Source organism: Myodes glareolus, chromosome 2 (assembly GCF_982192425.1).
Source record: "Myodes glareolus chromosome 2, mMyoGla1.1, whole genome shotgun sequence".
Taxonomy (NCBI): domain Eukaryota; kingdom Metazoa; phylum Chordata; class Mammalia; order Rodentia; family Cricetidae; genus Myodes; species Myodes glareolus.
Window position 1 is genome coordinate 130054277 of NC_142027.1, and position 271477 is coordinate 130325753.

Here is a 271477-nt window from a genome sequence, read left to right on the forward strand (position 1 = left end):
GGGAACAGAACCCATGGATCTGGAGGGCTGGCTGTATGTTTTCCCTGTGAACTGTGCACACCAGTGTGCCTGTCTACAGGGTCATAAGCCATGTGACCTGCAGTCTCTTCCTTTCCATAAGGCCTCTCCAGCTACTGTCTGACCAGAGACTGATGTCCCTGCCAGGAGAGTCCTGCTGTCAGCAGCCAGACACAGGCATATTGATCTCTTCCCCTGAACAGTTCTAGAAAGAAACTTGGGAAGTTTGTTGCCAGCTCTCAAGAAACCTCTGATGACTTTACAGTGTGTTTTACAGCTGAGGGGGTGCTCGCATAGTACACTCTCCCTTCTGCCAACTGATGCTCAAGACCTTCTAAGTCCTGGCCCTAACCTCTGAGAAGACAGCCCGTAGTGTGTCAGAACTTGGGACTCAGGAGCTTGGAGGCATCCCATCTTCCCTCTTGTGGCTCCGCTAACTGCCTGAGTTTGAGGACTCTTCCAGAAAGCTATTTCAAGGGATGTCACTGACCTCTCTCAGTCCTTGTGTGACATGGAACTGTGCAGCTCATAACCTGTCCCGTGCACCTCATTAGGGCTGCTTTGAGCCCAGGAATGCTTTGCACTCAGAACACAGCCGTTGTAGAACCAGTGCCGTGGGCTGCCGTGGGCCTCCTGATTAAACTTACCCCGGAGTAAAGTCGTGACCAAAGGTGACCTGAGCACCATTGCATGGGAAGTCTCGGATGTAGAGTCTTTAAAAGTGCCCCCAGGAGTTTTTCTATAAATCAGGAACATATTCTGTCTTGAGCATGGACGTATCAAGTGGTTAGTTTTATGTGTGTATGGTACATGTGTATGGAGGAGAACAGAGGAGGACATGGGGTATCCTGTCATTGCCCACCTCACAACTCCCCTGCCCCTCCTTGCAGGGGTAGGGTGCAGGCATGTGCGTGGTCACACTCAGCTCTTTATGTGGGCGCTAGGGATCTGGACTCAGGCCCACATGCTCATGCAGTAAGCCTGCTCTGGTAATCCACACTGTATTCCCAGCTCTGAGCTGAGGCAGGAAGGCCCCAAGCTCAGGGCTGCCTGCACTGCTGCCAGCCGTGGTTCCTACTGAGTCCATACCTGAAAATGAGAAAGGACTGAGGATTTTGCTCAGGTAAGATGCTTCCTAGCATAAGGTTCTAGTCTCAACCACTAGTAACACACACACACCTCTCTTGGCCTATTATTTTGGGGGTGTGGGCCACATGTTGTGAGGACATACTATAGCCTGGCCAGCAGCTTGTGAACCTTGTTGGGAGTGGATCTGCCAGTCCCCATCAGGCTCCAGATGGCCCCTGCCAACACCTACAGGTGAAGCTGAGCTGTATGCAGTCATAGGCTCTTCCCAGGAGTACACTAGAGTCACATTTCCCACACAGATAGTTTCCACACACAGTGCCCCAGATACCCAACTGCCTCCTGCCCCAGCCTCACCAATCCATTTTGTGCCACCTCTTTAGAGGATGCAAAAAGTCCTCGGCTCTGCTTGTTCTTTGTGCAGTGAAGGGTTGGGATCTCAGATAAGAGGCATTCTCTGATCCTAGGATACCTCACTGGGGTGTGGATAGGCAGTGGCAGGGGGCTAAGGTCCCTCTCCATTCCTGATTACAGCCCACTTGATCCTGGTGCCTGAAACAGGGAGCTGCTTGCCATTGGCAGGTGTCTGTGTGTGTGTGTGTATGTGTAAACTTCCACTCTTGCCAAAAAGAATCTTGGGAGTTACTTCCCTTAGATCTGTAGAACCCTTGTGCATCGCTTCCCAGGGCTAACTCAAGAATCTGAGTCCTGAAACACTGCAGGCACTCCTTGCCTCGTCATTTCTCTCCTTCTACCAAGCCAGTTGAGGCTGTTGAACTTACACCAAGCCGTCTGGCGGGCCTCTGTGACATCTGTCTGCTAACATGGAGGGTCCACTGAGACCTGTCTGAGCCCAGAGAGGTGTGCACTGCTGCAGCCTCTACAGTGACCCTCCAGCCTCCTGATCCAGTGTTCTAGGCCTCTCAGGACAGTTTGTGTATAGCCCCAAGCCCACGCCTTCCAAATTACCCTCTAAACATGGTGTGTACCCCTAGCAGAGGCTATAGCAGACTCCCATTGTACTGGATGGGCACCAGGCCCTCCACAGCAGCATCGGGGACAGTGTCTGCCAGAGGGATCTGTCTGCAGCTTCATAGTTGACACCCAGATTGTCACTATGGGCCTGGACAAAAGACTTCACATGACAGAGACCACAGGAGGAAAGAGGGCATTGAGCCTTCCTGGAGTCACTCCCTGCCCACTATGAACTGTGGGGCCCATGTTCCCAGGAGAGATCGTTCCCGCTGGGGAAATGGACTCCTTGGGAAACACTGGGGCACATCCAAATCGCAGCACTTCCAAGTGACAGGCGTGCAGGTGAAGTCCAGGTGCTGTGTTGGAGTTGCCCACTCTGGTGATCACTGCTGTATTTAGCCCCTGGGTGGCCCCTTCCAGGTGGCTCAGTCACTCTCCTCACCCCATCAGTTGCCAGCCTGCCTAACAGTCTCCACCTCTGAGGCATGCTCCTGGCCCGTATGCATCCCATCCCTGACTCTGTTACATGCAGTAACAGTCCTGTGTAGCCTCGTGGTGTCCAGGCAGGCCCTGAGTGCCATCCTTGGTGCTTCTGAAACAAGCTGAGGGAGAAGCCAGTGGCTGCTGGGTGCCAGGAAGTAGTGAGGGGACCTGCTTGAGAGCTGTGAAGGGGCCTGGATGGATTCCTGCCCTCCAGAGCTGCAAAGGGGAATTCAGGACATTTAAGCCAGTAAGTTTACAGTCATTCGGTATAGCCACTGCAGGGATCCGCTACATCCTTATGTCTGCAAACTGAACTCTGAGTGTTTAACTCTGAGTGTGTAACTCTGGGCTAGGTGGCTTGTGGGGGAGGCAGGCCTGGTGAGGTTGCTGAGGTGCCAGCTCCTCCCAGGAGCCTCTGAGCATGAGAGCAGGCCTGTCCTTGGCTGGAAGGTCACCACTCCCAAGTAGGTAGGAAGCAGGGAGAGTGGTGGTAGTGGTGGAGGCTTCTAGAAAGCTGTGGCTGTCCCTGGGGAAGGCTTGCAGCCTGTGGCCCAGAGAGGGTGGACAGTAAGTGGATGGGACCTGGCAGTAGACATGGCAGGTGCCCACCACCTCGAGATGGAAATAGCAGTGCAGGGGAAGTGAGCACTGGGTTCTCAGTCTGCATCCACCTTCCGCCCGGTACACACACCTGCTCCCAGCCCTCAGCTGCTGGCTTATGAGAGGAGGCACCAGCCTCCAGGCCTCTCTGTGAGGGAAAACTGCCTTGTGTTCTTTCTGGGTGTCTTTGAACCCCAGCAGGAGCCCAGAGCCTGCTTCAGAATTGCTGAGTGGCAGTCCCTCTCTGCCCTACCTTCCTACAGCCTGGCCCAGCGTGCCACAGTAATGGCTCAGGGCTCTGTGGAGGCTGCGGGCGGCCTCCTACCCCAGCTGCCAAACTAATGCCAGGTTCAGCATCTGGGCTCCCATTACAGCACCCATTACCAAAGACAGTGAGTGGCTATTGTGTTGTGTGTCCCTCTGCCCCACACCCCCCCCCCCCCCGCTCAGTTTGCTCAGTCTTTGTCCTTTTATTAAAGTCCAGAGGATGCTGGTCCTCCCACAGCCTCAGGAAAAGGCATTCTACAGGGGTCCAGGACATTGGCTGTTTTGGGTCTTAGTACCAAGGAGGGATCCGGGTGCATGTCCACACCTTAAGAGATCTATAATGCATGGGCCCCAGCAGGACATCCAAATCTACACACTGGAGTCCCTGTGGTGTAGCTGTCCTCACAACCTAAGCTGCCTCTGGGTGACTACAGCATACATCATGGGAAACTATGCAAGTCTTTGCTGAAGAGAAAATGGCAAAAGAGAATGGCCCTCTGCATAGCTGCCGGAGCTGGACCCGGGACCTCACTCAGGCTAGCTTCTACCACTGAGCTCCATCCCTTATTATTTTTAATGTGTTTGCACTCTGGTGGTTCAGTGGTAAAGCACCTGCCTAGAATCCTTCAGGGAAGGGCACAATAGCAAAACACCTACCTAGAACCCCCCCCCCCCCAGTGAGAGGCTGGGCTACCCTTCCCTAGGATCCCCCAGTAAGGGGAATAGTGGCAGAGCATCTGCCTAGATCCGCCCCCACCCCCATGAGGGGCTGGGATCATGCTAGAGCTCCTGTCTAGAAACCCCCAGTGAGGGGCTAGGGGCATGGCTCAGTAGCCATGCCTGCGTAGGGGCCAGGAGATGGCTGAGTGGGAGAGGGGCTGCCTGGGATCTTATCAACGGGGTGAAACGCAGCAGTAGTATTTGCCTGTGTGCAGCAGTCCTGGGGTCCTGGGTTCCACCCCCAGCAGAGCAGTGAGCCACCCAACCCCGCCCCCGGAACACTCTGCCGTGGCAAGTGGGTCAGGAGGAAGACAGAACGGAGGTGATCAGAAGTCACCTGGGAAGGTGGCAGGAAGTGATCAGTCCAGTATGTGCACCTCCTAGGGCCACCTAGCACTGCAGTCTGCTCGAGTAATGTCCATGGCCATCTGTCAGCAGCTCGGAAGTATGCGGCCTCATTCTGTCCAGTTCCTCATGTTTGCAGCTGGTTAGCAGCCATTGCCCGGGAGGGAAGTGCTGGAGAAGGCTGCTGGCAGTGTTGCCTGCAGTGCAGTGGGGGGCCTTAGAAAAGCATTGGTCCCTAGCCTGTCTGCTCTAACGTGCATGTGTGCACCGCACAGACCCTCCCATCTGACATCGTACTGCCTGATTGAAAAGTCAGGTTAAGCTTACGAAACAAGCATGAGACCTATCCCGTGGACAAGACTAAGTAGACTGGGACTTCTTGGTGGCATAGGAAAGAAAGCACAACTCAAACTTGGCTCAAGAGTCAGTGCAGTTGCTTTGCTCCTGGAACCTAACAATCAACAGACAGGTTTGGCTCCAGGCAAGGTGGCATCCGGATGCAGATGGACCCCACATGGGGGCCAGCTAGTCTCCTGTGGTTCATGTGTTTTCTTAGCTGTCTCCTTCTCTTTCTCAGTGGTCCCAGAGAAAGAACTTGGGTCCTGTGCCCAAAACCTGAACCAACAGGATAGGACTTCAGGAGGCTGGTTGGTCAGGTCTGGGTCAGAGGTCTAGCCTTTGAGATCTGCAAGACCCGAAACTCATGAGCTGAGTGTGGGGTGCTACAGTTTAGTGCAGGACTCAGTGGTAGGGTGTTTGTATGTTCAAGATCCTGGATCCATCCCAAGCACAGAAAACAAACAAGCAAACAAAATCCGGTGACCGGGATTCTCTAGTCAAGAATTGCAAACTGGCTGCTGTAGAAACGGTCAGGTGGCCTGCCCAGCATCACTCAGAACAGGGCTTAGACATACCCTTCTGCCGACTGTCTCTATGGCTTACTGCCTTACTATGCAGATCAGTGACCCTCAAGTCCAGCAATTCAAACCCACAACAGAAATGAGTTCTAAACTACAGATGGGTCTGCATTCCACCCCAGACAGAGAGGGCAGCTGCTGGGGGTGGGGGTGGGGGGGAGGGCACTGTAGACCTGCCTGTGCTGCACACAGTCAAGCGCCCAATTGTCATCAAAGACCCACACACAATCCTGGAGAGGTGATGGCCAGGAAAGGGGTTTAGGGTCTGAGGACCTGACTGTGACTTGGAGCTGATTCAACAACCGCTGAGGTCTTGGCTGGAGAGGCATGAAGAACTGTAGGGCGGAAAGTGGGGATTCCTTCTGGAGCAGGCCCTGGCTTGCTCCCCTCTCTCACCTCCAGCAGTCCTGGCGACACAGAAATGACCTCAGCAGCTGCTTGGCTGGCGGTGCATGTGGAGGAGGTGAGAAACACCCTGGCCCTGGGAGGGCCACACTCGTCCTTTCCTGGTGCAGCAGCTCTTTGTGGCTGTCAGCTGACACTGGCATGTGCTAACATCCTACAGTCAGGCTGTCCCCGGGGCACCTGGCTGCCACCACTGTGCCAGGGGAAATGGCCCGTCCACCTTTATCCCTGCCTCTTGGACATCCGTGGCTTTGCTATGCAGAGGGAATCCCATGCCTGCCCAACACCAGATCTATCTTCAGGGAGACCAAGTGAGATGGGAGGGGGACTTGGTTTGCTAGAAGTGGCAGGGGAGTGAGCCTGAGTCCAGCAAAATGTAAGAATTACAAATTCTTCCCATGCAAATATTGTCTGTTTTACCATTAGAGCTGACTTAACGCTGCAGACTGGCTGGCTCCTGTTCGCACCCTCACTCACCTGCCATATGTAGTGTGGATGGAACCCAGGGTCTCATGCATGCTAGGCTGTGCTCTGCCCCGAGCCATACCATAGGACTCTGTTAAGACAGCCATTTGGCCTCGCCCACTGCTGACCGTGGCCTCAGCTGTCGGTGCCAACTCAGAAACCAGGAGGCACGCACCCACACCAGCCCGTCACTTCCGGCTGCCCAGGCCCTGCCTGCTCTCATGAGCTACATGAGCACATCTCTTGTCAGCAAGTTCTTTATTTACTTCCTGTTCCACAGCCATGTCATTGGCATGTAGTGGGGGAGATGGGGACACATGGGAACCATGCACTTTGAAGGTCTCTGCCGAGAACCCCGAGTGCAGAAGCTCTGGAGCCCAAAGGTTCCCTTCCCAACCCTGAGCACAGAAATAGTCTAGGTGTGTTTCTCTCCTCTGTGGACGGACTTCATCGGATTACTTTCTAGAGGAGTGGGGTTTGCATTCGGACCTAACGCAGGACCTGGACCAGTGTTACATAAAGCAAGCTGTCATTCTGTCTTGATCTGGACAAGACCCATGGGCCACTACTTCCGAAGAGTATTCTGAGAATGGCTGACTACATTCTTACATCAGCTGACCTGTGGCTATCTGGGCCTCTGGCTAGCCTTCACTTTGGGAAGAGAACTGTGTGTTTTCTCTGGAGACCAAAGACCAATGTTATATCTCAGAGTCTGTAGCTCTCTTCGGTGTCCTCACACCCATGGGCTTGATTCAGTGTTTTGATCGACATGGGGCTGATTCTTTGCTGTCCCCTAGTCTAGAGACTCCAAAGCATGATGGGACACCCAGTCACATGGTTGGTGGCAAAGGTTAAGCCGAGCATGTTTCCTGACAATCTCGGTGGACTCAAAACCACAGCAGCAGCACGTGTGAGGCGCAGCTTGGCAGTAGGCTTCGGTAGGCAGTGAGCTAAGGGGATCCCTGTCCTTTGCTGATCTGGGAGCCCTCACTGACCGTCGATTCTGTAGCCAGCTGTGACTAAAACAAAGGCCCTGGTCACAACCACCAGGACTCTGATAGACTTTGGGTGACAGCAATAATGGATGCTGGATTCCCTGGACCCTGACCTACACACCACCCTGATGGTGATCGGTAAGACCCTAATGAAGCCAACCAGGTGTGCAGGCTGCAGGTTGTCTCTTGCTCTGGGACGGTATAGGTCCGAACCCCAGCATGAGAGGCCGAGCTGTTGGGCCCCATGGCTGTGGTCTCTGGTGAGCCAGCTACAAAGTTTAAGATGATTACATTCAGACAAATGGCCATTTGGTTACTCTATTCCAGAACACAGAGAAGACATCAGGTAGCAAAGTCACAGACTTGAGGGGTACAGAGTCTCTGGTCACAGCCAAAGGGACACACTAATAGGCCAGAAGTCCCAGTAGATAACTGGAAGGGGAAAGAAACCTAAGAAGTTCCCAGTAACCAAAGGAAAGAGGGTTCCCGTGGGGACAGGAGGCCATTCGCGCTTCCAGTGTGGATCACGGCAGGGCCTAGGCTGTCCCACAGTCCACCGGGGCCCCACTCAGCCTGGCTCCAGCCCAGGCAGCGTCCTCATCGTCCTGGAGCAAAGATGAAATCCAGGGCCTGCCGTTCGGCAGCTGCCACGTTGGGGTGCCAGAGATCCACCATGAAGACCGCCCGTGGGCCATCCTCAGCCGAACCTGGGGAGGAGGAGCGTAAGGGGGTCAGGGTGGGGAGGAGGAGCGTAGGGGGTCAGGCTGGGGAGGAGGAGCATAGGGGGTCAGGCTGGGGAGGAGGAGCGTAGGGGGTCAGGGTGGCCCTGCACACTCATGTAGACTGAGCTGTAGGCCTATGGGCATGGGAAAACCTCCCCGTCCCAGATGGAGAATGTTCATGAGGTCTCTCCCATGTCTTGAGGAAGGCAAATGAAAGAAAAACAGGGAGGGAACCTGGGCAGGGCAGTGGGACTGTCACTGTGAACACAGTCTGCATACTGTTGTCCCAACCCACAGAATGTCTGACACTGGGAATGAACCTGAATGCGACGATAGCCTTCAAGTCATGACAGCTGGTTGAAGTTGGCTTGGCACCTGTCATACCAGCTACCCATGTGGGGCAACTGCATGGGAAGGTGAAATAGGGGGCCGTGGGAGTTCCTGGTCAGTTTTGGCTGGTACCCCAAAACTTCTCTTTTAAAAACAACCATAAAGCAAGCAGGTGGGCAAGCTCTGGGAGAGGCAGCGCCCACCTTCATGGAATGCAGTGTGCAGGAAAGAGTCGTCGAAGAGCAGACAGCGACCTTCCGCCCAGCACTGGGGCTCACCCCCCACCACCAGCTCACAGCCATTGGGAGTCTTCAGACCTTGGGGGAAAACAGAGGGTTGAGTGAAGGTGGCCAGGGCTCAAGGCTGCTGGAAGGTGGAACTTGGCTGCTCCAGTGGGCACTTAAAAGCTTAGGTCTTCCACATGCTCCCCTGGAGGCCACACTGTGGGCTGTCTGTGACCCTTAACTCAGAGACCGAGGCCACCGAGATGATGGCGGTAGGGATCTTTAGGATAAGGTATCTATACTTTAGGATAAAGGGATCTACACTTATAAAACGGACCTTTGTACTGCATGAGGTCACAGCAAGAGGACGCCACGGCCACTGTGCTGGCGAGTCTATGCCCACATGGCAACACGAACTAGAGTCATCCGAAAGGAGGGAGCCTCAGTTGAGAACATGCCTCCATAGATCTGACTGCAAGACATTTTCCTAATTAGTGATGATGGGGAAGGGTCTGGTCCACTGTGGGTGGGGCCATCTCTGAGCTGGTGGGCCTGGGTTCTATAAGAAAGCAGGCTGAGCAAGCCATGAGGAGCAAGCCAGTAAGAAGCACCCTCCCTGGCCTCTGCATCAGCTCCTGCCTCCAGGTTCCTGCCCTGTGTGAGCTCCTGCCCTGACTTCCTCCCCCGTTTGCTTTTGGTCATGGTGTTCATCACAGCAAACAGGAACCCTGACTAAGGCACTCACCTGGCAGCCAGAGCACTTTGGCCCTACAGAGCTCCATCTTGGACCTCCAGCCTCTGAACCGTGAGGAGTCTGCCTCTGGGCTGTTTTGTTTGTTCAGACAGGGTCTCACCACATTGCCCAGGCTAGCCTTGAACTCTCAATTCCCCTACCACCACCCAGCTGTTTCTGTTCTTTTTTAATCTGAAACTTTGTATTAATATTGTGTGGGGTGTGCCTGACACCGCATGTGTGTGAGCATTAGAGGATCACTTAGGGGAGGCGGTTCTGTCCTCCCACTGTGGGTTCCTGGAGTCAAACTCAGGTCATCGGGCTTGTAAGGCAAGCGCCTTCGCTCACTGAGCCACATCGCCAGCCCTGTTCTGTTATCTGAAAGCCACCCAGCATGTGGAATTGTCCTCACAGCCCAGTAGGCAGGCCAGTCTTTCGAAGGACGGGACTGGCGAGGCCATGCTGGCTACTATCAGCCAAACTCCTCCTTTGTTGGTTTCATCTGGTCTGGGCCCTAGACCGATTGCTTACATCAGTCTAGGTTCTCATGACCTCAAGAACTCATGATGTCTAGTCCCGGGATCCATGGGAATCCAGGGCTGCTGAATCCAAGCCAGTTTCATCCATGCACAGCCAGCCTACAGCAGGACCTATTCAACAGACAATTTCCTGTCATTTGCACGGAGATCAAGGACCCATTTTTCCCTATAAGTTACTAGCTGGCCTGAGAAGGGAATGTTCACAACGACACAGTATACACACTCTGCACACATGCACGCACACACAAGTAGATGGTACGCATGTATCCGACATTAACACAGCGATCCAAACCTCCATGTCCTTCTCCCAGCCTGCCTACTCCGCACCCCTGGATCCTGACCACATTAGTCTCCTAGGCCTTCCCTACTCTGCATTCCAAAGCCTTTGAACAGCACGGTAGCTGAGGATGCTCTTCAGAGGCTCAGCACTTTCCCAGCATGCATGAGACTCCGGTTCAGCCCAGTATCCTGGAAATCAAAAGCTCCCACAAAGCAAAACCTTTCAAAAGAAAAGCTTCACTCCCATTCCCAACAGCCCTGAACCCCAGCCTGGCCTAGCCTGGCCTAAGTCAGCCATCTGCCCCCCCCCCCCAGTATACCCTACCTCAGCCTTCCAGCTGTTTGCAGCCCAGCTCCCTTTATGGACTCTTGCCATAGGTTTATTAAGCAAAGCCATCGTGTGGATCAAAGCCTACCTGGTAATAATGCTGGCCTCTGCCTGCCGAGAACTTCAAATGCAGGAACTACTTACTTCTCTTCAAATAGCCCTGAAGGCAGAGTTGAGCACGCCCCACCCCCTGTTTTAAAGAGGAAGCTTGGCTTCCAGGGCCTGACAGTGAGAGATGCCTTACTGAGCACTGAGTAGTCATGAGAGCCACTGCCACGCTCAGGAGACTGCCAGGCACTATGCCAAATGGCCACTTAGTGAGTTGTGTCCCCAAAGTTCTCCTTAGCACTGGAGCTGTGTGTCCACTCTGCAGAGAGGCGATGAAGTCTATGGAGACTTGGACCCTGTCCAGCCCGCAGCTGCCCGTGGATCCAGACTCCGGCTTCAGGCTGCCACCCTGTCCCACCTGCCTGTCAAATCCCCAACTGCAGCAGCCCTTTGACGATGGTACTTCTGCTTCTCAGCACAGACATCGTCAGTGCAAAGCACACCGTATCCAGAATCCCCACCCAGGGAGCAGAGGGAGCAGAACTGCTGGGGCGAGAGGGGGTGGGGGCCTAGCATCTGGCACAAGCTCCTGCAGAGCGCACTAGCGAACCCCACCACAGCCTGCTCGGGACACTCATCCTCCGCTTTCCCCATCTCCTGCATCCAGCCAGCACCGCCTCTTACAGCTGCCACCTAGCTCAGCACTCTCTACTCTAGAATGTTCACCGGTGAGGCCATGGCCTTTGCCACTAGCTTCCTGTCACCATTCACCAGGAAGAGGGTACCCCATAGTTGTGAAGCTTGCCTCCATGCACCTTACTCTGCACCTAGCCCTGAAGGCCACTCTGAGACACACCTCCTCTGATCAGATCCCCAAGGGAGAGCTGCTGCCTCACTCTGAGGAAGCTCAGAGGAGGGAAGCAACACACATGTAGCACAGCTAACTCATGGTTGGGCTGGATAAAAAGGCAGCTTAGCTTGACACTCAATTTGCATGTCACACACACAACGCACACGATTCCTAGACTTTGAATAAAATGACCAGAATACTGGACACCATTGATCTGTGGTGGCTCAGAATGTTTAAGCATCTTTCCCAGCCTCTCGGGCACCACTGAGGCCCTCTGTCACTGTCAGAACCCCCGTGGGTTCTGTGTCAGCCACCACAGAGCATAGCAGTCACCAGCCATGCCTGGATACACAAACTTAAGTGAAAACTTTAGCTCAGCTGTTCCAAGGACCACGGTCCAAGCCCTCAGCAGCCACACGTGGCCAGCAGCTCACACAAAGGACAGGAAAGATGGAGGACACTTACCAGCCTCTCCTCCAAAGTTCTTTCAGACAGTGCCTTTCCTGCCAGATACTAGATTTAAGCTGGCGTGTGGCCTGGTGGCAGAGAGCATGTGTGAGTGCCTGGCTTCCATCTCCAGCACCACAGGAGAATGAGTCAAAGTTTGAGAGAATAACAAGAAATGAGGTTCATATTCTGCCATCACAGTTGTTTATAGACCACCACCAAGAAACCAGGCTCTGAGGCTGGGATGTGGCCAGGTTTTGTAAAGCACAGTCACGAGGACCTGAGTCGCTACTTCCGCAAGCGAACTGGCTAGGCACTGTGGCACACACTTAGAGTTACAGGGTTGGGGAGTCAGAGAAAGGGAGGCAGACCCCCCTGGGGCTTGCAGCCACTGAATCTAACATAGCCAGTGAGCCCCAGGTCCCAGAGAAATTCTGTAAAAACAAGGTAGACTGATCCTGAGACACAAGGCTCAATGCTGATCCCTGGCCTCAGCGCACACACGCATACAAGTGCACACATAGAGTACTGATCCCTGGCCTTAGCACACACATGCATACAAGTGCCCATGAAGAGTGCTGATCCCTGGCCTCAGTGCACACACGCATACAAGTGCACACATAGAGTGCTGATCCCTGGCCTCAGCGCACACACGCATATAAGTGCACACACAGAGTGCAGGTTAGCACATCAAGCCTCCTGAGTGCTTACACTGTAGGTGTGTTCCACTGCACCCAGCTGAATGCGTCTATATTTGATCAAAGCACTCAAGAGGCAAAGGCACCTTGCTACTTGAGGCTTTCATGAATGTGTATGCTGGGGTTCTGCCCCATCCACGTACCTAGGTGGCACCGAATGCGGATGTTGGTGGGACCATAGTGCTCCGTGATCACAGTCCCAGGACTCAGCACCGAGATGCAGGCATTCCCGAAAACATTGTTTCCAATACAGGTTCGGAGGCTGCCGAGCAAGCGGTACGTCCGTGGGCACTTCCTGCAGTTCCTGGGGACACAAACGCCCTGGTTGACAAAGTCAAAGGTGAACCACTCCCCGCTGGGGGTACTGTTCACTTTCCACCCTTGTGGGAGGCTACAATTAGAGAAGGCCTTGTAGAGTGTCTCAAACTCGCAGAGAATGGCCTGGAAGTTCCGCTCCAACAGCTCCACATCGTGCTTCTGGGCGTCCCGGGAGAAGTAGGGCGTAGTGGGGAGATCAGGCAGGAAGAAGACCTCAGGCTTCTGGATGGAGGGCTGGCTGCTGAGGTAGCGGCCCTGATCCCGGATGCCCTTGTGGATGCGGCCCATACCGGACCATGAGTACCGCTTGGCATATTCCTGCAGGTTGTGGTAAAGCTTCTGGTTGAGACCATCATGGTGCATGCAGCGCATGCACTCGGGTGACTGGCAGTACATGGACCCATTCTGCAGCCCATTGGCATCCACTCCCTGCAGGAGGGAGTTGACGGAGACATGGGGTCGAGGCTGTTCTCGGCCCACGTGGTAACAGTACCACACAAACATGACCAGCAGGCAGACCACAGTGACAACGGCTGTGCTGTCACAGTCCCGTACAGACTGGATGCCGGTGGCAATACAGTCCCTCAGGCCATCCAGAGACCAGCTCCAGGCCACCAGCCCCTCCAGCCACATCTTGAGGAACTCAGTACTTGGATCGAAGCTGGCTCAGATGATCAGTCCTCTGGGGGTTGCCAGGGTACCCACAACATGCAGGTTAGCAGAAGGTGGAAGGAGTAGCTGGAGCAGGGTGGGGCATGGCTGCCACTGTCCCTCAGTTCCTGCCAAGGGCGCCATTGATGAATGGTGAGGCCTGCTGACGGGCCCACCAGTAAAAGTCACTGAAGTTGGGCAGAGGGCGCTGCCTTATATCCCATTAGCAAATGCAGTCAGTCAGCCACTGTGAAAGGATTTTCATGGTGTCCAAACCTGGGATGGAAACCAGAAAACAGCAACATTAAAGTTATGAATAGAAAAGTCCTAAATACAAGAGTCTCAGGAGGATGGAAATGCATCACGGAACGGCAGAAGGCCGTCACATGGCACACTCTCCCTTCTCTTTGCAAGCATGCTGTAAATCAGACTAATATCACGTTCGGAAAAGGAAGCGGGTGCCCTGGAGTGGCCTCCGTGGCAGATACACCTCTTTCTGCCACTCAGTTGGCCTTACAGAAAAAGCCCAAGACCCGCACTCAGTTTCCCCCCTCTAAAGACAGCAGTGATGCTGCTTTGCCAGCCATTATGCTTGGGGGAGGTGGAACCCAAGTCACCGTAAAACACAATGCAAGCCCTACTGTGCCTCCCAGGTCTCCAGAACCCAGAGTGTCCCCCAGTTCCTCTGAAACACTCTGTTCACCCCTCCTTTTCCGCGGTGGTGCAGTCAGGTCTGCGTCCTCCTGGAAGCCCTCCATCACTGGGAGGAACACAGTTGGGAGCATCTCAGTGTTCCTCCTCCTTCCCTAAGGGAGAGTAGGGTACAATGGCAGCCAGACTGTCTCCTGCTGCCTGGACCAGTTAGGCCTGGGAAGTCTTCAACATAGCAGAGAAGTTACACACCCAAACTAGACATGGGCTAGACTAGGAGTGGACACCAGCTGTTTGCAGGGCATGTCCCCTCTCTAAGCCCTCTCTAAGGGCTAATGCTACAGTGAACCCTCAGTGTGAGAGTGACGGGCAAACCAAATGTGGAGTGTCCCAAGACTCCCACCCTGAGCAGAATGCTAAGGCCGAACCCCGACTTGGGGTGATGTCCGCTCCTGGTCTCATGGAAAACCTTTGATGCTCATTCCTCACCTACTGGCACCATCCCGGTGTCGGCTGAATAAAGAATCACTTGACTATAATGTTTAGGAAGTCAAAAAAACCACACATACTGAATATTCATGGGGACTCATGCTTCTAGGAAAAGTACAGGAATGAGGGAGAGAGAAGCCAGTTTCTTCTCAAGATGCAAAGCCCGGGTGTTAAGCTCCTTCGCTGGCCCCTCCTCCACGGGTGATACCATCGCTCCACTGTTTCCACTTTAGGAAAAGGGAAAAGCTCCAGAAAGGTGTCTTTTTTGCACTTGCTCTACAAGTCAGTCCAGGATTCCCAAAATGAAACACGTTTCCCCCTAAACTGCAACCAAAACGGTCTTCAGCAGCAGGTTTCCTGGGTGCCCAGAGTCTCGGCTGGTTGTAAAACTGTCTTCAGCAGCAGGTTTCCTGGGTGCCCAGAGTCTCGGCTGGTTGTAAAACTGTTTTCAGCAGCAGGTTTCCTGGGTGCCCAGAGTCTCGGCTGGTGGTAAAACTGTCTTCAGCAGCAGGTTTCCTGGGTGCCCAGAGTCTCAGCTGGTGGTAAAACTGTCTTCAGTAGCAGGTTTCCTGGGTGCCCGGAGACTCAGCTGGTGGTAGTACCTGACCCATGAAACTGAGTTCCCACTAACCTGCTCATGCCAAATGCACACATACGCATGCGCGCACCCCCCCCACACCCACACCCACACCCACACACACAATGGGTGGGTGGCTAGGGGAGCTCTCCTAGATGGGCCAGGAGCCCTTCCCCTCCTCACAACAGCCTTATTCTGGACAGAGCAGACAAGAGCCCTCCCCAAGACAGAACAGTAAAAGATTCAGCAAGGAGAGATCCTAACCTCTTCAAGAGATCCAATCCAGCGCTAAGAGAGTGAGCTGGGGGCTGCCAGTCACTTAGAGCCCCAAGGGGCTGGCTGTCCCTCCACCCACGGAGGGACATTCAAGCCCAGAGCTAACCTGTGACAAGAAAACAACTCTGGTTTTGGTGGAGTGAGCGGCAGCAAGAGGATGGAGGGATGCACACTGGTTCTTCTGGTTCCCATCAGTGATGGGCATCATGTAGGTTCTGCACCTCAGAGCTCAAAGACCAGCGGGCTCCGGGGAATAAAGGCCAAATTCAATCAAGTCCAATCAAAGATAACTTCGAACACGAAGAATGCCCGGGGAGACAGTCTGCGTTTTGACCCAGTTAACCCGGATCAGGTGACCAGCTCAGGAGGCTTTCTGATGCTAAAGAGCCGGGGTCACCCTGAGGTGAAGCCAGGAGACTCCGGAAGCCCCCCGCAAGGCACAGCACAGCGGCTGTGTGCTGTTTGCTATCCTCTCTAACAGAGAGCCTGAGAGCAGTTCGGAGACCAGCCCTCCCCTCTAGGGAGCTTCCCTCCTCAGAGTCTCCCGCCAGTGTCACAGGCCCTGGAGCCAGGTCAGAAAGATGTGTTAACGCAGGTGGTAGTAATGCCAGTGGTCAGGGGATGAGATGCTGAGGTGAGGGTTACCTGGAAAAGTGGGAAGGAGGGTCAGGGCGAGTGACAATTCATGGGACAGGGAGGTGGGTCAAAGTGGGTGATGCTGAGGAGGAATGGGGGACCAGGAGAAAAGGCGATAGAGGAGAGGAAGAGAGGAGGAGGAGGGGGAAGAGAGGAGGCGGGGGTGATGCTGCGCGGCGCGATCCAGCCGGAGCGGCACTCAGCATGCAGCCGGTGCTAGGCGACCGCGGGCCCTGGGCCGGCCTGGGATGCAGGCGCGGGCGCCCAGAGCATCGCCTTCCGCAGCCCCGCAGCCCCGGAGACGCCGCTTACCTGCGCGGGCGGCTGCGGGGACCCGGGCGACGCCACTGCCCCAGGGACGCGGCCGCCCCCTGCCGCGCCCGCAGCAGCCGCCCGGCCCGAGCCGCGAGCCCCGCCGAGCCGGTGCCGCCCGCGCTGCGCTCCGCGGCCCCGAGGACCACAACTCCCACAATGCCGCGCGCGCCTGTCGGCGGGGAGGGGGCTGCGGGGCGGGACCCCCGGCGCGTGTACCTGCCGCGCGTGTCCGCGGAGGGGGGGTGCTCCGCGAGTCCCGTCCCACCGCGCGCCAGGTGCGCGCCTCAGGCGTGGGGTCTTCGTGTTTCAACCGCACTGGGTCCTGCTGGGTCCTCCCTCCCGCATCTCTTCCCCTCGGTGTCCTTCCCCTTGCTCCCTCTTGCCTGTGATGAATCCCACACACACTTCTGAGGCCCCGCGGACACGTGGGATGAAATTGCAAATGGAACAGCCTGGAAGATCCGCGACTCCGTGCTCCGCCTGGGCGCTGCCGACGGGAGCAGACCTGGCGCCTGCCCACAGGGAGGCCCAGTCTAGCCAGCAGCAGTCGGTTCTGCCCAGCTCATAGGATGGAAAGGGACTACTGAGCTGGGCCTGGGGACACTGCGCTGCCAGCGCCCAGGGAAGCGTGGGCTCCGAGGAACAGTGCATGGGAGTTCTGGGAGCGTGGGGTGGGATGCCAGCCCACAGCCCATCTGTGTATGTCCTCGAACTTACTGCTTTCAATCCCAGCATGCATCTCTGTCATGGCCTAGAATTTTTGTCCAGGATCCATCTCTCGGGCCTGTCCCAGAACCCCTTGGCCCTTCACCCAAACTTACACTTCTACTGTTTGTGGCTGAGAACCCAACTCCCTCACCCAGAACCTCTGCTTCCTGGCTCAGAACCCACTCCTCCATTTCCTGGAGTCCCCACCTCTGTCACTCAAGCCCCCGTCACAATTCCAGAAGTAGAGGAACATTTTTTTCCACCTTTTTATTTTAATACAATAACCCAAACTGCATTCATTAATTTACTAGGTTCTTTCACATAGCTGCTACCAAAACATCTGGCAGAAACTGCTTGAGGAGGAAAGGCTTGTCTGGGTTTTTAGTCCGTCATGGCAGAAAGGGCATGGAGGAATGGTGGACATGGAAGTGTGAGATCGAAGCTCAGGAAACTGGGGCAGAACAGTCTATCGTCTGTCTAAGCACCCTTCCACCGCCTGCTTCCTGCAGCCAGACCCACCTCCTGTCAGCTCCAGGGTCTCCCCAAATGGTGCCATAGACTGAGGAACAAACGGTCAAACCACGAGTATGATTTCAATTGGATTGTTCACAATTGAGAGTTTGTAAAAACGCACTTAGGGTGGGTGCTGATACAAGCGTGGGCTACAGAGGGGTGCACACCAAGCCTCCTGCTCCAGCTAGTAACTGGACTGAGTGGACAGAGAAAGAACAGGGCTGTGCCCTGCTTCACGTTTAGAAAGCTGCCCAAATTTAGCTATGTCCAAGGCACTTATGCATAAAGAACGCTATTTTTCATATGGATGTCCGTATGTGCTCCGTTCCTGGACTACACCATCTGCAGTGCATTAGGAATTAATATTGTCTATGAATCTTGTAATTATCTGTGACCAGTATGATTATAGGGCTCCGTGTTTGTTAAGAGTGTTTACTTGTTCGGTGACCAGATTCCAGACATGGTTCTGCTAACCTTTCTGGCCATTTTATTTTTTTTAATTTGCTGAGAGTCTCAGAAAATGAAAACGACTCCAATCTCGGTCAAGCTCCAATGCCCTTAGTAGGTGAGTTCTGCCAGAAAAGGGTACCCAGGACTTGTCGAGGGGACTCTGGGGCTGAGAACTGTGGCCACACTACCACTGTGCTGGTGGAAGGGCTGAGAGCAGGACTAAATGGGTCTAAATTGCCTGCCTTCAGCATCACTGTCACGGTGTTCTCCTCCCTCCTGTCTTGTTGAGGGAAGTCATTGCAGCCCACTCTAGACTGCACAGCCCATCATTACACCACCGTTGGAGCTTGTGGGCCACCCAGCTCTCTGCTTCTGCAGAGGGAGTGTGTGTGTGTGTGTGTGTGTGTGTGTGTGTGTGTGTGTGTGTGTGTGTTTGTGCTGGGGGTGGGGGTTGGGAGGACACAGCTCAATCAAGGTCACAGTAAGCCAATAGTGGGCAATAAGGGATAGGTGTGGCTACTTTGGAATGGGATTCAAAGTGTCTGTTAAAATGACAAATGTTCACCAACAACTTTAGCCGGGCAGCAGTGGTCCATTTGAGGGGCAGAGGCAGGTGAGTTCGAAGCCAGCCTGGTCAACAAAGTGAGTTCCAGGACAGCTAGGGCTATGTCACAGAAAACCCTGTTTTAAAAAAAAACAAACAAGAACCAACAGCTTACTTGCCTGAATCCTAAAATTGAAAAGGCCAAGGCAGGAGGATGGGAGTTCTACACCAGCCTGGGCTCTATTGCTAGGCCCTGTCTTAAAACACTGTACAAAAGAAAACAAACAGCCATTAACTGACTTCACTGAACAACACTTGCGCTTTCACGATGTAATATAATAACATTTTTGAGAAGGAAAAAATGGATTCATAGGTGATCTCAAAGGTTAAGTTTCTAGGTAAATTATACAGCAAAGAAAATACAATTACATTATGGTATCATTTTACTCTCTGGGGGATTTGCACAAGAATGACCCTCCCACGCTCATCTGCTTGAATGCTGGCTGGTTCCTGTAGGAAGGAACCTGAACTGTTGCTGGAACTGTTTAGGAAGGATTGGGAGGTGTGGCCTTGTTGGAGGAGGTGTGTCACTGGGAGTGGGCTTTAAGGTCTCAAAAACCCAGGCCCAGTTAGCGCGCTTTCTCTCTCTCTCTCTCTCTCTCTCTCTCTCTCTCTCTCTCTCTCTCTCTCTCTCTCTCTCTCCTACTTACAGAAAAGGGTGTAAGTGCCCAGCTATTATTCCAGTGTGATGTCTGCCTCCCTGCTCCCAGCCATGACTCACCCTCTGGAACTATAAGTTACCTTGGTTGTGATGTCTTTACAGAAACAAGGAATCTAAGACATCTGCTTAATGTGCAAGTGCAGGTCTGTATGTATATCCCTGTGGCAGCAGAAGAGGAACAGATGTGTGCTCTCTTACATAAGATGCTCTGTGTTCATACATGCAAAAGATACCCCTTGGAGGAGGCATTCTGAAATCATAGGATTTTTAGGTTCATGGAAAGCTAAGGGGGAAAAGGACTTGGAATGGAGGGCAGGAGGAATGCCTGCGTGTTCCATAGTGTCTACCTCCTTATTAGACACACATTTTCTATGTAGCCCAGGATACCACTCAGGCTATTAGGCATGGTGGCACACACCCTTACCCACCGAGTCCTACTGACACGTGGTGACACACACCCTTACCCACCGTGTCCTACTGACACGTGGTGACACACACCCTTACCCACTGTGTCCTACTGACACGTGGTGACACACACTCTTACCCACCGAGTCACCTCACTGTCCTACTGACAGAATTATTTTTATTGATGTTATTGAGCTATATATTTTTCTATGCTCTCCTCCCTTCCTCTACCCTCCCTGTCTATCCTCTCCCATGGTCCCCATGCTCCCAATTTACTCAGGAGTTCTTGCCTACTGACGGAATTTTAAAACTTGTCTGTAAGTATATAGAGAACAATTTTGACAAAATTTATAACCTAAATACTCAGAGCAAAGTAGGAGGAGAAGGGAATAGCAGAGGGCATGAGACTGCCTGACAGTGTAGTAAGTGCTTTGTGTGTATGTGCAGTTGTGTGTGTATGGAGTGTGTGTGTAAGTGTGTGAGTATGTGTGTGAGTGTGTGTGTGTGAGTGAAGAGAGATCCCAGCATAAGGCACTTTTCTAATAGTGGTTGGAAGTTAGAAAACCTTAACACCCTTTGTTCTGGATAAATTTTCAGAGTAGGGTGTGTGTGTGTGTGTGTGTGTGTGTGTGTGTGTGTGTGTGTGTGTAATGTAATGCTCAGGATCAGGAATGTCCCTTCCTTTGCATTTTTTAATGAGAAAAAATGAATGCAGTGAGCATTCGTGGAGAGAAAAATGGGGCACAAATCAGGGACAAAATCCATTATTCTAGAAAGATCTTCAAAGCAGCATGTCTGTAATCCCAGAATTTAGGAGGATGAGGCAGGAGGATTGCCACAGGTTTGAGGCTAACCTGTAATACATAGTTGAGTTAGAACAAGTTCTGTGTTGGTGTGTACTGTAGTATAAAGTGTAAAAATATGTACTAATATTTATTAATAGCAAAAACACTGTGTGAGACTGAGCAACACAAATGCAGGTTAGCAGCTACTGCTAAGGAATAAGAGGGGTAGAAGTAATACATATGGCACGCAATGGCTGAGGAGATGGCTCAGGAGCAATTGTGCTTGCTCTACAAGCTTGACCTGAGCCCAGATCCCCAGGAACCACATAAGCAACTAGGCATGACTGTATGTGAGTGAGCCTGTAACCTCAGTGTTTTAGGGGGCAGAGACAAGAGGAGTACTGGGGTCTCTGGCTGGCAGCCAAGCTTTGGTGAGAGATCCTGTCTCAAGGGAATTAGACAGAAGGTGATAGAGCAAGGCACTTCTCTGGCCTTTGTGATTGTGTGAGTGTGTGTGTGTGTGTGTGTGTGTGTGTGTGTGTGTGTGGTGTGAGATGGGTGTTAGTATTCAGGAATCTGTACTGGCCTGACCTTGGGGTGTACGTCCTCAGTTGTAGCCACTAAGAGCACTTCTTGTACACATCCACTATGTTCCCTTTATAAAGGACCTTGCCCACCTCCCATCTCTCTCTCTCTCTCTCTCTCTCTCTCTCTCTCTCTCTCTCTCTTTCTCCTGTCACTCCTGTCCCCAGAGGCCAGTCTCCCCTCTCCCCTCCTTTCCCCATTCACTTTCCCCCAATAAAAACCTCTCCACCTGAGCTCTGTCGCAGGGCATCTTTCTCTCGCGAGCAGTTTTTTTCCAAATTACAACAATGGGTAATGTCACCATCAAGTTGACAGGATTTGGAGCCTCCTAGGAGACACATCTGGGCCAGTCTGTGAGGGTGTTCTGGATATATTTAACTGAGGTAGGAAGAACCACCTTGAGTGTGGGAAGCACCATTCTCTGGACTGCGATCCAGGCTGAATAAAGGGAAAGTTGAGCTGAGCACCATCGCTCCTGATCGCAGGTGGTACCTGACCAGCCTCGGACTCCTGGTAGACTGCAGTCACTGAACTAGATATTTGGTCGTAAGAATGAGGGAAGTAACTAACACAGGAGATAAAAATAAGTTGAGACCACTTCCCTCAAGAGCCCCAAATGAATGGGCACCTGCCCTTTGGGAACCACCGAAAGAAGTCAGAACCCAGCATTCTAGATGATATCGCACTCTCCAAATGGGTCTCGCCCTGGATGGTAGCGTTTGTCTGGTTGGCATGGACACCAGGGGCATTCGGTCCAGAAAACAGAGCCACAGGCAGGTGTTCCAAAATGAACATGTTCCAAGAATGGTCAAGATCACTCCCGCTAATCCAATAATGCACTGCTGACATCCGTTTAGCATTTGAACTTCCTGCTTATGGTGCAAATTGTGGGGCCAGACACGCGGGCGGTGAGGACCTGCTTCCAGATGCTAGAGTAAGTGAATTACTCAGAACCTCTCTGCAAAGCTTGTCACTGGGTCAGCCTGTTTCACATCCTCATGACTCTTACTGGGTCACTGTGCTACGGTCTGATTGTGGAAAGCCCAGACTTGGCTCCCTGGAGTCGGCCTTGAGGTTTGCAACCCAGACCTCTTACCATCTGCTGTTTTCTCTTTCACTGAGTCGGGATGAGGTGAGGAGTCCAGCCACACACTCCCAACCACACCTTTTCTGGTATGGTGTGTGCCATGTTGGTATTCTGCCAAGGTGATGGCAAAGTGAACCGATGTGATCTGGTGGGTCTGCGTCCCTCAGATGCATTGGGCTAGCTTTGGACAAGTGGCATGCGCTGATGGCTAAGTCCCTGAGGTGACGGTGTTAAAGGGGAACGGGAATTTTGGTGGGTGAAGTAGAAGGTGACTGGGTCACTGTGCTTGATGGCCTCAGAAAGGTTTGATGGAGGTCTCCAGGGACTTCTTAGTTCCTGTGAGAGCTGAGTGTTATAAAAGAAACATCCCTGCCCCCCAAATCTTTCTGGCTTTCAGTGTTGTCCTGTAATGTTGTACTGATCTCTTGTTCATGCTCCTGCAGTGATACACACTTTGATGAAGTCCAGGATTCCTCAGCAGAGGTCAGACACGAAGGGCTGCCTGATCATGGACTGTCAGCCTCCCAAACAGACCAAGCACTGTCTATTATTTACCCAGCATCCTACTTTGGTCATTTGCAACAGCAACATCAAACTGCTTGGCATGCAATTGGGTGGGTGCCCCAATGTCTCCCATAGAGGAGAAAAAATGAGAGGGGGTTAGGTTCCAGTCTGAAAGAGTCAGCCCAGAGCCAAACCTGAAATAAGATTCAGCTCTTGTATACAACAGATCTTGTCTTGATGACATACTCATTCCCGTGAGACCTTCTTATGGAAACAGACTGCTCCAAGCACAGGCTTCCATTTCTGAATCCTGTTGGGGTGATGTTGGCGCCATTGAACTTGGACTGGGGAGTTTGCTCGTTGGCAGAGTGTTGGCTGTGCTAGTGTGACTTTGATCCTAGAACCCATCTCCCAGGGATAGTGGCCTGCAGCTTTAATCCCAGCCCTGGGGACACAGAGACAGACACCCTGATGTGTGACTGACAGTCAGTCTAACCTAATCAGCAAGCTCCAGGCCAATGAGAGACACTGTCTCAAAAAATAAAACAAACAAACAAACAAACAAAAAAACCAAGAAAGAAGGGGCTGGAGAGATGGCTCAGTGGTTAAGAGCATTGCCTGCTCTTCCAAAGGTCTTGAGTTCAATTCCCAGCAACCATATGGTGGCTCACAACCATCTGTAATGAGATCTGGTGCCCTCTCTGACCTGCAGGCACACATGTAGGCAGATATTGTATGCATAATAAATGAATAAATATTAAAAGAAACAAGAAAGACAGCTCCTAAAAAAAAGACAGTCAAGGTTGATTCATGGCTTCCGGAACACCTCTCCTCAACAGGCACTACACATATGTAAATTATTGAACAGCTGGTGCCTGGTTGCACCATGCTGGTTGTACAGACCAGGCACAGTAACGCCAATGCAGACTGATCTGTACTGGCCCTAGAAGGAGCAATAAGAAAGCAATGCCAGCATTTAGTCTTTTTATTTATTCGTTTTTGAGCCAAGGTCTCCCTGTGGAAGTTGAACTGGCCTGAAGCTCATGGACATCTCCCTGCACAGCCTCAGGCTGTGCTAAAGTGTGAGTGCCGCACAGCTAGCTTAGGAGTCTTGTCTTTCCGAACAATCTGAGTCCAGAGCTGAGCAGACAGGGCGAGCACCGCAGGCTTCCCAATGGGGACAGACTCTCCCTCCCTCAGCCTCTTCAATACCCCAGCAGAAGAGAGAGGTCTCAATTTCCAGATACTTCTAAACTCTGAAAAGCTTCCGGGGGAGGCCTCCAGAGTTCCATCCCTCACTCAACACACAACTGAGCTCAGCACATGGGATGCAGGACATCAGTGGGGTAAAGCAAGCACTGTGGGGACGCAGCACCAGGGGGCTTGTATGCAGTCTCCAGGGAAATTTTCAAGCATTCAACATTTACAAATTACAAGACACCTCTTGTCCTAGCCTCTCTGTTTCTGTGATCCAATAGCTGACAGAGCGACTTCCTGGAGAAAGGGTTGTCCTGGCTCATGGTTCTAGGGTGTGGTCCATACGGGAGGGGCCATGGCAGCAGGACTGTGAAACAGATGCTCACATCACATCCACACTCAAGAAAGAGCAAGGAAGGCTTGTGCTCAGTGCACTTTCTCCTTTATATTCAGTCCAGGATGCCAGACAAGGGAATGGCGCTGCCCACAGTGGGCAGGTTTACCTGTCTCAACCTAATGAAGCCCCATCTCCCAAGTGATTCAAGGTCTATCAAATTGATGCAAATTTAACAAACAGATAAAAAACTAGCAAGATGGCTTAGCAGGAAAAGGGAGTTGCTGCACACATCTGAAGACCTGGGTCTGGAACTCACACGGTTAAGGGGAGAAACGACCGCACAAAATTATCCTCTGACCTCCACATTCAGGCACCCCCACAATGTGTCACCCCCACAATAAACATTTTAAAAGTCTTTTAAGAAGAAAATTTTCCAGGCTCTCTTGAAAAGAGGCAACATTCAGCCACGGTGGGACATGTTTGTGAGATTACATGCTGGTCAATGGATCAGGCTTGCTGTTGCCCACAACACCAGCGAAGACTGTCACTTCTCACTGTCTTTACTCTGTACATGTATGTGAGTGCTGACAGTGAGGTGTGTTGGGGAATATTATTTTCAGGTGTGTGACTTTTGCTTCCACTGCATTTGTTTAACTGTCAAGCTGTGTAACTGTGCCTGTCTAAAACACCTGATGGTCTAATAAAGAACTGAATGGCCAATAGCAAGGCAGGAGTAAGGATGGGGGGCTGTCAGGCAGAGAGTATAAATAGGAGGAGTATAAATAGGAGGAGAACCAAGAGAAGAAGGAGCAAGAGAACAAGGAGAGGAGGATATCAGGGGCCAGCCACCCAGCTCCACACAGCAAGCCATAAAGAAAGAAGTAAAGGAAGGTATACAGAAATAGAGAAAGATGAAAGCCCAGAGGCAAAAGGTAGACAGGATAATTTAAGTTAAGAAAAGCTGGAAACCTCATGGATCCTTCTCAAAAACTGATCACATACTAGGTAACAAAGACAAAAAAAATATTGGAATAACCATGTATCTTATCAGATAACCATGGCTTAAAATAATTCAACAGTAACACTAATTCCAGAAAAAACACAAACATATGGAAATTAAACAATGCTCACCTAAATTGTCAATGGGTTAAGGAAGAAATAAAGAAATTAAAGACTTCCTAAAATTCAAAGAAAATGACCTCACAACACACCCAAATTTATGAGACACAATGAAAGCAGTGTTAAGAGGAAAGTTCATAGCACTAAATGCCTACATAAAGAAGCTGAAAAAATTCCACACTAGTGAGTTAACAAAACATTTGAAAACTCTAGAACAAAAAGAAGCAAACTGACCCAGGAGGACTAGACGGCAAGAAATAATCAAACTGAGAGCTGAAATCAACAAAATAGAAACAAAGAAAACAATACGAAGACCCAATGAGACAAAGAGTTGGTTCTTCGAGAACTAAACAAAATAGACAAACCTTTATACAAACTAATCAAAAGGCAGAGAGAGAATATCCAAATTAACAAAATCAGAAATGAAAAGGGGACATAACAACAGACACAGAGGAAATCCAGACAATTATTAGGCCATATTTTGAAAACCTGTACTCCACAAAATTGGAAAACTTAAAGGAAATGGACAATATTCTGGGTAAATATCACTTACCAAAATTAAATCAAGATCAGATAAGCAAATTAAATAGATCTATATCTGCTAAATAGAAACAGTCATCAAAAGTCTCCCAATCCCCAAAAGCCCAGGACCAGATGTAGCTCAGAATTCTACAAGATTTTCAATGAACTAATACCAATACTCCTCAAATTGTTCCACACAATAGAAACAGAAGAAACATTGACAAACTTTTTTTATGAGGTTACAATTACCTCAATACCCAAACCACATAAAGACATTACTAAGAAGGAGAATTACAGACCAATCTCACTCATGAACATTGATGCAAAAATACTCAACAAAACATTGGCAAACAGAACCCAAGAACACATCAGAACCATCATCCACCATGACCAAGTCGGCTTCATCCCCCAGATGCAGGAATGGTTCAACCTATGAAAATCTGTCAGCGTAATCCACCTTATAAACAGGCTGAAAAATAAAAACCACATGATCATCTCATTAGATGCCGAAAAAGCTTTTGACAAAATACAACATCGCTTCATGATAAAGGTCTTGGAGAGAACAGGGATACAAGGAACATACCTAAACATAATAAAGGCAATATACAGCAAGCCAACAGCCAACATCAAACTAATTGGAGAGAAACTCAAAGTGATCCCACAGAAATCAGAAACAAGACAAGGTTGTCCACTCTCTCCATATCTATTCAATATAGTTCTTGAGGTCCTAGCTAGAGCAATAAGACAACAAAAGGAGATCAAGGGGATACAAATCAGAAAAGAAAGTCAAACTCTCACTATTGACTGATGATATGATAGTTTACATAAGTTACCCCAAAAATTCTACCAAGAAACTTCTACAACTCATAAACACTTTCAGTAATGTAGCATGATACAAGATTAACTAAAAAAAAATCAGTAGCCCTCCTTTGTAGAGATGATAAAAGGGCTCAGAAAGAAATCAGAGAAACATCACCCTTCACAATAGCCACAAATAGCATAAAATATCTCAGAGTAACTCTAACCAAACAAGTGGAAGACCTGTATGACAAGAACTTTAAATCTTTGAAGAAAGAAACTGAAGAAGACACCAGAAAATGGAAAGATCTCCCATGCTCTTGGGTAGGTAGACTTAACATAGTAAAATGACAGTCTTACCAAAAGCAACCTACAGATTCAATGCAATGCCCAGCAAAATTCTTCACAGACCTCAAAAGAACAATACTCAACTTCATATGGAAAACCAAAAAACCCAGGATAGCTAAAACAATCTTGTACAACAAAAGAACTTCTGGAGGCATCACAATCCCTGACTTCAAACTCTACTACAAAGTTACAGTACTGAAAACAGCCTGGTATTGGCATAAAAACAGACAGGAGGACCAATGGAACTGAATTGAAGACCCAGATATCAATTCACACACCTACAGACACCTGATTTTTGACAAAGAAGCAAAAATAAATGAAAAAAGGAAAGCATCTTCAACAAATGGTGCTGGCATAACTGGATATCAATATGAAAAGAATGAAAATAGAACCATATCTATTGCCATTCACAAAACTCAAGCCCAAATGAATCAAAGACCTCAACATAAAAACAACCACACTGACCCTCACAGAGGAGAAAGTGGGAAGTAGCCTTCAATACATGGTGACAGAAGACCACTTCCTAAATATAACCCTAATAGCACAGACACTGAGAGAAACAGTTAATAAATGGGACCTTCAGAAACTGAGAAGCTTCTGTAAAGCAAAGGATATGGTCAACAAGACAAAACAACAGCCTACAGAATGGGAAAAGATCTTCACCAACTGCACATCAGACAGAGGTCTGATCTCCAAAATATACAAAGAACTCAAGAAACTGGTCACCAAAAGAACAAATAATCCAGTAAAAATGGGGTACAGACCTGAGCAGAGAACTCTCAACAAAGGATTCTAAAATGTTTGAAAGGTAGTTAAATAAATGCTCACCACCATTAGTCATCAGAAAAAAGCAAATCAAAATACTCTGAGATTCCATCTTACACCTGTGAGAATGGCCAAGATTAAAAACACTGATGACAACTTATGCTGGAGAGGATGTGGGGTAAAGGGAACACTTCTGCATTGCTGGTGGGAATGCAAATTGGTCCAGCCCCTTTGGATATCAGTATGGCGATTTCTCAGAAAATTAGGACCAAGCAATATCTCTTTTAGGTATATACCCATGCTCAATCATACTACATGGATGTGTACTCAACTATGTGCATAGCAGAATTGTTTTTCATAACCTAGAAACAACTTAAATGCCACTCAACCGAAGAATGGATAAGGAAAATGGAGCACTACACAATAGAAAAACAATGACATCTTGAAATTTGTTGGCAAATGGATGGAACTAGAAAACATCATATTGAGTGAGGCAACCCAGACCTAGAAAGATGAATATCATCATATGTACTCACTCATAAGTGACTTTTAGACATAAAGCAAAAAAAAAAAGCCTACAATTCACAATCCCAGAGAATCTAGACAACAAAGAGGACTTTGAGAAAGACATACATGGGAAGTAGAAAAAGACAAGATCTCCTGAGTAAATTGGCATGGGGACCATGGGAGGGGGCAGGAGGGGAGAGAAGGGGAAGGGAGAGAAACAGAAAAATATATAGCTCAATAAAACAATAAAAACTGATAATAATAAAAAAGAAAAGTTGGCAAGAAACAAGCCAGGGTAAGGCCTGGCATTTGTAACTAAGAATAAGTCTCCATGTGATTTATCTGGAAGCTGGGAAGTGGACTCCCAAAAAGCCAAAGAGTAAAATATCCTACAACAGAGGTGATGTCCTTTGTTTCCCTATATCCATCAAAAGTGGAGCAGCAAAAGCCAGATCAAGATGGTGGCCTGGTGCGTTCTATGTCACCTTCTATGTCCCATAGACCCTGGGGTTTGAAGATCCCAGACCCATATGGCACACACACACACACACATGCACACACACACACATACACACACCTATTAAAAGTGTCCTGCTGCAGGAGTTTCCAGGAATGAGGACTAGGCTTGGCAATGTCTGAGAATTCCCCATCGGGAACCTGGCCACAAGCAGAAATGGAAAGGGGTAGGAATGTGAAGGCTGCAATGTACACATGCCTGTTTAGGGGATGGCGCAGAGCTCATGTGACTGGGATGGGGTGAAGAAGAGTGTGGGGGAACATGAACTCGACAACAGCTCAGGGTTGTGTTTGGGGGCTGTATGTGTATGCAGTGTATATGTATGTATGTAGTCTATGTATGTGTATGTGTGTGTTATGTATGTATGTGTGTGTGGTTTGTGTATGTGTGTGTGTGGTATGTGCGTGATGTGTGTGTGTGTGTGGTATTGTGTGGTGTGTGTGTGTGGTATGTGTTTGTGGTATATGTGTGTTGTGGTATGTGTGTGGTGTGTGTGTGGTATGTGTGTGTGGTGTGTGTGTGTGATATGTGTGTGTGGTGTGTGTGATATGTGTGTGTAAGGTGTGTGTGTGTAAGGCGTGTATGTGTGGTATGTGTATGTATGGTATGTGTGTGTGTGGTGTATGTTGTGTGTATATGTATATGTATGTGTGTATGGTGTGTTGTTGCGTGTAATATGTGTGTGTATGGTGTGTGTGTATGGTATGTGTATGTATGGTGTGTGTGTGGTATGTGTGTATGTATGGTGTGTGTGCGTGTGGTATGTGTGTGTATGGTGTGTGTGTGTGTGTGGTATGTGTGGTCTATGTGTGTGTGGTGTATGTGTATGGTGTGTGTGGTATGTGTGTGTGTATGGCGTGTGTGTGGTCTATGTGTGTGTATAGTGTGGCTGGAGGCTGATGTTGGGTGTCTTCCTTTACTACTCTCTCCACTTTAGTTTATTTTCCTTTATTTTTGAGAATTTCATACATGTATACTTGAAATATGATCGTATCTAACCCTATTTCTCCCTCCAACTTCCCCCAAAACACCCTTATCCTAATTTTGAGTATTTTAATTTTTTTATTTATAATCCACTAAGTCCAGTTAGTGCTGCCCATGGGTGTGGGGCGTCTACTGGATTGTGGGAAATCCACTAGTGGCCACAGCTTCAAAGACTGGCTCTCCCCACTGCCCCCATTCCACCCCCAATGTCAATAGCTCAGAAAGGGGTGGGGCCTGGAGGTCACTCCCACATTAAGCTGGAATGCTGGCTGACTTGGCCAGTGCGGACAAGCACAGCAGCTGGGAGTCTGCCCAGAAGGCAGTGCTTCACAGTCCGTTCTCCTCACCCCAGCCCTGCATCCTTTCCGTCACCTTTTCCATGTTGTTTCCCAAGCCCTGGTGATGGTGGCCGTGGGTTGACGTGGATGTCCCACTGGGCTGAGCACCAGTGTTTGGTGGCCGTGGGTTGACGTGGATGTCCCACTGGGAAAGAGCACCAGTGTTTGGTGGCCGTGGGTTGACGTGGATGTCCCACTGGGGCTGAGCATCAGCGTTTGGTGGCCGTGGGTTGACGTGGATGTCCCACTGGGGCTGAGCACCAGCATTTGGTGGCCGTGGGTTGACGTGGATGTCCCACTGGGGCTGAGCACCTTTTCTTTCAGCTCTTGAGCCATTCTGCGTCTCAGCATCAGCTGCTGCTCACTGCACAAAGACACTTCTCCAATCAAGGCTGAAGACAGCCCAGGTCATGGCTGTAGACCCAAATATTTACAGGCTGTCTTAGTTTGGTTTCTGTTATTGTGATGAGCATCACGGCCATAGTGTGAAGAGAAGAGGACTCAATTCAATTTCAGTTTACAGGACTCAATCCATCATCAAGGGAAGTGAGAGCAGGAACCCAAGGCAGGAGGATGGAGCAGAAACAAAGGAGGAATGCTGCTTACTGGCTTGCTCAGTTTGCTTTCTTATCCACTCCAGGACCACCTGCCCAGGGGCAGCATCCTTCCAGTCCCCAACTGGGTGTCAAAAAGGAGAGCACTCGCTGTTGGAGCACTCACAGTGAGCTTCCTGGGACATCACAATGAGGAGTACTGTGAAGAGCACCGAGACACAAGAGGAAGGTGCCAGCTCGCTATCTGGGTCACAGATCAAGAACATAGGATGCTTTCTTGGAACACTAGAGGCTGGCTTTGGTGTCTTGTGGGTCTACTCAACTACTGCCTTTGACTTCTGGCCAGCAAGATGTCTGGGTTTCAGAAAACCTGGGGCCCAGAGCAAGGGCATACTTCAGCATCATTTCAGAAGCAAAACTGTCAAGTGCTGACTTAGCACAGCCTGGATGGAGCAAGAGACACCTTCCATCGGATGCCGTCCCTAGAGATGTGTCCCTAATCTGTTGTTACTGGAATCTGCAGCGCCTGTAAAAAGTTGCCTGGAGCATGACTCAGCGCATGCACGTCCAAACCAAGACTCCTGCAGTGTAGGGCCAGGCCTGGAGCACCTCCCTCCTGTTGCAGCTGGCATTCAAGAGGCAGGTGTTGCTCTGAGGGAGGAGCCTGGGCCCTATAGCCACCTTGCCTGGCCGACTGGCTTGGCACTGGCAGGTATGCAGAATGTCCTGGTATCTAGAGATAAAGAAGCAATGAAGTGTAAATAGAAGAGATAGTAAGTCCCCTGGTCACCAGCCACCCCTAGAGAGTGAGTGCCTTTAGGCCATTCAGGGAGTCACCGGGGTCCACGTTCTAAGCTGAGCCCCTGGAAATGGATGCAGGATAGTCTTCTTGCATTTCTCATTGATTAATTTGCTTTCACACTCCTGGGAGTTTGTTGAGGCCTAGTGAATGAGTGGTTGCCTGAGGGCCATCTCCTTCCCTTTGGTGCATCATCTTCACTTTCTTGGGTAGGGATTTATCAGCTGTCAGTCACTGTCTCACTGATTGGTGGTGGAGTCTGGGTGCTCAGGTCATGACTTGACTGTTACAGACTCACTGGCTGTTGAGTTTGAAGAATCATGGAATCCAGACTCTGTCCCCTGAGTGCACAGCGGGTGAAGGGACTTTGCTTCCCGTCTCCTTGAGCTGGGTTGTTCAGCGCTTTCCCCTTTGTGAATACTTCACGCGGCAGGAGAACATGAGGAGCTCTAGAGCAGAGAGTGCGATTGAATCCCATCTCCACCACCGCTGCCTGTGGGGCCCTGGACATGGCGCTGGGCCTCAGTGTTCCATCTGTGCGAATGAATCCCATCTCCACCACCGCTACCTGTGGGGCCCTGGACATGGCGCTGGGCCTCAGTGTTCCATCTGTGCGAATGAATCCCATCTCCACCACCGCTACCTGTGGGGCCCTGGACATGGCGCTGGGCCTCAGTGTTCCATCTGTGCGAATGAATCCCATCTCCACCACCGCTGCCTGTGGGGCCCTGGACATGACGCTGGGCCTCAGTTTCCATCTGTGTCCTGTTTCAGTGGGATGACCTCAGATCTCTAACACATATCCTGGCTTAGGGAGAACAAGCACTTAGTTCGTGTGTCCTCAGCCTCCTTAACGACAGGGCTCTCCTATTAGTGTTTCCCGGAAGCCATTCTCCTCCATTCAGGATTGTGCTTGACCACTATTTTGCAGACGGGAAGAACTTCACCGTTGCCCACAGATCTCAGTCCACCCCATCCCTCCGGGTGCAGCCATCACCATGCCAGGCCGCCTGCCAGGCATCACAGACAGCGCCGTGTTTCTCACTAGTCAGCTGAATCTCTGAGCTCCAGATCCTCTCTGACTGACAAGATGGCTCAGTGGGTGAAGGCGATTGCTGTACACTGATGACAAAATCCCAGATCCCACAGTGGAAGAAGAGAACCAACTCCTGAAAGTAATTCTCTGCCCTCCACCCGTGCTGTGGTGTGCTCACACTCACACACATACACCCCAACCTAACACACCTTCCATACTACTAATGATTAGTAATAATAGTAAAAATACAGAATGTAAAAAAAAAAGCAGAGAAGTGGTTTAGGGAGGCATCTGGCCTGCACAGCATGAGCACACAGATGCATGCAGACACACATACACACACCCCACATATGCACACACACATCACACGTGTACACACATACACACATACCAGCCATGAAAGGTGTTGGAGTTGAGTGGCATGTTTGTTTGGAAAGTTGTAACAGTACAGTGATGGACTGAAAGGGCACAGGGGCGATTATGGAATGGGGAGCATTAGAAGGGACTCGCAGGATCAGGAAAGGACTGTGAGAAACCATGGAATTGCTGAGAAGCACAGAAAGTGCAAACAGGAGCTGGGCAGGGAGTATGGTAGACAGCTGTTGGCAGGAAGTCCGAAATCAGTATCAGTGGATGAGTGAATCCAGAAGGTTGGAGAGGGATGGGTCAATGGACGAACTAGTGGTGGCCTTAGAGGACTTAGAATCATTGGGCCCCTCCTTAATGGCACTTGTCAGAGGGGACCTTCTCAACCTTGGATACACACCACTGTTCCATGATGCTTTGGGACCCCACTGTGCCCCTTGTCACTATGGCAATGACATCAGAGACAGACAACCTGAAAGAGGGGAGTTTACTTTGGCTAATGGGTTCAGGAGTTTCTGTCCAAGATGGTTGGCTCCACTGTGTGGGAAGTAGAGGAGTGTGTCTGAGGGACATGTGGAACTTGTGTGCTCCCCTCTTGGGAGCCAGGAAGGAGGGAGGGAATAGGAGAGGGGGAAAGAGAAAGAATGTGGGAAGGACCAAAGGAGAAAGAGGAGAGAGGAGAGGCAGAAGGGGCCGGGGCAATAGTCACTCTTCAAAGGCACAGCCCCGGCCACCCATACCCTCCAACTTTGTCCCACTTCCTGATTTCCAATAATGCTATCAAATAACCAACCCATCACCGAGGAAGGATGAACCCACAAATCCAATCACCTCTGAGGCCAAGCACACGAGCCTTTGAAGGACACTTGACGTCCAAACCCTAAAGCCCACCTTACCTGGGCTCCCACATGGCTCACTGTCACTGAGATAAAATACTCTGATCAAAAGCAACTCAGTGGGGAGAGCGTTTGTTTGGCATATACTTCCAGGTCACAGGCTGTCATATACTTTCAGGTCACAGGCTGTCACTGAAGTCAAGGTAGAAACGCAAGCAGAAATGTGAAGCACAAACCTTGGTGGATGCTCATACATAGCTAGTTTTCTTAAACAGCCCAGGGCCACCTGCCTAGGTAATGGTGCTGCCCACAGTGGGCTGGCTCCTCCTGCATTGATTAACAACCAATACACTGCCCCATAGACATGCACACAGGCCGTTTTGATGTGCACAGTCCCTCAACGGAGACTTTATTCGCAGGTGTCACTAGGCTGTGTTTAGTTGACAGTCAAAGCTAATTAGGACAGCTTGTTTGAGCCACTGACTCCAAGGGGAGGGTTTTTGAACCTTTTGTCCTCCCCTCCCCATCTGCAGAGCCTGGGACAGGACCTGGTGCCAAAGCTCAGACTTGGGAGATCTGTTTGAATCAGTAATAGCATACAGGGCAGCTATAGCAGGGGCAGGTGTGGGTGACAAGTTCTGGGGAGATCTGCAGAGGTTCTCAATTTTAGAGGGTCCCAGATTCACCAGGGGCTGCACTGGAATGAGAGGCCGTGGCTCTGATGCTGACTGTTGTCTTAGTTTGGCTTTTTATTGCTGTGATAAACACCATAACTAAAAACAACTTGCAGAAGAAAGGGTTCATTTGGGTTATGCATCCCAGGTCATAGTCCCCCATGGAGAGAACTATGGTGGTGGTGCACGCCTTTAATCTCAGTCCTTAGGAGGCAGAGGCAGGAGGATCTCTGTGAGTTGGAGGCCAGTCTGGTCTACACAGAGAGGTCAGTCAAGTCCACATAATGATTAACTATCTCAAACAAACAAACAAGCAAAAAACCCAGAAAGAATCTGGAGACAAGAACTGAAGCAGAGACCACAGAGGAACAGCAATCATTGGCTAGCTCCCGGTGGTTTGTTCCCGGTGGCTTGCCCAGCCTGCTTTCTTAACCACCCCCCACTACTTGCTCAGGAATGGCCTCACCCATAACTGGCTTGCTCTAGCCCAGTCCAGACAACTCTAGCTTGTGTTAAGTTGACAAAACCCAGCCAGGATATGTGGGCCCAGAGCCTCCAGGACAGGACTGGGGTCTATAAGCCATGGCTCAGGTGGTCAGTGCAAAGGTCTTGGGGGTCACATTGAGAACTGTGCGGCTTGCCGTGGGCTTTCCAGTACCCCTATTTGGTGTGGACGTCTCCCAGCTTACCTCTGAATTGCTTGGAAACATCCAGGCTTTGAGGCCAGAGCAGAGTCACATGTGGAGTCTTTTCAAAGCTATGAAGGGGAGCAGTTACTGACTCCACAGCCATTCCTTTCTACTCTGCCCAGGTCTCCAGGACATGAGCAAATATCCAACTTGCTCGCACACTAAGATACTGCCATCTTTAGCTCACTGACGTCCATTAGCCAATGTATCTGCGCTGTGTCAGATGCTCCCACGCATGCGAGTCTGCTCAGTTGTGCCAGCTGCGCAGTTAGCAAACTTAACCCAGTGACCAACAACAGCCACGGCTGGGCCCTAAGCAAGTGCTTGGAATGTGAACAAGGCGACCAGGGCAGTCCCGATAGCAGCTTGTCAGAGACATGGCTCCCATCCTCCGCTTCCCAGAAGACGTGGCGTAGGAAGGAGGAATTTTCCTATTATTTCGTAACTGTCTCCTTTTGATTCTCTACTCTTGCCCCCCCCCCACCATCAGCTGTCCCCAAACGCACTTGTTCAGTTGGCCTCAGGAAGTGTGTGCCCACAGTCAATGTTTCCATGGGCACGGAGGGGTGGGTTTGGCAGGGAGAGTGACAGGAGGGCCACGTTCTTGCCTCTGATGACTTCCTGAAGTGTAAAACCCATGCCGACAGGACAGATGGCCCCGACTCTCCAGTTCTGTGGAGAGGCTTTAGGCTCCAGGTTTGTTTCTGATGACAAAGCTCTGGTGGAAGAGTGGACATGGGACCCAAGCGTGCCTGGATGGAACTGCTTGCAGGACTGGGACCGTGCTGAGGGTGGAGACGTAGGTGGTGACAGAAATATAATGGTGGCAGTGATGGTGTTATTGATGGTGGTGGTGTTAGTGATGGTGTTAGTGGTAGTGATGGTGTTATTAATGGTAGTGGTGGTAGTGATGGTGGTGTTAGTGATGGTGGTGGTGTTAGTGATGGTGTCAGTGGTAGTGATGGTGTTATTGATGGTGGTGGTGGCAGTGATGGTGTTATTGATGGTGGTGGTGGCAGTGATAGTATTAGTGGTAAGATGGTGTTATTGATGGTAGTGATGGTGTTGTTGATGGTGGTGGTGTTAGTGATGGTGTTAGTGATGGTGGTGGTGGTAATGATGGTGTTAATGATGGTGGTGGTAGTAGTGATGTGAGCATGCCCATGCAAATGTGTTACAGCAGCTAATTCTACCTCTTATTAAAATGCTTTTTAACAACTTTCCAGTATTTCTTCCCATGCCCAAACCAAATAGTGCCCCTGTTTTTCCTTCCTCTCTTGCTGGATCACATTCTTCCAGAATCTTTGCTTGGAATATGAGATGCCAAGTTCAGCCATGTTCCCTCATTTGCTCTGCCCAGATTTAGCTCCATTGTCTCCCTAGTGATCTCTCTCTCACACACTCCTTGTGGCCATAGTGACTGTATTCATGAGGAATTCCAGCTGGCACCTCCCACCCATTCCACACGTTGGGCAGCTGGAGCTTCCTAGGCCACTGGATTTCAACAGCCAACTTACCATGTAAGTCCTTGTGCTACAAACAGTTTGGATTTTTGTCCCTGAATCCTGTGTCAATGACAAGGCTGCCAGACCACAGTCCCGTTGTGGGAGAGACTTTAACCTACCCTTGAACAGGCTAAATACACCAAGGAAGACAAGGTCATGGAAGAGTGTTAATGAGGAGGTTACGGCAAGAGGTAATCACATCCACACAGGACAGTGATCACGGTCCTGGAAAAAAAAAACAACTTGAGAAATGCTCAGAACATAAGGTGAACAAGATGCAGAGGTCAGAGGAGGCTGTGGCTTGTCCTTTGAGCTCACGCTGAAGTCTGGTCCTCATTGTTGGGCATTGAGTGATAAAAAGGAATCGTACTATGGCATTCAGGGATGTGGCCTCTAGGAGGTGATTATGGTGGGGCAAGGTCACTAGGGTGAGCCTGTGTGATTGATTTCTGGTGGCGCTAGAGGAAGAGGGTGAGAGATCAGACATGCACGGAACCGCTGTTTCTTGCTACACAATGTTCTGTGCCATCTTGGGACCCTGCCAGCATGAAGGCCATTAGCAGGTCAGGCTCTCAGACTCTGTGCCTTCTGGCTTGTGTCCCAGATAAAAGCAAAATGCTTGAAAAAGGGCTTCACTCTGTAGCCCAGGCTAGGCTGGATCTTACTCGGTTTCCCAGGCTGTCCTCAAGCTCACACCAAGCATCCCACCTCACCCTCCCGATTCCGCACTTGATACCCAACCTTTATAAAGTAGTTCCCTGTAGCTTTTCATAACAGCAACGAGAAGTGGATGAACACAGTGACTGGAAGGGCCATCTTGGGCAGCTGCGGGAGGAATGGGATGGTAGTGCTGGAAACACGTGTCATTGACCATTTGCATCTTGGGAAAAGTGAAAGGGCAAAGGCCACAGGTATTTTTAAAGTGTGTGTGCATGCACATGTGTAGGTGCACTTGTGAGTATGTGGAGGTCAGGAAACAACTTTGGGGTCTTTCCTCAGACACCTGCCACCTGTCTCTCACAGATGACTGGCCAGTCATTCCCAGCCATCCTCCTGTCTCTCACTCCAGCCAGGATTGCAAGTGGATGTCACCACGCCTGGTTACATGGGTGCTGGGGGTTGAAGTCAGGTCCTCACGCACATACACACATACACATGGCAAGCACTTTACCCACAAAGCCGTCCTCGGCCAAGACCAGGAAAATCCACCAGCTGTCAAACTTGGACTTCATAACAGGAAAGCAATTGGAGCCTTCACTTTGTTTTAAGCCAGGGTCTCATGGAGTCTGAGCTAGCCTCATCTGCTCCACCCACCTCTGCCTCTCAAGTGCTGGGGTTACGGGCGTGTTTGTCATGCTTAGCTTTGGTCTATAGATTTGCTCTAAGTATTTTTTCAATGGACTTTTTTAAAAAAACAGAGTCTTGAGTTGTCTTTAAAATCCCTTCTTGTGATGCGCCGGCCTGGCCGCTGTTAGAAATCTTTCCCTTTCTCTTTGTGTTCCTGTCTCACAGTCGATTCTGAGAACAGGGATATAATGACCTCTGAGCTGGCAGCTCTTTGGCAGCCTGGAGAGGAGGAGGGATAGCAGCACAGGCCTCTGGGGCGGTGTGGTGCTCACAGGCACATTGTTACCTGTGTTGCCTTGTCAGAACACGAACCCTGTAATCAGCAAGTCAGACCCTAACGCCAGGGGCGCGTGCATCCCAGATCCACCTTCTCTACACCTCCTGGGAGATCATTTTGAAAAGGAGGCAGCCCCGTCAGGTTGCTGGGATGGAGAGAGTGTGGTGGGGTCAGAAGGATGCTAGGGAAACAAAGGGTCTCAAGTCTTTTTTAAGGCTCCACCCCCACTCCCACTTCCCTACCTCCCCTCCACCCCCACCCCATCTCCAGTGCATATCTGAGCTACTGTTTCCCCTTCAAATCAGAAATGTGCTGCAGGGGTAGTTTGGGGCATCTTGATTTGCAATTCCCAGCAGCTCTTCCTGTGCTTTTGGTTTCCGTGGAAACCAGCAGCTTTGAAGAGGCGGTGGCAGGTTCAGCACATAGGAACTGCCACGGGGGAATGCACGTCAGTCTGTTGGTGAGAGTGAAAGGCGAAAGGCTGTGTTCTGGGGCTCTGACACTGACCTTCTCAAGGAAGAGAAGCGGGATGAAGACAAAGCCCCAATCCCGGGGCTTGGGGCCTGGGAGCCATCACGCACCATAGGTCACTGTTCCAAATGTCTTCCGCTTTGGAGCCACCGGTAGACCAGGTGTGGTGACTGACACCTGTGCTATTCCCGCGATCATGGAGTGTGGCGCTGGCTAGCTCGGGTGTTTGCTTCACTGGCTGGCATTTCCTAGCCTGGAAGATTTTTTTCCTGGTGGGACACATTCTTAGCAGCTCTAGGCATTGTTTTGTAGCAAATTCCAGGCTGGACTAGTTGCTTCAGGAGTTTGTGGTTTTTACATATTGGCATGTGTGTGAGAGTGCACATGCTCTTCTCAGCTCTGGAATGCTGCTGGAGATTCCTGTTCAGTTCACACACATGGGATTTGCCTATAAAAGTGTGCAGGGACCATACCCAGACAACACCTGCATCTGCACTGACTGACCTCCGTCTCCATCCAATTCCCACCCTAAAACCCACAGTGGCTGCTGGGCAGATCATGCCATGGCACTCCTCCCTTATACAAAATCTACATTTGCTCTGTTTGCCTTGTTTCCTCATTCTTCTTGGGTGTGGGATAATGACAGGGCAAGCCAGTGGCTTGAGGTGGCTTTGGTGGCTATTGGTTACTCAAAAGCATTGCACCCCAAATTAAGCCCACCGAGAGCTAAGACTCCATCACACTGAACCCCCATCAGCTGCAGCTCTCAGTACAAATGTATCAAGAAGATGAGGTGAGATGCAACTCTGTTTTTTTCCAGTTATAGGGGATCTCTGGTGCTTCCATGAACAAAAGGCATGGTGGGGGAGGGCAGAAATCAGACAGCTCACAACAATGTTTTTCAGACACAGCGAAAAGGTATGAACTGGGCATTGAGAAAGGGCACTTCCTGCGTTTTGAATTGGTTCTGCATGATTATATTATAGCCATCACGAGACTCTTCCACACTCTGTAGTTCATGTTGACTTAGAGTTTGCAATTCTCCTGCCTCAGCTTTCTAGATGCTGGTATTACAGGCCTGTGCCACTTAAACTGGCCAGAATGCGACATTTAAAACATATTTCACACAGTAAAGCAAAACGGAAAGCCACTGGGACTCACGTACAGGACTGTGCTTGGACATGAGACAGACGACACTTTCATTTTCTTTGTGATTAAAATCTCTGTTGTGGTAGGAATACAGCAGGACTTTGTCCTCTTAAGAGTCACCCACATGTACTAGGCAGGGTCACAGGTCTACAGCGCTGAGTGGATCTCAGGAAGGGCACAGGGCCTGCTGCTAGACAAAGTGTAGTGTGGGGTAGCAAGTCAGCTGGCTCAGAGACCAAAGATGCCTGCTGCCCAGCCTCACAGTCAGAGTGATCTCTGCAACCCATCAAGCATGAGGCAAGAACAGACTGTTGTAAACTGCCCTTTGACCTTCACACAAACCAACACACACACATACAACTAACAGCACAGCCAGCTCAAGTTGAAGTTCATATTTAGAATATTTTTAAAAATTCATTTTAAACTTTAACTATGAAAATTGTGAATCAAAACAAACACACGCTGAAATTAACCAGATCTAAAGATTATTCGACTCCACGAACCCCTCTATAGTTAGAGATGGCATTCAGAATGGAGCTGTCGGACATCCCACCGCCTTTAATACTCTCACTGTAGAATATATCCTCATACACTTACCCACTACCAAAAGTGAAGAATCCACAACAGAGTTAGAGCTGGACCATTAGCTCTGCATCTGCTTTCCTGACTCATGTCATTGCCTGTATTCAGCCTTTCTCTGCATGCTCTACTGCAGCCTGCATGCTCTACTGCAGCCTGTATGCTCTACTGCAGTCTATATGCTCTACTGAGGCCTGCATGCTCTATTGCGGCCTGCATGTTCTATTGTGGCCTGCATGCTCTATTGCAGCCTGCATGCTCTACTGCAGCCTGTATGCTCTACTGCAGCCTGCATGCTCTATTGCAGTCTGTATGCTCTACTGCAGTCTGCATGCTGCACTGCAGTCTGCATGCTGCACTGCACCCGCATATACATTCGTTTACAAGCGTACTGATATTCCTGTCTAGATCCCACATATGAGAGAGAACAGGTGGTTTGTTTATTTCTGACATTGTGTGACCTCACTCAATAATATACATGATAAGCCAATCCATTTTCTTGCAAATTTTATTTCATTTTTCTTTAGGGCTGGATACTATTTCCTTCTATGCATTTACACCAAATTTTCATTATTCATTTATTTGTTGACAACTCAGTTGGTTCAAATTCTATTCCAGTTATAGAGCAGCAATAAACAAGGGTGCAAATATCTCTATGAGGGTGTGGGGTGCTCTGGTTGCACCCCAGGAGTGAAATAGCCAGGCCATATCATAGTTCTATTTTTACTTTTTTTGATTAACCTCTAAAATTGATTTCCACAATACCTTTCTTAATTCACCCCCACCAACAGTGAATAAGGATTCCTCTCTCTCCACATTCTGCCTGGTGTGTTCTGGGTTTATTGGTGACAGTTACACTGACTAGGTGGAGAGTTTTCCAGTAGGGACATTGTTTTTAGTACCAGTATGTTTCAAGTTCTATCTTTCCCCACTGGCTCAGCGTAAGCCATGGCACACATCTGAGCCAACGGTGAAATCTCTGTCTACACAGTGGCCAGGGACTCCAGAGCCATGGCCAGACACCACAGAGTCATGGTCATGTGCTCTCAAACTGTGGCCAAATATCCTAGAACCATGGCCAGGTATCCCTGAATCGTGAGCAGGTGCTTCAGAACCATGGTTTGGCACCCCAGAGTTAAAGATACATGGAAGATTTGCATGGTTTTTGATTAATTTTTAAAAATCGTTGTTTATCTTGTCTTTTCATTGTTTTTTTTTCTGGTAAGAGGAGAGATTATGACAAGTCTTAGGAAAATGTGACCCAGAGGATTTGCAAGGAAGTTTCCCAGTGTGGCAGGCCTGGTGCTTTGCTTCCCAGTCTGCCCCCCTTAGGAAATCTCAGAGTTGGGTTTTCCCATGGATTGAACACAGGCACATGACTCTAGACTGAGCCAACCCCCAACTCCCTTTATGCCCCCCCTTGTTTTAGAGAGAGGTCTAGCAGCAAGGTTAAACATCTTTGTGGACTAAAAGTTGATTCTCTGACTAAAACATTGTAGGAGCCAGGAGTTCATGGCAACCATGCAAGTCTATGTCTCCTATCTCAGCTGCATTTGTGTCTGTCTTTCCGTGGCTGTCTTTATCTCTGTCGCTCTGTCTCACCTCGTCTCTCTGTCGCTCTATGTCTACCTCTCTATATATAATATATATTGAATATATATATATATATATATATATATTCAATCTATAACCTGGGCCTGCTTCTTGAGCAAGGGAGAGATAACAATGACCTTGGTTTCTTTTTTTCTGCCAAGAGTGAAAGGCAGCCTGCCACTTCTCCAGACAGAATTCTGCTTCAATCGGATAGAATCCATTTCATCAGATGTCATTATCCACAGAAAACAGCCAGCACCCCGCAGGGAAAGTGTAGAAATGGATGGCGTATAAGTCAGGGTTCTCTAGAGGAACAGAACTGATAGCGTGGGCACACACACACACACACACACACACACACACACACACACACACACGGTAGGGGGTGGGGTGGGGATTTATTAGAATGGCTTGCAGGCTGTGGCTCAGCTAGTCCAACAATGCCTGTCTGTCTACCAATGGACAGTCTAAGACTCTAATAGCTGTGCAGTCCATGAGGATGGATGTCTCAGCCGACTTTAGTGTATGTTAGAATCCTGAAGGAGTGGGCTCTAATGCCGTTAGCAGCAGGACAGATGAACTTGGTGAGAGTGAGGTGAGCAGGAAAGGGCAGACGCTCCCTTCTTCCGTCCTTGGATGTGGGCTGCCACCAGAAGGTGTGGCCCCGATTAAGGGTGGCTCTCCCAATCTCAGATTGTCTCTGTTTAGGGTGAATCTTCCCACTACAAATGACCCAGTCAAGACAATCCCTCAGAGCTGTGCCCAGGTACTTGGGTTTTAGTTAATTCTAGAAGTAGTCCCATTGTGACCTATCTTCAAGTGTGGAGGGTGGGATGAGGGAGATGGGTGTGAAAGCCCTTTCTGGGATCCAGGCTCCTGCTGGCATTGCCTGGAGCATCACGGGGTGGTCTTAGGCTTTGGTTCTAGCAGACCCAAGCTAGGCTCCTAGCTCGTCACCCCCTTCTGTAGAGGAGTCTCAATGTCACAGAAACAGAGGTAGTGCACTCTAACGTACCATGCAACATCCCTCCACTGGCTCGGTTCCTGGAGTCCCCTAGTCACAGTGTCCCAGGGTGGAGTTTGTATGAAGTCACCTGGGGTAAACAAACAGGCTCCACACCTCTGATATACCAGAGTGAGAGCTGGCTCCCCCAGCAGGGGCAGGACCCAGGGAGCTCCAGAGTGTCAGACAGGGCAGACTCATCTAAGTGACTTAAGACCATGCTGGGTACAGATCCCATTTCTCTGCCCACGGGTCCCTCTGTGACACCCTGGGCCTCTGTCTAGGCCCAATCTAGGCTCCTGACTGCTGGGTCAGGAAACTAAGTTGTGTCCATTTCCAGGGGAGCAGGGGCATCTTGGATACTGAACTATGGCTGTGACCACAGGGGTTTCCTGAGGAGCCTCTTCCTTAACCTAAGAGCAGTCAAACAGGTGGGATGGGAGGAAGCAGGTCCACCCTGCCAGACCTGAGACAGCACCTGGACCAGCCTGGCTGGTTCTGCGTGCTCAGCCCCTTGCCACCCAACACACGTTACCTTGTTCCATAACCATTAACTGCACTTACTGAGCACACCCAGTCCAGATCTCACCGTGACACTCTCTGGTGACACAGAAGTGTGAACACGGAGCCACAAGAAGCCTTGTGAGTGGGCTGCTGGTCCCTGGCTTGGCTGGATGGCTTTTGTGAGTAGTGAGGGTGTTCAGGAGCCAGAATGTGAGATGTAGTAGTGGCAGCCACCATCCTTTCGACCCATAGCGCCCCTTTCCTAGAGCCTGCCCCTCACCTGCAGCACCGCTCACCTGCAGCAGTCACGTGACCACCCTGGCCGACTCCTAGGTCTGGTCCTATCCGCAGTGTCTCATGGACACCTGTGCACTCGTTCAGAGTCTCTCTGTATTCTCCCGTAGTCTCTCTTCCCTCTCCCCCATCTCTGGCAGGGTCTTGCTGTTGAGCCCATGCTACCCTCCTGTTTCCCACAATCCTCCTGTTTCCACCCCCCACATCCAGGGGTTCATTTTCTTTCCTCTTCCCAGTCACACATAGCCCAGGTTGGACTCAGCAATAACACATTCATATCAACTACAACCATTACCCCCTGTGCCCTGTGGCCTTAGGAACATGCAGGGAGACCTGGGAGAAGAGGGACCCATTGCAGGCCATTGGGTACCTGCCAGCGCGGCAGGGCACTGAGTCTGGGCTCTGCCTTAACCTGGCCATGTCCCTCCCTGTCGGGCTGTCCTCTCCACTGGTTCTTCTGCAATCTCCTCTGCACGCTGGTGAGAGCCTGCAGCCGCCAGCACAGGCTGGTATTGTTAAGCTGCACCTGCTATAATTTAGAAAAAGCGGCACAAGAGAGAAAGATGCCATTTGACAGAGTTCAGGTGGAGGGTTTGTTTTCTTGGGGAGAAGTGAATGGGAAGAGGGAGAAGGGAAAAGGGGAGATCGGCCTTTGGGGACAGAAGAGAGAAGAAAAGAAAAGAGGAGAGACAGACAGATGGAGACAGAAATAGGGAGGGCTGGGAGGTGGGCAGGCCCATTTTACAAGGGAACACAGTGAGTGTGCACAGGAGTACAAGGGAACACAGTGAGTGTGCACAGGAGTACAAGGGAACACAGTGAGTGTGCACAGGAGTACAAGGGAACACAGTGAGTGTGCACAGGAGTACAAGGGAACACAGTGAGTGTGCACAGGAGGAGCTCTAGTGCTGCAGCTGAGGACGGATCCCGTCAGGACCCCACGGCTAGGCCTGTACAGACGCCTGAATGCTAACATTCCTCCCTTTTTATCACACAGAGGTGAGGAGTTAGAAAGGGGTAGCGGGTGAGGCAGAGATGAGGACGCCGTGTTCTCAAGACCTGGGGGCGTCATTCATCTTTGGGGGACCTGGGAAAGCTGGGGTGCTGGCCACATCCTGGAGTATCTGGCTGTTTCACTTCACTGTCCAGGCTCTGTGGAACCATCAGGTACTGCTTAGACCTTGCAAAATGCTGTTTGAGGTGGATCCAAGTCGACTCCCTAGGGCTTAAAGTACCTGATCCTTTCCTGGACATGTCTGATGGTCTTGTGCCTCCAGCTCTGTGGCAACAGCTGGTAGTCCTGCAACAACAGCTGATTGGGAATGGCCAGTGGGTCTCCAAAAACATCCCAGTGGGGCAAGGGGGTATAAACAATGATCCAGTTCCCAGGAATGAGGCAGAGAAGATCCAAGGGTCTGTAGTTCCTGGTATCCCAGGAATTCAGAGAGGGTCAGTGTCGAGACAGCACAGGCTGTCCAGTGTTTGTCATGCAGAGGGCAGGGGCCAAGGGCTCTGAGCCCGAGATAGACAGTCACCTGGTACCACCTGGTGAGAAAAGCCAGAAGACAGGAGGGGACTGTGCTCAAGAAAGGAAGCCTCACATCCAGGGGAACGGGCAGAGGCGGTGGTCCCGCCAGAGACCCGATCGCCAGTATTGAATGGAAGGAGAAGCCCCCAGTGAACGAGAAAGCAGATTTGTTGCAGGTGGAAAAGGGCAGATCTGTTGAAGGTGGAGCAGGAGGTGGGGTGCCAGCAAGAAGTGATTACCTCTCGGTGAGCTCTGCCACTGAACAAACATGCCACGTGCAACAGAGATCAGGATCGCTGGCAGAATGTTGCAGAAGTCCTGTGAAATATCAAGATATAGAGTGCCAGGAAGCAGATTTTTGGTAGGCTTGTTCCCATGAGTGAGACAGAATGAGATCCAATGGCTTTTTATCAAACGAGGGTCTTGAGAAAGGCACTAGTTGCCTGGTGATCCGTCAATCAAAGGCAGGGGCTGAAGGACCTGAGGATTCAAGAAGTGAGACTGGCATAGGCCTCCCAGTGCGTCATCATGCAAAGGGTGGGGGTGAAGGGCTCTGAACCCAAAGAGCCATGATTACCCGGTTCCAGGGCTTGTTGAAAACAAAAGGCTAGAAATCACACTCGAGAGACTAGAGAATCCTCACTCGTGTGAACTAGCCAAGGTGGGGAATGGGTGGGGTTCACCAATCATGTCATGTTGAATGAAGGAACCCAGCGATCCAGAGAAGTGAGGGTGTCGTAAGTAGACCAGGTTCTAGGAATATGGTGTGCCTTAAACTGACTGCTTGCAGGCAGGAGGAAGTGCCAGAAGGGCCTTTCCCAGTCAGGGAACCAATGTTGTAATGTGTGATGTGAGAAAGACACCTTGCGACAGCATTCAGGTGGAGGGTTTTTTTTTTTTTTAAATTGGGGGTTTCCGAAAACAATGGTAAAAGAGGGGAGAGGAGAGAGGAGACCTGTTTCTGGGGGAAGGAAAAAAGAGGAGGAAGGAGAGGGGGAGAAGGGAAGAAGGAGAATTGGGGAGAGGGAGAGACCGAGAGCGAGGGAGGGACGAGAGGTGGGCAGGGCCCTTTTAAAAGGGAAAGGAGGGAATGTGCACAGCTGAGGAGGACACATACCCCAAGGTCGGTCGGGCCAGTACAGATGCTTGAACATGAACAATACCCATGGCTTGGCCTGGCACCATGTGCATGCCAGCTCCAGACACTCCATGGAGTGAGACTTCCTGACACGCCTGCTTGGACATTGTGCTGGCTCGACACATGAACTAGAGTTATCTGAAAGGAAGGAAACTTAATTAAGAAAATGCCTTCTTAAGATCCAGCTGTAGGACATTTTCTTAATTAGTGATTTATGGGGGGGGGCATCCCACTGTGGGTGGGGCCATCCCTGGCTGGTGGTCCTGAGTTCTATATAAGAAAGTGGGCTGAGCAAGCCAGTAAGCAGCACCCCTCCATGGCCTCTGCATCAGCTCCTGCCTTCAGGTCCCTGCCCTGCTTGAGTTCTTGCCCTGACTTCCTTTGATGATGGACAGTGATGGAAGGGTAAGCTGAATAAACCTCTTCTCCCCAATTGCTTTTTGGTCATGGTGTTTTCACTGCAGCAGTAGTAACCGCGCCTAACACACACATGTGTGTAGGGCAGGTCTGTGACTCCTGGTTTAAATATCTGGATAGTGAGGCTGCCCATGCACTCCTTCCTCCTGGGACAAAAAAAATCTCTTTATAGACATGTGAGTGACTCATCTGTCACTCCAGCACTTAGGATGCTGAGGCAGGAGAATTGCTGTAAGTTTTAGGCAAGTCTGGGATAATCAGGAGATACTTAGCACTGGGAAGGCAGAAAGAGAAGGATTCATGGGGCTTGGTGAGCTCCAGACCAAGGAGAGACCCTGTCTCAAATGAATGTATGGTGTTCGGAGGATGACAACTGGGTTTGCCCTCTGGCCTCTGTGTGCACAAGTGCACACACAAACATGCACACATACACATGTGTATCAAAGAAATATGAGAAACTTTGGATGAAAGTTAATAGGGGAAAAAAAATCTGAAAATCTGGTGAACTCTTGTGAACAGTGCTCCCTTCCTCCCCGTGTTCAGGCTCTGGTGGACTCTTGTGAACAGTGCTCCCTTCCTCCCCGTGCTCAGGCTCTGGTGGACTCTTGTGAACAGTGCTCCCGTCCTCCCCGTGTCCAGGCTTCCTTAGGGCCCCCTCGTCCTCTCGCTGCGGAAAGCTCCTGCAATGCTGGCTCATGCTGAGCCCTCACATCTTTGCTCGGGTGGAGGAGCGCAGCCTCTACCCCGCCCACTGTGTTCTCACTTCTGCTGCTGCCCTGCAGTAGCTTCCACACAGGGACTGCTGTGCTCCAAGGCATCTGACTGGGTTAGAGTATAGAGAAAGGGGATTGGACCTGGAGCCGCCATGTCTGCCTCCACTTCAGAAAACTCCTAGACGGCTGTCTGCCCCACCCATTCAGCTCTACAGAGCCTTGCTGTGTAGAGTGTAGGGGAGCAAGCCCAGGACTGAGGCAGATTGGGAAACTGCAGCAGAGCTGATGTGAATGAAACCAACCACAACTCACAGTCTGAGGGCTGCGTTCCCTGTGACTCATGGCTGAGACCCTGTCTCAACAAGGGAACAACAAACACACACAGATTTTGCTGATAGAGAAGCAAACACATCTCTTTATTCATGTTTACTGAGGAAGTCTACTAGTTCAGATACATGAACTGAAAACTTTGTAATCTTTGGAAACTTTGGTTTGTTTTCTTGAGATACAGTCTTACTATGTAGCTCAGGACAGACTTGAGTTAATAATCCTGCCTCTGTCTCCCCCTGCTGGAATCCAGGAACATGTCTCCCCCTCCTCCATTTTTCCACCTTAGAAACGATCTGGAATCTTTTTTTGAAAAACACAGTTGAAAATTATCTAGTATTCAAATACATTATTACAGGAAAGGAAAACGTGAATCTTCATGGATGGCTTTGACTCTTTTGGTCTATTGAATAAAAAAATATTAAATACACTTATTTTGGTGTGCTTGTTCGCTCTGTGTGTGGGACACACACCATGCAGGTCAGAGGAGAGCTAGAGTTAGCTTTTGTCAACCGTGTGGGTCCCAGGATCACACTCGAGTCATCAGGCTTGGTGGCACACACCTTTACCACTGAACCACATCACTGGCCCTGGCCCATTAACTCTGCTTTCTCCTTTGTACCCAGAGGCAGGGAATATGGGAACAGGGTAGCCTGTTGCAGAGCCATGGGGGTGATGCTGTCCTATCTTGGGGACCTCTAGGACTGAAGGAAGCAGATCATGCCTGAGTCTTGGGGTCTACTGGGATGGATTTTCTTGGGACCAGCGCCCTTCCCCTCCTCTCTCCTTCTGCCCCTCCCTCCTTTCCTCTCTCTACTTCCCTCAGCTATGAAAAGACTGCATAAAAAGGGCCACTTCAAGACAGAAAAAGAATCCCCATCGAACAGGAGATGAACAAGCCAGCATACTGATGTTGAACCTGCAGTCTCCACAGCTCTGAGAGGCAGGTCTCTTTTGTTCAGCCTGCCTGAGACTGAAGTCCTGGCTGTGTTGGTAGCAATCCCCTCAGATGGGTCTTGCTCTAAACATCCCTTAAACATGGCCTCAGAAGTTGGAAACATGGCCCTTGGTGTCACCCTGGAGTCTTGGGAACAAAATCCACACCCACCACTCTTTTATATCTGTTTTATTAGCAGCAATATATACAAAGTGGAAAATGACTTCATTTTTCTAGCTTAGAAAGTTTGCTTTTTTATTATTCTGTTTGGTGATAAATGAAAAAGCAAGCATCCAAGAAGACGCCTACCTCTGCGGGTGCTGAGTGCCGCATAGGACCAGACCTGGAGTGCCATCTCGCTGGGCCTCACCAAAGACGCAGAAAGGTCATGCCCAAAGGAGAGGTCGTTTGGCCTACGGTCTCTGAAGCTATCCATGGTTCGTTGGAGTCCCCGTGGAGTACCTCATTCTGGCTGTAAACCTTCTCCTTCTCCAGGGCTGTGTGTGGGTTTCCAGAGTTGTCTCCTGAGGTTTGTGAATTCTCCAAAGAGCTGGTTTCAAAGGCTCGGGGTAGGATCACTTGGAAAGATGGCCCCCAGATAGAGTTCAGAATACTTATGCTGGCAAAGTGAGTCTACCACAAAGGAAGCTGGGCAGGGGCGGGGGGGGGGGGGGATGAGCTCCAGGCAGAAGAGGGAGGGGCTGTGCACATGAAAGCACAGGTCGCGCTGACAGGTGCAGCCTGTGTCATCAGCATGAAGGATGCACACATTCGGGAAGCCTGCGCCTTGTAAACGTGTTTCCCCACTGACATCAGAACAGGTTACTGCTTGTGGGAGGGCTCACGAGTGTATCCAGTTCAAAAATATTTAATCCCCATGGTTTCAAATTTCCTTCTTGTAAAAACAGACAGGGATGGGCCGTGATGAGATACCTTGTGTATATTCGGCACTGGTAGCATTGGTTTTTTGTTTTTGTTTTTGCTTCAAACCTTTACATGTTACAAATACATAGTCAGGTATTTTAAAAAAATAGACACCAGCATGTCCTTTCATGAGCGCACATGATTCACCTCTAGGCTAGAACACATTTTAAATCATGATTACAGAGACTGTACCACCAAGACAGAACTAAGACATTGGTATTCTGAAAAAAAAAAAAGGAGAAATCAACATTTTTTTTTTAATCCACCCCAGTAGCCAAGAAATGTCCCAGGCATGACCTGGTCAGCTTTGGGGAGCAGGTTAGAAGGGCCTCACACATGGTCAGACCTTATAGAAGTCAAGTTCTTTGTTTTCACAGGGCCATAGGGTAGACAAAAATGAACCGGCAAGGACAGAGTTCATAGGTGACCCAGGACTGGGGATGGAAGCATCTCAAATAGGTTCTGCCTCTGGGAGAAACGTCGCATTATTCATAGGTGGGGTCTTTCCCAAAGAATCCCTGCTCCCTAGAGCCTGTATGATTTCTCCTCTGGTTCCACTGTGGCCAGAAAACCCCAGCCACAGTGGTCAGGCATACACATGCAGGGGGCTTTCCTGAAGGAAGATGAGTCCCCTCCTGGTCACCATGTGATTCGCACTTGACCACTGCCCCTCATACCTCCTGTTCCCCCAGCACCTAACCGCTACACCTTTCTTCATGACTGTATTTAGAAAACCAACTTCTGGAGAGCCATGGCCTCTGGCTGCCCTGAATTGGGGTTCTGAGGACCCTGAAAGCTAGGGAGGGCCTGTCATTGGAAACACTCTTCACTGAGGTTCAAGCTGGGTCTTGGGCCTTGTTCTCCTGTGGTTTCCACCCCGCTCTGTACATGCGGCATCTGTTGGGTCCCTGATGCCGTTCCCCGACTCAAAGCCTCAGAGGCTAGGGAAGACCCTCTAACTCAGCACCTTCCCTGCCAGGGGGCACGTGAGAACAGGGAAGCTGGAGGTAACATCTTAGGTATTTAAGTCCCACCTAGGGCAAAGGTCCAGACATTCTAGAACCCCAGGTGAGAGTCAGAGCTGATCCCTGGCCTTCAGGTCAGGGTCCTCCACAGCAGATCCTGTGACTCTGTAGTCCAAGCTGTCAGTGGATTCATGACCCTAGCCTCAGGGAGACCCTGCCAGCAGAGGAGGTTTCCAGTACACAGCTCACCTGGCACCCATCCCTCTTTGGGGTCCCCTTCCCCAAGATCCCTGTGCCTCCTCCCTGACAGTCCTCCTTGGGGCTTATCCCTTTTAAAGAAAGAGGCCGTTTTCTCACCTGACCAGTGTTGCCTGAGCCCAGAGAAGGCTGAGCAAATCTTTGCTGCCTTTGGAGGCCGTGGGAGGGAGAAGGTGGGCCCAACCTTTCAAACACTTTTAAAATCGGAGAAGAGGACTTGGGTTTTGTTTTGGAGGAGAAATAACTGGGCTTAAGTACTCAGTCTTAAATTCCTCCAAGGCAGCCCTGCAAGAGACATTCCCACAACCCTGGGGCTCCGGTTTGTACCATGTATGCCATGGCCTGCTGCTGAAAATCATACAGGGTGGTGCAGCCCAAGTGAGGCACTGCTGATCTAACTGGACCTGCTCGCCGGCTGTGCTGTTACCTGCGGATGTTTGCCTTGGGAATGGAGGCTGTCATGTGACCTTGGCTGCAGCCCCAATGTACCAAATTCACCGATTTCAATTCCTTCAATTTTAAATATAGTAAATAGTGCGAAGAAACAGTGAATCTTTGAATCAAAAGTGTAGAGGGAAAGATGGCTGCTCTAATGGGCTGCAGCCCAGTGCCACGAGGTCTCTGATGGATGTCCGAGGAGGTCCCGACGGTCCGTGTCTGCGTCCATCTCTCAAGTCCCCCTTTCCAGGGCAACTCTTGTTAGATGGAAACTTCATACTCTCTCGTTTCCTGCAGGACAGAGTGGCACAGATGGGTCAAATCCACGGTGGCAGAGTAGCATCCCAAGTTGTCCAGGGAACCCCTCCTGTGTCCCTGGCCTTGGCCTGGTGGCCCTGTACCGTAGGTCTGTTCTGTTCTGTCCATTCATTATCACAAGTGTGTGCATGTGTGTGTATGTGTGTGCGTGGATGCGTGCATGTATGTGTGTGCGCATGTATGTGTGTGTGCATGTATGTGTGTGTGCACGTGTATGTGTGTGTGTGTGTGTGTGTGTGTACTGTGGCATTTTCTGGGGTCTGGCCTCTCACCAACACTGTGACCACAGCAGTGAAAAGGACAAGCACAGAGCCCACAAGAGCTGGTCCTCTAGGAGTCCTGCCCCACTGATACTAACACCTCCCACTTCACCAGGCAGACTAAGGAATGGGGAACACCTCTCTCTCCCCAAATCAACATGAACCCATCCTTTGAATGTTGTCTACACCAGTGTGGCTGGTTGCCTTTCTCCACTGCTCCCTGAGCCAGTCCTAGGGGTGAGGGTCAGGAGCCAATGAGACCACAGGTTCCACCTTGGAAGTGACACTCTCACTTCCTGTGAGGCTAACACAGCTATGGCGGTTACATCAACCCTTTCTGGCAGATGGGAAATATTGGCAGAATGTAAGATGGCTCCCATGGCCCCAACTGCGATTCCTGGTGATACTAGTAGGTTCACCAGCTCATAGCATGAGCTGATGAGCCCATTGCCTAGTGTGGATGTAGTCACCCACCATAGCACGTGGGAGCCAGAAGCTAGGCTGTGGTGCCTGCGGTGTCCAAGCCTGTCACATGCAGGAGTACCTGCCCAGTGCCCAAGAGGACAGGGAACTCCTGCCGTTGCCTGCCTGAACACTGCTCCTTGGGTTTAGGTTTACACAAGTCACATGAGGCTGCAGCAATCCCTACATCTCTAGTTTGACTCCTGAGTGAGTGATCTGGGCCATCCAGGTTCACAAGAGAGTGCTCTGTGAGGTTTTCCGGATAGGGAGGTCAGCAAACACTTTTTAAATTGTTTTTATTGAGTTATACATCCCCACCCCACAGGGAACACGTTCTTGGGTCATATGCCTGTCTCTGAGGCATGGCTATAGCAACAGCTGTCCTACAGGAGTCTGCACTGCAAGGTGCAGAATGGTCCATTCTGCTTAGAGATGCAGAAACTGTCTCCGATGCCCCAGCTTGGCTCTAATCACTGGTGAACAGAGCTGGCTTCTCCGAGCAACCTGCTGAGTATGGGATTTGGTAGGGATGAGGCAGGACTCCTCAGTGGTCCCTCTGCGGGCAGTGCTGTGTTCAAGGGGAGCCCTCAAGGAGGGCAGTAAGTAATACCACTTACCCCGGTCTCGTAGATGGGGTTGTCAAACTCAGTTTCCACGGTGATCTGGCTGTAGGGGTGGGAGTACATGAGGGGCAGGCGGAGGCTGGAGTACTGTCGGCACCTGCAGGGGAGACAGCAGAGTTTGAGCATCATCCCTGCCCGGCTGCGCCCAAGGCTCTGCATGAGTCTCTGCGAAGGGCAAGGGGTACGTGGACACGGCGCTGAGTAGGTGGGAGTCCCACTGAGGGCAAGCACCCCGACTCCTCACCCCACAAGGCCAGAGCCAGCCAGTCTTGCCACCTTTCTCCCTAGAAGAAGGAGCCCAAATTGCTTTGACTTGTGAAGAAATTTCTGTGTCTCTTTACTCTCCCCTGCCTCCCTGGACCATGCCTCACCACGCACTGACTTGTGAAGAAATTTCTGTGTCTCTTTACTCTCCCCTGCCTCCCTGGACCACGCCTCACCACGCACGGCAGAGTGCGGGGATGGAATCTATAGGGCTCTCACTCCTTCTCTGCCTGCTCACCTCCCAGTGCACTCTCATTGCGGCCGCTCCTACCCACTCTACCCAATCCCACAACCTCTGCCCCAGAGCCTTGACTCTCCCTTCCAGGCCTTCTTCTGTTTGTCAACGATCTGGTAGTTGCTTTCCTTCTGTGCTTTGGGGATCAGCTGCTTTCCCTCACTGGAGTCTGTTTTGTTCACTGCAATGTTCCCAGAGCCCAGAGGCTGCTGGCACACAACGGTAGCTCTGTGATCGTGCGCACAGTGCCTATGACTGTTCTAGACACGGTTTCTGTCCATCGAGGGCAAGTGCTGTGACCTTTAGCACCCAGGACCATTGCCCATGACTGTGCCTTTGCTAAGTGACAGAGTTAACAGAGAAACCGAGAGGCCCCAAGATGCTTTCTGACTGACCGTAGCATCCCACGCCACATGCGGTCATCACATCCAAGAGCCTGGCAGAGATCCTGAGACCCTAGAGATGCAGTTTCACAGCCGCACTACCCCACCTACCTCGTGACGTAGATGTAGGCTCCGCCCAGCAGCAAGGAGATGAGAAGGACTGGAATGAAGATGGCCAGCGCCATGTTCCCGCCTTCCAGCGAGGACTCTGCTGCCGCTTCTGCTACTGAGCACACAAGCCGCTGAGACTCTTTCCCACCAGCCCCACACCCACGGGGAACCTGACTCTCGAGTGGGTGCCCCACCCCCTGACATCCCACAGCCTCAGACACTGGAAGGTAATGGAGGGACAGAGGCAGAGAGCAGAGGCCAGGCTGCTGACCTTTGCTTGGGAGGCCATGGTGGCCAGAGGGTGGCTGATAACCAGCTTGAACCCTGGCCATTCCAGGTCCATTGGAGGGCTGAGGAGAGGGCAGAAGTCTGGTTAAACTTCAGCTCAGGGGGTGACTTGGATAAAGTTCAGGAACAAGCTTGCCTTGCTCTCTGGTCACCTGTGGTCACCTGTGGTCTGGTGGTCAGCTGCACCAGGCTGGGGGACCCTTTTAAAGCTTGCGAGTGGGATGCCACCCAGGGGTGGCTCGGGGCAGTGGGGACAGGGCGATTGCCCAGCCTCACATTGCCCCCAATGCATGTGGCAACTGCAGGGACCATGATAGATGTGTTGGGGGCTGGGAACACTTTCCCAGCACAGTTCGGTGGTGAATCCCCTTCTCTCACACTGTTCCTAGAAGCTCAACCCCCTGTGATTCTCAGGCAGAGAGATCCCATGGGGGCACCCCGCTTCCCAGGAACAGCTGACCCATTATCCTCCCAACACTTTGTCCCCGCTCAAAGTGAACATCAGCTAATGACCCGTACCTCCCACAGCCTGATACCCAGCGTGTTGTCAGCACGATGCTAATGGTGCTAGAGACAGCAGGAACAGCCGTCAAACTGCTGAGGCTTTTCCCAAAGGAGACAAACAGGTCATTGTCACCCGTGTCCACAGTCCTGAGCTGCACTGCACTGCAGTGACATGGCGCAGGCATGGCTGCTGCATGTGTGTGTGGGTTCATCTTCACTGCGGCCCTGACTGCATCAGAAGGCACACCCAGGAGGCACACGCCTGGTGTAAGCTATCTGGAGAGGTCTAAGTGAGGTGTGGGGACTCCATCCCATGGGCTGCTGTCCCTCACCGAATCCCACGGAGAAAGTGAGCCGAGCATTGGTGCTCCTCCCTCTCCTGACTGTGGGTGCCATGCAGGTAGCTGCCTCATTCTCCCGCCTCCGTGTCTCCCCTCCCATGGCAGACTGAAACCGGACTGGTAAGCCAAGCACTTCCTCCCTCAAACGGCCTTTGTTGGGCATCACGTCATAGCAGGGAGACAAGTGACTAAGACAAGGAAGAAAGGAAAGAACCTAAAAAACGAGAGAGCCTGGCTCGCTGTTGTCACCTGCCCCACAAAGCAAAGCACCAGCAAAGGGAGTCAGGGCTGTGCCAGGGAGCGGAGTCGGGGCTCTGGATGCCCCAGGCAGCCCTTCCACTCCGCAACTGCAGGATGCTCTGCCCGGGCTGTGAGGTGAGGCTGTTTTCATCCCCACAGCACCTGTGGCCAGAAGCCGGCTGGCAGGGCCAGGATTTTTCAGACTTCTCTGGCTGTATTGCTGCTCTCAAATCCCTGTGTGTGTATGTGCCAAATGACTGCAGTTGCTCACAGAAGCCCAAAGAGGGCGTTGGAGCCCCCAGAGCTGGAGTGACAGGTGGCTGTGAGCCACCTGACATGGGTGCTGGAAACAGGACTTAGATCCTTTGTGAGAGCAGCACGCTCTGAACTGCCTAGTTCCAGCAGCTACTCCTGGAGGCCCCAGAAAGCTAACAACAGCCACCTGGTGCACTGGAACTTTCAAGATAAAGTGAAACTCACCTTCCAGCGCGTGTTCGAAACTGCCTTGGTTAACTGAAACAGAAACCAGGAAGCGGCATCAACACCACGGGAGTCTGCCGTTTGCATAAGAAGAAACTGACAGCAGTGGGTGGTGGGGGGTAGGGGAGGGGTACACGGGAAACCCCAGGGTGCACAGGGTGAGGGTGCTACTGCTGGTGTCAGGCAGGATGGTTCCCCCCACAGCACCCCCAAAGACGGTGAGAGGAGAGACGGGCAAGTACCCCGGCACCGCGGATGGTGATGGCACATGCTGTGTTCTGTTTGTGCCATGAGCTCTTGCACACTCCCGCCCACCCCTGGCCAGCCTACTTCAGCACATGTGAGTGCTGCCTATCACCAGCATCTTACAGATGAGCCGGTGGTGCGGAGCTGCGGGCCTCCTCTACTGCACAGCCTCTGAGCGTGAGCGTGGATTTTAACCCAGTGGCGCCAGCTGCTTTCACACCATTTTTTTTTTTTTTTGACACAGCCTCTTGTGCTGGCCATGAACGTTCAGTTGCTGGAAAGATGGCTATGTGATCCCCACCTCTGACTATTGGCCTCTTCATGGGGTCTTTTTATGTTGTTTCTAAGAGGTGTGACTCAAGACTCTGACACCGGCTCTGGCTGTGAAACCCGTAACTCAAGCCTGTGCACTGCGTCTGTCACCTATATTTATTGGTAGGGTTCTGCATTCTATATAAAATTATTTTCATAAACTCGTATTTCTTATAAAGCCCTGAGATTCAAGGTACCAGGGGTGATATCTTGTGCTTTGTCACCAAAGTCACTATGCCGGCCAAGCACTGAACTGCCTGGACCAGGGCACTCCCAGGCCACTCTGGCTACTCTGGTAGGTTCCAGGACTCCTGATTACATCTGGACGAACTGAGGTCACCACTGAGCGGTGACACTAACCCTGGCTAAGAAGCTAGCTATCTGCAGCACTCCAAATGTGCTCCAAGTAGAGAATTATTTCCTAGATTTACAGGTTGATGTTGTTTGAGGGGGTGCGGCTTTGGGTGGTGACTGGGCTTCAGTGACTCTCTGTCCCACCATGAGATGGCTCTGCCATGCCAGCAGGCAGCACGGATCCCCACAGGTGCTGCGCTGGACTCTCCGCCTCCACAAGCCTGAACCAAACAGACTTCCACTCTGTAAACTCTGTTCTCAGATATTTTGTTCTGGTAACAAAAAAGGAACTGAGAGTAGGTGTGGTACACACCTGCAATCCCAGAACTTGGGAGGAGGAAGCCGGAGGCTCAGGAGTTCAAGGCCAGCCTTGGCTACAAAGGAAGTTTGAGGCTAGCCTGGGCTACGTGAGACTCTGTCTCAAGAAACAAATGTATGAACCAAAGGAAGAAAACATACTGGACAGGCACCCACTGGATTTGGATTCCACGAGGCCACAAAGCCCACCCTCAGAGCAAGCTCAGCTTCTCCCGGAGCCAGTCGGCCCTGACCCTGGCTCCTCAGGTCTCTTTACCTTTACAGATGGGCAGGGGCCCACTCCAATGGGACGGCTGTCCCAGGATGCAGCGGATGGTCACTTCGCCCATGAGCTCGAAGCCCTCGTAGCACATGAAGGTGAGGGACTCTCCGGGTAGGTATAGCCTCTTGTACAGGATCTGGTAGCCATTCTCAGGCAGGCCTGGATTGTCACATGCCAGGGACTCCTCAGCTGAAATGAAGCCAGACACAGGTTCTGTGAGTCTATCTCAGACTCAGTACCAGTCTCTGGGTAGCCCATCCGCAGCATCCCCTCTCAGCACCCTACCCTGCACCCAGATGGTTTCCACCCCTCTTGCTCTCTCCCATCTCGGGGTACATACTACATGTGAACACCACAGAATGATTAGGGTGGTGGGATTGGGTTAGAAATCTCAGTTCTTTCATTGACTAGCTGTGTGACCTCCAGAAAGTATTACACCCTCTCTGAGCTTCTGTTTTCTCCTTAGCAAATGGGAACACGACTGTAGGACTCCAAAGAACAATGGATGTAAGATGTGAGAAGCATCCTCGCCGTGTGGAGGGCACTCAGGAAGTGACAGAAGTTGGTGGTGATCGATTAAAAAGCCTGTCCACTCCTCCAGAGCCCATCTGGCACGTCCAGATCTGGTCTCCAGCCTTCAACATTTCTCCTCCAGGAATCTTTCCCTAATGCTACCTGCCACCAAGTTTCTAGTGTTCTTCTTCCACCCAGCAGTGTAAATTGTCCTGCAGGGACTGGTCTGTGGAATCAAAGGCCAAGAGCCATAAGTGGCCGCAACCATTGGTTTATTAGGTTCATACTGCCCCCTGGTGGCTAATTTTGGGTACTGCCAACGCCAGCCAAGTCCTGGGAGACCTAGAGTGGAATTTGCTGGGTGAACCATTTTTCCTTGGGAGACAGCCAGCAAATATTGCTCAGCGCCACAAATCCTGAAAACTTTTACAAGAGTTTAAATTGTGGCAAAATCCTCACACAGGTTACCGACTTGGTTAGCTGCGAACAGCTGATCTCCAGGATGCAGGGCGCCTTGCTGGAGCCTCCAGCATTAAGGCCTCACACCAGCTTCCGGAAGCCAGCTTCCTGTTTCCAGTCTTCGTGAACCTGAGGAAGGCAGGGATTCCCACAGGTGTGATACTCTGGGAGGAACGGCTTATATCTCTTAGCAAAGGTCCTTGAGGCTTCTCTTCATGTCATGAGTGATTCTGTCCTCACTTCCCATTGGTGGACACGTGGCTTACCTCCACCGGTAGGCCAATGTGAACAGTGATGACGTCACCGTGACTGTGTGAATCCGCTGAGGTCCGCTTCTGGTTCTTTGGAGGTAGATACCCAGAAAGATAACCGCTGGGTCCCAGGGTGGCCCACTTTTATTTCTGAGGACCTGACATCAGCGACCCCATGTTACGTCCTCACTGATGCTGCACACAGGTTCCAGTGTTTCCACAGAGCCCTACCAGTGGGGCCTCACTCTGGCTTGAGAAGAGCGGTGGCTTCAGGTGTTGCCTCCTGCACCAGCAGCTCACAGTTCAGAAAATGAGAGGCAGCGACCTTCATCAGCAGGTGAGCAAGCCTCAGGCGAGAGGGCACCCGAGACAAGCCAAGTGTAACCCCATCTTCTCAAACCACAGTACTCAGTCCAGGACTCGGGGGAACTGGCCTGTCTAGGCCCACAGGACCTGGGAGCATTTGACAGCTGCTCTTAACTGTCCCTCAGGGCCACTTCAACCCCCTCCCCAGTGACTGTGCCTACCTCACACTAAACATGAGCACCTTGCCGTGTGAAGGGCCCTTTCCTCTCTCTTCATACATGTTGTCTCTCCCTCTCTCTCTCCTCTCTTTCCTCTCTCTCTCTCTCTCTCTCCCTCTGTGTGTTCTCTCTCTTTGTCACCGGTGAGCTCCACAGACAGAAGTGGAGATGGCTTTGTGGTCTCCACCTCCTGGGACTGTCCCCCAAGTATGGCCAGGACCCCAAGACTTGCTTTCAGCTGTGAACCTGGGAAGGATTGGGACACCACGTCTGTAATAACACTGCCTGAGATGGGGACTTCTTTCTGTCTAGAAAATGCAGCCTTGCTGTGGTGGGTGAGATACCTGGCTGTGTGTGCGCTGCCACCAGGGTCCACATGGTGTGGACTGAGGGTCTACAAGGACCCCAGACTTGTGACCCACAGCGAGGGCCTGAAATGGTGCTGCCTCTTGTTTTGTAAGATGCATCATTTAAAGACCCCCTGCTGACTCTGTCCTTGGGAATTTCAGTGCCCTTCGAGCTTCTGGAACGTCTCCAGCACCGTGTGTAAGTAGTGGGTGCCGGTGGTAGTGCGTGTGCTTTCGCCAGTGCTCCCCGTTCCCGGAACTCAGCATTATACAGTGCCCGGCACCGGCTTTGGTGCACAAGACAGGTTTTCAGTCAACTGCATCCCGCATGGTTACCATGGGCCAGCACAAAAGAATGAGGCACGCTGTCGTGTGAATGACACAGCAAAGTGTCACCGGCGTGCTCGTGTGACTGAGCCCTTGTGGCCTGGCTGGAGCACTGGTGGGGAAGGTACCTTTAAGAGGTGAAGCCTCGCTGGAGGATGTGTGTCCTGGGGGCGGGCCTTGAAGTTTCCCAGCCTGGCACCGTTTCCTGTTCCCTCTCTGCTTCCTGAGTGCATCTGTGGCCTGCCTAACTGCTCCCACCCACTCCTCCTCTCCCTCCCCAACCCCCACCTCCTCCCCCTCCCCCGCCCCACCACGCTGGATTGCAGCCCCTCCACTGTAAGCCAGAATCAACCTCTTCCTTTTGAAATTGATCCTTGATGGTATTTTGTCCTCACAGTGTTCACCGAGGTAAATAAAACAAATTCAAGCTTGGCCCCACAAGGCTGAGGCTGGAGGCTGGCGACCCTCCTCCAAGAGAGGAAGGGTGTCACCTGTGCAGAGTCCCCTTCAAATCAGCTCCTGAGAGTGGCTCAGAGGACCACGCTTGGCCAATGCTGTCGTGCCATGAAATGAAGGTCATCCATAGACTTCAAGTCTGCCCTTGGCTCTGGGCGTTGTTTGAGCCTGGCCGTCAAGCCCACAATCAAGCCACAGCGCCTCCTGGGAAGTCCCCAAGACTCCTTGCTTTACAGCTTTCATGGATGAGGCACAGCGAGGGATTGTTAACTCCTGAAGAGTGAGCCTGGGCTTGTGGGAGGCAGGATTTTTAAATTTAATTCAGTTTTTAGTTTATTTTCTGAGTCTTAGATACTCTAAACAAATACTTGACCAGTGAGTTACATTCCTAGCCTTTGGTTTTTAACGCTAGGGTCTCACTCTGTAGCCCAGGTTAGCCATGAACTCAGGAACTTCCTGCTTTAGCTCCGCCCCAGGGAGGAGAGGATGAGAGTGTGCTGCACTGTCCCAGCTAAACGTCGGTTCTGATCTTTCTGGTTTGCTTAGTCAGCTGAAGCAAGAGACTAGCTTCATGGAGAAAGTTCACCAGGCCCTGTTGGCCTAAGGTCCTGCAGCCACTACTAACTGCACGTGCCACTCGGTAGACAGCTGCCGGGCACCCTATCTGTGTCAGACATGTTCTGGGAGCCAGCTGGAGTGGAGGTAGTGAAATGGTTTCTGTTCTGTTCTCCCGGAGCTCAGCAGTGCCGAACTCTGAGGAGAATCTGGCCTCCATCTTCCCAGAACAGAGGGGCACCTTTCAAGGGGCTTTCAAGCCCCGCGCAATCCCTGTGGTACCCAGAAATGGCCGACCAGAAGATGGCAGCAGCACCCCAGGAGATTTCTCTGTAATCCTTCCTGGAATTGTCTATCTGCTGGGATCGCAGGTGTGGCTGCCATTTTGGCGGCAGGGTGCTGTTCTGAAAGGCCCAGTATGATCTACAGTTAGCTTTGATGCATCTGTCACTTGTTTCCTGGCTGCTGTGACACATCCCTGCGTGGCTCAGGAAGGTCAGGAAGGAAGGGTCTATTCTGTCTCACACTTGAGGATGCCGTCCATGGGGCAAGGAGGACACGGTGGCAGGAGGGTGAGGCAGCGGGTCACACTGTGCACGCAGTTAGGAGACAGAGAGATGAAACCCCCTTTTTATTCACCCAAGGGATGGTATCAGTGACGGTGTCTTCTCTCTGGAAATGCAGCATGAATATGCCCAGAAGTGTGTCTCCTAGGTGACTGCAAGTCTAGTTGGGTTCGCAGAGAAGAGGTGACATCACAGTGTGGCCAATGGGCTAATTCGTCACTTAGTTCATCTCTGAAATATTTGGATGTTCACTTTGGATAGATGACAGCCATTCTATGTCTCCAAGCAGTCAAGACCAAATTCCTGTATCTCACAGCCACACCCTCAGCCAGCTTTGCCTGTTTGGAGACAGGGTCTCCCTATTCTGCAGCTCAGGCTGGCCTTGACCTCCTGCCTCAGCAGTGCTGGGGTTATTGGTGTACACCAAACACCACATGTGGTTCAGAAATCCTTTGTCAGGTCTTCTGAAGACCTGGAGACTTAGATCCGACTGTCTTCCTCCCTTCTCAGAAGTGTCAAAGTACCACTGGGTCACTTGTCACCGTCGCTCAGCCAGCAGCCAGTGCAGACACGCTTTGTGGGAAGTTTGCCTCTGTTGTCAACAGCTCGCTGCACTGCCATTTTATAGATAGGTAAACTGAGGCACCTCATTTGTCAGTGTCTGACAAGGAGGAAGGGGCCAAGCTACAATCTGAGTCTGGTGATCCTCTGACCCTCAAATTGGTTCAATTCCGATTTCAGCCTCCCGCCCCCAGGTGACCTTGAGAAGGAATGTTCCCTCTCTCCTCCCCCAAGTTCTCCCAGAGCTTTCTAGGTGCCCTGACACCTGCTATGACTTGTGAGCTCATTAGCACGGGTGTCAGGGAAGCCAGTTCCACTCAGCCCTGCACCTGACACGAATATTTCCAGGAACACTGGCCTCAGGGGAGGGAGGCTCAGGCTTGGTGATCTTCGGGCTTTGGTGGCCACCCCCAGGGTGTCTTTGGAGAGAGTTAACTTTCCCTATCTTCTCAGCTGGGGTCTCTGCAGCCTTATTTGCAAGAATGGTGTGTCTGAGCATTCGGGAGTCACTGGGCAAGCCCAGCGCTCATGCCATGGGCTCTGGAGGCTGCCCCCCTTCTTCTGATGTTGTGTGTCCCTCAGAGGTCCATGCGTGAGGGCTTGCTCCCCAGGGTGGTGCTGTGGGAGATGGGATCTGGTAGTGGTCCAGGGGCCATTCGGCTGTTCCATTATGGATGATGGGACCCTAACCTCAGCTCTCAACCTCAGCACAAACTCTGGTCAAGATGTCCATCAGAACAACTGCTGTTGGACTAACGAATGGGGGTTCAATGAACCCTTTTTCTTTCTAAATCAATCTGTCTCAAGGGTCTGGTTATAGTAACGAAGGCTACTACACCTTGTGAATCTCGGCTCCATAATTTGCATATGCATGCACAGGTGTACCCCAGCAGGATCTTGGTCACAAGCAGGGGAGAGGTGAGGTCTCTAGGACTTCATTTTCTCTTTCTTCTCTATCAGAAGTGACACACCTCAGGGCTTTTCCTTCCCGCAACAGAGGAGTTGAGGTATTGGCACGCTGCCTAAGGCTGGGCTCACAATAGTGCCGGTGAGCAGCCGCCCCAGAACAGGGCCTCCTTGTTCTCCAGTGGCTTTGTCTGTCTGTTTGTGGGGCTTCTTGCTGCTGGAGTCATTGGGGGCCACGCCTGGCTGACAGGTCACAGATTGTATTCCCCTTGGAGGAGCAGCCAGGCCACCAGCTGTCCCCTGCCAGGGCTCGGTTCTCCCCTAGGCTCCTGAGGCTCAGGTGTATTATCTGGGGTCCCAACTGCCCACACTTCTCAGTGACCTCCCAGCCTATATGGCCGACTGTTTGAATTTCTGTGCGTCTGTCGGAGTGTGGCCGTCAGAGCACAGAAGAGGAAGTCAGACCTCTTGGAGCTAAGGTCACAGGTGGTTGTGTGCCGCCAGACATGGGCACTGGGAACACAGCTGTTTCAAACCTCAATGGTGTGCAAAGCTCTCTTCTGGTTACACCATCGTGGTCTATAGCTGCCGTGGGCAGGACTCCTGGGGTCACCAGAAGCCTGACCTTGCAACTAACTGAACTCTCTGTTAACTAGGTAGTAGCCACCTTCTGAGCCTTGCATTCCCTTCTGCCATCTCTTACGCAGGTCTCCCCGTGGAACTTGGCCTGGTCAAGTACTCGCCAAGACCTAACACCACCTACTTCAGTTCATCAGTTCATCGCGTTTCTGTGGGAGCTGGGGATCCAAACTCAGCCCTCAAGCTAGTGTGGCAAGTGCCTCATCCACAGAGCCATCTCCCCAGTCCCGACACCCTCTTCTTAATGAGAAAACAAGAGAGAGGTGAGGGAAACCTGGCAGAAGGCTGACGGAGTTTCAGGGTTTACCTGAAAGCCTTCATATAAGTGCCTGCCAGTGCCAACTGTCATGGAGTGTGGTGGTAACAACACATGCAATGTGATACCTCCCCCAGGGCGGTCTCCTTGGTAGCAGGTAGCAGGAGAAGCAAGCCTGAAACAATGACCGCAGTTTGAACGCAGGACTCACAGACACAGTGGGGCAGGCGGGATGTCCAAATGGGAGTCCCTGTCTCGCGACTGTAGCAGGTGAGAAGCGAGCTCCCTTCAAGAACGAACCCAGGGCTGCAGGTGTACTGGATGGTGGTGCCCACCAGCAGCACGGGGTCGGAGATGAGGCGGGTGGAGTGCTCCACCTCCCCGGGGTCGGTGCAGTACATAACTGCGGAGAGAGGAGCACACGGAGGCACAGTGACACCATGGGTCACCAAGACTTATGGGGAGATCTCAAGAGCGTCTTACGTCAGTCCTTTGCCCTTCGGGGACATAGGTCAGGTGGGAGGAGAAATAAATTTTAATGTATTACTGAAAACTCCCCCAAGGTTTTCACCAGGACCCAAACCTACATCTAAGGTATAAATCATCACTGAGGAGGATGAGCATGGGCGGGGAGCCCTGTGAGGAGGGTGAGCATGGGCGGGGAGGACTGTGAGGAGGGTGAGCATGGGCGGGGAGGACTGTGAGGAGCGTGAGCATGAGCAGGGAGCACTGTGAGGAGGGTGAGCATATGTGGGGAGCATTTGAGGAGGATGAGCATGGGCGGGGAGAACTTGAGGCTAGCATGGTGTGTATATGGGGTGAGCACAGTGGGGAGGGAAGGACTTAGTCTGAGCATCCATTCTATGAAATCCCTAGCAGTGGCCAGAGTGGGAGGAACAAAGCGAGGGTTGTCGCTGCTCTGTAATGTCTGACACTAGAAAACAAACATCAATTACACTTTTATTAGAAAATCGATACAGATAAAAGAGAAACAGTAAACTAATTAGAAAGGAGGAAGTGAACACCCGAGTGGTGTGGACGATGTCCACCTTCCTCAGCCACTGACAGTTTATGCGTGTGCATACCTCCATGTGGAATACCCTTCTGCAGCTATTCCTACCTGTAAACCATCTGTCTGTCCACCCACCCCTCAATCCTCTGTCCATCTGTCCCTCTATCCTGTCTGTATATCTGTCCATCTAGAATCATCTAGATAGAGCTTTATATAGATACAGACACAGTCATATGCCACATATATAGTTATGCATCAGTTACCTTGTATATATGTATATACAATACCATATATTAGACATATGGTTTATAACTCTGTTTCATCTGCATAGATATCTATGTCTAGGAAGCCACAAAAAAAATCTCACGTACATATATCTATCGACAGATATGAGCAGACATCTATACATGGAGAGAGGTAAAGAAGTACCTACATAGAAAATGTCAGTCTCGACCAATGCACAGACCAGGCCCATCTGTATCTATAAACCCATCCATCCATCCGTCCATCCATCCATCCATCCATCCATCCATCCATCCATCCGCCCATCCATCCACCTACCTCCTGCCTACCTGGGTCCTTCTGAATGTGCCAGGTGCCACAGCTGTCACATGTATATATGTGGCCGGCCATGGCTCCTCAGTAGGTCTTCCTGTGTTGCTGTCTTTTTCCTTCCCTGCTCTGTCTCTGCCCATCACGCTTGCCCTCTGCCAACACTCGTTATTATTGAGTTATTCTGAGTCTAATTTTGTGGAACAGGAACATTAAAATGTCACCTGAAGGTCCCCATAACAGAGTTGGGGTTGGGAATTTGATGCAGGAAGTGGGAAGAAACTGGCCAGGAGAAGAGGCCATGGCAGAGCCCAGCTCCTTCCGTGGCAGTAGGACATCAGCAAGAAACTAGCAGCCCCTCCTTTTCTTACCCCCCTTTCATGGCGGGGCACAGCTACTGTCCATGTTTGCCCTGTGGTCCTGCATTCCCGGGGCAGCACCCGGCAGTCAGAAGGAAGGAGGCTGGCTGCCTATGGAGGGAGCCTGGAACTGGACCGATACTTTGACTTGCTTCGCTTGGCTCTATGGACACTTTAAAGATCCAGCATCACGTCCACACTGGTTGGACTCTCTCGCCACAGTCCCCACCTCTCCGACCTTAAACAGGTAGGGTTGATTACGTGTGATGTTTGCCCTTGGGAGGGACTTCCCACCCAGTGATTTAGGGAGAGAGAGAGAAAAAAGAGTCTTACTTTTTTCACAAAATGGGGGGTCACTGCTCCAACTCAGGTCCCATTGGCAGGTGAGAGTGTCGCTCCCCACGATGTCATAGCCAGGGTCGCACTGGTAGGTGATCCGGGCTCCTCTGACCAGCTCAGTGTGGGAAGTGGTTTTCCAACCATTTTGGATCTCAGGCAAATCTGAGCAGGAGTCGTTCCGTGACACCTCTTTAAAACAAAACATCTTCCTTAGATTTGGGAAAGCAGTTTAGACAGAGTCCGGTGCAGTTAGCTGCTGTCTGAACTGTGGAGGATCAGTTCACAGCAAGACAACAGCTTACCACGAGTGACAGCGACCACTTGCAAATTCTTCAGCTCAAGCTGCACGGTGCTGAAGAACATTTGCCACAACCCGGGACACCCAGAGGTGCCACTGAGCTGGGAGCCGCTCTTCCTCCTACAGAGCTGTCACTGAGGTGGTCCAGACTCCATTCTTCCTGTGCTTGCATCAGACTGCATGGTGCGCAGACCCGAGGCAGTTCTATAACTCTTGGGGACAGCAGTGGCCTCGGCTGCCTGCGGAAAGCTACCCTGAGCAGTCGGCAGGGGTTTCCCCCAGGATTTCATCAGTTTTATTTGGAGAAAGGACCTCTCCTGGCTGTCTGAAGGAGGGGGACAGGGAGATAGCTTCTAGAGTTGCCTGGAGGGAAGCAGGGGCCCCTATTTTTAGGTCTTTGAAAAAATCAGCCAAGTGCTGGATTTGGGGCTCAGCTGCACCTGCTGGAACATGGACGGATAGGAAGGAAGGGGGTGAGTGTAATGGTAAAAATAAAACAGCTCTGTTCCCTGAGGGGCAGCAGGTGGCAGGGAGCCCTGCGGCAGGTGAGACACCTTGCTGGGTCAGCCGGTCCCATGAGGAGCCACGGCAGGTGAGAGACAGAGATGAGGAGCCATGTGGATGAGAGACAGAGATGATAGGCATGCACACCATGTGGAGTGAGGTTGGATATTTATTTAGTGGGTTATGGAGGGGAAGGGGAAAGGGGAGAGAGAGGCTGAGAGAGAAAGGGAAACAGAGAGAGAAAGCAAGAGAGAGAGAGAGAGAGAGAGAGAGAGAGAGAGAGAGAAGAGGAGAGAGAAGAGGAGAGGAGAGGAGAGGAGAGAGATGGAAAAGAGAGAGAGTGAGAGCTCAGGCTGGAAGCGGAAGTGAGGACTGCAGGCTTTCTCTGTCAAATGCCTTCAGACAAAAAGGTTTGCTTGGCTGACCCTCAGTGGGAGCGGCCATGCCACACCTTGTGGAGGACTCTGTCCCCTCTGTGGTAGGGGTCACAGTCAGAATTTACTTAGTTGGCACCATGTCTACCTGGGTGGCTATGGCCCAGTGGCCTACATTGGTCATTCTTTAGTTTTCAGAGGCCACTACTAGGACAATGGAGGTTTTGCTTTTCTCCAGCAGGTGCATGGAGGCACCAAATCACTGTCCCCATAGGCTCTTGTTAACTCTGTGAGCAAGGAGACCCAGACAAGAATTCTCTCTCTCTCTCTCTCTCTCTCTCTCTCTCTCTCTCTCTCTCTCTCTCTGACACACACACACACACACATGGTGGTACGGTGATGGTGAAGATGGTGAATGTGGTCACAGTACTGGTGGTTGTATATGTTGTGGTAGCTGTAGATGAGGGGCTGGTTTTGGTGATTATAGTTGTTTAAGTGGTGGTGTTTACTGTAGTTGTAGTGTTGGTGATGACGGGTATGGGGATGGTTGTGGGAGTGATGGGGATGGGGTTGTTGTTGGTGGTGACAATGGTGATGGTGGTGGTGGAGATGGGGTGGTGGTGACAATGGTGATGGTGGTGGTGGAGATGGGGTGGTGGTTGCAGTGGTGATGGTGGTAGGGATGGAAGGTGGAATGTGAATTGGCCTTGAACTTGATCAGATGCTGCTTTTTGGCTTTGTTTTATGAAGAATTCATCAGTCACGCTGAGAACCAAGGAAGATGTACCCTGCTTGTGTGCCCAGGCTCTGAGGCATAGGAAGAAGGGTAGGCAGAGCTGCCCTGTTCAGTGACTCGGAAGAAGGGGTGTCCGTAGGGAGAGCTGGCTCAGGAGAAGGAGCAGATGAGAGTTGTGAAGTTGCAGAAAGGGAAGTGGGTGTGTGCCCTGGAGTCACAGCTGGCAGCCATTGAAACCCAAGCCTTGGCATCACAAAGCCTTGTCTAATAGGTACTTACACCCACTTCCTCAGCATTCCCACCTATGAGAGTGTGCTCAGAGTGGCTCACTGACTCATACAGGGCCACACAGCGCTCCACAACAGTGCTAGGATATAAACCGTGGTCCTCATGACTAGAGAGCCCGTGCTCTAAAGCCACATGTGAGAGCTGCACCAGTCATTGACAGATCCACCAGCCACGAAGCATCCACACAGACGTGCCTACAGGAAATCACCATGCACAACCTCCCTCCAACACAAACAAGACCGATGGGTTGAAATACCTACCTATATAGTTCATGATAAATCCCTGGCCCTTGCCAAAGATGAGGCCAGCGGGGTCTGAGTGGAACTGGATGGTGAGGTCCGGTGTGGAGGAGTACAGCTTCTGAGGGCTGCTGTTGCCGAAGTACTGGCCCAGGACGTGGGGCACAACCTCATCACCATCATAGATGGTCAGGATGTCACTGTTGCTCAGGTTCAGGCTTGATGGTGAGAGAGAAGAGGAGGGAGTCATTGTGGGCTCCCATCTGTCACCTCTTCAGGGACACAGAATTCCGTCAGACATACAATGTTTTAGGGCCCAGGCTACAAAGCAGAGCTGAGGCGTCCCAGATGGCAGATGGGCCCAGGACACACTGCTCCCTCCCATAAACACAATGAGCTGATCTGATCCGCAGACGAGTGGTGGAGATCTTTACTATGAAATGGCTCTCCCAGTCTGGGTCTCACTAGGAAGTCAAACCGCGCAGTTACAGCCGGCTTCCCTGTCCCATTAACAACACTGCGGTGCAGTGGTGAGCTGGGCATGTGACGTGGGTCTTTCCCTCTTCTTTGATGCAGAAGATGCTGAGCAAAGGTGGTGAGGTCACCTGAAGCTAGTGTTGTTCTACAGGCCCAGCTGACCACAGTTCACCTGCTCGTGGGAGAAAATGACCTGCTTCTTGTTACTTCCCAGATGAGCAGAGTTCTCCACTGTGCGTGGCAACAGGGAGGTGGGGGCCTTAGGCAGGAACTGTGCTCAAGCCTGTTACCATGACCCCTAGTGAGGGGTAATGCACAGATCTGAACGCAGGACAAGGCCTTGCCACTGACATGGAGGATGAAGGTGATGGTGAATGACAGAAAGGGCCCAACCTGTTGTGTCTGCCTGACTCTAGCTTGCTTATACTGTGGAGGCCTGAAAACGTGAGCCTATTTCCATGTTGACCAAAGATCAGAGAGTTGGAACCTACCTCTAGGCCTTCAAGGTTATTGAAGGTCCCACCTAGATTTTGACCAGAGAGTTTTGCTCTCTCAAGGTTATTGTCATCAGGGGTGGCTAAAAGCCAGGCCTTGTATTTCAAGTATAGAGAAGTAGATATGTTCCTAAAACATCCTTAGTCATCAGAAAAATGCAAATCACGACAACTCTGAGCTTCCATCTTACACCTGTAAGAATGGCCAAGATCAAAAACACTGATGACAACTTATGCTGGAGAGGTTGTGGGGTAAATTAGGATACAACCTTCCTTAACACCCAACAATATCACTGTTGGGTATATATCCAAAGGATGCTCAATCGTGCCACAAGGACATGTGCTCAACTATGTTCATAGTAGCTTTCTTTGTCATAGCCAGAACCTGAAAACAACCTAAATGCCTCTCAACCAAAGAATGGATAAGGAAAATGTGGTACATTTACACAGCAGAAAAAAATAATGACATCTTGAATTTTGCAGGCAAATGGATAGAGCTAGAAAACATTATTTTGACTGAGGTAACCCAGACACAGAAAGGCAAGTATCACATGTATTCACTCATAAGTGTTTTTTAAACATAAAACAAAGAAAAACAGCCTACAAATCACAATCCCAGAGAACCTAGACAACAATGAGGGCCCTAAGAGAGACATACATAGATCTAATCTACATGGGAAGTAGAAAAAGACAAGATCTCCTGAGTAAATTGGGAGCATGGGGACCTTGGGAGAGGGTTGAAGGGGAGAGGAGAGGCAGGGAGGGGAGCAGAGAAAAATGTAGAGTTCAATAAAAATCAATAAAAAAAGAAAAAAAAACTATGGATTCAACTAAGTTTCAGTTCCCTTAAGGAGATAACTTTGGATTCCACCAAAGGAGTGGTTTGTCTACAGAAGGTTTTGGTCTAGGGTGTGAGCGTGATTTGTTTTGTTCTAGCAACAGAATGCTTAACTGTGCATTGTAGCCCGCAACCTTCAATTGGTGTGTTCATTTCCTTGCATCATGTTAATGCAGTTTTTTATCTTGCTCCTACCTTTTAGGGTATTTTAAGCAATTGGACATTAAATGCAGGCAAATTCCAGTACTCACTGGAATTCCCTCTCGATATTCTATGTTTCTCTGTTTTATTATTTTCATTCACGTGAAATGAATGAAAAATTTTCTTACTAATATTTTCTAAATCCCCACACCTCGACTCTGGCAAGAGGTATTTTTGTTGAGTCTGGTCCCCGACATTGTACCATGTCTAACCTCCAGGCCTAAGCCTGGGTCACACATCCTGTGCTCTTGTCCAGACTGCTCTTGTCCAGTTTGCATGACCCTAGCCCACCTTGGCTCTTTCCCAGGCACCAGACCTAGCCAGACTCTCACGTCTTGAGCACCAGGCCAGTTTTCTGACCCCTCCTGTGCCCTTCCCAACCTCCAGATTTGGGCCTGGTAGAGCATCCTGGGCACCAGCCTAGTCTGTTGAGACCCTAGTGCTCCCAAATTCCCTAGCACCATATCCAACCTCCAGACAGTCTGGCAAGAAACTAAGATGCTAGCCTGATGTGGGATGTCCTTCTGTACATGTGCTGCTTTTATTGGTTGATGAATAAAACTGCTTTGGCCAATGGCTTAGCAGAGTAAAACCAGATAGAAAATCTGAACAGAGATATATAGAGACAGTAGGCAGAGTCAAGGAGACACCATGTAGCTGCTGAAGGAGGAGGATACTAGAACCTTACTGGTAGGCCACAGCCTTGTGGCGATACATAGATTAATAGGAATGAGTTAATTTAAGATGTAAGAGCTAGCTAAAAATATGCCCGAGCCATTGACCAAACAGTGTTGTAATTAATATAGTTCCTGTGTGATTATTCGGGTCTGGGCATCCGGGAACGAAAGAGCAGGCTCTATTTATACTAGCTCACACATGCCATACCCAGCTTCAAACTCAGCCTAGGTGAGCACCCATACCATGTGCTGACCCAGTCTGTTGAATCTCCAGACCCTAGGCAGCTTGGACCGCACCCAATCTCCAGATCTAGACTGGGATGTACATCTGTGCTCCAGTGCAGCCTGGTGAGGTCCTGGCACCTTGCCTGTGCACGTCACCCCAAACCTTGAGCCTATCACACAGCTTGTTCGCCAGCTCTGCTGGGTGTGTGCCCAAGATCCCACCCGTGCCACCCTCACACTCCCTGGCAGAACTTGGTAGCAAAGCTTAAAGAGATCCAACCATTTGTTCATTCTATGCTTTTTTTGGTTACCTGGATTGGAATTACCCCATTCCTTCGATCAAAATTACTACGGAGCAACTGAAGGCACTGCTACCAGCTCAAGTCTGATTGATCGAAATCAACCAAACTTGGGAAACAACAGAAAAAAAACAAAAACAAAAATACACAAACAGACCAAAAATCAAGCTCGCCCTCCATAGAAGCTGCCTAAAATCTCATATCAGACACATAACCAATGGAAGTCTGTGTGTCCAGGTCTTAGCCAAAACCACAAATAGGAAGGGCCGGTACAGTATGTCACATTCCCCCCTCCCCCCCCCCCGTCCACCATAGAATCATTCTCCAATAAGAATTACCTAGATGAACCCCAGGACAGAGAATTTACAAGAACAATCATACCATGTAATCAAAGAACACAAGGAATTTAAAGAAACGAATGCACAGCTTAGCGGCCATGGCAGTGATGCCGAGAAAGCAGAAACACGCAGCCGAGTGAACTGATGAAGACAACGTAGGATCCGGAACCCAAAGTGAATAAAGAGGGACTTGGGCTGAAGTGAAGATGTCATTGAAAAAACGCATTCACCTCGTTAGAAAATGCAGTGGAAGGCCTGAGAAGTAGAATGAAGCGAGCAGAAGCCAGAATATCAGGACGTGAAGACAAAGGGGTGATATTAGGAGACTCGGGCCAAGAACATGAACAAATTTAAAAACACTCAAAAGAAATACACAGGAACTTCAAGACACGCTGGAAAAAAAAATCTTGGAATATAGGCATAGATGAAGAAGAACCCTAGGTCAATGGCATAGACTAAATATTCAATAATATCATAGGAGAAAACTTCTCCAAACCAAGGAAAGACACACACACACACGGACACATACACATACAGACACGGACACATAGACACGGACACACATGGACACACACAGACACAAGACACACACACACAGACACAAATATGGAAACATATACACACAGATACACACACACAGACACACACCAACACAAGAAATACACAGAACACCAAATCAGACAGGACTAGAAAAGGAATTCCCCACAACCTCGCATAGCTAAATACTAAAAATAAAGAACAAAGAGAGGGTATTGAAAACTGCAAGAGAAAACCCATAAGCCACACATAAAGAAAACCCAGAAAAATAACTGACTGCTCAATTGGAAAATTAAAAGCCAGAATGGCCTGGAGCAATATACTTCATGCTCTGAATGATCACAGACACCAGCAGAGGCTACTGTACCTAGAAAAGCTATCTGACAGCTGAAGGAGAAAAAAAAACTTTCCAAAACGATATGAACAGGCTAAAAAAATTCACGTCCACCAGATCCACTCTACAAGGGATCTGAAAGCACTACTTTGAACTGAGCAGAGGAATAAACATACCCAAGACACTATAGAAAAGAAGCAAAAGTGTAATTATTGAACACCAGAATCAGACTAAGAACACACACACACAGGCCGAACCAACACATACCTTTCTCCCTCCATGCCCCTTTTCTAGTCTAGAAAGTTCTCACTCTGCAGCCCTGGCTGGCCTTGAGCTCACAGAGATCCCCTGTCTCTGCCTCCAGAGTAATAGGATTAATGGTGTGTGCTGCCACACCCAGCATCATATTCCTTCCAATAATAACTTTAAATAGTAATGGCCTCAACTCCCTAATCAAAAGACACAGGATTCATCTCCTTGCACCTACAAGAAACTCACTTGCCTTCAAAGATCAGAAGCACCTTTGAGTGGTGAACAAGATGACTCTAAGCAAGAAGGACCAGGAAGTAAGCAGGTGCTGCTCTCCTACAAGACAGAACTCAAACTGCAATAAATCAGGAGACAGAAAAGGACTTCGTTTTATTAAGGGAATTAACTAAGAAGACATTACCACCCTAAACATATATGCACTTAATTTCAAAGAAAGTGTACTACTGGGCTGAAAGACACAGATTATCTCCAACTCAATAATTAATAAATAAGCAATTAATAGACCACTTTCTGCAATAGACAGGATATCTGAACAAAATATACACAGAGAAACATCAGAATTAAATGACATCATAATCAGGTAGGCCCGTAGTTATCTCCAGAGTACCCCACTTAAACCCTGGAGAACATGCATTCTACTCACAGGCAACGGAAGCCTCTCTAAAATAGACCACATCATGGCACAGAAAACACATCTTAACAAATTGAGGAAAGCTGCAATAACGCTGCCTATTCTCTCCGACCACAGTGCTCTAAAGCTTAAAATCAACAGCAAGGAATCTCTAGGAATGCAAAATCTTGTGGAGATTAAACAACACATCACTGCATGATGAATGGGTTGAAGAAGAAATCAAAAGACTTTAAAACTTCCTGGAATTAAATGAAAATGAAAAGACAGCGCGACACGGCCTTCTGGGACACCCTGAAAACAGTCTCAGCAGGGAAGGTTTTAGCTCCACGTGCTTACACTAAAACAACCCTAAAGAGCATGAATAAAGAATTTGGAAAAACGGGAACAAACCAAACCTAAATCTAGGATATGGGAAGAAATAATTAAAAAGAAATCAGAACAGAAATGAATGAAACAGAGGCAAAGAAAACAGTTATAAAGAATCAATGACTCTAAGAGCTGGTACTTTGAGAAAATAAACAAGGTTGACAGACCCTTGACCCAACCAACCAATCAACCGAAAGAAAGAGAGGCCATGAATTAGCAGAAGCAGAAATGAACAGGGAAACATTACAACAGTTCACCAAAGAAATACAAATTTCTATGAGAGGATACACTAAAAACCCATACTCCACTGAGTTAGAAAATACACAAGAAGTGAATGAATTTCTGTGTTCATTCAAACTACCAAAGTCAAGCCAAGAAGAGATCAACAACCTAAACAGAACTGTAACAGAAGAGGAGGTAGACAGTTATGAAATGCCTTCTGGGTAAAAATGTCCAGGCCCAGATGAATTCACAGTGGATTTTACCAGATGTTCAGAGAGGGTCTGTGAGCAATACTTCTTAAGTTAAAACAACAACAGCAGCAACAACAAAACAAACAAACAACCAAACCAAAACCAGGCATACGCCCGCAAACTCCCTCTATGAAGTCAGTATCATTCTAAATATAAAAAGAGGCACAAAAAAATAGAAAAAACTACAGGCCAATATTCCTGATGAACACAGATATAAAAGTCCTCAATAAAATATATTCAAACTGAATATAGGCATATATAAAAAACATCATCCACCACGATCAAGTTGGCTTAGTCCTAGAGATATAGGAATTACTCAAGAGACATAGATCAATCAATGTAACAAATCAATCAAATGTGCTTAAATACAAAACTCATATGATCATCTAGATAGATGTAGAAGAGAACTTTGATAAAACCCAACATGCCTTCATGATAAAGTCCTGGAGAGAGTAGATAAATCTATGTATGCCAAACCACTGCTAGCGTCATCCTAGACGGAGGAAAAACTCTAAGTAATTTCACTAAAGCAGGAATGACACAGGGATGTCCACTATGTCCAATCTTTTCAATATAGTGCTTAAACTACCAACCAGAGCAATAAGACAGAGAAGGAAATTAAAGGGATACAAACAGCAAAAGTCAAATATCCCTATTTCTGGATGTTCTGGTATTATACATACAAGAACCCAAACACTGCACCAGAAAGCTTCTAGAAGCTGAAAGAAATGAGTACTTTCCGCAAAGTGACAGGGTACAGAATCAACACTGAAAGTCAATAGGCCTTCCTATATGCTGATAACAAAGATTTTGAGGAAGAAATCATGGAAAGAGTCCCATTTGCAAACAGCCTCAAAAATATCTAGAGATAAACCTAGTTAAGAAGTTGAAGTTCTATAGTGAACTTTCTATCTCCGGTAGAAGAGATCAAGGAAAATAGTAGAAAAAGACATCCCATGCATAGTATTTGAATTAATTTTGTGAAAATGACCACTCTACCAAAAAATTTTACAGATTCCATGCAATCTGAACCAAAATTCCCTTGACAGTCATCACAGAAATAGAAACAAAAATCCTAAAATTTATATGGAACCCCAAAAGACCCCAGATAGCGAAAGCGGCCCTGAGCAAAGAGAACAGTACTGGAAGGGCCACTATTCCAGATCTAAAGTGACATTGAGGTAATGGTTGATGCTGCCGTGGGGAGGTCAGAGGTCACAGAAGCCTGTGCTTGCTTCCATCACTGAAAGACAGTGTGCCAGGTTCCTTCCTTCCTTTCTTTCTTTGGGATCAGGTCTCACTGTGTTACCCTGGAACTAGCTCTATAGATCAGGCTGACAGCAAACTCCCAGGGATCTGCCCGCCTCTGCCACCACCATTCCAATGTTGGAATTAAAGGTGTGGGGAGTGTCCTTACTGTCCCTGCGGCTTCTCCTCTTTGTCGTTCACTCTCCTTCCTCCTTTTCACGACCGTTTCCCAGGCACCTAGTCTGTGTCTGCACACAGAACAGTACACAGCAGTGCTGAACTGAGACCCAAAAGCCGGGAGCAGGGGAGGCGATGAGGTCAGTGGAGCACAGAGAAGAGCATCAACCACACATGGCCTATCCCAGAAGCCTCCTCCCAAGACTCTAAGAGAGAGTGGTGCTTCCTGCTGATGCTCCCCGGGGCCTCCTTGCCAGGAGGCAGGAAACCTGTGTCACAAGCCAAGGGGAAGTTCCTCAGCTGTCCTTCAAAGCAGGGAGAGCCAATCAGCGCAGTGGCCTTGCTGGGGCCTCTGCTCTGGCAGCTGCTCCGCTGGTGGGAGGTCTTCCTTCACGTCCTCTCTAGAGCGCTCCACACTCTGGGTCTTCACTACTTTACTTCACTGTAACCGCGGTACAGAGGTGGTTGCACAGGGCGCAATCCTGGGAATTCCCACTTCCTGGGAAACTGAGGTAGCTTGCTGTGCAAGCCCCACCCTTCCACAGCTATGGCATCAGGACTCCCATGCCACTGGGAACACAGCCAGCTTGGAGGGAGTCCGAAGCCGGCAGAACAGACCCAGATTGCACCATACTGCAAAGCGAAGTCAGAAGCCTGGGGGCCTCTGGGCCCTTGGCACCTTTCCCTCCCTCCCAGGACTCCTGTCCAACCGGCAGAGGATAGGTCACAGTGCAAAGGGTCTTCCTGGCACCTAGCGACACAATAGACGTGCACGACTGAGAAAGCTCAGGTGTTGCCTGCCACGGGCGCCGAACCGCTGCCATTTTTCTTCCATTAACCTATACGCGTCTTTCCCTCCACAGGCCCCGCCCTCCCAATAAGGCCCCACCCTATAAACCCCGCCCGCCGCCATAAGGACCCGCCCACATGCCACGCCCTCTCCAGGCCACGCCCTCTCCCAGCAGGTCCTTCCCCTTCCTCCAGCAGAAGAAGCCCTCTTTCCCTGAAACTCACCTAAGCCATAGCAAGCATAAGCACTAAAGACTCCCAGGGCATTCCACATTCTGAACCCTCATTGTGTAGAGAACCCATTTGGTTCCAAGACTTGGACAAAGGCTGTGCCAGAGGTGGGGCAATGTAGGGAAGGTGATAATTGAGGGACCCAGAGAATGGATGACTGGGATCACTGAAGGAGTACTCCTAGACCCCAGGAGGTGAAGGGACTATGGAGTCCCAAGGTCAAGGTTACCCCAGCTGGAACACTAGAGGCAGGCGTGCCACCATCTTTTCCCAGAGAGAAGGGACCAGGGCTTTGGGGTCCTCTGCACTCCCAACTGAGAATGATACTGATTTCTTGACGCCCCGTGAAAGGCGGTATAGGCCTCTACTTACCAGGAAGAGGGCTGTGGTCGACTTCAGGGTGAGATGGCCAGAGATAGTCTCCAGGGAACAGAGAGCACAGAGAGAGGACCTGCCCCAATTTGAGCTGCATTCCCTTGACAAGAAGGCCGATGACGTATGCTCCCGTTCCTCAGGAGCCAGCATCAGCCTCAAACAGCAGAATAGCAGCCACAGTGACTTCCAGGATTCCCAAGGATCTACCACTTGCTTCCTGGACCCCCTTACAGTGTCCCCGCATTTGACCATTCTCAACAGCTATCTGAAGCCAGAGTCAATGACACGGTTGGAGAAGAGGGTGAGGAAGAAGACCCTGGTGGCCATGAACCAGCTGGATCAGAAGATAGAAGCTGTTAAGTTCCGGAGGGCAGTGCTGCTGAGGGACACTAGGGAGCTGCAGGATGAGAAGACATTCGAGGAAGAAGAAAACAAGCCCTTCTTGGAGTACCTGAAGAAGAGAAACCAGAGAGTCCAGGAAAAGTATGACTTCCTGTGGAAAGATTACATCCAGCAGTGTCAGGAGATCGAGGACAGGAGGCGAGAGCTGGTCTGCACCTTCACCTCCCGTTCTGCAGACCTCCAGAAGCAACTGATGCAGGGCAAGAAGCTGGAGGTCAGCTTGAGGAAGAAGCTTAAGGCTCTGGAGCCCATTGCACAGATAAAGGAGAGCCAGGACCAGGAGAAAGAGGCCTTAGTGCAGGAGAAAGCCAACATAGTAGCTGATATCCCCTTGATGGACCGAAAGGCACACTTCCAGTTCCTGAAGGAAAGGGCCGCCCTAGAGAAGCAGGTGGAAAAGCTGAACCTGCTGGAGTCTGGAGAAAACATCACCAGAGAGCTGAGGAAGAAGGCCAAGGCCTTGGAGACTGTGGCCAAACAGGCTCACAGAGTCTTCTGCCAGGGTGTCAATGCTGAGAACAGGGAACTGCGAACACAGCTCCGGCAGCTGGATGACGAATTCTGTGAGCTGGAAGCCAGGAGGAAGAAGCTGGAGCAGCGAAAGCAGCAGTGGAAGGAGCAGCAGTGGTACCTGGAGGCCCTGGCCCGGGGGAGGGAGCGCCTGCAGAAGCAGGAGTACCGACCCCCCAAACCACAGGCTCCACACCCAACCCAGGGCCGTCTACTGGGTGCCAGGCCAGGAACCAATCCTAAGTAATGGCTGCCGTGTCCCAGGAAGCAGACTGGAGCTGATGTTGAGGGTAGCACACAAGGAATGAAGATGCTTTCAGCTAATGCAGAGGACAGAAGCAGCAAGGGGGATGGAGGACTGAGCTTCTCAGAGGGGCAGGGGGGGGTCCTGGCCTGGCCTGTCTCTCAGGCTTGGCCCCCTCACTGTAACCCGAAGGGCTGTCCTAACCAAAAGCTTCCCCACATTCAGGAAGCCTGGTTCTTTAGCCCCCATCCCTTCCATGACAAGTTCCCTGTTGTAGTATAGACTTCGGTGCCCAATTCCTGCTCTAGTGTGGACGTCATCACCTTCCCAGCCACCCCATTTCACAGGAGTAGGTTGGTGTCTTAGGTGGGTGGGTGCAGGGTGCTATCCGGGGAGTTGGGTTCTTTGTATCTGTGTGTGGCTGAACTGGTCTGCAGAGCTGAGGGTCGTGAGGTGGCATGCGGTCCCAGGTTTGGGCCTGTGATCCTGTGTGACAAATATAGCCAACTCTCTGAGTCCCGGGCACTGTTGCAGGCAAAAAGTCTCAGTATTTCATTGCAGAATTTTAACTTTTACTGAAACTCATTTAAAAGTGCTGAAAATGAATTGCTGAGTGTACCTTTGGGTTGCAGATTTAACTTGCATGTGAAATGTTTTGTTCCTAAACAATGTTATTGAAAAAATAAAAGCCTGCCTGTGATTTGTTCAAAATAAAAGTCTGTTTATTATTACCCAAGCACACAGTTCCTTCCTTTTATGTAGAGCAAATAACTGTGGGGGACTTGAAATGAGAGCTGCTTGCACCCTTGAAGACGTGGCTGCTCTGTGCGGATTGCTAAGGGGTCATGGAGTGAATCCAGCCTGCACCCTGCTACTCTCTGCACCTCTGACTTGAGGTCCACTTCAGGCAGGACTGTACAGTGTCACATGCTCACTTCAGGAACTCTTGATGTGTTTGGGGCTCAAGAAGTCTGTCCAAGAGACTTTGCCTGCCTCTCTCCTTCTTGTCACTGAACACATACTGTGTGCAGGGGAAAGTGGTAACTCCACAAATCCAGGACAGTGGGATGCAGTGGGCCCCTGGATACTTGGAAACAGGGATCAAGAATCCAGGAACCCATCCTAAGACATATGCAAGGCAGCCTGAGAGCCACTGTTAGGACAGGCTGGCATGGGGTGGTGCTGGGGAAACTGGTGACTGAAATCGCCCTAAAGTCACTAAAGTGCCAGGCGAGGTACTGGGGTCAGTGTCACATGACCAGGCATCCTGCAACAACCATCCTCCTGCCATCTCCATCCAATTCCCTGTGTGCTGTGTCCACCCTCATCCGGGTGCTTTCAGAAGTCAGAACTGAGCAGCAAAGAACCCAAACCAGTGAGCAGCTTCCCTCCACAATCTCTGCATCAGCTCCTGCCTTCAGGTTCTTGCCCTGCTTGAGTTCCTGTCATGACTTCCTTCAATGAGAGGCTGTGGATATAAGAGCATATGCCAAATCAACCCTCTCTTCCTCAACTTGCTTTTGGTCACAGTGCTTCACCATAGCAATAGAAACCCAAACTAGGGCAGGACTCAAAATCTGACTAGATCATTCCTGGAATGGGCCCCATCACCTGGTTCCTGGACGCCCATGGGAAGCATGATTGCTCTGATATTCCTCTGGGGCTCCTGTTGCTGCGTCCCCATTTTTCTTGGACCTGAACATTACTGGTTAACCGACTGGCACTTCAGCATCCTGCACCTGGGATGAACCACAGCATCAGGTCCTGTCTGGTCTGGCGCTCCCCAGGTGCACTCGCAGTTCCATCCCAGGGGCTCTCCCTCCTCACAGCCTCCCCGTTCCTCCTCAGCCTTCACCACAGCAGCCCCACTGAACAGCTGCAAACAGCAGCTTCAGAGTAGCAATGCCTCTTGTGACAGGACAAGCGTTCAAACTACCTCCCACTTTAGTTGATTGTTTCTATTTTGCAGACAGAGAAACTGAGGCTCAATTAGAAGTTCCATATGCCCAGGTCACAGGAGATCAGATCTAGGGCTCAGGGAAAGCCTGTCTGTGCTGAGCCTGGGCTCGTAAGGAGCAGGTCACAACATTCTCTGAGAAAGCCACAGGTCCCTGTCTCCAAGAAGTGTGTCTGGCTCAGTTCTATATCAGAAGATGGGATCAAACATTTACAAGTGACATCATGGGGTTGGGTCTCACGGCTCTTACTGGAGGCACTGCGAATTCTCACATCATCACAAACATGACACAGTCTGATCAGATGGCCAGCTTTCCTTCTTAAGAAGGCACTGTCTGTCTTCTGTGGGAAACCCTGCAATACATTATGTCATGTATTAGATATTCCTTGGTAGTAATTATCATGTATTAAGTGTATTAGTAATTTCATGTATTAAGTGTCTAACAAAACCAATGTGAAACGTGTTGGTCTGGGGTCCTTTATTTTGGTAAATGAACCACCTGTCTTGTGGTTCTGGAGGTTTTAGAAGCACTCTGGAAGCCAAGGAAGAGAGTAATATGGATGGCGACGCCTTTGGGAGGGAAGGTGTGAAGCAGCTGTCTTGGTGTGGCAGGGCGGGGTTGGGTGATCCTTACAGAAGTCTGTTTGTGCCTTTGAACTCTGGATCTTGTGGCTGCATTGCCTCTTCAACAAGGATGCAGACAACTCGGTGGAGGTCGTGGTAAGTCATGTGGTCCAGAGTGAGAGGAGGTCTGTACACTGAAAATTTCCATCTGTCGGGGTTGCTCTGCAGAATAGAGTTCTCCCATTGCCAGCAGAGGGCAGTGTTTGGGCTTCTTACCCCAGTCAGTTGTGGAGCCTGGGAGTAGGGAAACCGCCTTTGATGAGGTTCGTCACTGTGCAGCTGGAGTTTGCCTTCCCCGGTGTGCACAGGAAGACATGATGATCCAGCCATCCCGTTTTCCTTTATCCCTACCAGACAAGTGTTGGACTCTTATGTAGATATCACGCCCTTGAAAGGTGGTCCAAGGGACATTTGCAAGGCAGCAAACATGGAAACGGCTAAAGCGTATGCACTCATTTAGATTCGTGCACCAGCCTGCTGATTTCAGAGAGGCAAGTGCAAGTGCGTGCGGCTTTAAGGTACTCAGAAAGCAGCTGGTAATAGTGCCGGGCTGTACGCGAAACAGCCACAGAACAGCCCTGTTTCTTAGTCTCTTCTCCAGTGAGGTCCAGAGTTGGGTCTTGACCACTTCCTGTTTGTCAAACATCTTCCGCAGTAGACTCTTCGAGGTCCCAGATCTGCCTCTGGCCTTTCGCAATGTGTTAGCTTTTTGTTGCTGTGTTCGCATCCTGACAGGAAGATACTTATGCTAGGTGCCCTTCTGTCTCATAGGTTAAGACGGGACACAGTCCATCCTGACTAGGAAGCATGGCAGCGGAAGCATGTATCATCTGGTCACACTGCGTTTACACTCAGAAAGCACAGTGTGGACAGGAAATGGGGCTGACCATAAAAATCTCCAAACTCACACTCAGTGACTAACTTCCTCCCGGGATGTTTCTCTTCATAAAGGCTCCACAACCTTCCAAAATAGCAGTTGGGGAGCAGGTAGTCAAACACGACTCTGTGGGGGCCATCTCACAGTCGCACCCTAACACTCCATCCTTGGTTCTCATATACAGGCCCGCAGCCACCTCATGCATCCACCCCAATTTCAAAAGTCCCCGAGGTCTTTTAGTAGTCCCTTAACTGTGAGCCACTGTAAGGTCAAAAGGTAAATTCTATATGTCTAGCATACAACGACAGAGTGAATGTTCTCATTCCAAACAGAAAACATGAGGGCACCCCAAGAAAAGACAAGACCAAAGCAGGACAGAAACCCGATCCTTCAACTTCATGTCAGACATCTGGGGCTCACAATGGAATAAACAGGGCCCCGAAGGGCTTGGGTGTCCCTCTCTCTAGTTCTATCTACCTCACGCGGCACCGCAGCCTCTGTCTGTCTGTCATAGAGGTCTGGCTCTCCTCTATGGCTGCAGCTTTCCTGGTGGACGCCCCATGGTCCTGGCACTTCCAGTGTCCTGCGGTCTCCATCACGATGTCATCTCCGTCTTCACAGCTTCACGCACTGGCCTCGTGGGCCCTTCTCTGCAGAGTCTCTGAGCTGCCTCATGTGGCCGGGCCTCAGAGGCTGGTGGGGATCTTCACACAAGCCTCTTGGACCCCCTTCACTACAAGGAGTCTCCTCAGGCCATTCTTAGTCCAAGCTGTCTTCAAAAAGCTTTCCGGGTGGGCTCTTCTCTCACTGCGCCTTCCCTGCTATCCTGTGTGAAACAGGTGGTTTCTGACAGGCTTGACCCTTTGGATGGCTCCACACCTCACTTCTCCTGTCCCTCTCACTACAGACGCAGACGGGAGCATCAGCCCTGCCACAACTCTGTTCTCAGGACACGGGCAACATACAACCAGGCTCTTCACCTTCATGCCACACAGGTGACCTTTAGCCCAGTTCCCGTGGAGCTCTTATGCCCTGTGCTGGCTGGTTTTATGTCAATTTGATGTAATCTAGAGTTATCTGAAATGAGGGAACCTCGATTGAGGAAGTGCCTCCTTAAGATACAGCTACAAACCAGGTGGTGGTGGCGCATGCCTTTAATCCCAGTATTCTGGAAGCAGAGGCAGGCAGATCTCTGTGAGTTTGAGGCCAGCCTCGTCTGCAAAGCAAGTTCTAGGACAGCAAGGCTGTTATACAGAGAAACCCTGTCTCAAAAAACCAAAAACCGAAAACAAAGCAACCAAAAATCAAAAAACAAACCAAACAACAACAACAACAACAACAAGCAGGCTGAGTAAGCCACAAAGGGCAAACCAGTAAGCAGCACCCTCCACGGCCTCTGCATCTGCTCCTGCCTCCAGGCTCCTGCCCTGCTTAGGCTTCTGTCCTGACTTCCTTCAGTGATGGGCAGTGAGTGATATGGAAGTGTGAGTGGAATAAACCTTTTTCTCCCCAAATTTCTCCATTCATGCTGTTTCATCACAACAATAGAAACTCTAAGACAAGTTGGCAGCAGGATATTTCCTGGCATTGCTGTGACAGACCTGACCTGCTGCTTTGGGGAGGACTGCGGAAGGAATCTGGAACTTTGGACTAGAACAGCCACTGAGCGTTGAGAGTTCAGTGAGCTGTTCTGAGGAGATAGGAAGATAAGAATGCAGAGGGCAGAGCGGATGATGGAGGCCTGCAGGGCAGGGCGGATGATGATGGAGGCCTGCTTGTGAAGTTTCAGAGGGAAGCAAAGAGAATGCTGAGTCATCTGTGGGTCATGTAGCTGGAGCAAGTGAAGCAGCTGTGATCAACAGGAGACACAAACCACTAAAGTTAAACCTTTGTTTTGCTGGGACAATGGATGCTGGTGAGCCGGAGCCGAAGAAGAGACCAGCATCGTCGAGATTAAATCATCTGGGAAGTGTGTCCTCAGGGTCAGCACACAGAAGCTGGGGTCCAGAGGCAGCCAGCATTGTACTTCCTGCTGGCAGCTGAACTTGGTAGTGTAAGAATCACCCACGTGTGTAGTGGCATTTCATTTGTATTTTAGTAAATAAAGCTTGCCTGAAGTTCAGAGAGTAAACCAGCTGCACTGATCAGCCTTACAGACCAGACAGTGGTGACACACACCTTTAATCCCAGTAGCCACACTAGTTTACCATAAAAACCATGCGGTAGTGGTGCACATCTTTGATCCCAGCACTAGAGAGGATTATAAGACGGGCCGAGAAAGCTCTCGCACAGTCTCATTCAGAGGATTCCTGGAGGCACAATCGCCATTTTGGACTGAGGTAGAGGTAAGAGCCCGTGGCTAGCTGTTTTGCTTTTCTGACCTTCAGGTTTAAACTCCAATGTCTGTCTCTGGGTTTTTCTTATTAATCATGCTACACAGGTATTACTGATTTTGAAGGCCTGAAGGGGTCATGGAGAGCAGCTGAGGCTTGGCACTGTGTGGCAGGGCTGGAGTCCCTGAAGAGAGCCCAGGAGAGGCTGTTTGTGAAAGTGCAGCCCAGCTGCAGAAAACCCAAGCATTTTGGAGACACCAGTACCATGGGATGGGCACCAAGAACAGCAGCAGTGGAGCAGAGCCAGCCTGAGCCTGGAAGACAAGCTGTGTGTGCTGCAGAGGGCAGAGCCGGAGAAGTGACCCAAGCTCCTTGAGGAGCCCAGAAGACTGCAGGAGTCTCTGCCTCCCTTCTCGCCATAGGTCACTGAGATCACAAAAACCACGCTCCTTCACCTATCTTTATGTGAGTCCTGGGGACTTGAACTCGGATCCTCACCCTTGTGAGCACTTTGTCCACCGAGTTGTCTCTCCAGGCTCTTAAGAACGTTACTTTCTCCAGTACGAGGGATAAGAAAAGATCCAATCACAGCCCAGAGCAAAGGGCTCACACTGGAGAGCCACAGAAGCCTGACCACAGCCAGCGGAGGCTTCTCCTGCCCTCAGGTCTCTGCCCTTGTGCTGTCCCACGGGGGTCCCTCCCCGCATGTCATCATGTCTGGCTCTGCAGTGCCGGAGCTAACAGTTCCCCTTAGCTCCCCTCTACCGTTTGTGCAGGGACACGTAGCCCTGGGAGCAGGGGAGCTGGGGCGCCAACATTCAGCTCAGCTGCCTGAGTAACTAGAAGAGAGGCACCTGTCCTGTGCAATACCCCTCCCCATGCTGGTGCCTTGGCCTGGCTGTGGGAAAGGACTCTGAATTAATGGTTTCAGCTTCTCTGTCGTGCACAGTCTTCGAGATGGAAATAAAACCCAGTGTGGTGCCAAGCTGAAGGTTAATGGAGTATTTTGTGCACAGCAGGATCGAAAGAAGATCCCACTTTCCCTCCATCCTCGCCAGGCTGAGACACCCACGGATATGGTCAGCTAGAAGTGGGCAAAACTGCAAAGGAGAGGAGGCCTAGATGAGCAGAAATGGAGGAAGTCCTCAACAACTTATTGAGTGGGGCTTGAAGCTGGGCGGGACCCTTCAAGAAAGCAAGAACCTGGGAGTGAAATTTTTCTTTTCCCATGGAAGCTCAGTGAGTTTGCCTGGTAAACTCTTCAGGGAAATGTTCTATAAGTAGAATTGTATGCTTGTACCTTATCACAAGGACAATAGGGAGCCACAGAAGGTTTCTGAGAGTGAGCAGCATGTGTGAGTGTGTGTATGTGAGTGTGCATATGCATGCACGTTCACATGTTTATGAATGCACGTGTGTGCACATGTATGTGCATGCATGTAGAGGACAGAGATTGATGTAAAGTGTCTTCTTCAACAGCTCTTCACCTTATATATTGAATCAGAGTCTCTTATTGGCTAGTCAGCTTGCTTCGGGGACCCCTATCTGCCCTCCCTAGTCCTGGGTTACAGGCGGGCTGCCATGCCCAGGGGACATTGAGTGAGAACTGACCTCAGGTCCTCATGCTTGTGAGGCAAGCCACACTGGGCCATCTTCTTAGGCCCCATGCCGCTCTAGAATGGAGGTTTCTCTATGAAACTTCATTTAAGAGAATCCCTGAGATGACCCCCATTATTGGCCCTTTCTTCGGGTAATCCCCACCCCACGCCTCTAGCTACTAGGTCTCTCTAAGCAAATCACCCCTCCCCCCTTCCAGCTTGCACGGATGATGCTGTCTTTGCAGCTGGAATGCTTGGTCTCTTTCTCCTCGCCTGCTTTCCTTCTTTTTCATCCTTTCTTGGAAAATGCTTCTCCTAGCCACCCTTCCTGGTTCATCTAGGCGGCTTCCTAGCTGCCCATCCACCCTTCAATATTCTTCTAACCCCCAGGAATCATAGACATCGATGTCCCATGACCTCCACTGAAGATTACAGAAACTTCAATTTAAGAGAAGGCCTGGATCACAGAGCTGGGAAGGAAAGGAGGTGGAATTCTGTCCCTGGCCCGTGAGGATCAGCTGTGTAAGATCTGGGGGCATTTGGCTTGGCAGGAGCAGGAGGGCCAAGGCCAAGATCCAGGGACAGCTTTACATGACAGTTCAGTCACACATACACACACACACACACACACGTACACACCTGAGGAATAGTTAGAAGATCCAGAAATGAACCCACACAGTGACAGCCACATGGTCTTTGGCAAATGTGTCCAAATCACACACTGGAAAAATAGAATCTTCAGCAACCAGTACTAAGGAAAGTTGTAACGTAACAGAAATGGATCTACTCCCCTCCCCAATCGATTCAGTGTGGGTCAAAACTTCACTTTAAGACCAGAAATTGTAACTGTTCGAAGAAACAGAAAAAAACTACCCCAAGTTACTGGCACAGGAAAGGGCTTTCTGAGGGTATCCAACAACTCCGGGAAAAGTCCCAAGAGTCAAGAGACTGAGCTGCACAGAGTTTGAAGGCAAGGGAAACAACTAGGGGATGCAGTCAGAGTGGAAGATCTTTGCCAGCGTCACCTCAGAGGATTGATAGCTGGTGTCTGCAAAGACCGTGGAAAATAAACAGCCCCCAATAATCTTATCAGCCAGTGAGGAGCATACGAACGAAACAGACAGTTCTCCAAAAACAAACACAGGGCAGCAGAGATGAGAATGTTCAGGGTCCTTAGTCACAAAGGAAATGATGAGAAGTCGGTCTCAACCTAGTCAGAACGACAACACACGCTGAGACGGATGGGGGAAGGGAATACCTACTCATTGCAGGTGGCAGTGGCACCAGGACAATTCACCAGGAGGAGAATCCCAGGTAGGTCTCTGGGTAGACCACAAATGACCTAAGCCAGCCTTGCACCTAGTGCTCATGCATCTGGGCCTATTGCTATTCATAATGGCTGAGTGTTGTGGTTAGCTTTGATATCTGTGGACAGATGTGTGGATAAAGAAAATGTGGCATTCTTATGAGTTGTGTTCAGCCATAAAGAAATGAAATTGTGTCATTTGCACGAAAATAGATGGAATTGGAGACCATCATGTTAAGCAAAATAGCCAGACTTGGACAAATGCAACATTTCCTCCCTTATGCAAGATCTAGATTTTTATTTTAAAGATAAGGGGGACTTTTTGAAGGGAAGCTGGAAGAGTGGATGGGGGGGCAAAGCAGAGTGCGGGGACGGATATAGTCACATTGTATCGTAGACACCATGACAAAACCATCCCTCACCCGATGAATACACACTGGGCACGTGGGGCCCGCCTGCTGCTCACAGAGCCAGAGGCCCCGGACTCCTGCTGCTGGCCTTCCCAGCCACCTGGGTCTGCCAGAAAGGCTTCTTCTCCAGACACCACCATCTGTCCCTGTCTCCATCCCACAGAGGACAGTGGGAGGAGGTAGCTGAGAGGCCACCAGAGGCTACATCTCTTTTGCCTCCGGCAGTTCTTGGAAGCTGCCCTCCAGGCAGGGCGATGACCTCAGATACAAGCCCCCAGAGCTAGCAGCTTCACTCTGGGCTCAGTGTTGCCCTCCTGGGGACCTGGTGGCCGTGTGCTGGATGGACACACTGTAGTTGTGCCCAGGGAATGTGGGAAGCAGCCTAGGGCAGCTGACTCCATTCACTAAACACTTCCATCTATTTGTCACTTCATGTGGTCCAAGGTCTGGCAAAATAAGACCAGATATTGACTGATAGGGACATCTAGCTCAGATGGCAGATGAGGAAGAACTATAGTGAGCTGGGGTACATGGAGCAACTCCCTTTATTCCTGCCCACATTGGCCATTTGGCCCTTCAAAAATTGGGGGGTGACAAGATGGCTCAGTGTGTAAAGTCACCTGATACCGTCCCTGGGTCCTGCTGTTAGAAGGGAGAATCGACCCCACAAGCTGTCCTATGGCTGCCCCACACACACTGTGATGTGCACGCTCCAACCTCCATTCACAATGGGTACATGAAAGTAATAGAGATAAGAAAAGGACCTTTGCACCTCTTCTCCACTTATCTTTAGCCTGAGCTTTGCCGCGGAAGCCTTCTTCCCCTCCTTTAGGTCGAATCCCCAGTGGCCAGGACCCTTTCTTATGCTCTGAACTGAAGCCAATGTGTGATTATCTGTGTACACCCTCCCCGAGCATCAGCCTCCTTAGCAGAACGAATCCATGAGTAGAGGGACCGCTCTCTTCCTATGCTGCTGGTTGTGTTACTGTGACAACCCCACGGGCTCTGCGGCTCCCTGGCAAGCAGTAGGTGCCAGTTAATCCTAGCTGAACCAATAAAGCAGAAACCAGCTCCTCCCCATCTGCCTGCCGTAGTGGGCCCTGATGAAGGGCACCTCAGACACTCACAACTGAATGTCCAAGAAGATCCGCTTCTCCTCCCCCACGTGAATCTTCCACACACAGTCTTCGCCTTCTGCATAGGGCTCTGGCCAGTTTGGAGACAGCACCACTCCAGCCACGGCAGAGAGCTCCCCACCACACGTGGCTGCAACAGACAGACAGATGGACAGGCACAAGAAAGACACCATTGTGAGGAAACCAAGAGAGCATGGTGGTTGGCAGCATGGGGGATGAAGCTGGCAGCTGTAGGTCACTGTGCAACGAGTCTATGTGTGAATATGGGGTGGAGTTGGGGGCAGTATGTGTGTGTATATGTGCACAGGCACACCTACGTGTGTGTGCATATGTGAGTGTGCTTGTGTGTGTGGAGACCGAGGCTACTGGTCTCATCTGCAGCTCTAAGGGGGGAGGGTGGCAGTGTCTTCTCCGCTGAGGACAGCTCACACTGTTCTGCCAGCTTTACATGAGGTGTGTATTGTCTTATTGCACCAGCTTCCTTCCTTGTGTGGCCAGGAATGCCCTTGCTGTCCACTGGTTTATTATGATGGAACATGACTGAGCTCACCACACCCACTCACAGCGCCTCTCCTGGCCCCAGTGAATGCCCAGATGGCAACGAGACTCAAGGTTCTAAAGATCTGGCCTGGACCAGAAGCAAGAGATGAGGTGGCTGCTTTCTCGGTTTCATTCTGTTTATTGCCTTAGAAAGCCCTCAGTATGGCAAAGGCTGAAACCTCCATAAATTCTGCTCTGTTAATGTAGCACGTTTAATTCAGGGGCTAGTCCCTCACCAGAGCAAGGCTGTGTCTTCACGCCAACTCTAGCTGGTTGCCAGGAGCAAGGGCACCCTGTATTCCACCCTATGCCAGAGCTCAGTGGCCTTGAATACAGGAAGTGGGGAGTCAGTGAGGGTGAGAGTTGTCACAGTCAGCATTGTCAAGGCTCTGAGCACAGGGGGGCGAAGCCCATACGTCTCTTCCAGTGACCCTAGAATGCTCTTGAGCATGTACCTTCTGTGTCTGATTCATCGTCATAAATGGGGCTTGTGTCTTCTGTATGTGGCTGTAGAGAGGGTACTGTCGTGAGGGACATGCAGCCCTCAGCAGATGCCTGGTTGTGGTCTACAGTGATGGCCATTCAGTGACCTAGGGTTGCTGTGTGCTGTTGACTCAGCTGTGCACTATAGCAGCCTATGAGGTGGGGGAGGGCATAGGATCTGACAGCCAGACAGGGCTCTCCTGCTATAGCAGCTGAGCACTGCAGGTCTTGGGCCTGCAGGAAGGAGAAGCTCCTAAAATGGACCATTTTGTGACTCCCCACAAGAACCAGCAGCAATCATATCCAGAGGATCATAAGTCTGCAAAAGGTCTCATCCTAAAACCAGTGGGTAATTCAGCCAGACCCTGTAGGCTGGAACCTTGTTTTTTTGCGGGCAGGTGAAAGCCCTGGCGTCTGGTGCTGTGGGAGGTGGTGACTCACCTCTACATAGAGGTTCCGTGTCGTTCCAGTATGGGTCACGCACATTGACACATTCAATGATGGCTGGGCCCTGCTCCAGAGAGTGGCCGGGGTCGCAGGTGAACTCCACAATGGTGCCAATGTTATAGGTGGGGTCTGAAGTGGTGAAGTTCCCGTTTTGGATGTAGGGTTCGTAGCAGTGACCTTTCTCAAAGGCTGAGGTGAGGACACAGAGGAGGGTAGTGGCCAGATGAGATAAAGAACATCCTATACTGTTTAAAAATAGCTCAAAGGCAAGGCACCCAAGAGCTGCAATCTTAGCTCTAGAGAGACCAAGACAGGTAGGTTATTGCGCGTTCAAGGCCAACCTGGGCTACACAGCAATTTCCAGGACAGCCTGGGCTACTGAGTGAGACCCTGTCAGAACAGAACGATGCCTCTGACCAGGGCCAGGCATCTGGACTTTTGGGGCTTCATTTTTCTCGTGCGTGATACAGCTAAGACCTGCCTCCTGCCTCAGAGAAACGCAGTTTTTAATTTCTGTGCCCCAGCACTCTGGGCCCTGCCATTGGATAAACATTGTCTGGCCCTCACAAGCTGCCCTCCTCTCTGGGAAGTCTGAGCTTCAGCCCCTAGGGAACACAGAACACCGTGGTCTATGCAGAAGAGACCCAGACTGTTCTTAGAAGGAGGCTAGACCCCACCAGGGACATCACTTGGAGCAGTGGCAGGGGCTCCACCATGTAACTGTGGCTACGTTGGCAGAATACTCGCCTAGCATGCAAAGCCTTAGGTTTGCTCCTCAATGTCGTGTGAACTAGGTTTGGTGATTCATGTTTGTAGTCCTGGCACTTGGAAGGAGGATCAGAAGTTCATTGAGTTTAAGGCTAGCCTGAGCTACATGAGATTCCTAGATAGACCCTGTCTCAAAAGAAAGAAAAGAAGGAAGGAAGGGAAGGAGAGAGGGAGGGAGAGAAGGAGGAAGGAAGGAAGGAAGGGAAGGAGGGAGGGAAGAAGAAAGCGAGGGAGGGAGGGAAGGAGGAAGAGAGGAAGGGAAGGAGGGAGGGAAGAAGAAAGCAAGGGAGGGAGGGAGGGAAGTAGGGAGGGAAGAGCTATACAGAAAGACAGCATTAACACAACTGAAGGCCCTCTTGAAAATCAGGGGCTAGTCTGGCACTGTGTCGCTCACCCTTATACTTTCTATATCCCCCATCCCAGGCCCAGGTTCAGGGGCCCCTCACCCTCAAAGCGGATGTTGAAGGAAGAGGCTGCCTGGCCTTGGTCAGACGTGAACTCGATGCGGATGCTGCTGCCCTCACTCAGCAGGCCCTCAAAGGGCACGCTTTCCGTTCGGAGGGAGTCGTACAGGAGGGCCGAGGTGTTTGTCTGTCCACTGGAGACAATCATCCTGGCCAGAGAAAGGACAGAGGGATGCTGATTTGTCTTCTTGGGTCAGTGACCCTGTGGCCAGAGGGGAGGGGGGCATGGGAGTGCTGATCTGGGCCCCTGTCTAAACTCAGATCCTGCCTCTTCAGTCTTCCCTGTCCCTCACAGAAATGCAGGCTCCCCGAATATTACAGGGCCTGTGCCACTTGGGGAACTCCCATGAAAACGCCCTTCCTCCACTCCTCCCATAGTTCTGCCCTGGCCATAGAAGGAAGCTGCCACTCTTGAGGATGCCTTGAGGCAGACTGGCTTCTCTTCCCAGCGTCTTTCCCTCTTCCTCTGAGATCCTCTTCTTCAGCCCTAATGGGGTGCACAAATTCCTTCCTCGACCTCTGTCTGTATTCTTCCCATATTCCCACTACAGATACCCCCAGTTCTGTCACCTAGGGGCTCCCGTGCTTTTGAGTTCTTTTAGTGCGATCCTCTGAGAAGTTCATGCCCTCCTTATTTCTGGGTAGAATCTTGTCAGGGCTCTGAGTTCTAGAAACTCACATACTGGTATGTTTAAGTCATTTTTCTTCAATAATTTGCATAGGGTGCATAAAAAAGTCCACCCCACTAACTTCAACCACTACAAACACTGGAGTGCTAGGATCCCTGGGGCCCACTCAGCTTCTCTGTAGGTGTCATGGGCACCAACAGAGTGGAGTGCCTCTGAGTTATTCGTCACGGTCTGCACAGCCTTCAGAAAGGCCTGTTTGGTCTCTTTCTGTCTCTGTCTCACTGTATCCCTCTCTCCCCGACCCTGGCTCCAGTGCTGGGGAGAGAGCTCAGGCCTGCACATGCATCCAACGGCTCTTACCCTGAGCTACATTCACAGCGCTTGGTTGTTTTCCACAGAATCTCACTCTAGCTCACGCTGGCCCCGAACTGACAGCCTCCTGAGTTTTGGGATTACAGATGTATGACACCATGGCTTTCTCATTCTTTTTTCTTTTCTCCTCCGCCCCCTCTTTATTTCTTCTCTGACAGGGTCTCTGTATGCAGTCTTTTTGTTTTGAGACAGCATCTCACTATGCAGCCCTAGCTAGTCTGGAACGTACAGAGATACGGCTGCTGGGATTTAAAGGTGTGTACCATGGTTTTTTCTTTTTAAGGCTTTAGTGTATGGGTGTGTGTGTTTGTGCCTGCTTGTGTGTATGTGCACTGTGTGCTAGAAGAAGGCACCAGATCCTCAGGACTGGTTAATGAACCCAGGTAGATCCTCTGCAAGAGCAGTTAATGATCATAATCACTGAGTGTCAATGTAACCTGGCTTTCTCATTCTTGGCTGTAATAAATGCCAGTTCTGTTTACCTCCAGTGTTAACCAGAAGAGGTAGATGAGATGACTGCTTTGAAAGATGTCCATTAGCAAGGTGTGCATGCCTAGCTACGGACCAGTCTTTTTGGAAAAGACTTTAATTTGACACTGAAACACCCCAGTGATGCTGGAGCACCCCAGTGACATAGGAGCATTTCTGGGGACACTGGAGCACCCCAGTGATGCTGAAACACCCCAGTGATGCTGGAGTATCCCAGTGATGCTGAAGTACCCCAGTGATGCTGAAGTACCCCTGGTGACACTGGAGCATCTCAGTGATGCTGAAGTACCCCAGTGATGCTGAAACACCCCAGTGATGCTGGAGCACCCCAGTGACACTGGAGCATCCCTGGTGACACTGGAGCACCCCTGGTGACACGGGAGCACCCCAGTGATGCTGGAGTACCCCTGGTGATACTGGAGCACCCCTGGTGACACGGGAGCACCCCAGTGATGCTGGAGTACCCCTGGTGATATTGGAGCACCCCTGGTGACAAGGGAGCATCCCAGTGATGCTGGAGTACCCCTGGTGATACTGGAGCACCCAGGTGATACTGGAGCACCCAGGTGACACTGGAGCACCCCTGATGATACAGGAGCACCCCAGTGATGCTGAAACACCCCAGTGATGCTGGAGCACACCAGTGATGCTGGAGCACAACAGTGACACTGGTGTACCCCTGGTGACACTGGAGCATCCCATTTGCTCTGCTGAAAGGCTGTGGGAGAGACCCCTTTCACACATCACACTGGTTGGTGACTTTTTGACACAGATCTTCTCTGTGTCAGCTTCCAGAATTCCTAAGTGTTGGTGCCCTGGATGCAGCACAGCTGCCAAGCTCCTCCCCTCCTCATTCTTGCAGCCCGGGTTGTCCCTGAAGACCCTGCTGGTTCCTCTCCGCACAAGCTGCAAGGTCTGTAGCCCACCCAGCTACATCATCAAGGCTGCGGAGAATGTGACCATGAACACAGTGACTGACAGATGCTCTGGATAAATTCACTGCTCCCTCATTCTTCCGATGTGGCCACTGTGAGTTCCTGAGGGCGGGGATACCAGCTGTCCCAGGATCTGTCTGCTGATCCCACGTACTGCATTTCCTTCCTGCAATTTCCACGCCACCCACTGCTCACCAGGGTATGGTGGTTTGGCACTATTTAGGAGGTGTGGATTTGCTGGAATAGGTGTGGCCTTGTTGGAGGAAGAGTGTCATTGTGGGGGTGGGCTTTGAGATCTACTATGTTCAAGCTGTGCTCCATGTGACACTGAGTTCACTTCCTGTTGCCTGCAAGATGTAGGACTCTCAGCTGCTTCTCCAGCACTGCGTCTGCCCGCACACCGCCATGTCTCACTATGATGATAATGAACTGAACCTCTGAAGTGTAAGTGAGCCACCCCAATTAAATGGTTTCCTTTATAAGAGCTGCTGTGGTCATGGGGCCTCTCCACAGCAATAGAAACCCTGAGACACCGGTAAACTCCCCTCCGACACATTCCCATCCCTCACCTGCTTTCAGAACACAACCTAAGACAGGCTCTTGTTTTCTAGAATGTTCTAGAATAAGGCCCTAGAATGCTGGTATTGAATCTGGATTCCTTATATTTATATATGGTCTGCATACACAGGCTTGGCAGAGTTGCTGCGGGCTCCCGCTTTCTCCATCCCTGTTTTCCGTCTTCTCTGGAGCCAATGTTGTCTGTGTTGTGTCTGTTCTCCATGGAGATCTTGTCTTTGTACAGTGGAGGTGCAACTCCTTATTCCCTATTAAAAGGAAGCCCTAGGCTCTGTGTGTGTGTGTGTGTGTGTGTGTGTGTGTGTGTGTGTGTGTGCATGCTTGATTCCCACTATCCTCCCCTAGCTTCCTAGGTGGCTCAGGCAAGTTTCTCTCCCCCGAGTATCTCAGTTTCCTGGTGGTTGGAAGCAGGAGTCAGAAGCCCTTTATCATCCTCCCCCAGGGCTGTCTTTCTGGGGTCCAGTCCACACCGCAGCCTGCCCTCTCTAAGGTGGGGAGGGGCGGCTGGTGTGGACAGCTCACCTGTCCTTCTCCTGAAGCAGAAGTCTTTCCAGATGCAGGTGCAGCTTCTGACCCGCTGGAGCCTCAATGGTCCACACGCAGTGCTGGCTGCCGTTGGCGTTTCCAGGGTAACTGGGGGAGAGAACGCGGCCGATGGTGGCGTTGTGCACGGCTCCTCCACATGGGGCTGGATGCAGAAAGTGAGGTGGTGAGGGAAGAGCAGAGAGGAGGTGGTCAACTTGGTCTCCCCTCGCTGCACCCAAGCCCTTTAGCTAGGGTGGAGCTGGGAACACAGGAGGGAAGCTGCTGACTTCACAACTTCCCAGGTCCATGCCTGGAGTCACCAGCATCTGGGTGCCGCAACAGGACTGTTCAGACTGAGCATAGACGTTCTTTAGGAAATCCAAATTCAGTCAGTCAGTCAGTCAGTCAGTCAGTCAGTCAGTCAGTCAGTCAGTCACTCACTCACTCACTCACTCAGTGAGTCAGTCAGTCAGTCAGTCAGTGAGTCAGTCAGTGAGTCAGTGAGTCAGTGAGTCAGTCAGTCAGTCAGTCAGTCAGTCAGTCAGTCACTCACTCACTCACTCTGTGTGTGCCTGTGTTACATTGCCCCTGAGTAAATCAGAGGACAACCCACAAGAGTTGACTCTTTCCTTCCACCGTGTGGGTTTTGGGGATTGATTCTCTAGGCTTGGCAGCAAGAGCATTAACTCATTGAGCCACCTCCTGGCCTGATGCCTCGACTCTCAGTTATGAAATGATTCTCAGAGGCAGACGGGAGCAGTTCACAGAAGGAGAGGCATGTACCTAGGACTTAGTGCATAGATTGCAGCAGCGGAAGAATCGAAGAAACTCCAGCTGAGTTCTGCTTTTACCCACCCATTGGCAGGCTGAAAAATATCAATAAAGTCAGAGCAGAATTGACAGGGGTCATGGTTTTACTTATGCACAGTGGGCAACTCCCCAGGTGTGCTGCGACCATTTCCCAAAGGGCAATTCAGCAAAAACTCGTTTTAAAAGTTTGTCGGAACACCCTGACCCAGAAATGAGCCCTGCAAGTTTATTCCGCAGGGAGCTTTGGATTTGATCTGACTTGTGAATGAGGCTGCCCAGCTCTGCCCTCATCCTCAGAACCAAAACTAGAACCAGAATGAATCTCCAAGCACACACTGGGCTTCCACGGAGCCATCAAACACTGCATTCTCAGAGACTGCTTACGAATCCCGAAGCTTCAAGAAGCAGCAAACAGACCGCCTGGTCCGTTCCTGGGAGTGAGCTGCAGGGGTAGCTTGAGACCACCGAATATAAAAGTGATTTGTTCCCGTCTTCTGTGCATTTGTGTTTCTGGAATTTTGTTTTAACCAGAGCCATATAACACTTTTATGTTAAAATAATATGGTGAAGTGATGTTACAAAGTGATTTGTGACCCACAGGAGTCGCACAGCTGTGAGCACAGAGGAGAGGAAGTGCTGGGCTCGCGCTCAGCGGGTCGCAGTGTGGGTGATGTTTGGGAGAGTTGGTCCAAAGCCTCTTGGTCCAGGGTGATTGCTGTCCTCAAGGAAGATTGAGGACATGTAGGAATCTTTTTTGTCTAAGCAAAAGGCCCCAGTTCCTCCTCCAGGGTCAGAGGAGCAGAACACACAAGCACAACTGGGGCCTCCATCCGGAGCCAGATCAAACTGGTCATGTTGTGGAGCTGCCTCTTCCTTTGACAAACACAGCTCCATGTCCTGGGAGTCCCTACTCTGTTGTCGCCTCTCCTCAGCTCCTTTCTTGGCTTTTTATTTATTTATTTTTCTTTTAGAGACAAGGTCTCATGTAGTCCAGACTGGTCTCAGATTCACTTTGGAGGTGAAGATGACCTTAACTCCTGATCCTCCTGCCTCTGCATCCCAAGTGCTGAGATTTCATGTGTGCTGGGGATCAAAGCCCAGGCTGTGCGCCAGTGAGGTGAGCACCCACTGTGCTCAGTGCTCATTGCCACCCTCTGGGTTCACCATACCTCTCTGAGACCAGGCTGGCCTTGGAGACCTGCCCGCCTCTGCCTTCCAAGTGCTGGATTAAAGCCATTGTCCTTCCTAAGAATTTCTCTGCAAAACACATTTCACAGTGGCTTGGGCTCTTAGCTGTGATGACAGTGGGGTCTTAGTGGACCCCAGCACCTGATGATATGGTTTATATTGTGCGCTCAGTAATATTAGTTCTCTCTGGTTACTTCTTAAAAGTTTGAGAGAGGATCTCCATTTGTAGCCCAGACTGGGTTGAACTGTGAATCTCCTGCCTCAGTCTCCCGAGTGCCAGGACTGCAGGCTTGGCTTTTTGAAACATTTACTAAGCAAATAACAATGGTGTCCCTCACAAGTGGGTCAAAGGAGCTGAGAGGCATTAAGCCACTCACTCAAGGACACACAGCTAACAAGCAGAGCCACTGCGATGTAGGCCGGGGCTATTTCAAGCCATGTCTCATTCATAGTGGCATCCGATGATTCGGAAAGAAGCCAGTTGGGGATTGAGGGTGGAGAGGGCACTTTCTACATGGTGGATGAAGAAAGATCGCCCTTTGCTTTGGTTCCCTTAGCTCCCCAGATCAGTTTGCGACACCTAATAGATACTCAAGTGTGTCTGCTGAGTGACAGGATGGTGGGACTGGGTTGGCAGGGGAGGAAAGGTTTGATAGCTCTCCTCTGCCCTGGACTCTGCTTTGTGGCAGGTGGAGAGAACCCCAGAAAACCGTCCTCCTCGGAGAGCAGGATTCCCTTTCTGTTCCATTCCAGGGACACTGTTCTCTTGTATGTCAGTCTGAGACTCAAACCATTGTGCTACATATCTGTGATGGACTTGGCATAGCCAAGCTGAACCTGAGGTGTGCACACGGTGACTGGGGGTGGGGACATGATCTCATCCCCGACAGGTCCCTCATGAGGAACAGGCTGCTGCCTCCCATCCTGTCCTCATGTCCTCTGACATGTCAGTATAGTTTCTTTCTTTCTTTCTTTCTTCTTCTTCTTCTTCTTCTTCTTCTTCTTCTTCTTCTTCTTCTTCTTCTTCTTCTTCTTCTTCTTCTTCTTCTTCTTCTTCTTCTTCTTCTTCTTCTTCTTAATTTTTTTAGATTGGTTCTCACTCTATGACTGTCCTGGAACTCACTGTGTAGACCAGGCTGGTCGCAAATTCACAGAGATTCTTCTGCTTCTGCTTCCTGAGTGGTGTTGATATATTCTGATTCCCTCAAATATGCTGAGTCCTTTCACTTCTGGGATTTTCCACAGGCTAGCTCACTGGTTGGGACAGTTCCCACCTTCTGCCTTCACTTAGCCTCCACAGCCTGGCCCTCTGGGGACTCCTTCTCCGGCCTCCGGCCTACTTCTTGACCCTGAACCCTTTCTCTGAGTCTCTGAGTCACCTGCTATGTGACACTACCCCTAGGATATTCTTTCTGGCACTTTCTACTTCCTCCGCCATGTTAGTTCAGATGTCTGTCACATATTGTGGTGGTTTGAGTATGGTCCCCATAGGCCCATATATTTGAATATCTAGTCACCAGGTAGTAGAACTGTTTGGGAAGGACTGGGAAGTGTGGCCCCGTTGAAGGAATTTTGTCACGGCGGGGGTGGGGGGTGGGGTGGGCTTTGAAGTTTCAAAAGCCCATGGCAGGCCCAGTCTCTCTTTCTCTGCCTCCTGCCCGTGGATTGCGATATAAAGCTCTCGGTTATTGCTTTAGCACCGTGCCTGGCTGTTTTCCACCAGCTGATCATGGACTAACCCTCTGAAACTACAAGCAAGCCCCCAATTATTTTTATTTTTTGAAGAAGGGTTGTCTTAGTCTTGGTGCTTCTTCACAGCCGTAGAGCAATAATTAAGACACGTGTCCTGCACCAAGCTGCAGACTCCAAGGGAGCAGGCCCTCACAGCTCCAACGGTGGGTGCAGAACCCAGTGAACCGTGGGTACTTGTGGGTGTTGGTAGGATGATTGACAGACCCTTGAGGCCAAGGATCTTGGCTGTCCTTGGAATCTAGGCTTTCACCGGCAGCCCCGCACCACCCACTTCTCTCCACCAGGGGGCATCAGGCCACCTTAGTTGGTGGCTGGCATCAACTTTTGAGTTCACATTGACTGAGTTCAAAAAACAAAACCAAACAGCACCAGCCACCCGCAAAGTCCAAACAACAGAAGAAACAAGGGCTAAGTGAGACCTTGTCCTCAGAGAAAAGGTAGTGTCACAGGCCACATGAAGACATCAAAAGAAAATCACAGAACAGGCGGAGAGGCCTACACTCATAGAGGTTTGGATTCAGTATATGTAAAGAGTGTTTGCAGAACAAACAACAATCGAGTAGCCTCTTGATGGCAAAGGGTTCGAAGAGTCTTTCTTTGGAGATGGCGGCACACTGACAGCTACCAAGCGTATAAAAAGTGTTTGAAAAGAGGTGTGAGATACTTATCAGGAAATGAGAACATGGTGAGATGCCTATAGACCCACTGTGCTGGTTATAGAGCACAGAGAAGAGTGAATTGATAAGTGTTGACGAGACAGAACCACCGTACCATGGGGAGCAGGGGAGCAGAGGTGAAATGGCGTAGCTGCTGTGGGAAGTGTGGGCCTGTAGGGGTTAACACCTCAGGGTCATATTGAAGAGAAATGAAAACTTATTTCCACGTTCATAGCAAAGCAGTTACTTAGATAAAAGGCAGAAATAATTCTAATGTCTCACGATGGACAGGTAAACAAAGCAGAATATAGCACACGATGGAACATTACTCAGCCACAAAGAGGAACAGCATGCTTATACATGCTTTAACATGCTTATACATGCTAAAGATCTTGAAAACCCTATGACTAGTGGAAGAAGACAGACACAGACGCCACGTGTGCTGCCTCACAACAGAAACAGGAAAGTGACTGCAGGGTGTGGGCAGGGCGTTGTAGGTCCAACGAAGGCTTAGCGTCTAGAATGTTTAAAGAAGACAGCTGCAGCCGCTAAGCAGACTACTGCGCGATTGCTGGTGAGCAAGGTTCCTGCTGGACAGAGCATAGACCATTACCACGTGATCAGTGCCTTCAGGAGCCAGTGTCATGCGTTTTGTTACAACACAGCTCGGAGAGTAAGAGCTTTGCCCAAGGTGACTCCAGAGGCCCTAGAGCAGCGGTTCTCAACCTGTGGGTCTCGACCCCTTTGGGGGGTCCCATATCAGATATCCTGCATACCAGTAGCAAAACTACAGTTATGAAGTAAAAATGAAACAATTTTATGGTTGGAGGTCACCATGCCATGAGGAACTGTATTAAAGGGTCACAGTGCTGGGAAGGTTGAGGACCACTGCACTATACTGTGTGGCTGGTAGACACTGGTGGTACCTGAGCAGACAGGCTCCCGGCTGCTCCAGTGGGGTTTGGACGCATTGATACAGGTCAGAGTCTTGGCTCCCTGCAGTTCGTAGCCCAGGTGGCAGTGGAAGTGGGCCACCCCACCGGAGTGCAGATCCATCACCGTGACGTCCCCGGCCTCAGGCCGGCGGGGAAAGCTGCAGCTCAGCATGAAAGCTGGGGAGGAAGGAGAAATGCAAGCGCATCAGCTGAGCTGCAGACAGGGACGCCGGCGACCCACATTCAGGCAGCAGCCTTGTGCAGAGGACAGAGGGGGACCCTGGGGAGGCTGGGTGCTGGAGTTGCCAGCTTTATGGTTTCTCCACCTCAGTTTTCAAGGTGGCTTGGAACTTGCTGATTTGGCTAAGTCAGTAGGCAGGAACTCCCAGGAATCCTCCTGTCTCCACCTCCCACCACGGGAGCTACAGGTGTGCCCTGCTTTGCCTTTTATGTGGGCTCTGAGGATGGAGCCCAGTTTTCACATTTGCGTGGCAAGCTCTCTACCTGAGCCCTCTCTCCAGTTCCAAAATTATCTATAGTTTGTTCTTGGCTTTAAAAACCATTGCTCCCAGACAGGGAGGAGGGTTTTTTTGATTTAATCAAAATGCAACCGGGGTCCCTGGCTGGGTGTTAGGGGAAAGTGAGGCCAGTGTCTCCACCCGACTGGCCTCAGAGGACCCTACCCTGGTAGTGCAGCTGGAAGGTCCCTAGTCCATCATCTTGGAAGGTCCGGAAGTAGACAGAGATGGCGTTGGTGGGGCTACGGATCACCTGGCCCTCCACCAGGAGAGTCTGGTTGGCTAGGACTGTCAGGGTGGGGCCGTCCACCCCACGGATGGAGAGAAGTTCCCCCTCCGACAGGTTCACACTCTTCACCTGGAACACATAGGGTAGATAGGGAGCTGGGGTAACAGGGGTGCAGCTGGAGAGGGCGCCCAGAGGCCCCTGTGCAGGCACCTGCACTGGGTACTGAGTGGTGGCTTGGACTCAGCACACTCTCTCCTGTCTGTGTGAACTGGTGAGCTGGCAAGGGAGGGTGCTGTCTTTCTAGGTCTCTCTCGGCTTTCTCCCTCCTCACTGGGGCTGCACTCCGGGGCACCCCACCTTCCCCAGGCACTTGTTAATGTTTACTTATACTATCTGTGTTGTAAGGGGTGGATGGGCGGTACTGTGTACCCATGTGCACACATGTACATATGTTTTGTATGTGGTGCCTGCTTGTATTTAATACGCAGGATGTTAAGGGTCTTCCTTTCTGGGTAATGCATCCGACGCTTTGCCAACATGCTGTCTCCATGTCCGCAGACTTCAGTGGGACATGCGCTTGTGGGAGGTGCCACTCTGTAAAACCAACCAAAATAACCCTGATTTGAGAAAAGGAGATGTGACAGTAAGGGCCACCAAGACCGGGCTACCTGCAATTCCACTCCGTAGCCAGTGTAGACCGTCACATTGTATGTGCACTCCAGGAAGCTGCCGAAGGGCTGAGGTGGGAAATCGTTTGAGTCGATGTATCCCTCGGGCTCAGAGAAGCTCACGCTGCAGAGAGCTATGGAAGGAACAAGAGCTGTCGTCAGGGCACAGCGGGCTGTGGCCAGCCCAGGAGCTCACAGGTGGGCTGTGGAGGGGACTTCGACCTATGGGGTCTGGGCTTAATTGTATGTCCACCAGACCCCATGTACCCCTGGAGTCAACACAGGGACCAAACCAGGGATGACTCTGCTGCTGGGCAACAGGGAGGAGAAGCCACAGCAGAAGAGAAGCTGAGAAAGGTGTCCGTGGGGGTGCAAGGGAGCCAAGAGCAGCACCTGCAGCCACAAACTTGAATAGGGATTGCTGTCTTGTTTTCATTGATGCCTGCTGACCTCTGTCCTCTCCTGACCGAGTTACAGGCCATCAGAGGGCAGCCCCATTCAGGCTTAGACAGAATGGCATTCCACTCCCATCTTTTTTAAAAAATAATTTAAGACATATTTTATGTGTATGGTTCTCTATCTCCATGTACACCTGCAGGCCAGAAGAGGGCATCAGATCCCATTATAGACGGCTGTGACCTGCCCTGCTGGGAATTGAACCCAGGCCTCCTGAACAGCTACCAATGCCCAAATGACTGAGCCATCTCTCCAGCCTCCTTCCACTCCCATTTTAAAGATAGGTAGATCAAAACACAGGGAGGGTCGGTCAGGCCAAGCTCACACAGCGCACATTCAGACCCAGCAGACAGCCTTAGTTGTGAGGTGCAAAGCACCGTGACCCCTAAACGATGGTGCTGGTGACAATGTTCTAAGCAGAAGGACTTGACTGGGAGAACAGAAGGCCTGAAGGTGGCATTACCAGGAGCCTCCACCAATCTGACCCAAAGCTTGCCTACTTTGGGCAAGGACTCCGGGCTCCTGGTGTCAGTCTCCACAGCCTGCAGCAGCTCAAAGACCCTGCTCTGTCATACAAAATCCGGTGGCTTTTGCACATTTTTGCTTTTCTTTCTGCTCCCCACTCCGAGGGGGTGGAGATGGCCTTGGCAGTTTGTTCCCCCATAAACCTTTTTTGCTATCCATGGAGAGGCCCATTTCTGCAGTTTCATGGCACCCTCGCTTGCACAGCGAGCGGCAGCGATGATGTATGCTTGGCAACTGTAGCCTCTCCCCATAGGAGAAGGATGCAGACAAAGAGAGGGTACCAAGTACAGGCCTGGAGAGCAGGCTCAGCAGTCTGCTCGCTGCTCCAGGCCTTCTATAGGAAGGTGTAGGAACTGAACATTCTGCTCCCTTATGCTGTCAATCATCTACAGTGACACCCCCCCTCCCATCCCCATGACGACAGAAGGCAGTGGGAGCAACTCTTCTATGGTTTAGGGAATAAGATGAGGACGAAGTCTGGAGATCATAGAATGGATACAACTAACTTTTCTGACATCTTTGTAACTATGGTTGGCTGACTCTACAGAGGAACCCAAAGACAGGAAGAGCCGCTAGCCTGGAAAAGCCAGGGCACTTCCGGTGAGGGCGTGGCTCCGTAGTACGGCCCTTGCCTAGCAGGTGCTGGACTCTGAGTTCTATTCCCAGGGCACCCGCTGACACACACATACACACACCCTCTCAAAACAAAGTAAAAGGACGGCTGGAACGGTAGCTTGCTCTCCCTCCAGGAGCAAGGCCGTGATTCCACGCCCTCTGTGGAAAGCAGGGGTAGGAGGCGAGTGTGGCCTACCTGGAGCCTGCTCCGTGGTGATGATGGTAGTGGTGATAATGGTGGATGTGGTGGTCTCCTGGCTCTCCTCAGAAGCGGACCCGGTCAGCTCATTGTCACCCTTGTCCTGCGGGCTCCCGGGGCTGCTGTCGTCAGGGGCCTGTGCAGGCTCCGGGCTGTTCAGGAGCGTGGTCACCAGTGTGGTGAAGGGTACGATCTGCAGTGGAGCAGGCGCTGTGGGCTGTTCAGGGTCCCCAGGCACACGTGGCTTTGTGGTGGCTGAGGCAGGGGACCCTAGTCTCTGCAGAGTTGTCGGGGTGGCCAGGGGCCTCAGCTGCCTCCGGGCCGAGTTGAGTTGCTTCAGGGACAGCCGGCCCTTCCTGAGGGCTGGGGTATATGGGACGCTGCCCTCATCAGGGAGTGCAGGGGGCAATGACCTCTCGGGCATTTCCAGTGCTTTCTGGGATGGCAGGGGTCCTGGGGCTGCTGATGTCACCCCCTCTTCCATGTTGCTCTCCAGCGAGGCAGAGGGCAGGAGGTAGGCCATGGAAGGGTGTGTGTCTCCCTCTGGACCACCATCTGGGAAGAGGGGTAGAAAATATAGCCATTAGGTTGGGCCTGCCTCACCTGTCACCTGTGAGGGTGGCATCCAAAGGTGACATTCCAGACTGGATAGGGACCATTAGTTCACTGACCTCCCTTCCCTTCATTCCTTCCCTCACTTCCTTTGTTCCTCTCTCCTGAAGAGTTGGGAGTCCATCACGCTGGGACCCACTAAGGGTTAAGCCTACAGAAGCCAAGGGCGCCAGCTTCATGGTGGGGGTGAGTGAAGGCGCCTCACGATGGCAGTGAGGGTGCTTCACGGAACATCACAGCAGACACAGGTATTGCTGAGTGGTTCAGAGGCAGATTCGTGAGGGATGTGTGACTACAGGGCTGGGGATGAGCTTGCCCTACAGCAAGGAGCATGGGAGAGGAGGTCTAGGGCCAGAGCTGGCAAGGGTCGAAGGGTTGGCGGGGTCTGTGGACTTTACCATTCTACCTTGAAAGTCAAACGTGGTCCTCGAGTTCCCCTGGAAACATATCACAGTAAGCCAATGGCAAGCTGCAGCCTCATGCCCCACCCAGCTTCATAGCTCTTTGGTCACTTTGCTGGCCCCCACATGACAGTATTCAGCTGCCTGCGGCTCCCAGTGCCACTAGAGAAGACAGTGCCACACACTGCCAGCCCAGAAAAAGATCTGAGCTCCACTGAAGGCTATGACTGAAGGTATGGCTTTGGCAGAATCCCTGGTTTTCCTTCCAACGGTTTAAAAATTCGTGCTTTATCTTTTTGTTGGCAGAGGATTAAAATGTTCTCACCATCGATAATGAACAAACAATGCCACAGCGAGAGGAGACAGCAGGTTTGAGGGTTTGTAGGGGAAGTTTGAACTTCAACATGTTGCTTTAAGAATACAAACTTTAGGCCAGTGGTGGTGGCACACCTTTAATCCCAGGACTTGGGAGGCAGAGTCAGGTAGATCTCTGTGAGTTCAAGGCCATCCTGGTCTACAGAGTTCCAGAATAGGCACCAAAGATACATAGAGAAACCCTGTCTTGAAAAACATGCAAGCTAGCAAACAAATAATATAAACTTTAGAGTCAAACTGCCAAGTTTCTTTTTCTGTTTTCTTTTCCTTTTAGAGACAGGGTCTTCTGTAGCTGCTGTGTGCCTGAAGCTCGCTATGGAGCTGAAGATTCTAGGTCTCATGCCCTCCCTCCCCCACTTCTGTAGTGCTAGGCTTCCAGGTGTGTGCCACCATGCCCAGGTTTAGGTGGCGTCAAAGCCCAAACCCAGGGCCTCATGCATGCTAGGTAAACACTCTCCCCTCTGAGCCACTGGGGAGAGGGAGCAGGGAAAGAGAGAGATGCTGCCCTCAGTTTGCTTCCTCCTTCCCCCCTTTTTATTCAACCCGGAATCCCAGCCATCCAGTCTGTATTCAGGATGGGTCTTCTCAGCCCATTCTCTTTGGGAATGTTCATAGCATCCGTCCTAGGGTCACTATGGCTGTGATAAACACCAAGACCAAAGTGACATGGGGGAGAAGAGGGTTCTTTGTATTATGCTTTCACATTCTAGTTCATCATTGAAGGAAGTCGGGGCACAAACATATCCACATCATAGTCCATCACTGAAGGAAGTCAGGACAGGAACTCAAGCAGGGCAGGAACCTGGAGGCAGGAACTGATGCAGAGGTCATGGAGGGTGCTGCTTACTGGCTTGCTCCTCTTGGCTTACTCAGCCTGCTTTACTACAGAACCCAGGACCACCAGCCCAGGGGTGCCACCACCCACAGTGGGCTGGGCCCTTCTCCAGCAATACTAATTAAGAAAATGCCCTATAGCTGGATCTTAGAAAAAAAATTTCTTCTTTTTATTGTTATTCCCTGGATTTTTCTACACAGTGTCATTTTAAATTGTTTTTATTGAGCTATATATTTTTTTCTGCTCCCCTCCCTTCCTCTCCCCTCCCATCCTGCCTTTCCCCATGGTCCCCATGCTCCTAATTTACTCAGGATATCTTATCTTTTTCTACTTCCCATGTAGACTAGCTCTATGTATGTCTCTCTTAGAATCCTCATTGTTGGCTAGGTTCTCTGGAATTGTGAATTATAGGCTGGGTTTCTTTGCTTTATGTCTAAAAGTCACTTATGAGTTGATATATATGATACTTGTCTTTCTAGGTCAATATGATGTTTTCTAGATCCATCCATTTGCCCACAAATTTCAAGACATCATTACTTTTTCTGCTATGTAGTACTCCTAATTGTGTAAATGTACCATATTTTCCTTATCCATTCTTTGGTTGAGGGGCATTTAGGTTGTTTCTAGGTTCTGGCTATGACAAACAATTTTGCTATGCACATAGTTGAACACATGTCCTTGTGGTATGATTGAGCATCCTTTGGGTATATACCCAGAAGTGGTATTGCTGGGTCTTGAAGTAGGGTGTTTTCTAATTTTATGAGAATTACCATACTGATATCCAAAATGGCTGTACCAGTTTGTACTCACACCAGCAATGCAGAAGTGTTCCCTTTACCTCACATCCTCTCCAGCATAAATTGTTATCAGTGTTTTTGATCTTGGTCATTCTTACAGGTGTAAGATGGAATCTCAGAGTTGTTCTGATTTGCATTTCTCTGATGTCTAAGGATGTTGAGCTTTTCTTTAAGTGTCTTTCAGCCATTTTAGATTCCTCTGTTGAGAGTTCTCTGTTTAAGTCTGTACCATATTTTATTGGATTATTTGTTCTTTTGATCATCAATTTCTTGAATTCTTTGTATATTTTGGAGATCAGCCCTCTGTCCGACGTGAGGTTGATGAAGATCTTTCCCCATTCTGTAGGCTGCTGTATTGTCTTGTTGACTGTGTCCTTTGTTTTAAAGAAGCTTCTCAGTTTCAGGAGGTCCCATTTATTAATTGTTTCTCTCCGTGTCTGTGCTACTGGGGTTATATTTAGGAAGTGGTCTCCTGTGCTAATGCGTTCAAGTGTACTTCCCACTTTCTCTTCTATGAGGTTCAGTGTGGTTAGTTTTATGTTGAGGTCTTTGATCCATTTGGACTTGATTTTTGTGCATGGTGATAGATATGGATCTATTTTCATTCTTCTACATGTTGATATCCAGTTATGCCAGTACCATTTGTTGAAGATTTTTTTTCCCATTTGATATTTTTTGCTCCTTTGTAAAAAGTCAGGTGTTCGTAGGTGTGTGGATTGATATCTGGGTCTTTGATTTGACTCCATTGGTCCTCCTGTCTGTTTTTATGTCAGTACCAGGCTGTTCTCAGTACTGAAGCTCTGTAGTAGAGTTTGAAGTCAGGGATTATAATGCCTCCTTTGGATATCTTGGCTTTTTTGTTTTTTCATATGAAGTTGAGTATTGTTCTTTCGAGGTCTGTGAAGAATTTTGCTGGGATTTTGATGGGCATTGCATTGAATCTGTAGATTGCTTTTGATAAGATTGCCATTTTTACTATGTTAATTCTTCCTACCCAAGAGCATGGGAGATCTTTCCATTTTCTGGTGTCTTCTTCAGTTTCTTTCTTCAAAGATTTAAAGTTCTTGTCATACAGGTCTTCCACTTGTTTGGTTAGAGTTACTCTGAGATATTTTATGTTATCTGTGTCTACTGGGAAGGGTGATGTTTCTCTGATTTCTTTCTCACCCCATTTATAATCTGTATAAAAGAGGGCTACTGAAATTTTTGAGTTAATCTTGTATCCTGTTAAATTACTGAAATTGTTTATGAGTTGTAGAAGTTTCTTGGTAGAATTTTTGGGGTTGCTTATGTAAAGTATCATATCATCAGCAAACATTGAGTGTTTGACTTCTTTTCTGATTTGTATCCCCTTGATCTCCTTTTATTCTCTTATTGCTCTAGCTAGGACCTCAAGTACTATACTGAATAGATATGGAGGGAGTGGACAACCTTGTCTTGTTCCTGATTTCAGTGGGATCGGGAAGCAGTTTCTTGATTGAGGTTTCCTCCTTTCACATGACTCTAGCTTCTGTCGAGTTCACCTAGAACTAGCCAAGACAACACATCTTAAGTTGGAAAACGCTAAGCTGAGCTGTGGTACATATGCAGTTTCTTCAACGACGGTTGTCCTTGCAGCTGCGCAGAAGAGCCGAGGAAGAGCCCCGGTCTGCTCATCTGTCTAGTGGGGCTGCTCTCCGCTGCTCATCGGAGCTGCCATCCCTTAGCAAGTCAATGTGCAGGGCTCTTAGGAGAAGATCTGTGTCCCGCTAGCACTTAGCAGGTGCCAGCTGCCGCCGCCACCTTTGCTTGTGGAAATCATAGCATCTCCCTCTGCAGGAAGCCAGAGCAGCATGAGTGACCCCAGGAAAGAACTTGAGAGATTCCCTCTGTGGACAGAGGTCCTTGTCCATTTCCAGCAGACAGACACCGACTAAGCCAGTCTCTGGCCTGTCAGGTGCTGCCATCTAAATTGGTTTGAGTGGCAGCTGGAATGTTTGGTTTACTTTCATGGAGCCGGTGCACAGGTGTGATCGCCATAAACCCCAACAGTTACTGCTGGCAGCAACCAATGCACCTATTGGATGAAGCTGACCATTGGTCAGCATTCCTTCCAGAACACTGGGGTTGGGGATGAGGAGGAGGGGATGGGTATAGGTGATAAGAAAGTAGACCACGTTCATCTAGAAGCCAAACATGAATTCCCAGCACCGAGACTTCAGTGATATGGGTTCAATGCCTGCCAGATGCAGTTGCCCCCGCTATTGGGGGGAGCCGACTCATTCAGCTTTCTACAGTTCAGCTCCCTCTATGAAGAATGAGCTCTTCTGATGAGGGATGTGCCTAAAATCTGCGGTCCAGCAGTTACCAGGGCTCTTATCTCGTGACTGATGGTGGCTGTCTTTGTAGATGGTAGACCGAGAAAGAGGTCACGGGACTTTTTCGGAGGAGGTGACAGGTCAGGGTGCCCAGTCCAGGCGGCCCAGCTGGGCTTGGATGTACAGAGTTTGGCTGCAGTTAAGGGGGGGGGGGACCCTGAGCAGAGTTCCTTTGTGGGCTGTGCCCTCTGGTGTAGATGTTTGTCCCCTTGTCTCTCTCCACAGGTCGAGTGTGCAGTCCGGCAGGATGAGGGCAGGGCTGCCAGCTCCTATACTGTGGGGATGGAAGCAACTAGTCACCGACAGTCTTGATGACTCTGCAGAGTCAGGCAATGTGACTGATGAGCTGTTGGGAGCTGCGGCCGGCTCAGCTAGCCCTTCATAAATATATCTTGTCCTTCTAGTCACAGGGAGGCTGGGAGGGGTGAGGAGGAAGGGCGAGGAGGGTTGAGGAGGGGTGAGGGGAAGAGGGGAAGAGGGTGTGTGGAGGAGGAGGTGGTGAGGGGAAGAGGGTGTGTGGAGGAGGAGGAGTGAAGGGAGCACCTGTAAGTGCGATTGGGAGGGTAAGTGGTACCAGGGCAGGAACAGGAAACAGGGTTTCACCCCTTGACCCCAGTGGCAGTGACAGGCCAGGCCTTTTTCTTTGATGGCTATTGGGCTGTGCTGGTGGCAGGTGGGCGTGTGTGTGCTGTTATCTGTTGCTCCATTTCCCTCTTTGCTGGCCTCATTAGGAAGGAAGTTATATTCCTGTCCCTTAGAGAAACAAAGATCGGGGACACAAGGTGCTTTTTAAGGCCACACGGCAAAGCCAGAGTCCGTTCTAGAGTTGCCTGGACTCAGAGTGAGCTGTTTACCATTTCTGCCCCCCTCACCACCCCAAATGTACTGCTCTGACCTTCCACATGGCCTAGAGAGTCACCACATGGCTTCAAATCCCAGACAGGTCTCCCGCCCCTGTCTTCCTTAAGGAACCAGGGTGCCATGTTAGCTGGCATCTTTCCCCACCACGCATTCAAAGTTGTCTTCTGGGAGTCATATCTTTCTAAACCTTCTCCGATTAATCTTACCCTCTTCCCAAATTCTGAGGTTGTGGGAGTGTGTCTTGGAAAGTCGAGGATTAAAAACAAAACAAAACAAAACCTTGTTTGTGAGTTAAAAAAAAATCCCCACATATTGCTTGTAGATATTTACAGCTGTGACTTCAATGGCCAATTTGAAGCAGCTGGAATCCCTGGGACAGAGTCCCCAGGAGGGATTGTTTGCCCTGGGCTAGCCTGTGGGCCTGATGGGGAGGGTTATCTTCATTGCTGTAACTGCTGTGGGAATACCCAGCACCACCTTTCCCTAGGCAGGAGGACCCGGACTGTGTAATAGAGGAGACAGAATTTGAGCCCAAGCAAGCAAGCAAGCAGGCAGCGCGCTCTCATTGGCTGCGATGTCACTGCCGCACCATGACTTCCTGCAGTGATGGACTGTGGAACCCTTAATAATCCCTTTCTCCTCTAAGCTGCGTTTTTTTTTTTTTCAGGGTATTTTAATCACAGCAATAGAACGGAAATTAGAAAAACCGGGGACAGTGTGACCATTTGCTACAGTGCACAGTGACAAAACCATGGCAACTAGCAGTCTGTCTTCTCAGGTAGCTGGGGTTCCTGCTCCTCTTGCCTCCGCCGCCCAAGTGCTGCCACACCTGGTATATACAGTCCTAGGGATTGAACCATTTTTGTGCATGCCAGTGGAGGATGTTACTGATGGAGCTAAAACCCCAGCCCAAATCTTGATAACCAATCCCATGTATTGGGAATCTTTGGATTCTCTCTCTATCTTAAAAAAAGGATGTAGTTTATTCCCAATTATGTGTGTATGCATGTCTCTGTGTATGTGCATGTTAGTGCAATGCCAGAGGAGGCCAGAAGAGGGCACTGTGTCCTTTGGAGTTACAGGCTGCTGTGAGCTACTCAACATGGGTGTGGGGTCATGACTCAGGTCAGTGAATGCTCTTGACACTGAATGTCTCCCACCCGTGGCCTCTCTTTTCAGCCATTTTGAAATGTATTATAGGTTGTTACAGGTTGCAGAGCCCCTACTGTACCCCAAACACCGTCTTGGAGCTCTCCACCTACGTACATTTCTCTCTGTCTTCATCTCTACAGCTCACCTTTTTAACTGCTGTCTCGTAGGGATCCGTGACACCAGTGTCACAAATGATCAAGACCATATGGAGTCTGCCTTCAGTGATGAGCTAATTTTACTTACTACCTCACCCTCTAGTCCTACCCACGCCCCTTCAAGTGTCAGACTTCCCCTTTTACGGCGGCACAGTACTCCATTGTGAACTCAGAGCACAATGGCTTCATCCTTCTGCTTGTCAGCAGCCATCTTCACTAGCCAGCATCTCGCCCGGGCCACGTCGGTAGTAGCCGTCAGTCTGCAAGTACCTCAGAGACACAGTGCTTGCATTTCCTTTAAGTACTGCCCAGAACATGAGGGTAGATCTATCGTCACATTTTGAGGAATCTCCAAACCCTCTCCATAATGGCCTCGTTTATCTGTGTTCCCGCAGCAGGGTGTGAGTGCTCCCTCTTCATGATAATGCTTATCTGTGTTCCCGCAGCAGGGTGTGAGTGCTCCCTCTTCATGATAATGCTTATCTGTGTTCCGCAGCAGGGTGTGAGTGCTCCCTCTTCATGATAATGCTTATCTGTGTTCCCACAGCAGGGTGTGAGTGCTCCCTCTTCATGATAATGCTTATCTGTGTTCCCACAGCAGGGTGTGAGTGCTCCCTCTCCACACTCATGCCAACATTTGTTATTATTAGCCCATCTGTCTTGATAGCCCCTCTTCTAACTGGGTGGGTGACTCCCTGGAGGAAGGTCCCTGTTCATCAGGGAGGATCAGAGAACCTTTCTCTTTGGCTCCATGGTTCTCCTCAATCTTGCCTCCTAGGTGCTACACCATGCTGCTCTGAAACCTCCTTACCTCGACAGGAGCAGAAGGGGACATTCGTGTGAAGGACTCCATGACTTTACCATCAGCATACCCACCTTCCGAGGCCCCCAGGCTGGCCAGGTACTATCTCCACAGCTAGAGCCCCACAGGAAGCAGCTCTGGCTGCTATCCGGAGACCCTGCCCATCTACAGAGCCCTCCCTCTCCTGTCCTGAAGTGTTCTCCCCGACACACAAATAAGATCTTGCTGGTTGACTCCAAACTTTGGGCCAACATCAAGGCTGACGAGTTGTGTCTATAGCCTGCAGTCCTGCGGCCTGAGGACTCAGCTTTGCCAGCCGTCTGAGCGCCACGCAAAGCCAAGTCCTACTGCACTCGTTCTAAATTGGATCCCGGGCTTCAGAAATGCAGCGAGTTAATAACTCGCTCTAATGGGCTTTCCCCCAACCCCCAGGGGCCGCTGAGCTAAACGCATCTCTCTGTTTCCGAGCACTTAGAAATCTCAGTTACACATGACAGATTCTTCCCTTATCATGTGTGCTCAGCACTCTGCTTGGGTGCTGTCAATCAACCCTTCCATCCACCACCATCTGTGAAGAGTGGCTACCAACTTTCTCCTCCAGCCGACCCTCAGCACTCGGTGATATCGTCCCTGCTCTTAGGAAGACACATGTGGAAAACCAAATGCAACAGTCACACAGGAGTGTGTGTGTGTGTATGTGTGAGTGTGTGCATGTGTGAGTGTGTGTGTGTGTGTGTGTGTGTGTGTGTAGCCATTAATGAGATGCTCCCAATGCAACTGCTCTCTCCAGAGACAAGCTGAGTACCTGCTTTGCTTTGTCTCTCTTCCCCTCTCTCCCTCTTTCAGGGAAATGGTTTAAATGGAAGAGGCCCCAGTGTTCATCAGCCTGGGTCCTGGGAAGGCAAGGAATTCCTGCACCTACTGTGATAACCCTTCCCTGTAGCAGACAGCAGCAGGTGGGGACGGGCCATGGTAGGAGGGAGTAGGGGACGCTGGGTAGGAGACACTCTTATGTTTGGATTCCTGTAGTGCTGACACGAACCAGACGCCCCATGGACACTGAGAGAGTGAGGAGGAGGATTTGGATGTAATCAGGGGTTAATGACATTCCTGTGAGTCCATAAATTCCGGAATATTCTGGATGTGTCAGAGCCAGGGCAAGGTGTAGACGTCACTATACATGACCATGTCCTCATGCTACATTCCAGCGAGTCCCTCTGCAGCCTGGTCCTCGGGATTCTCCTGGGCCACTTGTAGCTCCATTCCACCATACCCGGGCATTAATCATCTGTTTTATTGTAGCAAACACACAGAGCAACGGAAGGGAGAGGACATTATTTCCCTCACTCCATGAAGACACGACAGTGGGAGAGTGTGGCTGCCTGCTTACCCCAATGGACTAGGAAGCAGAGAGAGGGGATGCAGGCGGTCAGCTCAGCTTACCCCATTTCTTCTTTCTGTTCAGCCTGTGATATTGGGCCATGAGAGGGCGCTGCTCACGTTCGTGGTGATGCCTCCTCCCTTAGTTAACCCTCTGGGAAGGTTCCCTTAGAGAGGTGTGCCCACAGGTTGTGTCTCACCAGAGCCCTAGAGAGCTCTAATTTTTAAAAGTTTGGTAGCACAGTATTAATTGCACACAGTAGACTTCCTTACGCCATTGCCATTCAGGGACATAATGCATTTTGCTCATATTTGCCCCTTCACTCTCTCATGTCTCCAATTCTGCTAACCCTTCCCTCTCTCCCTTCCTCTTTCCAGCAGCCCCCACTACAACTGCCAGGCCTTTTTTTGTGTGTGTGTGGTTGACCACTGTGTTTCATCAGGGTTACTGGGAGGAGGCTGGATAAGGGAGGACTAATCCTTCAGGAGCACAGTGTCTATGCCAGGGGCTTCCCAGTGTCTATGCCACTAGGAGACTGTGTCTCCCTCTCCCTAGGCACTTCCTACTCCAGCAGAGAATTAACAACCACAAACCAATTTGCCTGGGGACAAAATGAGTAGCTAGATTCTCTTGCATGCTCTCTTTCTCTTTGGAGTGGAGCTGATTGCCTGTAAGAGGTGGGGGCAATGGAGGGGTGGGTGGCTGTTCACTGTGGTCTGTCTTTGACTTACTGTAGCAGTTCAGGGAAAACCTGAGAGCCCCAGCCTTCCTTTTGTGTGTAGAGTTAGTGTGACCTCCAATAGACTGAGATGCACACAGGAAACTGGCTGGTCAAGTGTGTCTCCAGGTATGTCTTTGGGGGCCTGACTGAGGAGGGGAGATCTGCCAGAATGTGTGCCCATCCCATGGCTGGGGGCCTGGAAGGACCCCAGGGAGAGGAAGGAGCCATGAGAACAGGCGCTTTTCCTGCTTCCTGATGGGCAAGCACGCTGTCCTGCCACGCCCCCACCACAGTACTCATCACAGACAGAAGCCTCTGAGTCTGAGCCCAACTGGATCTCCCTCCTCAGCATCAGTGAGTCTAACACAGCCAGTGCTGGGACAGGAAGACCCTGGAGCACCCTTCTTGGTCACGGGAAGATTCTCTCCACGCCGTGATGGCTGACACGGCTTATCGCATTTCTGAACTGACCATAGGAGTGGAATGCTCACTGGCAGAGTGTAGGAGATGCCTGAGGTAGATCAGTGAGGTGCCAGGGTTACATACACCTGGCTTGCATGTGGACTTAGATGAAGTACACAGACCTCAGCTTTGCCGAGGGAGGCGCAGACAGCAGGCTCATGGGACAGCTCATTACCGTCGGTAGCCTTAGGCATAAGCCTCATAGCCCAGTGAGGGTTCCACTTCCAACACAGCCATAGTGTCTTTATGAGCTACACCCCTGCAGCCCGCTGTCTACTCAACTTCAGATCCATAGAAGAAATTCCATAGAAGGTTCTGGAGACCTGTCCTGGTGTCTTCAGCAACATGAGGCATCTCTGCCCCTTCAGTTGTCCTGGGTCCCGTCCATCAATGCATCTCTCCTCCTCCTTTCTAATATAGCCAACCCCTGACCCAGCCCCTGACTTAGGAGCTCGGCTACTATTGCAAGTTTTCAACTTTCTATTGATGTGAAATCTCCCAGTATTTAGAAAGAGTTGCCCTTGGAATCTCTTGCTGTTTTCTGGCCAATCTCACATGCTCACAATGCAGCTTCTGGGGAGTCATACCATCCTTTGAGCGGCCAGAACCATAGGCCAGGCCTTCAAGGGCATTTGGACTTAAAATATCTGTGCTTTATTTTCCTCATCTTAAATGGAAGGACATCGGCATCCCATCCCTTGTGTTGGCTTCTCCTCTGGGATTAGTCTCCTCCCTTAGTTCTCAACCCCGCTGCACTGGAGTGGGGCTCTCCTCCACGCTGGATTCTTTCCCATCCCACATCTCCGCTGAGATAACCCTCTTAAGGATAGTGGCCTGTGTCCTCTACTTGCCAACACCTGTCTAGAACCTGTTCCGTGACCATGGACCCGACACACAGGCGCCCCATAAACATTTCTTCAAGAGCATGCTTACTCCATAGATAGTGAAACTTCGTGATTTAGACAAGGCCCACTTTTGTCTAAATGGCATCTTGTGGACAGTTTACGCTGCAGGCTGAGTATCCCATATCTGAAAATCCAAAATGCCCCGCATCACACCACAGATGGAAAATTTCATACCACGGAACTTGGTTTCGTGAACAGCGCTATTGAACACATTATATGAAAACAGCTTCAGGCTGTGTGTGTAAGGAGGCTATGAAATGGTCCACACTTTGTTTTCTGCCCCAGCTCCACACCGTGCTTGTGTGTAAACAGTCCTGAGTTTGAACAAACTGAAGCAGGAGCTGCTTGTGGCCCCAGAGCTGCTGACACTGGTCAAGTCGGTTCCCAGCAATCACGCTTCAGCTGGCATGCACAGAGCAGGAGGCGCCGGGTCACACATAGCAGACAGCTCCCGCTGGTGTCAGCAGGACAGGTGGACACTCAGCTGGTGCTCTTCTCGCTTGACTGTCATGTTTTGGGGCCTGACTAACATGCTGTGCTCATGGGGGTGGGCGTGGATGGGGAACGTAGGTGCCAGCACATGCCACTCTAAACCCAGCAGAGTACATGTGCAAACGGACCCCTAGGCTGCCCCCGTGGTTGGGCAGGAGTCCAGGGGATGCAGGGGACTCTGGCAAGTGCCGAGTGGGTAAGCTTGATAGGGAATGTCACAAAGAGAGGAGTGGCATTTGACTATTGTCCTCCCTGCCCTGGCTTTTTCCCAAGCCATGGGTGTCCTTTGTAATTCATGCTGGGTTCAGAGAGCCTGGAACATTCTTTATGTCCATTTACATTTCATCAGCATGCTGGCTGGCCACGGTATCCTCCCTCCCTGTGTAGAAGCCGAGAGAACTATTGGCACCGTGCGTGGTTGTGCCTGTGCCTTTAACCCTGATTAACAGGGCTGGCTCACTATCCACTGAAGCTTCCCCTTTCTGCCCACCTGCTTCTCTCTCCAGCCCCTGTCATCCACCCTCCTCCACTCATGCCTCACGGTGGACTCTGGCTTCTTATAGCATGGCTGCAAGGAGAGGACACAGTGTGATTTATCTGAGTAAATGAGCATCTAAATCCCGCATGGAAACTCGGTCAACATTAGATTGCCCATATTCCCATGAGGAGAGCCACGTGGTCCACGGGTGAGCTTCAAAGACCCGAGTTAAGTTAGTGATTTGTCCCCTTCGGTTGTGAGCCTGGCCTCAGAGGCAGAAAGAAAGGGCCTCCAGCATGTGTATAAAGATGCGTTCAGAGGTGCAGTGAGCAGGATGGTACGGCCAGATCCCATCCCCCAAAGCCTGTTTCCCACTTTGTAAGATATTAGTCTTTGCATTCTCATCCTTAAAGAAACAAACGCAGTGGGTCAGGACTGTATTCCGAGTTCTACAGAGGATCGCCTTGTGAGGGACCAGAAGCCAATTCACCTCGCTGCAGAGATGGGGTGTTGTCTTTGCTGACATAGCCAGGATAGCGGTGGCTCTCTTTGCTGGGGTTGTGAGGAACGAAGCTATTGCTGACTTTCCTTTTAGAGATGAAGAAATGGAGGAGCAGAGAGGATTGGTTAGCTGGCTCTGCAGCCTCAAAACTCTGGATGAGGTGAGGGACTGCGCTGTGTCTGTCATTGATTCCCCCGGCCCATCTGTGAATCCTGGTGAGGTTGTTTCCAGAGAGGGCACAACTTTGGAGGTTAGCTCAAAGGTCCTCAGGGACCTCCCAGGGAGTCCTGGGCAATGGGGGATGCACGCCAGCCCCTCAGTAGAAGAGGGCAAAGTGCTTTCGCTGAGGTCATGACTTCAGGAAGAGGCAAAGACCGACCTGTGGAACAGCAGAGTCAGGAGGCAGCTGGGTGTGTGTGGCTCTGCCCACAGCCTCTTCCTGATAGCAAGAGATCCCCTGGTATGCCCATTGGGAAGTCTGGGTCCAGGCCTCGCATCACTGTATCATTTCAAGCGAAGTTTTCAGAGGGACAAGGGTTTGGCTGACCCTTGACCTTTGTACTTGTAGATGCCACGTCTGAGTTGCAAGCAGCTGCAGTTGGAAGGTATTTGACCAAGCATCTGTGCTGAGGCTATGCAAGCATCCTGGCCGTGGCTCTCCGTGAAGCATTGCAACAGCTGAGTGACACTTAGGTTGTATCAGCTGTAGTGTATACTTTCTGAGGTGACTTGATGCCCACAGGAGGCTCTGTGCAAACACCACATTGTCTTATGACAGGCACTTGGGTGTCCTGAGATCTGGCTTGTAGCAGAGAGGGGTAGAGAGGGGCGAAGAGGCTTGGTGTTGCCTTGGCTTTTGGAGGGACTGAAGTCTGAGGCCGAGCCTGCTTGCGTGCCCAGCCCTCCATAGAGCCCCTGAATGCCAAGGGCAACAAGTGTCCCTGGGGAAACACTCACTTGTGGGGTGGAGGGAGGAGAAAAAAGTTAAAGCTTGTTTCTGGTCCCTTAGGCTCTGCCCTGCCTGCCTCTGCCCTTTGCTGCCAATCTCCTGAGGTTTTTTTTAACCAATTGTTAACACTTACAATGCTCTTGGTGAAACCAGGTCTCCATCAGTCAGCCAAAACAGGAGTGCAGGGATTAAAGCAGGTGGGGTGGGGTCTCAGCACTGTTCCTCCAGGTTGCCTGACTGGAGTCGTGTAGTGATGCTGGGGACGGTGGAGGAGGAACACGATTAGAACTCAGTCGCTCTCGTCAGGGCTTTCACATGGCCGTTCATGGGTGCTTCTATCACCCATTTCATAGAAGAGAATGCAGAGTCTCAGAGAAGTGCAGACGCTTATCCAGAACAGGATGGTGGGTGGCAACAGGATGGGGTTTAGTGATTGGCCAAGAGTCGGTGAGGCAATTCCCAGTGTTCCTTCTGGATGGATGACCTTGAACAGGTGATTTTTAAGGGGAAATTTCTGTTTTGAGGCTATAATAAAAAAATTCTGGGGTTTGGAAGGAGAAATGATTGGGTCTCATTTGGGATTCACTTAACAGACGTGGAAACTGAGGTTCAGAAGAGTGAGCGCCATCATCAGCTCTGGAAGTGGGCTCAGGACTACAGAGGGTGTGTCTAACCCTGGGCCAGCGTCCTAAGCACTCTGGGCCCCTTTCCAGTGTTGCTGTCCTGCAGTCGTTCTGCTGGATGGCAGGCCTCTCTTCCTCTTCCTCCAGGGTGTCTCCACTGGGTTGATGGTTCTGTTTCTGTGCTCATGAGACTTGTGACGTCTGACTGGTGCTGTGGGCCAGGTAGCCGGACTCCTGGAGCCATGTGGATAGGAGACTGACTTATACCTTGGCTGCAGCGCCAGCAGAGCGCTGACAGATGGGACCTCATGCTTGTTAGCCTCATGAAGACCCCGTGTTCTCAGTCACTTTTGATCAGAGGCCACAGCGGGAGTGGCACAGTGTGTTTAGGGGCTGTCCATGCTGTGTTAGGGGCTGCTGGGATGGAGGTTGGTTTTGCTCAGATGGCCAAAAACATCAGGTTTACAACGAGCACCCAAGCCCGGCATGGGCGACATTTTCTCCACCTGCACTCCAGGTTCCCACATCTCTTGAAACAGTTGAGTGCTGAGTGTGAAGTCTGAGGGGTTCTGGGAACTCTATGCTTCCAGAAGAATGCCCCAGGGTAAGGATCTTTCCTAGGCGGGTCACATCTCATCGTCCAGTGAGAATCATGCTACATCCCACAGTACCAAAGTGTTGTCCAAGGCTAGCCCTTCTCCACTCACACACAGTCATCCTGTATTTCCCACCCCTGTACTGTACACGGTGTACATGTACAGCATGCTGATTCCTGACATTGCTTGCCTTAGCTGAGAAACGAATGAGTGGAGGCTCCTGGGGGTCAAGGGGCCACCCCAGGGGCCCTGTCCCAGAAGTGAGTCTGTTGTCATGTATTCACTGAAGTGCTTCCATAGTGACTTCTGTGACTGGCGATTTGTAGCTGGTGTGGTTTGTTATGGTCGTGGTGGGAGACATTTTTACCTGTCCAGAGGGTTGGAGGCTCTTGACATCAGGTGGGCCAGGGTCCTACCATGGGAGGGACAAGTCCTTCCCTATGAAGAAAGGACCAGCCCAAATGTGCACTGTGACCCGGGGTGGGGGGTGTCTGGATGGTGTGCACCCCGCTCCTGTCCTTGTGCACTGTGGCCGGGGGAGGGGTCTGGACGGTGTGCACCATCCATACAGGTACTAGGCTAACTTCGTTAGCTGGCTGCATTTTACATACACATAGCCTGTGGCCAGCTGAAGGCTAAGAGCTGTATGGGTACTAAAGGAAGCTTCTTGGACTGAAATAGAGAGAAGAAAACCTGGGCTGAGGGGTAGATAACTGTGGTAATGGCTGGAAAATGAATGAATGAGGACTGAGTTTGATCCCAGAACCCACCTGAGAAAGCTGGGCACGGTGGTAGGTACTTGTGATCTCAGCACTGGGAGGCAGACAGCGGGGGGGATCCCTGGGTTCACTGGCCAGTCAGTCTAGCCTATGACCAAGTTCCACGCCAGTGCCAGACCCTGCCTCAAACAAACAAACAAGCTAACAATCTCCCTCCCCTAAAAGAACAAACCCCCCCAAAACAAAAGATAAGGTAGATGACACCTGAGAAGCAGCTCCTTAGATTGGGGGAGTTGGGGTGAGAGGGAGGAAAAGGAAGAAAGAGAGAGAGACGGGGACCACCAGTTAGGAAGCGCCGACCTTGGCTGACCTTGACTGACCTTGGCTGACCAAACCCTTTTGCCGAGCCTGTTTTCTCCCAGGTAATGCAGGAGGTGACGTGGGATGTGTTTGTGGGGCGGGAAACGGATGTGTTGTGGTAGATTGGGATGGAGGGGTGGTTAGGCCGTTCTGAGTTTCCATTGCTTTTACCCGTGGTGCCATTGTCTCAGCCTGCTGCTGCCGGGGGAGGCCTCCTTTGGAAGGGAGGTAGCTGCTGAGGGGCTGGCTTCACTGTAAGACAAAGCCTTCAAAAGGTTTTGCCCCGTCCATTTTCCTGCCTCTGCAGCAAGATCCACTCCCAAGACGGTGGAAAGCTTCGGAAGGAAATTGAATTGCAATTTAATTGATGGCCTGGAGGATGTGCTGTGGTCATTAAATTGCCCTGAAAAGCCAGCCATTGTTCTGTAGGAGACGGAGCTCTGCTTGGATGACACCACACGTGTGTGTGTGTGTGTGTGTGTGCGCGCGCGCGCATGTGTGTGTGCGTGTGCCTGCTCTCTTCCTTACTGGGCCCACTGTGAGCAGGAATGTGTCTCAGATGCCAGGGGGACCCCAGCGGCCACCATCATCTGCTTCCTCGGAAGATCTTGAGTCCTGCAGTCCCCCAACTCTGCCTCCTTTCTTATCCTCTCCACCCCCCTAAACCTGCAGTCTGGGAACGTCCTCTCCTCTGACCTTGCCATAGTCGCCTTCAGTCCCTCCATGGCCTCTGTGCACAGCCTCCACCAGGCTCCTCATTCCCTTGGCCTCTGGGAAGCCACTGTGAGCTTCCAAACGCTTCCTCTGGATCTTAGAAAGCTCCATGGTCAGGGCTCTGATAGTCTCACAGCCAAAAGAAAACGCCCCGGCTTGACTGAAATCTCCATTTCCCAAGGCACTTGCATGCGGACGTTCCTTCTGCTCTCTTTATTCATGTCTCTCTTTAAACATATTATAAAATAGCATTTCCCAAAATTCCAGTTTTACCCAAATTTGGCTGAAACCTTTAGTCTGGATTTCAAGATTCTAAAGGGAAGGTCTTGCAGTCAGTAGTCACTGGATAAGAGGGTGTGAGGCTCAGTTTCCACATCTGTGAAATGGGTGTGTGGGTGACACCTCACAGAGAATTAAATGGGCAGAGCCCTGTCTAGAACAGGAGCACAGGAGGACCCCAGGCAGCACCAACTGTAGTGACAGAGAGTCCCACATGACATGTTCCCTGCTATCAGGACCCTTTTCTCACTGCCAGCTCACGAACTCCCAGCTTGATCTAAAGTCAAATCCCTTTGGAAGAGAGATTCTCTTCCTAGTGCTTCTACAGAACCTCAAATCCATCCATCCATCCATTCATTCATTCGTTGCTTTCTTCTTTTGATTAGTTTCCTGTCCAGCCTCTGTACCTGCCGCTGAGCTTAGAAGAAGCCAGACAAGAACCAAAACTCAGAAATGTTGACCTACCTGCCCTGATGATAGCCACGGGAATGTCTGTGATTGCTGCAGGCTCTCTGTCTCTGTCTCACTTGCTTAATGTTTATTTCTCCCTGTGCCCCAGCCTTTCTTTCTCCCTCTCTTTACAAGTTTCTTCACTCCTTGATTGGAAGTCCCTTTCAGGCCTCAGACCATGGGGAGGGTGCCTGCTTGCTGAGAATGGAGGGGCCTTGTGAAGTCTGGTGTGTCCCCTTTCCTCGGCCCCTGTAATCAGACATTTCTGTTAGCTCCTGGGACACAAAAGGCACTCTGACCATATGCAGCCAACTCTAGCTCAGCTTCCAAGGAGACACAATGACCTGGCTCAGTTACATGCTGAACTCAGAGTTCCTAGTGCCCCTGGGCACGCTTAGACAGCTGCTTCATTTCTGTAAGAAAAACAAATGAGCCAGACTGCAGGCTAGCCCTCTAAGGTGAGCCTGGCTTTAGGCTAGCCCTCTAAGGTGAGCCTGGCTTTAGGCTAGCCCTCTAAGGTGAGCCCGGCTGCAGGCTAGCCCTCTAAGGTGAGCCCGGCTGCAGGCTAGCCCTCTAAGGTGAGCCCGGCTGCAGGCTAGCCCTCTAAGGTGAGCCCAGTTGCAGGCTAGCCCTCTAAGGTGAGTCCAGCTGCAGGCCAGCCCTCTAAGGTGAGCCTGGCTGCAGGCTAGCCCTCTAAGGTGAGCCCGGCTGCAGGCTAGCCCTCTAAGGTGAGCCTGGCTGCAGGCTGCTGGGTGGCTGTTCTCTCAGGTTCTCCCCTTGTGGGATCCAGCGAGAGAGAGGCGACACCATGCTTCAAACAACTAGTCTCTTTTTAGGGAAGATGCCATTGTCTCAATTAAAACGCAGACCAGAATATTTAATGGCATGGAAATTGATTTAGAAGCTATTTAAATAATTCCCCCCTGGAGAAGAGGGGAATTACTTGGCCTAATTTTCTGGAAGCATCCATTTCCTTCCTGCTCAGACTTCACTGGGGTGAACTGCTGTGAGCATGAGTCTCCCGGGACTCTGCTCCCGCAGGAGGACAGAGCTTAAGGGAGGACAACTGGAGTCAACCAGGGAGGACAGGGTGACTCGAGGAAGGCTCTGGGCATCTCATCCTCACAGGGAGAAGCTTGGGGACGGGGCTGGTGAGGCATGGTCCATGATGTCATCAAGAGTGAGGGGGGCAAGTGGAGGCAGAGACAACAGAGGGTATAGCTAGCTCTCACCACCCCTCAAACACAGCATGGTAACCCACAGGATACTGGGGTGTCTTTGAGCTGGAAGAGGGTGCAAAGAGAGTTGGAAATGGAGCTGGATTTGTGCCTTGCCCTTTGGGTCACAGCAAATCTATAAAGAATCCAAACTTAGCCTCACATTACCTTCCATTCCCCTTTCACAGTGGAAAACACAAAGGCTCAAAGTGGGTGAGCTATGCAGACTATAGCTCATGGGCTGAATCTGGCTCTCTGCCTGTTTGCACAAATAAAACTTTATTAGGACATAGTATGCTTTTTCTTTTAATTGCTGTCTATGGCTGCCTTCCTGTTTCCTCAGCAGTATCAGGCAGCCTAATCTATTTAGACTTGACCATTTAAAGAAACATCTTGCCAACCTCTGTTTAAAGTATGGCTATGGAAATAGATGTTTAGAGGTGTGTTTTATGTATTTAGTTAAAATTTAGAAAAGGGAAAATACCATCTGATGCCCTCTTCTGGCCTCCTTGGGCGCAAACATATGTGGCATATACATACTTACACATACACTCTTTCATACACTTATGCACATGTTCTCACATATTTATATGCATGTATATACACACAAACTCATACAACTTATACATACACACTAAATAAAATGAAATTCCCTAGATTTTCCTTTCAGAATGAGATTTGACACTTTCAAACAATGTGTACAGGACTTTCCATGGAGGCCATTATAGCTTCCGCTTTCCTCCCTGGCCCAGACTCTTCAGTCCACAACCACCACTGGTACAGTAATCTACTACCTTCTAGACAGGTGAATTCTACAACATGGCGGTTAGAAACGAAAGTTCAGGATTCCAGACAGAACGGCAGTGTAGCATGAACGCGAGGAGGCAAAAGAATGCAAGGAAGTATGTGACCGTGGCATGGATGCTTAGTGAGAGAAGACAGGGAAAGACAGAGCAAAGCGGGAGAGGAGAGAATCCTAGTTCCAGTGTGCAGCAGCGGGGAGTGTCTCCCAGGAGTCTCCACGCTCACTCCTGTACGACACACAGCTGGGTCCTCTGACCACTTCCACGGAAGCAGAACTGGACTTAGTGCTGTTGAGGATGGGTTGTCTACACTGACTGCAGCCCAGTGTAACCAACCGTGCGACAGAGGAGACTGAGAAATGGCAGCAGGACCTGCGATGGCCAGGCCACCAGGGGTCCGTGGTTTGCCAGCTGCCATGCACATACAAAGGGACCCATGCAACTGACTGCTTGGCACAGAGAGTAACTCAGCACAGTGTCTGGTTGTGGCCATAGCTGACCTTAAAGGAAGAGTCCAGAAGCTTCCTGAACTCCTGTTACATACTGCTCTTGCCACAGATGCATCATGCGTGTCCCAGGTGTTCATACACCCTCAGTTCTGAGTCTTTGTCAACAAAATTCTCCTGCCTGCCTTTGACTCACTGTTTGATGCTTTTTGAAACTGAAAAATAAAAAAGAACCAAACCACAAGCAAATCAAAGTAAAAAACTCAACAACAATGATTTTTAAAAAAGGCCCAGCAGTCAGGACTCTGAGTTTCGATCCATGCTCTCTAAGCTGTCTGAAGCCCCCTACACATATTTTCTCACATAGACACAGGTGGAAAACACTTCTCCATCAGAAGGCCACTGTGGTGCCAGTGAGTGATTTCCCTTGGACTTGCACACCGTGCCTGTGTCTATTCCAAAGTCAGCTTGCATGTTATCCTCGCCTGGTGCACGCTGGACCACTGCCTTCTGCCACACACCCCCCCCCCCCCCCTTGCTAATGCCTCCTCTTGACTCTTACTCTGGCATGACTCTTCCAGGAAGCCTTTGGGATTCTTTAGCTACAACTGGGCTTCTTTCTATGTTTCATGACAAGGTCTCACTGTGTAGCCTGACTGGTTTGGAACTCACCATGTAGACCAGGCTGGCCCGAAAGTTGCAGAGATCTGCCCACCCGTGCCTTCTCTGTGCTGGAAATAAAGACGAGTGCCATCATGGCTAAGTTGAGTTCTTTTTTAAAATGTGGGTGGATGTGTGTGTGTGTGTGTGTGTGTGTGTGTGTGTGTGTGTGTGTATGTGTGCACACGTGGAACCAGAAGTCAATGCTGGGTGTCTTCCTCAGCCCATCTTGGTTTTTGAGGCAGGGTCTCTTGGTCAGTAAGGCCCCAGGAGCTGCCTGTCTCTGCCTTCCTGGTGCTGGGATTACAGGCAGGAAGCGCTGCTCCTGGCTTTTGTGCGGGTGCTGGAGATGGAATGCAGAGTCCCATAGTCACATGATAGTCACTTTGCTGACTGAGCCTTCTCCCTAGACCCAGATCTGGAGTTTTTAATCATGGCTGCCTGTTTGCTCTTCAGGGTGCTCTTAAGATGCCACCCATCAGGAGGCAAGCGCTGTTGTTTTGTTTCCTCCATGCCTGACATGTGTGGTGCCTTCAGGTTATATCTGTCTGATGAATGGGGAGCAGTACACCCTTCTCTGCAGGGCCTGGACAGGTTTCAGAGGTAGGGGTTGTGGCTTCTCCCGGCCCTGCACTCTGTAGCTCTCCACTCTACAGGCTAGGTTGATACTCACAATAGACATTTTAGTTTGAACCGACTGGAAACCACAGGCTCGTTCCAGGAGCCCTTCCATGGCCATCTCAATGAAAGGAGAGAGTGGCTGGCTGGCAGAGCACATAGATAAAGCGGTGTGGAGTTGGCAGAGCCATTTATCCTCCCGAAAGAACTAAGGCTAATCTTGAGTGGGCAGTCTGGGTGACTTCTTGTTCCTAACACAGATGCTATCAGGGTCAGATGTGATAATCTCCTGAGGTTTCCATAGACACTGGATGCTGGCTAGAGCTAAATACTTGGTTTCCTCCTGAATCTGCAACTCCTTGTCCTACCACAGTGTCAGACACTGAACTGCAGGGACCAAACAGGCGCTCTGCACAGGCTGGAGGATAACACCTGCATCCTTTCCCCAGGGCTTCCTGCTTCAGTTCAAAATCTCAGCATTAACACCCTCTCAGCCTTCTTACACTAAGGACCCTATCTGTCTGTCTGTCTTCCTTCCCACCTACCTATCTTCTTTCTATCTATCTCTTTATCTCTATCTATCTATCTATCTCTCTCTCTCTCTCTCTCTCTCTCTCTCTCTCTCTCTCTCTCTCTCTATCATCTGTCTGTCTGTCTGTCTGTCTGTGGGAGGCAGGTGAGCAGTCCTGAGCCTTTGCCTAGGGAATGAATCCATGCTCACCTTTGTGGACCAGATCTTTCATCACAGTTAACACGGATTACTTGCTTGCTTGAATGTGCACTTTTGTTCTCCTGCCTTCTATTATGGGGGCGATGCAGCAAGCAGGCTCTCCCTGCTGTGGCCCCTTCAACCTTGCATTTATCACCCTTCGGAATCAAGCCAAGAGAACTCCCGTTCCTAATAACCAACCAGTCTCAGGATTTCTGTTACAGTATCACATAGTGAATGAAAGTCCCAGGTCTGGGACAGGTCTTACACGGTGCATTTTCAAACAGCCAAGACCAAGGCACTGCTGCTGTGGGGCCAGGGGTCCCACTGTGGAGAGAGAACCCACGGATGCAGTTACCAGCCTTGTAAACGTGGCAGAGCAAGCTGGCGGCCTTCAACAACTGTGTTGTTTGGATGTTTTCACAGTCTTCATGTGTTTGAACATTGGTCCCTGTTAGTAGGTGTGATAGTTTGAATGTAATTGGCTTTTATAAGCTCACAGGAAGTGGCACTAATAGGAGGTGTGGCTTTGTTGGAGTAGGTATGGCCTTGTTGGAGGAACTGTGCCATTGTGGAGGTCGGCTTTGAGGTCTCATATATGCTCAAGCCACACCCAGTGTCTCAGACCACTTCCTGTTGCCTGCAGGATCAAGATGTAGCTCCTTCTCCACTCTCAGCTCCTTCCCCAGCACCATGTCTGCCTGCATGCTGCCATGACAGAACCTCTGAAACTGTAAGCCACCCAATTAAATATTTTCCTTTGTAACAGTTTCTGTGGTCATGGCGTGTCTTCATAGCAATAGAAACACTTAGCTAAGACAGTAGGTGTGTTTGGGAAATCTGTGAGCCTGTTGGGGAGGAATCTCAACAGAGGAAGCAGGTCATTGGGGGTGGGAGTTGAGGTTTTATAGCCAAGACCAACTTCCTGTCTGCTTTCTGCTTTCCCCACTGAGGACATGATAGACTATCACTCTCTGGATACCCTGCCTTGCCTGGCCACGAAAGAATGGCCCTTCTTACTCTAAAGCCAGCATTAGTTCATCTCTTATTTCTTGTGTGCTTGGTCACAGTCTGAAAAAAGAGACCAGAACAAACTCTGAGGCCTGGGTCTCCCAAGCCTGACCAGGCAGATTCTGGAGGAGGCACAGAAACAAGGAGGGATCTTCAAGGTGATGGCTTCCACGTGGTTCCACCCTGCAGACAGAGGTGTGATGGCTTCCACGTGGCTCCACCCTGCAGACAGAGGTGTGATGGCTTCCACGTGGCTCCACCCTGCAGACAGAGGTGTGATGGCCAGAGGTCTGAACAGCTGCACTCCCCTGCAGTCAGTTGCCATGACACTCCCAGGCCATTTAGATTTAGGACTTGGGGAATGCAAGGCTGCTTTGCATTCAGGGCTGCTCCTTCCTCTCTAACCTCTGTGCCTTTGCCCGCTTGTTGGCTAATCTCGGGCCCAGTCCCTTTTGTGCCTTGTCCTGGCACAGCACTGCCTCCCCTCCCATGTGCAGCGCTTTCTTATCTGCTCCCACTCTGATTTGGTTCTTGATTCTCTGCCTCCCCAGTTTTATCTTTGCTCATTCCCTTTCCTGGCTTCTTTTGTGAGCAGAGAATGCAGGGGCAAGGGCAACTAAGACAACAGGTTGTTCTCTGCTATAGAAGCTCCCTCTTCCTGCCCCTCCCTACCCACCTGATCTTCCTGAGGACTTCAGCTTAACCATCTCTCCCTGGAGCCTAGGGACCAGCTACTCCACAGAAACCAGCTACTTCACAGGGACTAGACACTTCACAGGGACCAGCTACTCCACTACCGTGCAACACTGTAAAATCTAGAATTTTGAAGTAGATTTCCTTTTGTCTGTCCAGCAAGGCCATGGACTGTGCAAAGGCAAGACTCTTTTTTGTGTACTCTATTCCCCAAGGCCTGGTTAGTGTTTGTTCTGTTCAAGCGCCTCCCACACTTGCTCTCAAACATCTTTTGAGGATGCTGGCACCTGCTGCAGCCTGCTCTAGCCTGTTTGCCCCTGGCAAGGTCCTGCATGCTGCAGACAAGAGGTGTGTGCCTCTCTAGCATCCCAGCAAGTAGCTAGGGCCAAAGGCATACCCCAGCAGCCTGCAGAGCTTCAAAGATGCCCTGCGTCAGTAGCTAGCTACTCTCTCAACTTGCTGCTTCCTGGGGTTGTATTCTAGACTTTTCTCATCATGACTCTTGTCCTAGTTGTATTAATTATCAACTTGAGGCAGCCTATAATCACCTGAAAAAAATGAACAAAAACGAGTTTCAAATGAGTACTCGTCTTTATCAGATTGTCCTTTAAATGTGTCAGTGAGGGATTCTCCTGATTGTTAATTGATGTAGGTGGCTCAGATCCACTGTGGGCAGCACCATGCTCTAGGCAGGTGGGCTTGTACTATATAAGAAAGCCAGCTAGCCATGAACCTGAGACAGTCAGCAGGTAGCATTCTCCATGGTTTCTGCTTCAGTGCCTGCTCGAGTTCCTGCCCTGACTTCCCTCCATGGTGGGCTGTGATCTGGAAGAGCCTTCCCACCCTTTTTATTACAATGACAGAATGAACCCAGAACAACCCTGGACACTCACCCTTCCCCAGGAACAAATGCTCAGGTCTCTGACCTTGCTGCTGGTGGAAGGGGCATTAATAGAGGCCCTCACCCCACGCCAGTATTTCTATGGGCTCCCCCTATTCTGTCCCCATGACAGCTACGTGGCTGAGGAGCATCTTCACTCACAGCTGTTGCTCCCGTCCACCCATTTCCAAGCACACACAGACTCCTTGGAGGAACAGAAGCCCTTGGGTGAGGGCTGGAAGCTCTTACGGCTCCTCCTGACCAGAGCTGCCCATCAGTACTCAAGGGGCCTTTCAGATTCAACTCAGCCTTGCCCACTCTTGTCACCTGGGCCAGCTCCTCTGCTGTTGGTGCAAGCGTCTTAAGGTAATTTAGTCACAGAAGTGTGGCCTCGCCAGGGCATTTTTTGGCGCCCTCTATGAAGGACATTTCCCATGAGCCCCCACTTGTGTTGCACCCTTGAGAAATTATCTAATATCATCTCTAGTGTGGATATCATCTGTATTTAAAATCTATAACTTTGAATTACATCACCAGACTGTTATCTATTTTTTCTGTTATCACTCAGCCCACAGTCCCTTTTTAAACATAAATTTTCATGAAAATCTAGCACAGCTGGTACATTCCGCATCCATCTCCACGCTGAGCTACAACGCTGTGCCCTGTGTACACAGGAACCCAGGGGCCAGGCTGCTCTCATGAGGGGCAGTGGTGTCACTTGGAGAATGTGCGTGCTGTATTGAAGGGACAAGTTTATTATTTGTGTGTAAGCGGTGGCCAGGAAATACTCGATGAATTCTGTTTATCACTGAGTGTGTTGGCTTTCGAAATGAGGAGTCCAATGTCCTGATCCTTTTTCTCCTGGCATTTTAAATGCAAATAAACAAGGAGGTAGGAGGACCAGGCTAAAGCAAGGTCTTGACAGGAGAATAATAAGCAGAAGGAAAACAACAAAAGGCAGGCTGAAGACAGGGTGGGCGGATGGGTTTCCCAAGTCAGAACAGGCTGGAGGCGGAGCCTGGAAGATAAAAGCTGGTGTCCGCAGCGGGGCCCATTAGCAGAGACCTGGTGGGTTACAGGCCTGGCCTCAGCATTGCGATCTTAGGATCTACAGCAAGGAGGGGACAATTCACAGTTCCTGTGCTTCAGGCAGGAGTGAGGGTTGAACCAGCTCAAGCCTCAAGGCAGCCAGTTTGAAATCCGGCTCAGATGCCAGGTCCAGTCTGCTGCCTGTCAGGATCAGAAGGGTTCTGATTTGGGGAGAGCAGCCCATGTGTGACTGTGTGTCTGGGGGAGAGAGACCATGCTGGTGCACCATCCTATAATGAGCTGACGAGGGTAATTCATTCCCTTTGTTTTAATTGTTTATGTTGGCACTCAAAGTAACGGGCTGCGTTATGGCATGTTCATGCCTGCCTTGTTTTTATCTGTCCCTCTCTTCATGACCTGCCCTTGTCCCCTTCCATTTGCAGATCTGCTGTCCCTTCGCACGTGTACCCAGCCTTCCCCTCTTCTGGACACATAGACATACACAGAATTACAGACACACAGACACACAGATACACAGATACACATGCAGACACACAGAGACACCCAGATACACACACAGGCACACGGGTAAGCACAGGTACACACAGATACATAGACATACACACACACAGAGACATACAGACACACAGACATACAGACATACAGACACACAGACATGTGGACACATAAGCACACAGACACACGGATACACACACAAGCACACATAAACACGTGTACACACACAGATACATAGACACAAAGACACACAGATACATAGTCACACAAGGGCTCACTGACACACACAGGCATACTGGCACACATAGGCACACTGGCACACACATTATGTCATTGAATGTAATAATGTCAAATTCATCCATTATTTCATTTTTCTTTAAGTGGCTGAGGCCAGGGATCCACTGTCTCTTCTCCCCAGTCCTGAGGTTACAAGTGTATTATACCATGCCAGGCTTTACACCATGCCAGGCTTTTCCCCAGGGCGCTGGGGACTGAGCTCAGGTCCTTGTGTTTGCACCAGGCATCTTACTGGCATGCCTGTTTTCTTATGCAGTGTTGCACTTCCCAGAGGACCCTCCAATTGGACAATGGTTGTGAGTTCTATTATGTGAGCCAGGTATAGTGACATACACCTTTAATACCAGCAAGAGGCAGGTGGATCTCTGTGAGTTCAAGGCCAGCCTGGTCTACAAAGGGAGTTTCAGAACAGCCAGGGCTGTTAGACAGAGAAATCCTGTCTCAAAAACAAAACCAAACAGAATGTTAGTGCATTTCAGGTGGGAGGCGCAGGCTTGCAATCAACTCTGCTCAGGCCCCAGTGCAGTTAGACCCTGTCGAGACCTTTCCAGAGAGCGCCTTCTAAAGAGGGACTTTTGGTTTAGGGACAGCACAGTGTCCAGAGTAGAGAGTCCCACCTCAGAACCAGGCAGGACTGTGTCGCATCTGTCTGCAATTATACATTCAGTCTTGCCTTTGAGTCAGAGCCAGGCCTGTGTGCAGTAAGGTAGCCCGCAGAGTGAGAGGGAGCTGCTGTCTGTTCTGCACCCCTCCCTGGCAGCCTGCATCCCCGTCCTTCCTACACTTCCTACACCGAGAGAGCTCAGCTCAAGGCCATCAACCATTGGCAGGACAGCTTCCAGGTTGCTCCTCAGGCAGTAAGTGTCCTGGAGCCCACCCCAGACCCACTGAACCCAAGCCCCATTGCAGCCAGTTGCCAGGGTGCACACTCAAGTTTAGGAAGCCCCACATTGGAAGGGAGGAATCCTGGGAAGGGAGTCGCTTCCCTTCTCTTCTGTGACCCTTCCGTTCACTTCTCTTGATTCTTTGTAATTCCTTCACTAGAATGCTGCTGCCACCGAAGTCTGGCATCTGTCCAGGTCTCCTGTTAAAGGTCTGGCCCCGAGGTGAGGTGGCACTGTTGAGAGGAGATGGAGCCTTTAAGAGGCACTGTCTGGTGGAGGTCTTCAGGTCACTGAGGACATGGGGTAGTGAGATCCCAGTCCACTCCTTCTTGCAGTCATTTAAACTGAGCAGGTTTTTATTTTACTTTTGTTTCTGGCCTAGACACCTAAGGTTTGAACTTGGGCTGAAACTTTCAGATGCTGAACCAAAGCAAAGTCAGTTGGCCCAGTCTACCACGTGCTTGGAGGACTCCTGTCCCACCACGGACACCCATACATTGCCTGCATCCAGCTTTCTTCACAGGAGTCAGAAGTCAGAATCAGCCCAGATGGCCGTTGACAGAAAATGCAGCCCCAAACCATTCTGATGACAGAGTGGCCGTCATTGTAGCTGGAGTGGTGTCTCCACGGGAAAGGACAAGAGGTGTGGACGGCAGGAAGGTAGGAGTTGGGCTGGCCTCCCCCCTCCCCTCTCCCCCCTCTCCCCTCTTCCCCTCTCCTCCCTCCTTTCCTTCCAACCAAACTGGGGTCAGGTTGGGGGCAAAGTCAAGATTAAGGTCAAGATTAGAGTCAGAACTCAGGGTTAAGAATTAGAGTGTAGGGTTTAAGGTTAGATTTAGAGAGAATGGGGTTAGGTTTTAAGATTAAGGTTCTGGTTATGGTTAGGGGTACTGGTTCTGGCTGGGTTAGGCTTATGGTTAAGAATAAGGTTGGAATTGTAGATAAGGGTGCGGAGTCTACCAAACCTGCTTCAGCGGCACAGGCATCATCCTAACTGGGGCTGGCTTGTGTAATGGTCTAAACTGGGTCATCCCCATCTAATTTTGGGTTTGTGGTTCAGAACTGTCCTTACTGTCCACACATGGTAGAGACTCTCAGGGAGAGGAGGTTGGGAAATCAGAGTAAGTCAGAGGGCGCTCCGTGTCAACCTGCCCCGCCCAGCTCCGCGGCAGAAACAGGCTTGTCCTTTTCAGCGTATAATGTGGATCTTATTCCAGATAACCTGCTCCTGCCGCCATGTCTCATACAGGGAAGTCAAAGGATTGCTGTCGTCCTCTTTGGTATACAGTTGTTTCTGAACTGTGTGACTGTGTATACCTGCAGTTACAGCCCTCAGGAAGCTGAGGCAGAGATATCAGTTCCTGGGATATGAGTTCTAGGTCAACCTGGGCTACATAGGAAGACTTGGCCTCAAAAAGAAATGAAAATGGGCTCTTTACATGACTTGACTCTCTTTGATCCTCGGAGCAGGGATCAGTGGTCAGGAGGGGAAGACAGGCTCTAAATAATTGCCTGAGGGTTTGGTAAAGGAGCCAACGTCTCATAGGATGTGTGAGAACGGGATAAGAGCAGAAGCTAGCTGAATCCTGTGAAGGTCACTTGCTAGCATGTCATTGGCCGAGAGGAGAACGTGGTGTCCCGATAATGAGGCTGGGATTCCTGTATGGTGATGTCAGAGAGAAAAATCACCCTGGTATCTTTCCTCACCTACCTGGGCCTAGTGTTACTGAGGAACCTGGACATGAGCACAGGTCACCTTAGGAGACTTAAAAGTAGCCCATTTTCCAGATGACTCAAGTCCAGATGGTGTGGACATCTGCCAGTGGGGGAGGGAAGGCCTGGAAGCCTCCTTACTTGGAGGAGAGAGTCACATGGGGAGCAGGGCCAGGGACATTTTGAATGCTGCCTGGGTGCCCGCATCCCAGTAGTGGAGAGAAGCCAACTTTGTCTGGCCTCTCTCCCCCTCTCTCCGCCAGCACCAAGTCTCTAAAATCAGGTTCTTGGCTGGCTTCCTGGGATGTGGGCTTCAGGGTCCACTGGAACGGTGCCTGGGGAATTTGAATAGTTACATTGGCTACAGGCAAGCAAAGGTTGCCATGGAAACCCTTCATCCCTTCCCAGACCTGCAGCCTCCATTCCCAGCTTCTCCTCCACACAAGGGCAGGGAGACCACACAGAGCCTGACGAAGGCGGAGCTGAGGCAGCATCTCCTCTCGGTGCCTCTGGCTTCCCTCACATCCAGTCTGGATGGGGTGCCTGAATTATTATCTCCTGGCAAGTTCAGGTCCCTGCTTAGGGCCCTCTGGTTCTGCAGAGTCCAAAGAAGCAAGCACACACTTCCTGTCTTGCTATTTAGCTTCCTTTCCTTCCCTAACATAGCCACCCATGGGGCAGCCAAGTCCTTGTTCAAGGCTGCTCCCTCAGTGCTGGGCACGATTCTGAGCCTAGAACAGGTGCATGGAAGAAAACCAGGAAAGCTGGAGGAAAATAGAATCCCTGCCAAGTGTACTAGCAACAGAACCCCCGTTTTGGCTGCCTGGAGACCAACTGGAGACAACCACCCAGAGACAGGCAGGATCATCACTCCATCACTGCAGAGACCGCCAAGCCTTAGCTCTGACCCTACCCGCTTCTAGAAGGCTTCTTAGAAATGATGCCTCCAGGGGTTGGAGTACAGCAATTAAGAGAATTTACTGCTGTTGCAGAAGACCTGGGTTCAGTTCCTAGCACTCGTGTATGTGGCTCAAAACCACCTGTCACTTCAGTTCCAGGAGCTCTGGTGCCCTCTGCTGGCCTCTCAGGTTCCTGTACACACATGGTGCAATACATCACACAGACAAACTCATATACACAGAATAAAAACTGAACAGTAATGCCCTGTCTTCTAGAACTCACAGGGTTCTGTCTGAGAGGAACATCCTTCCTCACTGCTGCAGACCTTGCCGAGCAGAGCTTGTTCCTCTCTTCCCGCCACAGGAACTCAGAAGATGACTAAGGCTCACCCTTGCTCGCCCAGGATCGCTGGGATTTTCTTTCAGAATGTCAAGGACTTCTCCACCTGACTCAACATATAGCAAAGTTCACAGCATCAAAACACGTGCATGCATACGTGTAAATGCACACGCGTGGACGCTCGCACACACATGCATCCCTTAAGTCAAATTCACATGCTGGATTTTCTTCTCTGAGATTCCCATTGACTAAATCAACTAGCCAGACCAAGAGTTGTCATGCCCGCCTTCAATGTTCTCGTCAACGTTAGCTGCCCATCTTCTTCACAGCCCATTCTCCATGCGTGGATCAGAAAGACCCTCAGACAGCACTAAGTGTGGCAAGAGCATCCCTGAGCTCAAAATCCAAGTGTGGTTGTGCCTCAGGGCCTTTGAGCCTGCTCACCTTACAGAGTAAATGCTTTTATCCCCAGCCGCTGGCATGGGCTTTGTCTTCCTTCATCCAGCTGTTTCTTAAATGTCACTTCCTCAGTGAAGGCTTGTCTGCCTGTTCACTGTCTGAAATCCTCCTCAACCCCACTTGGCCCTCTGACATAGTATAATATTTGCTTTATTTCTCCTCCTCACAGCAGCTCACATTGTTGTCCCTAAAGTCATATGTTCAAAGCCCATCCCCACACCTGTGCATGTGACTGTTTCAGAAATAGAAACTCAGAAGATGGTTAGACCCTAACCCTGCTGTGGCAGTATTCAGTGTTTGGGGTACAGCTGTACTGAGATGGAAGTCGGGGTAGCAGTCAACATGATCCTAGCATCCAGCCTGACACATGCTTGAGGGGGTGAGTAGTATGATTTGGCCAAGTGACTGTATGTCTCTGAACTTTGGGGGTTCCCCGGGACATCTGTACCCCACCAGGTCACTAAAGGAGTCAGCTGTCCACGAGCCTCTTGAGGACCGTGTTTCCATCAATGCCACCGCACCCCTCACCCCACAGGCAGTTGTGATATCTCCCCTCTAACTGTCCAGGAGTGTCAGGTCATCTCTGTGTCTCCCTCGTGCCACTGAAGGAGGTCCAGCGACCTGCATCACAAGACAGAGTGGTCCTTCTGAAACGCTGACGGAAGCCGCAGAGCCCAGAGGATGTTTCTTAAGGGAATACTAGAGGAGTTTGTCTTTAAAATACCTGGAAATGGTGATTGTGGATTTTATCTTTCCCTCGGCCTCCTTTCCAAACAGGTGCGGTGAGCGTGGTGGTAATTTACAAAGCAGGATGGCGTCCATGCCAATTTACTGCTAATGAACAAAACACACCGTGTAATTGCCATGTATTGAAGGCAGCAACAATGAGCTTCACTGGGTGGTTTAATGTTGGAGCTCGGTTTAGCAGGTGTGTGCAGACGCTCCAACAGAGGCGCTCTGAGCTGGAACTGACACTCTCTCTTTAATGTCTGCTCCATGCCATGTCCCTCAGAGGACAAAAGGCAAGGTACGTGGGGTTCCTGGAGGGATGTCTGGAATCTGACTGTGTAGCACCCCCTCCCCTGCGTGCCTTATCTCAGGAGCTTATGTTGTGCCTGGGATTCTGATGGCCAGGGTGTCTCAAGCACCATCAACTGAGTGAGACATTACCCAGCGCATGTCACAAACTTTCCCAGCCTGGATGCTGTATGTAACATATCCACGGAGCTTACTCCATCATGGATGTGTGTGGACAGTTGCCACAGGTGCCTCTCTTCCTTCTGCCTCTGGAAAAGACCTTCACGCTGCAGGTCAGTGGGTGGAGGTCAAACTCCTTCCTCAGGAACCTTTGAAGACACTCTGAGCATTCCCTTGTGTAACAAGTGCTACCCTTCCCCAAAGCCCCTGCCACCTGCTGTGCACGTGTGTGTGTGTGCACGTCTGTGTTTGCATATGTTCATGCTTGTGTGCATGTGGTGTGTGTGTTCACAAATGTGTATGTTCACAAATGTGTGTGCTTGTGTGTGTTTGCATATGTTCATGCCTGTGTGTGTATATTCACATATGCGTGTGCTCCATGGTGTGTGTGCGTGTGCACACCATAGTGTGTGTGCAGAGGGCAGAGGCCAACCTTCAGTATCACCTATCCTCTATCACCCCTCACCTTGTTTTTTGAGACAGTTTCTTACTGAGCCTGAAACTCACAGTTTTGGTCAGACTGACTGTCACTGTGTACCTGGATCCTTGTCTCCATACCTGGTCATGGATGCTGACCTTACAGACATGTGCTACATGTTTGGCTTTTATGTGGGGGCTGGGATCTGAACTCAGATCCTCAAGCTTGCCAAGCAAGCACTTTGCCTACTGAGCCATCCCTCAGTGCCCTCCAGCCTCTGCCTCATAATTCCTGATGATCAGATGCCTCACTCACTCTCCCTCATCAGAATGCAAGCCACACAAGGGCACAGATCTAATTTTCTTTTGGTGAACTTCAAGTGCCTAAAACAGTGTCTAGTACATAGCAAAGGCCCGATTAATGCTGCATGATCACCAGACGCCTACAGCACAGTAGGAGCTCCGCAGAAGCAGCATGCCAGTCGTTGCTCCAACAACCCCAGTCAACACACCTTCACCTTGAGTTAAATGTCTTCTGTCTGTGAGGCATAAATGAAGAGGCCACCTTAAAGAAACCACCATCTGGGTCCCTGAAACAGTAAAACGGACGCTGTTGCCATGTCCATTTGGAGAGGATGGGAAGTGCCACATCCGTACCACATCTATACACCTCACACCTGTACCACGTCTGTACACCTCACAGGCAGTAGGCTGATTCAGTGTCACCTCCCCCAGGATTCTGTGGGACCAGCTCATCCATCTGTCCTCCTGCCATATGGATGAGGGAGGCACCTGGGCAATGGGACATCTCTTGCAGCAAGGGTGTGTGTGACATTTGACTTGAGCTTTTGCAAAAAGGAGATGAAAATAGGAAAGGGGGCAGGGTGTATAAAGTAGAGGAGATCCATGAGCAGAGGGGAGGGGGTCTGTAGGACACTTTTCCTGCTTGCAACACGCCATGGTGGGTCCCGTGGAGACAGCCTTTCTGCCTTGCTGGAGGAGGGGGGACAGCACCCACAAACACCAGCAACATAAAGAAGACCAAGCTGCGATACCAAGAGCAGTTTCATCCCAAATGGCTCCAGTTCCTGACTGTTGGGGGGCCACGACCTTGGGGCTCCCAATTGGGGAAAGAGGAGAACGTGAAGTAGCCTGTCCTCAGTCACAGCCACTGGTTCAGGACGCCCCTGGCAGGGTGGGAGGTGGAGAGAGGAGGTTTCACCTCTCAGTTCTCCTGTTCTCCCATACCCTGGGTGCATTGCTCAGCCTCTGGGGGGACCAGCGGCCCCTTGAATGAGAGGAGGAAGCAGCAGAGGGGTTGGAAGAGTCAGGGTCAGGGTCAGGGTCAGGGTGAGGTTGCTCAATAGTCTTGAGTTAGTCCTTGAGGAGGTTCTGGTGTCAGGGGAAAGGGCTTCTAAAGATTTGGGGATTGAATTTGGATTTAAATCTCATTCCTTACCAGCCTCAGTCCTCACCCCATTCCCTGCACCTTGAGAGTTGTTTTTTTATTTTTTGGATCCCTCTGCCTGCATTTAACGGAAGAAAAGATCTTCACAAATGACACCACCAAAGGAGAAGAAACTTGTCCAACCAAGGCTTCCAGAGAGTGAGGAATTTAAAGTCACTGTTGAGCGCTCTCCCACCCCGAGCTGGGGGTGGGGCTCTTCTTTGTAGAAGCCCTGCCTAAGAAAATTCACTGCAGTTCTTTGGAGGGATACAGCAGCCCAGTGGTCACTAGTGGGGGTTCTGGTCAGAGGGACCTGGTTTGATGTGACCCTCAACAGAACAGCCCACCCTCCCTGTGCCTCTTACCATCTGCAAACTGAAGAGAAAAGCAGGACCAGTCTCATCAAGCTACTGTAAGAACTCAGAGGACTCTCACTGGGAAGCCTGGCTCTCGATCACAGCCTGACAATGGTGCGGGTGGGGGCATGGCTGTGCTGGGACTCTGGCGGCAGCTCTGTGGTGGCTGGCACAATCTTTACCTCCTTTTCTTATGCTGCACACCGCTGTGTCTTAGGAAGCAGAAGTGGAGCCTTGCTCCAAGTCTGTATCTTAGAAGGATAGGTTCCAGCTCATCCTAACACTAACAGTTTAGACACGACTGAAGGAGAAGCTGAGTGGATGCTGCCTCGCCACACGGCCACCTTCACCAGTGCCTCTCCAACTCTCTGTGTCTTCCAGATGGAACGCTTATTTTTAGCTCCTGCAAGGCCCAGTGTGTTTCCCCTCCTGAGCTCTCTGCCCAGTGTGCTCACAGCAGAAGCATATGCAATATCAGCCTGGGGCTGAGAGACAGATGTTGGGATAGTACCTGCCATGGAAGCACAAAGATATGAGTTGGGATTCTCAGCATCCACATAAACACCACCACAGCAGCACGTGTCTGTGCAGGGGAGAAAGAGATTCAGGTCCCTGGAGCTCATGAATTAGCCAGCTTAGTCTAAGTGATGAACTCCAGGTTTAGTGATGAACCCTGTCTCAAAATTTGTAGAGGATTCAGCAAGAAAGCTCAGCCAGTGAAGGTGCTTCACCAAGCCTGATTTTGATCACTGGAACCCCCATGGTGGAAGGCAAAGGAAAGAACTAACTCTTGCAAGCTGTCCTCTGATCTCTACATACATGTACTGTAGCACGCATCATACATATGTCAATCTTTGGCATCTACATTCACAGGCACACACGCGCACACACATACATGCACACATAACACACACATTCACACACATACACACACACACATACACACACACACACACACACACACACACGCGCGCACACAAACACAGCCCACATTCTGGAACCATCAGAAGCTGTACTTTGCCCTGTGAGAAGCAAGACCTTGACATCAAAGCACAAGGTACATGCCACGACCTTTTATTTCCTTAAGCCAGCTCCTGTTCTAGCCCCTGTATCTGGGACCTACTTTCCAGGATATCAGGCAGGGGTATGGCTTTCCTGCCTCCTCTCTGGAGATTTGAGCCTATACAAAAGTATTGCTAGGTTCTTGGCCTCCTTAACAGAGTCCAGTGGGGGTTCCATTCCACACAACTGGCCTTAAGTGCAAGCAGAGTACTTGGTTCCTCCCATAAGGTTCGTGCCACTATTGCACCAGTGGATATCGGGCAGGTGGCTGGATGAGACTGATGATTGCCTTTGTCCGTCATCAGTGTGTGTGGTACAATCCAGTTCTGTGAACACTGGTCAGGAGGGGTGAGGCTTCTGGCTGGGCTCCTGCTTAGCTTCCCCACACTCCATGACACAAGTATGTGGTATCTTCAGCAATAGGGTCTTTCTGTCAGGTTGTGGAAGATTACCAGTAACATTGGCAACAACCGGAAATGTCTGGGGACAGTCTATGGGATCTCTTTGGTCAGTGATGCTCATTCCCAGCACTGAGGTTTTACTTGGTGGCATAAGATGTTTAACTGAGGAATATCTCCCCTTTATATGGTATCTCTATTTACATTCCTTTCACGTACATATGCTTTTAAAGGATTTTTTACAGAAGCAGGTTCCCATATGGCTTTTCAAGAGGCCTTTAGCGTTAGCTGTCCCTCCCCAGAGTCTCTCTGTTACACTTCTCTCCTACCCCACTCTGCATTCAATCTTCCTATTCTAGTTTCCCCTTTGTCTCTCCATAAAAATGTGTTCTATTTTCTCTTTCTTGGGATACTCTCTCCTTCCCCTGCTCAGTTACGAGCTATCTAACCTCTGTGGAAACAGAACACACATATACAAAGCTTAAAGCCACATATAAGAGAAAACATCTTTTTGGGTCTTGGTTACCTCACTCAGGATGATTTTTCCCATTTACCTGTGAATTATATTCTATTGTGTAAATGTACCACATTTTCCTTATCCATTCATCAAGTGATGGATATCTGGGCTGTTTCCAATTTCTGGATGCTATGAATAGAGCAGTGATGAACATGGATGAACACATATTAGACCTGAGACTGGGTATCTCATAAGCCTATGGGAAAACCGACTGTTGTAATTCTGCTAAAGGAGCAAAGCAATAAAATGACTCCTACGGATATTGCTATACTACATCAGTGCCTCGCGCAGCCTCATCAGAGAAGTTCCTTGGAATGGATGGTAGTTAAGACAGAGGCCCACAACTAGACAGTGTCCTGAGGCCGAGAGACTTTGGAGCACTCAGTCCTAAACGAGATGCCTTCATCAGACTCCCCTGTCCCCACGACTCAGGGATCCATGCGACAAGGAGGCACAAGATCGTGAGAGACAGAGGTGGTGAATGATTCCAAGGGAACAGTACTTTCCAGACACAACAGGGCTGATACACGTACGAACTCACAGAGACGGGACAGCACATGTAAGACCTGTGTTAAGTTCATGCCAGACAGAATCCCAGCACAGACGCCCCACCATGAGACGCTGGCTGTGGGTCCCAGATAGCATACTCCCAAGGCCAGGACCTCATTTGGGGAAGTGTGTTTATGTCAAAGAGGGCGTTGGCATCATACCTTCTGCTCTCCACCTCTCCCCTATTTCCTGCCTAGGAACGGAGAGCCTGGCTTCAGGCTTGTGCTATGAAACCTCCCTATCCTTAGAAAGGAAGGTCTGAGAGACCTTACCTTGGTCACATGGGCTGTGATTTCTCTCCCCAGAGACCCTGCCTTGCTGTTGTCTATCTGTCTATACTTGGCATTAAATAAATCTCGAGGCCTCAAGGACAGCTTTTGTTTCAGTGCCCTCTTTCTTATCTGAGGCCTTCCAGGACCCAGCAGCTCCCCCATCAGGAGCCCTCCTAGGCTTTGGGTCTAGTGCTTGGAAATGAATATTCTAGACGCTTTTCAGCTTGCAGATGGATTGGGGACAAACGGGAACTTGCCCCTCAACCAATCATCGGAGGCAGTGAGCTGTAACTAGGCGCACACTTCAGCAGTCAGGTTGTGAAATGGCATGCCTATACTCTGATGATTAGGAAAAAAACCAAACCTGCAGATGCTCTTTTCTATGGTTGTGGGCGCCCAGAGGTCTAGGGTCAGGTGGAGTGGGGCAAGGCCACCATGAAGGGTCCTTTATGGCGGTCCCCATCCTCCCTGTACTGCCTCAGCCTGGAGATGATTTTGTGTTTGATGTTGTATTGGTACAATAATGAGCCAGTTCTGTGCTTTTCCTAACTATTAAGAGTGATTTCTGCAGTGTTGGTTTTGTGTACCCACTGCACAGTTGTGCCTGCCTCGTCTTCCCCAGCCCTGCCTGGGGGCACCACCACTATTCTAGAATGCAGAGCAGAAAATGAGGCAGAGAGTGCTAGAGGCTTATCCCGGCTGGCCCACCTCCAGAGTGGCTCGTGTCCTCTGACTTTGCACTCTTTCCTGCAAACATTTTCAATTATTTATTTAGTTTCTTTGCAGCATTAGCTATGCAAACCCAGGGTCTTGCTCACACTAGACAGCTACTCTGTTACTGAACAAAGGCCCCAACCCTTCTTCCTGCAAACACACAGGAGCTTGCATATGTTAGCATGTGAGCCCCACCCTTGTCCTCTGAGAGAGGTGTGGAAACACATGGGAAAGGAGATGAGGGGGCCGAGACAGCCCAGGAGTAAGGTGCTTGCTAAGCAAACGTAAGGACTGAGCTCGAATCCCCTGTACTTATGTAATAACTGCATGGCTATGTGGATCTATAGCCCCAACTCTGGGCTGGAGGGAGAATCCTTGGGGTTTGCTGGCCAATCCGGAGAAATAGTGAGTTTCTGCTCCAGTGAAAGACTCTGCCTCCGAGTTAGGTAGAGAAGCAATTGAGGAAGACACCCAATGCCTCCACAGGCACAAACACACATGTGCACACACACATGTATACACACATGCATGCATACACACATGCATGCATAGGCATACACACATGCGCGCGCGCGCGCGCACACACACACACACACACACACACACACACACACACACGTGCACGCATAGAGAGGAAGCCACACATGGAGAGGAAGTCGCAGCTAAGTTTCCTGGTTCCTTCAGCTGCCAGTCACGGCTGACAGCCTTTGCAGGATGATTCCAAACCTTCTCAGCCCCTTAGGGTGGGTGTCGTGGTTACCACCACCAACTTGACAAGATCTAAAATCACCATGAAAATGGATCTCTGGGCACATCTTTGGAGGAGTTTCTAAACTGGGTTAATCAAGGTGGGAAGATCCATCCTAAATGCGGGCAGCATCTTCCCTTGGGGGCCCTGGACTGAATAAGAAGGAGAAAATGAGCAGAGCCCCGGGGTTCATTGCTCTTTCCAACAGGGAATCAAGCTAAGCCCTTCTGGGAGCGTTTGAATGTGACTTTCCCAGCCAGTGGTGCTGATGGACGAGGTTGTGGAGGCTTGCTGGGGGAAGGGCATCATGGCTGGTCTTAGGGAGTTTGCATCCTTGCTCCACTTCCTGCGTGTTGGCTCTTCTTCCCATGCAGATACAGTGGGACCAGCCAGCCTTGGGCTTCCGCTGCCGCTCCATCCTGGCCGTGGTGGCCTCTAACCCTCTGGAGTCATAGCCAAAATAAACTTTCTTCTCTAAGTTGCTCTTGTCATGGTGTCTTATCACAGTGACAGGAAAATGACTGGGGTATCAATGTAGCCGTGAGCCCAAATAAACCTTCCTTCTTGAAGTTTTTATTGTCAGTCTTTTGCTACAGTGACTACAGATCGGTGGGGCCAAGGTCACCACTGGTGTTTTGTTCTTCAAGTGCTGCTTTTGAGGAACCTCTGAAAATGAATGTCAGAATTCATACTAATTGTATTAGCTTGACCTACAAACTAGAGTTATCTGAAAGGAGGCAACCTCAATTGAGAAAATGCCTCTCTAAGGCTGGGCTGTAGGTAAGCCTGTAGGGCTTTTGCTTGATCAGTGGTTGACAGTTGAGGGCCCAGCCCATTGTGGGTGGTGCCATTCCTGAGCTATTGGTCCTGGATTCTACAAGAAGGGAGGCTGAGCAAGCCATGAGGAGCAAGGCAGTAAGCAGCTCCTCTCCATGACCTCTGCATCAGCTTCTGCCTCTGGGAGTCTTCCCTACCTGGGTTCCTGTCCTGACTTTCTTTGATGATGAACAGTGATGTGGAAGTGTAAGCTGAATTAACCCTTTCCTCCCCAAGTTTCTTTGGTCATGGTGTTTCATCACAGCAATGGCAATCCTAACAAAGACACTAATTAAGTTAATCGACTTTAACAATGTATCCTTCCTGAACTCTTCCTATCAACTGCACTTACCTCCCTTGGCCAGTCTTCCAGACTCCTGCACAAGGGAACTAAAAGGTTATGTGGGGAATCTGTTTAGGACAGGGCAGGTGTGTGAGCCATGCCCACAGTCACAGATCATCCAAGTACATGGACAGATGAACACCCAAGTCCTCCACTGTTCGCAGGTTCCATCTGGGAGACCGAACAGATTGGCAGGTTCGGCTCCTCTGGGAGGCGCAGTATATTCTGCCCCAACCTGATTTACACTTGAAATGCCAGGCGTGTTTAGTGATATGGAGAATAAAGGTGATATAGCTTTCCTACTTCAGCTGCATGGACCTCTGGAAGTAGGAAGGTGATAGACAGATGGAGATTTTTGTGGATGCGGCATAGAAGAGTTGAGGACCTATTGGTCCAAAGTGGAGACTAGATCTTCCTGGGCGGGGGGAGAGCTGAGCCACCCCTATGTGAAGAGGGCCATTGATGACTGGGTCTTCTTCCCAGGATGAGAACATGATGGCTTTCAGAGCTTCTCGACACTCTGTGTCCACAGCTGTGTTCTCAGTCTGCTCCTGCTTCTGTCTCTTGTTGAGGCTCTCCTGTGGTCCTGGGAACAGCACGCTGACTCCTCTCAGTGACACCTATGTCCCTTGCTCCTGTCCTTGTGTCCCAGGCACAGAAAAGCTGTGGTGCTGTGGCCAGGTTAGCTGTCCTAGTCTCTATTCTGCTGCTGTGATAAAACGTAACCCAAAGAAACTTGGGGAGGAAATGATTTCTTTGAGTCACAAGTCACAGTTCATCATCTGGGGAAGCCAGGGCAGGACCTAGGGGTAGGAACTGAAGCAGAGACCATGGAGGGGGGCTGCTCACTGGCTTGCTCCTCTCGGCTTGCTCGGCTACCTTTCTTATATACCCCAGGCCCACCTGCCCAGGGGTGACACCACCACAGCAGCCTGGGCTTGCATACTTGAATTAGTAGTTAAAACAATGCTCAACAATTCCTCAGCTGACGGTCCCTGTTTCCAGGTGTGTCATCAGCTGACACTGTGATGCTAGCCCCGCCTTGGGACTCTGCCTGCCACAAACTTCATGCCTTTAAAGGTCTGCTTCATCTTCCTTGGTTTAGAAAGTGCACGTCTTGTGGCCTGACAGTTCTATGCACTTGCTCTCCCAGGGGGCCTTCGCGGCAGGGATCCACCCTCAGACATTCTATCTATATTCTGTGCAGCCTCCCAGCTTCCCCGCTATGGCTCACTGTCCATCTCTGCACAGGGCTGGTCCGGGGTTATCTTAGACATCGCGGTGTCCCCAGCACTGAGCGTGCATGTATTCAGAGTTTGTTCAGCATTTGAATGAGGAGTTAATTGACTACATGAAGGTATACATGGAGATTCCAGGACAGCAGGGTAAAAAGATGACTCTGCCCTTGGTGAACACTTTTATTTGTTTCAGCTGGAAGGTGGGGTGGCCCTGGCACCTGGGTGAGTGGAGACTAGAAATGTGGTCAAGCACTCTACAGTGTTGGGAGCCGTGCTCCACAGTGCTGGGAGCTGCCCTGTCCTCTTCCACCACACTCATGCCCCCAGCAAAGGAACAGTGGATCTCAGGGCTAGAAGTGCCGTTCAAGAGACTGGACTCTGGGGTTCAGCTCCAGGGGGTGGGAGAGAAGGCGATGTTCTTGTTCCTATATCTAGCAAGCATGTACTACAGAGAGACACATAGATATCACATCCAAGCAACTTCTAGAAAACAGTACAGGGCATTAATAGAGATCATTGCCCTATCTAACGGTTACTCAGCCTTTATGACCCGCTTTAAGCACCCCTGCCTCCAGTCACCTTCCCCCATTCTCCAGCCCTGGTCACTCTGTCCTTGCCCTCTGCTCACTGGGGTTTCTGCCACAGTACCCTGCATTATCCTTCTTTTTTTTAAAACTGCCAGGGAATAGCATGTAGTTTATTAAGTGTTTTGCTGGAGGGATGGACATTTGAAATAGGCTTGTTGTAGTTGTCAAGGTAACACATAGGTGTTGCCACTTTCTGCAGTACCCTGCTATTGAGAGCTTTCCCTCACCCAGGGGCCTCCCATGGGGTGGGGGACACTGTCTTGGGCTGCCAGGGCCTCACCAGTGTCTTTACTGCCAAAGAGAGCAAGACACCCTCCCAAGGATGATGTCAACTGAGCAGGTTACAAATTAGAAAGGAGAAGAACCTTCCCCCACCCCCCACCCCCATTGATTCCGGTGCTCTCTATTCTCCTCCTCTGCCGCTCAGAGGGAAGGCGCAGCGTCTTTGAGAGAGAACATTTCTTTGGCTTGAGTCCCTGTGTGCCATCCCTGTTATTTTCCCTCCTCCAGAGTCCAGCCTGGTGGAGGCTGGGCTTGGGCTTGACATCACATGGACCTGGGTTCTAACTCTATCCCAGAGGCTTTTTAAAATCCTTGCTTCTGAACCCTAGCCTGTACCCACAGAACCCCAGGGAACATGGGGACTTTAAGGTGAAGGACTGCACAACCCTTACAGGCCTCCTCCAAATGCCAACAAGAAAATCTCAATGAAGGTCCTTATCGGGGTGTGTTGGGGGAAGTGGAGGTGGGGGATGTCCTGCTTCTGAGGTGCCGAGCTTCATGCACTTAGATGTCTTCCCACGTGTTTGCTTTCAACCTCTGAAGGTGTTAACACTTGTTCATGCAAGGGAAGGGCCTCAGGGACAAGGCAACTGAGCAGGCTCACCTCACAAGGGGAAACTGAGGACTTAGGGCTCCATAGAGAGGGCCAAGGCACTGGATTCCATGCTGTGCTTTCTGCCCCATCCTCTCTTTCACAGGACCATGGTGACATCTGTCACCTGGTGAATACCGTGAACTGCAGCAGGACATTCCCAGGGAGCAGAAACACCCCCAGGGAAGGAGCAAGACTAAACAGCAAAGCAGACATACTTGCATGAAGAGAAAAACCCAAGCCTGACCTGGGAGGAAGTGTCTGCTCATCTGGTCTAACAAACCAAGAACACCAGCCACCTCCCAGAGGGGCACAGTGCTCAAGAGAGACGATGCACCCAAAAGACAGGGGATGGCAAGAAGATCACAGACTGGGACCCACAGCCCTAGTCACTGGGGGTACGCAAGGTAGTGACAGGGTAAGGCTGGGGTGCCTCTGGGTGGCAGAGCACTTGCCTGGCATACTCAAGAGCCATGACCCACCCATTTCTGAAGAGGAGAAAGGGGGGGAGAATATACTAAGGGCCATCAGGACACCTCCAGCTGGGGCTCTTCTACAGACCGGAGGACCATGTCAAATGTCACAACTGCTTCAGTTATAACACAAGCAGTTATAACATAAACATATAAGCTACCAGAAATTCCACTCCTGGCTTTTACCTAAGAGGAACGACAGCATTTGCCCACGTGGAGGCTTGTGTAGGGAGCTGGGGCGGCTTCCTCATGAATGACAGCTGAATGCAGCAGGAGTGACATGCCTCGCCACAGAAGAGTGCACGTGTCATCACTGCGTGTAGGGTATGCAGGAAGCCAGAGTGGAGAGAGGCCTTCTTGAAGATGCAGACTAATGTATAGTGCCAGGAAGTGGGTGAGCTGTGGCCCCGGGATCAGAGAGGGGTAGAGAGAGCAGCATCCAAAGGCCTGGGAACCATCAATGTACTAATCCCATGGCAGAGATAGATCTATAGAACTGCCTTGGAATGAGTCCAGGCCACGTTCTAACCACGTGCGTTTGGTTGGGTGGCACAAAGGAGACACTGTCAGGATTCCCACTTGGCAATCACTGTAGGATTCTGCCTCCAATCTGCAGAACGATAAATGGAGTCTCAGAGGGGGCAGGTCACTGTCCTAGTAAGTGGTGCGTGCAACTGGATTATGACCAGATGGAGGATAGGGAGGGAGAAACAGAAGTGAGGAGACGGAGGGAGGGATACTTAGAATTGACCCACAGAGAGCAGGGTGGTTGGTTTCCTTTCTATGCCCCTCACAGCAGTCCTGATCCTGAGCTTGATGCCCAGAACATCCTGGCGTCCCACACTGCCCCAGTGAGGTGAGCTGCTGCCCAGGGTTCACATCAACTTATGAAAAGTTGGTTTTTCCCAAGGAATAGTTGGTCTCTTCTCATCAGGAACAGTTTGAAAGCCTCATGGTGCCTGGCCCCACCCTCTGCCCGGGACAGCCACCTCTATATCTGGCCCCACTTCTGCCCTGGACAGCCACCTCAATATCTGACCCCATCCCTGCCCTGGACAGCCATCCCTATATCTGGCCTCACCTCTGCCCGGGACAGCCACCTCTGTATCTTGCCTTCCACCACTATCAGCTTGTCTTTCTCTGGAGCATCCCAGGGTGCCATGGGGAATCTGCCTGATGCTTCAGGAGCCACCTCTCTGCTCCTATGTGTCTCTATATCCTGGTCTCCATGAGGCGGCCAGGAAGGTCCCTCAGCATGCAAGGTGGCCAACTCGTACCCGGCACTGAGACTAATCTCGCTCTTCAACTGGCAGCCATGCTGGGCAGCCCTGCTCCCAGCCTCCTTTGCTCCTCTCCCACTCTCCATTGCCCAGCTCCAGTGGCTCTGAGAGGCTAATCTTCCTTTCTGTGCCTTAAACCTTCTTGTTCCTGGACTCCATCTGTCTGCCACCTCCTCACTGACCAATCTCAGCTCCAATGCCATGTTTTGAGTGCCCTTCTCCTTCCCAAGGAGCCGTGAGTCCCCAGAGTGACATCCAGTCACACCAGTCCTGTAGCTGAGGTTCTACCTGTGGGTTTAAGTCTTTGCATCATTGACTTGTATGCACTAAGGGCTTGATAAACATTCATGGGCCTCATGATGTCATCTTGACAAAAGACAAACCACAGCGACAGTTGAGATTCTACTGCTGAATGATGTCATAGGGATCTTAGTTCTTTTGAGTGTGCACTATGGTAATACCCCCTCTCAGAGTGTCCCTGTTTTGGTGACTGTGAATGTGAATGAAGGAAAAATTACATCACAGAAACAGTCTCTCCAAACCTGGAAAGTCATGGGCTGTGTGGCCTCAGTCCTGGTGCTTGGCTTCTCTGACCTCCAAGTGCTTGTATATAAAGTTATATTACAGTGATGGCAATGCACAGGGCCTCGCTTCATTGGTTGCTATTGCTTCTTCCTTGTGGGTGAGGAAGGGGAATGGGGGCTTAACAGGGTCACTCCAGGAGCCCCTGAGACCCTGGTTCATCATAAACACTTCTACCACTCTTCTGCATGACCAGGCTGGGCTACCAGAGAGCCCCAGACAGTGTCTTCTTGGCATTCTCACAACGTGCCGAGGGACGCTATGCCTCTAAAGAGAGAACAACGTGACATCAGGGCTGATTCAGTGACAGGAAGCCATGCTAAAGTCTATTAAGGAACAAAACAGTCTGTAAGCCTGAATGGAGTATTTATGTTTGAATTCTGATGTGAGATTAACTCGCGGTGGAGCAAGGTGGGGGCACACAGTGCGAATGTGGGCTCTGCTGGCTGACATGTTGGGGAGAGTCTGAGACCTCATGTACAAGGGGCAATGCAGCAGTCCCTGGCTTGTCGGGCATGAACAAGACCCTGACTTCCATCCCCCCCAAAGAACAAAGAACAAACAAAAGAGTTAATCCCTTCGAATCTCCCTCAGATCCCTCTGCCATGGGTGTCGAGGTCACCCCAATTCAGATGAGGAAAGTGAGGTTCACAATGGTTCTACAGCTTGGGCAAGCTCACAGGTCATAGAAAGTGAGGTTTAGATCCGAGGGGATGTTTTCTTTTTCTCTGTGAGACAAGGTCTCACTATGTAGTGCTGTGCACCACTATATCCCAGGACAGATTGGCTTCTGGGGCTCACGACTCTCCCAGTGCTCGTACCGTGGGTTGTCAGGGCTGAGGGCTGCAGCTGGAGGGGAAGCCAATGCAGCCACAGGACACTTTGACAGACACTTGTGCCTCATAAGGTGGGATGAGGAAGGTCGGTTTCAGTCTCCATGGAGACAGAAGGAGATGGTCAGGCAGGCAGATGATGAGTACTCTGTCTCTTGGGACTTGTTTGAGTACAACTAAAGGGGTCAAGGCCAGCAGGACACACATTCGTCCCCTGCCTAGGGCTCCAGTCCTCACTGTACACCCGTGCCTCCTGCTGGGCCAGTGGAGCTGGGTTCTTAAAGGACCACAGCTGGACAGCATCCATCACACTCAGGTCGTGCATGTCCTTCCCCTGAGTTCACATGTATTGTAGATGCCACCCCTCTGGAGAGCACGGGTCACAGAGGCACGCCCTCATCTATTTGCTCCTGGATGTGATCCTAGCGCTCAGCCCTGTGACTGGAACTTAGTGCTCAGGAAATACTTGCTGGTTGACTGATCCAGGGCACATGGGAACCTGTAAAATCAGCAGACTGCAGAGGGGAGAAAGTTTTATTTGTCTTTTCCTCCCTCACCCAGGACTCAAGCAGCTACCTTTCTCTAGGCTCAGTTTCCCCACTGTAAAGATGAACTCGTCAAGTTCACAGAGCAATTGGCTCTGATGCTGGCTTTTATAGGCCACCAAGCTCTGCTTGTCTCTGTCACCCTTGACTCTGTGCTGGATGACAGCTTGCTCAAGGGTCCTGGTGCCATGAGTTCTACATGACAGGGGTCCTCACAGCAGTGGAGGCGTTTGTGCCTGTGCCCTGTGCCATGCTGTGAGCACTGATGTATTTTAAGACACAGATGTATTTAAGACACACCAAGCTTTGGGACCTCATATGCCTTCTGGAAGTCTTGACTTTGTGAGTAGAACGGGGCCCTGCTTAACACCTGCACTTGGCTCTTTAGAACTCCAGTGGGCAAGGATGAGCATCTCTGGCTCAGTGCAGGCTCAACACACACACACACACACACACACACACACGCACGCACGCACGCACACGCACACGCACACGCACACACACCATATGTCTGCAGCTCCTGAGAGGCATCAAAAAGTAACCTTCCAGGCTGAGACTGATTGCCAGAGAGATGTCTTCACAGATGTGGGGTGAGGCCTAGGATTTAAGTTTTTTTTTCCCCAAGTGATACTGAGGTTCAGCTGTGGCTAAGGACCATACAACAGGGGCAGAGGATCCAGGTAACTAGGGGCCGCTTCTCAATCTCTACACTGTGGATCTCAGCTGGCCAAAGTCACAGCTCCATGTCAGCTGCTGTGGTATTTTGGTTGCTTTAGAAATAGCTTTGTTTTTCCATCAACACATAATTTCAGAATCATCGATGTGTATACAGCATGTTGTCCACAACATTAGTTCATGGTCAACGCACAAATAAGGAGCATGAGATGGTAAGGTCTGACATGCACACACTTATGAAACTATCACCAGGGTCAAGATAAGGCATGAGGCAGGCCTCAGTTTGCAGAACCATAATCCCAAATACTGGGGAGGCCGAGGCGGGGGGGGGGTCATAAGTTCAAGGCCTGACTGGGGGGCAACTTAATGATACACTGTCTTAAAAAGACTAAGAGGGCCAGGGACCCAGGAGCAAAGTGCTCACCTAGAATTTGTGGGGTCCTAGATTTGATTCTCAGTACCCAAACACACAGCAGAGTTAGTAGATATAGCTTCTGTAGTCACCAACACCCCCAAATGTCCACTTACATACTTAAACATGAGGCTCCATTGGCCTGGAATGGAGACTATCAGAGAAGCAGATCATGGCCTCGGGTTCTTCCGCCAGTTCTGCTATTCGGTGGCTGTGAGACCCAGGGATCTCAGGATGGTCCCCCACTCCCTGGGCTCTGGGGGTCACTGTCAGAGACAAATGGGAGATCACTTGGCTCAAATGGCATGGCGTCATCTTTGTTATCCTGCAGGAAAGCTGAGGTGGTGAAAGCTGACCTGGGAAGGTGTACTGGAATGTTCTCTCTTGTCAATGATACCGTTTCCCAAACTGGGCAAGCTATAAAGAAAAGAGGCCTGGTTTGTTTCAGTTCCTGTGAAGACCCCATGACTGGTGATGGCCTCTCGGCCCACAGTCCAGAAAGAGGAGAGCAGAGTGCTCACATTAGGAGGTGAGGTGCACACAAGGCCCCTCTGGCTGGTATCTCTGTTCTTGTAATGTCACCCTGGTTGTCAAAGAGCCCTGTCCTGATGACCTTATTGGACTCTAATGACCCTCAAAACCCAGCTGTAGCTTCACGGATAGAGACCCTTTGGTCTGGTTCTCTCAAAGCAGGGACTGGAGGAACAAGACACAGCTGTGAGCCAGGTGTATCTGTCACCTCCATGGTGCCTCATGCCCAGCTCTGTGCTGATACTCACCTAGCTCCCAGTTTGACTTGACTGGGAGAAGCAATGGCAGTCTGGCACATCTGGGGTCTCAGGGACAGGGGCTGCAGCACACTTCCTCATCCTGGCTATCGCCAGCATCCACTGCCTTTGCCCCTCCCTTGTATCCCCACCTCACAATACACTGCCAAATGGGGTCCTTGGCCTGCAGCCTGGTTTGTTTACAGTCACAAATGGAATGTTAGTTTCATGCCTTTGCCCAGGTGCCGACTTGACAAGGTCTGGTCTGGGGCTGGGGTCAGAGCCTCGAAAGAATTAAGGTTTCAGTTCCTGGGAACCTGTCTTCCCCCTGAAGACATTGGAGTTATCAGTCCCAAGGCCACTATGTGCTCTGTCTGTGACACTCTGGAGATGTCCTGTGTTTCCTTTGTGCAACATTGCTTGATTAATTTCCTGCTGGCTTCCTTCCATTTATGATACTTTTCTGCTGAGTCTGTCCCATTTCCCACTGAAACCTGTATATAAGACACTGTACTCCTAAATACACTTGCTTGTTATGTGCCTTCAGCTTATGCAGGATCTGCTGGCCCCACTTTTCCCACCTTTTTTATTTTCTCATCCCTGGTCATCCCCTCAGGAATTGGCAATGGTCCAGGTCACTGGTTGACCATCTCTCAGTGCCCATTGCTGAGAGCACATCTGATTCCCGAGGAACAGCTGCCCATCCCAGCATGCACTCGTTTACACCCTTACTCCTCCTGTCCAGCCTTCAGGATGGACATCTTGTTCCTATCCATGCACCTCGGTAGCCGTGTTCTTGTGGTCCCCCGACACTCAGCCACCTCAGGGTCTTCATGAGCTTGTCAACTGGGGGAGAAAGGAAGCTGGGCTCCAGGCCGTTCCAGAGACACAACTGTGTCCTTCTGCAGCATCAGCCCACATCTCTCGAGGTTCTGCAATTTTTTCCTACATTTGAGCAAACCTCTTTTTGTGGACTAAGCTGGAAGACACAGCCTGTTACCCAGGCCTTGGCCACACCCGGCTCCAGTGTTCACCACTGGAGGCTTTGTGCCTCTTGGCGCTCAGGGTGGAGGTGGCAGGCAAATGGGCTGTCACTCATGCCCCAGTGACTATCACAGAGCTTTTCTGAGGTGGAATGTTTCTAGCTACTGGGCACGTTTTTAGACTCTCAAGAGTGTGGCATTTTTAGCTGGTTTTGTGTTTAAGGGAATGTAGCTTAGAGAGGTTCACACAGCAGGAAGTGTGCTCAGAGTTATAGGAGCACAGCTCTCCCTGCAGACACTCCCACAGGGAGCACAGCACACCCTGCAGACACTCCCACAGGGAGCCCAGCACATCCTGCAGACACTCCTCCCACAAGGAGCACAGCACTTCCTGCAGATACTTTTCCTTCAGGGAGCACAGCACTTCCTGCAGACACTCTTCCTACAGGGAGCACAGCACTTCCTGCAGGCACTCCTCCCACAAGGAGCACAGCACTTCCTGCAGACACTCTTCCTACAGGGAGCACAGCACATCCTTCAGACACTCCCACAGGGAGCACAGCACATCCTGCAGACACCCCCACAGGGAGCACAGCATACCCTGTAAACACTCCTCCCACAAGGAGCACAGCACTTCCTGCAGACACTCCCACAGGGAGCACAGCACATCCTGCAGACACTTCCACAGGGAGCACAGCACTTCCTGCAGGCACTCCTCCCACAGGGAGCATAGCATTCCTGGCTGACACTACCACAGGGAGCACAGCTCTCCCTGCAGGCACTCCTCCCACAGGGAGCACAGCACTTCCTGCAGACACTCCCACAGGGAGCACAGCACATCCTGCAGACACTTCCACAGGGAGCACAGCACATCCTGCAGACACTCCCACAGGGAGCCCAGCACATCCTGCAGACACTCCTCCCACAGGGAGCACAGCACTTCCTGCAGGCACTCCTCCCACAGGGAGCATAGCATTCCTGGCAGACACTACCACGGGGAGCACAGCTCTCCCTGCAGACATTTCCACAGCAAGTGTTTGTTCAGGCAAATACCACAGGTCAGATGTTGTCCTGGGATGTTCAAGGGTAAACACCAAACCAAACTAAAACAACAAACTCGGGCTGTCCCCTGATGGAGTCTGCATGGCTGAGGATTGAGCTCCAGAAACGGGACAATAACCCAGTGGCAAGGAGAGGCGAGTGTTGCCTGTCCGGAAGCCGACTGGGTTCCCAACTGGTCTTGCTCTTCTGTTTGCATCTGTTGGAGAGTGATCACAGGCTTGTCTACACTGTCTCTAGATTTCAAAGAACCTTCGATGGAAAAGCGCATCAAAGGGGAGTCTGTGCTCTGAAAACTTGCACCCACAGTGTTGATCAGAGTTTAGGTCTCATTGGACAGATGGCATCACATGGTCATTCTTCCCCCCCACAGTGGAGGCTGGGACCTCAGCTGTGGCAGAGAAAGGCTAGTGAGGACATGAGTGTGTGTCCAGTGAACTCAGCCACAGAGTTCAGAGACAGATGAAGAGACCACGGCCTGCTGAGGCCAGTGATGGGGCGGCTCAGGGTGCGCGGTCTGGCCACACAGGTGTGGTTGGGGATGCAGGCAGCCACATTGCAGAAGTGTTATTCGAGTTAGAAAGTGGGCACAGTGAAGCGAGCTTAGGGAAGCTGTAGGGACATGAACTCCATGCCATGGAACAGCTGGTGTGGCGGCGAGAGGCAGGCAGGCAACCATGCTGTGCTGGGAACAGTGAAAAGGATAGAATATTCTGGTTTTTGTTCACGGAGAAATGAGGAGATAAAGCTAGGAGGAGCAAAATCAGGGAGGGGGCTCTCAAAGTTGTCAGGTGAGAGCTGATGGTGGCGCACACCTGTGTGTGAGGAACCCATGGGAAGAGGAGCAGACTCAGGGGAGTGGGGGCTGTGAGGGGACAAAGAGTCTCAGATGACTTCCAAGTTTTCTTCCTGCTGAACCAACACATATGGTGCTTCCGTCCTTAGGGCCAGCCAGCCCTGTAGGGGACAGGTCTCTGACACAGGGACCGCGGGACAAGTCAGCTGAGGAATGAGAAGCTTGGCTGTCTGTGAGGCGATGTGCCGTTTCTCTGCAGAGCCCGTTGCCTCAGCTGCCACGCAGTCTTACACTTTCCTGATGAATTTCATCCATGTTGCACACAGCCACCGTCATGGTGGGAGTTATATCCCTCTTTCTGCTCAGGGCCCATGGTGTATCACTCCAGCACGTCCGGGGACAGCTTGTCGGACGTCACTCTTCTCTGATGGTCCAATGCCCCATGCTCATCAAGTGTGGCTGCCAACACCCCTTTCTACGTGTGCAGCTTGTCCTTGGAAGGACATCCGCCCCATCTCCCCATTAGCAGCCGGGGCTTCTAATGGTTTCTGACAGATGGAGTGATCCCACAGTTCAAAGCTAGTGATGGAGGAGCAGGGGCCAACTCGGTGGCAGTTAAAATTCGCAGCATCGCGGGGTTGGCATCGATTAGGGGAGGCAAGCCAATCTCTCCCACCAAGTTGGCTCCCTGACCAGTGACAAGCTCGTCCTGTGTTTAACGTGACAAGCTATCTGCCCGATAAAGTCCCCGCTGGCTACACAAAGCTAATCAGAAAGCTGAAATTGCCTGGGCCTGGGATAAATGGGCACAGACGCCTCTCTCTTTGTGCCTCTAGCTATAGGGCGGCTGGAATGAAGCTTTCCAAATTGCTTCAGAACTGTGTCTCCACAGCTTCTTCGACTATTGATTTCTCTTCCTTTGTCCAGAGTGCCTTATCCATTTTACTAACTTCTCCTCCACATGTCAAAGGAAAACACATTTGTTGGAGAACTTTTGAAATAGTCTGGTGTCTAAACCAGGTCTCCTCCTTTGAAGTCAGCTGACTTCTAGATGGCTTCAGACTCCGTGTTGTAGTTCTAAGATCCTGAATTGGGGTTGTTTGTTATGCAGCATTATTACCTTGTAGCTGACTAATGCAGCTACATCCACTTACCTACCTCAGCTCTAATGTAGGAATCTTCTCCCCAAACCCCTGCATCTAGTCCACCTTGATGTGATACCACCTGACTTGTTTTCTGGGATTTTGGTTTGGAAGTTTGGTCCTCTATATGGTGATGGTGAGAGACGGTGAAACCTTATACTAGGAGGTGATTACATCACTGGAAGTACCACTCTTGGAAGGGATTAATGTAGTTCTCATGGGACTCTGGGTAGTCCTTGGGAGTGAGTTATAAACTGGCTAGCTTGACCCTGTCCTCTGCTTTCCTAAATTGACACATGATCACATGGGCCAATTTACTAACACATTCATGTGAGTGCACGTGTGTGTGTGTGTGTGTGTGTTTCCTCTATTAGGCCTGTGTCTTCTGGGGAGCCCTTACAGAACTTCTTGCCAACTTGACTTACCAGATACGCCCTGTGCTGTGTTGTGTTTAAATGTGTCTCCCAAATGTTTTATGTAGGAAAGCTGACCCTTACATTCATGTGCCCAACAGCCTTGCAAGGGCTGGGCACATCCTGGCTTCACCCTCTGAGTTCCAGTTAACACACACACACACACTGAGAGAGAGAGAGAGAGAGAGAGAGAAAGAGAGAGAGAGAGAGAGAGAGAGAGAGAGAGAGAGAGAGAGAGAAACCAGGTTTCTTTGCTGCCATCATGGGCCCTGTCCTATCTGCACTGTGCTGTGGTAACCTCCTGATGGCTGCAGTCCCTCCCAACTGCTCTCCTGCTGTGCCCTTTGCACTCTGACCTCTGATCAGTGCTTTGTGTCAGACCCTGATCTGGTGTCAACCCAGCAGGGACTCCGCATCCCACCTGGGATCAGCACAAACTCTCTGTGGCTCTGAAGCTCTGTGGGAGCCTCTATCCCTGACATCTCCTGGACATTCTTTATACCACAGCCGGCCTTGGACAGCCAGGCCTGGCCTGGGTCTGCCACTCTGCCCCCAGGTCGGCTCCTGTCTTTGGAGAAACAGGTACCCTGAAGCTTCAGTATCCCCCTTGGATTCAGCACCCCATTCTCTTAGGAACTCCTGAGAGAGACAACTGCACTAATCACCTCACCTCTCGGCTTCCCTGCCAACAGCAGTCAGCGTTACCAAGGATTTTATTGCCAAGGGAATAGCTGAACGATCTGCTCTGAGCTCTCCAGCCCGTGTCATCTCTCTGTGTGTTTCTTGTAATACCAGAAATGCCCTATGTTACTCTCCTTAGCCTATACAGTCAGGAAGGCTGAGCCTCTAGCACTCTTTCATGATTTCATATGAATTTGTTGTTTTGTTTTAAGAAAGGATCTCACTAACTAACCTTGGTCAGCCTGGAGCTTGCTATGTAGACTCGGCTGCACTCACAGGCGAATACACATGCTCAGTTGGATCTAGGAGGGCGCATGAACTCAGCCCCCACCACCCAGACATTTTATATGGTGACTTTGGGACGCTCAGATCCGCCACAGATCCTTCAATGCTTCATAACGAGGACATTTTCAGAGTAATTAATTCCAGCGGCAGGTAGATTTTGATTAAAGGCAGAATTGACAGATTTTGTGAGCTATAAATCTCAGAGCCGCACGGCCCTGCGCTGACTTCTAAACTCTGAGGGTCCTCCCTGCCCAGAAACCCTTACCGCCAAAGCGGTGATGATAATGCTGTCCACAGTCACCAAGAATGCCTCACAGATCAAATGTCACTCTAAATGTCCTTTCAGCCAGATTGTGTCACCCCCCTGTGTTACAGATGAGGAAATGGAGCCCCAGGGAAGTGAAGACACCTTCCCCGAGGCCCCTCCCTAAGGACGTCCAACAGAAAGAGCCATGCGTGGAGAGACCTAAGGTCAGCTGTACTCCTGGGCCCCAGGCACACAGCGGCTGCGCTGCCTGCGCTCCTGCCCCACAGGCGGGGGCTCAGCACCCAGGGCCTTGCAGTCATTGTTGCCGACTTGTTGACACTCAGATCTCCACAGACACAGCTCTGTGGTCCAGCCTTGTCTCTCCCTCTGCCTTGTACCTCCAGAGCCTGCGTGCAGGCCTGGTCATAGCTTTTTTGAGCAGTACTCCACAGTGATTCTAGGTTTGCATTTGCAGGCACAGCAGCTGCGGCCCAGAGTTGTAGATCCACTTCCCCACAGTCTCACAGCCCACAGTGGGGTCGGGTAGACCCAGGGCTTCATCTATGGTCACCAGACTTCAGTGTTGGTGCTGACCTGTCTCCAACTGTCCCCTGGGCTCAGCCCACCTCTGCTGTGATGGCTCATCTGTACTGTCATTTTGGCTGGATTTGGAGATACCTGGGAGACTCATCTCTGGGGGATGTTTCCAGAGATGTTTAATTGAAGAAAGAGACTCACCCTGGATGTGGGCAGAGTCCCAGACTGAATAGAAAGGAGGAAATGAGCTGAGTATCAATGCCCATCCCTCTGCTTCCTGCCTGGGTGCCATGTGACCAGCCACCTCACACTCCTGCTCCCTACCATGGTGAATTGTGTCCGGGAACTGTGAACCACAACCAATCCTCCCTCCTTCCCTCCCTCCTCCCCTCCCTCCTTCCTTCCTCCTTTCAGCTTCTTCTGCCGGCTCTTTTGTCATAAGAGCAATTTGGTACCTAGCGCTCTGTTCTGTGAGCATTGCCACCACCAGGCACCAGATGTCCTTCTTGATCACATGGCTACAGCTGCTGCTGAGAACCACTGGGAATTTCCAGAGTCCACTGTTAAAGCCTGTCCTCTCAGGAGGCTGTGAGGCTCTGGGAACTGGGGCCTGACTGCAGGATGTAGGTCACCATAAGTGGGTTCTCTGGAGTATGCTTCCCCCCTCTACTTCCTGCCTGTCTTCTGTTTCCTGGGACAGTATGATGTGTTTGACTTTTCTCAACCCCGTGTTTGCCACCACGTTCTGCACAAAACCATGAGACCAGTGGGCATGGACTGAACCCTCTGAAACTCTGAGCCCAAATCAAACTCGCCTTTGGTATTTTGGACACAGCAACATAGTCCGGCAGCCATAGCTCTGCTTATCTGACTTCCCAGGCATGGCACTTGGAGAAGGGAAGCGGCCAAGTGCTGGCACCACAGAGCATGGGGCTTCCCTTCTGTGGGGCACATCTCTCCCCAGCTTCCCAGCATTCTCCTGTGTCTTGGCCAAGGTGGCAGCTCTCACATGGGCAGGTCCAGACTCAAAGGCAACAATCAGTGCTCTCAGCCTGGGTTTCCCCAACTGACAAAGTAGAAACGAATTCCTTCTTCATAAGAGACGGTTCATGTGAACATCACGGTTCTCCTCCACAGAAAGGGCTCTTGGTGTGAGAGTCTCAACATCCAGGAAAAACAGGGAGGATCAGGAATCCCCCCCTCCGCCACCCGAATGGTGGCAACAAAAGTGGGCTTGGCTTAGAGCAGTTTGTAGAGGGACAGAAAGAGTCAGGACTGAGAACTCACCGCATCCCGAATGATCCGGGGTTTATTTCTCTTGGGGACTTTACAACTTTCTGGAACCTTCCTGATGGGAAACCATCCCCAAGTCGAAGGAGCCAGTGAACCCACCCCTTTCTAAAGGATTTTTTCTTAATTGTGGTACAGGAGGAAACTCAATGCAAACAGACCCTGAGGCTGCTGGGTGGAGCGAATGGGAGGGCTCTGGGCAGATGAGCACCCAGTGTTCTACAGAGTAAGGATCCTGGGTTCAAGTCCTCCCACCCTGTGAGTTCCCACCTTGAGAGCAGACACTGCTCCATCAGGACCTGCTACCGGCCTGCCCTCCCGTGTAGCCTAGACAGCCAGCCTTTCCCTTCCCATGCTTCAGCTCCACACACAGTCTGGGACAAGAGTGAAAGTTTGCTAATGCTGATGTGGAAAGGGGACTGAAGGCAAATTGGCAGTGCAGTCTGCGGTAAATCATACCTGCGGCCGGTATCTTTGAGACTAAATTGATTTTCATCACCTAAGGACAGTAAAGTAAATATTTACCTTGTTGAGTCAGGTCAGCTGACCTCCTATGAGGTCTGGAAAGTTCTAAACCAGCTCTTTGGAAAGGCTAATGGAGGGGAGGCATTTGCTCACCTCTCCCTGCTGACCATGTGGGCCTCCCAGGCCCCAGCCCACCCCACTCCTCCTCCTTTCTCAGCCCCTGGGCGGCTTTAAGCCCTTTAAGCTTACAGCATGCAAGAAGAGCACTAGGCTGAGGAGAGGGAGGGGGAAGAGGGACTCAGCCCAACCTCCTTTCCCTGGCTTCACAGGGTGAGGAACTGCAGGGCCTCAGCTAGGGTCAAGTGGAGAATTCAGGGGTTGTGAGGCTGGATCCAGGTTCAGGCCATTCTGTAAGGTCTGCCCATGTGTCCCTGCTGAGCAGACAACACGCCTTCCACCTTCCCTTGACTCCTCACCTTTGCCAGGGAGCCCTCCTTCCCAGAGGGAGGCAATGAAAGGTTCCCTGGGGTTGAAAGCCTGAGTCAGACCCACCGAAAACACCGTGGCTTCAAAGTACAGAGAGGGTGTGCGTGAACGTGTGTGTGTGCACGTGTGTATGTGGGGTGAGGGTGCGTGGGTGAGTGTGTATGTGGGGTGAGTGTGTGTGGGTGAGGGTGTATGTGGAGGAAAGTATGCATGTGTGGGTGAAGGTGTGGGGGTGCTATGATTTCAACCATAATAAGGCTGACACTTCCGGGTTCTAGGGCCATGCTTGTGCAGACAAGCCCTCAGGCAGAAGTGGCCCCAGGGATGTTAAAGGGCCCCAAGTGACCCACATATGACTCAGCTAAGCCCTTGTGCGCTTGCATGAGCCCCGTTATCTGTGTATAATGTAGTCATGTCAACTTCCTGTGCGCATGCGCTAAGCAACTTTTAAAAGCTGGACACACCATCTTCTCTCTCTCTCTCTCTCTCTCTCTCTCTCTCTCTCTTTCTCTCTCTCTCTCTCTCTCTCTCTCTCTCTCTCTCTCTCTCGGCACATTGACTTCCCACTGTGCACGCCCCCTCTAATAAACTTCTAAGCGGGTTTGTTGCATGTTCCTTGTTGCATGTTCCGTGTTTCCTTCTCACTTGTACCAGGTAATTTCAGAGGGGCTGTGTGTGTATGAGGGAGTACGTGTGGGGGGGTGTGAAGACATGTGGGGGTGGAGGGTGGGCTTTGGGGAGGGTGTGTGAGTGAGGGTCGGGTCGGGTGGATGTGTCTTCTCTACAGTTGGTTCTGTCCCCCTTCCTCCCTTCTCTTGGAGGGAACTGGACTTCTAATTTCCCCACAGATGGGGTCTCTCTTCCACCCCTCGCTTGAGACCCTTAAAGTTTCAATGTTCTCTTGAAGACAAGAGGCGTGGCCTCCGCACTTCTGCTCAATCACTCCTAGCTAGTGGGGAAGAGTCTACCAGAAAGATCTCTTGGTGAGGAAAGAGAAGACTAGGCCCTTCCACAATCTCACTCGGCATGACAATTATAATAAGTTTAAAACCAGGTGTTGTGGTGCACACCTGTAATCCAAATACTTGGGAGGTTGGGGCAGGAGGGTCAGGAGTTCAAGGTCAGTCTGGGTTATACAATGAAAAGACAAACCCTGTCTCGAAAAAAACCCCAAAATATACACATACATGTTAATCAATTTAAGTAAATTCAACATTTACACAAATGCATCTCGGTCCTTCCAAACAGTTAATACTCATATAAACTCTGTGAGACACTTCCTGAAGCTACCCTTCTCCTTTGGGAAGGATGTGTCACCTTCTAGACATTTCTTTCATTTAACAGACATGTATCAGCTCTTGCCCAGTGACTACCTAGCTGCTCACACCAGATGTTTCTGAATCTATTGTTTTATTTTATCTTACGTGTGTGAGTTTTTAATCTGCTTTTATGTATGTGCACCATGTGCCTGCAGTGCCCATGGAGGCCAGAAGAGGGCACCAGATCCCCTGGAGCTGGAGTTACAGACATTTGTGCACTGCCATGGGGGTGCTGGGGATTGAATCTGAGTCTTCCTAAAGAACAGCCAGTGCTCTTAACCACCGAGCCACCTCCCTAGCCCTGCACCAGGCACTTCTAGCATTGTGTGCCAGGTGTGTGCCCATCTTGTTGAGATGTTTCCATCCGCCTTGTCATCCGCACAGAAAGTCCTAAGAATTCCACATCCTTGGTGAAGACACACCCAAATCAGGCTTGTTCTTAGGACCCTATATCCTGCTCTGCCTGCATCGTCTGCTCTTAGACTGGCTCTGCCCATGGGTTGCCTATGTATCTCTCCCACCTTTCCAGACTGGGACTGGATGGGCAAGGAGCCCTTTGTGGGGGTTTCTGAAGTAGATACGGCGGCTGTCTTTCTTCTGGACCAGATACTTCCTTCCTGAAACTGCCTGAGCTTGAGCCAGGGCCGCACAGGGACTACTGCGTGCAGATTTCTGGCCCCTGAAGGACTGTGCAGCTTTCTCTATTCCTACCAGGGAAGTCATGCCTGCCGTCTGGGGTCCTGCCTCATGTCCTCCCTGGGAAAGTGGGTCTAGAACAGGAATAACTAAGAATAGCTGACATTTATAACTTCTCTCTATCCTGCTCTGGATGCTTCTCACGGCTCAGTTCTGGGAATCCTAAGAATAGCTTGGCAAGGTAGGTGTTGCCTCACTTCCCTTTTTCGGATGAAGAAACTTGGCTCAGAGAGGTGAAGTGACCTAGCCAAAGACACACAGCAGAGTGTAGGGCAAAGCACCAGGCTTCTCTGGGAAGCACCAGGCTTCTCTGGGGAGCACCAGACTTCTCTGGGGAACATCAGGCTTCACTGGGGGAGCATCAGACTTCTCTGGGGAGGGCCAGGCTTCACTGGGGAGCACCAGGTTTCTCTGGGGGAGCATCAGACTTCTCTGGGGAGGACCAGGTTTCTCTGGGGGAGCATCAGGCTTCTCTGAGGAGGACCAAGCTTCACTGGGGAGCACCAGGTTTCACAGATCCTTCCCCTCCAAGCTGGAGCCGGTGTCGGTTTCTCCGGGACTGTGAGACACCAGGTACCTCCCTGGAATAAAGTAGTAACTCCACATTGGTACTGGAGGGAGGGCCCTGTGGACCAGGGGAGGTTCCTCTCAAGCAACACAGGCAGGGAATCGGGATTACTTTGGGGAAGGGAGGATGGAGATATCTCAGTCAAGTCTTACTCTGGGTTCCAGGATTCAGCTCTCCTGGCAACTCTGATACCAGTAGAGTTGGGGTTGGGTGACTGGATTTCCTGTTCCACATGGTGTCTCAGCTACGTCTCGTTCTTTCCAGCCCCTCTCCTGAGGGCCGGACTGCAGAGACCCAGACTCTAATCCAACTTCTCGACCACTGCCACCCAGACACCTGACTGCCATTTACCGCTCACCCTTTAGACCCTGCTGCCCGCTCCCACCCAGATGCCAGCTCCTTCCCCACCCATGGCCTCAGGTCTACTCCTTGCCTTGGGTTTCTGGCTTGAAAGAACCCTCATCACCATGTTTTTTCCAGTTATTTCTGGTTATAGGCTTCATGTTCTAATAAGAATGTATCAAGTCACCAATGGGGCTGCAGCGATGCTGCGGGGGCTTAAGAGCACTTACTGCTCTTGTAGAGGACCCGAGTTCCAATTCCAGCACCGTGTCTGGTGGCTCACAGCTGCCCATAACTGCAGCTCCAGGGCACACAACACTCTCCTTTGGCCTCTTCGGGCACTGCACTCAAATACACCTACACACACAGTGACACGCAGACACATATTTTTGAATAAAGAATCTTAGTATATAATGTAGATACTTAAAAGAAGAGTTTTCTGGCTGACGCCAGAGGGCTGTAAACCAGTTAGTTTTTCCAAGAAGACAGGCTCTGTACCAGGCTCTGAAGTGCTGTGGAAAAATCCTTCTGTATGTTGTGAATATGTATTACTCTTGTTGGTTAATAAAAAACTGACAGGTTGGTTGCCAGGCAGGAAGTATAGGTGGGACAACTAGACACAGAGAATTCTGGGAAGAAGAAGGGCAGAGTCAGAGGAGATGCCAGCCAGCTGCTGAGGAAGTAAGACATAGGGAAAATGAGGTAATAAGCCATGAGCCACGTGGCGAAGCATAAATAGAAATATAGGTTAATTTAAGAGTAAGAGTTAGTTAGTAACAAGCCTGAGCTATCAGCTGAGCACTTATAAATATTAAGCCTCTGTGTTGGTTACTTGGGAGCTAGCAGTCGGGACAGGAAATATCCACCTACACTGAAGTGCCCTGGGTGCCTAAGCTCTCTCTGTTCCCGCCCCCTCTCCTCTCAATACACAGCCTTGTGTCTAATTCCTTACAGGGTTCCTGTTGCCTTCCTCTCCTGGAGAGGCCCTTGCACTTGTCACCTTCTTTCTCTGGGACACTTTCTGCCTGCTCCCTTTCACTTAGTTATCACCTGGGTTCCCTTCGTGGGAGAACTTTCCAAGCCTGCACACCTAGGCTGGAGTCCATTATGCAAACACAAACCCTGTGGAGACCTGTCCTTCCTCCTGACTTCTCTTGCTGTGTGATAGAGTGTGCTTCTTCGGTTCATCACCGCCTGCCCATTGTGCGGCAGGCTTTCGAGGACAAGCATTTGTTGAAAGCCTTAGTGGGATGACGAGCTTGGAAGATCTCTGGCCTGGCCATCCATTTCCCTGATACCAGCTGGGTCTCCACGGACCACTAGGCTGACTGGATTGTGTAAGGGTGAGGGGGCTGTGGACCTCATGCTCTACAGATACAGCAACAGTGCACGTGAGATGAAACTTCCACCATGGGAAGACTTGCGTCCACCTCTTTTCATGACCCAGAGAGGGGCGATTAGCTTGCAGCGCTACCAGTAGCCCACTTCCAAAATGGCAATGACTCTCAGGAAAATGGCCAGTGTCATTAGCAACCGAAGCTCATTCCCTCAGACTCTGTCAACTGAATGGCTGGGCAAGACTGAAGAGAGACAGGAGCAGAAGCCTCCAGAGCGAAACACAGCCGAGAGCCTGCATCTTTTTTTCTACATCATACCCATTTCCATGCGGCAGAGCAGGGCCTGTCCCATTCCATTTAGAACTCTGAGAACTCTGAGATCAGGGTTGGGGGGACCTGAGGCTCGGAGGCAGGATAGGCAGGGCCAGATGAACATAAAAGGAAGAAGGAATCAATTTCCCCACATGGAGCCTGCCTTTTAGGGAAGTTTGGCACATTGGAGGCATTCCTACAACTCTATCCTGGCCAGCTCTCTGGCTCTGAGGATGCTGGGTTCCACATTGGTCCTCTTGTGTGTCTTCCAGGAATTTCTGCAGCCATGATTGACATGAGAGACCCTTACGTATTGGATGTTGGATCAACACCCTTCAAGAAACTGTGAGGAACATTCCAGGCCAAACCACAACATGAATGTGGATAGTGTAGGCTCACAGACTTCGGATCGGGAACGTGGACAAGTTCCCTGATTTCAAAGCCCTGCAGTTCTTTGGAATGGAATCAGATGTTGCTCTGAGAGAGGAGATGGGGAAAAAAGGAAGCCTCCGCAAGGGTACCAGGCAGCCTGGGAGTGCGCCCACTCTCTACAGGGTAAGTACAAAGGCTTCCGCCCCCGGGGAGGCTGCTGGGCCAGGCAGTGTGTCGCTGACATGGAATTATGGTAAATTATCACCAGAGAGTGCCTTCCGCTGTTGTTGCTTGTGTTCGAAATGTCCCGATGAATTCGGAGAGAAGCAGCGTGTTCCCTCAAAGAGGGGGAAACACTCGAATGTTCTGGCCCCGATCAGAACCCACACAGGGAAACGAGTGTTCTGGGAGTACCGCCCCTGCCTCCCGGGGGCGGAGGAGGGATGGATTTAAGCTTCCTGGCTGCTCAGGGAAAGCTCGGTTTCCCCTTTCCTGTTGTGTTGTCTTTTTTCACAATAGAAATCGGCTGATGATCCAGGGAGCAGCGACAATGAATGCACACCTTGCTTTCGGGTGGGGGCAGTGATGCCGCTCACTAGGGAGACAGCTAATGTTACCCTTCCCTCTGTGTCCTTGCCTCACAGATACGCAGTCTTTTGCTCATAGGTATGTGGTGTTTATAGATGCCGGGAGGTGGCTTTTTTTGGACCCCTTTCCTTCTACCCTACTTCCTTTCCTTTCTCCCTCCTTTCCTCCCTCCACCCTCTTTTCATCCCTCTCTCCTTTCCACTCTTGGGTGGGTTCACCAGAAACTAAGTCCGTCTTGTATCAAACACATTTAGTAGTGCCGAATGTCATAATGTAGCCCAGCATACCTTAAACACATGCAGAACACCTAAAAGCAGATTACAGTCCAACGTAATCACCTCACCCAAGGCCTGTGCTGCCGTCTGGCATTGAACACCGTGCACGGACTTCTCACACACTGAAAGCATAAACCAGAAGGATGTGCGGTACAGTCGATGTCGCCAAGCTGACAGACTGGGGGCAGAGCTTCTGTGTGTGGCTAGACATAGATTAATCCAGTTCTGGAGAAGGATAGTTAGGTAGCATGGGTGCCCTGGCTCATTCTACATAACAAGTGCCAACCAGGAGTCCAAAATGAAGGGCATGGTGTCTGCTGTGGGCATTAGACATCGACGGGTGTGGCCATGTTGATTAGCTCTAGGCAATCACAGACATGTGATGAGGGCTTCTGGGATCTGCTAAAACCCACTTCCTTTTCCTCCAGGGCACCAGGCTTTGCTCCATATTCCAGCCTCCCTTGTAACTTTGTACCTGACTGAGTTCTATGGCACAAGGACACACATCTTTGGGGCACTTTCTGGGCCTGGACCCTAACAGCCCCTGTGTGACTCCATTGCCCTTCTCTAGACTTCTAGCTGGATGCCGAGGGATCCCCAGGGAGATCCAGAACCCACAGACCTCACTATTGGGGTCATGTGGGATCGACAGCAGTGTGGTCTCTAGAAGACTCCTTCCCGTGTGACATCTGCCTCACGAGTTGACTTTGGAGCCTCATCTGTGTGTTTTAAGACATCTATGTGTCTAAGATGACCACCCTTTGTGAAGGGGTACCATGATGCAAATGAAGGAGAGTTTCCTTTCTGGCACACACGACCCACACCAATGTCAGCACACAGCTACCTCTGAACAGCTGGGATATGTACTTGACCTCTGGAACCAGGGGGTCAGAGTGAGGCCTGACTGGGTCATCAGAATCCACTCAGTCATGTGTGGGTCAGGCTGAAATGGTGTTTGCCAATGTTATAGCCAGGTGGCTTCAGTCTTCTCAAAATAGAGACAAGATACTGACCCAAAGGTTGTGTTATACACTAGACAGTCTCTCTCTCTCTCTCTCTCTTACACACACACACACACACACACACACACACACACACACGTCTACTAGCTGGCACACTTAAAAGCTCCAAGAAGCACAGACTGTGACCCCAGTAATGCTTCCTGGTGCTTTTGGTTTTGAAAATGTAGAAAGGAAATGACAAAGGCCACCAGAGGGAAAAGCAGGGCACTGACCCTGGGGGCCTCCAACCCTCCAGCTGTTTCTCACCACAGAGGCTGCCCGCAGGGTGGGAGGTCATGTGCAGGAAAACATCAGCTCCCCAACCCTCACCACACCCCGCATCCTAACATCACCTCTCGACATTGCCCCTGTACAAGTCCACTCTCCTAAACCGGAGGCCTACTCGCTTAGACCACCCCAAAGCCACAGCCGTGGATGTTAACTATGAAGGTTCTAGAAGATGAACGAAAGTGGGCGGCTTCCTACCACGGTGAAGTAGAAGGAGCAGGCCGTGTGAGCAGGGCTGTTTGTAAGACTTTGCTGTGTCTGCTCTGGTTTTCTTTTCCTTTCTTTCTTTTGTTTAGCTTTCTTTAGCAAAACCCCTCACGTTTCTGGTGTGAAGGACGGAGAGAGAGCAGACGGGAAGCGAGGGAAGAATTCCTGAGAGGAGACAGGGAGGGGAAGGTGCCACGTTCTGTGCACTGACTGCTTAAGTCTTAGGCTCATTTCAAAGCCTCGTGCGTCTGACGGAGAGTCGATGGTAGCAGCTGAGCTAAAGATAGAACTGAATTGGGAGTTGGGCTGCCGAGGAAAAGGCAGAGCTTGGGTGGAGTCCAACCCAATCGATTGCCAACGAAAACAAAAATTAACACTCTTCATAGGAATATAACAAATTCTTAAGTTTGTGCAATATACTCTGAGCTGTGCCCAGGACACCACGAACATCCCCCACAGTGTCAGGAAGGCTGGGGAGCACCAACTGCCCAAGTACAGGACCCGTTGGAGTTCCAGAAAGAGCTGGGTGCAGAGACAAGTACATGTGAGCTTGGTGCTGGGGGGGTGGGGCCAGGAAGATCCTGGGGCTTGCTAGTCAGGCAATCTGGCCAATCAATGGTGAGCTCCAGGGTAAGTGAGAAACTATCTCTAAAAATGACGTCGCCTTCACACGCACCTGGGTACACATGCATGTTTATCCCACCAAGTGATTCTCTCTCTCTCTCTCTCTCTCTCTCTCTCTCTCTCTCTCTCTCTCACACACACACACACACACACACACACACAGAGCACATGAAATGACATTGAACCAGCAGGCATCCCAAGGCAGCCCAGATGTTAAAAGCTGCTTAAGGAAGCTGCTTCAACTGTGATTAATAAATACCGTGAAAAGCCAGTGGGGAGACACACGTCATTATTGAATACAAGAGCATAAAAATGGGTGCCAAGTCTACACTAGAAAACAGGACCTAAACCCACTGTGTGAGTTAAAAGCAACAGGGAGATGGCAGAAAAGGGGGTGGCAGTCCTGAGAACAAATCCACAGGGGTTTTCCAACCTGAACCAGCGAGGCTGAAAAGGACCCCGAGAGATGGACCACACCTGGATCTGGAGCCAAGGAATAGAAGAACCCACAGGGGAAGGAGGAAAATCTAAATGTATGATGGCCGAAACTGTCCCATTTGGTGAAATAAACACATTTATAGTCTCAGGTTAGTCAAATTCTAATCATGGTAAATATGAAGTCTTCCAGAGCATAGTGTGGTCAAAGTTCTAAGAGCAGAGACAAAAATCTGGAAGCATGAACTGAAGTCAGCAACACAGTAGGTGCGGAATGAGTCACACATACAGACCGTGTGTGCTGCGGTGTGAGTGTGTCCATGTGCTTGTCCTGTAGACTATAGAACTTAGTGGGCTAGTGGCTTTGAGGTGCTAAAAGAAAAAGTCAAAACTAAATTTATATCCAGCTAAAATATCTTCCAAGAGTAAAAGTGAAATAAGGACAATTCTGGAAAAGTCACAGAACACATTTATCGCCCAGCACTGAAGGAAGTCTTTAAGCTGAAGGGGAAGTGTGAGCACATTGCAAGGAATCAATATTTACATTCAAGTAAGCAATTCTCATTTTTCTAATTATCTTTAAGGTATACAGGATCACTTTCATTCTTTTTACCTGTCTGTCTATCTATCTATCTATCTATCTATCTATCTATCTATCTATCTATCTATCTATCATCTATCTATCTATCTATCTATCTATCTATCTATCTATCTATCTATCTATCATCTATCTATTATCTATCTATCTATCTATCTATCTATCTATCATCTATCTATCTATCTATCTATCTATCTATCTATCATCTATCTATCTATCTATCTATCTATCTCCCTACCTACCTAGAGAACATGGCCTTGTGGGATGGTGACGAGAGTGGATGGAGCATAGGTGAGAACTGTGCCCTTAAGGATGAGGGCTGAAGGGTCCAAAGTTGAGGTCAAGACTTGGGATTTTTCCAACACTTTCACAAAGTTCAGTAATAACTCTAAATAGGGTATGAGAAATTAAGGATGTATTCTATAATCTTATCATGGCCACCAAAATCTGCAAAGATCTAGTAAAACCATCAATGGCTAAAGTGTAATTCTTACTGTGTGTGTGTGTGTGTGTGTGTGTGTTGGGGAGGGGCACATGATGTGTGCTGTGGGGGCTCATGTGGAAGCCAGAGGACAACTTTGTGTGGTGACTTCTCTTCTCCCACCTATTTAGGTTCCCAAACTGAGGTTGCCCATCTTGTATGGGCTGAGCCATGTCATTGGTACAGATAAGATGTAATTCTAAAAATTTTAATCATTTTGAGAAAAAAACAGAAGAAAAAAGAAAGGAAGAAAGAAATGGAGGAAGAAAGAGAAACAATGTATTACTAATGCGGAGTCCTTAAATCCACTGCAGCAGGAGATGTTAACCTTGGTGCCTTTCCCAAGTCACTCCTAGGATTCTGTCAGCAAATGTGTGAAAGAAATGCAATTTTGCTGAAGAAGGTACTGGGAGTTGGGGAGATTAAAGGCCCGAGGTGCCCCGAGGTGCTGGTCTTAACATAGCTGAAAGCTGAGGTCTCATGTTGATGACATTTCCTTTGACCGTGTCCAGCACCTGAGGTGCTTACACAGGACTGTGGTGTCATGGTCCTCCAGTCACACAACGGCCATGATGTGTTCAAGAGGCTTGAGAAACAACAGGGACAAAAACCCAGGTGAAAGCACCCACCCCGAGGATTGCCATGGGCAGGCGTGGCTGCAGCCGCGTGTGTAAAGTTAACATCGATGCTCATGTTTTCTGCCCTAAGTGGAATGTTAGACACATGGAGTAGGAAATGAGGGTTGTCAGGGTTCAAAACAATACCGGCTTATTCCAGCGGTTCCCTTAGGAACAGATTGTCCTCGGAGCGTTCAAAATAAATGACTGTGGCTTCATCAGGCACAGATTTGCTTGGAGCTCGATGCCTTAGCTGCATTCTAAATTGCTTGTTCAGACATGATGACTCGGGTTCTCTGGGTTCATCCACCCTTCTTTGCTTAAAACATGTTTTTCTCGGAGTCCTACCTCAGTGCCTTGGGTTTTTTCTATAATGCTTATGTTTCTTATTTACCTGATGACAGAGCCGGGGATGGCCAGACAGGTTGTATTTGCAACGGGGGTCACTCAGCTCTTGGGGTCTTTGAGAGGGAGCGTTCACGGAGAGAAGATCGTGGTTTTGGATGGTCACTGCTCACTCCACCATGGACCCTGCAGCTTCCTCAGTTAGCTTCCTCATTCTCAAAGGGAGGGTGATAGCAGGAGTTCTCACTGTATAAAGGTCAGGTTTGATATAGGAAGCTGAGACCTAACAAAGAGGCAGCTTACTCAGTGAGCCCTTAATTAAATGTTGAAATCCCATTTATATGCTCCGCAGAGCCTTAAAATCAGAGAAGAGCATATTTTTATCTGTGTCCTGGGGAGGAGATGGAGGATGGTACACAAGTCACATCACTAAATGACACTTAGGCCTGGTCCTGCGGGCAGAGTGGTATTTTCTTCTTCCTTTTTTTTTTATTAAACAGAATTTTATTATTTTATGTGTATGGGTGTTTGCCTGCCTGTGTGTCTGTGCTCCGTGCACAAAGCTGTGCCTGTGGAGGCCAGGAAAGGGCATCAGGTCCTCTGGAACTGGAGTTATAGACAGTTAGTTGTAAGACATGATGTGGGTGCTGGGAATCAAACCTGGGTTTTCTGAAAGACCAGCTAGTGTTGTTAACTGCTGAGCTACCCCTCCAGCTCCAAAATGGCATTTTCTAGGGATGGCCCTCAGAAGATTTTGTGGGCGCATTCGGCAGCCCTGGGTGGAGCCCTGGCAGTTTCTCATGTGTGTGGTTGTGAGGGTTGTTGCAGAGGGATGGGCTTGAATCTACAGGAGAAGCAGGCACGGTGGTGCATGCCAGACCGTGTCTGTGTGGATGCAAAAGGGAAACCTTAGGTGCTGCTCCTCAGGAGCCCAGCCCACCTTGACTTTTGGGACTATCTCCACTGGTCTTGAGTTTGCTGCATAGGCTCGATTGGTCTGGGAGACCCAAGGATCTACCTGAATCACCTCTCAGCTTTTAATTAGTCATGTTTGATGTGCCACTATGCTTGGCTTCAGTTCTGCGGAACTGAACTCAGGTTCCTGTGCTTGCAAGGCAAACATTTTATCGACTGAGTCAACTCCCCACCCCTGCTAGAGGATCCAGAAAGTGCACTGCACTTGGCTCCCGTGTCCACCTCTGCCCACCTCTGCCCACCTCTGCCCACCTCTGCCCACCTCTGCCCACCTCTGCCCCTGTTGCCGGTAGACTTGATGCTCTCAGCTTGCCTGAGGTTTCTTTCTACCTCTCCTATCTGTTCTGCATCTTTCTTCTCTCAGTGAGAAGACGTTTCCTGGGGAAGTTTTTCCCTTCCCGTGAACCTGATCACACATTGAACGTAGCTACCCTGATAGACAGTGACTCTCAGGATGCAGGCTTTGGAGACAGGCTGTCTGGGTTTAGGTTTTACAGGTTAACAGTCTGTGTGACCTTGGGGAAATGCCTTAGCCTCTCTGAACCTCAACTGTGAAATAGGGTGATGGTAGTTAGACGCACATTCTAACAGCGTGACGGGTACTCTAGCGGACACATGTACCGTGTCTGTGACAGTGACCAACAAATGGCTGCCCTTCTGTGTGTGCCCAGCTTCTTGTTCTGCACCATGCCCTACTGTTTCCCCAGAAACTCCTCCACTGGGAGTCCATGGTTTTGTGTGAACTTGTGAGCACCCCAGCTGACGCCAAACATGGATCAGACATACCAAATGATTGCTTATAAAGAGATGGAGAACTCTTCCTCCTTCTTCTCCTCTCCCCTCCCCTCCCCTCCTCTCCCCTCCTCTCCCCTCCCCTCCCCTCCTCTCCCCTCCCCTCCCCCCTCCTCTCCTCTCCTCCTCTTTCCTCTCCTCTCCTCTTCCTCTACTTCCTCCTACTCCTTCTCATGATCTTCTCCTCCCTTTCCCCTCCTTCCCCTCCCTTTCCCCTCCTTCCTCTCCTTCCCCTCCTTCCCCTCCCTTCCCCTCCTCCTCCTGCTCCTCTCTTTCTCCTCATTCTACTTCTACTGCCCTTCCCTTTTCCCATCAGACTTAGGGCTTCAGGCATTCTAGGCTAGTGTACTATCACTGAGCCATATCCCCATCAGGAAAATGCAAATCAAAACTGCATTGGAATGCATGGTGCCTCAATCAGAGCTGTAATCACTAAGAAAAGAAACGACAGTCAATGTTGGTGAGGATGTAGGGCAAGGAGAGCCATGACGCTGAGCCACGACACTGCTGGCTGTGTGTGAACTGGCGAAGCTACTATGGAAATTTGTCTGAAGTTTCCTCTGAAACAAGCAAACAAACAAACAACAAAACAAACCCCCACCCCTTGCAAACAGATCTACCACTGGATCCTGCCAATTGCTCTTGGGTATACACCTGAAGGACTCTGAGTCAGCCTGCTGCAGAGACACCTGCACAGAGCCAGGGAGTGGAACAAGCCTAGACGCCCATCATCTGACGAAGGGACAAAGAAGATGCGGTGCATACACACAGGGACTTGTGTTCAACCATAAAGAGAAGTGAAATTATGGCATCGTCAGGGAAACAGATGGATCATCACATTAAGCAAAACAAGCCGGGCTCAGAAAGACAAGCTGGAATGTTTCTCTCATTGTGAACTGTAACCAAAAAGACATGGACACATAGGGAGATGTGTCAGGAGAGACAGAGCCCTGGAGAAGGCTGGAAAAATGCTGGTACCGGGGTTAAGCACAATCACACTGCCTTACAAATGTGTCTGAAAACACCACAATGAGACCAGCAATAGCTTACGATTAGCAAACACTAAAGAAGGGAAAGTGAGGACAGAGGTGGCTTCTTCGAGGTCACCCCTGGGCTGTGGTGTCCCCAGAGAACAGCTCAGGTGCAGAGAGAAGCCGCACATACCCCACATTAAATGGTGCTGCTTAAGTATCGCAATTAAGGAAAATGACTGCAGCCTAGTGAAAATTATTTTTACTATTTCTATTAAATGTTAGTTAATGATGATTAATGATCCATGGCCCATGAGCTCAATGACACAGCTGATGGGGATGTTCTGGATCACACTGGGCCCAGCTCTGTTTGCTGTGGGGGAGTGGATGGGTCAGTTGGGCTGCCCTTAAGCCTACACCGCCGTTAAACCCTCCCTCTCCTCCATCACTAACCTTATCAGAGAAAAGGGAGATGAAAAGGGAAATGTTTACCAAGAAGAGAATGTTCATTATTGCATTGTGCTCCAGGTTAGCAGAGCAACAAGCATCTGAGAGCCCATACCCCTGCCTCCCACCTCTCTGTAGAAGTGCTAGGATTAGATTTATGTAGGTCCTGGGGATCTGAACTTGGGTCCTTGCACCTTTGGCAAAAGCACTTCGCCTGCACTCCCATCTCTCCAGTCTCAGGCTTACGTCTCAAAATCAATAAAGCACGGTTTCATGAAGTCCTTTTCTGTGTCAGGAGTGAACATGAAGACACTTTAGATGTGTTAGTTCATTTAACTAACATCAGCCACTCAGAAAAGCAAATGTTGCCTATTTTAAAGATGGGCAAACTGAGGTTCATGGGGACGAAGTGGCTGTGTGAGCCTTAAGTGTGGCCATTGCAGAAACTGCTTTTAAACCTGATGTCCAGAATGCGTTTCTCACTGCCTCCTCCAAAGGCATTTGAAACAGTCTCATCCGTGTTGACTTAGCATCCGCCAGGCTCTGCCTACGGATTGGGCTCAGAGTGAAATAAAGTGTGTGGTGCTGGAAGAGTTGGGAGAGAGAAAAGCATGTTGGGAATGAGACCTGGCTGAGGTGTGAGCAGGGCTTTGGCAGGGAGGGCGGTGATGTGACTGGGACTGCAGGTGACATGGAAGCTTGAGTTTAGCTGGGTGGGCCACCACGGTGGCTGGGGCCAGATAATCCATGAGGAGTCTCTGGGCTTGAGGAAAGGCTTGGAGGTGGGGAAAGTTCCTGTGGGTACACTGATGCACCCTGTTATATCCTAGCAAAGATGTCACAGGGCCCATGAGGGAAGGTTGTATGCCCTGTGGAGGGAAACACAAAATCTGTTTAACTAAGACATAAACACAATTGCCAAAGTCCTTTAAAACATAAACCTGACTCTACTTAGAAGAGGGAAAAAAGACAGCATGTGGTGTTCATCTTTCTGAGTCTGGACTCTGTGTGTGGTGTGTATGCATGTGCACATGCATGTGTGCATGTGCATGTGTGTGCTTGTGCACTATGTGACTCAAAAGTAGAAAGGGAGTTGTGAGACTGAAGAAGGAGAGAGGAGGTGGGAAGGTAAATGAGCACTGGAGACATTAAAGGGTGGTGGAGGGGGAGAGCCACCTGGTTAGAGGAAGGTGACCCACAAGAGGAGGTCAGGGCCAGAGGAGGGCAGTGGAGGAGAACAGAATGTCTGTAAATGCCGAGGTCAAATAACTTTAAAATGTATAATCTTCAGCAATCGTTAAAAAAAATCTACTTAAAACAAGAAACTCTAGCTGCTCCTTGCAAGTGGAAAGGCTTGGGCTCCAGGGAGCAGTGGCCAAGCTATCCTCTCAAGGGAAAGGCTGGGTTGCACACAGGTACCCCACTGTTTCCTTGGCATCCACCACCATTCTCCACCGGTCAAACATGCGGATGTTTTTGCTCAGAGGGAACCTGACCTGGAAAGGGAGCTGCTCGCAAGTGTTCTACAAACCCTGGCCACAGACCTGTTGTGGGACCGAAGGAAAGACACTTGCCACAAAAACAACAGAGGCCCAAGGAACACTGGAAGGATGGGTGGTGCACACATATAAACACACACATGCACACGTAAGTACACACAAACACAGGTGCACACATCCCAGCCGTGCTCTGCATGTCTGGCTCCTCTCAAGCTCACATGCTGAAATGCCAAAAGCTAAGGTGTTGGCACCCAAATCTGACACTCAGACTTTGGGCTTCTCCAGAACACAAGGAACATGTTTCTGTTGTCACAGAGTTGTTTCCACTGTTTGCAGAGTTTATTTTATGACTGGTGAGACATACCCCCCCCGCCACACACCAGACAGATCACATACACATGCACACACAAACACACACACCACAGACATACCACACACATACATACAAATGCACTACCAACACCCCATTCACACCACCCATATACTTGCATACACACAACATCCATGCAGTACACACACACAGTCACACCACACATATGTAACACACACATACACATTCCCATAGTTTTCAATAGAATCATGGAGAGGAGTTAAAGGCAAACACTCAAAGTAAGGAAGAACTGGTTTGAGGCAGGGGCAGGAAGAAGAAGGAGATTGGGGGAGCAGGACAGCAGCTGTGCTCCCCCCTTCCTACTTCCTGTGGATATGATCTTTACTGGTGACTACCAAATATCCTTGCCTGGTGGACACACCTCACCGTGATCCTTGAATGTATACAATTATTTGTAAGTTTAACATAAAACTCAATGAACAGGACCAAGCTGCCAGGGCTGTCATGAGATCTGAAGGGTGGTTTCATGGCATGGTTGGCTCAATCCTGGATTCTTGATGCTCGTGAGGTCTGAACTCACTGGCTGTAAAAGGTGTCCTATGTCTGCAGCCTCCTTTCAATCTTATCTGTTTGGCTAAGTCTGAAAGCTGGGGACGGAGGCGTGAGACCAGCGATCCCCTTCTTGGTGTATTCAACAGAACTGTCCTCACATACTGAGAACAAAGACACCAAGAAAAGCTGGGCTGAGTGGGCTGAATGCTCCTGTCTGTCTCAAGGGATCCCTCTTCTCTTCAGTTTTGACACATCAATATGTTTGGAAAACAGTTGGAGGTAATGGGACTTCATATATGAGAGGCTCAATTAAATTAACCTCTCTCCCAGGGCATCAGGCAGACACAGGAAACTAATGTAATTAAAAAGATTGTGTCTCCTCTCTCCCAAGTTATCGCTGTGTAGAAAGTGCTTCCAATGCCATCAAATTGAAGGATCCACTCGAATGAACGAAAGCAAGGTAAGTAAATCTGTCTCAGATATCCTCTGCCGCAAGCCCTCCCCTCTGCAGACAGGACTGGAGAACAGCCCAGAGCAGGAACAGCAGCTAGAGTCCGGGCCATGAGCCTAGAGATAGGGTCTCTCCCCGGGCCTGGAGCTCACCAGTTCTGCAACACTAATTACCCAGTGAGCCCAGGAATCTTCCTGTCTCTGTCCTCACAGCAGAGTTACAGGGTTACATGGGTTTTGGAGAACAAGCCTTCATCCCATTCCTGGACCGAAGTCTCAGCCACAGTAATTGATTGGAGTTGACAGTGGGTTGGTTTTCTCCAAGGCTAAGCTGTAGGTGGCCTGATCCAGGCTTTGCTGTGTCCTTTCCATGACAGAAGAACCTTCTCTCACAGATCTGTCCAGAACTGGTTATTCCCGACATCCCTGAGGGGCCATCACCTCCTCCAAGCACTTGAGAAAACTCCAAGGACGGGAGAAGCTGAGGCTGTTACAGGCCCCGCCCAGCGGATTGCTAGCCCCCCTCCCTTAGAAGAAGTCTCCCCTTCTTGACTTAAGACACAGTCACTGAGACTGTCCAGCCATGCACCACGCAGCAATGTTCCAGTCAGCAACAGAGCTGTGCCAGGCTACTTCCATGGGTGAACATGCACGCTGCTGACACACACGTCTCAGCACAGGTCTCCACCCGTGGAGTGACATGAGTGTTGTAGAATTCTGTGACGCTCTTAAAGTTGGCTATGGCCAAGTGTCTCTGTTCAGTGGGAAGCAAGAGGAAGTAGAAGTTTTAGCTTTTATTGGATGTCCTCAGGAGAGGAAGTGTCCACTGCTTCCTCTTCTCCTCTTTTCGAGACTCGAAGGTGCATGCGAGGACAAGATCTAGAGCACCCATCTTAGATGATGAAAGGAAGAAGTTGGGGAGGTTGGATCTTTGAGTTGGAAGGAGCCTGGGTCCTGATGACTTGGAGCTGTCTTATCGGTTCAGGACTGTCTACGCTGGCATGGCAGAGCGGTACACTGCCAGCTTGGCCACCTTGCTGATGCTACAGTTCTAGTTCACCTTCCTAGCAGGGCAGTCACTGTGACACCGACAACATGACCTGTAAATGGGATCTTTGCTTAGCCACAAAGCAAGGTTCTGGAATTGCGTGGGGAAAGGGAATCAGGGTGCCCCAGCTCACACTTCTATTGTGCCCGGAGAAACAGAATCCTGGAACACTTGAGAGTGGGATTCTGGAGGCTCCTGCACTGCAGCCGTGGGGCTTTGGACAAGTCACTTCACTGAAGATCATGATGAGGAGGGCACAACCCTTCCTATAGGCCAGCATGTGGCGGCATGCTTGATGGAGTCACCTGAGAAATTAAAGCCCGAGAATCCACTGTGGGGGCTCTAACTTCCCTGGTTAGCGCTATCTGGCCACCTGTACATTTTAAAGCATCTCCAGCTCTTTATGGACTCAAGAATGACTAAATTAAAGGACTCTGGTGGGAGGGCTTTCTATAAATCAATTCCCATTTACCTAGTATGCAAATCAGATGTGCCTGTCATGAATATTCATAGTCACATCTCTGTGACAAGTTGCTCTGACCCTGTAGTTGCTTCTTACTATGATTTAAACATTTGTTCAAAAGTCAAACTCAAGGCCCAGTGGGTAGGTACTATGTATGAAGTGGTGGGTTACGCCAGGGTAATTAAAATGGGACTGCGACCCTCTCTGTCCTCCTGGCTTCTGTCATGTCAGAGAGCTTGTCCTTCCAGAGGACACAGCAGTAACATGACACCTCAGAAGGAGAAAGCCGCTCTCAGCAGAGAGCAAATTTGCCCAGTGCCCTGCCAGTCCAGCTGTGAGAAATACATTTCTATTGTTTACAGATTACCCAGTCTCTGATACTCTGTTACAGCAGCCAGACGAGTCCAGCTAAATCTTGTTTCCATTTTATATTCTTGCTGTCATCTCTCTCCACCACACACTTCTGCTTGTCCTGCCCATCTCAGAGATCCACAGGGATTGTCTTCTGGATCGCCAGCCTTGGTCCCGTCTCCACAACCCTGGACATTCCCAGGATTTCTGGAGCAGTTTCAATTTCCGGTCCACTAGATTTTTGACTTTAGCCTTGAAAACTTTTTAGGCTGGTTTGATCAGAACGGGTACCACTACCAATACAAATCATTTCGCAGAGGAGAACAGGGAGGTTCAGAGTGAACTGAGTCCTGTGTGGTTCAAACCATCTTCTCGAACACTATGCCTTAGAGGCTAAGCAGCCTCATCTCTGCTCAGGACATATCTTGGAGTCAGGAGCTAGGACACAATCAGTGGCAGGAACTACTCAAGCCTGGCCACACACCCAGTTCTAGGCTGGATCAAAATGGTGTCATCCGAGTCCTCTTGGAAATCCACAAAAGGAGACGGAGCCAGGAGTTGCATGGGAATTCCGCGTGCATGAGGGAGAAGCCCAGTGGTCTCATTTGTTCCTTTCTTTGAACTAGCTCATTTTTAAACGGGGTCAGAGAAGCTTCAAGACTACCCCAAGGCCGTGGTCACATCTAAGTCACCAGGTTCACCGGAGATGGGAAACATCAAGGTGGAACTGCCTCCATTACTGAGGAAACCCTGTTCCATTTAGGAAAAAAATAGTATTTCTCTTTCATATTATATAACTCTGGGAGGCAGTTGCTTAGCAACAGAGCCCAGTTAGTTGGGCTGGGAGTGACTATTAACTCTTCCCCCCAGTCAGTTGACATTGGGTCTCCCCAGAAGGCTACCTATCTCTCCATTTCCATAATACTCATGCCTTTCATTTGTTCCTACACCAGGGACCAGTCCTGGTCCCTTTGCCCTCGCACTGCAGCTCTTCTCCCCGGGAGGAGAGATGTGCAGCTCTCTGGGAAGACTCACTGCAGGCATCTCTAATCCCCAGGGAAGCATCAAGAAGCCACTGGGCCTTATTATATGAGTGGAACAGAACACTGGGCAAGCAGCTGAAGCCACGTGTGTAGGTGACTGTGGGCTAAACACCAGCAGGAATGATGGACATCCAGTATGTGCCAAGACCAAGGTTACACAGTGAGAATCAGCAGGGACCTGGGCTGCCCATAGCCTTCCCCATGCACGGACCTTATGTCCCCATAGATGAGATGAAAGGAAAAGAGACAAATAGCATCAGGTATAGTGGTGCACAGTCAGAAGGCTGAGGCAGGAGGATGGTGAACTTGAGTTCAGCCTGGGTTACAGAGTTAGACCCTTTCTCGACAAAAGCAAAGCAAAGTACATGAGTGATGTGAAGAAAACTATGTAAACTGGATTGTTCTGGTTGCTGTAGCTGCTTTGAAGGGAACGAGGGCCGAGAAAGGGCCTTGGTGGGGGAGGGGCACGCACATGCCTACAGCCGGCTATGGGCATCTTAATTTGTCATCTTGAGGCAGGGTCTCGCTATGAAGCTCAGGCTGGCCTGGAACTCACAATCCTCCTGCTTTCCAAGAGTTGGGATGACGCTATGCACACATGAGATGCACACGTACTGCAGCCTGGCATGGCCGCAGATAGATGATCTCCTCTCGGGTCTGAGCTGCTGGAGTCCTAGAGATAAACTCCTTCAGTCTTTCCAGTCTCCCTCACCATGCTCAATGTGCCTGCCGTCACTCGGAAGTGCTCGCAGTGCCGTTTCTGGTTCCCACACCACCAGGACCAGCGCACCATTCTCCCGGGGCCTTTGAACTCATTCTCATGGCTTTCACTGCTCCATGCGCCCCCTCATCCTGGAGATCGCAGTTTAAGATCATCTCCTCCAACTCCCAGCGACGCCATCCCAAAACCCATTAGCATCTGGAAACACACACACACACACACACACACACACACACACACACACCATACATACCACACACACCACATACAACACGTCATATACCACAAAATATACACTCACACACTACACACATAATACATACCACACACATACATCATGTATACACACATGTGCGCATACACCATATACTCTACACACACACACACACACAATTAAGAATAAAAGAAATCTTTAAAAATTAAAAAGCATAACTATAATAGCAAAGAATGGCTGAAAACTCCTGATGCTTCTGTACCCTAAACACAAGGCCAAACACTTGCTAAGGTTAGATATAATTAAATCTCCATGACAAGCCAATAGGGCAGGCATCACTCCTCCCTTGGACAAAACTGACGTCCAGAGATAGAGGAGCTAGGGAAAACCAGGTCCCATTTCCTAGGCTGTGGCAAGATTGAAATTCTGACTCAGTCACATCTGACTCTCCCAGATGGAGCTGCTGATGCTCTGCAGAGTTGGGCAACATCCTTCCTCCACCCTGCCCTGCGTGGCTGCATGGGTAGCATCTGAGAGCCTGAGGGGGCACGGCTCAGCTCATCACAGGTAAGAATCAGGCAGCGTCTCCCCATCTGAACAAGCAGCATGGAGAAGACAAAGGGTAAACAGAAATAACTTGTCTCACTGAGTCACTCCTGACCATGCCTGCAAGGCGTGGGGACATGTGGGGACATTCTGCAGCATTGCCTCCCCGTCTCTTCATGTCCAGCACCAACTGCTTTTTAAATGTGTTAATGGAGGGAGCGGCCTCCAAATCGTTCTGGAGGCTGAGAAGACTTCTGCTGGGTTAAAATAAAACCCTGCGTACTGCTCCTGCTTCTCGGGAGCTTAGGATGTGTTGAACACTGAAGGAAGGTCTTCCATGTCTGTGTCTCGTGCAAAATCCCTCCATATGGGAACCATTTGGGAGGCAGATTATATCTTTTTTAAGTACAAGGTCTTCTTATGTAGTCAAGACTGGTTTTAGGCTGGTCATGAACTCGAAATCTTCCTTTCTCAGTCTCCTGAAGAGAGGTCGCAGACAGGCACGCATCACCATGACTTGTGGGACCCTCTTGTCATCTACGGGAGGCCTGAGTGGTGGCTGCCCAAGCCACACAGCTTGTGATTGATTGCTGGGGCTAAGATGCAGACTGGGGAAGGTCCAGGTTGAGAGGGTAGCTCTTACTAAGTGTGTTTGACGTCCTTGGCCCCCAGCATCCTTGCCAGAGTCCTCAGGCCCCATTCCCTCAGAGCCTATGGCACACTAGGCCAGTGGTGAAGTCAGCCTAGATCTCCAGAGTGCAGGCAATCAGCTTGGCAGGCTGTGTGGCTACACGGATCGCAGATGCCTGCCCTGCCAGTGCAGGGGGTTCCTACTTTCTGAATTCAGGGAAGGGGGCAGCATCAGTCCCCATAGCCCTTATGTTAAGACGCAGCCATTCTCATAGATGCCTGAAGAGCAGTGACCCGAGACAATGCCATTAGCTCTTGTCAAGGCCCCAGCGGACAACATAACGAACCAGGCTCATAGCACAACAGAGCCCTCCAGGGACCCCGGTTTGTGTGTCTGTACAGCAGGGCTATGAGTTCAACCCTGCTGTCCCAAGGCATTGTTCAGTCCCGGTGCCCTTCCATCTTAAGCTTCTTCACTGAGTTGAGATCTACAACTCCCATTTAACCAGCTTCCAAAGCCCCTGGACATTCTTTGGGGTTTGGCTTAGGAATTACTTCTCCAGGAAGCTTTCCTTGCCTGTGTGTCCCTGGGCTTCTGTGACTTAACTTGGTCACAGGACACAGTACTTTCTGTCAAAAATTTCTGCGTATCATCCAACCTTCCCATGCCAGCTTCTGGGTTTGGGGGACAGAGATTCTGCCCTTGTTGGTATCTTTACCCTGAGAGTCATCATCCTTCTACAACACTGGAAAACCCCAACACTTCTCACTGGACACAAAGCACTGATGTAACCATATCGGGAGAATTTGGTCCAAACAGCCACAGGGAAGTACATAGCTGAAAATCTGAGGTGCCCAACTGCGCAGCAGCAAGAAACAAGGAAACAGACATAACATGCAGGACAGGTCTGCTCAGGACCTGGGGGAGTATGCGGGGATAGGACAACTACGGTTTTCCACACATCCCCAAACGCCTGAGAAGATATATACACACAAAGCAAAGGGTGATGGGAGTCCTTTGTGAGCTCTCGTACGCCAGCTGTTTTGGACAACATAGTAGACACAATGAAGAACTCACCAGGCCAGGTGCGGCTCAGGAGACACACCTGCTCCATGACTGGGGTGGGTTACTGTCCCTCTCCGAGCCGTGACCATCACCTCCCCAGGTACAACACACCTGTATTTTTGAGACAGGGTCTCTTACTGGCCTAGAATTCCCCACGTAGGCTGGACTGACTGCCTAGTGAGTCCTGGGGATTCATCTTGCTCCCAGCTCTGAACTTTTTCAGGTGAGTTCTGGGGATCAAGCTGTGTCTTCGTGCTTGCAAGACAAACACTTTACCAGATAAGCCCTGCTTTTGTTTCTTGATACAGAGTCTGTATGTAGCCCAGGCTGGCCTCCAACTCACCATGTAGCCAAGGATGACCTTGGATTCTTCATTCTCCTAACTACCAAGTGCTGGGACCACAGGAGTGATCCACCTCACCCTCGTTTTTAAGTAAGGGAGACAGCCAGGGCACTTGCCAGCTCAGGCGCATTCCACAGGGCCGAGTTTGTCACACATGAGTTTTTGTGTTGACAGACTAGCTGCGCAGTACTGGGGCACTCTCCCAGCTTTCCATGATTAGACAGACAGACAGACAGACAGACAGGCAGACAGACAGACACACGCCTGTTCCCCTGCTGCCGCAAGATCAAGTTGCCTTCATCATCTTCAACCCTTTCAGCATTTCTTCAAAGCTTTTTTTATATGAGAGGAAACAAATTCTCTATTCTCAATGTGATCACGGAAAATAAATCTGCAGTTTCACGTTCCAACAAGTCATTAGCACACCGCCTATGGGAGGAGGGGCTGGGATTTACAGGGAAGGTTTGGGTTTATTGTTTCTGTTAGGGACTGGAGTATCTAGGGTGCAGTGGTGAGGAGGTTAAAGCCCTCTGGTTGTTTCCATCCTACTGGCTCCGGGGGCCCAGGCTGCTGTTCTGCCTCACCTTCCCCCTCTGCTGCTCAGTGAGAACCTGGGAATTACAGGCTGAATAGCTTGGAAAACTGGCCCGTTTTACCCCCTAGGTCCTGAAACCTACAAGCTTTTGGAGAACCCATGAAAATACCTGAGAGCTGCTAACAATATATTGGCAAAAGAAAAAAAAGCAAAAATACAAACTGCAAAGCAAAATTAATAAAGGCTTAAATGAAATGTTTCTAGAACACTCCATTATGTCAACCTTGGTATTTTTTTAATTTAGTGTTCATAAAAGTTTCATTATGTTTGGAAAGGGTTGATGGGTTATAATCCCATTTTATAAGGATTCCTGAGGATGCGTGTTGACTTTGAAGAATTATGGAAAAATATAAAATGAGAACATGCCTACTAATGAAACAATTTTGAAGGCGTCATTGCAAGTTTCTTTTCTAATGTCACAATAAAGAGGATTTAAATCTGTGTGTTCTGAGGCAAGTAGACTTCAACATGAGCCTGTTTAGGGCCAGCAGCATCTTTAAGTAGTTTTGTATGAGATGGACTGGTGTGCAAAAGGAGATGCATAGATAAAATATGTATTCATTAACACATGGATGAGGCGAGAGGTCATTGTGAACAGATGTATGGGAGGTGCTGTGAACTCCAGCACCTTCCTGCACCCCTAACTGTCCAGAAGGCAGGGGGGTCTCAGGGCTGGGCTCATATCACTTTTTCTCTGTCAGTGAGGTGCTTCTGCTTAACTCATGTGCATCCCTTTATTACTGAGTGCTTGGGGTGCTGATGATTGAGAGCAACAGAAGAGCAGGGAGGTCCTTAGTCTCCTGACATCCCTGGGTGTTCCCGTGGCTTTCCCCTGGTGACGACTTTCCCATTCTCTGTCTTTCTCCATCAGTTCACATACTGGAAACTCAGGGTTATATTCCTGCACACCTCGGTGGCTTGTTCAAGAATGAATCCACAAGCCTCGTCACCATATGGAGCACGCCTAAGCACCCCCACTTCTTTGTGAAAGACACACTATTATAAATCCCCATTAATTATGAAGTAACAGAGACACCAGAGATGAAATAAATAATATCTGTGATACTACTGGACAAGGACGGATTTGAACTCAGGGAGCCCAAGCATGTATAACCCTGAGCTAAGTTGCATTTAGTACTTAAACTTGAGTTATATAGAAAATTCTCTCAAAACACAGGCTTTTGGAAAATAGATTTGCTTCCATCAGGTGCTTAAGCACAGATTCCCAGACGTTCAAGGAGCACCTGACTGATTGACCTGTAGCTCCGCGCACTGGCCAGCCTGCTTTCTGGGAACATACCTCCTTGTAACCTTGGCTTCACTTAAAGTATGCTGTACTAAGTGCTCATCCCAAGTGGGCTCGCTGGAATCTACAGGCGAACAGCAATGTTCATGTCAGGATGGAGACTATGTAGAGAATACATGTGCCCTAAAAGATTGTGACAAATGGCTGGAAAACTGGAGGGCTTGCATGGAAAGAGCCCTCAATTGCATTTTGTGTGGGTTTTCCTAAATTAATTTGACGTGTCTTGTGTGTAGGAGTGTTTGTGTGTAAGCACACATGAGTGTGGTCATAGTGTGGTTCTTCGGCAGACATATCTCTTTTGGTTTGGAGACAGGGTCTCTCACTGAAGACCCAGGATTGCTGGGATTAGGAGCAGATGTCCCCACGCTCCACTTTCATTGGGGCTCTGGGCATAAAACTTAGACCCTCAGGTCTATGCAGCAAGCACTTCTTCTAGTAAGCATCTCCTCAGCCATTCACGTGCTATCTTTATGTAGATGTCATCTATGTTACTTAAGTGTTATCTATTTAAAGTTCTCAAAGGAACTTAAAAAGTGGAGACTTAGGAGCTGGGTTTGTGATTCACACCTGTAAACCCAGTGTTTGGAGCCTGAGGCAGGGGTGCACTGAGCTTGAGGCTAGCCTAGGCTACAACTGACTACTCTGGACTATATGGTGAGATCCCATCACTTCCCCTCCCCAGCCAATGCTCTGGGAGAAAGTGGTGTAACATTCTGGAAAGATCCATGGAGTTCTAGTTAGAACGGCACAGAGCTGAGCCCAGCTGTAAGATCACGTCCAGGATGTCACGGCTCCACGCGGCTTCCTCATCTGTGACATGGCCCCACGTGGCTCACTGCACCGCTGCAGGAAGGACATTTGATTTCTTCTGGGAGGGACATGTAGCAGGCACTTTATACATGATCTTCAAGCAAGTCGATGAAGTCTATCCCTGCCTCAGTTTCCATATCTGTACTCTGTGGATTCTTACAAAAGTACCTTTGGGGCTTACAAGGTTTCTGGGTAGGCTAACAAGGTAATAAATGGGAATAGAAGCCTATTCTAAAAGCCAGACGCAGCTTCAGTGTAGGCAAGATCCCATCTGCTGGTGCTAAGGCAATCAGAGTTATTCGGTTATTAATACTTAAAGCTGGTACTAATCCTTGTTATGACGATCTGCCACGATTACGGCTGCTGACTCTATAAATGAATACTAATATGGTTCCTTAGATCCTGCAATGTTTCCAATTGCCCTCTTGGGTTAAGAGGAGCTACGCTTGGAATAAACACTGGGGACTGTGGCATTTCTGTCGAATCCACTGCATTTCAAAAACAAACACAGCGAGGACTCTCTGTATAAACAGACACAGAGAAATCCAAACCCAGCCCAGGGGTGGGGTGAGCTTGGCACGGCACAGCACCTGCCAGTCCACAGCCCACAGGGACTGCGCTCATCATCACCAGCGGGGCCATGGGGTCTCTGACATGCCCTCAAGATGACCATGGGGTCCCTGCCACGCCCCCTTCAAGACTCAGAGTCTTGACCTCAGGGACTTGATTTGGTTTCAGGAGTGCAGTGTGCACATCTCCTGAGGAAACTTTTGGCTTTTAATCTTCTAGACAATCAATTCCCCTTTGGAATGGGGCCACACCGGCAGCAGCACGAGCCAGGGCAGCCAGCGTACATTGGAAGGGAGCCCTGCTTGCAGCCCCAAGTGATCAGTGTTATCAGTGGTGACCCCTAAGGACCTTCCAGCCCACAGAAGCCTCTGGATGTTTGTGTCTCTCCTCAGTACCCGTGTAGCAGAATGGCTTCCCGGCTGAGCCCAGCCAGATCCCAGACACCCGAGACTCCTGTTATTTTGAGTCATTAGACTTTGGGATGGTGTCGCAGTCATCAGCTCAAAGCATACGGCAGTGCCGAATCAGCCTACAGCCCTGGAAGGCTCCCTGGAAGAGGAGGCATTTGGGCACCAGGAAGATGTGCGTTGTGTGTGCCAGAACAAAGGTTGCCCCCCTTCCCATGGTGCTATCAAGTCCAGGGGTTCAGGGCAGACCTCCGTGGATGGCTGGCTTCCCAAGCTTCTCTCATCCGGATAATCATTTATTCTCCATAGGGATCAGCCTGGCGTCACTGCTTTAAATCAAGATGACAGGCCCTCGAATTGGTTCAGGTTGTTCGTGCGTTTATAAAAATGTCTTTTGCCAGAACAAGCTCGCTACGTCTAATTTCTGCCCCAAGCACATTTTTATAGTTAAGCTGTACTGTAAATGTCATTTAATTTACCCAGTACCGTTGGGCGGACAGTAAGTGGCAGCTTACACTGGGTTCTTTTTTGTCTGATCTGATCAGAATCCAGGAGGCGGGACTGTGAATTAATCATTGCAGGCCCCACCTGATAGTCTTTTAGTCCCTTCATTTCCTGTGTTCTTGATGCTAATGGAGGAACAAAGAAAGGCTTTGAGGTGCCTGGTAGGTTGGGGGTGGGGAGAGCTGGGAAGGTGAGCTGAAGGTGTCAGCCAGGTGGCTGGGAGCCCTAGGTTTCTAGCTTTCTCTGGCCATCCACAGCTCCCTCCCTCTTCTCTGTGCTGGAGAGAGGCTGCACCCAGAGAGGGCCTTAGGGACAACCTACCAAGGACTTTAGCTGGAGCAGGAAGCAGCCAGTGGGCTGCTTTATGGGGAGCAGGGCACGTGGGAACTGTCAAGCCCTCTCTTCATGGAGCTTCTGAGGAACTCTGCTCCTTTAATTCTTCTTCATAAACAGCATTTTCCAGCTTAAACAGGCCCCATCCTGCTTGTCAACGAAGTCACAAAGTCCCTCTCCTCATCTCCTGTCCTCCATGGTCCTGTGGGATCCTGTCTCTTCTGCTTCAAAGATTCTGTCTGGCTGAACGTCGTGAACTTCCAGGACCTTGTGTCAAGTCTAGTGTGGAGAGGGACCTCCGCACAGCTGTTCGGTCTGCCTGTGGGTGGCTGACTTGAAGCAACTTAAGGCGGAGACGGGTTTATTCTGGCTCGTGGTTTAGGGTACAATCTGCGGTGACAGAGAAGGCATGGGGGCAGGAGCCTGAGGTGGCTGCTCAGTCAGGAAGCAGAGAGCAGACAGGATGCCTCAGGTCTGGCCCTGCTATGTCTGCTTCCCCTGTGGACGGTCCACTTCCTGAAGGTCCCACAGTCTCCCAGACAGTTTCAGCAACTGGGGAGAAAGCCTCCAAACACGCACACTGTAGGGGCCACTTCGCGTTCAAACCACAACCCGTTAGCAAGCGCCCCATTCCCCTGCGAACCCACCATATTCTCTGAGTCTGCACCCTCCACGGGGCCCCACGGATGTCCGAGTTCCTGATGCGCATGTGCACCTGAGTGCATGTGCGCACCCTGTGAACATAAGCCTGGGTTGGTTATTGCGGTCTTCCTCGGTATCTACCTTACTCACCGAGGCAGACTCTCATAACTGAACCCAGAGCTCCAAATTGCTCCAGGGCTCCACCTCTGCCTTTTGAGCTCTGGCATTCATGTGGGTTCTGGGGATCCAAACTAGTCCTCACTCTGGTGTGGAAGGCGCGATAGCCTCTGAGGCATCTCCCAGCCTGAACAACTTTCTTTTTAATGTCACCTCTGACCGCTATCCTCCTCTTGGGGACCCAGCCACACTGGTTGGTTCAAATGCTTTACGCTCTGGCCAGCTCCCCAGGGAGAGCAGAAAAGTGAGGATAGAGAGTCCATCTACCCCAACTGCAGCCGCTCCCCCGCAGATGAAGGAGCAGAAGGACAGGCTGGTGGCAGCATTAACTCATGCCCACCACGCCGTCCCCGGAGCATCAGAGACCTGCACCCAGCATACAAGGGGCCAGGGTGTGATCCATCACATTCACGGGCTACATTGCCCTGGCTCATTAAAAGACTTAACTGACTTTACCAGGAAGATGAGCCATGAGAGTGTGACTGCCACCGAGGGGGGAATGTGGTGGACTGAGAGTCCCCCATCCGTGTCATTGGGATGAAACAGACTTTTAGAGTCACAGAGAGAGGACTCACAGCCCCGCCGTGTGAGCTGCAGGCAAGCGCTGGGTCTCTTCAGGTCTCAGAGGTAGTTCAGTGGGCACACAGGAGCTGGCTCAAAGGACAAGTGTGGCTTCCCTGAGACAGTAAATATAACTACAGCAACTTCGAGGAAAGACTCACAAGGGGAACCGGCTAGTGAGCAGCAGTCCAGGCAACAGTGGCCACGGAGATGGCTCAGTCAGGGATGAGTTTGCCACCAAACAAACAGGAGGACCTGAGTTTGGGTACACCACACCCACATAAAAAGCTGGGAACAGGGACACATGTCTGAAATCCCAGAACCAAGGAGGCAGAAAGAGATAGGGGTACCCTGGAGCTAAGTGACCAGCTGAACCAGTGAACTCCAGAGTCAACAAGAAACTGCCTCATACCATAAGGTAGAGAGCAAGAACAGATGACACCAGTGTAAACCCATCTGGCCTTCACACACATGCACATATGAACATACACACATAGACACAGATACACACACATGAACACACTCATACATATAAACACACATACACACATGCACACACATACATACGCACATACATATACACACAGACACACATACATAGACACACACGCACAAATGAACACATACATACACACACATGCACACACATACATAGACACACAGACACAGAGATACACACAGATATACACATACATTATGCATGTATATACATGTGTATATACACATGACACACATACTCACACAAAATATACATATGCACACACAGAGACACATGGACACATACACACAGGCAAGGTTGACCAGTATATCAGAAATACCCAGAATTCAGTGTGAGAAGCTCAGTTGTGGGTTCCAGGCAGTGGGCATGCAGTCACGTGGGCTTTGGGGTATTGCTAAATATCCTATGTGATTTCTACTGGTCCAACACATCCTCTAGAGATGGGGATGTGAAGGCCCAGAGGATAGTAAGTCCCAAGGTCACACAGCTGACATTGACATTCCTATATTGTTCATTAACAGGTCGACACATGCCTGTCCCCTTCTCTGACACTCCGGGAACACAGTGGTATCTCCACTCACCCCATTATACAAATGCTGGGTGACCTGAATGCTGGGAGGATCCAACCCAGCTCATGAACTATTGACAACTACTGATTGACTGAATGCATGGATGGACTCAGTGAATGAACAGTGGGTGGATCCAAGAGAGTCACAGTTCATGGAGGGTGGGCACTGCTCTCTCTTGCTCCAGTGGCCAGAGCAGAGCCCACGAACAGTTTAAAGGTGAGTCAGTGTGCCAGCTCCTGCCTTTCCCATGGCCTCCTGGCAAAGAGACTCTCTCTCAAACACTGTGAGCAGAGCAGGCCCATCAGCTTACCATAGCAGAGATAGCCTCTAAGTGCAGTGGAAACGCGGCGGCCGCGGGAGCAGGGAGGCAAGTGAGATGGGATTCGAGAGGTTTGTGCTGGGTATACTCAGGGGAATTCTGCATCATATTCCCATCACATAAAAGGGACCAGTAAAGGAGAAAACTAGTAAGAGTCAGAAATGCACATGCTTCACTCGAGCTCATCCTGAGACACCACACCTGTTCCCCTCAAAGGACCGAGGGATGGTCGTGTCATGGAGTCTCTTTGTTTCCTCATCTGAACAATAGGCTTCATCTCCCACAGCACTGGCTCTGCAGCCTTGTCTGTGAAGGGGTGCAATGGTGTAACCCTCCACCACGCACCAGGAATGGCTCTTCTATTGTTACTTACGATAACCCTCCCCAGGACCTGGAGTAATTAATTTGTTTGGGAACAAATCTCATTAACCAGTTGTCCAAGTCAATACTTTACGAGACACGCTTGGCTGCATCTCTGGACCCCTCGGCAGAGCACCAGGTCGTGTCTACACAGGCACAGCGCAGAATGAAACGCCAGCACATTTTCATGACCACCAAAGTCAGGTGCGTCCCGAGCAGGCCTTCCTTCTGCCCTGGTGAATTCTGGGGTAGGTATTGAAGGTTCTCTGGGAATGACACATGTATTTGTCTCATTAAAGAGCATCACTACGTAGCTGCTTTTTTGGAAGGAGGGCAAGCCTGGGCTAACCTGCTTGGCTATAGACAGTGGTCTTGGAGTTCATGAAGCCCCAGTGCTGACTCCCTAAAAGCTTCCTACTTCTTACCTTGCAGTCTGGTCCACAAGGGAGAGCAAGGGATGAGAGGTACTGGAGTTTCATCTGAGGTCAAAGAGCGGCTTTGCTCTTTTGACAAACTCCTCGTTTGTGTATGGCTGTGCCCCTCACGCCTTCTAAGCATCCAGCACAGGTAGATTGTGCTGAGGCAGACAGCAAGCAGATCTTCAAGAGTGGATGCACCCTGAGCTCACTACTAATTGCCTCTCCATTACCACAGGTCCTAATAATTAAGCCCAAGTCTGTGCATGACATGACAGCAGGGATTCTAGCACATTCCACGAGTTTCTCCTGTGTAGCATTCTGGATCTACTGATTTAGAATTCAGGGAGAGAAGGGTTGAGAGACAACCCTGTTCTCTTGCTCCCCTTGCGCTGAGGCCGCTCCACAATATCCTTATGCATACAGGTGCCCGGGCTCAGGGAGGTCCCAGGGCTCCTACTTTATCTCCAGGGTTCTGTGGTTGGGCTGAGCTGATCCTTGCTGATAAGCCTCCAGGCAGAGAGTGAGGGATACACCCACCTGTGTCTGTGCCTTTTGTTCAGAGCCTCGATTTAATAAAGAAGATAGTAAAATACCTTAAATTGGGAAGTAGAGTGTAGATGTGGGGTCGTAAAATCACGCTGCTCTTCAGGACGTCACAAAATGTTTTATCTACTGGGAATCATAAAAGAGCAAGTTCTGTCCTGGGTGGTTATTAGACACTGAGACAGTGCTGTCACCTCAAGATTCCAGGAAAGGCAGCATTTCATTCACGCCCAGTCGCAGCAGCTGAAGAGCTGCTCATAAGCACGCAGGTGGGTGGGAAGGGCGGTTACCTTGTACATGCTGTTTGTAGGAAGGTGGGACGTCTGTCTGCTGACACCCAGAGCTTGTGTGGAAACCAGCGCATCTCTGTATGTAAGAAACACTTAGGCAGGGAGGTGGCTCAGTGGGGGAAGTGCATGCTGAGTTTGGATGCCCAGCACCCAAGCAACCTATGTCAAAACTAGCAAAGCTGAGCGTGCTGGTCTCCTCGACTCTGGAGGATGAGAGGGGCGTGGCTATTAGCCAGATAATACAGTCAAATGCTGAGTTTGAGGATCAGTGAGAGACCCTTAAATAGGGCGAAAAGTGACAGGAAAAGATAAGCATATCCAAAGTCAACCTCTGACCATTGTATGTATGCACACAGGTGAGCACACACACTCACATGCACGTACACACGCCCTCTTCAACGCAAACACTTCCTGCATACCAAAGCAGGCGACACACACCTATATGTTCGGCCACATCCCACCTTACCTGAGCTTTCATCATCAGGAAATGCAGTAGTGGGAGGTGGGGATGGAGAGAAATAAGACCCTGCCCCTGCCCTGGAGCCTCAAAGGACCTAGGAAGGAAGCAAGCTATCCTGAGCACAGCGGCACGCGTGTCCTGTGCATCCATCACAGGGTCCTGCTGTGTGCGAGTACACGCTGAGTTCCTGAGTTCTTCAGCTTAAGTCCTCCTTGCGACTACACACTGGGGCCATTGTCACTTTCACATCATAGCTGAGGAGGCCTAGGCAGAGACGAACCTGCTTGCGTGTTCGCTCCCGTGACATTTGGGGCAGTAGGAGTTTCGTGCTTGCCTTAAAAGTGAGGCAAGAGGAGGGGTGAAAACAAAGCAAAAGCTTCTTTGTCTTTAACCCTAATCGAAGCAAAAGCATGCAAATTAGCCTCAGCACATCATTTTTATTTATGCCATAAATTAGGCAAATTTCCCCTCCTGAAGCCCTGGAAAATGAGGCTTGATTCCACATATTTCACATTAATTTCCAAGGCAGTTGGCCCCAAATTAGCTTTACAACTTGCTAAACCTGCGTTCAAAGGGTGCGGAAAGTAGAGGGGCTGTTCCGAAATCCTCAGGGATTGAGATGCTGTGGGGGTGGGGGACTCTGCGCCCTCCCTTTGAAGGTTAATGTAGGGGTGTGGTATACTTCCCCACCCGGGCTGCCACACACAGTTGCATAGGGTGTGCACTGATTAGTATCAGGCTACTGTCTGCATGGAGTGGGGCAGGAAAGGCTCCTGGTGGGGCTGTGCAGGGAGGGAGGTGATCCGTGCATCCCCTCTGGACCTTGCAGAGGGAGTGAAGTAGCATTTAGAATCTCCTTTACAGAGGACACTGAGGCTGTAGGAGAGTGACGTCCTCCTGCTCACACTCACCATCCAGGTCAGAGCCAGCCAGTTCTGTCCCAGGGTTTCCTTCTTCACATTCACTCCCCTGCACCAGCAGAGCCAGGTCTCTATGTCTTTTCTCTTTATACTCAGCTTGGTTTTTTAGAGTGGATCAACTTTAAATAAGTTCACCTTCAGTTTTCTTATATCCTATGCCCTATCAACTCAAACTGCAAATTCCCACACCAAGTCAAGAATGGGGAGAATATATATTTTCTACAAATATATTTTCTACATCTTGGCTGAAGACTAGATGCCATCCATCCATCATCCATCTATCTACTAGGCATCATCCATCCACCCATCCATCCATCCACCCACCTATCTACCCATCCATCCACCCATCCATCCATCCATCCACCCACCCACCCACCCACCCACCCAGGCCTCAAAGATCACATTCAGAGTTGAGGAAGACAAGTCAGTCACCATGACTGTGAGGCCTCCTAGCTTGTTAGCCATATGTGCCTGCTGGAACCACATCTTAGCACCATTAAGGTCTCAAGGAGGCAGCAGAGTCCATGAGCATTGTCTCAAGTGGCCGTTGTTCTATTTGGCTTACGGATCTGGGTGACCTCACTTCATGTCTGGGTTAAGCAAGCCAGTCCATTTGGTGGCACAAAGGGCAGCGCAGGACCAATCACATTCATCTTTAAAACTTGAGCTGGGAATTAATAAAAAGCGGAATGTTCTTAGCCTGGTTAGGGCAGAGATGGCCTAGAACAGTCTTGTGCAATGACTTTCTGGGAAGATGGAGACTGGTGCTCACTCCACACTGTCCAGTATGGTAGCCACCAACTATGGCAGAGTTTGAGATGCAGCTGGGATGGCAAAGGAAGCTAATCCTACTGAGCCGTGGTCACATGTGCTGATTGGCTGCCACCGTAGGCTCTAGCAGAAGTTCAGAAGTCATAATCACCCAGGATGAGCTTAAGTTGGGAGGTTGGTGGACGTGGAAAATGGGAGTCAGGTGGCTAAGAGGGAGTCAGGACCAGTAGAAGCACAAGAAGTCGAGAGAGATGGGAGGGTGATGCTCCCTGCAGCATCCCTGGCTCCACGCTTGCACCATAGCTGCCTGCAACCCAAGCACTTCAGGAGGCCCAGGAGTTCAGGCTAGCCTGAGCTACACAACAAAACAAGACAAAAACTCTGGGGCAAGCTGCCCATTCTTAAGCTGTCCTGAGTGTCTTTGCTTTAAGTTCCCTTTGGGTTTTTGCCACACGGTTCCACCAACTGGGAGATGTGTGGCTCTTAGGAATTTGTTTCTCCTAACTGCGGAGATGAGAAAATCCAGTACCTGTGACGACCTGCAGCTCACAACCCAGCCTTTTCAGCATGGAGTCCAGGGTTGTCTTCCAGCCTTTTCTCCTTTCAATTGCATTTGTGCGTGTGCAGCAAGTGTGCCTGTCTGTGTGGATGTGAAGACCCAAGACTGACGTTGAAGTCTTCCTCTGTGCTTTATTCACTGATGTACATCTCTCCCTGAGCCCAGAGCTCATAGACACAGCTAATCTAGCCAGTCAGCTTGCTCTGGGGAGCCTTCCTCTGCTTTCTGAGTTCTGGAATAGTGGACGGGGTGCCATGCTGCCATGCTCACCTGGCACTTCCACGGCTCTGGGGATCTAGACTCCCATCCTGATGCTGGTAAAGCAAGTGCTTTGCCGGCCAACGCCTTTCCCCATCCTGGCCTCTTTTGTAAGGGCACCAATCTTGTTCTCAGAGCCCTCCCCTCTTGCTGATTGCTACCTACAAAGCTCCAGCCCCACTACCCAGGAGTGGTGATGAATTTAAACATAAGAAACGTGGGGGGGGGTACAAACATTCCAGTGCAGATCCTTATTAGAAGATGGAGTTTTCTGTCTGGGTAGTTAACTCAGATCTGAGAGCTAAGACGACCTCAGAGCAGCAGGAATGAGAGCTTAGGCTAGTCCAGAGCAGCGGAAATGAGAGTTTAGGCTAGCCCAGAGCAGCAGGAATGAGAGTTTAGGCTAGCCCAGAGCAGCAGGAATGAGAGTTTAGGCTAGCCCAGAGCAGCAGGAATGAGAGTTTAGGCTAGCCCAGAGCAGCAGGAATGAGAGTTTAGGCTAGCCCAGAGCAGCAGGAATGAGAGCTTAAGCTAGCCCAGAGCAGCAAGAATGAGAGTTTAGGCTAGCCCAGAGCAGCAAGAATGAGAGTTTAGGCTAACCCAGAGCAGCAGGAATGAGAGCTTAGGTTAGCCCAGAGCAGCGGGAACCCATGCTTGCTACTGTTTTCACTTCCAGCTCCACCAGATCAAGGCTGAGCGACTTGTGCAAGGTCACATAGCGAGGTCTGAGATGCCTCTGGGGTCTTGACCCCATGCCCTTGGTCACGACACACCACATTGCCCAGTCTGGCTCTTGTCCTGGCTATTTTTTGAAGACCCTACACACACCCATTTATAATGCTCATTGTTGGATGTGTGTCCAAACTGGGGATGGGTAAGGCTAGACCAGGAAGCTGCCACCCAGAGGCCCATGCTCAGCACCCTTCACTGCTATGGTTTGTGCAAAGCTCAAGATCAACCCTGGACAATGGACTGAATTCACCAGCCTGGTCTAGTTTGTTGTCCAAGGCTGGTATTGATTGCATTGCTGATGCCTCCCTCAGTCAACCTCCAAGCTCTTCACAGCCCAGGCCCCCTCCATCAGCAGCTCTCCAAGATCCATGGAGAGAGTAAGGAAGCCCCACAGGGCTCCCTGGCTGTGGATCTCCCAAGGCCCCTGGGTTTCTGTCTACTTGACTCAAGCCATCTGTGTAGATGGCCCTATTCCCAGGAACAAGGCGCTCTAAGGGTGCCTCAAAGATGCAGGTACCAGCTCAGCACAGAGGCTCATGGCTTGGTGTTGGCTTCCTGTCGAGCTTCCCCATGCTACTCTGCTCCTGATGCCCTTGGCTTCGTGGACTCTGAAGTCATAGAGCTCCCATTGCTGTGTCTTCTTAACTCAGAAGACAAATATACATTTGAGAGAAGTAAGGATTCTACACTTTCCTTCCCCCCCCCATCCCTCCCTTCCCCCTCTCTCCTTTCTCCACAGGGTCTATATATGCATCTGAGGCTGGCTTGGAAGTCACTATGTTTGCCCATGCTGGGGATCCTCCTGCCTTAGCCTCCCAAGTGCTGGGGTTATGGGAACACATTGCTGAACCTAGCCTGTTTCCTGGAGTTCCTTTAGGATGGGAGTCAGAGCGAGGGAGAGAGCATGGGCTCTGTAGCTCCCACAATGGGACTTTGAGGCACATCTTTCTTGTGAAGGCAGATTGGGACTCTAGAGAGCTGCCTCAAAAGGGGACACTGCAGACCCTGAGAAGGCTGACAGGACCCCACCCACCCAGGTACCTTGTCACTAAGGTGGGGCAAGACAGAGACTATCACCATAGGCAAGGTCCGTGCCCGCTCGGGATGTATGCACATCGACCAAGTAACAGATTTGAAAGTCAGACGGCTCGCCCTGAAGCCTGATGTTTATTAATGTCTCCGTGTTTTCCCTGGATTCAGTGGGGCATAAGCTGACTTTGGAGCTGCCTGGGATCAAAGAGAGGACAAATTCCAAGGCCAGCTGTAGGGCAGCCACAGTTTTTATTTGGCAATGAGCTCAGCTGCAAGAACAATGGTCCCCAGAACTTCTAGAAAGAAAACATTGGCTCTGGCGGACGCGGTGGAGAACCCGTCATCACTGTACAGCATTTGCACCGCGTGGGGTCTTCTCTCCTGACCGTGAATCTCTCTCCTCCCTGATGTTTTGATTTCCCTCTATTCCTCCTCTTGCTGTAGATGTCTTTAGCAATTTCATATCTGTTGCCTCATTGATTTTCCTTGCAGCCACCCTATGAGGGAGGACCCCATTATCGTCCTCGTTTAAGATGAAGCTGCCTGAGATCACACAGATCTGGGAGGTTCAATTCTGTGTCACTGTAAAGGTAAGAACAGCTTAGCATCTTTGACAAATGATCTGTGTGCTCACACTGGGGCAGATCTAGGTTGGGGGTGTTTGGGTGCTTAGCGTTTAGTCAAGTATACCATCTAGGAAAGGGAAGCTTGCAAAGAAATAATGAGTGAATTACCCATAATTGAGGAATTGGGGGAGGGCAGAGAGCCGCATGGCTGGCATGCAGGAGAGAAGCAACAGGTAACTTTTGGATCTGAGGCCAGCCTGAGCTACAGAGCAAGTTCCAGGCCAGCCTGGGCTATACAGAAACCCTGTCAGGAAAAAAAAGAATCTTCAAGGTTAGAGAATGGTGTTCGTCTTGTGTGGGGCCCAAGTAGGCCCAGGGAGCTGGAGAAACAGCTCCAGTCTGCACTCTGAAACCAACCACTGAAGATTTTATCTCGTAGCCTCAGCTGAGCCAGCAACAGGCTGTCCTAGTGGGGTGGTTGGGGCTGTGGGGACAGCCTGAGCAAGAACGGAACACTGCCTCACATAGGAGCCATCTCACGGGTCTGAGCAAAGTTGAAGTGACAGCTTTTTTGCAGATCCCCACCATCCAGGACAAGGCTGGGCCTTGGGATCCAAAGACCCTGGGTTTGAATCCTGCCTCAGTCATGCTTTGCCTGTAAGACCCTGCCTTAGGGTTTCTGTTGCTGCGATGAAGCATCACAACCAAAGCTTCTTGGGGGAGAAAAGGGTTTATTTCAGCTGACAGTTCCACACTACAGTTCATCACTGAGGGAAGTCAGAACAGAGATTCAAGCAGGGCAGGGACATGGAGGCTGGAGCTGACACAGAGGCCGTGGAGGGTGCTGCTTACTGACCTGCTCCTCATTGCTTGCTCAGCCTGCTTTCTTATAGAACCCAGGACCAGCAGCACCAGGGATAGCACCAATCCTAAATCAATCACCACTCAAGAAAATCTATCACAGGCTTGACCGCATGCCAATCTGGCGGGGGCATTTTCTCAACTGATGTTTCCTCCTTCCAAATAACTCTAGTTTGTGTCAAGATGACACAAAAGTAGCCCGAACAGACCCTCAGACAAGTGCCTGGGCATTCCCGAGATTCAGTTTCCCCTTCTGTAGAGCCCAGATAGCGGTATCACCTGACAGAATTGGGCAGGATCAGGTGGGAGACTGTCGGGAAGGCACACAGTAGACTTACGCTGGTCTCACAGCCACCTCCTCTCATGAGGAGGCCAGGAAGTGCGAGTGTTCAGGGTCTTCAGTTTCCAGCATAGCCCCATCTCCCAGAGGCTCAACTACCTGGAGAGAGCCAAGTTCATGACTGTCCCAGACCCGTGATGGCAGTCTCACGGTAATGATCATGACAACCCACCAGCTATAGTGGTATATTATTTGTGTTTTAATAAATAAAGCTTGCCTGGAGATCAGAGAGTGAAACAGCTTCACTGGTCAGCCACAGAGACCAGCCAGTGGTGACGCACACCTTTAGTCCCAGTAGCCACACTAGTTAGCCACAGAGGCCAGGTGGTGGTGGTGCACACCTTTAATCCCAGCACTAGAGAGGAATAGAAGATGGGAGGAGACAGCTCTCAGAGATGTACTCTCCTTCTGAGATTCCTGAAGGCAGGATCACCATTTCCGGACTGAGGTTGAGGTAAGAACCAGTGGTTGGCTCTTTTGCTTTTCGGATCTTCAGGTTGAACCCCAGTATCTGTCCCTGGGCTTTTATTAATCATGCTACAACCGGCAGATGGAAAGATTTTGGCTTGTGGCTAGGAAGTGCCGGAACTCTTGAATTCTGACTCAGTCGGTTTCAGTGTGAGCCAAGACTTCTGGGGCTATTGAGCAGCCTTGCTTTATGATTCGTCTTGGCTGCACAGAATAAACCCTGAGCTCCACTCCCAATACACACACCTGAACACACACCTGCATACACACGTGCATGCAGGCATGCATACACATGCACACACAATCCGGCCTCATTTTGTAGCCCAAACTGGTCTGGGACTCACAATCCTCACTCAGCTCAGCCTCCCGAGAGCTGGGGTGTTAGGTGTGTGCCACCACAACTAGACAAAAGGCTGGAGTTCGTGAGAGAACAATAGGCTTTGCTGCGTCCTTTTCAAAGTGTGCAACATGCTGTCGTAGGGCACGAGTGAGCCCTGTGTGGTGTCACCTGTCATCAAGCACTTGAGAGCTGGAAGCAGGAGGATTAGGCGGTCAAGGCCAGCCTGGGATACACGAAACCCTGTGTCAGTCCCTCTCCCAAGATACATGCACACACATATGAAGTAAAATGGGCGCTACATCAGATTCATTGACATCCTCATGTCATAAGTTACTCATTTCTTGCCTCCCAAAATGAGATTCCTAAAGGTGACACCTGTCCTCCACATTAAGAGAGTAACATACAGGCCCGGGATGGACACAGCTGCAACCCATTTGTGATCCCCTTCTTTTTGTGCCTCAGTTTCCCTTATCTGCACAGCAGGAATAACAAGCATTTCTGTCTGGTGGGTTGTGTGGTGAGGATTCTCCACACGATTGTCACAAATCACCCAGCGCAAGGCTTGGAACAGAGCCAACGCTCCGCGATAGATTCTTTCATTACTTACCCACTCTGCTGTGGTCTGCAGAGGTAACCCGTCCCCCTGCTCCAAGCCCCTCGCAAAGCCAGCAGGTTTACTCTGTGCTATTCTCAGGGCCACCTCAGGGTTGCTTCCATGAACATACCAGTGGGACACTGAATGGGGGCTAGCATGTTCTTACCAGCTGACTTCACTCTTTTGTGAAGAAACCCTCTCCATTTGCAGTGAAGGACAGTGAACACCGTGGCTCACTGTCTTTTCTTCCCTTTCATCTAGGGGGCTCCTGAAGTCTGGGGAAACAGGGAGGACAGCAAGTGCATATGTCTCCATCCTCCTCCTGCTGGCTTCTGCCTGCTACAGGGTTTCTTTTCCTGGGTGTAGAGCTCTCTTCTTGGCCCCTGCTGCATCCCTCCAGAGCCAGCCCCGGTACTACCTGCTTGGCAAGGCTTTGCCATCAGGCGCAGTGAGAACAATATATGACTGCCTGTTAGACTCCACAGTGGTCTATCCCTCCACCGAAGCCCCAGGCTGACAGCCCAGAACCCTCGGATCTCTTGCCGGGGTGCAGGTACGCACAGGAAGTAGTGCCTTGCACAGAGCACTGTGCCATGAGTGTTGCCCATGTCCTGCCCCACCCATACATCAAGCTCCCATTCCTAACTAGATGATGCTCAGAGGGGCAGGCTTTGGGAAGTGCCTGAGGGGTTGAGCCCCTAGATGAGCTGATGGCCCCAGACTCACTGTCCTTTGTCACACATGAGAGTGGGAATTCAGCCATCAAGTGGACAGCCCTCACAGACACCAACTCTGTGAACTTGGACTTCCAGACACCAGAACTATGATTAATGAACTAATGTGTTTCCAGTCATATAGTCCAAAGGTTTTTTTTTTTTTTGTTGTTGTTGTTGTTACAGTGGCTTCAACAGAGCCATGTCAGAACTCAGTGCGTCAACTTGAACTTTTTCTAGAAGGTTCTCTCTCACCTTCTATCCAATTTGTCATGTTTCATTGCCATTGACTGTGAACTCTGATTACTGGTGGTAGACTCAAAGTCAGGCAGTATGAGGGTCTGGAAAGGAAATTTGTCTATATCATGTGGTACTAAGTTCTCCCTTGCTAAAAAAGGCTGTGGACAGGCGATTAGGGCCACTTGCTACCCCCCCCCCCCCCACACACACTTTGGCCTAAATCACCTCAGTATCTATGCAAGCATCTGCTTCACCTAACTTCAGGAGACTGACTTCTTGGTGCCTGTTCATAGAGGAAGTTTGCTCAGGAAAACAGGAAAGCACTGCCTGCCTGCCAAATGTGTGCCAGCTACACCAATTACAGAAAGAATACTGTAACCACCTTTCCAGGTTGGTTCCATCGCCCCTGCTTCTGTTTATGTGCTCCCAGCGGCAGAATGGAATCCCAGACAAGACGGTCTTCTTGTAGGTCTAGCGCACCCAAACAATGGGGCGGTTCTGATTTCAATGCTGCTTTTCCTGAACCCTGCTAACCTGCTCCACAAATTCAGCCCAGTTACTCTCCAGAAGAGCCCTGCCTCTATAATGGAGTCCAAACACTGGCAGAAAAGGATGTGCCAGAGACTGAGTTCGTATGATACCTTTCTGAGAACAGCATCCTTCTGCGGATTTCTCATCTCTGCTTTCCCGCTGTTCACTGTTCACTGTTCACTGTGAACTGTGAACGCAGAACTGAGTTCACTGTGATTTCTGCTTGAGGAGCAAGGATCAAGTACAACTAGAAGGGAGTGGAGTCACACGGCCAGGCCATCACCTGGCTGAGAAACCATTCTGCCTTTCAACAGGACTCACACGTGGGCTTCTTTCCCGCTAACCAAATCTGCCTCTTTCCTACTACCAGTTGCGGCTTTGAGCGCCCCTAGTGGAAGTACGCAGTACTGGCCTGCAGCAGCAAACCACCCCGAGCGCCCCTAGTGGAGGTACGCAGTACTGGCTTGCAGCAGCAAACCATCCCGAGGCTGGAGAGCTGGTAGACTGCTTTCTTTTGAATGCCTTGCAAGGACGAACTCCTAATTAGAAGTCATGGACCAAACATGTTCAGCAAACATCCTTTTTGCCTTGAAGGAGAAAAGAAAGGAGGCGGGTATTGTTTCCCAACGTACAGCAGAGTGATGTGAACACAAGAAGAATCCCTCAAGTTTGAATCAGGTAGCCACTGGTAAAGGCAGTTCAAATTCATTGAAAAAGGACAGTGATTCATAGGAAAACACAGTTACGGGGAATGTAACAGCTACATATGTCAGAGATCAGGGGAGGCAGCAAGTGAGAGTTTTGCTTAGCAATATTGAATTTGCTTTGTTAACCCAAGGGAAAAAGAAAGCTTAGTCTTAGCATGTATGTATGATTACTCTCCATATGTGTGTTTTAGACAATAAGGGCCCTCTTCAAAAACAAGTTACATTCATACTTATTCCCTCCTCCCAGCAAAGCATCCCAGAGAACGAGAGCCCCGCACAGGCACACCGCAACAAGTCTCCACCACTCACAGGGCAAGCAGAAAGCCTTGTCTACAACACTGGTCTCCTCTGACACCTCTCCTGTCTGGTCTGAGTGGATTTGAGCTGCAGGTTAAAAATAGACTTCATTGTGAAAGATCAGTTGTTTTCAAATGAACCATTTGGAACTGGCAGTGCCCGTGGGCCACTCTGGTTCCCTTCTTATGACTCAGTCAGAACCCCATGGTTAGTAATAAGCCTTTGGAAGAAGTATATCAGTGGACTCTGACTTGGTGGTGCCCTAAAGTTAATTTTAAAAATATATATATATGCTCAGTAGACATGGTGTGAAGCAATGGGAAAACACAAAGTGTCTTAAAAAATTCAAAACACAAATGTACACATCCTACTTTTCCTTCTACACACTGGCACACACTGGGGCATCAGGATGCAGAATCTTGATCCTGGGTGGCATTTCTATACATGTCATTAGGACCCCACCCACCATGCCCAGAGTGGTGCTTTAGAGAACGCAGAACTGAGAAGGAGAATCGCTTTAGAAAAGATGGCAAACTCCAGGACATCTTTGAGCTGCTTGTGGTGTGTGTGTGTGTGTGTGTGTGTGTGTGTGTGTGTGTGCAGATTTAACAGCTGGGGCAGGGCGATCTGGATCCCATTCAAGGCCACCACTCTATTGTTGGAAAGAGACAGCTAATTAAGAAAGGGCATGCTGGGTAGAAACCATTGATTTAAACCAAACCTTTTTTCCATCTTTCCCAGGGAAACTGCCCAGACCTGGTGTAAATTGGAAATACCACAGCCTCACAAAAAGAGGGGGGTGTCTTAGCGATATGTTTTGTTAAATAAAAAAGGGCAAAGCATGTCGGGGCTCTCACTTCTGGGCACTCCAGGTAATAAGGAAGAGAGAACAGGACTCAGAGGCAGGGCCTGGAGCTGAGAGCTGTCCGGGGCCTCTGGTGCTGAACTCAGGGGTACAGAATTCCCTGGCGAGATGTCGCAATGCATGCCTGTCCCCTGAACTCCAGGTCAAGAAGACCCAAAAGAAACGGAACTCCACATGGACAGGGGAGCACCCCATGCTGTGGTCAACTCAGGTAGACATCCCAACTATGCATTTTAAGTTATCATGGGGGAAACAAGGGTCACACCTTGCCAAGAGGAACAGTTAAGTGGTCCAACCCCCCAAACCCGGCTAGACTCTCCCAGTATGTCAATCCCCATAGCTCTGGAGGTCAGCTTTGGATGAGCTATATTTCCCATTCCTGTCTCCACCTCAGCATCTCATTATAACTTCCTGGGACCCCAGCAGGGTGGAGCGAAGGTGTAGCTCCAGGTAGTGAAGGGATTGACAACCTCCACAAACTCAGACCCCTTCCGAACAGCAAGCACTTGGATGGCATTAGCATTTCACTTCCTTCCAAATATCCATGAGGGAGGCTAGGCTGTATGGGGGGGGGGGGTTCAGCCACTGGTGCTCTGACATCTCTTTTCTCACTAAGTTCTGGGAGCCCTGAGTCCCCTCCATCCGAGAAAGCCACACCCAAGTCCAATTTCTTGACACCTGACTGGGACCCATCCAGGGGACAGCCCCTCGGGTAGCCCGAGCCAGTATACGATGGTGGGATGGGAGGGAATTTGGTGACAAGCACTCAGCTGTCCCCTTTCCATACCTATTCTCTTTCACAGAGAGCGACAAAATAATCTGGCAGTCAGCCCTGGGTGCAGTTACAGAGAGCTTCCAGAATGTGTAGGTTTGAAGAGGTCCCCACTCCAAGGAGCTCCTCCGGACTACAAAAGAGAGTCTGCCCCAGCCAGAAAGATCGACGAAGGACCGAAGTCCAAGGCAAGAGTCCTTCAGAGGCATCCCCACCTCCGCGCTCTGGCAAGGATGAGGTGCCCAGCCCTGAATTCGGGTGGCCCGGCGGGTAGCATGTGTCTTCGGACTAGCCGCAACCCCCTACCGCTCAGGTTAGCCGCTACAACTTTGCCCCCTCTGGGCCGGGGCCCTCGGGGTACTTACCTTCCTCCCGAGCTGCCACGGGGCTCCCTAGTAGCAGGGCGACCAGAAGCAGAGCGATCCTGCCGGGTCCCGCGGTGTGTGGCCGTGCCACTGGCATCGTGGCTGCGGAGCCGGGCTCCTCACCGGGAGATTCGTATGGCGGGGTTCAAACAGAAGGACCCGAGCAGCGGGGTCCAGGTAGAAGGATCCGGGCAGCCGGATCCAGGCAGAGGGATCCAGGCAGCGGGGTCCAGGCAGAAGGATCCAAACAGCGGGATTCTGGCAGCGGGATTCAGACAGAGGGATATGAGCAGCAGGCTCCAAGCAGCCGAGTTCCAGAACGAGGTCCAGGCAGAGGAATCGGTGCAGCGGGGTCCAAGCAGAGGGATCCGGACAGAGGAATCCGGGCAGAGTGAATCCGGCAGTAGGGTCGAGGCAGCGGCTCCTGGCGGACGAGCAGCCTGCGGTGGCTCTAACCGAGCTGCACCAAGAACGGGCGACGGGCGAGTGAGGAGGAGCCGCGGGCGGCGAGCGAGCGGAGGGCGGGGGCTGGGGCCCGAGCGAGCCAGCGAGAGAGAGCGAGCAGGAGAAAGAGCGAGAGAGCGAGCGAGGGGGAGTGAGCGCGAGGAGGCGGCCGAGGGCCGCTCGGGGCAACCTGCTCTTCAGGCCCTGAGAAGTTGGAGGTATCGCCGTGTCCCGGGTGGGCCCAGGGTCCCCTCTCTTTCCACGGATGCTGGGGCAGCCAGACAAGGCGGAAGAGTGCCCGATGTGTCCTTGCAAACCCAGTCAGTAGGCCAGCTCTCTCTCCACCGCGGAGCCCTCTTTTCGGCCCCTGAGGGCCTCACCCGCCAATGCCCTGGTGCTTCCACACACACAGTCCCAGTAACCTAGGAAGTCACACCAACTGCATCCAGGGACCTCGCTGGACCAATACACAGGACAATGGAATCCTGTCTGATACCAAGTGGCTCTCCACCCTGAAGACACCCAGCCACAAACTCCTTGGTGTAGTCCCACTGCCCATGTTAGGATCCCAGCTCCACTGGCTATGGTCTCACTCTCAAAGGGGCCCTGAAGAACATCCAGGATTCCAGAGCCTGAGCCCGGTTTTCTCCTCCCCCAGCGAGAGCTCTGGGTCCAAGCCCATCTTCTGGCCGCTGCCGTCCAGTTCAGATTCTCTAGCAACGTGTCTTTCTTCCACAGAGGAGACAAGCAGCCACTTGTAGCCAGGCATTGGCCAAGGGCCAGGTGGAGATGCCTCATACCAAGGGAGACCCACCTCCTTGTTCTGCAGAGTTTCACAGGCCCAGCTGGCTTCCCAGACCCCTCACTCCCAAGTTCAAAGTCCTCCCCTCCCCCACCCCACCTTGCCACTCTGCACAGGCAGGGAGCAGATGGAGAGAAGGTTGTAGCAATTGGGGGAAAGATGTCTTTAGCAGAGTGGAGGAGCTGAGAATCTCTAAAAGACAAAGTGGGGGAGGGGAGAACTGGAAGCAAGCATGCGGGGGAGGGGTTGTGGGGGAGCTGTGAGGAGGGAGTATTCTGGTGCAGGCTCCAAAGGCCCCCTCTACACTAGATCTTCACTTGAAACCAAGACTCTGTCAGGTGATGGAGAACACCCTACTTCCTCCATGTTCACGTAGGTCCTCCAGCTAGTAAAGCCAGGTGGGTTTCAGAAAGTAGAAGGCCCAATCCCTCTTCTGGGGGAACATGAGATCCTGTCCCGCCTTCCTGCAGAAGGGACTGCAGCTGTGGAGAGCAAGCAGCCTAGACCACCCCCTCGCTCTCAGGGCTTGCACAGGACTAGCATCAGACAGTGGGTCACTAACTCCTGAAGAACACAGCATAAAGTAGAACGCAGGAAAGTGGAGTGGAAAGAAGAATAAAAGAGACAGAAGTGCCATCTTTCCCCTTGGAGGCCAGAGTAGGAAGGTATACGTACCCACTGCTTGCCAGACCGTGGCTGGGTGTGGTCTGTCTGTTTCAGTTTCACAATGCTCATCGGCAAGCATTATGACCCAGCATCTCCACTCCCCTTACAGAGGGTCAATCTCACCAAAGGCACTCAGCCGGAAAAAGTAGTGGGATGCGATAAATTCAAGGCCAGGCCTGAGTTGAAATCAGACCCTTGTCCCCACACATTATCTTTCCCAAGGTGACTGACTGTGGGCTGTGACTTGATGGCTCCTCCTGGCTCTTCAACACCTCCCCACGACCACTGCAGCCACCATTTAGGAAGGTGGTGAGTGTCTAGCATGAACCTGTGTGTGCCATAGACTATCGACCCATGGTGGCTGTGAACTAGTTCAGTTAGTGCTGAAACTCTGGAAAGAGGAACTCTCAATAATCTGAAGATGTGGTGTTGAGAGAGGCAGGAGGATGAACGCCATCAGCAACAAGTGCCAGCCAGGGACAGAGCTTGAACAAAGGCAGTGTGTGGGGGAAGATCTCCCCATCACCAGACCCATGTAACAGAAGAGTAAACTGAGGTATGGGGAGGCAAGGTGACATGCGGTGTAGGAGGTCCTTCTGTCTATGTGTTGCTTTCATTGGTTGAATAAAGAAACTGCCTTGTCCTTTTGATAGGGCAGTACTTAGGTAGGCGGAGTAGATAGAACTGATTGCTGGGAAGAAGGGCAGATGGAGAACCACCATGGAGCTGCCAGAGACAGACATGCCCTTTCCCGGTAGGCCACTGCCACATGGTAATATACAGATTAACAGAAATGGGTTAAATCAAGATGTGAGAGTTAGCCAATAAGAGGCTAGAGATAATGGACCAGGCAGTGATTTAATTAATACAATTTCTGTGTTATTATTTCGGGTATAAGTTAGCCAGGACAAACAAAGGACCTGCTCTCCTTACAACAGACATGTGTAACACCATGTGTGGTCCAGGCTTGCGCTCTGTCTACTGCCACATTATGCCTGGATTTGGCTTTGGTGCCAGCGTGACTTCCTGTGGCCACTGTCAGCTGTGTAGAGAACCTCAGTTTCTGTTCCTGCAGTTGGCACGAACCTGCAGTTCTGTCCTCCTTACATGCTGCTATGGAGTTAAAATGGGGCTGTGAGGTGAAGGCTGGACCCTAGCCCACCTCTGTCTGTCGTTGCAGAAGGCCAACAACAAGTGACAAGTGATTTGTGCTCTCTGAGCTCTGGTTTTCTCTTTTAAGGAGTAGGAGGAAAGGTAATGTCTGCCATGTGGAGTGATTGACAGTGTGTAAGAGTCTCCTCCAGGCATGGCAGGATGCTGCATGCCGGCTCACAGGGGAGGGAGAGGACCTCAGGACTAGGTCAACTCAAAGCTTAATCTGGGTTTGGCCTCAGTCTGAGTAACTGTTATCTACAGATCCCTGGACCATGAGAAAACTGCAGTGTCAATCTCAGGTGTTTGTGGTCCCAACAACGAGCAGACAGGAAGCTGGAGCTTCTGACCCTGGCTCTGCCTTTCTGAGAGTCTTTCGGAGTCACTTGCCTCTCTGGATTCAGTCTCTCAATCTGTCTACCTTTCGATTCACCCATTCACTCACCCACCCATCCACTTGCCCATCTATCCATCCATCCATCCATCTATGTATCCATGTATCCATCCATCCATCCACTCAACCATCCACCCACCCCTTCTTCCATGTATCCATTCATCCCATACATCCATGCATTACCTTCCCATCTAGCCATCCACCTATTCAATTACCCATAAGGCCATCCCTTCTACTTTTCCTTTCCTCTATCCCATCATTTCCTCTTTCTGTCCTCCCATTTGTCCATCTATTCTGTGCCCATCTGCCAACCTACCCATCTACCCACCATCCCATCTTCTTTGTGTTCTATGAATGGTATATACATGTCCAACTCAGTGCAAGTTTATGTCATTTCTTGCTTTCTAGGCCTTTCTAATGAGGTCTTCCAACTCAAAGGCTCAAGTCCTTTCCACTTCACCAATGCTCTGTGCCAGGGAAAGAGTTTCACAGAGTGGCTAAAAGTCTGGGCTTCGAAACTTTACAGCCTCCAGTTTGAAGGGCTTCCTAATGATCACTGTGTGACCTTCCACAAAGACTGAAAGCCACTGAAGTCTTTGTTTCTCCACTCACTGCCCAGCCCAAGCATCACATGCCTTTGTTAGAAACACCATCGAACTCAAAGACTTTAGGGGACCAAAGAAGAAGAAACTGATCTGTTGTTCTGAAGAGAGGGGAGCACCATAAATGGAGGGATATAATCAAAGGAGCTGGACCCCCACCGTGTCTTTGAAGTGAAGATGGAGCCTCCAGAAGATTCTCACGTGGTCGTGGTCGTCATCACAGAGCACAGCCCCTGCAGCCCCCAGTGGGAAACCGGGCACTCACTACTCTGACTAGAAGCTGATAAGGATATGATCAAGTGTGAGGCAGCTGCCCCACCTCGCCACCCACACCACCTATAGAGGACAATCTATTCCTTTGGCTCCCTTGGAGATGTGTCATCTCTTAAACGTCTGTGCAAGAGGACAGTGCCTTCATTTTCCAACTGAAAGCTGACAGAGCACAGTGCCAGCTCACGGAGTGATCTGCACCCTCCAGAGGCCAGAGAGGACGGGAAGTTGCTGCATAACCAAGAGCATGGAGAAAGCTCAAAGATGGAGAAAGGAGCATCCATGCAATAGGGCCCCATAGCCGAGACCTGCAAGTCCAGTGGGAAGAATCTCATGAAGGGTTATGTGCCCTGGCTTCAAAAGGGAGAAAAAAATAAAGACTGTGTGTATTTACATAGTCTGATGTTGCAAACCATGACGCACATATTCTAGGCCATTAAGAACAGCTTTTATCTGCATAGGTGCTCTGGTGGGTTATCGTTATCCTAAACTTTGTGAGTCTGGGGACCCATGCAAAACTGTGTCCTTGGAGTCAGACATGTCTGGTTGTGAGCCAGAACTCCCTGCTAGTATGCAGCCTCTGAGCCTCAGTTTTCTCATCCTCAGGCATCATCAGTGACCTCAGCATCACTGTTGGGGGAGGTTGGGTCATTCCAGGAAGCTGAGCCTCCAGCCTGACTTAGCAGGGTGTTGAGCAAACGTGGCTGCTGCTGCCTCTGCGTCACTGATGAGCACTGGGTGGAGAGGCATACAGGCTGCAGTAAGTCACTCGTGTGGGGTTCACTGAGTGAATTCGTCAGCATCTAGACCCAGAAACAAGTCTGGCTGAGGCTAAGGGCACAGAGAAACTAATGCTCCCAAGCCTTCCAGACTTGTGGCCAGTCAGATCTGTTTTCTGGGTGACTGGCTTCCTGCAGAATTAACACAGACAACCTGTTCTGTTCAATTCCAGGAACATACTATAGCCCTCTGCCTTCCTCTCAAGCCTCACCAGGCTCCTCGGTGTGGGATATGGAAGGGGCCAGGCTGGGTCAGCTTCCTGCTACTCAATATTCCATCCTGGTTTCCAGTCAAAGCCCAGCCTTGGCACCCAGGAGGACAGGAGGGCAGAGGGCCGGGGCATCCAAAGAACCTCCAAGGTTTGCAGGGAGAAGCCGCAGTACAAGCTCAACAAATCTAAGCCAGTCCATTTCCCAACACTGTCCCAGAGGAGTGCCAACTTGGTATAGACTGAAGTTCAAGAGCCCAAGGCATTGTGGGCTTTCTGTGCCTCCATAGCTGACTCCTGGGCTCAGTCTAGATGCCCTGTACCATCTCTGACCTAAATTGTACCCATGTGAAAAAACAGAATTAGAAACAAGAACAAAAGCAATCACCTCACAGTTCTGAAGATGAGTGATTTTATGTTGTCAGCTTCATAATCAGTGACTGCCAGGTTCTACTAGACCCACCCTTGTGAGAGAGAAAGCCAACATTTGTGAGCATGCGCTTGGAGTTCAACATCTGAGGTCCACTGAGCCCTCGAAATAGCTCATACTATTACATACCAAGCTGAGCTCCTACTCAGTCCACAGAACCCTCTTCAAGTGACCCCTCAACACTGTTACGGATAGAGTTTCACTTTCTGTCCTAGACTGGCCTTGAGCTGAAAGTCTTCCCTCTCAGTTGTGACAGTTGGATCAAGAGGCATGTGCAAACCTGCCTGTGTCCCTTCCCAGAGATGCTGACCTCAGACCTGCCCGATCTTCTCCTCCTAGCTGGCTCCGCTCCAGAGAGGCTTTCCTTTAGTTTGAAATCTCTCTGCGCTTAGGAAGCTGGCCACACACCTTCTGTATTTATTTAGGTGTGTACACGTGTGTTATTGATGTTCCGCTAGACTGAGCTCTGCGGATACAAGGACCTTTTACAAACACAAAGCTCCAGCAGGTTTTCAACAAAAGCCTCGTTAAATTTTGAACAACTTCCTGAGTAAATCTTCACTTTGCATTCCAGTCAACCAAGGTTCCTTCTCCCTTCTCCAGCCTGGAAGGGGCATAGCTCAGATTTGCACTCAGGGCTGCTGGACCTGGGCCTCTAACCACTTGATCACCTGACTTTCCAAACCCAGGAGCTGGTGGCCATTGCTGGCAGCAAGGCCCTACCCCAGTAGGAACCCTCCACTGGTTATATGATCTGAGTGACAAGGTTCACATGCTGGGAGCGTTTCAAGCCATCAGGGAAATGTTGGCAGTGCCATGACAGACTGCTGCTCTCAGCCCTGCGTGGCCATCGCCGATTATTAAAATAATGGTATGGAAACCACATAGGTTTTGTGTACAACCGTTCGATGTGAGCTTTGTTTGTTTCTCCCGCTGTTGCCATGGCAGTGAGGCTGTCTGGATAACTTCAGATTTCTGCTTGATGGAAGGGAATGGAATCAAAATTGCTCAGGACAGGGAGGGGGCGTTGATTGTCAAACAGACTTTTCCTTGTCTGTGTGCCTCGAGCTCCGCACTTCAATAGCAGCATTGCCCTGAAGTCTTATGTGTAGATAGGCTGCTCCTAACCCACAGCCTCCATGGCTCCCCAGTACTCCACATTATCAGGGCTGAAGGTCTTAGAATGGCTTCCTGTGTTTCTGGCTTCCTGCCCTGCTCACAGACCTGCCCGCAGGAAGCTCCTCTCTCCCTGCCGCTCTCTCCAGGGACTTCACTTCTCACAGGTCCCTCAGTGATGGTTGCCTGCTCATTAGTCTTCCTGGTTCCCTGCCAGGCCATCTAAGGTGCGACCTCCCACCTCCACACCCTTCTTCCTGGTCCGTACTCTTATTTGGTAGCTTCCTTTTCTCCCACATCTATAGTTCCTTCTAACATACTTTAGTCCTTGTGGGAGCCTGAACCTCAAGGTTGTCCAGGGTGGGAAGGGTTGGAGTCTTGTTCAGTGTCTAATATGGGCTAACACATTTGGAGTGAGCTCCAGATCCCTCCTGGGACACCAATTTATTCAAGTGGCACAGTGTCCATCTCTAAGCGCTGCCCATCTTTAGACTTGCCTCCAATGATGCACCGCCTCATGGAATCAGCGTTAATATCGCATGGTTGCTGCGTGCTGGCAGGGGATGGCTGTCTGTGCTCGAGGTGTGTGTGGCTGATTGTTTCCAGTTATAATGGGTGAATCTGGAGACATAAAACTCAGGTTATGGACCATATAAACAAACAACAAACACTGGCTGAACCAATAGAAAAACAAAGATAAGATGTTTTGGGGGCTGCCTGAGGGTGTCTGGGTGTCTCTTACCCTTTCGGGATGTAAAGCAGCCCTGGAAGTCCTTCTCCCATGCCTGAGTCCCAGCCAAGTTCACCAACTCATGCTTTGGGAAATTCAACATGCAATTTGGCCTCTGAGACACTGGCTCGAGGTTCTCATCCCAAGCTACAGCCACAAATGAATGCCTGAGGGCCTCTTTGGTGACCAAGTTCCTCTCAGAGAATGTGAGCCTCAACAATAGCGTGCCAAATTCCCCATTGTTACAGACACAGGACACTTAATGTCCACTGAGTTCCTGCTCCATAACCAGACTCAACTGGGTACTTACCAGCAACCTGACTGGGCCATGTGCCCACTCTATGGACAGAGGAAGGGAAATTCACCAGCATACACAGGACACCGGCTGGATACAAACAGTCCCCAGAAAAAGGGCAAGACTGCCGGACAGCTGGAACGCTGCAAGCCACTGGCTACTGAGGTGATCAGGAGCCTGAGGCGTGCCATCACCATCTCTCAGGGCACCGGACAGCATATTTGTGATGAGAAGTCAATGGCAGACCTCACTCCATCCCGAGCACAGTTCCCATCTCTTCTCTCTCAGTGCCTGAAGGTTGTGCTTGCTTTAGAAATATGGGCAATGATAGGAGCACCTATGTTCCTGAGTAGCTGAGGCTGTGGGCACCTGGGTCCCAAACCCTGGCGTTTCCATGGCACTGTGGAGTTCCTCAGAGCCCCAGCAGACATCATAGGAGTCAGTTATTTCCTGGGTGAAATTAAAGATGTAGGGGCTGTGAGGATGATGAAGATGACAGCAACTTAATGAGGAGAGAGTTGGAGGCACAAACGACAGGCTGAGTTCCCTCCATGCCAACATCCAAACTCTGTTGAGTACCAACACACAGGCCCGAGTGGAAAATTCCACCTCTGACCTCAGTGGGTCACAGTCAAATGCCAAGAATATTTGCTAAAGTGATCTTCATCTGTATGTGGAAGGTGAAAATGAAAAAGGAAGCAAATGTCAGGTTTAGTCTTGGGTTCAGGATAATTTATTAAGAATATGTGAATCTCCTAAAACCTGAGGCACTGTGTCCCAAGGCTTTCAGGCCAGGGGCCTATACCCCACACATGTGAACACTTCGGTAGGGGACAGGCTTCTGCTGGGCCTCTGGCCATAGCTGTGGAAGCCAAGGTTTTGCTATGTAAAATCAAATTTATTATTATTATTGTGTGTGTATGCGTGCAGAAACATGTTCATGTATGTGTGTGCATGTATGCAGGAATATGTTCATGTGTGTGTGCATGTGTTCAGGAGCATATTCATATGTGTATGTGCAGCAGCATGTTCATGTATGTGGATGCCTGTGGAGCCTGACGGCAGCCAGGCCAGGCTGCTGTTCTCTGGGCACCACCCACTCTGATTTTGAGACAGAGACTGGTCTCAAACTCACCAATGAAGCCCAATCCATCTCTATAACCCCAAATAAAACTCTTCAGATTATGGAGCTAGTGAACAGCAGCGAGGCCTTGAACGAGCGGCTCTCAGGGTTCAAAGCTTCACTGACACACAGACAAGAGAAGAGCTCATTCCCTTGTCTGCATGTGGCCAGTCACCAGCGGAGTGATTCTCTTAGTCTCCTTGGACGTTTCTATGATATCTTCATGACATACAGATATACATCTGCTTTCAAAACGGTTATCAGAGGAGGGTGGCACAGCCCGGCATGCAGGTCCAGGAAGGAAATGTCCTGTTGCCATGACTGTCCCTGACGAGGGACAGATGCTAATGAGAGTTGATTGGCTTGGGTTTGTTTTAATTGAACCAGTTCTAACTAACTTCACTATGGCCTTTTGATTAACAGGGGAACAAAATCAATAAACATACCGAAAAATTTGGGTGTGTTATACGGCTAATTCAAATTTATGTTATAATCATGCTTTAATGTGGCTTCTAATTAGGATAATTAAGCTGCCTGTGACAGCTGACGGGGACAAAAGCTGCTGCTGGGCCAAGATGATTTGCTGAAGGCTCTTTGTCAGAATCCGGATGCTTTTTGTCGTTTGGTTGGGGTGTTTTGAGGGCGGAAGTGCTGTGGTGTGGAGGCAGGCTCTAGAACTCTGGGTTTTCCCAGACAAGCTTCAGGTCTAAGGTAAGGGCTGATCAGGAGACCCTCCAAGCCCCTGAGCCTCTGTCAGATGTTTAGTAAGCACTGTTGGGTGCTGTGATGAGCACTGGGAGCCGGAGGGACCACTGGGTATGGGACATTTGTCTATGGGAGATTCCAGGCATTGTGAGGAACACGTGTGCTTGACACATCTCCAGAGTCTGGGTGGGCTTCCCGGAGGAGGCAAATCCTTGGAGAAGCTCAGACCACTGCCCAACTCAGAGGAGGCTCATGGCAGCAACTGTGTGGTTCTGGTGAACATAGCAGCATTGCTTTGTGTTGGAGATGAAAGGACACGGATGTCGAGGATTGTCACACAGAGGGACAGAGTGGCCTGGATGGGAGCTGGGCCTGATAGGGCCCTGACCACGGCTGTCGTAGAAGATCTTCGTGGTGTTCGACATCTGCATGTTAGACTTTGAGCTTCTGAAGCTCATTTTCCCTCCTCCCCTACCTCCTCCTTCAACTCCTCGACATCCCTCCCCTCTCCCCTGCTTTCCTCCCTTCCTCTCTCCTTCCTTCTGCTCTTCCCTGCTTTTCTCCCTCCCTCCCTCTCTCCTTTCCTCCCCTCTCCCCTGCTTTCCTCTCTTCCTTTCTCCTTCCTTCTGCTCTTCCCTGCTTTTCTCCCTCCCTCCCTCTCTCCTTTCCTCCCCTCTCCCCCTCTCTCCTTCCTCCCCCTCTCCTTCCCTCCCTTCCTACTGATTTAAAATGATGTATTGGCTGTTCATTCTGTGTGGATCTCAGGTGTCTCACCCTGGACTCCGCCCTGGTAATTCTGTTACTGACTTTTCCAAAACACATTCTGGCACCCTAGGTCGAGTCCCAGGTTACGGGTACCCCTTAGAACACTGGCTGCCCGTGGGGTGCCACCACTTCCACGGCCCCTTACTATGTTCTGGGCATGCATTGTTGCTGTCTCTGGATCTGTGTGTTAAATACTCAATTACCCATCCAACCCATAGTCATCCTCTCGTGGGACTCTCAGCAGCTGACCTTGAAGCAAAGATTGGGGTACAAGGATGAAATAGAGAAGCGAGCCTGGGAAGGAAAGAACAGTCAGTCCTAAAGAGCATGACCCTCATATTGTCTGGGGCTCCACACCCCTGGGTGGAGGAAGCAGAGCCCTGACTTACCGTGGCCTCAAGGTCATTCAAAGCAGGTAGGAAATTTGGGGGTCTGGGTGTGCAGTACCAGCTTCTACCAGTCCCCAGGCCCTTAATTGCTGGGTATCATGTGGTGACTTCCCAGACATCTGGACTACCAGGTTGTCATGGATGCAGATGTAAATAGCTAGGGGCTACTCACAGAGGCACAAAGGCTTTACAGACGCCAGGCAGGGTGTGGACTGCAGTGTTCACATTGTGTTACACATGTCCATGTACTTGAAGTCCACCTGTGCCTGCCAAGTGAGTGACCACTCCTGTCCTGCCCTGTGACCCCCTGCTCTCTTCTCACCACCTCCGTTTGTGTCCCCTCATGACACACATGTTCCCTTCATCACACACATGATGGTGTGTATGGACTTCAAGGCTTCAGGCCTTTTGTTTGGCTCTTGCATAAACAGGTTTCCCATGAGCAGCAAGCAAGCTGGGCAGTGTATTCCCACACTGGAGACTCAGACAAGGGCTGAGCAGTTCCTCAGGCCTGAGCTCTCACAGGCCAGGCTGCCCAGAAGTCCATGGCTGTGGGGAGTTCATGCAGCAGCTACGCAGAGATCCAGGAGGCAGGACTCTGACAGGTGCACAGGAGAGCCAGGTGGCTGACACCAGATATGTCCCTCCTTCCTGGAGAAAGATGATGCGGGTGTCTCCAGGTTGACCCCATGAGATGCCCAGCCATGTGTGACTCTCCACATTTTCTGGTTCACAGGTACCAACTGGGAGGTGTGTTGACCCTGTAGATCCCGGAGCTAACCCTGATGGTGAGCTGGTGTCCCTACCATTTGACTGGCGTGCAGGGTATGCCGTAGTATTAGAGCTCTGGCACAAACATGGCGTGTAGGGTGTGCCATAGCAGATAGAGCTTTGGGCACACAGACATGCTGCTTTATCTCACTCACCATTTTTTTCTAAGACAGGCTTTCTTTGTGCAGCCCTGACTGTCCTGGAACTCACTCTGTAGACCAGACTGGCCTCGAACTCAGAGATCCACCTGCCTCTGCCTCCTGAGAGCTGGAATCACAGGCATGTACCACTATGCTTGATTTCGTCATCTTTTAAAGGTGGTGAAATTGAGGCACAAAGGAAGAGTCCCAAGTGGGAGTACCTGGAAGGTCCAGGATCGGGGAGCCACAGATGGTCATGGGGCTCCTGGTCCTTCTTCTACCCCACCCCCTTGGAAATCCCAGTTAGAATTTGTTTCCTGTCACATAGCCACTGTCTACAGAGACCGTTCATCAAGGTAACTAGGGACAAGAGGAATCAGACCTTAGGAATTAGACCGTTCTTGAAACAAGCTTGTGTTCTAAGAGTAGCAGATACTTCTTGATTATGGCTTGTGCACCCCTTGTGTGTGGTTGTCCCATCGTTTCAGGACCATTTAACAGAAGATTGTCCCTTCTCCATTGATCTGTCCTGGTGGCTTTGCTGCAGATCAATGGGCTGTAAACTGCTGGTGTATTTCACTATTCCTCAACTCTGTCCAATTCTGTCAATGCACACTGTGTTTAGGCCAGTCTCACACAGGGTCTTGCTCCTGGACCAGCTCTTACAGGCCAGCACACTAAGCCCTTTCATTTTGTTCTCTTGTCAAACAGATTCACATGAAGTTCCACCTCAAGCTTCACAAGAAAAGTATTTTTAACCCTCCAGGTCCTTTGTCTTCCATATAGATTATACAATACAATGAGCAAAGGACCAGTGGGGTCTCTACCGGGAGATTTAACTAACTTCAGACTTGATGATCTGAGCCCTGGATAGATTTTCTAAACTAGCGTGTTAGTGTCTGCAGTGCCACCCTCCCTCTGCCTTCATGGCTGTCTCACCTTCTCTGGCTTGTTTGTGCTCAGGACAGAGCTCTGTTCCTTTTGGGATTTCTTACCAAGAACTGGCTTTGTTTCCAAGGATTCTGTTTCTCTTCCTCCCTCCCTCTTTCGTTCCCTCCCTCCTTCTCTCCCTCCCTCCCTCCCTGTCTCCCTCCCTCCTCCCTCTCTCTCTCCCTCCCTCTCTCCTTTTCTCCCTCCCTTCCTCTCTCTCTCTCTCTCTTTCTCTTGTTTCTTCTTTGTAAGTATTTCCTTCTCTGATTGACCTTGGGTTTAATTTGATCTTCATGTTCTCAGTCTGTAAAGGTGACAGCTGGGTTTAATGCCTTGAGGACTTCTTCCCTTTCTAATGCACCCCAACACAGAACACTGCCGAGCTCAGGTCTAGCCTTGGTTTCTAGACATGAGAATTTTCTAGATGTCTGTTTTTGCTTTTTGATTTCTCTCCACTGTGGTTAGAGACTATGTTTGGTGGTATTAAATCATCTTATATTTACTGAGACTAGTTTGATGGCCCTGAAAATGATCTCTATTGGTAAAATATTCCATGTATACTTGAAAAAGAAGTATTCTGCTGGCGTTTGGTCTGCCATTCCATAAATGTCAATTAGGCCCATTTGGTTGATTGTGTTTTTCAGCTCTCAATACCCGTATTGATTTTATGTCTGCTGGTCTGTTAATGATTGGGCTAGGGGGACTGAAATCTCGGGCTGTAATTGTGGGCTTGTCTATGTTTGATTTAGAGTTCTATCAGTTGTTGGTTCACATATTTTGAAGTTTTGTGATAGATAAATACATATTTACAATTGTTACATCCTTTCAACGATGTAACATCCTTTATCACCATGGAATGATTCTCATTATCTTGAGGAGGGTTCTCCAGCCTGAAATCAGCAACATTAGGATGCCACTTATTTCCCCAAACCATAGGGATAAAATTATCGAAAGCACTTAGATTGGTAAAGGAAGTAGGTGGTAGGTACCTTTTGGTTAAGGTTGGTAATGCTGGCAATGATGGTGATGATGGAGGTTACAGTGATGGTGATAATGGTGAGGATGATGTGATAATGGTGGTAGTGATGGTGATGATAACGATGGTGATGATGATAATTGTGATGTGGTGGTGATAATGGTAATGATGGTGATGGTGATGGTGATGGTGGTGGTAATGGTGATGGTGATGATGTGATGATGATGATTGTGATGGCGGTGGTAATGGTGATAGTGACGATTGTATTGGTGATGGTCATTTTTGTAGTGGTGATGGTGATTATGGTGATGGTGGTGATGGTTATGATGGTGGTGGTGATGGTGAGGAACATAACTGACATTGGTTCCTGTCTTCCAGGAGCCTCTCTGTTTATTTTAGCTACTGCCATAGAAATGCAGACACTAGACTTGAATGGGACATGTCCCACAAGTTTTGCATTTTGAGCCCCAGGTCCCAGATAGTGGTGCTGTTTGGGGAGACTGCAGCACCATTGGGGGGCTGGCTTGCAGCTATTGACTCCCAGTGTTGCCTTTGATACACCTGTGTAGAGGTGTTGTACCCTCCTGGGTTCTGGACTAACTCTACACTTCCTGGTGCCCGAGATGCAAGACCCTCCTTCTCATTCTTCCATTGCTGTGGCGGAAGTACTGCAGATGAAAGGCTTCACAACCCTCTGCCCTTTTGGCCTGCTTGCTAGCTTCCTCATATTTAAAGCTATTCTCTAGTGATGTGGGATGTCCTTCTGTATATGTGTTGCTCCTATTGAATAAAGTTATTTTGGCCAATGGCTTAGCAGAGCTAAGCTAACTGGGAAAATCCGAACAGAGATATAGAGAGTAGGTGGAGTCAAAGAGACACCATGTAGCTGCCAAAGGAGACAGATGCCAGAGCCTTACTGGTAGGTTACTGTCTCATGGTGATACACAGACTAATAGAAATGGGTTAATTCAAGATATAAGAGCTAGCTAGAAATATGTCTGAGTCATTGACCAAGCAAAGTTGTAATTTATATAGTTTTGTGTTATTATTTGGGTCTGGACAGCCAGGAAAATAAGGCACAGTCTCTGTTTACACTCTGGCTTTAGAAGAGGAAGGCACCATCCTTGTCCAATAATACTCCATACTGTTTTTGCCTTCAATAGTGTGAAGTCTCAGGTTTTGCAAGCCCACTGATTGACAGCTGTGGTTAACTTGAAGAAAGCTGCTGGAGGGGGGATTTCCATTCCATATCTACTGATGTGGGCCTTAAACAGGGAAGGGAGGGGCTACAGAAGTGACTTCTAGTTCACACAATTTAAGCAAGCTTGGTGAGCTGTGTGGCTACGTCGTATTCTTCCCAGGAGTTAGGTTTAGCTCTGGTCTTCTCTCCCAAGGCCAGTGAGGTGTCCAGATTTCAGACCCACTTCTTTCAATCCATCCTGGTGTGGAATGACCAGGCCTCCAGAGTGTCTGCTTAGACTTGACTGTGGAGAAAGGACTACACAGCCCGGCCTCTGTAGAAGTGGTCAAGAGGACAGCTTGGCTTCTCAGCTGAGTCAGAGCCCAGCATGTTTATTCCCGGATTGGTATTCAGACTCATGTCTCTGACTTCTGCTTAACACAACCCTGTAAATTGCAAGTTAGTCTTGTCTGAGTCTGTGGCTCTATTAGTGCTACAATATTGTGGCACAGTCTGTGGCTCTGTTATTACTGCACAGAATCCCCTTTTCAGATTGCTGAAGAAAAAGGGGAAGAAAAGCACATGACTGTGTATCTCTGCCCATCAAGTGCCACTTTTCTGAGAGCACACGTCTTTAGCAACACATCCTGACACCCCAACTCCCTGAGCCAGCCCCCACAAAGCCCCCTGCAGAGTGCTCTGCTTTCCTAACTGCTGCCTGCGTTCCCAGGCTGGGCTCCTGATGGGTTCTCTCCAGTCCTTGGGAGCCATGAGAAGAATAATGTTGTGAGAGTGCTGGGAAAGGTGCATTTGTTTGCTGCAAAGGGCTCTCCTGGACCCTCGCATCCCAGTTCCCGGCTGCCTTTACGTGCTCAGTGCCCTTTATTAAGTGCTGCTCAGCAGAAGTGGTCACCCTTTTAAATAAAATATCTTATTTGGCAAAAAAGAAACTAGAACATGCTCCATCAATCAATCAGTCAGTTGGTCAGTCAGTCAAATTCTCTCTCTTTCTCTCTCCCCTCCCCTTCCTCCCTCTCTCCTTGTACATACACCCACACACATACATATATACATCCACATATGCATACATATATAATACACACATGCACACGTACATATATACATGCATGCATACATTTTTAACTTACAAGTGATAATTGAGACAGCCAAGAGTCACTGACCTGGTGTCAAGGTCACGGAGAAGAGGGAGCTTCATGCAGTTGCTTCCAATTGCTATGGGGCCTCTTTGTCAGTTAACTGTTTCGGTACCATTTGTTCTTGGAGAACAGTGACAATGACAGGGACTTCTGCAACAGAGATACACATGGGGATGTCTGTGCCAAACATGCTCAGGTTCTCCTGCTCCAACTGTATTTGACCTCTGCAATCCCATGGATACTATGGCGATCGCCACATACTGTGCCCAGGACAAAGAGGCGGCTTGCTTGCCATCAGCGACAGGGCTGGGGCTTGGAGACAGAGAGAAGCCGAGGTGAGAACCCGAGCTCCACAGCAGTGTCACATTGGCCTCACCTTTGAGCCTGGATTTCTTCAGCAGGCAAATAAGAAGAAAACTAACTAACGAATGCTGGCTCTGTAAGAACTCCTGGTTCCTGGAGAGGACCTGGATTGGGTTCCCAGAAACCCTGTGGCTGCTCACAACTGTCTGTAACTCCATTTCTAGGGGACCCCATAATCCCTTTTGACCTCCGTGGGCAGCAGGCACACCCATGGTGCACAGACATACATGTAGGCAAAGCATCCATACCTTTTTTTTATCATTTGAAAATAAGAAAAGACAAGCTGGTAGAATTCGCCTGGAGCCCAGTACTTAGAAGATAGAGACAGGGGGTCAGGCGCTGAGGCCAACCTGGGTGACTTGGCAAGGGCCTGTCCCGAGGAAGCAAACAACCAGAATTTGGGCTGTGGGGGATAAAGCCATGTGGAAAACCGTGATGTGTGGTTCCCTCAAAGTTCATGCCTGATAGGCAAATGTTTGTATTTTGTTTTCCTTTTCCAGACAACGTTTTCTCAAGATTTCTCAGAGGAAGCAGGTTGGCTGAGGAGTCTGAAGTGTCTGGATTTAATCCTCTCTTTGCTCTAAAGGCCTAGGCTAGCTGTCTTCCCAGTGCTCACTGACTGCTGGACCAAGGGCCTCAGGGGCGACGGCGCTCTTCCCTCGCTGACGCTTCTCTTCTGACCACCGTACCAGGATTCGCTGTCTCTGGTTTTCCCCGCCTGGACAGGATCCATTGCTCACTGCAGAGATGTTTAACTCAGAGTCTTTGCCCTAGGCCTGGTAGAGTTGTTTCCCTCCAGCCCTGAGCTACCAGCCAAGATGCTGTGCCAACCCCAGTGAAGGGAGGCCAGGCCAGCCAGAGAGGAGTGCTCATGAGCACTGAGTTAAACTCCATTTCCTTTAGCAGAGGGAGCCTTGCCTGCCTGGGCCCGGTGCCAGGCCAGAGTGCAGCTGGCAGAAGAGCTGCCATTGCCACACCTGCTCCTAATGCCTGCAGTGTGCATCCATGCGTGCAGCCAGACTTCTGCTGCCAGCAGCCCAGGGGTGCCCACTCTGAAGGCCATTGTGCAACCGGGCAGACTGAAACTTGGGTTGAAAAGACTGCCTATGAACCATGCCAACATCTGAGGCTGGACTCTTGGGTCTCTTCTTAAATCTCTCCTTTGATGCCTTTTTGTTTCTTCTCCCTTCCTCTTGGGAACCAAACATTCACTAAGAAAACCTAAAATGTGAGCTTGGGAGTCAGCTTGGTCAGAATATGATTTGTGCAAGCACGAGGGCCTGAGTTCAATCCCCATAACTGGTGTCAAGAAGATGGGTGTGGCAGCGTGCACTGGTGACCCTAGGGCTGGGTGGTGGAGACAGGAGGATCCCTGGCTAGTCAGTCTCGCCTAATTGTCTGGACCAGCAAAGTCCCTGTCTCAACCAAATAAGGTGGCTAGAGGCATGGTGTGTACATCTTAAATCTCAGCACTCAGGAAGCAGAGATGAGAGGATTGTTGCGGGTTTATGTCCAACCTGGGCTAGAAAGTAAGATTTGGTCTCAACAAACACCCATCTGTTTGGTGCGGGAGAATTGTCCATATTCTGTCAATCATATTTTAAATAAATGTTGATTGGACAGGCAGGAAGTATAGGTGGGTCAATCAGACAGAAAGTAGAGGGGGGGGCGATGAGTACAGGAGTATTCTGGGAAGCAGGAAGCTCCCTCTGCAGTTCTGCCCAGACCACTGGAGAGGCAAGGTATAAGCTGCCCTGCTGAAAAAGGTACTGAGCCATGTGGCTAACATAGATAAGAACAATGGGTTAATATAAGTTACAAGGGCTAATAAGAAGCCTGACCTAATGGGCCCAATCAGTTTATAATCTTATGGAGATCTCTGTGTGATTTTCTTTACCACCCACCTGTGGCTGGAGGGATTGATCTTGCTGAGCCGACATAATGGGTACTCTGGGTTTTGAGTGTCACAGCCATTCATTACTCAATGACGGAGATACAAAGTGTGTCACCAGGCATCCTCATCTGCTGGGCCTCATGAGGCCTGGGCACGAGGCCCAGTGTAACTTCCTAAGCCTAATTTGAGTTTGGTGAGGCCTAGTGTAACTTCTTGAGTCTGGTTCGAGTTTGAAGACCTATCTCTGGCTACCAGAACTAGGCCTGTCTCTGTCCAGCCACCACTAGCATGGCGAAATGTCCTTGACCCTTGTTCCTCACTTTGCCTTAACCCATCCCAAGCTTCTCCACCCCTATTGCAACTCTATAAAAGTCCTTGTTTGATCACATTGAACGAGATCCTGCTTTGACAGACTCCCGACTCAGTGGGGGAGGGCTGAGTTGCGAAACTCACCATCCCATTCAGCCCCAGGGAGAGTCCGGTGGGTCAGGCTCTGTTCCCGTTCTTTCTGTCAGAGCACCTGACACTCAGCATTGTGTGAGTGTCACAGAGAGGACTTACACAAAATAAGTCAGCTGTGAGGCCATGGGGTGGTCAAGTCCAGATCCCCACAGCTTGAACAATCTGTGGTTGACTGAAATATTGGAAGCACAGGACATGGCCGTTTCAGATCCGCCTTCCTTGTGTCCTTCCTTTACCTACTGTGATATCGGAGCTTTAGGAGAGTGTGTGGGCTTGCGGCCTCTGTTGGCTTCCTGCTAGGCCTCAGGAATTGACTACCTGGCTGCTTTCCAAAGCACAATGGACACCTGCAGTGGTTCTGTTGTGTCTGAGAGGCCTCATGGGAAGTGCTCCACAACTCATTGGTGTCCTCAGGACAGGGCGGTTCCTTGAGATACAGGGTACCACACAACCTGGGAGTCTTTTGGGGTGTCAACCTTACAAACATGTCCGTGGCCTGGCAACAGGGGCCCTGGCGCCCTTCCAGCTGAAGACACCTGTCTTCCGGTTGGAGGCTGGAGTTGGCTTCCTTCCAGGGCCCCTGCAGACTCCATCAGCTCGCCAGCTCAGAAAACTGGAACCCGGGCTCCCTCCTTCCCTCTGCGCTCTTGCTTATGCTCCAGTTCTTGGTATTTGAAGCCAAAAATAAGATTTTTTTTCCTTTGTTGTTCAAACATTTGACATTTTCTGTTGAAGCACAAGGTTTTCAGTGCCATAGATTCTGTTGCAAAGACACAAAAGCCTCCCGAAGAATTCAATGCCGATGCTTTGATTCTGGAGTCCTTTTCTTCCTCCGCCCCCAGGGGTGATCAGGTAGCACTCTTCCCTCTGCTGAGAAGGTGAGCCACACAGGGCCCCGGGGATGCGCACAAGCATGGTGTTTAAGATAAATATATTATGACACAGTGGATGCCTTCAAGACAAGGTAGAAGACACAATCCAAAATGTTTATAACCGTGAGGACAGGAAAACACAGGCTAGTAATCTCAGAGTTGCTGAGGTCTGGAGTCTGGGAGCCCTTCAAGGGGCTTTCTGCCTGTACGTTGCCACAGCGCCCTCCACTGCCATGTTGTGAGAGGACTCCACACTCTTCCAGACTCCTGGTGCCAATTCCCTGTTTATTCCCTTGATCATGGATTCCTCTGCCTGCTCCTTGTCTTCTTCCCTCCCTCTCTCCCTCACACTCCGTTCCCTCCTTCCAGTTCTCCCTCTTCTTTTGTTTTCAGTTTTCTTTCTCTCCTTCTGTCCCCCTCTCTCCCTCCTTCTCTCTTTCCCTCCTCTTCCCCTTCCTCTCTTTCTTTCCTTCCTTCCTCTGGCCCCCCTCCCTTCCTTCTTTTCTTTCTTCCTTTGAAAGCTATAGTCTTACTTTTCATGGTAGCTGTAGGTTGATGGATGTCATCCCAGCACACTGGAGTGATATGTCAGGACAGATGACTGGGCTGCCAGTGTCCCCAGCCTGATCCTTTCTTTATGTTCAAAACTCTTATAGTCCTTTGTATTGGGAGTATTCAGTATGTGGTTGCCAACCACAGTTTCCCTACTGTGAGCCCTCTTACCCAGCTGCACCCATCTCCCATCCTCTTTTACCACCTCCACTCCGCGCATGTCAAAATGGGATGGTAGGTGTGTGGGAACACATGTGTATGCCAGTGTGGAGTTCGTTACACGTGCCGGCTCCTCAGAGGCTCCTGGAGCTCACAGAGACAAGGCAGAGGACAGTGACCCCGGTGTCCATAGCTTCCTGTCTCCACAGCTCCTGAGGACTTGGCCAGCACCTGTGTACCTGAACTTCACTTCTGGGAATGAAGCAAGCATCTAGGTGGATACAGGAAGGGGCCCCAGTCCTGTTCAAAAGACTGCCCTCAAATGCCTGGACCTGGATCAAATTAAAAGAGTAAAAAAAAAAAAATCTCTCATCTTGAACATTTCGCATCAACATTTAATTATTTTGTGAGCTTCTCATACCCCAGTTTGGAGGTTGATGTAAGAATATGTGCTTTTTTTGTATGTGTACATGTATGTGTACATGTATGAATGTTCATATGTTTGTGTTCACATGTGTGAATGTTTATGCTGGTGTATATACACATGTGTGTGGGTATATATGGATATGTGTGTGCTGATGCATATGTGTATGCACGTATGTGTTGGTATATGTACATTTGCCTGTGTATGTGAATGTGTGCTGGTGCATGTGTAGGGTGGCTATGCATATGTGTGCATATTTGTATGGAATTGAGAGGGTGACCTCTGACATTGGTCTCTAGGTACCACGGCCTTTTCTTACTTAGCTGAGACTTACTGACCTGGTTGAGCTGGTAGGTCAGTGAACCTCAGGGATTCTCCTGTCTCTGCCTTCCCAGATCTGGGATAACAAACATGTCACTACGCCTGGATGTTCAAAGGCAGGTTCTGGGAATCTAACTCAGGCAAGCACTTTACCCACTGAGCCATCTCTCCAGACTGCACCTCACATGCGGCCTGCAGAATCTCTGCATCAAGATGTTTACCAAATGCCCATCCTCCTCCACCAGGCCCTGGGGTAGTCATGACTCAATGGTGAATAGAAGAGAGAGGTTGCTTCATCTGTGCATTCCAGAGCAGTCATTCATTCATCCATTCACCCATTCTTAGGTTTCAGCCCCTGCCCTGCGTTTATGGCAGACATGGAAGCTACCATCGCAAATGACACTGGCTGTTCATCTATACTTGGCAGGAGGTCCCTGAGCACCCACAGCGTGCTGGACAGTCCAGCTCGCCTTTCCCTCCTCCCATGCCTACCGGTAGCTCACATGTATCAGGCCAGACTCAGCCTGGGGATACAGTGTTTTAAGACAGACACAGCCTCTGCTCTTGGGCATCTTACAAAGTCCCATGCTGGGGCCTTTGGAGAAAGGAGATATCTAAGAGAACGAGGCCACTGCCAAGTGGTCAGACAGACAGACAGACAGACAGATAGGTTCTGTCCCTCCTCCCCTGAGCTGCCAGAGTGGGAGTCATGAGAAGCAAGCTGCACCCCCAGCTACCTGGGGCTGGGCCTCAGGGCTTTCCTCACAGGTAGCGTCCCTCCTCCTTGGCCACTGGCATTGGCCGTGGTGAGGGTTGCCATGGGCCTCTCTCCTTCAGGAAGACAGCTAGGACTGCTCTCTCATTGTCCTCTCTGTCTCAGGACAGCTCTTCTCTCTCTGGGCAGTTCTGTCACAGTATGATGCAAGGCAGTCTCCACTTGGAAGGACCATCAGAATAGATACCCCTCATCATTCTTCAGCCTCATGGAGCTGACATCTGGCCTAAGGGCCTGTGTGTCTCAGTCAGGCTTGTCCCCAGTGTCTCCCTCTGGACTGCAGCACATAACCAGCCAGGCAGTGCCTCCCTGGTGGCAGCAGCTTTGTAGCCTGCTCTCCTGCAGGGCTCTGGCTCTGGGCTGCCTCTTGAGGATTCCACAGTTCACTACTTTTGCTGAAGATGGAACCAGCTTGTAGAAGAAGGGGGAGGAGAGGGGAAAAAGAAAGGGAGAGAAATGGGGAGAGAGGGAGGAAAGGGGGAGAGAGGGAGGGAAGGAAGGAAGAGGAGGAGAAAGGAGAGAGAGAGAGAATGAATGTGTATGTAAAGACTGCAGCTTTCCACAAAACATAAAATAGGACTTTAGCCTTTAAGCCCAGGGGGTGAGATGCAGCGATCACTGCAACTGTTAGGGAGAGCCCACCAGAGAAGACCACCCAGAGACAGTATATAACCAATTCTAAGGCTTTATTCTAGCCAGCTGGGACTACACTCAGGTATTCGGGGACCAGGTGTAGCCTAGATCATGTAGACCAAGGAGTTTCTAAAGTGAAAACCACATCCTGGTATCTCTCTGCAGCTGCAGGGCAGGCTTGCACAAGCCGTCCGTCAACAGAAGCTAAGTCAGCCTGGGCATCTGGCCCTGAGTCCTAGAATAGAACTGGGTAATTTTCCATGGGATTCTCCATCAAGGAGATCAAATTAAGCCAGAAATGGCTCTAGCAAGAATACAAAATGAACACAAAACTAACCCTGTGGCGGTGTTTCTGCTATTTCTTTAAAGGCCACTTGGGTAGCAGCCCTGCAGGAGAAACTCTGGAACAGAGGCCAACGAGAGCACCAAGCTGAGGCCCAGCTAGGGTCGGTCAGGGTGATTCCAGAGAGCAGTCAAACCCACTCACACCCCCCACCCCGTCCCTCCGTTTATCGCTATTTACTGAGTATCTTTGTCCTCCTGGGACCTGTACCTCATTAACAGTCAGAGCCAAAGGCTCCACCCTTGTGAATCTTATGGTCTTGGAGAGAGGGCAAATTATAAGCTGCCCAGTTGAAGGAAATGGTGACATGTGCCTGTCACCCCAGTATGCAGGAGGCTGAGGCAGGAGGATCTGGGTGTGGTGACATGTACCTATTACCCCAGTATGCAGGAGGCTAAGGCAGGAATATCTAAAGCTAGCCTGGGATACAGAGTGATTTCAAAGTCAGCCCAAGCAACTTAATAAAACCCTGTCTCAAATTAAAAAACCATATAGAAAAGAAGGGGAGGGTTGTAGCTCAGTGTGAGGAGACTGCAGGACGTGAGAGGCCGGTGAGTTCCATCTCCAGCGCCACAGAAGAAAAGAGAAGAGCAGAAAACAGCAAGCATTGGGTTCAAAGTGGAGAAACTGTAAGCCATGTGCCCTGTGGGGTGTAAAGCAAGTAAAACTGGCCAGCCGGAGAAAGACAGATGGTACAGGTGGACACGTATCCCTCTGGGACCAAGTCACAGGGATACAGGACACACGATCAGGCCAAGGAACAGCAGGACAGGAAGATTCTATTTAGTTGTTATGGAGCATTAATTAGCAAAACAAAAGCATTGGAAACAAGGAAGCAAGGAAGGAAATTGGGGGTGAGCACCCTCAGCTCTGCAGATGTGCCTGTGGAGTACCATGCATACCGGATACCTGTGAGCATTGAACTGCCCCACATATGCCCTGTAGCCACCACGGTCAATTCTGCAAGGCAGCAGAATGTCCTAAAGGGACCTCCACACTGGAGACTGTTGCTGGAAAAATTCTAAAGCTGAGCTGTGTGGAGGAGGAAGGTGCCTGAAGCAACCTATTCTCGCCTTAGAATACAGAGTCGCTGGAGCTGGTTTTCCTGGGCTGCTATAGTAACCAGCCTGGATGGAGATTGGAGGCAAGAGCCCGCAAGAACTGAGTGGACACCATTGTCCCATTGTCAGGAGCCAGGGAGATGGATGGCGTGACCCTGAGGAAGGAGTCTCTGCTTGGGTTTATTAAAACCCTGTGCTGTTGCTTCATGACGCACAAGGCTGACTTGTGTAAGGAAACAAAATCAAGGGAGAAATACATTACTGGGCTGCTCGCTGCTGCTGCCGCCGCTGCCGATGCCGGAGGCTACGTGTCTGGATACAAATGCCTGTTAAGCGGCAAGGGCGGAGAGACACCAATGTTCTGAAAATTGTTTACGACTTCAGTGGCAATAACTGTACTTCTGAGGGTCCTCCTTCACAAAATAATCCTAAGTAGGAAATAAGGACTTTATGGCTAGAGACAGTTTCCCACCCTGTCGTCTGTAAGGGGTAAGAATGAAGGGTGTTCTGTCTGGGTACAGTTAATGGAATATTACGTTACCATCAAAAGTGAGATTACAAAGTGGACACACTTACACCAGCGGAGTGCCTGAGAGGTTGCACTCATATTGGGGAGGGACGTCCCAGACTGGAGGAAACTTAGCCAAACATTCATCCCACAGAGTTGTGGGTGAGCTCTTCTCTGGTGTGTACAGCTGTTTCCGGTGTGAACCACATTGCCCCTGCTTTCTTTTGTCTTTATGAATCCTTGCAGTGTGAAGCAATGTGTGTGCATTTTCAACAGAAATTCACTTATAGGTGTGCATGTGTGTGTGTGTGTATTATATGTGTGTGTGCATATGTGTATCTCTGTGAGTGAGTGTTTCTGTGTATTTGTGTGTGTCTTTATGTGTGTCTGCATAAATGTGCATCTATGTGTATGTGTCTCTATGTATCTATGTGTGTGTGCATGTCTCTATCTGGGTGTATGTCTATGTGTACATATTTGTGTATCTATATGTGTCTATGCATATCTGTGTGTGCCTATGTATTTGTGTATATCTGTGTATGTGCATATTTATGTGTGTCTGTATATATGTATGTGTCTGTGTGTATATGCCTGTGTATGTGTGTCTGTGTACGTGCATATTTATGTGTATCTATGTGTATGTGTCTCTGTGTAACTATGTGTGTGAACCTGTGTATATCTGTATGTGTGTCTATGTATGTGTACATACCTGTGTATGTATGTGTTTATGTTGTGTCTTTGTTGATGTATCTGTGTGTATGTGTGAGGGTGGGGGATGGGCTATGCCAGACAGGCCTCTAGAAGTCAGAAGGCAGCTTTGGTTTTGGGCCTTCTCCTTCCCACCTGCGTGAGACAGGGTCTTTTCAATGACACATGACTTGGAAGATTCTCCTGTTTCCACTGTCATCTCCCCGGCATGGCCTGCCGGGATCAGCATGGATCTGGTGATCCAAACTTGGGTCGTCAGGCTGGCGTGACAGGGGCCGTGTAAGCGTAACCTTCTGAACTTAATCTTCCAGAGCCCAGCACACAGGGCAGCCACCCTTTGACGATGCTGGACCAGGCCGGCAGAGCAGGCCTCAGCTCCCAGCTCCCCAAGGTCTTGAGGGGATTTCAGCATTCCAGGCACCCGCTGATGGCTGATCGGTATATCTGTGCTCTTCCCCCCATATATGCATCTTTTTGGAGGTGTGGGGAGACTCAAAGCCACAGCCAAGGAGTGTTTTACAATGGAGAAAGTTCTTCCTAGTGAGAAAAAGTGTTTCCAGTCAGCTTCATGCTGGAGAAATGGCGGAGCCCTAAGACGCTGAAAATGGTAGGATGCAGACCTGCAAGGCACTTCTGAACTGACTTTGTGCTTGCTATGAGTAGGTGTTGAGTCCTGGTCTGGCAGTTTTCTGTGTGTGTGGCCTTAGGTAAATGTGCCGCCCTCTCTGAGGTTGGTCCCTCTCCTTGCTTGTGGCAGAGATATTGACAGCAGTCTGTCTCAGGGCCCGTGAGGGCTTATTTGAAGGGACACGGGTAAAAGGCTCTCTGTGAAGGCAGCATCATTTCTTATGCCCTGGAAGCCATCCGTGACTTTTGGTCCTTGGCTCTTTCATCCATGTGTGGGAGTGAACGAAGGTGCGCTCCCACACATATGTTCTCACCTTGCTGGACACTCACACTACATGGTCCACAGACCGGAGCAAAGCCCTGTGGGTCTTGTCTCCAGCCTGAGATGGTGTGGACACACAGTCAGGCTCTCTCTTCAGGAGCAGCTGGTGGGAATGCCAGCCCTGCAGGGACGGCTCAGCTTAGAGAGCCACTTTCTGCAAGCTCTTGCCTCTCCCTGGTGGCCCATGCATAGTGATTAGTTAGGGTCAAAGCCTGGTTGTTGTGGCCAGATATGGAGCAAAGACAAAGGACCATCTATTCTTGTTTGCTTGTTTTTTTGAGACAGGGTTTCTCTGTAGCTTTGGAGCCTGTCCTGGAAATAGCTCTTGTAGACCAGGCTGGCCTCGAGCTCAGAGATCTGCCTGCCTCTGCCTCCTGAGTGCTGGGGTTAAAGGGGTGCAGTACCACTGCCAGGCTAAAGGACCATCTTAGTGCTAGGCTGAGAGGGTCTCAGGGACTGGCTTGGGACCACATCAGTCTCCCTTCCTCACTGCCATTGTCGCCCTCTCTGTGCTGCATGGAGTGATTTCTCTGAGAACATGACCCTGCCACAGCTTCAGTCCTGGGGTTGGGGACTCTGGGTGAGGGACTGAGTGAAGAAGCTCTCTGCCTCACTGCCACCGTACCTCACACTCTAAACGGGGATCCCCATGGGATGGCTCACATCTTCACAGCTGTCATCTCGAACTTGGCACCCTTCCTGACATGCAGCAGATGCTGGAGGGGTGCTGGGTACCCGGACCCTTCCGAGGAGAGCCTGAGAGACAAGTGAGCTTCCCATGTCAGACCCTACACACAAACTCTTGATCAGCCGTGGCTCTGCTTGCTGTGGGGGGAGAGTCAAGGCTTCCAGAAGTTTCTCCTGTTTCTTCTCTGTGCTGCTTGCTGCAAGGCAAATGAGAACCCTGAAGATGGCTAAGGCTGATATCATTAAAGATCTACGCAGAAACGCTTGCAGGCCGGGTGACAGGTCTCGACAAGCACAGGGCTGTGTGGGGTAAGCACAAATTGGTCTGGCAATTACTAGGACTGGAAGTCCCCCTGGCCGCGGCTCAGCCTCCCCACTCAGCCTGCGGGGACTGCTCCAGCTACAGCAAAAGTGCCAGAAGACATTTAGACCTCAGGATAACCTGCAGGCTGGTTCCCGGCTAGAGCATCTCAGGCAAACGAACGACTTCCCTGGGAAATGGGGCTTCTCTAGGCTCAAGACTGTCTTGAGGTACGGGGACAGTCTCTGTCCAGTGGAACTTCAGCTGCGGCTTCAGCTCTCCTCCACCCACAGGAACTGATGAGACCTCATCCATCTTTCACTCCTGGAAAGGCTCCCTTGGTTCACAGGCAAAGGGCCTGCGTTCCAAATCCTGCCCCTTGCCGGCTGTGTGACCTTGTGGAAGCCACTCACGGTGTCTGGGCTCAGCTATTTACCCTGTGAAACAAGGCGCATAAAGCTTGTTCTTAGGAGGACGGACGTCAGCCTCTGGCCACCATATGCACACAGCAGCTCCCAATATGGCTGAGGAGGTCTCCCCACCCTCATTCCCAGCTGGCTCGGCTATTTCACACTGACCTTCACTTTAGGCCGAATGCCAGCCTCCACTGCCCAACACTCACATTTTCCTTGAGGCTCACCTGAGAAGCACAGAAGAGCCTGAGAAACAAACACATGCCAACAAATGTCACCCAAGACAAACACCGCTACCACGGCTGCAGCCTGAGAGCCACTGTCTCCACACTGGGGGCACTGGCACAAGCATCGGTGCTCCTCCCTCATCAGGTTGTAGGGCATGTCATGGAACTCCTCCCGTGTGGTGGGATATTCGAGTTTTATTTCATTTTATAGCTGTATATTACTTTTTAGTCATTTTCCAATAAAAGTTCTCTGCCTAAGTTTCCTTGTTATAAATGAAACCCTAGTGATTGTCTTTGTGCCTAAATTTTGTGTAGGGTGTGTATGTGTGTGTGTGGTGTATGTGTATGGTATGTGTGTATATGCGTGTATTGTGGTGTGTGTGGTGCGGTATGTGTGTGTTGCATATGTGTGTGTGTGTGTGTGGTGTATGTCTGTGTATGTGTGGGTGGTGTGGTGTGTGTGTAAGTGTGTGTGTGTGTGTGATGTATGTGTGTGGTATGTGTGGTGTATGTGTGGTGTGGTATGTGTAGTTATGTGTATCTCTGTGTGTGCGCGCATGTGGAGCCCCAGCGTTGGCATCGGTGTCTTCTCAATCTCCTTTTGTCTTTTGTACAGAAGAAGGAGGCCTCTCATTCAGCCCAGTTCAGCCTGTCTAGTTAAGTGCCTATGGGAAGAATTTACTTGCTCAGAGGAATCCACTATTTCAGTCTTGCCTGTGTTGGGGTTACAAGTGGACTGCTGCACCCTTCTGGCATTTATGTGGGTGATGGGGATCCATTGAGCTGTTGACAACTCTCCAGTCCCGGATACAAAGGCTTTGATGTTCAGCTCCTGCCTGGGCTCCTCTGGTGTATGTGTGTGGTGTGTGTATAGGGTGTGTGTGTGTGTGTGGTAGTGTGTGTGGTTTGTGTGCAGTGTGTGTGATGTGGTGTATGTGTGAGCGTGTGTGTGGTATGTGTGTGTGGTTTGTGTGTAGTGTGTGTGTGATGTGGAGTATGTGTGAGAGTGTGTATGTGGTGTGCATGTGTGGTGTGATCTGCCTGCTTGGGCACAGCAGAGTCTTGTGTTTTCTTCTACCTTGTGATTTGCTCTTGGGGATGGACTGCAGTTTCCCCGTGCTGCACCTACCAGCCCTTTATAGAGACTTATCTAGTGGATCTTACTATAATATAGAAATCAAAGCAGACTCAAGCAGGGTGTGGTGGCATACGCCTTTAATCTCAGTACGTGGGAGGTAGAGGCAGGTAGATCTCTGCCAGTTCAAGGCTGGCTTGGTCTACATGGTGGCAAATTCAAGCTAGCCAGGTTGACATAGTGAGACCCTGTCTCAAAACAAAAGCAAAACAGCAGAACAAACAACCAAACAAAACCAACAAACAAAGAAGTCCAAATGAACTCAAGCCCCTGCTTCCTGTTTTCCACCACATGTGTTCTGGGAGACCTGGAAAGATCACGCAGCTTTATCAAAAAGTGAATCAGACAATTCTTGCTTCAACTCACTTGATAACTCTATCAGCTTAAGGCCAGAACTGAGGATACATTGCCTTGCATGTGTGGGGTTTTTGCCTGCATGTGTGTCTCATAATATGCATTCCTGGTATCCTTGGAGGTCAGAAGAAGGCATAAGCTACCCTAGATCTGGAGCTGCAGACAGCTGTGAGGTGCCATGTGGATGCTGGGAATCAAACTTGGGTCCTCTGCAAAAGCAGCCAGAGCTCCTAACTGCTGAGCTGTCTCTGCAGGCCTGTGTGTGAATTTTTAACTCTGAGCTCATTTGAACCCGTGAGAATTGTAAGGAAGATGCAGTCACCCCCAGTACCCCACCTCACTGTGTCCTGACAAAATACAAGCTAGCTCTCAGTGGGGACAGTGACCTGGGTCACTCAGATATGAGGACCCTCCCCATTTACCTTACAATGCCTGCATCCCCCCACTTCACCCCATTCAAGACACCCACTCCCATCTCTTCATTCCTAACATCATTACAACAAAGTTCTACAGTCTGTGATCTGCAGATGCCTATCCTTCCTGGACAGGAATTCTCTGCAGACCCCTTCTCATTGTTATGGGATCAATATTTCATTCATTTTCCTTGATGAGGAATATTCCTGGTGGGTTCGGCCATTTACCTGTTTAAAGACACGATGCTTGTTTCAATATCTGCCTGGTCTGAGAGATCTGTGAACAGGCGTGTATGAGTATGAGGTTTCCAACCCCCAGGCAAATGCCCAAGTGTTCAGCACAGGTAGTGTTGTTGCATATTTATTTAAAAATGTATTTCATTTCTGTCTGTATGGTGAGTGTATGTGCTTGTGCGTCATGTGCATGCAGAGGCCAGCGTACTGTGTTTGATGTCTTCTTTTAATTGCTCTCCAACTTCTTTTTGAGGCAGAGTCTCCCACTGAACTTCCACTCAGTAGCTGGGCTAGCTTGGCTGGCCAGGGAGCCGCCTTCCCCATGCTGGGTCACAGATGCACACTCCTTTGAACAGCATTTATGTGAGTACTGGGATCTGAGCGCTGTTCCTCAGGCTTTTCCCACTGAGCCATCTCCCCAGCCCCATGTTTATTTGTTCGTTAACTTAAGACTTGGTCTCTCTATGTAACCTTGACTATTCTGGAGCTTTCTATATAGATCAGGCTGGCCTTGAATTTGCAGATTCCCTGGTCTCTGCCTTCAGAGATCTGGGATTAAGAGCCTGTACTACCACACATGGCTAATAGTTCAGTTTTTATGAGGACCAGGAGACATTCTTCCTGGTGTGCCTGTCCCAGGTGCCTTCCCTCTAAATGCACAGCAGCCTGCCTTCCCCCCACGCACAGCAGCCCACCTTCTCCCTAAAGCACAGCAACCCGCCTTCTCCCAATGTACAGCAACCCACCTTCCCCCAATGCACAGCAGCCTGCCTTCCCCCAATGCACAGCAGCCTGCCTTCCCCCAATGCACAGCAATCCACCTTTCCCCAATGCACAGCAGTCCACCTTTCCCCAATGTATAGCAGCTCACCTTCCTCCCAGTGCACAGCATCCTGCTTTCCCCCAATGCACAGCAGCCCACCTTCCCCCAATGCACAGCAGCCCACCTTCCCCCAATGCACAGCAGTCCACCTTCCCCCATGCACAGCAGCCCGCCTTCCCCCCCCATGCACAGCAGCCCGCCTTCCCCCCAATGCACAGCAGCCCACCTTCCCCCCAATGCACAGCAGCCCGCCTTCCCCCAATGCACAGCAGCCCGCCTTCCCCCAATGCACAGCAGCCCATCTTCCGCTCAATGTACAGCAGCCCACATTCCCCACACCCTTAGATGTCCACACAGTGTGCTGCTATGATGCCTTGTCTTGGGCATTCTAATGGAAGGGTAAGAATACCTCACTGACTTTAATAACCATTTCCCTGGTGTCCTGCCACCTTGACATCACTGCACACACTTACTTTCCATCTTTGATCCTCTTAGATAACCTACTTTGATTGACAGCTCCTCCTGTAATAGGCTGAGAGCTCCCGGGAGATGTGTTCATATCCAGGGGAATCATCAAAACCTGGGCCTGGCATGTCCAGGGCCTGTGTGTCCTTGTCATGGCTCAGAATCTGTTGCCAAAGGTTCAGATGCCAGCGCTGCATACACAGGGCATGCATAGGATGGTAAATGTCATCTAGAGAGGCCCCGTGCCTGGAGACCCACACTTGCTGTGTAATTAGGTCTAGTGATGATCTGCAGCCCCAGATCATAATCGTTTTTTAATTATGTTTACCTTGTCGGCAGAGAGCAGAGGTGCATTATTGGCTCTGGGAGGTAACAATCCAAATCTTCCAAATCCAGAGAAGTGGGGCCCCCGGGAGGAGACATGGGCAGACAAACCAACTCAGGAGAAAAACGGAGAAATGAGCAGAGGTCCGGAGACAGTGAGCAGCCGCTGGCTGTGGCCGGATGCTGGGGGTCTGATGGTTTTTATCTTCAGTATGAGAGGAGGCAGGAAGGTTGTGATGCTGACATCCACAATGTACTGACTGGATTTAGAGTCACCTAGGAGACATGTCTCTGGTTGTATCTGTGATGGCTTCCGGAGAGGTTTAACTGAAGAACAAAGTCCACCCCAAATGTAAGTGACACCATTCTGTGGGCTGTAGTCCTAGGCTGACCCACCATCATTCCTCTCTCTCTGCTTCTTGCTGCCATGCCATCCCTGCCACGATGACACCCTACCTGCTGAAAGCCAGAACAAATTCTCCACTGTAAGCTCCTTCGTGTTGGGCATTTGGTCACAAGTAACCAAACCCAGAGATGAATCACGGAGCTTGTTTCCTGGGCTCTGACTGTGCAGGGAACACTGCGAAGCACTTTCTGTCGTTGTCTGCAGGAACTGTGTTGATGTCTGCAACTTCAGCCCTGGGAGGAAGCAAGGTTCTAACCACTCCTGTTCATAGAGGAAACAGAAGCACAGAAAGGGCAAGTAGTTTTCCAAAGGCCACACAGCTGGGAAGAACTAAACGATTGAATTTAGCTCTCCTAGATGTCAAAGCCCTTGCAGTGAGCCCTATCAGTGTACAAGGCCCTGTCCTTGCTTTTCTATTTGTGAATCTCTTGAGTTACATTCGAGCACTGTCTTAGTTTTTTGGGTTTTTTTGTTTTATTTTTTGTCAGATTTATATAAATTAGAGTCATTTGGGAAGGGGAAATCATAATTAAGAAAATACCCTCACCAGTTTGGCTTGTAGGCAAGTCTATGGAGGGTTTTCTTGATTAGTAATTGATGGGGAGGACCCAGTCCATTGTGGGTGGAGCCATCCCTGGGCTGGTGGTCCTGGGGTTCTATAAGAAAGCAGGCTGAGCAAGCCATGACGAGCAAACCAGTAAGCAGCACCCCTGTATGACCTCTGCATCAGCTCCTGACTCCAGGTTCCTGCCCTACAAGAGCTCCTGTCCTGATTTCCTCCAATGATGGGCTTGAAACTATAAGGTGAGGTTAATCCTTTCATTCCCATGTTGCTTTTGAGCATGGTGTTTAGCACAACTATAGAAATCCTAAGCACATCCCTGGTCCCTTCTGTTCACCCACTGGTTTCGGAAGTATCACTGTACTTCTAAATAGGTCCTTTAGTATCATCTTCTGAAGCCTTCCATGGCCTTCCTGTCTCCTGTCACGTTTGTGGGTAGCAACATGCAGACTTCCTCAGTAGCAAGGTCTCAGTCCAAAGTGCCTTGCAGTGGTGATGCTGATGCTGGTAAGGAAGTAACTGGGCATTTATTGAGCTCTTACTGTATGCTGAACACTGTCCCTAACTTCACAGGAATTCATTCAGTGGTTTTGGGAGCATGGTCTCTGTATTAGCCCTATCACCTGGTTGAGATGCAAATCAAACATGAAAATTCTCAGGTCCTACCCACCCATCTACAAAATCTGGTGCTGATGGTGGAACCTGGCAACCTGTGTTGTAATATGCCCTTTATGTGATATGGATGCTTGCTTAGTTCTGAGCATCACTATGGCAACCCTGCTAAGCTCACTCTCAGCTTTTAATGGACGGGACACCGATATCTCCAATTTATAGAGAAGAAGCTGGGGCCCAACAGGGGAGTCCCAGTGACCAAGGTCACACAGCTGATAAGGGGCAGAGTGAATGCATCAGTTTCTGACCTCAAACCCAGCCTGCAACTCTGCTTGCTGTGGTTGAAATTCAAGGACCATGGTTGCATCCTGAAGCCTGGTTCACTTGCAGAAGACCCCAGTGTGGTTGGCAGCTTGGCCACCATCATTTTTCTGTGTTGAACTGGCATGTGCACAGTTCTTGGATTCTCGCCAGTAGATTCCATTGGGTCCATTCTGCTTAAGGTCCCAAACATCTCTGAAACCAATGACTGCCCATTCAGGGATAAGCTTATCCCCTATTTCAAACACTCACCCATCCTCCCCAGGGAGGAAGGCGACATCTGGGTCTCAGCTCCCACTGACTAAGTTTACTGTATACAAACTGTTGGGTGGCCTAGGGTGAACAACCTTCACTCTTAACTCACTTTGCTTAGCTTCCCTTTCCTTGCTTGTAAAGTAGGAAAGGGTAGGATAGCGTCCCGGCATCTCCCTCATCCCTCCCTGGAAGAATCCATGCAATGCCAGAAAATGGGGGATTCCTGCTCATTTTCTGTGCCCACCTTGGCTTCCTCTTTAATCATGAAGCTCAGCAATCCTCCTTTGCTCATTTGACATATTTTCTGTGTGTTATTCAGATGATCCCTGTACTGCAGACCTCATGATGACAGCTCTGCCACTGCTGTTCTGGATGCTTCCCTTCCAATCACATAATCTTTTAGAATGTTATTTGGAAACTTCAGTCCACCCATCCATACATCATCCACCCATCATCTGTCCATCCACCCACCCATCCATCAACTGTCCATCCATCCATTCATCCATCCATCCATCCATCCATCCATCCATCCGTCCATCATTCATCAACTGTCCATCCATCAACTGTCAATCTATCCATCCATCCATCTATCTCCTCATCCACTCAGCCCCTCCAGCCACCTACTTACTCTTCCATTTGTTCACCAATTTATCAATACTTTGATTCATTTTCTGAACCAGAAAATATCTATTGGCTTTTGCCCTATGATTCTTAATTTTCTTCTTCTGTGGTGAGGCTCTGGTGAGCTTATGCTCAAATATTGCTGTGAATGCATTATTTCCAAATTAACACCAGAATAAAGCAGGTCATCCCATAGCATGGGCAGTGGGCCTTATCTAATTAATTAGCAGTGCTAAGGGGGGAAAAAAGACTGACCCATGTGAAAGAGGAAACTCGGCCTCCAAACTGCCTCTGACCCCACTATTCCCCATCTCCAGCTGTGGGACTCTTCAGTTTCCTCATCATAGGTCAGTTCCTATCTACTGTGTCCGCTTCTTGGGGCTTGGCTTTCCTCTATTTTTGTTGCTTGTGGTCGACTACAAGCAGGCAGTAACATCAAATGGAAAATTCTAGAAATAAATAACTCCTATATTTTAAACCGTGAGCCATCTGGCTGGTAACGTGAGCTGTGCTTTGCTGTGGCAACCATTCCACGCCACGGGGTCTGCATCACCACCCACCTGGTATGAACCGCGACTCCATACCTTCCATGAGCTGAGTAAGGTCCTAGGGGTTGAACACAAGACGTCCACAACACAGACAGAGAGTTCGAGTCATTCTCAAGAGGAGAATGCCCGTTTATTCAGCTTAGTCCGGGGTTAAAATACCCTTTGGCCCCAGTAACGGAAACCTCTCCTAGCCAGAGGGGGATGGGGAAGCTGGCGCCGAGTGAACTTCTCCGCAGGCAGGTGGGCAAGGGGTGTAGGGCAGTGTTAGACAGGTGAGAGGTACCTTGGCGCCTGGGCTCTTCCGGGCAGGTTGAGAAATTACCATTTTAAAGTGATATAGAGCCCTAGGCTATTATGCCAGGCTACAGCAGAGCAAGCACGGAACTTAGCAGGAAGCTTTAGCTGGTTGCCAAAACAGTCCTTGATTTGCACCTCGAGAGGCAGGGGAAGGCCCGGGCCTTACACTCTGCCTGGCTAGATGTGGGTCCTCCCTTTTGTTTGGCATAGTTGCACCATGCCCATGCCAACTGGTAGTGTTTGCTGCCATCTTGGTTGTCCAGTCTGCTGCTGTGTGTGGAGGGAGGGCAGGTCACCTCCGGTCGACTCTATATACCTTTTAAATCCCTGTACTGTTGGTTGCTGACCTACCACTGCAGTTAATTTCTGAATTCAACTTTATCATCAAAGATATGTATATAAAGGGAGAGGGTGCTCTGAGAATGTGCCCCCACCGGTGATGCAGGTTAAGCTGGAAGACACAGGTATGGACAGCCGCACAGCCCACAGAGTCTACTCACCTGACTCACAGTAATACATTTGCAAGTAGCTCAGAAATCTTGGCTTTTTTGACACTTTCTCTGCTTATTGGAGAAAACTGGTAAATAAATTTAAAAAATCAACAATACAGATGGCATACAGAGTCCTATAAACCCCAAAGCCACTTAGAGCCCCCAAATATTTGGTGAGTGAATTAATCACCAGCCCAAGTGCCTCCCTCCATTTCCCTATTGAAATAGGCTTGGGGAGCCTGAGTGATGTCTGAGGTGGGGAGACAGTGGGGAGACAGGTCGCTGGGTCTGTGAGAACTTGAACTCCCAACCCCTTGTCTCCACCACCCAAGTGCAGGGACCCCCAAGTGGACACACCACATCCTGTCTCATATGGCACTGGGGCATGAAGCCCAGGGCTTCCGAGTGCTAGCAGGCACTGGCAGCTGAGCCACACTCCCAGCCTCGTGGCAGGAGTTTAGAAACCAGATCAGCAGAATCACCGTGATCGTTTCATTGTACTCTTTGTTCTTTAGTAGCATTGTCTAGAAATGGTGACCAAATACCACCACAGGCCTGGTGTGAAGATTTGGACAATGCCAATGGTCTAGGAGGAGCCTGGACAAAGGAGATGCTCAGCTACAGCAATGGCTTCTCCTCCATGCCACTGTAGTAGGCACAGCGGTTAATGACCCCAGCTGGAGAGAACCAGTGCCCTTGCACATGCAAATCTCCCTTGTTTCAGGTGGAACCAGAGTGTGTGTTAGGGAGAGGTGGTGGGGTGTGCTGGTTGTGGTTTGTTGTAGGAGTCTGGTCTATGATGGAAGGGTCTTCCCTAGTGAAGACCTCACAGTGACTGTCATGTGCCACCTGTAAAAGTCAGCTCACAATGAACTCTCACAATGGCGATCCTGCCACCGTGCCCTTGGCACACACTCCAGTCTGCAACTGACAAGAGGTGACAACTCCACCTCTCAGTGCATTTCCAGAAAACGGGGGTGTGTATATAATTATAAGAGATGTCGGTCTTGACATTAAAACAAACCATCTCCAACCCCAGTCATCTCCATGGGGTGGCAGCCAAGGAGGGGGCCAGGGGCTCTGCTGACATGTCATGGATGATTAGGGGAAGCAGACAAGTCCGTGCACAGGGGAGTGTGTGGCATACAAAAAAATGGAGGTGGAATTTAATAGTGCAGGTTATGTTTTTAATCACCTTGGCAAACAACCGTTCTTGAACTTGAGTGGAGTTACTGGAGAAACCTCTCCCGACATTCTCAGGCTGCCTGTGTGTCACCAGAGTGTCCTCTTGCCAGGAAATGCCCACCCATCCATCTCTCGGACAGTCAGGTTATTAACGGCAGGTTCACGGGCACAAAGGTGAACTGATTGTATTTGAGTCTGGTATCACCAGTTATTAGCCATGTGATGTTGGACAAGATGACTGCCACAGGTCCACCCGAGTCTGTATTTGCACTGGTCTTCAGAGCTGGCGTCTCAGAATGCAGGCTTATTAGGTAGGTGTCAAGAGGCAGCCTTGAGCAGCGTGATAATGTGGCACGCTAGGGTCCTTAGCAAAAGGGGAGAGCTTCCAGAAATGCACACAGAAATTCTATGCTTTCTATTCATCCAGAAGGTACTTTAGTTGGGTAAGGCGGTGCACACATGCAATCCCAGCACATAGGAGACAGATGCAGGAGGATTGCCACAAGTTCAAAGCCAACGGGGTTTATACAGTGAGTCACAGGTTAGCCAGGGGTATGGGGAGACCCCATCTCAAAACAAAACAGCAGGCATTTAGTCCCATTTTACTGACAAGAACCCTAGAGATGAGGTAACGGCTGCATAGGTCACATGTGGCATAGGGAATCCCCTGAGTTGGATGGCAGACAGCTTCATGTCTCTACACACTCTGATGGGTTCCTGCAGTGACATTCTTCACGGGACAAGAAAGCTGGAATGATGAGGCCCAAGGGGAAGGGTGCAGCGAGCAGCCGTGGCTGTGCTGGGTAGGAGTTAGTCACCACCGTCCTCTGGCTGTTGTCACCGCGCATGACACTTCCTTTTATCACCTGTGAAGTAGGAACAGGACCAGCTCCCTTCAGATGATGGTTGATCTTCTGCAAACTTGATGACAATTAGAATCACCGTGGAAACAAGTCCCTGGGTGTTCCCACAGGAGGTTATCTAGACTAGGTTGAGAGAGAACTCCCCTAAATGTGGACAGCACCATTCCTCAGAGTGGGTCCTGGGCTGAATGAAAAGGAGTGAGTGGGGCACCAGGTCTGTCCCTCTAGTTCCTCTCCTGCAGCCCGTCTCTCCTGGGCTGCACCCTCCTGCAGCCAGTCTTTCCCTGGGCTGCACCCTCCTACAGCCAGTCTTTCCCTGGGCTGCACCCTCCTGCAGCCAGTCTTTCCTGGGCTCCACTGCACCCCCCTGCAGCCTGTCTCTCCCTGGGCTGCACCCTCCTGCAGCCAGTCTTTCCTGGGCTGCACTGCACCCTCCTGCAGCCTGTCTCTCCCTGGGCTGCACCCTCCTGCAGCCGGTCTCTCCTGGGCTGCACTGCACCCTCCTGCAGCCAGTTTCTCCTAAGCTGCACTCTCACACTGTGAACAGAATGACCCCGCCCCCGTTAGGTTGCTGTTGTTATGGATTTTGTCAAAAGTAACTGTTCCATCTCTTAAGAAGTGTGGGATGATCTCAGGTGACAATGAAGATGAGCGCCCCCAACACACACACACATAGGGTGCCCCAGCTTCCTCCTGCAGCCAACACCCCAGAGTAGGCAGGCTCAAGTCACAGAGTCAGTTTGATCCTCTGTGAGATGGAGCCTTCGTCGTCAGCATCTCTTAAAGTGGTTGCTGTCTTCATTTGTTAACTTGTTTTAAAACAAATCTCATGTAGACCAGGCTGGCCTTGAATTTGCTATGTAGCCAAGGATGTTCTTAAATTTCTGACCCTTCTGTCTCCATCTCCCGAGTGCTAGGATTATAGATATGTACCACTCTGCCTGCTTCCTTGCTACATGCTAGGCAAGCACTCTACTGACTGAGTTGAGCCCCAACCTCAATGTGCTCCATGCTGACATTTGCATAGCTCTTACAAACTTGCCCTGCATGCCCTGCTTGTCCGGGTTCCTCTCCCCTCCCCTCCTCACTCCTCACGCTTTTGTGAGAAAACATGGAATATGCACCAGGCTCAGAAGGGTCCTTATCTTCTGCTCTCACGCGCTCGATTGTTCTGACTCCAAAGCTCGTACTTAGGCATGAACAGGAGCTGTGTGTCTCCATCCCGGTGCTGTCTTTGCCATTCTCGAGCGTCTGCTTATCCTGGTCTTGCATCACACACTGTGACTTCTGACAAGTCAGCATGGCTACAGTAGGCGACCTCTGGAATCACAGAGGCTGGGGGCCGCAGTGGGGGTGGTTTGTCACTAAGGCCCAAGGCCTTGGCCTGGGCCAGAAGACTTTAGGGCCCAGCTTGCATGTTCCTGATGGGTGACCCAGAGCACAGCTGGAAGCTGCTGGTCTGGTGTGTGTGGCTCCTCTGTGGTCTCGCAGTTTGGCCAACGCAGCCTTCCTCATAGCACATAAGATGGGCTACTAAGGTGAATGAAGTGGGAAAGGAAGGGGTAGGGGCAGAATGGAGAGAAGGGAGGGGGATGGGAGCAGAAAGAGAGGAAGCCATTTCTCTTTTATGACCTTGCCTTGAACACATGCATACACACACGCACACACACACACACACACACACACACACACACACACACACACAAAGTTCTGACTACTAAGGTCTGCCACAATTTGCCATGACTCAGAAACAACACGTCACTAATTATGTCAGTCAGCTTTGAGGTAACCATGGGGGCAGTCCAGTGTGTTTCCTCCAAGTTTGCTTCAGGATGGGACTCTGTGGTCGGCGACTGCAGAGGCTAGAATGAAAGACAAACACAGAACACTCTCGTGGCCCCTGAGCTGGCAGAGAGGACTCTCTGTGTGCCTTTCCCTGGTTGCCCACAGTGTAGGGGAGGGAAGGCCCAGAAACCTCTACCAACTGTAGAGAGCACTCTCCTACCTTTGGAAAGAGGGAAGATGGGAACTCACACCAGGCACAGAGAGCTCACATTATCTGAGTGTGGATCACATTAGGTGACAGGGGAATTCATACAAATTCACACAAGGCATGGGGGGTGACAACAGCTGGTGGAGCACTCACCAAGTATGGGGGTGCTCTCATCAGACTGGGGGGATACCAGGGAGTAGGAGCTCATGCCGGCTGGGGGCACTCACACAAAAGGCAAGGATCTCACCCCAGCAATTCACCCCAGGTGTGGGGAGTTAGCACCAGGTGTGGGGAGTTAGCACCAGGTGTGGGGAGCTAGCACCAGGTGAGGGGAGCTAGCACCAGGTGAGGGGAGCTAGCACCAGGTGAGGGGAACTGGTACAGGAGAATTATCTGTATTCTGTCAATCATGTATTTTAATAAAACACTGATTGGCTAGGCAGAAAGTATAGACGGGTCAACCAGACAGGAAGTAGAGGTGGGGCAATGAGAACAGGAGAAGGCTAGGAAGGAGGAAGTCCATTCCTCCATTTCTGCCCAGACCACAGAGAAGCAAGATGTAACCTGCCCCGCTGGAAAAGGTACTGAGCCACATGGCTAACACAGACAAGAATTATGGGTTACTGTAAAATGTAAGAATTAGTTAATAAGAAGACTGAGCTAATGGGCCAATCGGTTTATAACCTAATGTAGATTCCATGTGATTTTCTTTGGGGCTTGCCAGCTGTGGGGTACTGGGCGGGACAGATACCCCAACAAGCCGGCCTTCATGTTACAGGGAGCTAGCACCTGGGTCACACCAGGTACTGAGGGTCAGGCCCAGGAGGCTCTCTTCCTAGGCCTGCTGTCCCTTCTGTGGTTGAGATCACTGCAGCTCCCATGCCAAGGATGCCATCAAGAGATGCCTCAAGTGGAAGATCAAGGTCCATGCTCTGCCCTCCCCAGCTTAACATCTTGTTGACATTCCCAAAGTATTGCTTTGTCTTTGGGGCCCATGTGTGGCTCCTGTGGCAGAGCCTCTCACCTCTCTGCAGGCTCCGAAGTGGATTATACATTAGCTGACCAAGGCTGTGGCCTATCCAACCCCCACACTTCCCTGTGGGGTCTAAGAAGCCCCCATCACTGGGCATATTTGGGGGTACAGTTTCAGACACATTTTGGTCTGTCCTGACTAGGTCACTCTTGCTCACACTTGAGTTTTTTGGGGGAGGGGCGTGTTTGGGCATCTAGAGAGGATTCTACAACTCAGCCAATGCATGTCCACACCTGTCGGAGAGGGCTGGAGCAGTGAGCCCTGGAACACAGACAGCCCTGGCTCTCCTCCCCAGGAATCCAGAAAGCCCCCTCCCACCCTCAGAGCAGCCTGGGATCACCTTGTCCTTTGCCCACTTTGCAGATGGGGACACAAAAGTACAGAAAGTGTGAGGTGAGATCGCAGGACTGTGTGGCTTAATTTCCGCTTGCATCACTATCTCAAACACCCTGACCAAAACAGCTGAGGGAGAGAAGGGGTCATTCTGACTCACAACTCTTCTCGGTAGAGAAGTCACACCGGCAGGAGCTTGAAGCAGCTAGTCATACCAAGTCTGTTGTCTACAGTAGAGAGGAATGAATGCATCCAAACGGCAAGCTTGTGTCTCTGCTCTTCTGCAATTCAGGAACAGAGCACGGTGCCACCCACAGGGCAGGTCCTCCCACATCAGTTAACTTAATTAAGGCAATCCTTATAGGCCAACATACTGTAGACACCCACACAATAGACATGCACTGTAGACACGCATGCGTGAACACACACACATATTCATAGAGGCATATACACCCATTCAGACACACTCACACATGCTCATACACTCTCTCAAACACACTCATACACCCTCTCACACACTCACACATGCTCATACATTCTCTCAAACACACACTCATATACCCGCTCACACACACTCACACAATCATACACACTAACACATTCATACACCCTCTTATACACTCACACAAGCTCATACACTCTCTTTCAAACACTTGTACACATTCACATACTCATATACTTTCAACACACACACTCTTACACTCTCAACACAATTCACACGTACTCAAACACTCACACACTCATACACACTCACACATGCTCATACACTCTCTCTCACACACTTGTACACAATCACACACTCATACACTCTCAACATACACACTCTTACACTCTCAACACAATTCACACATACTCAAACACTCACACACTCATACACCCTCGTACACACTCACATATGCTCATACACTCTCTCACACACAATTATACACATTTACACACTCATACACTCTCAACACACACTAACACTCTTATACTCTCAACACACACACTCACACTCATACACACACACTCTCTCTCTCTCGCACACTCACACATTGAGACTTTACAAATGATTCCAGGTTGTATCAAGTTGACCTTCAAAGCTAACCACTGCATGACCAGTTGGGGATCAGGGATAGGCTCTCAAGCCCCTGTACTTTTCTGGGTTTCCAAACAACATAAGTCAATGAGTTAAATCCAGGTTCAGAGTGTCCTGATGGTCTATAAGGATGGAGAAGAAAAGTTCACATGTGATGTCAGAAGGGACAGCACTGCTTCAAGAAAGCATGGGAATGTAAGTGCTGAGAGCAGCAGTGGTCAGGGAGGAAGCAGTATCCGCGACTTGCTATGGCAGGAGATGAGAAGAAGGGTCTGGGGGCTTCCGAGTGGGGAGGGACCATGGTGGTGGAATGCGGCGGGAAGCAGACTCCAGGACACACGGAAGCTACTTTTGCGGGGCTCGGGTGCCACAGTCAAGTGTTTTGTGACAGGCAAGAACCCGGAGTCCACGGAGGACAGTGAGGGGACACATGGGTGTTAGAGCTGCTCAGTGGTTGAGGGGATCAGTTGGGGCTCCGTGCTGTGTGTTCAAATTCCAGATCTGGGGCTGGAGGACTTCAGTTCAGACTTCCATAATCCACACAAAAATCAGTTCAGTGCTGTGAGTCCAGTCCCTTTGGGGATGATGCAAGGCAGAGGCGGGTGAATTCCCAGAGCTCTTCAGTGGCCAGCAGCCAATTGTCAAAACCAGGCCAGTGAGAGACCCTGTCAAGATAGAAGGTGACGGGGCACAACTTCCAACATTTTCCTCTGACCTCCACATGCAAAGATTCATACTAATGCAAAGAATCCATACTCCTTTAAATGTAAACAAACAATTATAAACAATATTTGGGAATACGGGCATAGTTTTTTTCATACTGCTTCCTGTTGATTGGGAGCACTGTTAATCAGGTCTTTTTATGGTGTATCTTGTTTGTTAGGTTCATCTCAGTCAGCAGTTGGGTAAAGTAATTTTTTTGAGGGTGTTCATGGCGACCTTCGTGGGGGTCTTATTCCATCATACCACACCAGTCTGAAAGCAATTCACAGGTTCTCATCCTCTGTGGAAACAAAAGAAGAACCCCTTTTCCAAAACAACATATCCTTAGATTCAAATTTTGGAATCAAGATACCTTTATGTTGGTTTAACTTAGCAGTCCATACAATGAAATGTCTCTCTGTACTTAGCTCCTATGCAGTCAAAAAATTCAAAGAAGACACAATAATATACAGAATCCAAACTCTCTGTGTGTATTTCATCTTTACGTGGCTTGTTTTACTCTGTTACTTTTTAATATTTATTTTATTATTCTTACTCCTTTAATCTATGACTGTACTCTGTCTCTTTAAAGACCTTACCTTTTTATAAAACCATATATCTCTTTTCCAACTCTCTATATTCTTTTTCTTCTCTTTTCCAAACCTACATACATTTATTCAACACTGTGATCCATTCGAGGTCCTTTATGTCTGAATCTGTCCTTACTGCATTATCTGGAATTCTTTACTGTCTTGAAGAGCTTTAAAAGTGGTCAGCAGCCTGGTTGCAGCTGCTCTGGATGCTGGCTTCACCTCTCTCCACTTTTAAAATGGTGGAAGCACCAGCACTGTTAGCTCTGGGGATGCCAGGCAGGAGCCGTGCTCAGAACTCCAACCCTGAGAGTAAGCGTGCAGCACATAAACCCTTTTTATCAGAATAATAGCGAATTCTGCCATGCAACACACTGTGCGGCCTGGAAATATCTCTGTGTATGGCAGCAGGAATTCACCACGCTCTCCTGCTTGTGCATGCCTAGTAGACCTGATCCTGCCACCTGCCCAGGCAGGGAGTGCTGAGCCGTGACCATGGTCTCAGTTACTTTCCTCCCGACCCCGAGTGGGCACACAAACACCCAAGCCCACAAATGCCATTCAAATGCTCCATAGCCAGAGATCACACTGGTAGCATGGCCCAGGAAGCTGCATTTTAAACCATGTGACTTTTTTTTCTGCTACTGCTGCTGAGTCAGGAAAACCTCTCTTAAAGGAGCTGTGGCATGCCACCAGCAAACAGCAAGAAGCTGTGTTAAACTCTGTATTTTTTTTTTTTGTCTAGAATTTCTTTTTAAGTCCTCTCAGGTTTTATGTGGATTTAGTTGGCCACATGGGCACAAATGTGCAGTAGGAGGAGGCTGCTTATTTGTTCCCAGCTGCCCAGAACCAAAATAACCACATGGAAACTTTATTATTTGCAATATTGTTTGACCAATAGCTTAAGTGTATTTCTGGCTAACTCTCACATCTTAGTTTAACCTATTTCTAGTAATCTGAATATCACTACAAGGTTATGACCTACCAGCAAAGTGTATGTCTCTAGCAGTGGGTCCATGGCTTCTCTCTGACTCTGCCCTTCTTTCTCCCAGCACTCAGTTTGTCTTCCCTGTCTATCTAAGTTCTGCCCTATCAACAGGCCAAGGCAATTTCTTTATTCATTAATGGCAATTATAGCGCACAGAGGGGACTCCGACATCATATGTGTGTGCATGACACAAACACACAGACATACTCACACTCACATACACTCACAGATGCATACATTCACAGGTACACATATATGGATTCACACACAAACACACACATGCACACATGCATACCTATTCATGTGTACACACACTGTGCACACACACATGTATATGTGCCCGTTCACACACTCACACATATGCATACAGCTCACACACACACACACACACACACACACACACACACACACACACACACTTCCTGGTGGTACATCCCTGTAAAGAACAGACTTCCTTAAGTTTCCCCCCTCATCTATAAAATGGGGCAATATCACAAAGATCTGTGACTTAGAGCTGAGGAGAGAAGAGAACGATACCTGAGATACACAAATTACTGTTGTTAATAAGGGATGTGCGGTGTTCAGCACATGGCTTGTGCTCAGTCACGTCCACAGCCATTGTCATCATGAAGGAAGGTTCTAGAAGCAGCATCAGTGTCATCCACCATGGCAGACAGGAGCAGAGATTCAGGCCAGCACAGTGCTAAGAACTGGTTCAAGGCTGAAGCTGCAGAGACAGAACCTAGATCGAAGGAGACTGGCAAGAACATGGATGCTTAGTTAAAGGGTTGACGGATATGGGGATCTGGAAACAGCATACATTTGAGAAATTACAATTGGGGATATTTCCATCAGCTTTATCTCTCAGGCCCGTCAGCCTCGAGTCTCTGGAGAGAAGATGCCATTTAATTTTCCCAGATCAAATATTTAACAAACACAATGTTGAATAAACGCAGCCTCGCCTGCTCAGCACGCACTCAGCATTTTCAGTTGCCGAGGGAAGCTCCAGAGATTTGCCACGTTGGCTGAAGCTCTTCTTTTCTGGAGATGGCTTATCTGCAGTGGGGACTGAGCACAAATGGATCTTTCTGGCTGAGATTACAGTGTCTGGAGCCCAGTTTCATGGGTCTGAATCATATAGCTCTGCTGTGGGTTTGACCTCGGACCAACTACAAAATTTTCTGTTCCCACTGGTAAAGCAAACAGAACAGCAGCCTTACCCCATGGAGCTGTGGTGAAGACTGAATACAATGTTAGGAGATGATTGTCCAGGTGAACATATCTATCATTACCATATGCATTATTGTCATGACCACTGCCATCACCACCAACATCACCAAATCACCATCACCAGCATAGTCAACATTACCACAATCACCATCACCACTACCAACATCATCACCATGAACATCACCATCACTGCCACCATCAACATCATCACCATCGTCGCCACAAACATCACCATTACCACCATTGCCATCATAACCACAGTCACCATCACCACTACCATCAACATCATCAACATTACCACAAATGTCATCATCAATGCCACCATCAACATCATCACCATCACCACAAATGTCATCATCAACACCACCACCATCACCACAAACATCAACATCATCACCATTATCACCACAGACATCACCATTACCACCATCATCACCATCACCATCATAACCATGACCATCATGGCTCCATCATCAGCACAGTCACCGCCACTACCATCACTATCACTATACCAGCAGCAGCACTATTATCACCATGATCAGCATCATTACCATCATACGCTTCACCACCACCACCACCTCCATCATCGTTATCATGACTGCCATCATCAACACGGTCTTTACCATTGTCACCATCATTACCACCATCATCATTTCCCACCATTATCATCATCACCACCATCACTATTATCATCGTTGTTAAGTTATACAGACCTTGAAAGTTTGTCCCCCGCCAGTGAGGTCAGAAGGACCAAGTTACCACAGATAAGAGACACTGAGCATTAACCCATGGATCCCCCAGCTTCTATGCCAAAGTTTTAAATACTGAATTAGCATTTGCTGAGTTGAGAAACCAACAAATAAGCTCCCAAGAGTTCAAGGCCCTGGCATCTCCATGTCTGACTGTGTATTTGGGTGGAACTCGTTTGCGTTCACAGCCTTGAGTTTCACATAAAACACAGTCAGAGGGCTGGAGCCTAGTGAACCTAGGCCCTTGGCTTAGACACCAGACACCAAATGGGACGCACCGCAGGCTTGCTCATGTGCACCAAAATTTGCTTCTTTTTCCTGCAGTGTCCTTTGTTAACTAGCTTTATTTTTGAGATTTGCAAGGGAACCAGCACCCTATTTAAAACCATGTGTCTCATTTTAATGTCTAATGCAGCCAGTTCCACAGATAGAACCTGCAAAAGATGCCCTGCAGCCTTCAGTCAACCATGGGTGTGTATGTGTGTGCATGTGCCTGAGAGTGAACATGTGCCTGTATGAACACGTGCTGTGTGTGTGCATGTGTCTGTGTATTTGTGAGCAAGGTGCCTGTGTTTGTACATTGTGTGCAGACAGGGGCTCTGGGAGTGGGACTCAAGGACTTTTCCGTGCTAGGCAAGCGACTACCGCTGACACCCACCCCTACACCCTGCCAGCCTCCCTCAGTCATTAGGAATGCAACCAGTCCTAGAAGCCCACTGTGAGGAGGAAGAGAGGCTGGTCGTGCCAGGCTGTGAGCCAAGGGCATGTGAGTTCCTCGGCTGTTTGTAGGGAGCTGGGATCAGATGCAGGCTCAGGCTACGCTGAGGATCTGGATATGACACTAACCAAACAGGGTTTCTGTGATTCAGCTGACACCCCAAAAGGCGAGGAGGGGCTCTGTTACCCCGATCTGGTAGCTCTGGACCTCTGCTGGGGCCCCAGGCTGTAGCTCCTCTCCAGCTATCCATCTGTTCAGGGCCCCTCTGTGTCTGCTCCGGGGCGTGGCTTTGTGTCTAACTCCTGCCCAAGGAACACCACAAAGCTAATCGAGGTAGCTCTGAGAGAGGGTGCACAGTGAGCTGAGCCTTCAGTCCAATGCTGCTCACCCTGGGGACATGAGCAGGAGGGAAAAGCCCTAAGGGTGACCTAGGCATGATGTAATTACCTGGGTCCTCATGTGCCAAGAAGACTGGCATCAGGATGCCTGCTCTCTCAGCGCTCTGGAGGCTGGGCAGGAGTGCTTGTCCCAGGCAGCCTGTGTTAGCCTTGTCTAAAGACACAAGGAAAGGAAGGGTGTGTATGTGCATGTGTGTGTGTGCATGTGCATGCACATGTGTGTATGCGTGTGTGTGCATGTGTGTATCTCTGTGTGCATGTGTGCGTGTGTGTGCATGCATGTGTATGTGCATGCAAGCGTTGTGTGCTGTGTGCATGCATATGTGTGTGCACACATGTGTGCGTGTGTGCATGTGTGTGTGGTAAGTACTTACAGAGTGTACACTAGCTGTGCGACATTAGATGAGTGTTGGAGCCACACTGGTTCTTCACGTCTGTGCCCATACAGCAGTTACTCTCCTCAGACTGGCCATTGGAGGACTGTAGTGATAATCCTTCCCAGAATGCTCAGCACCTTCTGGTCAGGCCAATACCATCCCTGAAGATGGATGGCCACTGGTGGCATGTGGCAAACACAAGAAGGGTGGAAGGTTAAGAGAGGTAAAGCCAGTATGCAGGGTCGCACAGCCATGAAGTAGAAGAGCTGGGATTTGAACCCAGTACTGCTGATACCATGGGCGGGGGCGCTCTGCATAGGCAGGAAGCTAAATCAAGCCATGCAGAGCATCTCTCTGCTTCCCTCAGAGATTTCATTTCCCCTCCTCTCACCTTGAGGCAAGTTGCTACTATTTATTAAATAGGAAACCCAAAGAACAAAGCCAGGCTGTGTAATCATTTCATCTTGGCTTCCTCCTTGGTCTCTCATCCCAGATTGGGAGGAGGGCGTTTGCCGACAGGATTTAAAATGAGTCAAAGATACTTCAAATCACAATCCACTGAGGATATCAATTGTAGACAAGGGTTTGAGGGAGAAATGACTCTGATTTGCATTGAGCAAAGTGGTGATGTCACAAGGAGCAGGTGCAGGATGGGAGGAGGGGAGGCTCAGGACGGACAATGCGGGGGAATGGCTCTAAAATTGAGCTGTTGAGTTAAGGAATCAGGAAAATGGCCCAATTATAGCATCAAATGGAGGGAAGAAAGGGATGGAAACTTACCTGGAAATGAGGACGGTGTCTTCCATCCAGAGTGCTTGGAGAAAGAGCCTGCTGTTACTCCACCCCCACAGGGGCTGGGGAAGGGGGGCAGGAGAGAGGCAGAGACAGAGCGGAGACATCAGGCAGACACCCAGTGGCGGGCATGGCCTCCTTGAGCGTCCCAGACTAGCAGAGCTCTTCTGGGAATCTGAGCTGCCATATTTACCCAAGACCTCCCGCCTTGTCTTCTAGACAAGGGAGCCCAGGAGGCATCACCTACATGGAGGTCCCTAAGGTGTGTCCCCTGGCTATGAGTGACTCCCAACTGGTCCCATTGCTAGGGGTACCACAAACAGACCAAGCTACACAACTATCACCCACATGCAGAGGGCCTAGGTTGGTCCAATGCAGGCTCCCTAGCTGTCGTCCAGCGTCAGTAAGCTCCCACGAATTCAGGTCAACTGTCTCTGTGGGTTCCCCTGTCATGACCTTGTCCCCCTGGCTTGTACAATCCTTCCTCTCTCTTCAACAGGACTCTTAGAGCTTGTCCCAGCTGTGAATCTCTGCATTTTCTTAATTAGTGATTGATGGGTGATGCCCAGCCCACTGTGGGTGGAGTCATCCCTGGGCTGGTGGTCCTGGGTTCTATAAGAAAGCAGTTTGAGCAAGCCATGAGGAACAAGGCAGTAAGCAGCTCCCTCTATGGCTTCTGCATCAGCTCCTGCTTCCAGGTTCCTGCCCTGCATGAGCTCCTTTCCTTACTTCCTTCAGCTATAAGTAGTGAGATGGAAGTGTGAGCTGGATTAACCCTTTGCTTCCCAAGTTGCTTGTGCTCATGGTGCAATAGAAACCTTAACTAGAACAGGTACCGAAGCTGATCCTAGATATTAAAGTGGCAGGGGAAATGTCACCCACCAGTACCGTGTGGCCCTGGGCACTGTGTGGTTTCTATTTCTCCTGTGCCACTGAGTCAGTTTTAACTTAGAGTTACTTGGGAAGCCAGGCTTCACTGTGAGCATGTCTGTGGAGTACTGTCTCAGCTGTTCAGTGGATGTGGGAAGGTCCAATCCACTGAGGGCATCACCGTTCCCAGGCAGCGATCCTGAATGGTGTAAGGGGAGCAGACAAGCCGAGCACAAAAGTGAGCATGCGTGCATTCATCCGTCTCAGGTCTCCACTGTGGGTGTGGCACGACCTGCTTCAGGTTCCTGTCTTGACATCCCTCAGTGACGGGTGAGCAGCAAGTTGGAATCGTGAGTCCTTCAGACTGCTTTTCATCCGGTACTTACCGCAGCAACAGACGTGAAGCTAGGACACCTCCCTTCCCTGGAAAGGCCTTGTGTGTAAGGACGGGCTCACCGACCCCTCGCTGAGTCACCCAGCCGCAGCTCCGACCTTCTCGAGCTCAGCTGTCAGCTGACATTAATTAAAATCAAATGACCCCCAGAGACAAAGCTGCGGAGAACCTGACTGGACACGAGACACCGAGGAGCCTCAGGACTGCCAGGAATCTGACTGAAAAGCATTGCAACGAAAATATATTGACACCACCAGGCCAGAATCAGTCTCTGGGCGCCAAGCGTCTTACAGGCTGCTTGTGACCTTCACCCTGGCTTAATTTTCACATTCCACACAGAGAAATACTGCCTATGCACAGACAAGGCATTGACAGAGTGACTGAAACCGCAGTGGGGGTAAAGGTCACGTTCCAGGGGTTCGAGACACAGCTCAGTGAGTAAAGCAGCCCAAGGGGTGGGTTATAGATGAGTCCCTGGGACTCCCTGGGCTCCTGAGTCTAGCTGAAATGGTGGGCTCTGTGCTGAGCAAGACCCTGTCTCAGTCAGCAATGGAGAGCAACAGAGATGGACAACAGATGCTGACATCTGGCCTCTGCAGCTGTGCATACAAGAACACCACACACACACACACACACAGATATTCACATACATCATACGTACATACATGCTCACATATACTACACACACACTTATGGACACAGACACACATATCACTCATACTTGTGTACACACACATACACACATGGGTACACAAACAGAGCACACATGCAGGTGTGCACACACATGCGCGCGCACACACAGAGATATCCACATATCCACATACACACATGCATAAACTACACACATATTTATGCACATAGACACACACATCATACACATTCATGTACACATGCATACTTACACACTGGGTGTACGTGCACAGCGCACATATGCAAGTGTGCACACGTATGCATGCACACACCACACACATCACACACTCATGTGCATATGCACATATACACTTATACAGTGGGTACCTACACACAGCACACATATGCAGGTGTGCACACACACAGAGGTGTACATACATGTACATACACTTCCAGTCCAGGGTCCTTTCTGTTCTGAGGTCTAGCCTGTGCTATGTTGATGACTGACACAGCACTTGCTCTTCTTGGGAAGGTTCTCTACTGAGGTCTAGCCTGTGCTATGTTGATGACTGACACAACACTTGATCTTCTCGGGAAGGTTCTCTACTGAGGTCTAGCCTGTGCTATGTTGATGACTGACACAGCACTTGATCTTCTCGGGAAGGTTCTCTGTTGCTGACCGCAGGTGGGGGTACCAGTCGTCCTGTACCCCGCTCTTGCGCTCACCTCTACTCTGTGCATTCATTCTTCACATCATCCACAGGAAGTGACTGTATTCAGCACTTTCTGTTTGTTTGTTTGTTTCAAAAAAGATTGAGTCTAAACTCTAGAAGATTTTTTAAATTACATTATAATTTAATTTGTGCGCAGGATGGGGATAAGGGGTATGCAGAGGTGTGTGGAGGCCCGAGGACAGCTTGTAGGAGTTGGTTTGCTCCTTCCACCGTATGGGTCCCGGGCTCAAATCCAGGTCTTCAGGCTTGGGGACCAACTTCTTTTCCCACTGAGTTATCCCATGGTCCCTTACTGTTGTTTCTAGGGGTGGAGGGGACCCTAGATCTGCAGCACCTCACTGTCACACACTTAACATCTCAGGAGCCAGCCTGCTCTGAGCTTGGAGCCTCCCCCCTCCTTTTGTTTTCTAGCACTTTCTCCAGCAGGAGGAAGCCTCAGGCACTTCATTTGAATGCCAGGACCTGGTATTAGGCACCTGCTTCCTATTTTGTTCAGTGGGACAAAGTGTGAAAGGCCACGGGGCTGAAAAAAAAGACTGAGTCTTGGGGAGGTTAAGCTATGAAGACAGAGCCCCCCGACATAAGTGTGGGAGACTAGACCCAGGTTGGCAGAGGCTCCGCCCCTTGTTTCATAGGTGGCGAGCAGAAGATGGGAGGATGAAGGAAGAACCACGCCAGGACACATCCACTCACCTGTGGCCTGGTACCCAGTGCTTAGGCTGTGCAAGGGACGGCACTCACACTGGGACTCAGGGCCTGGGTCTGACAGGGTGAAGAAATGCAGCAACCCTGAGCAGGACGCCCTGCAGATGGGGGCACAGGTGGATCTGCTCAGAACACTGGCTCCTTCCTCCCGAGGCCTGGCCAGGCTTCCTGCCAGTAAATAGCAAGGAGAGGTTGGAAACCTCTGGCCCCTGTGGCTGCCCTTCCCTGAGTCACTCTACTCTCGCCCTGCAGTCACTTCGGCTTCCAGGAGCAACGGGTACAAGGAGTAAACATCTTGTGACAGAGTCAGAGTGACCTTGCCCAGACTGGCCAAGGTCAACAGCTGACCTTTGACCCTTGCTGTATTTTTAACCCTCCAAGAGACAGGTGCTCGGAAAGACAGACAAATGTGCAGACAGACAGGCAGGACCCACTTTTCCCCACTTTTCACCTCCACTGGCCTCATGGGATGAGTTAGTGACCAAACCTGACCAGCTGGGACTTCAGAGCAGCAGCTCTGACGGGGCCACTGGCCTCAGTGTCCACCAGGTTACATTCTCTGCTTCTGTACTGCAAGGATGGACTGAAGCAGACTCCAGAACACACAGCAGATCGCAAAGCTAACGGCATCCACCATCTTGCTAGGGACTCTGCAGAGCGGGATGTGCTGGTGGGCCCGAGCCACGTGGCTTCTCAGGGCCTTCTTATCTTTGAAATGGGGTGCTAATTGAACTATGGGGTGTCTATGGATGGACAGGGAAGCTTCTCTATGGCAGGATCAACAGGGTTTGGTCCCTCACCCCACACCTGTGGCCTTTTGTCTGCCTACTGAAGCCCTCTAAGGAAGTGGCCTTTCTTCAGGTTCTCATGGAGACCCATTTTGCAGTATGGTCTCCAGTCCTGACTGGCCGAGTAGACCAAGTTCTGTCACCCTCCATGGCAGGGACAGTGTGTGTGTGTGTGTGTGTGTGTGTGTGTGTGTGTGTGTGTGTGTGTGACAGATAAGGACATGGAGGTGTAGAGAGTTGGAGCTCGGCAGTGGTGAGCTAGGATTTGAACCTGAGCCTCTCTGCCCACAGAAGCCACAGACTTTCGTAGGCCCCACCGGGTGGCAGGACAGGAAGGAGACCGAGCTCTGAAGTTCTGTGGGGAAAGTGTTCTAAGCCTGGAGACCTCAAAGGGAGGGCTGGATGGAGAGTGGGATCTTTGTTCCCTGCTACCTGCCACCTGACCCCGCCCTCCCCTCCACCTGGCCCCGCCCTCCCCTCCACCTGACCCTTCCTGTACTCCCCTCCACCTGACCCCGCCCTCTCCTCCACCCGACCCCCCACTCCCCTCCATCTGACTGTGCCCTGCTCATGTTGGTCTCCTCTATCCACCATTTCCCTGGGAGGAATCTTCCAGAACCTCTTAACTCAGCCTAGACAACCCCTTAGGCTTCCAAAAATCTGGGTGCCTCTGGATTTGTGAAGCAATGGTCTGTCTTCCATGTGGGGACCAGAACTTGTTTGTTGACTGGGTACACGATGGCATGGTTGAAGGAATAATTCTGGGAGAGACTTCTTAGGGTGCCGGGAGGAGCACTGGAGAGTGAGTCGGGAGATCTTCTCAGGACTAATCCCTGCTGTGAACCCCCAGGAAACCTGACAGCCTCCCTCCCTGCCACAGTCTTGGTGTCCTGTGAGTGGAGAACACAGAAGCAGCATTTGAGTCCACTGTGAGAAGACCATGAGGTTCCTGCAGGTGACATAAGAGTTTGTCTCCTCCTGTTTCTATGATCTGCTGGTGTCTAAGCAACCAGAGGGATTTACCCCAGCCTCCTTTCTCGTATTTCCCCAAGAACACTCACACTTCGCAGCTCAAGTTGGGTGACCTGAAGCCAGGAGGTCATGTCTATCATCCTGGTCTGAGGAGGTTGGGGCAGGAGGCTCCCCAAGTCACAGCCAGTCTAGGCTACATGTTAAGACTTTATACAGGGAAGGTGGAGCCTGTAAACACTGAGACCCTGACTCCCATGGTGGGAGCTGAGTGTCCAGTGGCTTAGACCACACCACACTGAGGATGAGCTCTGGGGCTGGGCCAAAGATTGGTCCCTGGGTGACCCTGGCCATTTGTTGATCCTCACTGTACCCCAGTTTCTTGCCTGTCAAGTGGGGATGACGAGGATGGGGGTGACAGGAAGGTCTCATGACTTACTATTTGTGCCCCCATAATGCCGCCTGGGGCAGAGCAAGCACCTAGGCGGATCTCCTGTGGATGAAGCCCAGTCCTCTGATCACTGTTCTGCTTCTGGATAATGTGAGGACATGGGCTCCATCTGTGTGCAGCTCACTGCAGGGAATCCCATGCTGGGAGCAGTGCCTGCACACAGTAGACCTGCAGTAAGACCAAATGTATGATCATCACAGCGATTCTGGTGGAGGACCAGATAGAAGCCCTGTGAGAAAACACTTGGGGTCTCGAGAAGATGCAACTGGGAAACGGTGGCAGTTTCTGCATGCTAGGCTCTTCACACTGTGGGCTCACTTAACACTTTAGAACCCAGGTCACTGAATCACAGAGAGGCTGGCTAACTGGTCCAAGGTCACGCAGCACAAGCTGATAGAGACAGGGTTTGAGGTTACACAGTGACCCCAGAGCCAGACCTTTTCAACCTGCTTCATGGAATTCTTTCTTTGGAGGCAGGGCTGAGAAAAGTGAGGGTACAGATGGGGTGCAACTGCTTAAATACTGCTAACTACCCAAAAAAATTTCCCAGGGGAATGTTGAAAACATGAATGGTCCGAGTGAATGCAGGGAGAGAATGTTGAGCCAGTCCTTTCTCCACATGATCCTCAGTTTCCCCATCTGGATTTTGGGGAGGGCACAGCCTCTGAACCTCATTGCCTCTTGGGGTGCTGAGTTTCTGCCAGCGGCTCCTGGACTGCATGCAGATCCAGGGCCAGGGCTGGAGTGCCCCTTATCTTGCAGCCTGACCCCAAGCTCTGTGAGCAGAGCAAGGCAAGGCCATCTCCAAAGGACCCTTACTTGGCACCAGCAGGCTGAGGCCAGGGACGGGAAATGAAAACAGATTTCTGTAAGAGTTTGGGAAGAAGCCTGTCCATGGCAGACACAGCTCCAAGGGGAAGGGTCTCATGGATGAGAGCAAGGAAGCCGCTGGTCGCCTGCCAGAGCAGACCCAGGAGCAACAGGGGCAGCTGTTAATGGCTGTAGCTGACTCCTCTTTCGTTATTCCATTGCCTCAAGAAACACCCCAAATCTTATGAAGGACATAAAACAAAGATGGGTTTATTTCTTTCCCATTATTTAGTATACCCATGTGAGCGTGTGTTCCACGGCATCTCTGTGAAGATAAAGGTCAGAGGACAACTTAGATTCTTCTTTCTCCATATGGGTCAAGTCATTGTGAGAGTTGGCTGACAGTTCTCACACCCGCTGAGGCACCTTGGTGGCCTTGGGACAGGCCATCCCAATGGGCTTAGTTCTTAGTATTTCCTTGGAGCTTAATCTTTTAAGCTCTGTGTGGATAACACAGAGCTTAGATTGATCAGCCCATGCCCGGCCTCTATTGTCCATTAGTACGTCACACCCTGTTTGTGTCAATCACCGATCTATTAGGTATGCATATTGGAGAATACGGGCTGTAGCTGTCAACAATCTATCATCTGGGAATTTGTTAGACTCTGTGTATACTCTATCTGGAAAACCTAATAGGCACATGCAAATCAAAATAAGAGAATACACATATTTACCTACACACATGTACACACACACATGGAAGGGAGGGAGAGAGAGAGAGAGGTGTTATGGGGACCTCGTCAGAGATAACCCACTCATGACTTCTTAGACACAGTTTATAGCCAATTGCAAGCTGGCTGGGACTACACCAAGGTATTTGGGAGCTAAGTGTAGCTCTGAATGTTTAGGGGTTTTAAAGACTAAACCCACATCTTGGTACCCGCTTAGCAGCTGCAGGGTAGGTGTGCACAAGCAGGCCCTTTAACAGAAGCTGTTAGCTGGGGCATTTTGATCCCAGGCTTCTAGAATGGATCAGCAAGAATACAAGACAGAGGAACCCATGCAGCCCCTTGCCTGTCTCATGTCCATGTGCTATCCGGCCCTTGTGCACAGAGTTCGGTGTTGTGATAACTGTGGAAGTACCTGCTTCGCCTCTTCCCATGGTGTCCTGAGACTGCTGGATCGCTCTGGCTGGTTGTTTGGGGACATCCGTCTTGTTTACATAATGACTGTACTCATTTCTAATTCACACTTCCCCTTCTATGCCACTCCCTCAGGGGTCTTAAGTCTTAACCCTCTATAGGTCAAAGTGGGGGGAAGACAGACGCAGGGCAGGAGGGAGTGGTGGGGATTGGTGAGATGAAAAGGAGGTGTCCTTAGTTTCCTCTGGAGCCACTCCTTCCCAGGAACGGGAAATGCAGCGCTTCTGAGAGGTTTGGCTGCAGGCTCAGCTCCTGTGTGGCCCTGAAGACTCAGAGAGGTTGAGCTGCAGACTCTTGGGGTGAGCACTTCTCCTCACAGCTCTTAGCACGTACTAATGGATCTGCATAACCTCTTCCTCCCCCACGCTGAGCTGTCACTCCGAGGGGGGGCATCGTCATGCCCTGCAGCGCTCCTGTCCTCACCAGGATCTGAAAAATAAATATATAATAGCTTTTAATTAAAAAGGAGCGGGATGAATCTGCAGAGAATCCTCCTCTTCCACAGGAGGCTGGGCGTTACAGAGACAGATTTTCAAGTTCTGTTTGCCAAGGATACTCTCTGGGGATCAGAGGGAATTCTGTGCATGCAATTTGAAACCCCCTTTAGCTCTGCATTGCACTAAGGTCTCCCCAGTACAGCTCCTGAAGGGAGAGGGTGGATGGGTGACAGAGGGTCGCAACCTCATGGGTCTCTGACAGAGGTTGTGGCGCCATTTCCACCATTGTCACTGGTTACAACTCAGGAATGTTTTTTCTTATTCTTTTTCTTTTTTTCTTCTTTCTTTTTCTTTTTCTTTTCCAAAACACAGGCTTCCTGAAGGGAACTTCCAAAAACCAGACAGGTATGAAAGGGAGTCCTGATTTCCATACTGTTACCCAAGTGACCACCAACTGGGAGTGGAGCCTCCGGTGAGTCTCAGTTTCCTTTCCTGACAGATGCAGCTAATGGTGGAGACAACAAGATCCTGAGGAGCTGGCCAGCCAATCTAGTCCAACTGGTGAGCTCTAGGTTCAGGGAGAGACCATGTGTTAAAACTGTAAGACAAAGTGTGACTGAGGAAAACACCCATAGGTATCTGAACTCCATATGCACATCCGTCTGCATCCATGCATGCACCTGTGCACTTGTGTGCATGAGTACACACACACACACACACACACACACACACACACACGCCACACACACACACACACACACACACACACACACACACACACGCACGAGAAATAAATAAAGAAACTGATGTGTCTTACATCAGAACTGCCCTTAGCATGACATAGCACATCACAGTCTCTAACGGTCAGTTCGTCCTCACAGGCGCATTAGGCGGGCCTGTCCTGTCATCTGGCAGGATGTATCTAGGTACACCTTGGCCCTGCCCTTGGGAACCTGTCATGTCACCTCTGTGCATGGCAAACACAGACTTACACAGACTTACAAGCACCTGACTGTACACAGGTGCAAAGGTCCCTTTAAGAGACAAGTTCCACCCCCCTTCCTTTCTGCTATTCTCTCTCTCCTTCCTTCTCTCTCTCTCTCTCTCTCTCTCTCTCTCTCTCTCTCTCTCTGATGTAGGATGGCCTTCTGTATATGTGTTGCTTTATTGGTTGATGAATAAAACTGCTTCAGCCTATGGAAGGGCAGAATAAGTCCAGGTGGGAAATCTGAACAGAGATATTGGGAGAGAGTAGGTGGAGTCAGGGAGACGCCATGTAGCTGCTGAAGGAGACAGATGCCAAAGAACCTTACCTGGTAAGCAGCAGCTTCATGACAATACACAGATGAATAGAAATGGGTTAATTTAAGATATAAGAGTTAGTCTGGAACATGCAAAATCTATTGGCCAAGCAGGGTTGTAATTAATATAGTTTCTGTGTGATTATTCAGGTCTAAGCGGTTGGGAAACATAAGAGCAATCTCTGCCTACATCTCTCTCGCGCTCTTTCTCTTCCTTACCTCCACCTACCCTCCTCCCAACACCCTCCTCTCAATAAACTCTACACTCAAGCTCTGTCTCCATGGCATACTCTGTCACCTACTACGGTTTGGACCTACCTACTGTGGGACATGACAAAGGTCCCAGCTTGCTCCCTATCATAACACTGCAAGGCAGTCACAATGCTTCCAGTGTATGGACAAGAATGAAGTGGGTGGAGAGGAAGGAGGGGGCATGAAGAGACGCAGTGTCTGGTCAGTCACAGGGGTGGTGAACTTGTAGGGACAAGCTTGCTTTTGACACAACTTGACATGAGCTGTAGCCACCTGGGGAAGACGGAAGCTGACCTGTGGGCAAGTCTGTGAGGACATTTCCTTGATGAGTGATCGATGCTGGAGGACTCCGTCCACTGTGGTCTGTGTCACCGCTGGGGAGGCCATTCTGGGTTGGAAAGCAGAGCGAGCAAGCCATGGGGAACAAGCCAGTAAGCAGTGGCTTTTCTACTGTCTCCACTTCACTTCCCGCCTCCAGGTTCCACTCCAGCTTCTCTTGAGGATGGGATGTAACTTGTCAGTCAAGTCGACTCTCTCCTCCCTCAATCTGGCTTCCTCTGTGTTTCATGGAGGCAGCAGAGAAGTGGACCAGGACAGTGTCCTGTGGGCTCTAACTGTCAACCTGGCACAGCCTGGAGCCACCTGAGTGGAGGACATCGGCTCGGGCATGTCTGCGGGACATGATTCTTGCTGTGGGAGAACTCAGCCCACTGTGGGAGGCACCATCCCCTGGGCAAGTGGCCACGTAAGAACACTGGCTGAGCATGAGCAAGTGAGCAGGCTAGCAAGCGGCATCCCTCCATGGCTTCTGCTTCAGGTCCCTGATTGAGCCCCTGCCTGACTTCCCTCAGTGAAAGACTGTGGCTTGAAAGGGTAAGATGAAAACCATTTCTTCCCATTGTTTTTTGGTTTGTTTGTTTGTTTGTTTGTTTGCCAGAGTGTGTTATCACAGCATTGGAAGGAATCTAGAACATTTGGGTTTATGATCTTTGCTGTCCTGTACCACGATCTGGACAGGCCCACTGTCCACACAAGTACTCCAGTTCACAAGCCTCTGATCCACAGCAAATGCACCAGGTTTCTGTTTCTGCTCTTCCCATGGCAGACATGGCTAATGAGTCCCTCCAGCAGGTCCTTACGGATCACCATGGCGGTAACGTGATATGTACCTCTTCTGGCAGACATTGCTAATTGTTCCCTACCCTCTCTCTCTCTCCCTCTGATATTTTCTTGCACAGGGCTCTGGGTGCTGTTTATAACATACTTGGGGCAGGCTCTGAAGCATCAACTCTGTGCACACCCCACCTCTGCTTCACCCCACAAGCCTCCTGCATGAACAGTTCCAGTTCCCAAGCCCAGGAGCCTGGGTGCTGCCCAGCCTTGCTGAGCACACAGAGTTCCGCGCTGTCTGGGTCACTGGGACATTTCCCCTTGTCCTCTGGATCTGTGCCTGAGAGAAGGAACATCTATTACAGAAAAAGCTATTTGTGCTTAAAAATAACCCTTTATCTCGGAACTGAATCACCTAATTAGGAGTCCTTACAGTGAGGTCTAACAGCCTCCCTGTATTGGCTGTTACTGTCAGCCCCGGCCCATGTTTTCACTGAGTCTAACCTCTGCCTTTGGCCTCCTGTCATCCCGAATTAGATGTTGATGATGCAGCTTTTCCCAGATGATCCCTGGGAAGGCTTCTCCCTTCCTGGGGTAGGGGATGACTCAAGGGCTTTGAAAGAGAGGCTTAGATAATCACTGTGTCTTCTTCAGTGCTTGGGGCTTTGTGGGAGTCACTTGGGAATGGTAGCCAAGCAAACCCTTTTGGGTACACACTCTTAAGGTCTGTGGTTGTGGTTCCATACAGCCTCATTCCCTGGCAGCCATGATCTATGTTTCCTTTGTTTTCTGATTTGACAGGAGAAGATGTCATAGATACAATGCCATAGGATAAAAGCAAGTCACTCTGGGGCCCAACATCATCATTAGCCTATGTCACCATGATAGAAAGGGCCATTAATTACTCAGAACTCACACGTTCCTGCACAAGCCCTCAGGTGTATGTGTGTGTGAGCAGGGTTGATGGATATGAGTGGATTGGTGGGTGGGTAGATGAGTGGATGAATAAATGATGATATATGAGTGGGTGGGTGGTTGGATGGGTGGATGAATGGATGGATGGGTGGGTGGATGGGTGGGTACATGAATGGATGGATGGATGGATGGGTGGGTGGGTGGGTGGTTGGATGGATGGGTGGGTGGATGGATGGATGGATGGATGGATGGGTAGATGGATGGGTACATGCATAAATGGTATGTGGATGAATGGATGAGTAGGTGGATGGGTGGGCAGATGGTTGGGTGATGGATGGGCTGGTGGGTGGGTAGATGAGTGGGTGGGTGGATGGGTGAGTGGATGGATAGATGGATGGGTGGATGGGTAGATGGATAGTTAGTCAGATAGTTGGGTGGTAGGTGCCAGAGTGGGTGTGTGGGTGAAGAGATGTGGAAGGAGAGTGTGCATACACCAGACCCACCCAACTTTAGAATGTCCAGCTTATGGATACTAAGCTACCTTGAGCATTCCCGTATTTCTTACCAACAGTCCCCTGAAAACTACAATTGCCTTTCCAACTCTATCACCTCTCTTAACTTCATACTGCCAAATATTTCTTCTCACAAATGCCTGCACTCCCTCCCAGCTGCTCCTGAGCCACCCCTCAAATGCCTACCCTGCCTGCACCATCTTCCTTCTGCTCTGAGATCCTACCAGCAAATCTGCCCACACTCTGCCTGCAAGGTCTCCCTGCTCCATCCCCTCTTGGATGTGCATGTCCTGTTGTGCTTGCTCATGGGAAACCATGCCTTCCTGATAGTACAGAGCAAGACAACACATTTTTGTATGGGTGGAGTCTGAAGTTCCTTGCAGTACCACTTCGCTAGGGTCTGAGTCTTTTGGGGACTCAGTTTACCCTATCCGACAAGTAGAACTGAAAATCGTTTTTCTCTCCAGCACCTTCCAGAACCTCCATTTTTGTAGTTGCAGTGCAAGGGCTGAAGTGGGTGCTGTGCAGGGTTGTTTGGAGTTTACCAGGTGCAAAGCAGAGGAATGGAATCTGCCTTGCACAAGAGTTTCATAGATCCTGTCTGAAAGAGGGCATACACCTGGTGCAGGGCATGGAGACACAGGTCACATCTGGGTCTGGTTCCTCAGGAGACATCTATCCTCTTTTTCTCGTTTGTTTTTGTTGTTTTGTTTGTTTGTTTGTTTGAGGCAGAGTCTCACTATGTAGGCCTGACTGGCCAGGAACTTGCTATGTAGACCAGGCCTGTAGGGCCCATGGGTTTACCCCTGCTCCCGGGATTCATTTTGAGGACAGTCTCTGGCCAGCCAGTGTTTCCTGTTTGTTCCTGTACTCCCTCTGCCCCGCCTGGTGATTAGGCGTTAACACAGGCTGGCCTTGAACTCACAGAGCCTCTTGCCTCTGACTCCCCAGGGCTGGGATTGAAGGTTGTATGCACCACAATGCCTGGTTCCTCTTTCTTTGTTTTGTTTGAGACAGGGTCTCTCGTTGTCCTGGATTTGCCAAGTAGGCTTGTTGGGCTGAGCAGTGAGCCCCAGCACTGGGATTATAATCTCATCACCACTCCTCTTGTGTCTGGGATCAAACTCAAGTCTCCATGCTCGCCAGGCAGGGACTGCGCCCTGCATCCTCGAGCCCCACCTCACAATAGCGTGCTGATTGTTTTCATGATGAAAGCCACAATGACATCATAGCCTCCCAGGTTGCTGAGAAAATCCTAGAGTTGCCTCAGATGCTCTTTACAAGAAGATGTCCTTGGCCAGACTATCTTTCCAGCTCTGGGTTTTCATTTTCCCATGCACTAACTCTCAACTAGGACTTGAGAAGAAAGCAGGCTTCATCTATGTGGAGGAAGGCACCATGGTGAGCCACGGAAGCTTTCCTTTCCACACTTATCCTTCAGCAATCGTAACAAGGGCAGAGCACCCCCTTTATCTTCATCTGCAGATGGATGTAAAACACGCTGCCTGAGGGATGATGGATGGGCGACTGCCAGACTCACTGGCTTTCTCCAGAGGGTGAGGATCCATTCCTGAAGGGAGATATGTCATCCAGAAGCGGCAGCAAAATCTGGGTTTCAGTTGGAGCGGGGGACAGGGGTGTTGATCCTTTTCAATAATTAATTCTGCTTAATGTTTTACAATTTTTATTGTGAAATGTATCATACAGACCCGACAGCGAAAACAACATCCAGTTAGAGGCTAATAATAATGGGCCCAGCTGCAGACCCACCATTGGCTTAGCAAACAGGGGCATCAATAATTCACAAGCTCCCAACAGAAGTCACTACAGAGATTTGGATTTAATAATTTCTCTGCTTCTTTTGTATCATCAGTGTGAATCTGTTTCTCAGTAACAGCGACAACAGGAGAGAGTAATAGCGGGAAAGCGGACAGGAGGGGCCTGGTGCTTGTCTGGTGCCACTCAGGCCTCGTGCTTTGAGCACAGTCACCAGTGTTCCTCCTGAGGCTGCCGTGAGGGGGGAAGCAGTTTCGCTCATCCAGGGAAAGCAGGTCCCCTTCTGAACTCAGCACAGGTTATGATACCTAGCGGCTCCACCACTCCACTTCTCCATGGAACACTCCGCTTTGTTGGCTTCCAACTTTGTATCCATGAGCTCACACACTATGGGTTTATTTATCTCTTTGAATCAATAGTAATCCTTGATGTTCACTGTATTGACATGTCCAGATACCGTTTACTCATTTTTACAGCAGTGTGGTATTCCACCGCAGTCCTGCTTTCCGGGATGGAAACGTGTTGGCGCCACTTTCACCAAGCTGGGCCTGTCGGTGGAGACTGAGGCTCAGAGAGGGAAAACGTCTTTGTCAGGTCACATGAGTGCCGAGGAAAAGGTCTGCCCCACAGCCATCGACTTTCACACGCTAACCCTTTCTGGCCTTTTCAGTTAGATCTGCCAATGCTTGTTGATGTTTTCTGAGGACTTAGCTCCAGGCTGCCCCTTCTTTTCCTTCTGGGAGAGTCCACATTCGCACCTTCAGCATAAAGAAGAATCCCACTAAATTTCATGACAAGTTAGACAGCTAAAGGTGGATAAGGTTTACCTGCTGTAGGAATGACCTGTGTGCAAGATGGGGAGCTGTGAAGTTATTTTTTTTATCATGAGTCTTTATTACGACAGCTTAGCAAATGTACACATAAGACAAGGATTGCTCAAAGAAGGTGGTGCTCAACACTACTGACGATTCAATGAAGTTATTGAGGGCATCACCATCATTGTCGTCATCATCAGACTATCACTACCTCCATCACCACCATCCCCTACATCCCCACCACCATCACCCTCACAATACCACCATCACTACCACCATCACCATCATCCCCACCATCATCACCATCACAATACCATCACTACCATCATCACCATCAAAACATCGTCACCACCATCACCACCATCTCCAAATCCACACTGTCCCCACCATCATCACCATGACATTCTCACCATCATCATGAAAACCATTATCACATGGTGCATGGTGAGACCTGGGAGTTAGACTTGTCTGGAAGAGCTTTACCAGAGCACACACTCATCCAGGCTTCTCTGCCCCTCTCTCCACGATATCCTGCATCACCACCACAGGCCCAAGGCAGTGGAGCCTCCAGCATGGTGTTCAGGGCTGACACCTCTGAACTCGTGGGCTATCAGAAGCTTCCCTTCTACAAATGGATTGCTCTGTCACAGTGACTAAAAGTGGGCAGCACACATCCCCATCAAGTATTCCTACAAGAGAGAGGGCATCAGGAGAGCCATGGGGACACTTTCTGGCCATCAGGATCACATCTGCACTCTGCCAGTTCTCAACAGAGTGACTTTTGGCAAGTCTCTTCACTTCCATCATTCTTAGTACCCCCATCCAAAAAGGAAAATGACAAACCAGAGCCTTTTGGGAGCCGTGATGCTGCTGCAAGGCTAAAACACTTCAGGGGAGCACCTCACCTGTGCTTATCCGGCCAGTAACCACACTCACCCACATGCACTCTGTATTCTGACTCTGGTGTCATTGCCCCAAAGGGGCTGGGAGGTGGCCACTTTGCTGGTGAAAATTCCATATCTATTGGGACCTGTTTCTTCCACCAGTCAACATTCAGAGACAGCCTGTGACCGTCCCTGGGTGCTGAGAAGGTGGATGGGTCAAGATGGGCCGTTCACATGCTACATGGCCCATGCTGATCTCTTCCACTCTCCTAGCCCATTTCTGTGTTGGTAGCAGTAGCTGGGACAATTTGATTCCTAAGCCTACCCTGCACCATGAATAATCTCTATACAGAAAGGAGGTCACTCTCAGAGCCCCCCACAGCCGTTCTCAGGGAGTAGAACACAGCAGAACAAAAAAGGCCTGCACTGGACAGAGCACAGGGATCCTGGGGCGCCTGCATAAATGACCCAGCACCGGGCTGCTGCCATGCCTAAAGACACAATTCAAAGCCGAGCCCAGAGGAGTGCCCCACTTTTCGTTTGGGGACATCTAAGCTCAGGGATCCCACCTTCCTCTCCCAAAGGGTCATTTTACCTGGCTGACACACTTCCTGGCTGACAGCTCTTGCTTTGAAAGAAGCCCTTGATGGTGAGATACAGAGACGGCACGGTGCTGAACTCAAGGATTCGGGTTCCAGGTTTTGTTTTATTTCTTTTCTTTTCTTTCTTTATTTTTTCAGGAGGTGCTTACTTAGGGAGCTGGGTGAAAACCAACAACAACAGGGTTTTCTTCACCTGCTGGGAACACACGAGTTTCACCAAGCCAATCTGTAATTTTTATTAAACAGAAAATTGTTTGGCATTTAGTTTAAAAACACACAGAAAGAGTGATAAGGAAAGAAAGATGCCGGGCACAGACAGCTTGCGAATCTCAAGGCTTTGGCGGTGTGGAGGCTGGGCTCCTCTGCTCGGTCTCCATAGGAACCAAGCATGTCGTCTTACATGGTGAGAGAGACGCTACTGAAGGGAGCCTTAGCCATGGATGAGCTGTGTGACTTTGGGTAAGTGTCTGCCCCTCTCCGAGCCCAGTATTGAGTTGCCTGTTCTGACACTGGCGATTTCTGGCCTAACTCAAAAACAGGATAAAAACTGTCCAGGGTCATGGGTGAGGTGCAGCTTCTCTGACATAGTAGCTGTTCTTTGCCTGTAGCTGGTGACTGAAAGAGAGCACACAGGCAGGGATGGGGGCATCTGCTCTAGCATGGGATGGGTGTTGGGAGCAGGGGTGCAGGCTAGAGATGCTGCAGGGAGACCTGGGAAGGGCTTTGTGTGTGCATGAATGTGTGGGCTTAGACAGCTTTGCGTGTGTGTGTGAATGGGTGGGGGGCCTACATGTATGTGAATCTGTGTGCATGTGTATACGTGCGTGCATATCTATATGTGTGTGAGCACGTGGGAACATGTGATCATGCACTTGCATGTGAGTGTGTGCATGCACGTGCACATGTGCATATGTGCATGCATGCCTGTGTGTGTGTGTATGCGCATGCGCACACACGTGTGTGTGTGTGTGTGTGTGTGTAAATTCCATAGGAGCTGGTTCCCATGCAGAGAGGCCACTAGCCAGTCCCTACAAAGTAAGAGCTATTGATTGTGAGACTTACTGAGGTCCTGCCTTCTGTAGGAAGAGTGGCTCTCACCCTCTACTGCCTGACCCACTATCACCGGTCTCTCTCACATCATCCATATAGTATGCCAGGCTTTCAGCCAGGAGGCCAATGTCTAATAGCCACAGCCAGGGTGTGGTTGTCATGGTCACCAGTGACTTCTTCATGACCAGTGAGAGATCCGGAAAGTGAAAGTAGATGGTGACTAGGACAAGTTCAGGAAGCCATGTCACCTAGGGGGCATCTGCCTCCTCCTGTACATGGTGCCCCCTGCTGGCTAGACGGAGAACGCTATTTCAGGGCCATGTCTGTTTGAGGAACAGCACTGCGGTTGCTTCATGGTAAAAAGCACACCAATCAAATTTTACAGCAGAGCAGCATTTGGAAGGGTTTGAAGGCTGAATAAGAGTTCCCTGGCAAATGGTCTGTTGAAGGATTGGGTCAAAGAGACACAGGAGTTCACGACAAACATGCTGTCACTTCACTGAGACTCAAACAACTGGAGAGTGGAGAAGTGGCCGGATCAGGCACAGGAAGAGCCCACTGCACCCATGAGCATCTTTATGAAAAAAACTCAAGCCAACATTGAAAAACTGACTTCAGGATTTCTTTCTCTCTTTCTCTCTCTCTCTCTCTCTCTCTCTCTCATTTTCTCTGAAGCTAGTATCACACGCCACACAAGTCTGACGTATTTAGCCAGAGACAGAACACACAGGGCGTCTGTCCCCTTTGCCACCGTCCCCACCACACCCTGGCACGTTCCAGCTGCACTTTTTTGTCCCACCAAAGTCTCTGAGAGTCATTCGCTGAGTACTGTGAGACGCAGGTGGCACTCCTGGCTACGGCATCTGGCCTCGGCCCATGTGGTTAGCTAAACAAAGGGCTTTTCATCACCCTGCCCATCCTCCTGCAGGCCAGCCACTAGCAGTGGGCCGGAGCAGCCTCTCTGCCTACCTGCCTGCCTTGGTATGATCCATGTGCCACCCTGGCCATGAGTGGACAAGAGTTGGGTTTGATCTGCCTCTGAATGGAGCTGCAGAGAATTTAAGGACCTGCTTTGGAGAAAAGCTCCATCTTTGATCTATGATGCTAGCCCTGAAGGATGCTGAGAGTTTCAGAACCAGCCGCTTTATTTTATACCTGGGCGGGGCGGGGGGGGGGAAGGGCGTGGAGACAGAGAGGATGGCAGGGCCATGGGGTTCCTGGAGCAAGTGAGGAGGCCCCCTGGAGGTCAGACTGGGACCCGC

General features: G+C 50.3%; 3 protein-coding genes and 1 long non-coding RNA gene across 13 annotated transcripts; 2 read left to right on the forward strand and 2 right to left on the reverse strand.

The window, feature by feature from the left end:
• Window positions 1-7580: 7580 nt before the first annotated feature.
• On the reverse strand, window positions 7581-17013 carry Asphd2 (aspartate beta-hydroxylase domain containing 2). Of its 4 annotated transcripts, none has more exons than XM_085680830.2 (4): window positions 16771-17013; window positions 12618-13719; window positions 8532-8645; window positions 7581-7983 (listed from the first exon to the last, which is right to left on the reverse strand). In XM_085680830.2, the coding sequence occupies exons 2-4, from the start codon at window positions 13423-13425 to the stop codon at window positions 7874-7876; spliced, it is 1032 nt and encodes a 343-aa protein (XP_085536956.1). In that variant the 5' UTR covers window positions 13426-13719; window positions 16771-17013; the 3' UTR covers window positions 7581-7873. The 4 variants fall into 4 exon arrangements, with proteins under 4 accessions (XP_085536956.1, XP_048306455.1, XP_085536958.1 ...); XM_048450498.3 differs by lacking the exon at window positions 16771-17013 and adding an exon at window positions 16604-16720; XM_085680832.2 differs by lacking the exon at window positions 16771-17013 and adding an exon at window positions 16385-16504.
• Window positions 17014-49031: 32018 nt separating this feature from the next.
• Sez6l (seizure related 6 homolog like) lies at window positions 49032-204937 on the reverse strand. 6 transcript variants are annotated; one of them, XM_087903698.1, is made up of 17 exons: window positions 204442-204936; window positions 103658-104215; window positions 101866-101999; window positions 101134-101326; window positions 100442-100627; window positions 95107-95272; window positions 91566-91732; window positions 90346-90540; window positions 88873-89011; window positions 68526-68722; window positions 66060-66254; window positions 64015-64206; window positions 57438-57632; window positions 55952-55984; window positions 54099-54207; window positions 53100-53202; window positions 49032-51733 (listed from the first exon to the last, which is right to left on the reverse strand). In XM_087903698.1, the coding sequence occupies exons 1-17, from the start codon at window positions 204536-204538 to the stop codon at window positions 51704-51706; spliced, it is 2889 nt and encodes a 962-aa protein (XP_087759824.1). In that variant the 5' UTR covers window positions 204539-204936; the 3' UTR covers window positions 49032-51703. The 6 variants fall into 6 exon arrangements, with proteins under 6 accessions (XP_087759824.1, XP_087759823.1, XP_087759822.1 ...); XM_087903697.1 differs by having other exon boundaries at window positions 54099-54210; XM_087903696.1 differs by having other exon boundaries at window positions 54099-54213.
• On the forward strand, window positions 77226-79327 carry LOC125410779 (coiled-coil domain-containing protein 121-like). Its single transcript, XM_048450478.3, has one exon. The coding sequence runs from the start codon at window positions 77315-77317 to the stop codon at window positions 78641-78643; it is 1329 nt and encodes a 442-aa protein (XP_048306435.3). The 5' UTR covers window positions 77226-77314; the 3' UTR covers window positions 78644-79327.
• On the forward strand, window positions 165076-178597 carry LOC125410785 (uncharacterized). 2 transcript variants are annotated; one of them, XR_014998724.2, is made up of 4 exons: window positions 165076-165427; window positions 165764-165910; window positions 176662-176730; window positions 177116-178597. It is a non-coding gene; the product is annotated as an uncharacterized LOC125410785 (long non-coding RNA). The 2 variants fall into 2 exon arrangements; XR_007235188.3 differs by lacking the exon at window positions 165764-165910.
• Window positions 204938-271477: the final 66540 nt, after the last annotated feature.

Coding starts and splice junctions, on each gene's coding strand:
- Asphd2 (XM_085680830.2), bottom strand. CDS start 13,425: ATGTGGCTGGAGGGGCTGGTGGCCTGGAGCTGGTCTCTGGATGGCCTG. Junction 8,646..12,617: donor CCGCATTCGGTGCCACCTAG/GTACGTGGATGG, acceptor TTTTCCCCCAAG/GTCTGAAGACTCCCAATGGC. Junction 7,984..8,531: donor GCACACTGCATTCCATGAAG/GTGGGCGCTGCC, acceptor CCTCCTCCCCAG/GTTCGGCTGAGGATGGCCCA.
- LOC125410779 (XM_048450478.3), top strand. CDS start 77,315: ATGGAGTCCCAAGGTCAAGGTTACCCCAGCTGGAACACTAGAGGCAGG.
- Sez6l (XM_087903696.1), bottom strand. CDS start 204,538: ATGCCAGTGGCACGGCCACACACCGCGGGACCCGGCAGGATCGCTCTG. Junction 104,216..204,441: donor CGTGGCAGCTCGGGAGGAAG/GTAAGTACCCCG, acceptor CCCTCTTCCCAG/ATGGTGGTCCAGAGGGAGAC. Junction 89,012..90,345: donor CACGGAACCTCTATGTAGAG/GTGAGTCACCAC, acceptor TGTCTGTTGCAG/CCACGTGTGGTGGGGAGCTC.